Source organism: Schistocerca serialis, chromosome 3, assembly GCF_023864345.2.
Source record: "Schistocerca serialis cubense isolate TAMUIC-IGC-003099 chromosome 3, iqSchSeri2.2, whole genome shotgun sequence".
Taxonomy (NCBI): Eukaryota; Metazoa; Arthropoda; class Insecta; order Orthoptera; family Acrididae; genus Schistocerca; species Schistocerca serialis.
The window spans coordinates 336395852-336684209 of record NC_064640.1 but is presented as its reverse complement, the minus strand read 5'-3'; the positions used below and the strand labels follow the sequence as shown (position 1 = coordinate 336684209).

The 288358-nt window shown below is 43.0% G+C and overlaps 1 protein-coding gene across 1 annotated transcript; it reads left to right on the top strand.

Moving 5' to 3' along the window:
* Nucleotides 1-151488: 151488 nt before the first annotated feature.
* On the top strand, nucleotides 151489-151893 carry LOC126470815 (selenoprotein V-like). The gene has a single exon (XM_050098827.1). The coding sequence runs from the start codon at nucleotides 151489-151491 to the stop codon at nucleotides 151891-151893; it is 405 nt and encodes a 134-aa protein (XP_049954784.1).
* Nucleotides 151894-288358: the final 136465 nt, after the last annotated feature.

The window sequence follows — 288358 nt, the reverse complement described above, 5'->3', positions numbered from 1 at the left end:
TTTCTTCAGGAGAACGACATCGCTCGACTAGAGTGGCCAGCATATTCTGCAGACATGAACACTATCGAAGATGCCTGGGATAGATTGAAAAGGGCTGTGTACCGACGGCGTGGCCCACCAACCGCTCTGAGGAATCTACGCCGAATCGCCGTTGAGGGGTGGGAGAATCTGGACCAACAGTGCCTTGATGAACTTGTGGACAGTATGCCACGACGAACACAGGCATGCATCAATGCAAGAGGACGTGCTACTGGGTATTATTCGTACCGGTGTGTACAACAATCTGGACCACCACATCTGAAGGTCTCGCTGTATGGTGGTACAAGATGCAATGTGTGGTTTTTATGAGCAATAAAAGGGCGGAAATGAAGTTTATGTTCTTCTCTATTCAAATTTTTTGTACAGGTTGCGGAACTTTCGGAACCGAGGTAATACAAAACTTTTTTTGATGTCTGTATATTGCATCAGACGTAAAACAGCGAACGTCATAATACCACGCATTTTACATTATACCTAATTTTTTTCTTCTGGTAATGTACTTTTATCATCTCATCATTTAATGTAACATTACCACAGTTAAAAAAATTGCATCCTTTACTTGTATGTAATTATGAAAATGAAACTAAAAGCTTCGATTAAGTGCAAGATTACTGCAATAAGAAGCTGTGCTGTAAGCAAGAATTGATACCGAATATTCCGCGTTTAATTATAGTATACAGAATACTACCAATCATCTTTATACACTAAATTTTAGTGCAGTAGATTTCCCTGCATGATGAAATGAAACCATTTATCAATAAACCATATTCGTTGGACCGATGAACAGCCAAACGACCACTCTGTGAATTCCATGAACAATTGTTATCTGATAAGAAAAAAAGCTGTGTTATGTTTTAGGAGGCAATAATAAAAAACAAACTTCATAATATCTCCTCCCCCTCCCAACCCCACGGGCAACGCTTTCTATCCCAAATGCAGCTGCTTTATTTTCCTCAGACATACCGACCGTTGTAAAAGTCTCTTAATGTCATATGTACAAATAGAAAGAATAATTACCAGGACAGCTTCAGCCTTACAATTCTACATGGTTAGGTCCGTCGGAACAAAAGTTTTTAAACAAAAGGAGAGGTAGGTTCATTAATGTTGACTGTGAAAACTTTTTCGTAGAGGCTTCATAACGCAAGTTACGTATGTCGTCCCACAACAAGACTATTGCGCAACAACAGTCAAGAAGAAGTATATGTTCCGAGTTTTATCGATTAACGGTTCCTCTGCGGTACAAATAACAGATGCATCGCAGAGTGCGATAGAAACGACGCGGCAATTGGACACTTACTCCAAAGTTGACTTATGCGGGCCAGTACGATTCTTGTTGAGGAAATGTTTAAATTACATGAAATTCTGATGGTTTATGGAACAAACACAATTTTGCATCCATCCATAGTGAAATGGTGGCAGCAGTTTGTCCAAGGTCGCAGAGGCGAGGTGGATGATGATGATTGGTTTGTAGGGCCCTCAACTGCGCGGTCATCAGTGCCCATAGAAAGTTCCAGTGTTTACACAGTCCTATTTATTTCACAGTAAAATCTAGCCACTGTCACGAATAATGATGGTGGTCGGGAATCGAACCCGGGACCCCACGATCCAGAGAGAGCAACGCCAGCCACTAGACCACGAGCTGCGGCCGACGTGGATGATGCTGATCCTCCGTACAGTCCAGACCTAGCACTATGCGACTTACGTATTTTAGACAAGATGAAAGAAGATCTGAATAAAATAAGATTTTCCAACGACGAGGACGTTCACAAAGCGACTCTCGAATGGCTCCGTGACCAAGGGGTGGATTTTCGTCGTCGATGATCTGACAAATAAGAGAACGTTCCGGAAGATCATCGTTTACGGAGACTTGGTGAGTACATTGAAAAATAGTTTCATGTATCTCTGTCATTTTGAATTGTAGTGCGGCATTTAATAAAAGTTACTTGGCCATGTCAATGTCTAACTTACTTTTTGAAGTCTCCTCGTCAAGAGGGGAAACGCAGTTTTCATTGACAGAAACAATATTTAACTGATTCAGATACACTTAAAATCCAAATCATACAATCTAAATTCTAATATTCAAACACAAGATATAGTTGTGAGTAATCCTGAGGCTAACGATATCCATGAAAGTAGTAACATGGAAATGTATCTTGCGCTACAAAATAAGGCAGAGAATCAGGCAATTATCCCAGAACGTCAGGCAGTCAGGGTTGAAGATCAGGCCATGAGGACAGAAATACACTCCTGGAAATGGAAAAAAGAACACATTGACACCGGTGTGTCAGACCCACCATACTTGCTCCGGACACTGCGAGAGGGCTGTACGAGCAATGATCACACGCACGGCACAGCGGACACACCAGGAACCGCGGTGTTGGCCGTCGAATGGCGCTAGCTGCGCAGCATTTGTGCACCGCCGCCGTCAGTGTCAGCCAGTTTGCCGTGGCATACGGAGCTCCATCGCAGTCTTTAACACTGGTAGCATGCCGCGACAGCGTGGACGTGAACCGTATGTGCAGTTGACGGACTTTGAGCGAGGGCGTATAGTGGGCATTCGGGAGGCTGGGTGGACGTACCGCCGAATTGCTCAACACGTGGGGCGTGAGGTCTCCACAGTACATCGATGTTGTCGCCAGTGGTCGGCGGAAGGTGCACGTGCCCGTCGACCTGGGACTGGACCGCAGCGACGCACGGATGCACGCCAAGACCGTAGGATCCTACGCAGTGCCGTAGGGGACCGCACCGCCACTTCCCAGCAAATTAGGGACACTGTTGCTCCTGGGGTATCGGCGAGGACCATTCGCAACCATCTCCATGAAGCTAGGCTACGGTCCCGCACACCGTTAGGCCGTCTTCCGCTCACGCCCCAACATCGTGCAGCCCGCCTCCAGTGGTGTCGCGACAGGCGTGAATGGAGAGACGAATGGAGACGTGTCGTCCTCAGCGATGAGAGTCGCTTCTGCCTTGGTGCCAATGATGGTCGTATGCGTGTTTGGCGCCGTGCAGGTGAGCACCACAATCAGGACTGCATACGACCGAGGCACACAGGGCCGACACCCGGCATCATGGTGTGGGGAGCGATCTCCTACACTGGCCGTACACCACTGGTGATCGTCGAGGGGACACTGAATAGTGCACGGTACATCCAAACCGTCATCGAACCCATCGTTCTACCATTCCTAGACCGGCAAGGGAACTTGCTGTTCCAACAGGACAATGCACGTCCGCATGTATCCCGTGCCACCCAACGTGCTCTAGAAGGTGTAAGTCAACTACCCTGGCCAGCAAGATCTCCGGATCTGTCCCCCATTGAGCTTGTTTGGGACTGGATGAAGCGTCGTCTCACGCGGTCTGCACGTCCAGCACGAACGCTGGTCCAACTGAGGCGCCAGGTGGAAATGGCATGGCAAGCCGATCCACAGGACTACATCCAGCATCTCTACGATCGTCTCCATGGGAGAATAGCAGCCTGCATTGCTGCGAAAGGTGGATATACACTGTACTAGTGCCGACATTGTGCATGCTCTGTTGCCTGTGTCTATGTGCCTGTGGTTCTGTCAGTGTGATCATGTGATGTATCTGACCCCAGGAATGAGTCAATAAAGTTTCCCCTTCCTGGGACAATGAATTCACGGTGTTCTTATCTCAATTTCCAGGAGTGTAAGATGAGAATGCTAAGCAATAAGGCAAGGTAACTTGATTGTTCATAAAAAGATAGGACAAGTGCTAGTAAGACTCGTGTCCTGTGAGTTCCGTACAAACTAAATTAGCTCATCTATAGGTTTCGATGGTAAGTTTGCGAGTACCAAAGTATGTGACATAAATCGCCATATATTTAGATTGCATTGACTTAAAGGATTAACTTATTTACACCTCAGAAGGGGCCGTAGACATTAGTATTTAGCATAAACATCAACCTGACATCTCTTCTTTCTTATGAGAACAAGGGGTCATAACAGACAGACAGACAGACAGACAAACGGGCAACATAGTGGTCCTATAAGGGTTCTGTTTTCACCGACTTAGGTACAGAACCCTAAAAATTAATACTCATTTTCAAACATAAAAGGATTTAACTTGAAGACGTTTTCTGCAAGTCGAGAAGAATGTCACTGATGTACAGAAACAGCATTTTAGTTTATGGGCAAAGATCCAAAGATCAAAGACATAAGAATGTGCCGTTCACCTATATATGCGAACTGAATATGAAAGCAAACATCCGCAACGGTACAGGATAACCGCAGCGCGAATTCTAGTACAAACTCTGTTACTAAGATATTACACGTGGAGGTCAGTTTAAAAAAAAAGAAATTTGCCCACTTAAAGACTTTTACCCATGTAATTCCATGACGCTGTTCAGAGTTGCCTTTTCACTTATTCATAATAAAGCTGCAAAAATTGAACAGTCTGAACAATACATTGTAACTTATGACTTCTGTCGCATTTCGAGTGCTCATCTATTAGGTAGTTGTGGCATCGGAGCTGGCTTTCTGTGTCTCGGGGAGTCAGCTTTGTAAAGCCAGCAGACAATTGGTCTGTTTATTCGTAATCCATCTAAATGGGGCGTAGTTGGGGCGTGAAATGCGTGTCTATGGCCGAGTGATTTTCCTAGGGCTCTATTTGGTTTCCAGAACTTGTTGGAAATGAACACTCAAAAAGCCCAGAGGGAAAGCAGCAGTTTCCAGAGGCGGGTTATTTGCATGAAAGGGAAATGGATAATGAAAATGGCTGCATTCTGATCCTGATGTTTTTTGGCAGAATGCCTGAATGCAAAGCAACTGCGTGGTGCTGCTAGGAATTCGTGAAATCGACGAGCCGGCTGGTATCCCTCGGGGCTGTAGGTGCAAGTAGTCAGCCCTGTAGGGCGGGGACGTGATGTTTCAAGATCTGAGTGTTTAATGTCTGGACTCAGTGATGCTCAGTGATCAGTCAACTTACTCTGCCACTCATGAAAGCTTTGCAGGAGTTAGCGAGTGCTTTCCCATACGCGGACGTGGAATTCTGTTTAATCTACTAATTTTGTTGTGATATGAGTGAGCATGCTTGTTCGCGACAGGAGGAGGTCGCACAACAGCTCGTCGAGCCAGGTGATATTTCATGAATAAGGCGGACTTGGTGTGATATTACTAGAATGAAATTTTCAGTCTACAGCGGAGTGTGCGCTGATATGAAACTTCCTGGCAGATTAAATCTGTGTGCCGGACCGTGACTCGAACTCGGGACGAGGTACTGGCGGAATTAAAGCTGTGAGGACGGGGCGTGAGTCGTGCTTGGGTACCTCAGTTGGAAGAGCACTTTCCCACGAAAGGCAAAGGTCCCGAGTTTGAGTCTCGGTCCGGCACACAGTTTTAATCTGCCAGGAAGTTTCATACTGGCGAGATATATCTGAAGGTATCAAATTAAGTTTGTTCACTTGCAAACTGGGAAGTGCAATGTTCTATATATCTTCACCCTTTTTCCTATCAATGCTGCTGTCAACGAAACTGCTGCCAATCAGTCCTTAGATTGAGCAGTGATGGAAGAATTGGACTTAACCATTGCTGCACGTCGCACTGTGCCCGATGTCGAAGCACTTGTGAAAAAATAAAAAAAAAAACAGAGCTACTGTTACTGCTTTTATGACAATGATCGCTAAACTTTTTTCGAGGTGCAGCACGGAAGTGACTAAATGAGATGATATGCTGTTAGGAGTAGTAAGCGAGCTTCCTACAGTCTCTGTACTACAGAGCACGGAATGTGAGTCGCAGTAAGAACGAAACAAGTGGCGAGGAATCGCAACGCAGAACTCTGGAAGTCCCCGAAATCCATTAAAATTTTGCAAAGTATTATCGGGAGGCTCTAGATTTGGCGCCTGAGGCGGCGCCTAATGGGTAATGGGCCGCATTGTGCGCCGGCTACCAACTCATCAGGCCCGCCCACGCCATTCATCTGATACAACGGCGCCCAGCGTTGCCTGCGGCCACGCGCCGTCCAATCAAGAAAACTGCGTTTATAGCAGGCTCCGCCTCCGTCTTCTGCATCCAGAACCACTTGTACGGTTCCATCCGCTACTTCGTTTGCGCTGCGCAGCGTGTCGGCGCAGCCCTTAAATGCCGATGTTATACGGACGCACACACACAAGTTAAATTAAGTTCAATGCGCGTATACGGAGTGTGATTTTATTCGAATTTCTCTCTCTCTCTCTCTCGCTCTCTCCCTCGCTCTCTTTCATTTTTTTCTCTCTTCCTCTCCCTCACACTAATGTATATATGAGAAGAAATGTCTAGCAGTTCCTTCATCGATATGCTGCTTTAAATATCGACTATTTCTTCAAATGATCATCGAACTATTTATTGCTAAACCCTTGCACATGCAGTCCACTACTCCCGTAGAAGCAGCCATGTTTCCAGCAGCTAGAACAAAATTCACTGTAATAGTGTCGGTCGAGTTTTCCACACTGTTTGTGTTGATAACTGTGATATCTGGTTGCATCTCCATACTGATGTTGGTGATTTTTATAGGAAACAATTACTCTACAAAAGAGATTCTTCCAATGCGGTAGAAGCTAACCCTGCAACAGCTATATATGCCCACAGTTACATTGACGTCACAAGAGGGCGATGAAGTACAGTCCAACAACTAATAATTTGTTAAATTGCAGCAACACTGTCTTTCCTCGCACGTTGAAGCAGGATTGGTATTACTTTCATGTTTATCGACAAAAAGGTACAGTTTCATATAATGAAGTGCGACCTTGGAAAATTTGAAGTTTTTAGGCAATTTATGTAACTACGTTGAATTTTTTGTTAAAATCTAACTAAATTGACTAGTCCAATAATTACAAGCTATGCGACAATTTTCCACTAAGATTTCAAACTAGTGCATATTAAATTTACCTGCAGATATACATATAAACTGTAATTATGAAAATAATCGGATCGCATATTTTTCTGTTAATAAGACATTTGTGAAATTTTTATACTGATAAGTAGTGCGCTGAGTCTGGCCTTTATTACGGCAATAAAGGAGCTTAGTCAGCAGTAGGCAATATATCACAGTTCGCAGTACACCGAGGTGTAGCCTTAAGATAGACTATGAGGACTTTCAAAGACGACAATTTATTTCTAGAGAACGAAGGATGATTGAATTCTGATGTCCCCTACATAAATAGGCCATCAGAGACGCAGCGAAAAGCCAGACAGTTCAAAGACGACGAAAATGATCATTTCTTCGAAGGAACTATCTTGGATTAATTGTAACTGATTTCCAGAATCCGAAGCTACGGAACGGCAGTTAGAACTCGTCCCGAGAGCCACGCGAGTGGCTTAACCACTCTGTGGAAAATTATTAGAATGTGATCAGATGGAGCATGTGTTCGTAATCTGCCAGTGCATCAAGCATTGCTGTAGAGATAGTGTCCAGGATGATTAGGAAATAACGAAAGAGTTTTGCAGGTGGCTGACCACATTCCTACTAGTCGTTCCCGTCAGTAAATACGCTATATTCAGCAATGAGAACAGTTACTTGCAACAGTTATCAGTGAATTAAATAACCCAATTTTAGGTATTTTTTTGCCGGCCGGTGTGGCCGAGCGGTTCTAGGCTCTTCAGTCTGTAACCACGCTACCGCTACGGTCGCAGGTTTCAATCCTGCCTCGGGCATGGATGTGTGTGATGTCGTTAGGTTAGTTAGGTTTAATTAGTTCTAAGTTTTAGGGGACTGATGACCTCAGATGATAAGTCACATAGTGCTCACACCCATTTGAACCATTTAGGTATTTTTTTGTGCACATATTAAAGACATGCAAATAACGTAACTATAATTACTTATTTGTCTTTACTGTAGTTTTTATCATTGTAGCTAATGCAAGGCATGTTTGTTCACTAGCCATATTGTTTCTAATCAGTAGTGTGACATGTGCTGTAGGTATTCATAACCATGATAGTTACTAAAGTTAATAAATCCATCAAGAAAACTAAGAGCAGACAAGTAGTTGTTAGCATCCAACTTACGACCATGAATAAGCATTATTTATTTGAAATACCTTAAACGTAGATTAATTAAAAGGAAACTTTAAGCTGATTGTAAATCATATCTCTGAAAAAGTATGGGTCTAGTAAGTGGATTGAGTACGGAAGAGACCCAACATGATTTGACAACAAAATTCGGCAACGGAGAAGCCTGAAATAGTTATACTCTCGGTTCAAAAATGATCCCAAAAATGTTGAGAGGCACAAGTTCTTAGAAATTCGCGGGACTATGAAAATGTCGATACAATAAATGCCCGCATGTGGTTTGACAGTGATACAGAGCAAGCTATTAACGAAGGTACGACCATACGGAATAGAGTCTCATTTATGTGTGTGTGAATGCGTATGTGTGTGTGTGTGTGTGTGTGTGTGTGTGTGTGTGTGTGTGTGTGAGTGTGTGCGTTTTGAGCTTACGAGCTCTCCACACCGAGTTTATCAACACCTTTACACATATTAATTGTCAGCTATGTGAGCAGCTTGAAGATATTTCTTATCTTAGAACCCAGTACATTTTCCTAGCCGGTGACAGTTCAACAGAGACAGAATTACCATCAGGACCGCGCTTGTTCTTCTATAGGGGGACGTGCTTTAAACTAACATCTCCGATTTTGATGTGAAAACTCTTAAAGCTTTTTAAATAAAACTAACGTTATTAACATTCAATATCTTTATTCTTCATGTCTACATATTTGCAGCCCTCTACCGCTAGAGGGCTCCAAACTGTTGCATCTAACATGTATGTGTACAATTGAACTATGTAGACGTGTGAAAAACAGCGTGCTGTAATCGAGTTTCGAATTCTAAGAGTTCGTCCACACATGAAGCACCCTCTCCTTCAGCATGACAGTGCCGGATCACACACGAGCCCTGCGACACCTGCAATAATCCGACACCTTGGGTTAACTGTCTTCTATCATCCTCTATTACAATCTCGACTTGGCTCCATTCTATTTTCATCTGCATCCAAAACTTAAGGAACACGTTCCAGAACTTAACTCTGATAATGATGAAGCTGTGAAATCAGAGGTGAGGTTGTAGCTCCGTCAAAAGTGTCAGACATTCTTCAGTGGTGGTATCAACAAACTGATTTCTTATCTGGAGAAACGTGTTCATTGCTATGGAGACTATGTTAAAAAATAAATATTCCGAAATGATGAATAAAGAAGTAGAATGTTAATAAAGTTTGTTTTATTTAAAAAGTTTTAAGAATTTCCACAGAAGAAATTAGGAGGCACTACTTTTCAGCACGCCCTCGTACATGAACTATCTGTCGCACAGGGTAAGCAGCTATCTGCGTCTGTATTTTTATGTGCTGTAGTGTACTTGAAAATGTCATCTTCGAGTGACTGTCGTATGATGCAGGATGACTTTAACAGAAACTCTATAGGGTGTGATGAATGGAAGTTTGCTTTATGGAAGTTAAAGTAGGCAAGTAAGAAAAACACCCTTGTAACGTTCGAATACTGTATTAGTGAAGTGCTGCATGACATAGTTACATCGATTAAATATCTAAGCGTAACGTTGTAAAGTGATGTGAATTGGAATGACCTCGTAAGGTCGGTAGCAGGAAAGTGTAGCTCATCTATAAAGGACACCGCTATAAAACACTAGTGCGACCCATACTTGAGTACTGCTCGAGTGTTTCCGATCTCCATCAGGTCAGATTAAAGGAAGATATGGAAACATTTCAGAGGCGTGCAGCAGGAGTTGTTACCTTTAGGTTCAATCAACACGCGAGTAATAGAGATATGTTCCTTGAACTCGAATGGGAATCCGTGCAAGGGATTTTTCCACGAAACACTACGGAGAAAGCTTACGACAGACTGCACAACGATTCTGCGGCTGCGAACGTATATCTCACTTAAGTATCTCGAACAGAAGATAAGACTGATCAAGCCTCGTGCGAAAGCATACAGACAGTCGTTTCTCCCGCGCTTCATTTGCGAGTGGAACAGGAAAGGCCATGACTCGTGGTGGTACAAGCTACCCTCCGCCATCTGCCATATGATGGCTTGCGGAGTATATATATTGTTGTACACGTAGTGATCAGAATGTACCTGTTGTGAATTGTGTGTCGCGAAACTAAGTATATGTTTGAAATATATTTCATTTGTTGTTAGTTATTCATGTTATCCTGCTTAATGTTTATTTTTCTTCAGATTTATTTAAATCCTGTGATTTCAGTTACTTATAGAAACACAATAATTTACTTTCTATATGTATTGGTTTAGTTTTAAAATCCAGGCGATTCCTGTTACTGCGCTAATGCAACCACATATACACTCCTGGAAATTGAAATAAGAACACCGTGAATTCATTGTCCCAGGAAGGGGAAACTTTATTGACACATTCCTGGGGTCAGATACATCACATGATCACACTGACAGAACCACAGGCACATAGACACAGGCAACAGAGCATGCACAGTGTCGGCACTAGTACAGTGTATATCCACCTTTCGCAGCAATGCAGGCTGCTATTCTCCCATGGAGACGATCGTAGAGATGCTGGATGTAGTCCTGTGGATCGGCTTGCCATGCCATTTCCACCTGGCGCCTCAGTTGGACCAGCGTTCGTGCTGGACGTGCAGACCGCGTGAGACGACGCTTCATCCAGTCCCAAACATGCTCAATGGGGGACAGATCCGGAGATCTTGCTGGCCAGGGTAGTTGACTTACACCTTCTAGAGCACGTTGGGTGGCACGGGATACATGCGGACGTGCATTGTCGTGCTGGAACAGCAAGTTCCCTTGCCGGTCTAGGAATGGTAGAACGATGGGTTCGATGACGGTTTGGATGTACCGTGCACTATTCAATGTCCCCTCGACGATCACCAGTGGTGTACGGCCAGTGTAGGAGATCGCTCCCCACACCATGATGCCGGGTGTTGCCCTGTGTGCCTCGGTCGTATGCAGTCCTGATTGTGGCGCTCACCTGCACGGCGCCAAACATGCATACGACGATCATTGGCACCAAGGTAGAAGCGACTCTCATCGCTGAAGACGACACGTCTCCATTCGTCCCTCCATTCACGCCTGTCGCGACACCACTGGAGGCGGGCTGCACGATGTTGGGGCGTGAGCGGAAGACGGCCTAACGGTGTGCGGTACCGTAGCCCAGCTTCATGGAGACGGTTGCGAATGGTCCTCGCCGATACCCCAGGAGCAACAGTGTCCCTAATTTGCTGGGAAGTGGCGGTGCGGTCCCCTACGGCACTGCGTAGGATCCTACGGTCTTGGCGTGCATCCGTGCGTCGCTGCGGTCCGGTCCCAGGTCGACGGGCACGTGCACCTTCCGCCGACCACTGGCGACAACATCGATGTACTGTGGAGACCTCACGCCCCACGTGTTGAGCAATTCGGCGGTACGTCCACCCGGCCTCCCGCATGCCCACTATACGCCCTCGCTCAAAGTCCGTCAACTGCACATACGGTTCACGTCCACGCTGTCGCGGCATGCTACCAGTGTTAAAGACTGCGATGGAGCTCCGTATGCCACGGCAAACTGGCTGACACTGACGGCGGCGGTGCACAAATGCTGCGCAGATAGCGCCATTCGACGGCCAACACCGCGGTTCCTGGTGTGTCCGCTGTGCCGTGCGTGTGATCATTGCTTGTACAGCCCTCTCGCAGTGTCCGGAGCAAGTATGGTGGGTCTGACACACCGGTGTCAATGTGTTCTTTTTTCCATTTCCAGGAGTGTAGGTCATTAAGTTAAAAAGAGCACGATTCCACTAAACGGCGCTCATATGAGCTGTCTGCAGGTAGGCACAGCACAGGATTTGTTAACACATTTGTCTCCCTGGTTCTACCCATCAATGTGTTAAATTTCAGGGTTGAGCCAAGACGTCGTCCGGATGGAACAGAGGTCCTCAGTATTTAGTGCCTGCCAGCAGGACAGTGTAACTGCTCACAAGAAGGCGTCGGTGAGCAGTTAAAGAAATCAATCGGATTTACGTAATGGTGTCAAATGACCAGTCTTTGTCTTTATATAACGGGTCCGAAGGTGGCAGCGCTGCGATCAAAGCACTTGACTACACACAGCTACACAGATCTAACCGGGTACGTTTATTGGCGGACTCGGATTAATTCTCTAAACTACTACACATGTAAAATCTGTCAAAATAACGGTTATCAGCATCGCTCACACCTGCGAGACATTACTCCGACGTCAATAATTTAGAGCCTTACAGCTACTAACTAATATCAGCAAACACTTCAGGAAACAATTAGTGGAATGGAATACGTACACCGCTAAGAGTTCATAAACCACCTCCATCTCGCTCCTAGCAACTTTCACCGATAATCGATACAACAGCAAAACATAAATACAGTTAAAAGTCAAATACGGACTGAGTCGCGCATAAAAAAATACACATTGTCTCAAAGTTGGAGGGAAACGAAAATAATTTATTGGCTTAAATGAAAACCTCGCCAAGCCAGTATTAGTTTCCTCAACAACGCCAATCAGCTAGCTATTTGGCTCTATCACAAAATTTCAGGTCTCTGCCTACTGAGTGAATGCACAATCGATAAATAGCAACAGCCACCTAAAAGACCGGAGGGAATCAACCCGAAATCCACGACCGCGCACAACAACGCACTTTCTTATTCCTTCAGTTTTTCGGACCCCCAAAAATAACTCGAATTTTGGCGAGGGATCACTGCGAAAATGTGGCGAGAAGAAAAAGCGCACCTTGGCGAATGGTTAGTCCCAAACGAAGAACTCCCTCCCGGCCATATGGAAGGATGGACGACATGGAAATCTCTTAATAGGCTGCGCTCTGGTGTCACCCGATCCAAAGAGAATATGCACAAATGGGGCCTTTCAAATGAACCGGCGCTGTGTGACTGTGGACACACTCAAACCACCACCCACTTCACGCAGTGTGTGCTGTGCCCAAGCACCTGAACCATGAAGGATTTGATGAATGCCACCCCGGAAGCGCTGGATGCGGCCAGGTTCTGGCCCAAGACTTCGTAAAATAAAAAACTACTTGACTCTGCTTATATATCTGTATACTTTTATACTCTTTTTGTTATATACTTGCTATGTATGTGTTAATTATTCTGATTTTATGTACGATGCTTCTGACACGATTACATAAACTGCGGAAACACCACTTCCGTACTAGTAGGTGAAGGCATTTTGAATGTCCACTTCCCGCTCCAGCAACAGAGCTTCTGCCAGGTACTGCTTACTGCCAGGACTTCCAAAAGTTTCTCTGCAACGAGTACTCAAAAATTAGCCGCCACTGAAATAAATGAAGTCGGCTCCAACTACATCCAGTTCAGCGGATTAGGGAAAATCCGGTCGATGATACCCAAGCCGAAGAAAGAAACCCCTGGAAATCGCAACTGCGAACAGGTCTAGCATACAGGCGCGGCCAGGAAATGACATGTAAAAGTACCACTAAATCGATGGGGCAAAATCACCAGAGTCGCTACACGTGTTAATGAGACCGCTTCAGGAATGGTATGCCGGTCTCAGATCGAATCCGCCCGGAGGATTAACGACGAAGGGTCGATGTACTGACCAGCCTGGAAGTGGTTTGTCGGTGGTTTCTCACATCTCACTAGGTGTATACCGGGATCGTTGCCATTTTCCGCCTCAGGTACACGCTACGCAAAGATTTAGAACACTTTCTCACAGTTGCACACAGACTTCATTCTACACGCAATCAGACTGTGTACACTGATTCCACTCATGGAGGCTGAATAGGAGGCAGATGACCTTCGTTGTTTGGTTTACTTAAATAATTATTCAGCGGCAGTAGCCTAAGGCAAATGCCAGGAAGGTTTCTTTGAAAAGAAACCGAGCGATGTGGTGCATTTGCTAATACAATTGACTCGCATTTGGGAGGTTTGACAGCTCAAATACCGGTCCGGCCACATAGATTTAGATTTCCTGTGATTTCCCTAACAAAAAAAAAGATAATGTCATTTGATAAAGGGACGGCCGATTACCTGCCCCATCCTTTCTTAATCAGAGCTCGTGTTCTGCCTTTCTGCCTCTAATGATATTGTTGTCGATGGGATGCTGAACTTTAATTTCCCTTTCCTATTCTCGAAAGTACACTGCCAATATCCTGACCCATCCATTTAATCAGCATGAAGCTAGCTGTGGCCTTGTTCTTGAAACCTTATTTGGCTAGAGTACCGCACCAGTTGTAGATATTTATGATACTGTTTTCAGCCACTGAAACACTTTTCAATTTTAACCTTAGAACGTGGTTGATATAAATACAATCATAAAATATCTCTGTGCGTAAGTAAATATACTACTGGCCATTAAAATTGTTACACAACGAAGATGACGTGCTAGAGAAGCGAAATTTAGCCGACAGGAAGAAGATGCTGTGATTTGCAAATGATTAGCTTTCCAGAGCATTTACACAAGGTTGGCGCCGGTGGCGACACCTACAGCGGGCTGACAGGAGAAAGTTTCCAAACGATTTCTCATATATAAACAGCAGTTGACCGGCGTTGCCTGGTGAAACGTTGTTGTGATGCCTCGTGTAAGTAGGAGAAATGCGTACCATCACGTTTCCGCCTTTGATAAAGGTCGGATTGTAGCCTATCGCGATTGCGGTTTATCGTATTGCGACATTGCTGCTCGCGTTGGTCGAGATAGAATGACTGTCAGCAGAATATGGAATCGGTGGGCTCAGGATAGTAATACGGAACACCGTGCTGGATCCCAATGGCCTCGTATCACTAGCAGTCGAGATGACAGGCATCTTATCCACATGGCTGTAACCGATCGTGCAGCCACGCCTCGATCCCTGAATCAACAGATGGGGACGTTTGCAAAACAACAACCATCTGCACGAACAGTTCGACGACGTTTGCAGCAGCATGGAATATCAGCTCGGAGACCATGGCTGCGGTTACCCTTGACGCTGCATCACAGACAGGAGCGCCTGCGATGGTGTACTCAACGACGTACCTGGGTGCACGAATGGCAAAACGTCATTTCTTCGAATGAATCCAGGTTCTGTTTACAGCATAATGATGGTCGCATCCGTGTTTGGCGTCATCGCAGTGAACGCACATTGGTAGCGTGTATTCGTCATCGCCATACTGGCGTATCACTCGGCGTGATGGTATAGGGTGCCATTGGTTACACGTCTCGGTCAACTCTTGTTCGTATTGACGGCACTTTGAACAGTGGATGTTACATTTCAGATGTCTTACGACGCGTGGCTCTACCCTTCAATCAATCCTTGCGAAACCCTACATTTCAGCAGGATAACGCACGACGGCATGTTGCAGGTCCTGTACGGACCTTTCTGGATACAGAAAATGTTCGACTGCTGCCCTGGCCAGCACATATCTCTCCAATTGAAAACTTCTGTTCAATGGTGGCCGAGCAACTGGCTCCTCACAATACGCCAGTCACTACTCTTGATGAACTGTGGTATCGTGTTGAAGCTGCATGGGCAGCTGTACCTGTACACGCCATCCGAGCTCAGACTCAGTGCCCAGGCGTATCAAGGCCGTTATTACGGCCAGAGGTGGTTGTTCTGGGTACTGATTTCTCAGGATCTATGCATCCAAATTGCGTGGAAATGTAATCAAATGTCAGTTCTAGTATAATATATTTGTCCAATGAATACCCGTTTATCATCTGCATTTCTTCTTGGTGAAGCAATTGTAATGGCCGGTAGTGTATATATATCCCATTAAGTTCTACAGAGATCTGAATACCTTGTACAGCTGGGATAACAAACGTTCAGAAAAACTAGAGGAATAGGTTACAGGCCGTCCAACAACTGATTCATTTATCGTACCTAATTTAGGCAATTTACAGGTAAGTTGTCCGCTGATCAAGTTTAGAGCTTAAGAAGTGTTGCGTACTGGCTCTGAGCACTATGGCTCTGAGCACTATGCGACTTAATTTCTGAGGTCATCAGTCGCCTAGACCTTAGAACTAATTAAACCTAACCAACCTAAGGACATCACACACATCCATGCCCGAGGCAGGATTCGAACCCGCGACCATAGCTGTCGCTCGGCTCCAGACTGTAGCGCCTAGAACCGCACGGCCACTCCGGCCGGCCGTTGCGTACTCTACGCTGGTGTTCGTTATACAGGGTGTTACAAAAAGGTACGGCCAAACTTTCAGGAAACATTCCTCACACACGAAGAAAGAAAATATGTTATGTGGACATGTCTCCGGAAACGCTTACTTTCCATGTTAGAGCTCATTTTATTACTTCTCTTCAAATCACATTAATCATGGAATGGAAACACACAGCAACAGAACGTACCAGCGTGACTTCAAACACTTTGTTACAGGAAATGTTCAAAATGTCCTCCGTTTGCGAGGATACATGCATCCACCCTCCGTCGCATGGAATCCCTGATGCGCTGTTGTAACCCTGGAGAATGGCGTATTGTATCACAGCCGTCCACAATACGAGCACGAAGAGTCTCTACATTTAGTACCGGGATTGCGTAGACAAGAGCTTTCAAATGTCCCCATAAATGAAAGCCAAGAGGGTTGAGGACAGGAGAGCGTGCAGGCCATGGAATTGGTCCGCCTCTACCAATCTATCGGTCACCGAATCTGTTGTTGAGAAGCGTACGAACACTTCGAGTGAAATGTGCAGGAGCTCCATCGTGCATGAACCACATGCTGTGTCGTACTTGTAAAGGCACGTGTTCTAGCAGCACAGTTAGAGTATCCCGTATGAAATCATGATAACGTGCTCCATTGAGCGTAGGTGGAAGAACATGGGGCCCAATCAAGACATCACCAACAATGCCTGCCCAAACGTTCACAGAAAATCTGTGTTGATGACGTTATTGCATAGTTTCGTGCGGATTCTCGTCAGCCCACACATGTTGATTGTGAAAAATACAATTTGATCACGTTGGGATGAAGCCTCATCCGTAAAGAGAACATTTGCACTGAAATGAGGATTGACACATTGTTGGATGAACCATTCGTAGAAGTGTACCCGTGGAGGCCAATCAGCTGCTGATAGTGCCTGCACACACTGTACATAGTCCGGAAACAACTGGTTCTCCCGTAGCACTCTCCGTACAGTGACGTGGTCCACGTTACCTTGTACAGCAGCAACTTCTCTGACGCTGACATTAGGTTATCGTCAACTGCACGTAGAATTGCCTCGTTCATTACAGGTGTCCTCGTCTTTCTAGGTCATCCCCAGTCGCGAGTCATAGGCTGGAATGTTCCGTGCTCCCTAAGACGCCGATCAATTGCTTCGAACGTCTTCCTGTCGGGACACCTTCGTTCTGGAAATCTGTCTCGATACAAACGTACCGCGCCACGGCTATTGCCCCGTGCTAATCCATAAATCAAATGGGCATCTGCGAACTCCGCATTTGTAAATGGCTCTGAGCACTATGGGACTCAACTGCTGAGGTCATTAGTCCCCTAGAACTTAGAACTAGTTAAACCTAACTAACCTAAGGACATCACAAACATCCATGCCCGAGGCAGGATTCGAACCTGCGACCGTAGCGGTCTTGCGGTTCCAGACTGCAGCGCCTTTAACCGCACGGCCACTTCGGCCGGCGTCCGCATTTGTAAACATTGCACTGACTGCAAAACCACGTTCGTGATGAACACTAACCTGTTGATGCTACGTACTGATGGCTTGATGCTAGTACTGTAGAGCAATGAGTCGCATGTCAACACAAGCACCGAAGTCGACATTACCTTCCTTCAATTTGGTTTCCACATCAAAATCTCGGGGGCATTACCTTTCAGCCCACCCTCGTATACAGGGTGTTACAAAAAGGTACGGCCAAACTTTCAGGAAACATTCCTCACACACAAATAAAGCAAAGATGTTATGTGGACATGTGTCCGGAAACGCTTCATTTCCATGTTAGAGCTCATTTTAGTTTCGTCAGTATGTACTGTACTTCCTCGATTCACCGCCAGTTTCCCCAATTGAAGGAAGGTAATGTTGACTTCGGTGCTTGTGTTGACATGCGACTCATTGCTCTACAGTACTAGCATCAAGCACATCAGTACGTAGCATCAACAGGTTAGTGTTCATCACGAACGTGGTTTTGCAGTCAGTGCAATGTTTACAAATGCGGAGTTGGCAGATGCCCATTTGATTTATGGATTAGCACGGGGCAATAGCAGTGGCGCGGTACGTTTGTATCGAGACAGATTTCCAGAACGAAGGTGTCCCGACAGGAAGACGTTCGAAGCAATTGATCGGCGTCTTAGGGAGCACGGAACATTCCAGCCTATGACTCGCGACTGGGGATGACCTAGAAAGACGAGGACACCTGTAATGAACGAGGCAATTCTTCGTGCAGTTGACGATAACCCTAATGTCAGCGTCAGAGAAGTTGCTGCTGTACAAGGTAACGTGGACCACGTCACTGTATGGAGAGTGCTACGGGAGAACCAGTTGTTTCCGGACTATGTACAGTGTGTGCAGGCACTATCAGCAGCTGATTGGCCTCCACGGGTACACTTCTACGAATGGTTCATCCAACAATGTGTCAATCCTCATTTCAGTGCAAATGTTCTCTTTACGGATGAGGCTTCATCCCAACGTGATCAAATTGTAATTTTCACAATCAACATGTGTGGGCTGACGAGAATCCGCACGAAACTATGCAATAACGTCATCAACACAGATTTTCTGTGAACGTTTGGGCAGGCATTGTTGGTGATGTCTTGATTGGGCCCCATGTTCTTCCACCTACGCTCAATGGAGCACGTTATCATGATTTCATACGGGATACTCTAACTGTGCTGCTAGAACACGTGCCTTTACAAGTACGACACAGCATGTGGTTATGCACGATGGAGCTCCTGCACATTTCACTCGAAGTGTTCGTACGGACCAATTCCATGGCCTGCACGCTCTCCTGACCTCAACCCTCTTGGCTTTCATTTATGGGGACATTTGAAAGCTCTTGTCTACGCAATCCCGGTACTAAATGTAGAGACTCTTCGTGCTCGTATTGTGGACGGCTGTGATATAATAAGCCATTCTCCAGGGCTACACCAGCGCATCAGGGATTCCAGGCGACGGAGGGTGGATGCATGTATCCTCGCAAACACCTTCTCTGAAGAATTCTGCAGGAGATTTATCTAAATAAGCTGCTTTGTTGTTATATATTTTTCCATTCGTAGTTTGAAACTGTTTTTGGGCGGGTACGTGGTAAGATTTGGGGTTATTAGGTATATTTGTGAGTGAATGTTGATCTATATTTCTGTCTCTGTTTAAGAGATCACAGAAGATCCTCAAGTGCTGATGACAGAGAAGCTGTCGCTAAGAAGAAGACAGCCATTCTAAGATTTCGTCGAATTAGAGCCAATGGTTTACCAATCACACAAGGTTTTGCTTGCGCCGAAGGAGACTTCGGTATTTTTGAAATTTGATAATTAATAAGTCTTTTTCTATAATCACAACAGATGAATTTGCAACTGCGAATAATGACTACGAATAATGACTACCATCAGCTGTAGAATACAATGACGACAATGAAAATTTGTGCCGGACCGGGACTCGAACCCGGTTTTCCCGCTTATCGTGAGCCATCACCTTACGATTTTGCTATCCGCGCACGACTCACGGCCAGACCCTAATTTCCATATGTCGTGAACCAAACGTCTACGATCTGTACTGATACATCAAGTATGTATATTCCCTAACAGATCAGACGTGCTTGAGAGTCGCATGCCAGGTATCATGCCCGGGCATGCGACTTTCAAGATCAACGTCTTATCTGTACGGGAATCCACATAATGGATCTGTGAGTACAGATTGTAGACGTGTAGGTGACGACATATGGAAATTACGGTCTGCCCGTGAGTCGTGCATGGATAGCCAAACCGTAAGCTGACAGCTCGCGATAAGCGGGAAAACCGGGTTCGAGTTCCGGTCCGGCACAAATTTTCATTGTCGTCATTGTATTCTACAGCTGATAGTAGTCATTATTCGCAGTTGCGAATTCATCTGTTGTGATTATACACTCCTGGAAATGGAAAAAAGAACACATTGACACCGGTGTGTCAGACCCACCATACTTGCTCCGGACACTGCGAGAGGGCTGTACAAGCATTGATCACACGCACGGAACAGCGGACACACCAGGAACCGCGGTGTTGGCAGTCGAATGGCGCTAGCTGCGCAGCATTTGTGCGCCGCCGCCGTCAGTGTCAGCCAGTTTGCCGCGGCATACGGAGCTCCATCGCAGTCTTTAACACTGGTTGCATGCCGCGACAGCGTGGACGTGAACCGTATGTGCAGTTGACGGACTTTGAGCGAGGGCGTATAGTGGGCATGCGGGAGGCCGGGTGGACGTACCGCCGAATTGCTCAACACGTGGGGCGTGAGGTCTCCACAGTACATCGATGTTGTCGCCAGTGGTCGACGGAAGGTGCACGTGCCCGTCGAACTGGGACCGGACCGCAGCGACGCACGGATGCACGCCAAGACCGTAGGATCCTACGCAGTGCCGTAGGGGACCGCACCGCCACTTGCCAGCAAATTAGGGACACTGTTGCTCCTGGGGTATCGGCGAGGACCATTCGCAACCGTCTCCATGAAGCTGGGCTACGGTCCCGCACACCGTTAGGCCGTCTTCCGCTCACGCCCCAACATCGTGCAGCCCGCCTCCAGTGGTGTCGCGACAGGCGTGAATGGAGGGACGAATGGAGACGTGTCGTCTTCAGCGATGAGAGTCGCTTCTGCCTTGGTGCCAATGATCGTCGTATGCGTGTTTGGCGCCGTGCAGATGAGCGCCACAATCAGGACTGCATACGACCGAGGCACACAGGGCCAACACCCGGCATCATGGTGTGGGGAGCGATCTCCTACACTGGCCGTACACCACTGGTGATCGTCGAGGGGACACTGAATAGTGCACGGTACATCCAAACCGTTATCGAACCCATCGTTCTACCATTCCGAGACCGGCAAGGGAACTTGCTGTTCCAACAGGACAATGCACGTCCGCATGTATCCCGTGCCACCCAACGTGCTCTAGAAGGTGTAAGTCAACTACCCTGGCCAGCAAGATCTCCGGATCTGTCCCCCATTGAGCATGTTTGGGACTGGATGAAGCGTCGTCTCACGCGGTCTGCACGTCCAGCACGAACGCTGGTCCGACTGAGGCGCCAGGTGGAAATGGCATGGCAAGCCGTTCCACAGGACTACATCCAGCATCTCTACGATCGTCTCCATGGGAGAATAGCAGCCTGCATTGCTGCGAAAGGTGGATATACACTGTACTAGTGCCGACATTGTGCATGCTCTGTTGCCTGTGTCTATGTGCCTGTGGTTCTGTCAGTGTGATCATGTGATGTATCTGACCCCAGGAATGTGTCAATAAAGTTTCCCCTTCCTGGGACAATGAATTCACGGTGTTCTTATTTCAATTTCCAGGAGTGTAGAAAAAGACTTAATAATTATCAGATTTCAAAAATACCGAAGTCTCCTTCGGCGCAAGTAAAACCTTGTGTGATTGGTAAACCATTGGCTCTAATTCGACGAAATCTTAGAAGGGCTCTCTTCTTCTCAGCTGTGTAGTCAGCGTAAATGGCAGCTACGAGCAGGACCCGAGATCGATTCCCGGTACTGCTAAGGTCTTTTTCTTGATGGGAGGACTGGTACGGGGTGAAATCAGCCTCCTGAACCCAATTGTGGTGTTACATGACTGAGCACCAGCGGCCTCACGGTCTGTAAAGTCGGCAAAACGGCCGGAAGAGCGGTGTGCTAACGACTTGTCCGTCAATACCGCATCCGCACGACGCCGCAAGGCAGATGATGACGTGGAGGCCGTAGATATCCCTTGGGATAACTCAGCCTGGACGAAAAGCTCATTATTACATACAATAAATTTTTGTTTTATACATGGCAAAACAGTCCCCAAGAATAAAGGATTCTCGTATTGACTGCTCCGTTCCAAGTAACTCTAGCTTCTATTTCGCTCGCGAATTTCCAATCCTCCTTGTTCTCTCAGTGTAGCAGTATGAAAGCAAAGCGGAATCTTTGGAGTTTTAGTGACACAGTTGCAGGTCATCTCTCAGGTCGTTCACTCTCATCGTTGTCCGTTACGATTCGTATATGCCAGGTGGCACAGTTCTCTTACTTTTCATTTTTTATTTCTTCCGGTTACAAAATTGTGTAGTCTTTGAATTAGACTTTCCAGTCCGAATCAAAGTAAGCTGATCGTGTTTTAGGACACGTGATTTAACCCCTCCGCTTCCCATTCTGCGAAGTAGTAGTGTAATAGGCCTTTTGAATTAAGAATGTAGCACAGCAATTTATCTATTGCCGCATTTCTTCTTTCATACACCCGTCGCTCATGTGTCAGTCTGTCACCTAAGCTTCCATATTATTTAGCCATATTTCCACCAAAACACGCCGATCACGTAAGATCTCGTTTCTCTTTGTCTGTCTTCATTAGTCGCCAATATGAGAGATATATTTAGCGTGGAGACTTGTGCACACGATCAGTGACACAGACATTTTACTCGGTGGCACGAACGGTGACTACTAAAGATTCAATGTCTTCTGCCATTACACCTGTGTATGGACATTTATATCATTTGTCTCTTCAGGCTCATTTTCCTCCTTACGTAAACTTCCGAAGGAGATGGAATTGACGTCATCAACTGGAGCTCGAGCGGATATCCTTATGGAGTATTATACTCCGAGTACGTGTACTCTGAGTTTCACATAGACAAGAACATCTGATACCTGTGTAACGGAATAGATAACATTTGGCGTTGTAAATCTGTAGAAGACTACCTCGTAAAACATTTCTTATGTACTTGTATACACTCATCTAAAACGCAGTCTCTAAGAGTCATTTTAAAATATCATTCTAATTTCACAATTACCCTCCATGGCAAGGACCATATCAGTCTTCTCGAATACGATGGAGAACTGTTGTATCATTTGCATATTCTGTTGCATAGTTTGCGGAAATCACATGAAAAAAGAAATGTTCAGATATAAGTTTCAATAGCGAAAACGTTGGTTTTTAACCCTTCAAGGTAACTTGTATTCTGTGGGACAAACTGTGTGTCTTCATAAAATGTAGGTTTTATATAGTTAATAGGAACTTCGGTTATTGAATAGTGTTTGGGCTACCACACATTCTCGCGCTGCTCTTCCAGAGTACACAAATCGAAATAAAATGGAAATGGAAGATGACTGACGAAGGCAGCGGCCATCTTAAAGTACTCTAAGGAAATCGTTGTTTCCATGGCATTATCGATATGTGGCACTGGGCATAATGACATTAAAATGAAAATTTTATTAGATGATAGTTTAACGGAATTAATTAGCCTAAAAAGTGGGAATATATTTCAGTTTAGAACTGAATATTACCTCCAATACTGGCTCTAAGTATAGTACTTAATAGTGGGAATATATTTTAATTTAGGACTAAATGTTTATTCCAGTGCTGGCTCTAAGTATTGAAATTACTGATAAATGAATGGACTGCCACACCAAATATTTGCGAAAGTTTAAACTACATGTGTTAAGTATCGTTTATACTGACAGTGAAATTTATTGTCAGTGTACTAAATCTAATCACTCGCGAAAAGCCTTCACTATTATAACTGACACGTTGATCTTTCCTAAGTATCAGAAACTGGCAAGACTGAGTCATAGCTGCGGCCAACTTACCAAGTAAACGGATCAGACTCGGTGTCCACTAACTCACCTACACGAAATGCAAAGTTGGGCCCAATATGCCCTCTTCTATACTTGAGACAAGTGCTCATCTCAAACACTGATTACTAAAATTTTCATATGCAGATTCTTAACTGTTTACTTATATACTTAATACGTCATCTGTGACTCTATAGCACTATAGTTATTTTCTAAATAAGATCAAAACTAGGATATTATGATCACTCCTATGTCATTATGACATAATTGCAAACAGTAGAAAACTTGATACTCCACGAAGAACTTTTTATCGGCTACACTGATCTCTTCATATGGCGTGTTTTATTGCATCTAGGAAGATGGACTGTCGGCGATTTTTGTTTTGATGCCAAGTTCAACAGAGAACGATTCAGTATGAAAATGGAAACATCTGGGAGTTGTAAAATCTCAGTTACGGGCAGGTAAACTAAAAACGAGAGCAGAGACTGTCCATGTTGGAATGTGATGACATGCTATTGTCAGATTTCATAAGAAATTATTTTCACAGAGTCTATTCATATCTTACAGAGATGTTAACACACGCACCACTTTTAATCTTTGTTTATCTTTGGAGTCCAGAGATTGGTCATAGTACATGAGGAAGATAGAACAAAATTAAATACTTTGTGCAAATTGAAGTATTATTGGAGGCAGTAATGAATCGCTATATGTTGTGTAAGGCCGTAAAATGTGAATGTACCTAGAAAGCTGTAACCAAGACGTGCCTATGGAAGTGCGAGATAGAGCAGATGATACAAAATATAAAAGTTTCATTGAATTTTCCTAGGCTTGCTTGATTTACTTGCCCATATAAAAGTGTTGAATGCCTTTAATAACTATTGGACAAATATTCAGTAAAACATATCCAGGACCTTTGGATTAGCCCTTATACTTGAATTACAGTACTCTCATTTTTAGAGAGGAGAGCTTTTGAGGAATCTGTTGTAAGTGAAGTCGATGACCGCCCTGGACGAGCGATCACAAAACTGCTCAACTTCTCTACTTATTGTAAGTTACTTCACCTATTGTGAGGCATGCATCAGGGGAAATGAGGGATAAATTTCTCACAAATAGATCATACCATGGTGAAAAGTCTCCCTAGAACGGTGGAGCCCGTAACATTGAGTAGTTCATAAAGCATTCATTCTACTGTTACTTAATCCTTTTCAATAACGACTACTTAGCATCAAATATTTATTGTTTGGATAGTGCTGCAGCAATGTAGTGAATAACGTATATTCAGAAATGTGATATTACCTGGTTAGCAGTCGCCATGGAGAGTAGTGTCAAACGCAAATATTCAATAATCTCTCCACGTATGAGATCAAAGCTCGCTATAGTGTAGTACATAGACACAATATTAGCTTTACGTAAAAATACTTTTTCGGGTAACGAACTTGCTTTTTAAATTTGATTTTAAGTTCAGAAATCCATGTGTCGGTTTAGTGCTGGATAAAAAAATTTATGAATAGTAGAAACTTAAGAGTACCTAAGAATGTGTACTTTTAACAGTACGCTAGCCTAATATTGTCGTATCAAAACAATAGCTCATTTTCAATTGCTAGTGGCGCGGCTAGGCTCTGTGAAGGTCACAGCTTCCCAAAGAATTCCGTACTTGCACTACGAAATTCAAGTCGCAGATCCAACTGACTATTTAAAGAGGTGAACTGCTATTGACGTTAATCGATGCAAGAAGTGTGCCTTCAAAATCGATGATAGCAAATCATCTGACAGTGAAAATCTACAAGACTGTTATCTTCTTATAATAGCCAATTTTCATCTCTGGAACTGTTTAATGGCGTATGCAGATGCTGCCCGTATGCTTCATTGTTTAAGCAATACCCAACCTATACTTTCAGACACATTAGAGTGAAAGCAACGACATAATGAGAGCAGTATTGGCGATAGTGAGGGCTACGCAACCAATTAATTAATGAAACACTTACGCGCGTAAGTAATGTCTTCTATTCCAGCTGTCACTTCATAACTTATGTTCAAGTAGTTTCAACATATTCGCTGGTGATAGTAACAATGCGTATAATGGAATTGTAAAACCAAAATATATATCATTGTTAACGAACTCTGGAGAAGCCATCTGTGGTAATCAATGGTCAGATAGGAATTATTAGTTGCAATCAGATAACATTTTGCATCAAGTCAATACTCCGTATAATTCTCTGAGAACTTTCAAATTGCATGTTTAAATGTAACTGTGCGGGACGAGAAGCTGTTATAAGCCTAGTAATTACGCTCATTGGTCTACAATGACGTACACGCTGACACAACTACGCCTTTAGTTAATTGTGGAGCGTGGGCTTGATTAATTGTACAAGGACGGAGGGCCTGATTACATCATCTGAATCACATGCCCGCTGGTGTTACCTTAACATTCGCACTGATATAGATAGGATCACGATTGCATCTGTAAAACCTAAATAGTCACTTAAATTCAAAGTTAAAGTGAAGTAATTGTACGATTTGTATAAAATTATTGGAAAGAGCGTTTTGTTTACCAATAACAATAATTTCGTTGAGTTAGTAAGGAGTATCGGTTATCACATAAAGCTCATATAAAGTTTAAGCCTATTAATAAGGCTAGCACTGTCACCTATAACCAAATAACATATTATTTCTCTGTGGTATCGCAATGATACATCTTGCCATACCTGTTTTTCTGTAAGTAACTGATAAATCACATTGTACCACAGTGGATAAATCAAATTTACTGTCGTAATCATGAATTAGAGACACTAACCTTATAAATAATATCAAACTTTCCGTACTTGAGTGCGATTATGCCATCAGGGTTTTCGAATGGAGATATTCATAATGTAACATTTGCTTAGGTCAGTGTGAAAATCGCCTTGTAACCTTATTCAAGCTGGTTCGTTTACCATGTTTAATGTTAATCCAGCACGTTGATTCGATCCGAATCTGCTACATTTCAATAAATCTGACCGTACGCTTGACAATATAAAAAACTGACGTGGCTGAGATTTGAATTACCCTCCGTATTACGTAGGAGCCAATCACATTACGTGGTGTACAGATCTGTCTTTTAAAAGCAAAGAAAATTGTTAATATTTTCTGTGTGAGATAAGGTAGCAAACAATCTCAGTGTGCTTCCATAAGCCAATGGAGGGCTTCGCCGACAGCAAATTGGTGAACCAGAGTAATGTGTCTTGTATGGGGAAAAAATTCATATGGATCCGAACATGAGACACTATACATATGATGCTTGCGCATTGTTTATACAGCTACAGTGACCATATACGAACTTACATCAGTTCAGTTAACATACCCTACATCTATAGAATATACCAGCGTATCTTACTTCCGGAACAGATTTTATGTCTTCCTGGAACAGATCTGGAATGCTGACAAGAGCAGTCTCCTGTAATTTTTTGAATAATGTTTCATCGTCTGCATGTTCTCAAGGTAATTAGAAAAATTTAGCATGTTGCATTTCATTCACGTCAGTGCTGTACCGAACTTCAACTCTGGCTGTGATTTCCATCGACCAGTTTTCCTGCTGATAAGTTTACATCTGCACAGAATGTATAGAAAAGTTCGTTACAGGGTGTGGTTGCTGATATATTGGTACAATTTGAGCATATTGTGCTAGTATACTTCCGTCCGATAAAGCTTCGTTTGTGTGCTAGCGTCTCTGAAATGTCTTCCTGAACCGTTGAAAAGATACCCGTCATATTACGGATTACTCCAGTTGCTACTATTATTAGTGCTACAAGATCCTGTTGTAACTCCATGGGTGATCGTGCATCAGGTTTTTCGTGTACCTCCAGGAAATAAAATCCTACGGGGTTAGGTACAGTGAGCGAGGAAGGATAGATTTAGGCATCATGAGACGGTACACAAAATGTATCCAAGTTGTTAGCGGTCATGTTGAGCACCTTCTGTTAGTGAAATAAACTGGTGTTTATTGGCAGTAATGTGCATTGTCTCTTTTATTCCCTTCCTGGTTTGAGTGGTCCAAACAGAATACGTTCTTCTCCACATTTTAGAGAAGCTAGCAGGCAAACGAAGCGTTTTCGAACGCAAGTTTACAAGCGAAATATTCTCACATGGTACCCATCTACGAACCACCACGTCTTCTAACGTACATTTTGATACACCTTGTATTATAGCTGCTTGTCCAATATAGGTATGAAAAAGTATTTTTTCTGTTTGGTAGACGGTTTGCATAGCTAGTAAAGGATAGTGAGTGGTATGTATCTCGAAGTATTAATCGAAATGATTAAAACCAGTCCTATACAGAGAAAAAAAAGTTGTATTCTCGAGAAATGTCCGAATATATCTGAAGTGCAAAGCAATGGAAAGCTTACATCATCTGTAAACCAAGACAAGGTATATAACTTGTTGCAAGAGACAGAAGGAATCATCATGAATGAGAAATTACTCAAGCGTGAAATTTAGAAATTGAGACTTCACTGCAGGCTAGGTAATTTTCTAAGTAATGCTCACAGCACATAGTTGATAAACCGCATAGCTTAGGAGTATCAAAGAAAACAGAGGATCTATTAAGTACCTACCTAGTACGAAGAGGAAAATTACCCTTAAGGGGGGTAGGACGTCAAACGGGCCGACTTGGAGCAGGAGAGACATCACAGGACATTTTGATTTCCAGTGTCTATACTTTTACAAATAAATTCATAAAACTTTGTCAGCATCACCAGGAAAAGTTCAGGATTCACACTCATGGCAGAAGTTCGAAAACATAACAATTTTTTTTACGTGTGAAATTTCATCAATTTTTCACTTACTAATGGCTGCATTTGTTGCTATAGGTACACTTTTCTTCATAAGTTAGAGAGATTCTTCGACGAATTTTGCACATCATACATACCATACTCACGGGTGTATGAAACTCTAGAATTTATTTAATTTATGAGAAAACGAATGAACTGTTATATTTTAAACTTCATGTTTAAGAGAAACACAAGTTTTATAGTTAGTTACCTCAATTTGTACCACAGTTTTTAATAGATTTCGAAAATTCTAGAGTTTCATACACCTTTAAGTATGGTTTGTATGCTGTGCGCAATTCATCGAAGAATCTCTCTTGCTTATGAAGGAAAGTGTACCTATAGCAGCAAATACTGCCATTAGTGAGAGAAAAAAATGATGAAATTTCACGTGTAAAAGAAATTATTTCGTTATTTTCGAACTTCCACTGCCATGAGTGTGAATTCTGAATCCTTCCTGGTCATGCTGACAAAGTTTTATGAATTTTTTTGTAAAAGTATAGACAGTGGAAATTAAAATGTCCTGTGGTGCCTCTCCTGCTTCAAGTCGGTCCGTTTGACGTCCTACCCCCCCCCCCCCCCCACACCCCCCTTAAAACCGTCTCCACTTCCCATTAGATAAATATTTCGTATGATACTTATATTAGTTGCATGAAATAAAATAGAATATATTATTAAACATAGAATGATGGATAGTAATAAACATCGCTCAGAGATCTACAGAACAATTTTAAAAGAAGATGTCAACAAGAAAAATGTAATAGTACATCGCAAAATCTTTTCTCCGCTGTCGGAGGACCTCCTATACAGTGACAGATATTATCTAGCAAACAGCAAAGTTTAGCAACAGGAGACTACAGTTGCACAAAGAAGTAAACCAGTACAGCGGCGAAACGTTATTCCGGTACGCGTGGGTGAACTTGTGCTCGGTTGTAATGCGGCTTTAGTGGTGACTGCCTACGGGCGAGTGGTTGCAGTTCCGAAGTGTAGCACTGTCTAGTACCAGGAAATTCCTGAACCTTGCTACAATCATAAATCTCTGGAGTATTACGGCCCACGTTAATTTGAGTCTTCGAACTCTGTAACTCTCGCGCGGTCTTATCCTAGCAGAGTAACAGCCACGTACAGAACTTCTGGTCCAGTTTAATCGCGGAGTTTCTTCATGTCTGACTATCTTGCGGTGCGAGTCGCGGGCGAAAGGCGCAACAGATATGATATACGCAGTATTCTAAACGCTTACAGAAATTGTGCGCTATCTGGAGGGTTAGAACTGAAATTATGAATTACAGTAGGAATATTTCGATTGTCCAAAATTAAAGGAACAAACGGAAATTTTGCAGGTTGCTTCTATTTTGAAACAAAACAGTATAAACAGGTGATAGTAAAGTAGAAACAATGCAAAGAGTCCAGAACGTAAACAGGTGCAACATGCACAATGGTAGACAAAAAAAGTTATTCGTTTTTTTCCAACTTGACAGATTTCCACAGACACAGGTTAGTGTGCTCAGTATGGGGCGTGAACCCCTCAGACAGCAATACAGGCTTGACAACGATGGGGCATGCTGTGAATGCAGTCATCAGTCTCATGTTCAGGCAATAACGCCCATTCTTCCTGCAGAGCTTCTCGCAGTCTTAGAGAGTGGTTGGTGGATTCTGACGTGATGCAAGCAATCTCCCTAGTGCATCCCAGACATGTTCTATGGGATTCAAATCCGGAGAGCGAGCATCTTCCGTTTCCAAGAAAACATCAACCACCCGTGTTCTATTTGGTCGAGCATTATCGTCCATAAATGCGAATTTTGGACCCACAGCATCTCTCAACAACTGCAGATGAGGTCGCAACATCTCATCGTGATACCTGACAGCAGATACCTTGCCGATTCACCCGTAAAGTTTCACGAATAGCGGTTTGAGTGGAAACATTATCCCAGCCAACACCATTAGAGATTCCTCTCTTTCCACAATGTTTGGTTCCCGATATCGTGTTCCACGTTCCCTCCATATGCGAATTCATCGGAATCACTCCTCACATTGAATCGAGACTCATCTGTGATAACAACAATGGCCCACTGTTCGATCGCCAAGTGGCATGTTGATGACTTCACTGTAGACGTTCTCTTCCGTGAAGACTCGTTAGAGGTAGACATGCACAAGTTCTCCGGCAATAATGGCCACACTGCCGAAGCCTTCTCCACCCCGTTTGCCTCTATACAACACGTTCAGCGGATGCTGCGAGCTCACACGCCAGTTGCCGTGCACTACAAAGGCGGTACTGTAGTGCCCTTACAGCCAAATGACGATCCTCTCTTCTAAAGTCACACGTGTTCGGCCCGGCCCTTGTCGTTGGGATACAGGTTCGGTCTTTATAAAATGTCGCCACAATCGAGAAACGTCAGAACGATTCACACTAAGCCATCGGGCCACATCGGTTTGCGACTGTCCTGATTCCGTTCTTTCTATGGCCCTCCACAGCAGAGGGTCTGGTAGGCATCTTCTCTGCTCTGTACAGCACTATCTGTGACTGTGTACACAGCGATTGTGGTTGTGGGACTACCAGGCAAACGCTATACCTTTCGATAGGTGCCCTGACGTCATCGTTGGCGTGGTTGTCCTTTGACCAGAAAGCCACCCTCCTTTCAGGACACGATCGTACGGACATCTGGTATACAGTTAGTATGATTATATCGTGAATTAGACAAAGGATTGGGAAATAACGATTTGTTGCTTTAATTTTGGACACCAGTATATTTTACTCTATCATGCATGAACTGTAAAATATAGATATCTGGAACAACCTGTAAACGTGTTCGACAGGCACGAGATGTTCCAGCTACTCATCGCACAGTCTTGTAGAATAAAGTGATGGGACAAGTCAGAGATAATGTATGGGAGTGGTAGAGGGAGGGGGAGGGGGCCTGAGTTAACGTGGTGCGTAATGAACGAGATTTCTTGGTGCTTGATAAAGGAGGGATCATGAAATCCTGGAATACTGATGCACGAATTACCGAAATGTACTGTTAAAGACACGTAACGTGTATCCACAGGACATGTGGCTGTAATTGAAGAAGTGTCATGATGATCTCTCCATTGGCAAAAGATTCCGGAATAGTCCCCCATTCGGATCTCCGGGAGGGGATTGCCAAGGGGGAGGTTACCATGAGAAAAAGATTGAATAATCTACGAAAGGATAACGTTCTACGAGTCGGGGCGTGGAATGTCAGAAGCTTGAACGTGGTAGGGAAACTAGAAAATCTGAAAAGGGAAATGCAAAGGCTCAATCTAGATATAGTAGGCGTCAGTGAAGTGAAGTGGAAGGAAGACAAGGATTTCTGGTCAGATGAGTATCGGGTAATATCAACAGCACCAGAAAATGGTATAACAGGTGTAGGATTCGTTATGAATAGGAAGGTAGGGCAGATGGTGTGTTACTGTGAACAGTTCAGTGACCGGGTTGTTCTAATCAGAATCGGCAGCAGACCAACACCGACAACGATAGTTCAGGTATACATGCCGACGTCGCAAGCTGAAGATGAACAGATAGAGAAAGTGTATGAGGATATTGAAAGGGTAGTGCAGTATGTAAAGAGGGACGAAAAGCTAATAGTCATGGGCGACTGGAATGCAGTTGTAGGGGAAGGAGTAGAAGAAAAGGTTACAGGAGAATATGGGCTTGGGACAAGGAATGAAGGAGGAGAAAGACTAATTGAGTTCTGTAACAAGTTTCAGCTCGTAATAGCGAATACCCTGTTCAAGAATCACAAGAGGAGGAGGTATACTTGGAAAAGGCCGGGAGATACGGGAAGATTTCAATTAGATTACATCATGGTCAGACAGAGATTCCGAAATCAGATACTGGATTGTAAGGCGTACCCAGGAGCAGATATAGACTCAGATCACAATATAGTAGTGATGAAGAGTAGGCTGAAGTTCAAGACATTAGTCAGGAAGAATCAATACGGAAAGAAGTGGGATACGGAAGAACTAAGGAATGACGAGATACGTTTGAAGTTCTCTAACGCTACAGATACAGCAATAAGGAATAGCGCAGTAGGCAGTACAGTTGAAGAGGAATGGACATCTCTAAAAAGGGCCATCACAGAAGTTGGGAAGGAAAACGTAGGTACAAAGAAGGTAGCTGCGAAGAAACCATGGGTAACAGAAGAAATACTTCAGTTGATTGATGAAAGGAGGAAGTACAAACATGTTCCGGGAAAATCAGGAATGCAGAAATACAAGTCGCTGAGGAATGAAATAAATAGGAAGTGCAGGGAAGCTAAGACGAAATGGCTGCAGGAAAAATGTGAATCCATCGAAAAAGATATGATTGTCAGAAGGACAGACTCAGCATATAGGAAAGTCAAAACAACCTTTGGTGACATTAAAAGCAACGGTGGTAACATTAAGAGTGCAACTGGAATTCCACTGCTCAATGCAGAGGAGAGAGCAAATAGGTGGAATGAATACATTGAAAGCCTCTAGGAGGGTGAAGATTTGTCTGATGTGATAGAAGAAGAAACAGGAGTCGATTTAGAAGAGATAGGGGATCCAGTATTAGAATCGGAATTTAAAAGAGCTTTGGAGGGCTTAAGGTCAAATAACGCAGAAGGGATAGATAACATTCCATCAGAATTTCTAAAATCGTTGGGGGAAGTGGCAACAAAACGACTATTCACGTTGGTGTGTAGAATATATGAGTCTGGCGATATGCCATCTGACTTTCGGAAAAGCATCATCCACACAATTCCGAAGACGGCAAGAGCTGACAAGTGCAAGAATTATCGCACAAGTAGCTTAACAGCTCATGCATCGAAGCTGCTTACAAGAATAATATACAGAAGAATGGAAAAGAAAATTGAGAATGCACTAGGTGACGATCAGTTTGGCTTTAGGAAAAGTAAAGGGACGAAAGAGGCAATTCTGACGTTACGGCTAATAATGGAAGCAAGGCTAAAGAAAAATCAAGACACTTTCATAGGATTTGTCGACCTGGAAAAAGCGTTCGACGATATAAAATGGTGCAAGCTGTTCGAGATTCTGAAAAAAGTAGGGGTAAGCTATAGGGAGAGACAGGTCATATACAATATGTACAACAAGCAAGAGGGAATAATAAGAGTGGACGATCAAGAACGAAGTGCTCGTATTAAGAAGGGTGTAAGACAAGGCTGTAGCCTTTCGCCGCTACTCTTCAATCTGTACATCGAGGAAGCAATGATGGAAATAAGAGGAAGGTTTAGGAGTGAAATTAAAATACAAGGTGAAAGGGTATCAATGATACGATTCGCTGATGACATTGCTATCCTGAGTGAAAGTGAAGAAGAATTAAATGATCTGCTGAACGGAATGAACAGTCTAATGAATACACAGTATGGTTTGAGAGTAAATCGGAGAAAGACGAAGGTAATGAGAAGTAGTGGAAATGAGAACAGCGAGAAACTTAACATCAGGATTGATAGTCACGAAGTCAATGAAGTTAAGGAATTCTGCTACCTAGGCAGTAAACTAACCAATGACGGACGGAGCAAGGAGGACATCAAAAGCAGACTCGCTATGGCAAAAAAGGCATTTCTGGCCAAGAGAAGACTACTAATATCAAATACCGGCCTTAATTTGAGGAAGAAATTTCTGTGGATGTACGTCTGGAGTACAGCATTGTATGGTAGTGAAACATGAACTGTGGGAAAACCGGAACAGAAGAGAATCGAAGCATTTGAGATGTGGTGCTATAGACGCATGTTGAAAATTAGGTGGACTGATAAGGTAAGGAATGAGGAGGTTCTACGCAGAATCGGAGAGGAAAGGAATATGTGGAAAACACTGATAAGGAGAAGGGACAGGATGATAGGACATCTGCTAAGACATGAGGGAATGACTTCCATGGTACTAGAGGGAGCTGTAGAGAGCAAAAACTGTAGAGGAAGACAGAGATTGGAATACGTCAAGCAAATAATTGAGGACGTAGGTTGCAAGTGCTACTCTGAGATGAAGAGGTTCGCACAGGAAAGGAATTCGTGGCGGGTCGCATCAAACCAATCAGTAGACTGATGACAAAAAAAAACTGTTGATTGCTCTTGACAAGGGATCAAGTGACGCTGCAGTCAATAAATGTAGAACAGCACCAGCACCAGGAAATAACTACCTATGCACCCGTAGAAGACGGTGCAGACGGTAAAATTATTCTTTAAGCCTGTAAAACTGTCTTTTGGTGTTGGAGTCATGATAATTTCTCAGTCTGACAGATGAGCACGTACCTGCTTCGTACCAGAAGCATGCAAGTCTAGAAAAATAGCAACAATATTCAATTTGTTACTGATGAGGCAGGAATAAACACAAGAGGACAAAACAACGTGTGAGCCATGCAAAACAAATTGTGCAGGAAACATAGTGTTACGGACGCAAAATGTTTTTATAGTATGAATAAACAATTAGTTGAATAATTTACTTATTGTTCGCTATCGATAATGAACATCTCACTCTGCAGTGGATTATGTGCTGTTATGAAACTTCCTGGTAGATTAAAAGGGATGAGAGAGGTACTGGCAGAAAGTAAAACTGCGAGGCGTGGGGACGGCGTAGGTGGATGGAAGGAGGGGGGGGGGGATTGTGAGTCGTGGCTGGACGGCTCACTTGTAAGAACATCTGTTAACGGCAAGGTGTGGCTTGGAATCCCGTCCGGCACATAGCTTTATAAAGCGCTGTGTTTGCTTCAATCACATGGACGTAAATATCCTTGCTTAAAGCTGATGAATCAATTGTTTTGAAATGTTAGAAATCTGTAAGCTAGGTAGTGGAGTGTTAAAGCGTGCCTTGTTCTTTCAATCGAGGGAATGATAATGGACAACCAACAGTTCGATCAGGAGGATCTCAGAAATAGGTAACCAGAGACAGTGGTCTCCTTGTAACGTAACTACTCTGAGTGGAATATATATTTTGTTTTCGTTTTACATCCTCTACATGATGTTAGCACCTGTCACAGGTTGCAGACTAAGTCGTTTCCTTCATTATTTGCTGGTTGAGACCACATGTGATACTCCGGTAACGCATAATTCCTCGAAAACGTGTTGAAGCTGACACGTGATAAAATTTAAGCTTTACTTAGGCCAAAAACTAGCTGCAAAGATTTGCAGAAGCTAAATGCTACAATCTGATTGACTAAAAAGAGTACACGAAGTGTTTTCATGCATTTTTCGCGTCCATGAAGAAGAAATTGTGCACTTGCTGCATCTCTAACTGTATGGACTGTACGTATTCTGCAAGTACCGAATGCGCGTGCAACTCCATTAATTAAAGCATTCAAATAAAGAGAGTCAGTGCTCTAGTAAAAAGCTAATTTCGTCAAATGTAAGATTTGGATTCAAACTCTCTCTGCTACTCACCAATTAAGTTAGCTTAGTTTCCCTGAAGATACAGTACGTAAATACTAAGACAGTTCCTTCAACGTTATCTGTGTCCATTCTACCATCAGTCAGAGATCGAATGAGATATATAGTTCTTATTTTATTATGCTTGCTATAAATGTATTTGTTATTTTGAGGTGAAGGATAAGGAGCAACCTAGCAAGAACCGTTAGAAAGTCACACAAAAAATTACCACTTTCCCCAAAACCATTAGAGGAAAGCTACGCCTTGGGGTATGACCATTATTGATTCTCGCGTCTCCCACTATTTATCTCGGACATCTTCATCGGTAATCATCTCACTAGCTGAAACATTCAGTAAGACTGTGGCTCATACCCGTATTTGTGCATTACTCAGGAGATTTACTATCTTTAGAAAATCTCAGTGGTAGCACTGATTATACTACAGGGGTATGTACTGTTTTAGAAATTCTAAAGCACCGCGGCCTTCGTGGCGTCTCTGAAGCTCAGGCAATTTTGACGGTAATGTCACATAAAATTAGTGGGCCCAAGACGGATAGATGATGACCTCGAAATCATGTGGTACCAATATGTCAGGCGCCAATACTACTCCACATCAATATTTAAAATAGGAGCGAAGTGTATTCTATTTGCAACTCCTGTATGTTTCACATGAATACATATATTTGAAGTGTCCCGCGGTCGGCAGGAAAGAACTAATGATAAAGTTTTGAACACATTTTATTTAACTAAAACGCCTTCATGGCGTACTCAAATTTCCAAACGCAAGAACAACAAGAAGCACAACAATTCCTGTGGTGGCAAAAGCCAGATAAAAGTACAAGATAATGAAAAGAAATAACAACCAAAATACTACTCTACACATATACAAAGTGGCGCTATGACCAACGAAATACAGCTTTCTACTGAAGGCTATGCCAAGTGTCTACTAGGCTAGAGCCGGCGTAGGTACTGGCTGGAGTTGCCCTAGCTGTAGGTGCACACTGACGGTCTGACTCTACTGGTGTGCTTGTAACACCGATTTGGCGGAGGGCTACACGTAGTCACATTAGTTCCAATTGGTCGATCTCTGTCACATAACTTTTCACGAAGTAGTACCCTGTTTATGAGGAAAGTCTGTTGATGTTTACATCCACTGGCGATGTTTTGATCTGAGCACTTGAAGGAACGTCGGCAGCCCACCTTGCTTGTCTGTTGTGCAGGCCCTCTAACTTATAAGGGGCCGCTAAGACAATTTTAATTGTGTGTGATTGTATCGCAAGAACCATGCAACAACCGTTAGTTTGCAATCACTAAACAGAGTCTTTTCTCACAACATGTTGTCCATATAACCAACTAGGTTCTCTCTCTCTCTCTCTCTCTGTCTCTCTCTCTCTCTCTCTCTCTCTCTCTCTCTCTCTGTCTGTGTGTGTGTGTGTGTGTGTGTGTGTGTGTGTATTTATAATGTATTTTGAGCATTTTGACGCTGCAGGTACAATGGTCAAAACCTTAGAAGTTACCTAAAATAAATAAAGTAAATGTTCGATTTTGTGGTAGCATGAGAGCAGTAGAAGAACTACTTTTCTGAAAACCAGTACAATTTAAAGACACAACACTTGAACTATTTACTATCTTAAATGATTTTTTATAATAAATGGAAAAATTGCGTCGGGATTTGCACCAAAAGTGCTCGTTCAGTGCAATACGTAATATACGAGCACTTGCCAGAGCAAAATCTCCACAGCCTGTCTAGACACATTGCATGACCCGCAAAGGAGCTCAGACTTCCAAGGAAATGTGTCCTAGTCTGAATACAATCTTTACGACAGCTGTAACCATAATACATTATGTAAAAATAAGACCCTAAATTCAAGATTTTTTTTGTACTTCTCGAAGACATGCTTCAGCAGATTCAGTGTTGCTATTTTATTACGAGGCCATATTTTTATCACATTTTTGCAATGTTTCCTAATTACGAAATGAAATCACGATTTTTCTGTAGTATATGCAGAGCTAGGCCTGTGCATATTCTCCCACCACATTCGTAGATATGTTTCGCGGGCCAGCCACGGCCCCTGCATTACCTCAGGAAGCTGTTTATCTACAGATTGCTGCACTGTTTACCGCCAAACCTCCTGAGGCCACCACAACGTCCGGAGGCGCAGGCTGCGCCACTATGTGGCGTGTAGATCGCGGTAAACAGTGCTGCAGTCGCGGGGGACCTACTCACGTACGCGCGGACACACATCCACATAACACGTACGCCTGAGATCCTCTGTCCGAGTACTTACGTTTCCACCGAGACCCTCGACGACCATAGTTGCGCGACAAGAAGCTGACACCCCGGTCAAATCTAATTTCTGACAAAAAATGATTCAAATGGCTCTGAGCACTATGGGACTTAACATCTGAGAACATCAGTCCCCTAGAACTTAGAACTACTTAAACCTAACTAACCTAAGGACATCACACACATCCATGCCCGAAGCAGGATTCGAATCTGCGACCGTACCGGTCGCGCGGTTCCAGACTGAAGGCCCTAGAACCGCTCGGCCACAGTGGCCGACTCGAGCAATGTCTTTGAAAGAATCTTCCTGCTACAGATCTCACAGAAAATTACGCATGGAGGACTTATACCTCCAGAACAATTTCTGTTCAGAGAAGGACACTCAACCGCGCTCCAACTCCTTCGAGTCGTTGAAGAGGTCACGACTGCATTCAACTACAGAGAATATTACGGTGCCCTGTTTTTGGATCTGAAGCGAGCGTTTGACAGCGTTTGGCACATGGGCATACTGCAGAAACATTTCGCCTTTGGATTTAGTGCTCACTACGTTCGTCTGATGGAACATTATCTCCGACGGGGGATGTTCGTTGTTCAAATGGTTCAAATGGCTTTGAACACTACGGGACTTAGCTTCTGAGGTCATTAGTCCCCTAGGACTTAGAACTACTTAAACCTAACTAACCTAAGGACATTACATACATCCATGCCCGAGGCAGGATTCGAACCTGCGACCGTAGCGGTTACGCGGTTCCAGACTGTAGCGCCTAGAACCGCTCGGCCGCTCCGGCCGGCGATTTTCGTTGTCCAACCACATGAGGTTACCTCTACTGTCCGACGTGTCAAGGCTGGCATCCCGCAAAGATCTGTACTTGGGGCGGTCCTCTTAAAAATTGCACTTCAAGTTACTAGGGCGATTTACCCGGAAGACACTGTCCTCTTTACGAGAAGCTGATGGCCACTAATTCATACATCAACGATCGCAGGAGGCGTGTTGAGACCCAGAGTATTGGGTAGCTAGTGGAGCATAGGCTTCAATGCGACTAAGATCCAAGGTGTACTGTTCGCTAAGAAACATCGTCCAGTAATACCGCAACTGCGACACTTCGGCGAGCCTATACGATGGACTAATAACGCAAAATTTCTTGGAGTCACCCTTGACCCTACGCTTACCTAGCCAAAGCACTTGTGCGATCTTAAATGGAAGGTGCAGCAAAGATTTGGAGCAGTCTACCCACTCCTGCACGAAAGAACCCTTGCTGGTTGAGTGCCCCATACTGTTCCAGGCTTGTGTCCACCCCATCGCGGACTACGAGCACGGCATGTGGCAGAGCCGCTGAATACCACTGGTGCTCACCCTAGCAGACGCAAAACGTCGCTCAGTGGAGGAAATTTCATGTACCTCGCTGGTTTCCGGCTCAACCACCTGCCCGACGCAGCAAAAGAAATGGAGGTCCTTGCCTCTTTCAAGGATCATACACGCTGGATGTACGGGACGACAAGGGAGTCAACCACCTTGCTCATCCGCCAACTCGGCCAACGAACGGACAGAGATCTCTTTCGGTGGCCCGTGTCCCTATTTGGCAGATAATAAGGTCACCATACAACGACTCTACAGTCTTCATCAGTATCGCTCAAGAGACGACACACTAATACAATGAAGAAATAAATAAGCAGTAATACACATAGCTGTTGCAGAAAATGGCCAAGATAAACACTGACTTTATCCTTCACTCTAGAAAGAGAAGATAGCGAATCGCACGCAATTTCCACTCGGTAAACACCGCACCATCAGTACAGGGCAATTTTCCCTAGAGACGATGCTTGCTTGGCTTGCTCAACGGCCGGTTCACCGTCGACTCCAGACGGCTCGCCAGCCACGCCGTGAGACTACGCTATGGACCACGGCGCTTGCCAACATTGCAACTCAACCGAAAGTGCCGTTTGGTGCCTTCACCAGACTCTCAGTCGTTGCCATGCGATCACCGCTCCGAAAGGCCCCGTTCCCACAAAGCTCTTCTCCTCTAGAAACGATGGGATCTTCATTCTGGCGGGTACCGGCTACGTATTGCTCCAGAAGGTAATTAGATTCTATTCTCCTACCATCACAGAAGGACATGTTCGATTATTATCGTGTGTGGACTCCCGTTCTGGACCTGCACTGACTCAGTTTGTCTTCAATAAACCAACAGTGTTACTTTAAGCGTGCCAGTCACCTGTCCACCATTCTGCAGGACACTTTATTTTGTAGAAGAGGAAAACTGACCGTAAGGCGAGGAGAAGTTTCTAGTTGATTTATTTGTGATTACATTTAGCTACTTGGTCGACATATTCGAGAAATTAAATACCTCGAATCTTCAACTCCAAGGAACAAATACCGATATGTTAGAATGAGTGATAAATTTAATTCTTATTTTAAGAAATTAGAATTGCGGAACAGAAATTTAATGCAAAAGATGTAGAGATTTCAGCACATATGTATGAATCTACATCTACATCTACATCTACATGATTACTCTGCAATTCACATTTAAGTGCTTGGCAGAGGGTTCATCGAACCACAATCATACTATCTCTCTACCATCCACTCCCTAACAGCGCGCGGGAAAAACAAACTCCTAAACCTTTCTGTTCGAGCCCTGATTTCCCTTATTTTATTTTGATGTTCATTTCTACTTATGTAGGCTGGGCTCAACAAAATATTTTCGCATTCGGAAGAGAAAGTTGGTGACTGAAATTTCGTAAATAGATCTCGCCGCGACGAAAAACGTCTTTGCTTTAATGACTTCCATCCCAACTCGCGTATCATATCTGCCACACTCTCTCCCCTATTACGTGATAATACAAAACGAGCTGCCCTTTTTTGCACCCTTTCGATGTCCTCCGTCAATCCCACCTGGTAAGGATCCCACACCGCGTAGCAATATTCTAACAGAGGACGAACGAGTGTAGTTTAAGCTGTCTCTTTAGTGGACTCGTTGCATCTTCTAAGTGTCCTGCCAATGAAACGCAACCTTTGGCTCGCCTTCCCCACAATATTATCTATGTGGTCTTTACAACTGAAGTTGTTCGTAATTTTAACACCCAGGTACTTAGTTGAATTTGCAGACTTAAGAATTGTACTATTTATTGAGTAATCGAATTCCATCGGATTTGTTTTGAAACTCATGTGGATCACCGCACACTTTTCGTTATTTAGCGTCAACTGCCACCTGCCACATCATACAGCAATCTTCTCTAAATCGCTTTGCAACTGATACTGGTCTTCGGATGACCTTACTAGACGGTAAATTACAGCATCATATGCGAACAACCTAAGAGAACTGCTCAGATTGTCACTCAGGTCATTTATATAGATCAGGAACAGCAGAGGTCCCAGGACGCTTCCCTGGGGAACACCTGATATCACTTCAGTTTTACTCGATGATTTGCCGTCTATTACTACGAACTGCGACCTTCCTGACAGGAAATCACGAATCCAGTCGGACAACTGAGACGATACCCCATAGGCCCGCAGCTTGATTAGAAGTCGCTTGTGAGGAACGGTGTCAAAAGCTTTCCGGAAATCTAGAAATACGGAATCAACTTGAGATCCCCTGTCGATAGCGGCCATTACTTCGTGCGAATAAAGAGCTAGCTGCGTTGCACAAGAACGATGTTTTCTGAAACCATGCAGATTAAGCATCAATAGATCGTTCCCTTCGAGGTGATTCATAATGTTTGAATACAGTATATGCTCCAAAACCCTACTGCAAACCGACGTCAATGATATAGGTCTGTAGTTCGATGGATTACTCCTACCACCCTTCTTAAACACTGGTACGACCTGCGCAATTTTCCAATCTGTAGGTACAGATCTATCGGTGAGCGAGCGGTTGTATATGATTGCTAAGTAGGGAGCTATTGTATCAGCGTAATCTGAAAGGAACCTAATCGGTATACAATCTGGACCTGAAGACTTGCCCGTATCAAGCGATTTGAGTTGCTTCGCAACCCCTAAGGTATCTACTTCTAAGAAACTCATGCTAGCAGCTGTTCGTGTTTCAAATTCTGGAATATTCCATTCGTCTTCCCTGGTGAAGGAATTTCGGAAAACTGCGTTCAGTAACTCCGCTTTAGCGGCACAGTCGTCTTGTAAAAGTACCATCGGCACTGCGCAGCGAAGGTATTGACTGCGTCTTGCCGCTTGTGTACTTTATATACGACCAGAATTTCTTCGGATTTTCTACCAAATTTCGAGACAATGTTTCGTTGTGGAACCTATTAAAGGCATCTCGAATTGAAGTCCGTGCCAAATTTCGCGTGTCTGTAAATTTTAGCCAATCTTCGGGATTTCGCGTTCTTCTGAACTTCGCATGCTTTTTCCGTTGCCTCTGCAACAGCGTTCGGACCTGTTTTGTATACCATGGGGGATCAGTTCCATCTCTTACCAATTTATGAGGTATGAATCTCTAAATTGCTGTTGCTACTATATCTTTGAATTTGAGCCACATCTCGTCTACATTTGCATAGTCAGTTCGGAAGGAATGGAGATTGTCTCTTAGGAAGACTTCTAGTGACACTTTATCCGCTTTTTTAAATAAAATTATTTTGCGTTTGTTTCTGGTGGATTTCGAAGAAACGGTATTGAGCCTAGCTACAACGACCTTGTGATCACTAATCCCTGTATCAGTCATGATGCTCTCTATTAGCTCTGGATTGTTTGTGGCTAAGAGGTCAAGTGTGTTTTCGCAACCATTTACAATTCGCGTGGGTTCGTGGACTAACTGCTCGAAATAATTTTCAGAGAAAGCGTTTAGGACAATCTCGGAAGATGTTTTCTGCCTACCACCGGTTTTGAACAAGTATTTATGCCAACATAGCGAGGGAAGGTTGAAGTCCCCACCTACTATAACCGTATGAGTGGGGTATTTATTTGTTACGAGACTCAAATTTTCTCTGAACTGTTCAGCAACTATATCATCGGAGTCTGGGGATCGGTAGTAGGAGCCAATTATTAACTTAGTTCGGCTGTTAAGTATAACCTCCACCCATACCAATTCGCACGGAGTATCTACTTCGACTTCACTACAAGATAAACCACAGACACAAACAATCCACCACCAATTCTGCCTAATCTATCTTTCCTGAACACCGTCTGAGACTTCGTAAAAATTTCTGCAGAACTTATTTCAGGCTGTACCTATAACGATTTTAGCTTCTGTGCTTTTTATTAGCGCTTGAAGCTCAGGGACTTTCCCAGCACAACTACAACAATTTACAACTACAATTCCGACTGTTCCTTGATCCAAGCACGTCCTGTATTTGTCATGCACCCTTTGAGATTGCAGCCCACCCCGTACTTTCCCGAGGCCTTCTAACCTAAAAAACCGCCCAGTCCACGCCACACAGCCTCCGCTACCCGTGTAGCCGCCAGCTGAGCGTAGTGAACTCCTGACCTATTCAGCGGAACCCGAAACCCCACCACCCTATGGCGCAAGTCAAGGAATCTGCAGCCAACACGGTCGCAAAACCATCTGAGCCTCTGATTCAGACCCTCCACCCGGCTCGGCACCAAAGGTCCGCAGTCGGTTCTGTCAACGATGCTGCAGATGGTGAGCTCTGCCTTCATCTCGTAAGCAAGACCGGCAGCCTTCACCAAATCGGATAGCCGCTGGAATCCAGAGAGAATTTCCTCAGATCCAAAGCGACACACGTCATTAGTGCCGACATGTGCCACCACCTGCAGTTGGCTGCACCCTGTGCTCTTCATGGCATCCGGAGGGACCCCTTCCACATCAGGAATGACTCCACCCGGAATGCACACGGAGTGCACACTGGATTTCTTCCCCTCCTTAGCCGCCATATCCCTAAGGGGCCCCATTACGCGCCTAACATTGGAGCTCCCAACTACCAATAAGCCCACCCTCTGCGACTGCCCGGACCTTGAAGGCTGAGAACCATCCTCTGAAACAGGGCAGGCAGCTGTATCTGGCTCAGCCAGAGACAGTGCCTGAACCCTGTTTGTCAAACGCACCGGGGAGGCTTTCTGATCAGCCTCCGGGGACGTCTTTCGCTGCCTGCCACGCCTTGGAACGACCTCCCAATCAACCACAGGCGAGGGCTCAGCCCCACTGCGGGCAGCAACCGGGCCAACCACAGCGGCAGACCGATCTGGGGACAGACGGGACGAGGTTGACATCCCCGTGATACCCAAGTCCGGCTCCCCACAGTGGTGCCCATTTGCAACAGCCTCAAGCTGCGCGACCGAAGTCAGCACCGTTTGCAGCTGTGAGCGAAGGGATGCCAACTCAGCCCTCATCCGAACACAGCAATCACAGTCCCTGTCCATTCTAATCGATGTTGAACATCAGTTACTGAAACTCGAGTCCGTGCCTAGATAACGCAGGGGAAACACGCAAAGAATGTATGAACTAACCTGTACAAATGCCTAACGACTGCGCTACAACCTGCCTGAATTTACGATTACAGTAACTAAAACTCGAGATTACACCTCCTATACGAAACTCACACGCAATTTAAGTAAGAATCTGCGAAGCAAACATTAAAGCGCGATGCTACAAATCTCAAATACTATAATACGGCCGAAATTTATGAATTAAACAATGCAAGTACGCAAAAACACGCAAAGACATTAAGAATTAAACTATGTAACAAATAAGTAAGCTAGGGGTATACGAATTGCTGCTGGCAGTATTAAAGCGTACAAGCCTGAAGAAAAAAAATGAAAAACTGTTTTCTAAACCATTGAAAATCATTTAACTACTCTGGAAAATATTATTAAAAAGTGTTTTTTTGCTGACGAAAACTCGAGAGCATGTTACGGCTGGGTTAGGGATCAGTTTAAAAATACACCCGAGAGTCTCTCAGCTTCCGAAGAAGAAGTCTTTATAGACCTCAATGGCAAGTGCTGAAATCAAAAGACAATTTAGAAACAAATCGCTCTTTGAATTTTCGGAAGTATTGGATGATGAGATTTATACACTGCAGACAAGAGCAATTCGTATTCTACTACCATTTTCACCATCCTATCTTTGTGAAACCAGGATTTCTGCTTTGTCTGCATTGAAAACAAAATATAGATCTAAGCTACACTTGGAACAAAAGAACTCATAGTGTCTACTTCTGATGTTAAATCCTCCTTCGAGAAACTTTGTTCTGCAGTCCAAGGCCAAGGGAGTCAATAATAATTATTAAACTTTCTCCTAGTTTTAAACTGAAAAGTTAACTATTAAATCATGTGTGCATGACTGATACAATCATATCTGTAAGTCACATGAGTGTAGATGTGAATTTCAATCTTTTATTATGTCAGAATTTGTTTTGTTTTCCTTTCGTTGCAGTAAATCAGTTTTTGAATTCATGTTTATTTTCTCTTTTCGGTAAGCCCGCAACCCCCTCCCCCCTCCATCCATTAGTGTTATCATGCCTGTCTTCTCTAGGCTGAGAATCGCTGCTACAATCGAAACTGAAAAAAAAGACGAACGACTATAGTAAACAACCGTCAAGAGGTTTCCAGAAGCTGCAATTGCGAAAGTTCCAAGGAAAACTAGTGCCTCCTGTTTTGAATAAACGATTGATTCACTAGCAATTGAAAGCTGTACTTTATCAGCATAATGATATAACCGTCTTTGCAATTTCATTGTTAGCATAATGCAGTCTCTTTCTAATGATTACAACCTAATGCCATAAAGACATCGTAAGGATCCTGTTTCTTAAAGTAGTGTCCTTACACTCTTTCTAGCGAGATACACAGGGACCATAAATTCATCATTTATCAATGTGGTCGAAAATTTCTTTTGAAACTGACATTTCCGAGCCACCAAACATTGTCCTTTGCACTGGGGTGGAACCAGCACAAGTTAGAAGTAGCTATGGAAAGAATTCAAGAAAAATTTTGCAATATTTCGCAGTTCAGACATGAATGCATGACCGAAGGAACAAACACTGTGGCGACTACAGCCGTCATGCAATACATGTACTGTATTCGCAGTTGCGAATATGGGCTACCATCAGCTGTATAATGAAATGACGACAATGAAAATTTGAGCTGAACCAGAACTCAAACCCGTATTTCCTGCTTATCATGAGCGGTCATCTTATCATACGGATATCTAAGCACGACTGATGGTCAGACCCCAACTTCCGTATGTCATCAACCTTGTATCTACATCCTGTTGTCATACATCCATTACGCATATTCCCATTCAAGAGGACATTTCACTTTAAAGTCGCTTGCCTTGCGTCGGCGTATAAATACGATATTTCATTTCTTTGTTATTCTGAATTCTGATGTGATATTCATTCTTTCATGCATGCATGCATCATGTACCGCGGTCCACCTTGAACGTGCTCCGGCTGTGAACAAGAAGGCCGTATTAGGTCGGCATGCCTTCAGCGTAGTCCTACGAGATCTCCAACAGAGGATGTTGTCATACCCATGAAGACCACTATCGTCCCCTTCCATTATGTCAAGTCTCCTAGACCACCCTCCTTGGGCAGCGAAAGGAGCGATGTGCAAAAGTAAACAGTAGTCGCAGGACGGCAGGGCACCACCATGCCACAACTTTCGATGACGTCGACGATGTTTACGGCGACCGTAGACCACCACCCACTAGTGGTTGTATCTCAGGATAAAACGAACGTCGACGCTAGGGTCGTGTCAACATCAGCCTTTCTTATGGGTAACAAGGTACCAACAGAACATCCACTGCACACTAGTACGGCCGTCGATGTCCGTAAACAACGATAACCTTGGCACCACAGGAAATGGCAGCAGGCTCATTCTGAACAACCCTTCCCCTGCGTGTCTGGCCTGGAAGAGGAGGATAATGATGATGATAGCGGCTTGGAACATATGCCAAACGACGATACTAGAAGACTCAGCCATGATACTGGTATCACATCACTCCCCAGCCAGACATTGACGTCAGAGTTCGACAACCACTGTTCTACAGCCCCAGTCAATGACATTTGAGCCTGAGATGGTGGGAATGGTGAGTCACCCCTCAGACCAACACCATCTCTTTGCCTATGGGCTGCTGACATTGAGGTCAGCGATGATGTGGCTATGGGCCAGGCGGAGGGCTGTGACATTTCGCTTGCCCCTTCTAATCACCAACCCCAATAACTGAGGTTGCGGGCCATGAAGTTGAGAGATTTTCTGTCTCCTACTTGTCTGCTTCAGCTAGCGGAACTTGGAAACAGACCTTCCATCTAGCCACTATCAACATCAATAAAATCCGGACGTGACATAAACTGATCTTTGTCTGACTAATGCTCACTCCAGGAGATGTCGAGTTTGCCTTCTTATTAGAAGTGCCCGACTTCTTTTGACACACACTTTTGACACACACTTTTGACGCACACTCATCCCCCACAGACACCAGGATTGGCAACTTTTTCCGTTAAGGTTTGATATACACCAACGTGCGAAAGCTCCCGAATGTGAGGAGTATGGCCGTAACGGTCAATGCCGTGCATTTCCTTAACATCTATGATCCTAAGATCATACATCGCACGTCTGGAAGGTCGACTGGATGACATAGTGATATATGTATACTTCAACTGTACACAGGCGCCTACTAACCAGCTGCTGCACCATTCACCTTGCACAGAACTCGACACCGTATAAACGGGACCTTCATCTGGTTGACACACGGCGACACATACATGGTAACGCTCCATATTCATCAACCTTACAAGTGGCATGTCTAGCAGCATTGATAGGTTTTACATCACATGTATCGTCATAGCTGGAATAAGTGGTGTGGAAGCATGGCCAATGGCCTTCACTGACCACATGGCACATATATTTGCCGTTGCCCTCCATCCTCTCTGTATATGCAGGAGTCGACTGTCAACTCTACTGGAAGATGAACACTGAACATCTCGCCTCACAAGTATACAGGGATGCAGTGGAGAACACGTGGCACCGAGCCATCGCCAGTCGCACTCACTTCAGATCAGCATTAACTTGGTGAGTAAAATGTGCCAAACCTTCTGTCCGGTAGACACTGATGGCGTATGGCAGGGATGCAGCAGCATGGAGATGACACACAGTTGACTTTTATTACACTATTCTACGAAAATGTTCCCCTATGTCACCCCCTCTCCCCCCCAAACCCCACCCTCCACCGATCGTCAGATACTGATCAATCACAACAAAGCTAGGGTCGTCACCTTGGTGAACTTCCTGCTACACAGTTCCAACCTATGACAGGATACCTCAGAAATGACCTTCGATGTACTACGTTAACTTGATACTTAAAAAGCGCACGAGAGACTGGTGAATTAACTGGTTACTGACGATGGCCAACTTATAGGACAAGGAGACCTCCAGGAGCATTCCTCGCGCTTATGTGCGGCAGAGGGTGCTTATCCTGTGACAGTAGCCACAATTTACGCATTAGTCCATGGTACAGTTGTTTCAGACGGTGGCAACGGACTTATGGCAGGGCATGACGGAAGATGAAATTCACAACGCTACATGTAAAGGGCAGGTAACAAATAACCGGGACCCAACTGGCTCCCACTGGAGTTTTACAGGACTTTTCAATGGCTATTGATATCATGTTGGACTGAGATTTGTAAAGAAGTACTGTCACCCAACATGTGCCCGCTGAGACTTTCCACGAAGGTCAATTAGTGTCAATACACAAACCTAAATGTGGAAACCAAATAGGACACTACCGATCTTTGACGATGCTTAACAGTGACTTGAATATTTTCACACGGCTGCTGGCAAACCACATGTGACGTTCAATCCACCATGTCATCTCCATGGACCAAATTTCCCTAGGAGGTCCATACAGTATCAGGTGTGATCTGTGCCAATATAGGGACTTGATCTTCCTTGCACTGATGCAATGCCTCCTATGCACACTGGCCTCACTTGATTTTAGTCAGGCGTTCGATCATGTTGACAACGCATATCTCACTGCAGTGCAAACAGTATGCGACTTCCCGATATATTTATTGATACTATCATGTGCATCCTGCATGGAGCGATGCCACAGGTACCCATCAATTGCCGCCTGACGGGTACCCTCGACATCAACCGTTTGGTGCGCCAGGGCTGTTCTTTATTTGCGGTGCCTTATGCTTTGGCTTTGGAACCTTCGTTATGTGCCCTGCGTTAACGATTAACAGGACCCCAGTATGGTGGTAGAGCTTACCAATGCACAGCGTACGCCGATCGTGTGTTGCTCATCGTCCGTGGAGCTGATGACGTGACAGGAGCCATGTCCTGGATTGCAACATACGAAGCAGAATCGGGAAACAAATTCAACGTCGAAAAGTTGCTCGCGCTGTCTATAGGGTTAGGTTTGTCACGAGAGTGCGTTGCCACCTTTCAGCTTACCAAATCACTACATCGAGGTAGATACCAACAGACACTGTCTCAGCTAAGGGAATGTGAGGTAGGTTTGGTGGCTTGTGTACCAGATCTTAGCGTATAGCCTACGTGCAACGTCACACCACATCGGCGCACACATGATTCCATTACCGGATGAAACGTTCTACCTAAGGGCTCGAACGAAAGGAGTCTTGTGAATGCACGACCAGGCCGTGAAATATCTCTGCCGTGACCACCTAAAACACGTTCTTGATTCTGATGTTACAGCCATGAGCAGTAACACTCCATTGCTCGCCATTCACAAAAGGGTCCACTATTTTAAATTACCTATGGAGTGTTTTCCACCGAGTAGCTGGAACGCCCCCAGCGAGAGTAATTGATACGGCCGATGATATACTTTAAAGAACGAATATGGCACAACACGGACTGAAACGAGAAGACACACCAGGTGATACGGCATCACGTACGATGGTGTGCCACTTCCGCCGTGTCTGTTACTATTTTGTTTTTGTTTTTCGTTAGAAGAAATGTGAAAAAACTATTTTTGCTCTATGACGCTAAACTCTACTTCCCCTTCTCGCCTTTTTCCTCAAGGTGTGACGTGTACACCACAGCCAACCCTCGGGTTGTGACCTCTGCCCATTAGAAATGTAGTGTGAGGAGGGGTATGCGAGAGGCGTTCATTGAATTCGAAAGTAAAGTTCTGTGTACTGACTTGGCAGAAAATCCTAAGAAATTTTGGTCTTATATCAAAGTGGTAGGTGGATCAAAACAAAATGTCCAGACACTCTGTGACCAAAATGGTACTGAAACAGAGGATGACTGACTAAAGGCCGAAATACTAAATGTGCTTTTCCAAAGCTGTTTCACAGTGGAAGACTCCACTGTAGTTCCTTCTCTAGCCGGCCGCGATGGTCTCGCGGTTCTAGGCGCGCACTCCGTAACCGTGCGACTGCTACGGTCGCAGGTTTGAATCCTGCCTCGGGCATGGCTGTGTGTGATGTCCTTAGGTTAGTTAGGTTTAAGTAGTTCTTCGTTCTAGGGGACTGATGACCACAGCAGTTGAGTCCCATAGTGCTCAGAGCCATTTGAACCATTTTTTTCCTTCTCTTGATTGTCGCACAGATGACAAAATGATAGATATCGAAATAGACGACATATGGATAGAGAAACAATTAAAATCTCTCAAAAGAGGAAAGGCCGCTGGACCTGATGGAATACCAGTTCGATTTTACACAGAGTACGCGAAAGAACTTGTCCCCCTTCTTGCAGCGGTGTACCGTAGGTCTGTAGAAGAGCGTAGCGTTCCGAAGGATTAGAAAAGGGCACAGGTCATCACCGTTTTCAGGAAGGGACGTCGAACAGATGTGCAGAACTATAGACCTATATCTCTAACGTCTATCAGTTGTATAATTTCGGAACACGTATTATGTTCGAGTATAATGACTTTTCTGGAGACTAGAAATCTACTCTGTAGGAATCAGCATGGGTTTCGAAAAAGACGATCGTGTCAAACCCAGCTCGCGCTATTCGTCCACGAGACTCAGAGAGCCATAGACACGGGTTCCCAGGTAGATAACGTGTTTCCTGACTTCCGCAAGGCGTTCGATACAGTTCCCCACAGTCGTTTGATGAACAAAGTAAAAGCTTATGGACTATCAGACCAGATTGGATTGAAGAGTTCCTAGATAACAGAACGCAGCATGTCATTCTGAATGGAGAGAAGTCTTCCGAAGTAAGAGTGATTTCAGGTGTGCCGTAGGAGAGTGTCGTAGGACCGTTGCTATTCACAATATACGTAAATGACCTTGTGGATGACATCGGAAGTTCACTGCGGCTTTTTGCGGATGATGCTGTGGTATATCGACAGGTTGTAACAATGGAAAATTTTACTGAAATGCAGGAGGATCTGCAGCGAATTGACGCACGGTGCATTGAATCTCAATGTAATGTGCTGCGAATACAGAGAAAGAGAGACCCCTTATCATTTAGCTACAATATAGCAGGTCAGCAACTGGAAGCAGTTAATTCCATAAATTATCTGGGAGTACGCATTAGGAGTGATTTAAAATAGAATGATCATATAAAGTTGATCGTCGGTAAAGCAGATGCCAGATTGAGATTCATTGGAAGAATCCTAAGGAAATGCAATCCGAAAACAAAGGAAGTAGGTTACAGTACGCTTGTTCGCCCACTGCTTGAATACTGCTCAGCAGTGTGGGATCCGTACCAGATAGGGTTGATAGAAGAGATAGCGAAGATCCAACGGAGAGCAGCGCGCTTCGTTACAGGATCATTTAGTAATCGCGAAAGCGTTACGGAGATGATAGATAAACTCCAGTGGAAGACTCTGCAGGAGAGACGCTCAGTAGCTCGGTACGGGTTTTGTTGAAGTTTCGAGAACATACCTTCACCGAGGAGTCAAGCAGTATATTGCTCCCTCCTACGTATATCTCGCGAAGAGACCATGAGGATAAAATCAGAGAGATTAGAGCCCACACAGAGGCATACCGACAGTTCTTCTTTCCACGACAATACGAGACTGGAATAGAAGGGAGAACCGATAGAGGTACTCAAAGTACCCTCCGCCACACACCGTCATGTGGTTTGCAGAGTATGGATGTAGATGTAGATGTAGACAAGAAATTAGACTGACCGACACCGGCCGCAGGAGCTTCACGGAGGATGAGACTCATTTCCGAAGGCTGACCGTCTCAATGCATCGTTGAATGGGGTAGGTAATTGATGCCAGTGAGGCGTTGACCTCATTGTAGCCTTATCCCTGACGTGAAACTTTTCTCATCTCACATAACTCCATTTTATATTGCAGCATTAGATACAGATGCGTGTTTGCTACCTGAAAATATAAGTGTCATTACTGTACTTTAATTTTTATTTATTCAGTTCGTGCTTAATCTGAAGGAAGCCCAAGCAGATCAATTTTGATAGAAATAAAAATGGTACGTTAATATAATGCAGTGAGAGAAAACACGTAATGTCGAACAAACAAACAACATGTGAACACTAAATGAATAATAGTGTCTTCTTTGCTTCTTCCCCAACACTTTCGGCGCATATTGTGCAGAGAAGTGCAGTCAGCGCATAGAAGAGCTCTTCTTCAAGTGCATACCACGCACTGTGCCTGTTTCTCTACGTTACTCTTCAGAGAAACGAGCAGAATATTAATTCAGTGCCTTCCTCTTGAAGTGCCCATCGGAAAAATTGTTTTCAATTAAATTTTTATCAGACTACGAATGAGTAGTAGATTGTTTCCTGAGTCTTCCTTTTTTTCTTTTTCCAAGAACAAAACTTTCGCTTCCGAATCCCTTGATTCCACTACAGCTTTGATCCTTTGATCTCTTTCAACGGTTTCAAACATTCCCTGGATGGAACGATGTTAGCTGCTTAACAGATTAAGAATGTGCTGATGTTTCTAGAAGAGGAGGCTCTTGATGTATCTTCCTGATTTTGAGAGCTGACGGCATGCCAGTTCTACTCACATTTACTCCATCATCTTCTATGTCAAACCCCTGGTGTACTGCAGAGCCATCGTCTGTAAGAATACACTGATTAGCCAAAACATTATGACCACTGCCCACCGCGACAATGGATGCTGCTGGTGGTGTTATGGGCACGTGACGCGGTAAAAAAGTATTTAAGCGGAGGAGATAGGGACGGGATATCACCCTAACAAAGATATTAGCTGTAAATGGGGAAATCGATTGAGATAAGCGACATTGACAAAAAAAGGGGGGGTATTATGCACAGATTATGAACGAGTATCTCGAAAACGACGAAACTGGTAAAATGTTCACGTGGTACTGTCGTGAGCATCTACGGAAAGAGGTATTAGGACAGTGAAGCAACTATTAGGACGTCCACGACTCTTCACAGAACTTGGGGTTTAGAGGCTTGTTTGCTTTGTAAAAGAGGACAGATGGTGCTCTGTGGCATCTCTGACGAAAGAACGCAATGCAGGTGCGCGCAGAGGTGTTTCGGAACACACCGTTTATAGTAAATTGTTGAACATGGAGCTCCGCAGCAGACCACATCTACGTGTTCACATTTCAACACAACGATATCGTCAATAACGATTACAGTGGGCTCTGGACCATCGAGATTTAACCGCAGATAAATGGAAACCCGTCGGTTCTTCGGGTAAATCACGTTTTTGCTGCACTAGGTGGATGGTCGTCTCCAAAAATACCGTCATCGGGTTGAACGGCTGCTCTAGACGTGCAGGCTGATAGCAGCAGTATTATGCAGTGACATTCTCCTGCGCTTACATTAGACATGTGGTAGTAATAGAAGACACGCTACAACTGCGAAACCACTTGAATTCCTTCGTGCCAGATGTCTTCCCTGACGACGACGTCATCTTTCACCAGTATAATTGTCCGCGCCTCGGAGCCAGAACCGTGCTGCAGTGATTTGAGGAGCATTATAGTTAACTCACGTTGATGTCTCGGTGACAAAATTCGCATGATGCAAATCTAATGGAACTTATCTGGGTAGCTGTCCGGCACCACCACCATGTATGCAGATCAGCGGCCCGTTATTTAGGAACTACATGACCTGTGCGTAGACATCTAATGCCACATACCTTCACAAACCTGACAACAAACTGTCGGATCCCTGGGACACAAAATCAGTGATTTATTTCGTTCCAAAGACGGACAAACAAACTATTAAGCAGGTGGTCGTATACATGTTACATGGAATGATTTCCGTTTTCCGGATACTGTTCCTAGCTTTTTCCATTGTCACTCCTCTCAAATAAGCCGCTCCAAATAATCTCGAAATCAAAAACGAGGTTGCTACTTGATCTGGGTTATTGGCACACCTGGTTTCTGTTACTTGTGGATAAAGCGTTTTAAACTGTTCCAGAAAATCCACTGGCTGCATTTCATGCTTGGAATGGGCGATAAACAAGTGATTTTAACATGGTTTTCTCTTGCTTTATCTGTGACACAAATGTGATACGATGCCCATCAAGTATTAGCACAGCATGATTATCACCAGATGGCTTCACAAAGGTCACAAAGTTGTCAAACCACTTAGTAGAAATACGAATGTTGAAACGATCTACTAGGGAGACAAAATGAGAATACACTATTATGAAAAACAGTGTACTAATTTATGATAATGGATCGTATTATGGTATCCATGGTATCGGATATTAGGAATAAGCCATCCTACATTAGAAACCTAGCCTAGTCGTTATGCTTCTAGGATTGAAGGACATTTCATAATAGCGAATGAAAGGGCACATCATAAGAACATAATCATAGGACTGTTGCAACAGCTATTCAACTTCAGATATTACTGCACTACAAGCTCATGCACGCAAATACCTTGAAATTCAATACTTTTCAAATCAGGGATTCTCTACAATATCAGCTCCGTAATGGTCTTGTTGTCACTTCCGTTCTTCTTCAGCGCTGTGAGAACAATTTTCTGATACCTCCCAACAGAGTTCAACACTTAGTTGTCAGAAACAAGCTTCCTCACATTAGCAAACTCTTCCATAATAGACATCTCTTCTCTTCATTCAAAATTATTGCCAATAATGTGAGTATCTTTTGGGTAAATAGAAAACAATGCCAAATCATAAAACAGCAATTTTTCCAAATTAAATTCTAGTTGCAGTAAAGCAAAGAGTAATGCATTTTGTCATATGGCGACTGTAGTTTTAGTCACGCAGACCACTTATACTGTTGAGTTCTCTTTCCTCAAAAAGTACGGAGAAACGAACTATACTAATTCGCTGGAAAAGCATTATCTACGCTTTTCCTGTCAGTTGGGAGGTTGAAGGTTGTGCAGTTTCGTACCTGCTTATCTCCTTCGGATGTGTATATACGTCCAACCGTACTAAGACAGCCGGCCGCGGTGGTCTAGCGGTTCTAGGCGCGCAGTCCGGAACCGCACGACTGCTACGGTCGCAGGTTCGAATCCTGCCTCGGGCATGGATGTGTGTGATGTTCTTAGGTTAGTTAGGTTTAAGTAGTTCTAAGTTCTAGGGGACTGATGACCACAGACGTTAAGTCCCATAGTGCTCAGAGCCATTTGAACCATTTTTTCGTACTAAGATAAATATTCTCTGACAGAATTCGAATGTCTTTTTCAGGCCCATTATAACTAACTAGTTGAAGTGATTTTTCCCAATGTATTTGTAATTACTATTCGAAATCAAAATTTATTAATTCATGGTTAAATATTTATTCTCACTCAATTACATCTTAATTTTTTTCTGTTGCATCTGTTTTCATGTGTCTGCTATTTCTGTGAACAGTTTTACTCATACGGACAAAACTTTCTCTTTGGCAACTTAATTTGGACCTACCTGAGTGTGGTAGTGAATCCCAGATCAAAGGGCAGAACTTGACGCTTATATTTGAACGTCTCATTTGATAAGAAGTGTAGCTTTATTAGTTTTATTAATGCCAAAGAATAGAATAATTGTGCGTTTAATGGCTTGCTCTCCTACATTTGGAATACGAACTTCCTAAAATATATGATTTTGCTACAAGTGTGATTGATTTAAAATTACGTACACCTACTCCTCGACATAATAATATTCTCTCTCTCCACAATAAAACTAACGCCCTCAAAATAAGTTGGATGAATTTTGTTTCAAAGCCGACCTCGGTGGCCGAGCGGTTCTAGGCGCTTCAGTCTGGAACCGCGGGACTGCTACGGTCGCAGGTTCGAATCCTGCCTCGGGCATGAATGTGTGTGATGTCCTTAGGTTAGTTAGGTTTAAGTAGTTCTAGGTTCTAGGGGACTGATGACCTCAGATGTTAAGTCCCATAGTGCTCAGAGCCATTTGAACCATTTTTGTTTTGTTTCAAATTTTGTTACTTGTCTGATACAGGCTTCTTTTAGCTCGTACTACAGTAGTTCTTTTAAGGACCTCGAATAACATGCACCACTGTTACACTCATCAATACAAGAGAAGCTACCACAGAAAGGCTGTTGGTACCTACCACGACATGGACGTAGAAAAGTATTCGCCAAAGGCGAACCGAACTCTAGTTCAACAAGTGACGAAAAGGCTCTTTGACCCTGAGCTACTTGCACAGACCTTTGGACGGCATCTATAGCTGCCAGGCAAATCACTACATATTTCGCGATCGCTGTCTATATCCTGTATTTACGTGTATAGCGTCTATTTGGTATTAATTTCGAAAGCGGTGTATAGTGCGTCTCGCGTCCATGATAATACACTGAGGTGACAAAAATCGTGGGGTAGCGGTATGCACATTCATATATGTCAGTAGTATTCCGTACTCAAGGTGTTGGCGGAGTTGTCATTTGTACTTAGGTGAGTCATATGAAAAGGAGTCCGACGTGACCAAGGCCGCACAACTGGAATTCACTGATTTTGAAAGCGGAATTATAATTGGAGCCAGATGCATGGGATATTCCATTTCATAAATCATTAATGAATTTAATATTCCAAAATCAACAGTGTAAAGAGGGTGCCGAGAATATCAGATTTCAGGCATTACCTCTCACCATGCGCACCGCAGTGGCCCACGGCCTGCAGTTAACGACAGAGAGTAGTGGCATTTCCATAGAGTTGTCAGTGCTAACAGACAAGCAGCACTGCTTGAAATAACCGCAGAAATCAATGTGGGAGGCACGATGAACATAACCGTTAGGACAGTGAGGCGAAGTCTCGCGTCAATAGGCTGTGGCAGCAAACGACCGACGCGAGTGCTTTTGCTGACAGCACGACATAGCCTGCTGGGCCTCTCTTGTGCTCGTGACCATATCGAATGGATCTTACACGACTGGGAAACCTTACCTTGGTGAGATGAGTCCCAATTTTAGTTGGTAAGAGCTGATGGTATGGTTGGAGTGTGGCGCAGACTCCACTAAGCCATGGACCCAGGTTGTCAACGAGGCACTGTGCAAGCTGCTGGTTGCTCCATAATGGCATGGGCTTTGTTTACATGGAATGCACTGGATCCTCTGGCCAAACTGAACCAATCATTGACGGGAAATGGTACATATGACTACTTGGAAAGCATTTCCAGCTTTTCATGGATTTCATGTTCCAAAACAACTATGGAATATTTATGGATGACAATGCGCCTTGTCAACGGGCCACAATTTCTCGCGACGGGTTTGAAGAACATTCCTGACAGTTCGAGTGAAAGACTTGACCACTCAGATCGCTCTACATGTATTCCACCGAAAATTTACGGGACACAACCGAGAGATCAGTTCGCGTAGAATGTTATGAACCGCAACACTTTCGCAATTATGGACGGCGATGAAAGCAACATGGCTCAATATTTCTGCAAGGGACTTCCAGTGACTTGCCGCGTCGAGATGCTGCTCTATACCGTGCAAAAGTTGGTCCGCCACGATAATTGGAGGTGTACCATGACTTGTCACCTCAGCGTATGTTGCCGCTATAACGCAACGTGAGCATTAATGGGCGAAAGTGTTGTCACAATTGTGACGTGGCTTTACTCGCCGGGAATACCTGATGTGGGGTAGCCATCTTCGTGAGAACAGTTTTGAGTACAACGAAAAACCTGTCACAGTTGTAAATTCAGCTTTTTTAGTCACCCGATGACTAGCTTCGGGCCGGGCCCCATTTTCAAATCGTCTGTATGCGCTGTAACTCTTCGTTTGCACATTTTTATGCGGTTTTTGCATTTTCGGGAATACCATTTTTGACTATGTTACGAAGATTTGAAAATAGGTCCCGGCCAGAAACTAGTTCAAATGGCTCTGAGCACTATGGGACTTAACATCTGAGGTCATCAGTCCCCTAGAACGTAGAACTACATAAACCTAACTAACCTAAGGACATCACACACATCCATGCCCGAAGCAGGATTCGAACCTGCGGCCGTAGTGGCCGCGCGGTTCCAGACTGAAGCGTAGAGAACCGCTCGGCCACAACGGCCGGCCAGAAACTAGTCATCGAGTGAATAAGAGAGTGAATTGTACCCCTTTGGCTGGTGTTTCGCTACTGTGATTAACAACAGTTCGCTGACACACAGTATGCTGGAAGTTCGCAGAACAATTTCTCCATACCTCCTCCTGATGGATGACAATGCGCACCCAAATCGATATTCTCTGAAGAGACATTTCTCGTAGGAGCGCCCAGTGAAATTTAGGATATTATTCTTGTAAAGCATGTATAGGATACCCTAGGAGATGTAGTAAGTAAGTCGTCTCTTAACAGTTTTAGTAACACAGTATGTAATTTCCAGTTTTGATACCTTTTAAGTAACGTGTCTATCTACTGGTTTAGAATTTTACGAATTATATGCGTCAAATACTCTTGCGTATCGCATGTTTTTGATGAAATCTTAGTTACTTTAGAGCTGTTTCTACATTCGACTCAGGCAATTTGGTTATGCTGATCTTACAACTATAGCCAACAAACTGGTCCTACAAAACCTAGGTGACGCTAAGGACTACGTTTCATTTGTTCCATTAAAGTGCTGAGGAATGCTTCTGAGATTCACAAAACATAAACATACCATGGGCATTGTGTAAACAGGCACAGAAAAGTTTCTGGTAATCACAAAAAGAAAGACAAACATGTTTATTTGTTTTGAGATTACATAATTAATCAAGGGTAGCAATTCCTTTTATAAACTAATGAAATTTTCAAATAGAATATTATAGATAATCCTTTGGACAAAATCTTATGGCATAAATTTTAATCACATTGCGATATTACTTGATCATAGTAGAGAATTCTCGTCGTTCAGAATAAGAGGTTTTGAGAGAGTTTACATGTAGGCCTACTGTTACAACTACAGCGACATAATACTAAGTCACTAGACGACAGTACAAATAAACATAACATAACGCACATTACATACGTTTGAATTGATGCTTTCCGTATACGTATACATTTCAAAAAGGTAATTATCCGTTATCTGGTATCTGTAAAGTGATGAAGTGCTAATTTTCTAGATGACTGATCAAAATTAAGAATTAGTTAGACATGTTTGAAGTGAGACCTTTCATGTATGTACATATTTCTAAACGATATTTCTTAATCAGCGGTCCAGTACACAACTGTTTTTAAGCATCTTGTTTTTTCAGTCGTAGTTCATGTGGATTCCTACGACTTTCGACTGGGGTATTTTTTAGTTCTTCTATTTTTTTAACAGACGAGGAAGCACAGAAATAGAAAGGGGAATGGTTCAATACAGAGAAACATAAATCCTGATCGTATGGAAATTGAGTATTTGAAATGCATTACAAATCTTCTCAACTGCCATATGGTGATTTAAAAGTAGCAGATCGTCCCATCCACTTCCAAGAAAGTATGTTTCATGCGGAACTATTAACCGAACCGATGAATTGCTGAGCGATGACTGCCGGTGAAATAATGTGATTTTACCAGTGCATTTTAAAGCGCACGATTACTCATTAAGGACAATAAGATTACTTCTGTTGAAAACTACAATATCTAAGTACTTAATATATACTGGTTTTTCGGCAGATCAAATGTAAATCTTATGGCAAAAGGTTTAACTGCAGTGAGTGAGCGAATTTCGATCTAGATTTACACAAAAGAAGAAAAACATCAAAATAACAGTATATATGAGTGTTGCAGGATGTTTGATGCAATGTAAGAAGTACATCCGTTGGACAGAAACTGCACTTCCTCACGCTATACTTCCGGAAAATTTGACAGAAATTATTCAAAATCTGTTGTTGTTACCTGTGTATAAAATATATTTTATAACTATGCTATAAAGAAAAAAATTAAAAGTATATTGTCGCTGTCAAGCTAGGGCAATGATTCAGGGAGAAGTAATAACTCCATATTAAAAGATATTTAGGTCACAGCTATGCATTTGTTTAACATGGAATCTGATTACACCTGCCAAGTGTGAATGACAGCAGGAACGGTGCTACAGAGTTGGAGCATTTTGCATTCACTGGGGATCCTGAAACATTTATTGTAATTTACTTTCCCAACAGTTTACACTCCCATTTCTCTTCGTTGCTCTGGCTAGGCAGTTGTCCCATTCTTGATGGCTTTCTCCTGAACGGATTGAACGGATGCGACATCTTTGATAAAACTAAGTAGTGATCGGATCCACAGTGAAATCAGAAAGGAACAGTGTGTGGGAACAAAAACGCATTAATATTGAAAGTTTAAGCCGTGGATCACAAATTACGGAAGTGCAGAGGACAATTACAGGTATGCAGAAAACACCAGTAAACAAAGCAGTAGAGAATTAAATCTCTTGGGTGGAATGGAAAAAGCTTTATAGAGGTCTTATAATTAAATATAGACCCCAGAATAGAAAAGCAGGAGAAGGCAAGGCTGAAGAACCTGTTATACAGGGTGGCGCACGAAATGTGTTACCATTTTGTTTTTGAATATAAACTTTATTGTCAATACAATCTGAAAGGAACATATACTGCAGTGAAGAGCCGTCTATGGAGATTTGTTCTAACTCAGCACATGCTCAATATGTCCACCATTTCGTTTCCTAACTTCCTTCAAACGAACACTGAAGTTAGTGATTACCCTACGGCACATGTATTCCGTAATTTCACTGCAAGCTTGAAGAATAAGTCTTCTGAGCTCCATTAAATCACGTGGACATTTCGGGAAAATTTTTCCTTTAGGTACCCCCAAAGAAAAAAATCACATGGATTGAGGTATGGACTATTGGGAGGCCAATTTTGTCCGTCATTGAAGTGACCTGGAAAACTGACTGAAATGATCCGCATGTCGAAATGCTCGTGTAAAAACTCCAACACAGTGTTTGCAGTATGTGGCCTTGCTCCATCTTGCATGAACCACTGCGTGTTGAAGGGCAAGGCAGTAGCAAAAAGCTGTGGAATTTAATGGAGCTCAGTAGACTTATTCTTCAAACTTGCTGTGAAATTACGGAATACATGTGCCGTAGGGTAATCACTAACTTTAGTGTTCCTTTGATGGAAGTTAGGAAACAAAATGGTGGACACATTGAGCATGTGCTGAGTTAAAACAAATCTCCATGGACGGCTCTCATTGTAGTATATGTTCTTTTCAGATTGTATTGACAATAAAAATGGTTCAAATGGCTCTGAGCACTAGGGGACTTAACATCTTAGGTCATCAGTCCCCTAGAACTTAGAACTACTTAAACCTAACTAACCTAAGCACATCACACACATCCATGCCCGCGGCAGGATTCGAACCTGCGACCGTAGCAGTCACGCGGTTCCGGACTGAAGCGCCTAGAACCGCACGGCCACCGCTATTGACAATAAAGTTTATATTTAAAAAGAAAATGGTAACACATTTCTTGCGCCACCCTGTAAATATGACCACTTTCTTAGATGAAGAGAATAGCGCATTAGTTAAAATAAAGATTGGTCGATCGATTGGCTCTGGCTATATTCCTGTGGAACTTTTGAAAGCTGGTGTTCACCACGACAAAGAATGAATAGTGCACGTTATGAATTGCTGTTGCCAACCGATTGAAACTTCATCACAGTGGAAAAGATCGTACATGGCTTCTGTTTCCAGGAAGGGAAATAGAAGAAACATCAACTACTGCAGTGGCAGTAGTGTGAACTGCACGATGAGCCGCTTATTAGCCACGACTATTATGAGAAAATAAGGCAGAACTTTGCTATCATTTTCGGAAGACCAGAGTGGTTTTAGACAGAACATATCGTGTCCACATAATATTTTAATTTTATAACAGCTAATGAAGAAATTTATAGCAGTAGGGAAGGAGTTACATATTGCCGTTTCAGATGAAGCATTAGTCTACGCCACGGTTCCTAGAACAAACCGCGGGAAGCTATAAAAGATATAGATATGGATGGCAATATTTTACAGTTTGTTACTGAAATGTACAGAGATATTATTGTCTCACGTTCGTAGCCGAGTGGTAGTCTGCCCTCGGCAGTGCTAAGGGACAGGCACGCGCCATTGCTCCGCTACCAAGGCATGTGTCGCGTGTTGTGTTTACTTCGGTCGCTGCTAAGTTACTTCTTTCTTATAGGTCAACGTGACAACTGATGTTGCAAAACTCCTTTAAATTTCGCCTTTTGTTGCGACTTCGCCCGTCCCAATGCACTTGACACTGAACACTTTCTTCGTGACGACGTTAAAATACCATCACAGGATATCGTTGGAATCTACCTGTTCATAGTTAGTACCCATGCGTACGTCAAGATGACAGAAGACGCTGCGTGCGACAGGGTGCTACAGGAGGCCAAACGTGAATTACGTTTCTGCCACGCTGACGGCAACGTAGAGCCCATTGTCGTTTACCACGACCGTTTCGGCGTACGGCAGATAAAGACATTCGAGCTGCCATTCGAACTACCCGAGGAACTACTCGCCGTCATTGCGGCGCTCCTACCCTGCGGAAACGTCGTGGTACATGTGGCGAACGGTGTTGACTATTCCGAATATATCGAGTCTCAAATGGCGTCATACAGGTATGTATCGATCTGCAGAGCCACGTGCCCTCCTCCCTTGGTGTAGGAGGCTGTCGCGCCTTCCTGAGGTATGAAGGTCAGCCCGCATCTGCTCCGGTTGCGGGCAGGAGGGCCATTTGTGGTGTAACTGCATCCAATACCGTTTCGCGCAGCTTCCATTGTCAGAAACGTCCGTGCCACCCATGCTGACCGCTCTACCAGTATCTTATGCGGCGAACCTCACCATACCTATGGCTTTGCCCAGTCCGTCACATGGGCTTTCCGATCGACATGTCCCACCGTCCTACCACGCTTCGGACGGTGCAGCCGTCCCACCTAACGACGTGGTCGCCACCTGGGCTCCGGCGACAGACGCTAAAGAGACGGGTACCTCTCCACAATACCCGCTTAACTCTTTCATTACACCGACAGTGGCATGTGAAGAAGGTCGAAGTTACTCCTTGCCATAGTCCTATACTGAGGAACACATATACAAACAACGCTCGCCGTGTCAGCGCAAACGTCGTCGCAGCTCGCTTACAAGTCCTCATGACATTCCTACCCAAGACAATGGAGACGCCACCCAACCAGCCGACGGCCTCATGCGGATGATGGCAGGCGGCACTACCGATGACCAATACGTTTTGCCAGACGGGCAAGCGGCAGAGGCCGCCATGAACACAATACCGAACAGAGCGCAGGTTGGGACGCCTGTATTCCTGTCGACTCCCAATCAACCCTCTCAACAAGTCGACGTTCACATGGATACTGGACAGACGCTCGGCACGGGGCCGTGGGGTGACGACGTGGAGGATGGAATGTCTCCACCAGAGGACTGTCTGCAGTCAGTGAAGAAGTTGTGCGTTAATATCGGAATCGACGGATGGCAGCCAACGGAGTGGGCTCTCCTGGCGGTCCATTCCCCACACCACCCCAAGCGATGGTCTGCTACCACGGACGAACCGGCTCGTCACGCTGAACATCACTATGATCAGGAACACATCAAAGTTGCACCTCCTCCGCGATATGCTTCAGACCTATGCCTATGACGTCGACGACGCCCTTATCAGGAATTTCGGGTTGCCACGGTACCAACAGTTTACGACTATGACTCACACGCGTCCGTAGGAGATCACTCAGGGAGTGGTGTGGTCTTTTACACATGCGATGGGATCCTGGTCACAGGCATGACACTCCTAACGTCCAGCCAGTGCGTGGCTATAACCATCTTTGACATGTTCGTCATCAATATCTATATCCCGTCTGGCTTCACGAGTCGTCGGCAGTGGTCTACTTCCTTTGATGACGATGTAGCCTTCTATTTTCGAGATGCTACGATCGCTTCATTGTGGGCGGGCATTTCAACTACGACCTCCACCCGAAAGGTCAGAGACCTGGTTATTCTCTATGACCAGTGCTGCGTATCTTGACCGAAGACGTTCAACTCGTTGATGTTTGGGAAAAGACTTGTCTACGTCCACACTGGAAATGATGCCTCACAAGCATAAAAATGGCATCTTTGGTTTTGAGACCATTGCTCCATCATCTGCAGGATCACCCTACCGCATTGGTCGGTCTGGTGCAGTAAAGGGTTCTGGAAGCTTAACACTTGCCTACATGGAGACCCAGATGGTTGACAACATATTGCCTCTACACGCGCGTCCTGCAAAAAGGCGTCTCCCATGGTATGCGCCCATGTTGCCCTGGTGGCTCAAGTGTGCGAAACCCACCATCACAAACGTATTTATGCAATGCAATATGGCAAGGAAGCAGCGGCATGGCGTTGGGACCCCACCAACTTGCACTACTAACGTCCTTCGTGAGCTCGATGCACTTCTCCCATCACCTAATGTCTGTGGGGAATGTCAGCCTTCTAAATCCCATTTCCTCACCCTCCAACAAGATAATCTGTATGGCTCGTGGTGCGTACGCAACGACAGGACTTTCTACATGAAGAAGCACCATCCATAGTTCATGCTGCATTTAACAATCGTCATCGACGTCGTCTCTTCGTTTCTAACCTCATGATCTCCGATGGTAGTCGCCACACAACGCAGGCGGCAGTGGTGTCTGCCTTCACCGATCATTATTGCCACTTTTACGACGACAATCCTATTGTGGCACCAATTCCAGTCGACCTTCATCTTACTCCTGAGCAGACCCTCACCACTGCAGTGTCAACAACAATGATTTCTGCGATTGACTAGGAGGCGAAGAACCTGTCACTGGAAGCAAATGGTCTTCCGATGTAGTTCTACTGGACTTTAATCGAATTAATGTTACCTCTCTGGACGGAAATGCTTCAGGAACCCTTTATTCAGTCCTTCCAGATACCATCCGAATTTGTCACTGGCGTTCTTCTGCCAGTGCCTAAGTGATCAACAGGGACAAATGTTTCTTCATACCGCCCCCTTACATTAACGAGTGCAGATCATAAAATCTATTTTGCACCTCTAAGCAGCGTGCATACGCATGGTCTCACCTACAATCCTTTCTCCAGAACAGATTACACGTGGCTTTGTGTTTACCCTTCAAACGGCTTTGGGGGAACGCCATGACCTCCCCGCGATAGCCGCGGTCTGTCGGATCTGCGTGGCGCTGGTTGATTTTACGTGTAACTTTGACATCCGTTCCTCCTTACAGTCGCGACACGTATGGTGGATATCATTCGCCAGTTACTGCTTTCCACTGTCTCCATGGTCTAGATCAATGGGGGACTTGATGGACTGATTCCAATACACCGCTCTGTGCCTCAAGGATGCTAAATGTCCACGCTACTGTATGCGATTACGCTGGAGCTCCTCATTACCGGTCTTACAACTCGGCTACAGGGTCTCATCTTGCACGATCATACCTATCGCTGCAGTGCCTAGGCATAGATCTCCTACTTCTCACCTGCTCCACACCGTAGCTCAGTGAAACCATCCACTGAACCAGCAGTATGGGCATATTTTGAGTAGCATTCTTGACACCCACAAGTCGCTGATGATGTATATCAGAGGTGTACTCGAGATTGTGGCACTATACCCAAATCCCGTCAATACCACCCTTCGTTACTTGGGGATAAACTTTATTGGTTGCACACACCACACTGTGGAACTGGCTTATTGTCAGTTTTTACATTTCATGTTTGCCGCCATGACCCCTGTAGCTTCAACCAACTACAATGTATGTTCTATGTCAACACATACGAGGGTCCTCCCTGTCTTTAACACACAGTTTCTTGGATACCCTCCGACCAGCTTCTCACCAACCACTGATCGAAATAACACATATCTCTCCATTATTGTATCATATCATAGCTTATTTCGTCGAACTCAGCTATGTTCAGAGCAATCTTCTTGTCACCCGAATTTCCTGGGCAATCGACTTTGATCCTTCGTTTACATCGTCCACCCATCACAACCTCATGTAAATACAGCAAGCAAATGTTAACTGACGGACGGTTTGGGGGAATGTCCTCGCACCCGTTTTACCATCGAACATGTCTGGACTCTGGCATGTCGTTGTAACGGTAAATTTCCGACCAATCGTAGACTTTATCATATAGGACTGGTTACGTCTCCATGCTCTGACAGCCAACTTGACGCACTGACGAGCATCGTCTCATGTACCACCTGAAACGGGACGTTTGGCTCCTCATCCAACACATCATGGGATATTAACTCCGTGCCTCACCTACGACGGTTACAGCAGAGTTCCTGCTGTTCCCCCAGACTTCACGTTACCCTCTTGCAATCTACGACGCCCTCATATGGTCTCGAGGACAGGCTTTAGAATACCTCTGTCACGATGGTCCTTCTATAGTCCTCGACATCTGGAATCGGGTTACGATCGCGCACACTACAGTCACCCCGTTACCCCATTACTGACGAAATTTCGCAGGATAAATCCACAGTGTCTTTCTTGATTCCCTCCCCTACAGTTGCGATGTACTACATGGCACCGGAACGACTGCACTGTTTTAGTTATCTTACTTTCCGTAGTTGGTTGGCGGGGGAGGGAGAGAGGTTACCATGTGGGGAACCTGTATTCGATTCGCGGTACTGCCAGGGCTCATTACTAGGTAGGAGTTCTGGTAACAGTGTTCACACAGCCTCGTGAGGCCAACAGAGGAGTACTCGACCGGTTAGTAAAGGTTCTCAGGACACGAAACACGAAAATTACCGGGAGAGTGGTGTGCTGACCCCATGCCCCTCCATACCACATCCGACGACGCCATTGGCAGATGATGACACAGTGGTCGGTCGGGTCACATTTGTCCATGTACCGCCACAATGCGGAATTTTACCTTTTATTTACAGAAATAATATCGTGCTGTTCAAAAGAGAGTACTGCTTATCACAAAAGTGCTGAGACAAGTTTGCAGTACATCACACATTTTGTTCAATTTACACATAGATGTAGCTCCACGAAGATGGAAAAATAGCTGTGAAGAAATGGGAATAATTGTTGATGCTGTACAGATGCTTTCCTTAATTTTTGCTGATGATCTGCTAGCACAATACGATTACAAATTTGAGTTCATGATACGACGTCTATATAGGGAATGTGACAAATAGAGTCCACAAACGGGTGTAAAAAACACCGGTAGTCTGCTAATGAAAATTGACGCTATCTTTTAAAAACACATCAGAGACGAAGCTGTTGTAAGACACAGAAATTTAAATATTTAGGGGCTTATATTGACGAAAGTAGGTTTGGTAACACAGAAGTAAAATATAGAATACAAAAGCGCAGAAAAGTAATAATAACAATAGGTGGGACAGGAAGATTTCTAGCAACAAGATAAGAGGGAATGAGATAATGGCTGAATCAGTTCTGTCAGAGTTATGGATTGTAAATGATATCAACAGAACTCAAATAACTGCGGAAATTGATCACTTACGAATGGGCCCGAGAATTCCAAGAATCAAGAAAAAATTAATAATGATATAGGAGCTAGGATGAGGGGAAGCGAACTACGATAGATAGGATTGAAAGAAATTAATTGTGGACATGCTCGAACAGTCCACGGGTATACTGCCGGTTCATAGTGTCAAACGGGCACAATATTTCGGCGATCAGATATGTCGCCATCGTCAGGTGCGCTGACGAACTGAGCTCCTGAGGATGGGCGAGCGATATAAATCCCCTCCCCCCGCGGGCGGCTCTCTTCGCCGTCCGCGCCCGCGCGCCGGCGGTCGCGAAGACGTGGGCGTCGGAATCTGCCGTAGCGTCGATGTGCTTGTTACGTCCGCATTGGTCGCCAGTTCGTACTTCTTGCTGAGAGTCTTCTTAATTACATTCAATGCCGGGCCCCAAGCCTTGCTGAGATTGTAGCCGCAATCTCGGTTGATAAGATCTTCCCTGGTGCGAATTTCGATAGCCTCCATTATAACGCTGTCCCAATATTTAGAGCCGGCCGCGGTGGTCTCGCGGTTCTAGGCGCGCAGTCCGGAACCGTGCGACTGCTACGGTCGCAGGTTCGAATCCTGCCTCGGGCATGGATGTGTGTGATGTCCTTAGGTTAGTTAGGTGTAAGTAGTTCTAGGGGACTGATGACCACAGCTGTTAAGTCCCATAGTGCTCAGAGCCATTTGAACCATTTAAACCAATATTTAGAGGTCTGGACAAACAGTGCTCTGCTACCGCTGACTTATTTGGATATTTCAGTCGAGTGTGCCTTTGATGTTCTCGGCAACGATCTTCGATGGTGCGTACTGTTTGTCCGATATAAGTCTTCCCACACTCGCAGGGAATTTGGTATATGCCGGCCTTCCTCAAACCGAGATCATCTTTCACACTTCCCAGTAATGCCCGTGTTTTATTGGGAGGGCAAAAAACTGTTTTAACTCTGTGTTTTTTTTTATATACGGCCGATTTTCTCCGATAGTGCGCCAGTGTACGGAATAAAGGCAGTGGCTACTTCTTCTTCCGTGACTTCATCCGTCTCCACGGGTTGTGCTGTGGTGGTGGGACGGAGAGCACGTCTAAACTGCCATTTCGAGTACCCGTTTTTTCGGAACACGGTTTTGAGGTGTCCAATTCCTGGGGCAGATTCTCTGCGTCTGAGATGCTGCGCGCCCTATGTACTAGTGTTTTTAGTACTCCATTCCTCTCAGAAGGGTGGTGGCAGCTGTCTGCATGCAGGTACAGGTCAGTGTGCGTTTTCTTCCTGTACACACCGTGGCTCAGGGTACCACCAGCTCTTCTCTTGACCATGACGCCCAGGAAAGGTAATCTTCCTTCTGCTTCAGTCTCCGTAGTGAATTTGATGTTTGGATGTATGGAGTTTAGGTGTGTAAGGAAATCCAGGAGCTTATCCCTACTATGGGGCCAGATGACGAACGTGTCATCGACATAACGGAAGAAACAAGTAGGTTTGCAATTGGATGACGCCAAGGCTTCCTCCTCGAAGTACTCCATGTACAAATTCGCGACCACCGGCGAGAGTGGGCTGCCCATTGCATGTTTTCAAGTGTTTTGTTTCAGCTGCCTAATCACCAACTTGTACTTCTGCGTGTTAAAAATGTTTTTTCATCTCTGAATACCAGATTATTTGTGTGTCTTATATTACCCACACGATAGTAAAATTTTATCAATTTCATTACGTCATGGTAGTTAATAGACTTAAACTTGAGGTCATGTTGTTTGTTGTAGATGTAGAAATTCTTGCTTTTTTCTAATTTGATTACCATTTGGGTAAAGACATTTAATGTACAGCTGTAAGATGCTGTACTATGTTAGGTAATCAATTAAGGAAAGTTTGTTTTCTCCTGATTTCTTCTAAGTACTGAGCATCGCTTTTATGTATATTGATATTTCTTTAGCATTGGCTGACTGAGGATTGTGTACGAAGGACAGTTGGGGTATTATAATTATACGATCGTTCGAATTGTTTGAGATCTGATGATATCGTAATAGCACTATTTTTCACACAACCTGCGCACAGAACATCTACAGATCTTTTGGTCTAGCGGTTCTAGGCGCTCAGTCCGGAACCGCGCGACTCCTACGGTCGCAGGTTCGAATCCTTCCTCGGGCATGGATGTGTGTGATGTCCTTAGGTTAGTTAGGTTTAAGTAGTTCTAAGTTCTAGGGGACTGATGACCACAGATGTTAAGTCCCATAGTGCTCAGAGCCATTTGAACCATTTTTTTCTACAGGTATTTGTGAATATCCTTTTATCATAGCAATACATGTTCCTGTTATCCTGTTTAGTGAGAAAAATTATTATTACTCTGCGTTGTATGCAATAGAGAGTTAACTGCTCTACACAGGAATTGTGTTTCTCTTTTTTTCACATACGTTAACCAAAATGCCAAAATGTAAAAAAAAAAGCTGTAAATTTTCTGTACAGGAATGAGAGAGTATTATACCAGACGTGCAAGGTGTTCGAGCAACAAATACGCCGGGAGAAACTGAAGAATCACATCAATTGTGGACATGATCCGCAAGCAGAATGACGAGGTCGTCGGGTGAGTGCCGCGAAAACATTCCCCATGCAGTGACGCTTCCTCCCCCGGCCCTGATTCTTCCAAAGATTACTGCAAGGTGTTTTACTACGCCACCGTGAGCAATGCACACACTCACTAACGGGTGGACGTGGCAATTGATTTTGACGTTTCTGCTCCTGTTCAGGACTCCAGACGAGCACGGCTGTTGTGTAGTGGTCAGTACCATGGCTGAAGGAGGCAGGTCGGTGACCAGCGGGCTGCAAGGGCAGGAGATAGAAAGAGAATGGCACGAGTGCACGGCTCTCCCGCTCTGTAGAGGCACTCGATTGCGACTTCGGAAGCCGCACTCCGTGACATCAGACAGGAAATGAGCACCAAAATAAATAGTTTGGCTTAGCATCTACACTCACGACAAAGAATGAACGTATGTGTGGCACTTAATACTTCTACGTTTTTAAATGTTAAAATATGAAAAAATCAAAAGAAAATAAATTCCACTTTTCATTATAAAGACAGTCTACATTGCCGCTAGCGTAATACAAGTATATTAATGTAACCAACGTTAAATACTAAATAAATCACTGTTCATAAATATTTGACAGTTCTTTTACTTGTGCGTGCCACTGAGTCTTCTTGAGGCCGTCCACCGTTCACAATCGTATTATTGTCGATCTCCTCACCGTCTCCTTGTGTTTCCTCTTCCACTGTGGAATATTTACATCCCTGTAACCGTTCAAATGACGATACGTCTTTGCCTATTTCGCCTTATGCCAATCCGTGCACATATTGTTGATCACGACCCATCGCTCCTCTCTCATTCCAATTCCTTCTGAGTTTCTATCCTTAAGTCAGCGCCGGCCGGACTAGATGAGCGGTTCTAGGCGCTTCAGTCTGGAACCGTGCGACAGCTACGGTCGTAGGTTCGATTCCTGCTTCGGGCATGGATGTGTAAGATGTCCTTAGATTAGTTAGGTTTAAGTAGTTCGAAGTTCTAGGGGACTGATGACCTCAGATGTTAAGTCCCATAGTGCTCAGAGCCATTTTTGAACCTTAAGTCACCGAGCCGTAATCATCTCGCATGTACTAGTGGTGGTACTCGTTTCTTCTCTTCTTACCATCACTCACGTTTTCTATTGACTCCAGATGCTTCTTCTTTGTTACATTTTATGTGAATCTTCATCACGCCTGCTCCATAGTTCCAACTATCATGCCAGTTAGATGACTGATAACTTCGCATAGTAGATGTTGTGTCTTACAGCATATCACGCAGTTTTCATCGTAGTGTACTGTAAAATATTGATTTCTCTCTAATTACGTAACCAAATATTAGAAGTACGTTTCACCATATCTTTGGTAGTATGCACAATTGAAAATAAAATTTAAACTCTCATCTCTTATGTGCTTAGACCAGTGCTTTCCAAGAATATCGTCTCTACCTCGGCGTACGGTAACCTTTCTCTTGATCTAACGAATTCTGACGTTATACTGCTGAATCTTGTTTTTATTTTCTGAAAGGCTTCTTCCGCTGTTTTGCTTGAATATTCTGTCTCAAAGTACATTCTTCATTCTCTGACAATACATATGAATCCGTACCAAGAATGCTAGTGTCCAGTTCAGTGTTAGCACCATCTGTGCATGTATAAATGGCGATCAAAAAGGTTTCTTTCGGAGGCCGTACAGTTTTGAATCAGTATGCCAAACAGATAAAAGCGCTGTGAGCACTGAGGCAATCATCACACTGACGCACCAAATTGAAGATGCGCGATTGATGAAACAATCTGTCCTGCTCAGCATGTTATAGTCTTAGGTGGAGATTTCAATTTACCAGATATAGACTGGGACACTCAGATGTTTAGGACGAGTGGTAAGGACAGAGCATCGAGTAACATTATACTGAGTGCACTATCCGAAAATTACCTCGAGCAATTAAATAGAGAACCGACTCGTGGAGATAACATCTTGGACCTACTGATAACAAACAGACCCGAACTTTTCGACTCTGTATGTACAGAACAGGGAATCAGTGATCATAAGGCCGTTGCAGCATCCCTGAATATGGAAGTTAATATGAATATAAAAAAAGGGAGGAAGGTTTATCTGTTTAGCAAGAGTAATAGAAGGCAGATTTCAGACTACCTAACAGATCAAAACGAAAATTTCTGTTCCGACACTGACAATGTTGAGTGTTTATGGAAGAAGTTCAAGGCAATCGTAAAATGCGTTTTAGACAGGTTCGTGCCGAGTAAAACTGTGAGGGACGGGAAAAACCCACCGTGGTACAACAACAAAGTTAGGAAACTACTGCGAAAGCAAAGAGAGCTCCACTCCAAGTTTAAACGCAGCCAAAACCTCTCAGACAAACAGAAGCTAAACGATGTCAAAGTTAGCGTAAGTAGGGCTATGCGTGAAGCGTTCAGTGAATTCGAAAGTAAAATTCTATGTACCGATTTGACAGAAAATCCTAGGAAGTTCTGGTCTTACGTTAAATCAGTAAGTGGCTCGAAACAGCATATCCAGACACTCCGGGATGATGATGGCATTGAAACAGAGGATGACACGCGTAAAGCTGAAATACTAAACACCTTTTTCCAAAGCTGTTTCACAGAGGAAGACCGCACTGCAGTTCCTTCTCTAAATCCTCGCACAAACGAAAAAAATGGCTGACATCGAAATAAGTGTCCAAGGAATAGAAAAGCAACTGGAATCACTAAACAGAGGAAAGTCCACTGGAACTGACGGGATACCTATTCGATTCTACACAGAGTACGCGAAAGAACTTGCCCACCTTCTATCAGCCGTGTACCGCAAGTCTCTAGAGGAACGGAGGGTTCCAAATCAGTGGAAAAGAGCACAGATAGTCCCAGTCTTCAAGAAGGGTCGTCGAGCAGATGCGCAAAACTATAGACCTATATCTCTTACGTCGATCTGTTGTAGAATTTTAGAACATGTTTTTTGCTCGAGTATCATGTCGTTTTAGGAAACCCAGAATCTACTATGTAGGAATCAACATGGATTCCGGAAACAGTGATCGTGTGAGACCCAACTCGCTTTATTTGTTCATGAGACCCAGAAAATATTAGATACAGGCTCCCAGGTAGATGCTATTTTTCTTGACTTCCGGAAGGCGTTCGATACAGTTCCGCACTGTCGCCTGATAAACAAAGTAAGAGCCTACGGAATATCAGACCAGCAGTGTGGCTGGATTGAAGATTTTTTAGCAAACAGAACACAGCATGTTGTTATCAATGGAGAGACGTCTACAGACGTTAAAGTAACCTCTGGCGTGCCACAGGGGAGTGTTATGGGACCATTGCTTTTCACAATATATATAAATGACCTAGTAGATAGCGCAGGAAGTTCCATGCGGCTTTTCGCGGATGATGCTGTAGTATACAGAGAAGTTGCAGCATTAGAAAATTGTAGCGAAATGCAGGAAGATCTGCAGCGGATAGGCACTTGGTGCAGGGAGTGGCAACTGACCCTTAACATAGACAAATGTAATGTATTGCGAATACATAGAAAGAAGGATCCTTTATTGTATGATTATATGATAGCGGAACAAACACTGGTAGCAGTTACTTCTGTAAAATATCTGGGAGTATGCATGCGGAACGATTTGAAGTGGAATGATCATATAAAATTAATTGTTGGTAAGGCGGGTACCAGGTTGAGATTCATTGGGAGAGTGCTTAGAAAATGTAGTCCATCAACAAAGGAGGTGGCTTACAAAACACTCGTTCGACCTATACTTGAGTATTGCTCATCAGTGTGGGATCCGTACCAAATCGGTCTGACGGAGGAGATAGAGAAGATCCAAAGAAGAGCGGCGCGTTTCGTCACAGGGTTATTTGGTAACCGTGATAGCGTTACGGAGATGTTTAATAAACTCAAGTGGCAGACTCTGCAAGAGAGGCGCTCTGCATCGCGGTGTAGCTTGCTGTCCAGGTTTCGAGAGGGTGCGTTTCTGGATGAGGTATCGAATATATTGCTTCCCCCTACTTATACCTCCAGAGGAGATCACGAATGTAAAATTAGAGAGATTAGAGCGCGCACGGAGGCTTTCAGACAGTCGTTCTTCCCCCGAACCATACGCGACTGGAACAGGAAAGGGAGGTAATGACAGTGACACGTAAAGTGCCCTCTGCCACACACCGTTGGGTGGCTTGCGGAGTATAAATGTAGATGTAGATGTAGATAAAAACGGACCGCGGCCGATTTAGAGGCCACCACCTAGCAAGTGTGGTGTCTGGCGGTGACACCACAGTTTTCTCTTTTTCTCTCTCTACTGCTGTCTGTATCACACCGAGTAGTAACATTATATCCAATTGACTGCTACTTGGAAGTGACTGGTTTACAGTTTTACAGCGAAGTAGAGCCCTCTATCTCTTCACTTTTCTGTACCTGTGGCATTGGAGTTTTACTCATTCTCAATTCCGCCTTCAGTTCCACGTCTACGGATTCTCCCTTAGTCACATTGTCAAAACTGGAATATTTGAAACTTGCAATACTGTAGTCCCCCTCTTTATGAAGCTGAGCTCCCACAAAGCTATCGGCTGGTATTTGCTCTTTATGGACGCCTTTTTTTTACACTTGAAAGCGAAAAGTATAAGACACGAGACTAACTGACTTACTCCAGACATAATTCGTCACACGCCAAACGTTTCTCAAAGAGTAGTAGTTTGAAACTATGCACAATTTGAACTCTTGCGACACTAACCTTTATTACTGTGACTGTTGGTTGACGTGCCATGTTGCGATGTTATGAACTGCGCCGCTCCCTTATGTTATCGAGATAATCGTTTCGACCAACTGCAATCGTAGATGCTGTAGAATTCCTCTTCTCATCTCGAACCACTGCAATCCTATACGTTGTCGATTTACGATTTACGCGCGATTTTGTCGAAGGTGGAGCGTTCTTATTACTCTTTTTATGCGTGGAGTCGTCGCTCTATTGTTCACAGTTGTTTTTAATTATTACTTTTCGAATCGCTATTCTTCACCAAAAAAGCAATTATCTGCACACGTACTTCAGATCTGAAACTGCGGACCGAATCGAATGACTACTATTTACCAAAACGTAGCTGTCTTTTCACGTGTCGCCAGATGCGAAAATCGGTTTTCGGATACTTTAAACTCGACTACTGAACTCGAGTATGGGGCCTTTACACTGAGAACCCGCTTCGTTAGGAATTAAATCTGAGCATGTTCCTAATACGCACACGTTTCTTTTCAAATATTACAGTTATTCAGTCGAAAAGTGGAAAATGTCAATTTGAAATGATAGCAGTACTGGTCAAATTACTTTGTTTTATGGCCTCTTCAGCCAGCATGTAACACACTTCCCTAACAATGTCTAAATTTACTCAGTCTTCTGTTAACAGTTAAATTCATTTCACATTCATACTTAAGTAACTATTGCTATGTTGCGTTTCCACTTTAATTATGAAGGCAATCACTGACCATGGAAGCCGTTTCCTATACGGTCTAATATCAATATGTTCCTTCACAAAAGTTACTCGTTAACAAACAAATCTCTAAATTAATCCCGCCCTTTTTGTGAAATAACACATTTACTGAAACACTTTTTCCTTACCGACATAAGACTTGCAACTGTTAGTTATACTTTTGAGAATATTCTTCATACTATTTATCCGCAACGCGGCTCCACACGACCCCTTCGTATTTAGGCCCAGCGACTCAAATCCACACACAAAGACGGCGCGTGTCTACTAGGATTGGGGCATTGTTGACATTATACAGCAACACAGTGTTCCCTCCATGTGAAAAGTGCACTTAGCTTCGACGGTTCCAGAAGACAGCGATAAATAAGGAGTGCAATACTGATACGTTACAGCACCAAAGACAGCAGTACTTCTTACAAGTTACGTTTTTCAAAGGCAGAGAAGGGAAGACTTTTATGCCTTGTTTATAGTGTATCTAGGAACACGTGATGTTTTCTGGTCAATTATCGAATCACATGAAGCAGTACGCACTAGAGACCTCCATAAGCAGTTTCCGACGTTGTGTGTTAGGCAGTATTTGTTATTACTTTGAGTTCTACACATTTAGATGTTGTATGACATAGTAAAGCTATTTGTAAGACATTGTTAATTCTTCAGTTATAGCATTTTATGAGAAGAAAAATTCTGTATATGTGTAAAACTTGTTGAACAACGTGTGGATGGTTAAGCCATACTTTGACGGTCGAACACCACCTTGAAACTTGAAATGGAATACGATCTTCTATCATGGACCATGTGATGATTTTATTTAAACGCTTGATAATTTCCGTGTCTTAAAAACAAAAATTTGCATTAGCTTCCAATAGCTTCTATTTCGGAAAGTAATTAACTTCAGATCTTTGATAATACTTGTACTTCATTTGCTGTCTGTTATTGATTACTGGTGTGTAGTAAAGTAATTACATCTACATTTACATCCATACTCGGCAAGCCACCTGACGGTGTGTGGCGGAGGGTACCTTGAATACCTCTAACAGTTCTTCCTTCTATTCCAGTCTCGTATTGTTCGTGGAAGAAAAGATTGTCGGTATGCCTCTGTGTGAGCTCTAATCTCTCTGATTTTTATCCTCATTGTCTCTTTGCGAGTTATACGTAGGAGGGAGCAATATACTGCTTGACTCCTCGGTGAAGGTATGTTCTCGAAACTTCAACATAAGCCTGTACCGAGCTACTGAGCGTCTCTCCTGCAGAGTCTTCCACTGGAGTTTATCTATCATCTCCTGCAACGAAGCGCGCTGCTCTCCGTTGGATCTTCTTTATCTCTTCTATCAGCCCTATCTGGTACGGATCCCACACTGCTGAGCAGTATTCAAGCAGTGGGCGAATAAGCGTACTGTAACCTACTTCCTTTGTTTTCAGATTGCATTTCCTTAGGATTCTTCCAATGAATCTCAGTCTGGCATCTGCTTTACCGATGATCAACTTTATATGATCATTCCATGTTAAATCACTCCTAATACGTACTCCCAGATAATTTAGGAATTAACTGCTTCCAGTTGCTGACCTGCTATAATGTAGCTAAATGATAAGGGATCTTTCTTTTTATGTATTCGCAGCACATTACACTTGTCTACATTGAGATTCAATTGCCATTCCCTGCACCATGCGTCAATTCGCTGCAGATCCTCCTGCATTTCAGTAAAATTTTCCATTGTTACAACCTCTCGATATACCACAGCATCATCCGCAAAAAGCCTCAGTGAACTTCCGATGTCATCCACAAGGTCATTTATGTATATTGTGAATAGCAACGGTCCTACGATACTCCCCTGCGGCACACTTGAAATCACTCTTACTTCGGAAGACTTGAGAATGACATGCTGCGTTCTGTTATCTAGGAAATCTTCAATCCAATCACACAATTGGTCTGATAGTCCATAAGCTCTTACTTCATTCATTAAACGACTGTGGGGAACTGTATCGAGCGCCTTGCGGAAGTCAAGAAACACGGCATCTACCTGGGAACCCGTGTCTATGGCCCTCTGAGTCTCGTGGAGCCGGCCGCGGTGGTCTAGCGGTTCTACGCGCTGAGTCCGGAACCGCGCGACTGCTACGGTCGCAGGTTCGAATCCTGCCTCGGGCATGGATGTGTGTGATGTCCTTAGATTAGTTAGGTTTAAGTAGTTCTAAGTTCTAGGGGACTGATGACCACAGATGTTAAGTCCCATAGTGCTCAGAGCCATTTGAACCAGTCCCGTGGACGAATAGCGTGAGCTGGGTTTGACACGATCGGCTTTTTCGAAACCCATGCTGATTCCTACAGAGTAGATTTCTAGTCTCCAGAAAAGTCATTATACTCGAACATAATACGTGTTCCAAAATTCTACAACCGATAGACGTTAGAGATATACGTCTATAGTTCTGCACATCTGTTCGACGTCCCTTCTTGAAAACGGGGATGATCTGTGCCCTTTTCCAATCCTTTGGAACGCTACGCTCTTCTAGAGACCTACGGTGCACCGCTGCAAGAAGGGGGGCAAGCTCCTTCGCGTACTCAGTGTAAAATCGAACTGGTATCCCATCAAGTCCTGCGGCCTTTCCTCTTTTGAGCGATTTCAATTGTTTCCCTATCCCTCCGTCGTCTATTTCGATATCTACCATTTTGTCATCTGTGCGACAATCTAGAGAAGGAACTGCAGTGCAGTCTTCCTCTGTGAAACAGCTTTGGAAAAAGACATTTAGTATTTCGGCCTTTAGTCTGTCATCCTCTGTTTCAGTACCATTTTGGTCACAAAGTGTCTGGACATTTTATTTTGATCCACCTACCGCTTTGACATAAGACCAAAATTTCTTAGGGTTATCTGCCAAGTCAGTACATAGACATTACTTTCGAATTCATTGAACGCCTCTCGCATAGCCCTCTTCACATTACGTTTCGCTTCGCGTAATTTTTGTTTGTCTGCAAGGCTTTAGCTATGTTTATGTTTGCTGTGAAGTTCCCTTTGCTTCCGCAGCAGTTTTCTAACTCGGTTGTTGTACCACGGTGGCTCTTTTCCATCTCTTACGATCTTGCTTGGCACATACTCATCTAACACATCTTGTACGATGGTTTTGAACTTTGTCCACTGATCCTCAACACTATCTGTACTTGAGACGAAACTTTTGTGTTGAGCCATCAGGTACTCTGAAATCTTCTTTTTGTCACTTTTGCTAAACAGAAAAATCTTCCTACCTTTTTTAATATTTCTATTTACGGCTGAAATCATCGATGCAGTAACCGCTTTATGATTGCTGATTCCCTGTTCTGCGTTGACTGTTTCAAATAGTTCGGGTCTGTGTGTCACCAGAAGGTCTAATATGTCATCGCCACGAGTCGGCTCTCTGTTTAACTGCTCAAGGTAGTTTTCAGATAAAGCACTTAAAAAAATTTCACTGGAATCTTTGTCCCTGCTACCCGTTATGAACGTTTGAGTCTCCCCGTCTATATCCGGCAAATTAAAATCTCCACCCAGAACTATAACATGGTGAGAAAATCTACTCGAAATATTTTCCAAATTATACTTCAGGTGCTCAGCCACAACAGCTGCTGAGCCAGGGGGCCTATAGAGACATCCAATTACCATGTCTGAGCCTGCTTTAACCGTGACGTTCACCCAAATTATTTCACCTTTCGGATCTCCGTCAATTTCCTTTGATACTATTGCACTTCTTATCGCTATAAACACGCCTCCCCCTTCACTGTCCAGCCTGTCTCTGCGGTATACATTCCAATCTGACTTTAGAATTTTATTACTATTTACATCTGGTTTCAGCCAACTTTCTTTCCCTAGTACTATAAGGGCATTGCGACCGTTTATTAATGAGAGCAGTTCTGGGACCTTTCTATAGACGCTCCTGCAGTTTACTATTAGCAGATTAATATTGTTATTCCCTGTTGCATTTTGCCTACTCCTATCTTGCCGCATCTCAGGAGGCGTCTTGTTGGGCCTAGGGAGGGAATTCTCTAACCTAAAAAAAACCACATTTGCACTCCACACGTACTCCGCTACCCTTGTAGCCGCTTCCTGCGTGTAGTGCACGCCTGACCTACTCAGGGGGACCCTACATTTCTCCACCCGATAGCGGAGGTCGAGAAATTTGCACCCCAGATCACCGCAGAATCGTCTGAGCCTCTGGTTTAAGCCTTCCACTCGGCTCCAAACCAGAGGAACGCGATCGGTTCTGGGAACGATGCTACAAATAGTTAGCTCAGATTCCACCCCGCGAGCGAGGCTTTCCGCCTTCACCAACTCCGCCAGCCGCCTGTATGAACTGAGGATGACCTCTGAACCTTGCTGAAGGAGCGGCCACATGTCCACTCACAATCAGAGCGGGCGATGCCACACGGCCAGCCTCCACATTGACCCTCCGCCTCGTGCGCCGCGAACGCCGCTGAACCCGCCACTCCCCTTGGGGAGAGGGTGGCCCAACCGCGCCCGGTACCCGCGAAGATGTCTCGACAGCAGGGACAGTGGGTGAAGCATGTAACACCTGAGGTGTTCCATGCGACGCACCAGACTCCCCACTGCCGCTACACTCCGAGGCAGCAGCCTGAAGACTGCTGACCGCGGGCATCAACACGTTCAGCTGTAACAGATGGACTATTAAATACAGTACTGACAAGATTTTCTCTACTGTAACGCTTTTTAATTTCAAAAGAATATTTTTTCACAGGTTCAAGATCGTGTTGTACCTTGGTAAACATTTTCACTTTGGGGAGAACCTTAATTTTCGGGAGTAATTTATGTAACTTCAGAAGAGACTGTAGCACAGAAAAATGAGTGTTATCATTTAAAAATGGAATAAGAAAATATATTTAACTTTTATTACAGTGCTGGATAGAGGCGAAAGTCTTGAAAATGTGCGAAATACGACACTCTGTCCTATATTAGTCTGTGTTAAGACAAAACACGTGGATCATATGCAGTTCGTAGACGTATTTGGTCTATCAATAGAAATGCATTCGAGTTGATTTTAGCTTCCGAGTTGTACAAGAAGTCTTTCTTTCAGCGTTCCTTCTGAGAATAATTGATTTCTCGGAATGGCTATAAAACTGTAACAGACTTCGAGAGTTGTGGAATCAAAGTTTCGTCTGATCATCCAGTTTAAGGTTGTCTCCCCCATATAGGCTTAGGTGTATCCTGGGATGGTACAAATTATGAGCGCGTCATAGAAAGATTCCCAGATTATTCCATATAAACTTGTATATAGCCTCCAACTATCTAACTGTTAATGGGACAATCAACGGTGATCTCCCTTCCGTCCTAAAAATGTATTTCAGTATTTGACATTGACAAATGCGCCTTTGCTACACATACACCATGAGATGTAACAAAGAAACAAGTGCTCGAGAGAATAACAAGAGGTGCAGCTTCCTTTTCTGTAAGTGAAAATATAGCTATATAAACATTTCGTTCCGTAATATATTAAGAGTGAAAGACGTAGGTGGGGGTAATGTTCATTCGGTAACAGCGATTTCTGTGGAGGTGGAGACTTTCGGGCTTGTGTGGAATAAATTTCTTTAGTTGGCAATAGCTATTATGTCACACTAAGCATGAATTTTCCGGATAAACGTCACGCCAAAGTCGACCTGGAGTGGCACATAGTGGAATTCGATGGAACATTGTTCCATATAGATACTACTGTGAGGAATACAGAACTGCTACAAAATTCATCCCTGGCGCAAGGGAGACAACCTAAACTACACATATAGCCCCTTAGAATCTACTCCCATGATAAAATACCACAAGGTACAAGGAAACTAATCTGGGTAAATATAGGAGCAGATCTGCCAGCGAGTACCTTGTGTGCAGTGGAACCGTATGCAGAAGATGAGGAACTGGACGAAGCGCAGTTTTTTTGCGTACCATTGTGTGTCGTATGTGCAAGAGGTTTACGGAAGCCAGGTGGTGCCCTTCATCATGTTATAATTGTGGTTCATTGGAGGTACAAGTATCACGAGCTGCAGTAGGGTACTGTAGGGGAAGATTTCAATAGAGGGGCGAATATAGAGAATATTAAGCTGGGCCAGTTTCCAATTTAATTTCACTGCAGCAGAAAGGGTCACAGATTGAAATTTTCGCTCTGCAGCGGAATATACGCTCTTATGAAACTTCCTGGCATAGTAGAACTGTGTGTCAGACCGAGACTCGAACTCGGGACCTTTGCCTTTCGCGGAAAAATGCCCTAACACGGCTCACGAACCTTCCTCACTACTTTACTTCCGCCATTACCTCGTCTCCTATCTTCTAAACTTCTCAGAAGCTCTTTTGCTTGGAAGTTTGGAAGGAAGGAGACGAGGCACTGGTGGCAGTAAATCTGTGACGACGGATGGTGAATCTTGCTTGGATACCTCGGTCAGTAGAGAGCTTGCCCACGAAAGGCGAAGGTCCCGAGATAGAGTCTAGGTCCAGCACACAGTGTTAATCTTCCAGGAGGTATCAGAATGTGTCACAATTACAGGGAGGTGATAGGCAGGAAATTGAATAGCTGTTGAAAGATTATGCGGAGTTGTTTAACCATCCTGAACAGACGCTAGCAAGTCCAATAATGCAGGATAGCATTTTCACTGGGACTGATCTATGAATGTACATGAAACCATACTGAGTTTGTAAGATCCCTTAGTGGAACCAAATTTCCATAAGGTTTCTCAGTTTAGCCACGATTTTAAAGTAAGTGGGAATCTGAAAAGAGAAAAAAGAATCTGTTGTGTGACTGAAGGAATTTTTGACCCCTCACTAGTATCTGGATTATAAGAAACAGTTCATATTGTCAAGTGATACCTGCCTTAAAGTGCATTTTAAGCCATGAAGTAGATAGAGCAGAGGAGTTGATAGTTTACGTTTTGAGGCAACTCAATGTTGCAGCAGTGTAACTGGCATGGCTTCCCATCCGGGACTGCGCTAGTTAACTTAATCTTTTCTGGATCATTTGGTGAATGGCACGTAGGATCTCCTCCTGCCTGTCTTCTTTGAATCACTCACTGATGTTGTCCCTCAAAGCGGATCTTGTATTGCACTGGATATTTGGGAAGATGCAAGCAGCTGACCTTTGATTATAACTGCATGTGTGGGTAGTTCATTTACTTGAAACGTTGCATTTATTACTGAAGACTTTAAAACAGGTACAGTTAATTAGTCTGGTATGATTCACCTCCAAAGTTAATGAAATTCGAGACTATGGTAAGGCCGACTATCACAGAAGGACAAGCTCTGAGGATATCTTATCGCTGACTATCACAAAAGAACTGGCTCTGTGCACATCCTGTCGCTGACTCATGAGATTGGTGCATAGCAAAAATCACTTACACACTTCGTAAGACTTCGTAGCTATTTACACATTTGTCATAGTTCAACAAGATTCATTTGCCTATCGATTTAAATGATTTAGTGCAAAGTGGTATTCTCATATTGAATCTCTGATGACATTTAGACTCTTTCCAGTACTTGCTAAGCCAAAGTGGACTTCGATAACTAACATATAATAAAGAAAATTCGTAATTTTTCGCCGGAACGCCAGTGCTTCCCTTACATGTTCATCATCAAAGAAGATGTTTTCATGTGGCTCACGTACCTCTCCTCACTCCAATGACTCTCTACAGTGCCATATGGTCCATTTGTCACCAATGCCTAGACGAGAACGAGCTTGTAACTACGTGCTAGCAAACTCTGCAGCATTGCTTAAGGTAGCAAATCACTTCTGCTAGCTGCAGATACCCATTAAAATGTGAAATTTAGAAAATAACATGCTGTTCAAATCAAAAGGTCCCTCACAAGTTCTACATTATCTTCAGTTGGTGAAAGAATCATTTATAAACAAGCTGCTCCACGACAAGAATATAAAAGGAATTACCAGCGCTTGTGGGGTATCAGTGATTATTTTACACTAGGAAAAGATAAATGGCTGAACATTCGCAATTATATACTCAATGCAGAATATCAGAGAAACTTAAGATATCGTTTGACATTGCCTATATTTTGCAACTATGTATTTACAATGTGGGTACCATAAGTTTCATAAGGTGCTGCAAGGGCTGAAGCCAAAGCAGTGCATGATACATTTGAATGATATTACAGCGTTTTCTGAAGACATCCAAGTATCCGTACACCCCAAAAACATTCGTTTTTCATATTAGGTGCACTGTGCTGCCACCTACTGCCAGATACACCATATCAGTGACCTCAGTAGTCATTACACACCGTGAGAGAGCAGAATGGGCGCTCCACGGAACTCACGGACTTCGAACGTGGTCAGGTGATTGGGTGTCACTTGTGTCATACCTCTGTACGCCAGAATTCCACATTCCTAAACATTCCTAGGTCCAATGTTTCCGATATGATAGTGAAGTGGAAACGTGAAGGGACACTTACACCACATAAGCGTACAGGCCGACCTCGTCTGTTGACTGACAGAGACAGCCGACAGTTGAAGAGAGTCGTAATATGTAATAGGCAAACATCTATTTAGAACATTATACAGGAATTCCAAACTGCACCAGGATCCACTGCAAATACTATGGCAGTTAGGCGGGAGGTGAGACAACTTGGATTTCATAGTCGAGCGGCTGCTCATAAACTACACATCACGCCGGAAAATGCCAACCGACGCCTCGCTTGGTGTAAGGAGCGTAAACATTGGATGATTGAACAGTGAAAAAACGTTGTGTGGAGTGACGAATCACGGAACACAATGTGGCGATCCAATGGCTGGTGTGTGTTTACCGAATGCCCAGTGAACGTCATCTGCCAGCGTGTATAGTGCCAACAGTAAAATTCGGAGGCTGTGGTGTTACGGTGTGGTCGTGTTTTTCATGTAGGGGGCTTGCACCCCTTGTTGTTTTGCTTGGCACTATCACAGCACAGACCTACATTGATGTTTTAAGCATCTTTTCGCTTCCCACTGTTGATGAGTAATTCGGGTGGCGATTGCATCTTTCAACACTATCGAGCACCTCTTCGTAATGCACGAGCTGTGGCGGAGTGGTTACACGACAATAACCTCCTTGTAAGGGACTGGCCTGCACAGAGTCATGAGCTGAATCCTATAGAACAACTTTGGGATGTTTTGGAACGCTGACTTCGTGCCAGGCCTCACCGACCGACATTGATACCTCTCCTCGGTGCAGCACTCCGTGAAGAATGGGCTGCCATTCTTCAAGAAGCCTTCCAGCACCTGATTGAACGTATTCACGCTAGAGTGGAAACTGTCATCAAGGCTAAGGATGGGCCAACACCATATTGAATTCCAGCATTACCGATGGAGGGCGCCGTGAACTTGTAAGCCATTTTCAGGCAGGAGACAGGATACTTCTGATCACATAGTGTAGTATGGCTGTAGGACGTGTTTAGTCGATTACAAGCAGCAGGCTTAACACTTAGCTTAAAGAAGTGCCATTTCATCTTAAATGAAGTTCTTTACTTAGGTCATGTTGTTGGTCAGGATGGTGTGCAGGTAACCACCTAGCTCATACAAGTCACTTGCGCATTTTTATCCATAATTTGGAGAAGGAATATAGTTCCTTTAGATTCGGCTAATCATTACAAGAAATGTGTGTCGATATTTGCAATAAGAGTGAGACCCCTTATACATCTTCAGAATAGGGAGATAAAGTTTCTTTGAACACCAAATTGCAGAGAATCTGTTGTATGACTGAAGGAATTTTTGACCCATCACTTGTTTCTGGATTATAAGAAACAGTTCATATTGTCAACTGACACCCGCCTTAAAGTGCATTTTAAGTCAAGAAGTAGATAGAGCAGAGGAGTTGATAGTCTACATGTTGAGCCAACTAAATGTTGCAGCAGAGAATTATCCTACCATGGAGAAAGAGATGCTCTACCTGATTTATGATACTACGTATTCTCATTGTCGTTTGCATGGCAAACGCTTCAAAGCTCTAATGGATCACACAGCGTTAAAGTACCATATGGACTGTCTGACTGTCCATTTCAGCTAATTTGTGTTATGGCTTAGTAAATTTGACTTTCAACTGGTGCTCTGCCCTGAGAAATGTCACAGTAATGTAAAACACCCTAGTTGACAACTATGAGCAATAGAGTGTGTTGGCATTTCTCCAGAGAAGGTGCAGGGCATTAACACAGACTGTAAGCAGCTTATAGCACAAACACAGTTCTATGACGATGATGAGATATTGCATAAACTAACCAACTATAGCCGATGTATAATTGTGCCAGCAAGTTTATGTGATGAGATACTAAGGCGGCCCACAGTTCTGTCATGGCAGAGTATAGATGTTGGGAAACTATGGAACGACATGTCGCAAAAACTATTGGTGGCAATCACACAAGTGGGACATGGAGAAATATGTAAAGAACTTTGTATACTGTATGCTTAGTCATCAGTGACAACCATTCCAGAAGTTCCTCGGTACCAACCAACTACCTCAATAGCAGGTGATTAGTTTGGACATTCTTAGGCCTTTTGTGCAAACATTAGTGGAGAACTGGTAAGTTTTCACCATTATTGATCACTTCATAAGTTATGTATTTATGATTGTTGTAAAGCAATAGGCATAGACCATAGACAGACAGTGGTTAGCCACCGAATATTGAAGTCTGAGACGTTGGAAACCATGATAACTGATCAAGATACTTATTTTATGTCACACCTGATGAAGCAATTACATTTGACCTTATGAATTCGGAAGTTACGGACAAGTGCACTGCACCCATAAGCTAAGAAGAAAACAGAGAGTATCTACAAGGGTATAGGTAAGATGTTGAGAAATTATGTGAAAAATCACATGCCATGTACTGTCATGTGTAGTAGTGGGTATCAATTCAAAGGTGCATTGAAGTACAGGGCTGTCAGTCTATGGGGTGGTCTACAAACACAGTATTTTTTCCTCTTTTTAGTTGTGCAAATCACTTCCTGGGAAGGATGCGTCAGGTGCCCATAATTTTGCAAAAATGTTTAAGAGGTGTGTTGTGTAAGGCATGTAAGGCTCATAAAAAGCTGTATAGCAGTAAGAAGGTGTAGAAAAGAGAAAGCGGATGAGTCTATGTTCCACATCGAACAATGGATGCTTTTAACTAACGATTAAATTCTTAATGGTATAACGAAGGAATTCATTTAACAGTAATGGGGCCCCTATCAGGTGATTGATATGACAACCCTGGTCAATGCAAAATCGCAACTTCTGCCATGTACTACTGTAGTGCACAGGGAGTAAGTTCGTACAGTTAAGGGCTATCCTAAAAGCACTCTTACTCTCACCAACAGTTTCCAAGAAAGAGAGAACAGAAGTGGTAAAAGAGAGGGGAAACCCAGCAGAACGAACACATCTCCCCTGCAATTACACCTACCTACTCATATGCCCTAATGTCACCATGTGATCTATTATTATACTTAGTGCTGATTCCAGTACTGTGTAATAAACTCTTACCTGGTAGCATAGGGGACTCTAAATTAGTTCGTATATTTGAATGGCCAGGACATTGTATCAGTCACCCTATTCCCCACAAAACTTATCTATATGATTATAGAATCTTGGTAGCTTGCCCAGTTTCATGAACAGAAATCCGCATGTGACTGTCCTCGAGAAGTGTTTTCAAGACGAGTGGACTGTTTTCAAAGGGCGAAGTCACATTGGCTGTTTACAGTGACAGATCCGGTGACCAACATTTCCATGTGTTACGATCAGAGTCGCCTAAGAAACGCCCAACAAAAAAATGGTTCAAATAGCTCTGAGCACTATGGGACTTAACTTCTGAGGTCGTCAGTCCCCTAGAACTTAGAACTACTTAAACCTAACTAACCTAAGGACATCATACTCATCCACGCCCGAGGCAGGATTCGAACCTGCGACCGTAGCGGTCGCGCGGTTCCAGACTGTAGCGCCTAGAACCGCTCGGCCATTCCGTCCGGCAAACGCCCAACACCTAGAAGTACAGAGTCAAGAGATAACCATAGGTACCAATTGTGACATATCGAGTCTCCCTTTCCTTTTCGACTGCCTGTCTCCATCACAGCAACTACAATACTGAATGTCATCTGATCCCTAATCTACCTGTCCAACTTTTACTGTCGAGATACTGTTCAGTATAAATGTAGTCCACCTGAGTGCTTCCCTAGACGAAATGTTAGCTGCCCAGTATAATCGAATTTAGATAGAAAAATTATTGGGATATATAAAGCAAATAACGCAGAGAGCATTAACCTCGAACCATTACAACAGGAACCTCTACGTCAGCCACACTCCTTGTCCTGATCGTAATGGGCTCTGCCTATTACTACCACAAGTATCAGGTCATCCGAATTACGCTTCCACTGTCCTGACCTAAACTAAAAATTTCGGAAACCATGAAGAAACAGCATAAAAACTGGAAAATTCTAACTGTGTTACTGTAAATAGGGTAGTTTTTAGTGTCACCAGTGTAAACAGGGAGCTAACGACTCGATGAAAAGAGTGAGAAGTACAATAGTTTCTTGTTCAATTACAGAATGGAGTTCACAGGGCAGATTTCTTCAAAGAGAAAACAAACGTACTAGTATTGACTGGTGTAAGGACCCGTTGCTGTAATCTCATTGCTTGCAATAATCAAATAGCTCGAGTTTCCCCGCCGCACCTACCTCAGTACACTTGCACAGTCGCTAGTCAATAACCAACGGTACTACCGAAATGTGGGATGCTTCGGCAGCGTTGTGGCAAGAGACCAACATGACAACTGGGGTGTCTACTTGCCAACACGACTGACAATGGCGAGTATAAATACAGACATGTCAGCCAGCAGAAACACTGAGTTGGCGACCACTATGGAGCGAGCTAACACTAAGGTCCAGAAGACATCGTCGTTCATCAACCATCCGCTGGTGCAGCCGTCTCCGTTCCTTTTTCTCTGGAATCACCAGGCTTGGGAGTCCAGCCTCCCCACCCATGGGCGGAGGGTTAAACTGAGATCCACACAGCCGCCGATCCACTGTGCGTCTGCCAGCGTCAGCTTCCGCAGCCAGACATTCAAACTGGGGTTTGCAACCTCGATGTTTACGCTTTCGCCGGCCGTGGTCGCCGAGCGGTTCTAGGTGCTACAGTCTGGAACCGGGTGACCGCTACGGTCGCAGGTTCGAATCCTGCCTCGGGCATGGATGTGTGTGATGTCATTAGGTTGGTTAGGTTTAAGTAGTTCTAAGTTCTAGGGGAATTATGACCTCAGAAGTTAAGTCCCACAGTGCTCAGAGCCATTTGAGCCATTTACGCTTTCGTTACTTGTCACGGCTGCGGCAGGCTACCAGCCCGTCTTGCTGGCAGCATAGCAATATCTGATCGGGGCACCAACTCCAGATGCCATTCTGCTGCCGGTCTAGAATGTTCACTACGCAAGGTTACTCCACTGAGCGTGCTGGCCGCAAACGATTGCATGACAGCCCTTCGTCGCTGTGAACCATGTGTTCGTCGTCGCCCCCCTCTCCCCCCCTTCCCCCCTCCCACACACACTGCTCCACCGTCCCCGCATATTGACGTAGACCGAAGGCCACTGATGTAAGCTGGACTAAATAAATAAATAGACAAACTGACACGAAGCTGTACATGACTAGATTTTCCTCCTGCTCTCCACCATAGAATCCCGAGCCCCTAAGCTTGGTTTTAGTGAAAAAAAAAAAGGCATTGAGTACCTTGTGGCGATGGAGAGCTAAATGCGAGCGTAACGGTGGTCTGAAATTCCACTGAGTGTTGAAGAAAGCGATTCTTCATTTCGAAAGTAGTGAGTGCAGTCGTTGTGACTGCCACTGATACACTTAAATTTCTGTGGTAATGTCTTCATTTCTCTGCACTGTGTGTTAAAAAATTTGTAATAGACCTATTATTTAATGAGCACCATACAGAGCAGACGTAGCTAATGTGAGACTGATTAACATATGCAGTATCAGGCAGTGTTTGACGACACACAATCGACTACAAAAACTAAGTGAAATGGAGGAAGAAATGGAAATTACAAAAAATGGTTCAAACGGCTCTGAGCACTACGGGACTTAACTTCTGAGGTCATCAGTCCCCTAGAACTTAGAACCACTTAAACCTAAGTAACCTAAGGACATCACACACATCCATGCCCGAGGCAGGATTCGAACCTGCGACCGTAGCGGTCGCGCTGTTTCAGACTGTAGCGCCTAGAACCGCTCGGCCACTACGGCCGGCGTGGAAATTACAGTGCGGACTTTTTATGACAGCTCCTTTGGAGAACACTAAGGCACCTATGTGTTCATTGAAAGTAACGTAGTTAGTCACTGCGACGATGTAAATGTTGGACGGTGTGTATCACAACGAGCGCTATACTTTATAGAGGAGGTACTGTTTTCCTTAAATCGTATATTTAGTAGTCAATTTGTCGAAAGATTAAATTACGATACTTAAACGATGGAGTGGAAAGTTAGGTGTTAGTGCGTTGATCCTTTCGAGTATAGGCCTCTGTGGGCCTGCGCTAACCCCCTTTCCATTAACTTTATGGTAGCTGTGTCATTTCCGACGAAGATGAACACAAATGACAGTAGGGCAGATCGTATCTTACCAGTACAGCAAAGCCGGATGTAACAGTCGTGATTTAACTTTTCTTCACTGTGAAATATTTGTAAGAAAGACTCTTAAGTATGCCTATGTTCTTTTTTATCTCAGTAAATTCTTAGTAATTATCCATGAGAACTAAGTGTGTCATAACATGGTAGTCTGAAAAACCTTATTATGCATACGTCTTTGTTTTGTAGTGTTAGACCCTTAATTATCTTCCGACATGAGCCGCCTGTATTCCATAACGATGTGTCAGGCCGGATGAGATGAGAATTTATAGGCTATAAAAATGTCTCCTTCTTATAGCAGAGTTTGCATACAGCCCATTTCTGCCAGAAAGCACCATTACCGAGCGAGTTTATTGCGCTTCACAAGATGTAATTAGTAGCGACAAGTACAACGCTCTCTAACACTCGGCGCGCAAGAGAAACAGAATGTGATATCTATTCAGGGATCAATAAACAATTCTGCAGCTGTTTTCGCCTACATAGGCAGTCCATCCTAAGATTATTCTCGAACCAGAACTAGCAAAATATATTAAATCTCGTATGTTTCCAATGTCATTGGAAGGTAAATGTAGATGTCAAATAAAATACGAGTAAGAGCGATATTAAGCTGAAAAGCGTGTCATTTTGACACTTACGGTAAGCACAATTCCTAACTGCAAATGATGAATCTTATGATGTTATAGAAAGCCAGGAGAAAAGTGCTTACATAACATGCTTCATGTGTATCGTAGCAAAAGAAAATACAAGACAAGCATGTAGTTTCTATTTCCGACAATGAGATTGTTTCGGAAAAAATACATATAAAGGAAGAGGGCAAAATAGTTAATCAGAAATGTTTCACATTCTGGAAACAATCTTTAGTTGACATATACTCAGTTTGACTTTAAGCTAACAATTAATACAGAAATTATATCTCTCATTAGAGCTATTGCCAAGTATTTACAACTACATGTATATTGTGAAAGCTATATTACAGTCCGCTGCGATGGGTACGTTTTGTACCAGTTTCACTTTCCACCTTTTCCGTTGCAGTCGAGAATGGTGCATGGGAAGAACAGCTTTTAATAGTCCTCTGTACAAGCTTAGATGTTTCTAATTTTCCCTTTATGGTCATTTAGCGAGATATTCAGGACAGTGAAAATTTCGGACACACAGGCCTCGCAGGGTGATTCTTCACTTAGTAACAATATAAAAATGTCTTTAATAAAATTTCGTCTAGTGCACGTTTAAGGCAGAAATGGGTATTAAAGAACAGCACTTGAATAGTTCTCTCATAATATTTATGACAACTACCTTCATTCCATACAAACAGAGCTGTGCCAATATGCTTCCACCTATGGCCGTGTACTTTGGATAGGAATGACCGATGTTTTCACAGAACCATGCAGGTGGTCGGTGGTATTTGTGAGTACCGAGAAAACTGATAATGGCAGCCTCTGTCAGAAAGTGCACTTTGTATTTCAGCTTCCCTTTCGAGCAGGTGCAACCAAAGACTGAGGAGATAGATCACTGATGTTGCGTGTGTGTTACTTCCAGACTACCCTATAACTTATGTAAAACCCATAAGAATGAGTGAAATTTAATCGGAATGAATTAATCCTCAGAGGATAATGAAATGTGAATCTGTACCAGTGACTTCCAATACTTGAATACTTAGATTGCTGTTTCCCGTGTTGAACTGGCTGCAGAGATAATGAGAAGCCACTGAGAAGGCAGGTAACCATAAAATGGACAGAGTCAGTCTTCCACCCTCACTCACAGAACGGCTGCTCGCTCATGTGAGAAGAAAAAAGTCAGATACGTGCAGAGTTTGGTCGGGATGTGTTATGAAAGGAAGCTGCCCTGGCGACGACCGTCCAGTAAAACAACGTAGATTACATCTCCCGGATGTGTAGAGGAAACATAGACAGTTATTGGTGATCTGTGTGGCCCCAGAATGCATACAGCCGAACGACAGACTCCTGGAGTAGCTACCATTGTGGAGAGAATTTGTGAGCAGTCAAATTTCGCTGAAAAACTCAAGCTTCTAAACAATATCTTCGAAACTGGAGTGGAAAGAGGAACTTTAGAGATCCTTTGAAAATCGTGGGGTGCCGATACCCCGCCCAGGTGCTGCAAAAGTACGTAGTTAAAGGAAATATAAAAATGGTTACCAATGGTCCATGTACACAATTTAGAAGTGATAGTAACGAGTGCCACTGTGCTCACAGAGGTCCTTTCAGATGGATAGTGCACTAAAGTAGAAAGAGAGTGGGAGTAAGTGGGACATAGTTGGTAGTCCAAAGACTAACAAGTTGTTAACTGGTTAATATTGATGTACACATTCGGCTTATAACCAGCACACGTTTTCCCGTTACTCAGGCAGGCAAGCTGCCACAAGTTACCAGTCGAACTGCTTTACTCCTGTCTGAGCCAATATACGCCCAACAAAAAAGGGCTAAGGGAATCGATTCGATGCATGTAGGGTGATGTGGGTTGTCAAATCATTCCCTTGAATTGTCCAGAATGTTCTTCAAACTAGTCGCGAACAATTACGGCCCGATGGTAAGGAGCATTGTCATCCATAAACATTACGTCATTTTTGGGAACACACTCATGCCCGAGGGAGGACTCGGTCCCGGCGGAGGTTGGAGTCCTCCCTCGGGCATGGGTGTGTGTGTGTTTGTCCGTAGGATAATTTAGGTCAAGTAGTGTGTAAGCTTAGGGACTGATGACCTTAGCAGTTAAGTCCCATAAGATTTCACACACATTTGAACATTTCTTTTGGGAACTAGAAGTCCATGAATGGTTGCAAATGGTCTCCAGGTTCTCCAGCATAACTATTTACGGTTAAAGATATGTTCAGTTTGATCAGAGGATCCAATCCATGCCACATAAACACATCCCACATCATTATGGAGCCACCAAAAGCTTGCACAATGCCTTGTTGACAACATGGGTCCATAGCTTCGTGAAGTCTGCACCACACTCGAACCCTACCATCAGCTCTTACCTACTGAAATCGCAGCTCATCAGACCAGTCCACGGTTTCCCAGTTGTCTAGGACCAACCTATATCGTCACGAGCCCAGGAGAGGCGCTGCAGGCGATTTCGTGCTGTTAACAAATGCACTCGCGTCGGTCGTCTGCTGCCGTAGCCCATTAACGCCACATTTCACCTCACTGTCTTAACGGATACGTTCGTCGTACGTCCCACATTGATATCTGCGGTTATTTGGCTCAGTGTTGCTTGTCTGGTATCACTGACAGCTCTACTGAAACGCAGATGCTCTCGATCGTTAAGTGAAATTTGAAAATTTGTGGTAAGTTCCTACAGGACCAAACTGCTGAGGTCGTCGGTCCCTACACACTACTTAGTCTAACTAGCTGACGCTAAGGACAACACAGACACCCATGCCCGAGGGAGGGGGGGGGGGGTTAAGTGAACACTGTCGGCCACTTCGGGTAATGCCTGAAATTTGGTATTCTCGTCACACTATTGACACTGTGGATCTCGGAATATTGAATTCCCTAAGGATTTTCGAAATGTAATGTTCCATACGACTAGTTACGACTACCATTCCCCGTCCAAAGTCTTTTGGTTCCCAACGTGCAGCCATAATCTCGTTGGAAACGTTTTCACATGAATCACCTGAGTACAAATGATAGCTCCGTCAATGCACTGCTTTTTATATCTCTCCTATGCGATGCAACCTCCATCTGTATATGTGAGTATCGCTATCCCACAACATTGTCATCTCTAAGTATATATTCATTTTGGGTCGTTGTGGCTTAGAAAAGAATGCGTTTTATTTACCATTTTTTCCCTTTCCGGCTTATTTTACTCTTATTTATTTATTTCGATATGAACGGTTTTCTCTGTAACACCACTCTCTTTCGACTAGTACTGTGTATTCTCAATTCGAACGTCACCTCTAGTATATGATTCCTATGGTTAACATAACCATGTCTGAAAGTCGAAATCCTTTGCATTTAAGAACCTGAAGAAGTCTTCTCTACTTCAGCGCCGAGTAAATTAAGGTTTGGAAGCCTAATTTCGATACGTGTTTTTCAGCCAAATCTCAATCCAATTATAGAAATTTTAATTATTTTTTCCAGGATGTGTACTGAGGGTTCGTTGAATACATTATAAGTGAGCAAAACAGTTCATCATGAATTTCACAGATGCATTTTGGAAAACACGAAGTTCATTTCTCACACATTAATCTAAGAAGTACATATTTGAAAGAATAAACTTTTCTGTCATACCAAGCTTTCTTCGCACTATGCTGCATACCGCCAGAATGTAGCTTATAATATCCACTGAGCCACATATTTTTCCTGTTTCAATCAATGATTGCCCTAAATTTAGAAAACCTGTATACTGCCTAGAGGCCTCAAGTCCCTAGCACACATTTCCACACACTTGTCATTACGAGACACCAACCCTTTACTTGATGTTGTCTCATAAACAGACGAAAACTTTTCCTATGCTTGACTTGGGCTATTTCGTGAATGGCACATATTCCGGAACTGTTAATTTCTCCTAAATCTCCTTTCAGTTTGGTTTGTTAAATTTGCTGCTCCGCCTGTTAAGGTAGCTGAGTTGCAGTGAAACTACCTACACTGACATACCTGACTATTCTGTAGTCACGTTGGATTGAAAGCGCAAACTGTTGTCAGGTGCAGTAGGCTGCACCGGTCCTGTGAAGGTTGCCAGACTTGCGGAAACACAAGTTGGCCTACTTTAACCACTGTGTTTTAGTACACATGAACTCTTGTGTCTCCGTTGGGGCAGGTTCAGCTGCTTTAATGGTTGCGGCGAAGGTACAGGCAGGCAGGCTGGAAGGAGAATTTGTGCTCTTCTGCTGGTTGAGCACCTAAAATGCGGATAAGGGAAGAAGTCCAGCGTCTCGTAAGATATCATTTTACTGATCGTGACTCACCAGAATTGGTATTCAGCCAATTAAAAATTAAGCAACTTCGAGAAACACAGCTCACAAAGTTTTCCTGGTCAGAGTCCATCGCCAGATAGCCACTTCTCAGGCAGGTGTCTCGTTGGGTAGATTTCTTACTTCAGTACCTTGACGGGAGACTTGTTCTCGTCTAGTTTTCACTTCAAGATGACGTTTCCAGGCTTTCCGGGACGAGAGGCTGCCATCCAGCTGGGTTGAACATAAACACAGAAGCGTTGTCGGTGCTGCGTTAATGACTGATTTTGCAGCCACATCTGCCGCAGATTATGGGTATCGTGAGATCCAGCTGCAACAGCGAAGCGAACATTAGGTAACGGGAATAGTTGCCAACGCATATCCCTCAGTACCTTTTTCTATCTCTTGGCACTTTCTTCAGCAACCACTATACTATTTCCGTGAATGTAATTGTTTTGTCATGATTCGCTTCCAGGCCCTTGTCCAGGTTTTCCATTGCATTAGCTTGTAACTTTCAATGAATGTTAAACGACCTGTTTATTGCGAGTTTAGTTACATACACCAGTAATAAACAGGTTTCATTGAGATCTTTGTCTAGTTTCGTAGTCAGGCAAATTCATTTATCAGTATTGTGATGGGTGACGATAAATTTATGTCAGACATACTGGGCAATTTCAGATACTTAATTAAAGAATCAGAACAAAATATTTCACCCACAAGTCACTCGACAGAGTGTAAGCTTACACTGAAGGGCAGATAGGATGATTTCGGAGAAAACGAAATTCTTGGTACCTACTATGATATTACGTCAACGACCTTGCCGCAGTGGTAGCACCGGTTCTCGTCAGAGCACCGAAGTTAAGTGCTGTTTGGCTTGGCTAGCACTTGGACGGGTCACCGTCCGAGTCTGCCGAGTGCTGTTGGCCAGTAGGATGCACTCAGCCATTGTGAGGCCAGTTGAGAAGTTACTTGACTGAGTAGTAACGACACCGGTAACGAAAACTGCCAACGGCCAGGAGAGCGGTAGGCTGACCACGTGTCCCTCCATATCCGCATCCGGTGACGCCTCAGGCTGAAGATGACACGGTGGTCGGTCGGTACCTTTGGGCTTTTACGGGCTGTTGGGAAGGCGACTTTTAAAATTTTTTTGAAGTATGATGCTATAAGCTTTTCGGTGTTTATTATGTTAACGTACGACGAAAGCTCCGAGAGGCTGTTACAGAGTTCCATCACGTAAGCGTGACGGTGCCTAAGAACCATGATAGTACATAACTTGCTATTAGAAGTAATGTATCCCCTCTGGCACAATACAGAGAAGTCTGTTAGTTAACAATGTGGAAACAGAACGTAACAGATTTTTTAATGTCGGTGAGAGTCACGTGTACATATTGTAAGAAACAAAGCGTTGATATAATATGATGGGCAGCCTCGTGCATATGCATATGGAGCAATCGATCACCTACGTCAACAGTTCACGCAGCGTCTAGCTATATTGCGTGCAACCTCGAATCAAACGACTCATGCCGTGATTAGGAGAGACACCATATGAAAAAAAAATCTGTGGAGAATGTGTATCACACCTTCATAATAAGGAAATTCAAGTTTAACTGAAAAGGTAACTGGCGTGTGACAGCTACAATCGAACTTCAGTGAGGACGGTGGCACAAAAATTAAGCTCCTGTGCACGCAAGGAGTTGGAAGTGAAATAGAAAACAAGAAATTAAGATGAAGCTAGGTAACTTAGGACTATACTCCACAGGCCGCGTGATGATGGGCGCCGGAGGATACTTCCGGAACCACTAAGTGCTGCCCCCTTCTCTATTCTATTCGGGAATGGCGCATAGGAAGAACGATTATCTCTAAGCCTCTGTAATAGCTCTAATATAAGGAGTTTTCGCGTTGCGGTAATTTTTCGAGACGTACGTGGGAGGATATAATATGTTGTCCTACTCTTCTCGGCATATACACTCTCGGCATTTCAATGGTAAACGCTTCCCGCGCCCGGGTTCCCGGGTTCGATTCCCGGCGGGGTCAGGGATTTTCTCTGCCTCGTGATGACTGGGTGTTGCGTGATGTCCTTAGTTTAGTTAGGTTTACGTAGTTCTAAGTTCTAGGGGACTGATGACCATAGCTGTTAAGTCCCATAGTGCTCAGAGCCATTTTTTTTTCAGTGGTAAACTACTCTGTGATGCACAAAGTCTCTCTTGTAGTGCCCACCACTGGAGTTTGTTGATCACATCTGTAGCCCTCTCGTGCCGGCTAAACGTACTTGTGAGTGCTCTTCGTTCTTTTTCCTCTCTCTTATATTAGTCCTACGTGGTAAGGGTTCCAAAGTGATAAGCAATACTTAAGAATCAGTCGAGAAAGTGTTTCGTAAGTCATTTCTTTCGTGGATGAGTTACATTTCCTTAACATTCTTCCTTTGGACCTCAGCCTTGTATCTGCTTTTCCTTCTATTTGTTTTATGCGGTCATTCCACTTAAGGTCGCTCTGGATGATTACTCCTAGATGTTTTACGGCTGATACTGTTTCCAGAAATCTGTCACCAATGGTGTAGTTGTACAGCAGCGGGTTTCTTCTCCCATCTATGGGCGATATGTTACATTTATTTATGTGCAGTGTCAACTGCTAGTGCCTGCATCATTCATCAAACCTCTTCAGGTTCTTTTGGAAATCGTTGCAGCCTTAAGGCTCTGATACCTTCTCGTAGACAACCGCATCATCTGCAATTAGGCCTATGGAGCTTCAGACATTACCTACTACACCATTTATAAACACTGCAAACAGTAACACTCATATCTCACTTACTTGGGGTATTCCTGAAATTATCTCTTAATCTGTCAATTTTGTTACGTTAAGAGCGACGTGTTGAGCTCTCTCTCTACGAGGACGTCTTGAATCCAGTCGAAAATCTGATCTGATACTCGGTAATCTCATGGTTTTCTTTTTCACTACATGGCAACACGGGGCGATGTCAAATGGCTTCTTGAAGTCTAGGAACAGGGCATCAACTAGAGCGCTGATGCCTATAGCGTTGTGGTTATCATGGAGGAACAGAGCAAGATGAGTTCCCCACGATCTCTGTTTGTGGAAACCTTGTTGCTTTTTAGCGGAGATTTTCGTTCACCGAACACGTTATAATACTTGAGTATAAAACATATTGCATAATTCTACAACAGAATGACAGTATCGATATAGGCCTATATTTATGTTCTTCTGTCCAATGACGCTTCTTAGGAAATGGAATGATCTATTCAATCACTGGGTACCCTTAGTTGCTCCAGTGACCTACGATAAACTGCTGCTAATAGGGAAGCAAGTTCCTTCACATAATATGTGTAGAATCTTACTAGTATCTCCTCTGGTCCTGATACCTTTCACTACTAAGGTACTATAGTTGGTTTTCTATTCCGCTATAGTTTATCTCAATATGTGTCATTTTGACTTTCGTACGACGATTGAAAGTAGAGACTGTATTGTTATCTATCGCGGTGAAACAATTTCGGAAGATCCCAGTTTCTTAGCTGCATGAAGACAACTAGCACAGTTGCCTCAGGTGTCACATAGTATCAATTAACCTACCACTGGAAGTCCTTAACTTATCAGTGGAATTTGATGCACTGCTCGATGTGTATCGTGGCTAGAATTGGTACTCCCCTCCTTATAGCGGTATTCCTTTCCATGGATAATGATGTCTTAAATGTGATATTCCCACAATGCGCTTGATACCGTGGATCAATGACGCTCGATGTCAGAAAAACTGAGACTGCAGAATGTTCGATGTGTTCAGGATAAACATAACTCAAATCACATTAAAACTCTACTTTGTTCACCATATCGCGGTTTCTTCATCGACTGATATAAGCAAAGCAATAAGAAGATAATGAAAGAATTCTCAGCACTTTTCAAACATTTAACAGCGTACACTGGCTGGCCCCACATCATGATCTCTACTGCACGAATTTCCTGCTACCCGTGAATTCACACACAATTTTAGACGACCTATATGTGGTGTACAATCGTTTACTATTAGTTAAAATTTTAGTTACGACACCAAAAATACAAAATGTCACTTCTCCACGCTGAATTACAATAGAACATCAATTTGCAGCATATGACATAGAATGCGTGGAGGAACTCTTAGTTACACTGCCTGAGACAGTTTCTCTTAAATAGCCTCTGTCCTAAGAAATAATCACTTCCAAGCTTGCTCAGACCGTGTGGAGAATAAATTTTGAAAATGGAACACTTAAGGACCTACTCTTCTACATTGTTTAACTTGTCAGTAATTGTGTCCTGCTGAAATCCGTCTAATTTATCAACGGATCCATTTCTCAGAATCGAAAGTAATAACAACAGGGATCATGCGAATAATCAGTAATTATAGCATGAAATTGAAGCTAAAATGAAATCTGGGAACAAAAACTTTGTAATATCATATCAGCAAGATATATGTGAACTTCCATCGACTTAAAATACTGAAAGACCATATAATTTGATGTAACAATCATATCCCAAAGAACCTCACCAACACGTTTGATACGTCCCTTAACTACCAACAGCTCCATCTTCAGATAATAACCGTCGCATCTCCTACATCGTTTGCATGGAACGTTTTTGGGAACCACTGTAAACACTTCAAGAAGAACAGCATTGTCCTCGATTCATTTATTAGTTGAATGTAATTCACCCTTACAGCTTGACAGTTCGCACATCCTCCTATTGTAAACTTTGGCATAGACAAGAGGTATTAATTGCACTCGATTTTCTTCTGACTATCCTTTATCATTGTTTCTGATGTCTCGGTGTAAATGGATCATGCCATATAAGAAGACAATACTCGTCTCGAGATTGCTGACAAGAAAGCTGATTAATGAATCTTCCTCCATAATTGATCTCGTAGACTAGCCTACAGAATCAACATGAGCTTTCAGGTGGAGAATTCAACTACGTGTCAGCTTCTAAATCAGAGTTATCAAATTTATCACAGCAACATTTCGTAGAAGCCTATAACTCAGCTATTCAACTTGCGGTATCATCGAGGTCCAACCTAGCTGGAGTCTAATATGGAACAGGATGGTATGTCGCTGTCCTTCATAGTTGCGATTAAAAAGACTCTGCCGTCTGTGTTTGTAGTGAATTAGCACAAACAGTAAAATATATTATTCGTTCTCCCGATTCTTGGAAGACCATCAGGCAACTCGTGAAGCAGTTATGAGATTAGAAAATGTGAACACTGAATAAATGAGCTTTTACGTCACAATACGAGTTTAGTTTTACTGTGTGAACTCAACGTAACAGAGTCAGCACTAATGGCGTGTTAATAAAGCAGCTATGGACAGCGCGAAATCACAAATGCTAATCATCTAATAATGAATTTTCTCTTATTTATTTTACAAGACAGTATCGATCCCTTAAATTTATCCTTTATCATCTTGGAATTTTTCTTATTTGTGTTTCAGTTTTTATGGTTGTAGAAAAACCACTAAACGCTAAATAATCAAAGTTTGGAGTAAAACCGCTGTTTGAAGACACAGTGTTAATCTACACTATGGATATGGAAGGCCAAACATGGTTAACTTACTGATTACTAAATAACTTTTCCACAATGGTTATTCTGCATAATTTTGTCACAATCTGATCGAAAATAAAATATAAAAGCAAAAATGAAGCATGAGATACAAGTTAAAAAGATCTGTATTTTTGCAGTTCGCGGTGGTACAGCATATTATCAACGACGAACACACCTTCGATTTTGAACAAACGAAGAAGTTGTGCAGCGCCAACGGGTTCTGAGACTCAATCGTCAAAGAGGCTGTAGAAATACGTCTGCACAACAACCTAATAAACTTGGATACAGGATTTCAACTCATACCAACCTGGGATCCCATTGCGAAAATACGACAGGAATGCTCTGTTCTGAGGGCGGCGACGTCCACGGACAAAATACGCAAACACCAGGACTCGACGGCTGTACCAGGGCCACGCCGCTTTCCCCCACCAGCGGCCACTATCCCACACAGTCGGCGCAGCACCCTCTTCCGTATGCGCGTGATTAGTCCACACACAGAAGATGTCAGCAGTCCAACGGCTATATAGATATGCAGAACACAGCTTCACGACATTTCGCTTGAAGATGATGAAGATTATGGGAAAGAAACTCACTGAAACGTGCGACTAGACGACGCCACCACTCGTCTAGCCACCCGAAAAGATTTAATCATTTGAATAGCACAAGAGAGTCTGCAATGAATAATGATTGCAGTCATAGTATGCGAATCACGGGTTTCCCTAAACGTACTACTATTGTGTCTACATATTGTAGTTTGCGCCTGGACAGTAATACACCACGTTCATTTTGTCCTTTATTGGCGGGTCTGTAAGCAGTTCACAGCTAAATTCGTTAGCTGAGAAACAATATTATGCTTGTGAATACACTGAAAGGAGTGTGTAATTCAGATGGCGTTCTGGATAACTTCGTAACTAATCAAATATCTATCACTTTGTAGTAACGAACTGGAACTTAAATTATCTCTAAGAAAGACTCAAGCACCTAATCATAATATGACCACACGACCAAGAGAAAGCATTGCCAACAATGATGTGTCAGAATGGCAAGAATTAAGTACCCAGAACACACAAAATTTATAATATCAAGCCTAAAACACAAAAATACACCATCTCAGTATTACACATGATTATCTCACCTAGAAAACTGGTAATGCGGGGAATATTTTTATTTGCTCAACAGCCAAGAATCATTCATTGCGTGCAGCGGATCTTCGCCACCAGTTTCAGCATTCACTTCACGTTATCCGCAACATAAGTACGACTGTCGCATCAGTTACTTCACCGTACCTGCAAATAAAGAAATAACCAGTATTAATCAAAATTGTTACTAATAGTAAATAGTCAGTTGCCAATAAATACTTATTAAAACTAAGAGAAACTGTAAAACATCTCCATTTTGGAGGATTGAGGGAAAAAACTTTATATCGTTATTATGGAATGCTGATTACTTTATCTGTTCTCTTAAATCACACTGTGGGCTACAAAGCTGAACCTGAGGGAACTGGCTGTATCCACAAATAAGATGATGGTATATTGGTGAAACATTGTTCTCTTCTTAATAGCTAATATTATTAATCTTTCGTGTTTTTCCAAAGTGGAATCTACTAAACCAGATTTAATATTTATGGCATATTTCATTGGTTCCTAGAGGAATAAGGACATATTGATAACTTACATACACAGAATTGATTTTCCACAATAATATTTAATTAAAAGTTCGGTATGAACCGGCTTTCTGCTCCGTAACGAATTATTAAATAAATGCTATTATGGAATATTATTACTGTGTATTGAAGTTATCAAACCAAATTTAATTTGTAAATGCGAAAAACAACCGTAAATAGGATATTCAACAATTCCCAAGCTTCTCTGAATAGACACAAAAACATTCGCAGCGGCATCGTTTGTTTTATTGTTCAAGAATCGTATCATGTGAAATCTCGAAACTGAGCAACACATGAAATGACATGAATAATGTCATTGGTACTATTTCAGTATGTGAAGCAATGCCTACATTTGACGCATTTCGGTTTAATATGTCTTCGTATCGTTTAAAAGGCGCAAAGGAAAATTCTCAAATATATAGCGATAGTGTAAAGTACCTAAATGTAACAGAGCGGCAGCACCTATATAACGTGTGTGTGAATGGAGACAAGACAGCTGTCACATATGTAATAAGGAGGAAGCTGTAGTATTTGTTCAGCAGTGAAGTCACCCTTATTAGCTGTACTTAGTGGGCATTCTGTTTGTGGTTTGTGAGTATTTCAAACATTTTCTGTAAGTGTCAGTTCCATACTTGAAAAATTTTCGTACGAAAATAAAAAAAAAATAGTTCAAATGGCTCTGAGCACTATGAGACTTAACTTCTGAGGTCATCAGTCCCCTAGAACTTAGAACTACTTAAACCAAACTAACCTAAGGACATCACACACATCCATGCCCAAGGCAGGATTCGAACCTGCGACCGTAGCGGTCGCGCGGTTCGAGACTGTAGCGCCTCGGCCGGCTACGAACAGAAAGAACTAATAGAGTTTGGAGATACTTACGGTTCATGGATTTCAAATCTGTGTAAGCGAGAGGTAATGCACAAAGATTTTGAACACTTTTTTATTTATTCTATTATTGTTTTGCATGCTCCCTCCGAGAAACTTGTTCTAGAATTAGAGACTGGTTCGGATGCCGTTATTTATACTTTGAAATATTTCAGTCAATCAGTTGTTATACTACTACGGCCACTGGTATGCCATGTTCCCAGATTTTTTTAGTCAATAAGCACTTCCAATAATATATATTGTAAGTCGTGTCCATTGTGCAACAGTATGCAGCGTTTTCAACACTATGGCAGTGAACAACCACGTGTGCACACCACCGAGACAGGTATTACAATGAATGAGGGTCGTACTGTGCAGTCAGTGGTCCACATAGCCATAAGTCTGAAAATTCGTGGCCAGTGATAACGAGTTCTTCGAAAGCACTGAGACATGTAATTGAGGGAATAAAAGGGGAAAGTAAGTAATAAAAATGAGAAAGTAAAAGGTAACGTAAGGAGCGTATCTGGGAAACAAAAGCAAATTTGGGACATGAAAAACAAATTGGGTAGCCTGAACTATATACTGAATGCGTTGAGTACAAAATTTAGTAACATAAAAGAAATAATCAGAGAATTATACGAACAGTTTAAAGTACATGAAAGTTTTTCTGGGAATTAATATTAAAATTTCGGACGTATTAACGCGATTAAGAGAAGAGGTAGAATCCACATAAAAGAAACTTGGAAAGAGAAATTGAGACACATCAGAGAAAGACTTCAGAACCGGAGTGACAGAGAGAGAATTTCTGTGTCACGAAGCAGAAGGATAACGTTAGCACAGCTCTCGTAAATGTGAACGAAAACTAGTCATTTGTAGAAACAGATATGGAGACAGAGGGAGAGCAGAAGGAATTATAATACCAAACCACGGACTGTGTTAAATAACGTTACCATAGGTCAGGTAGTACTTGTTTCCATTTCTCTCATGGGCGAAGGCCACCTACAAGCCCAATTATAGTGAAAATATACATCATGTAATCGATTTTTTGGACGATTTTATTATAGTATTGAATGAGGCGGTAAAAATAAAATTCATCACGTGTATTACTGTATTACAGAGAGTCTGTCTTCCTACAAGAACAGATTTTTTTTTAATTTTAATTATAGGAAAAAACATGTTTTATCACCTTCAGTGGGTTTACTATTTCTGAAATCTATGTACACTTTCTATGCAGTTTGGGAATATGTCGACTTCAGATTTTCTGTTGTTTCGATTACGTAAGTAATTTACATATTTCGTTACGAGTGCCCTGTGACTGGCAACAGAAATCAGATACCTACCTATAACAACATAACATGTCATCAGCAACACAGTGATATTAGGGCAAAGTCTAAGTTGAATTTTTGTTTAAAATATAACCTAGAAGCTATGTAATCCGATAAAATAGTTGCATATGACCCTTTTTAATGCTTACAATTGCTGTAGCTGACCTGTTCTCAGTTATTCTTCGTTATTATCTGTCTGCTAAATGTGGTGGTGTTATTGCTTGGATGTTAAAAGTGACCTGTTGGAATCGGTAAAATTTCGTAAGGTTTTGGTTTGGAACACTGCTTGGTGTAGTTTCTATTTATAGACTTTGTTGCGAATCTGTAACAGTGTTTACTTACCTTTACCGGGCTCATTGGCGAATTGAGGTTGTTACTATGCTGCTGTGGCTTACACACGCTATTCACTGTGCGTTTACGTATCAGATATGCTGTTGACAGTCGTTTGTTTACTTTTTTGTTTCCGATTTTCGGTCACGAAGTTTCAATTTGTTCAGATTTCGTTTGTTTGTTCATGCACGCGCGCTTGTGTGCGTGTGCGTGCGTGCGTGTGTGTGTGTGTGTGTGTGTGTGTGTGTGTGTGTGTGTGTGTGTGTGTGTGTGCACGTGCGTTCGCTTGTACGTGTGCATGCGACTTTGATGTATGTTATGTGATTGTTCGCTTACAGCATTTAGCAATGTTCCGTTGTAGACTACTGTTTGATTTACTCTGTAAGATAGGTATTTAAATAAAGTAATCTTCTTCTATTCTTAATAACTGGTACAGATGACTACTGTGTTTTCCGATCTGGAGGTCTGTTTCTATGTCACTAGGGTGATGGTTGTTTCCAGGGAGGTGATCTATGAATGTGGAGTGTGAAATGTCTCTTTTCTACACTGCAAGAAGAAATTGATAAGGCACTGATAGACGAAAGTCGTAAAAAGGCCTCTTGAATTACTACTATTCGTGGGAGAGTGTGCCACAACAGAAATATTCCATCTGGTTTGCAGGACAGATGATACAGGTGAAATACATTCAGACTTAAAGAAGACTGTAACGGTTCCGATTCCAAAGAACGCAGGTGCTTACAGGTGTCAATATTTCCGAGTTATCATTTTGATATGTCATGATTCCAAAATACTGACGCGAATTATTTACAGAATAATGAAGAAGCGGATAAAATTTGAGCACAGGGAATAGAAACTTTGTGTTCTGGAGAAATGCTGAAAGGTGCGAGGCAGTACTAACCTTACGACCTATCTCGGAAGATAGGTTAAGGAAAAGCAAGCTTACATTCATAGCATTTGAATACTTTGAGATGCCTTTTGAAAATGTTGACTGGAATACGCTCTTTCAAATTCTGAAGGTAGGAGGGGTAAAATATAAGGTGCGAAATTCTATTTGCTACTCGTAGGAAAACCAGATGGCAGTTCTAACAGTCGAATACCATGAAACGGAAGAAGTTGTTGAGTAGAGAGCGGGACAGGGTTGTACCCTGTCACCGATGTTATTCAGTCTGTACACTGAGCAAGCAGTAATGGAAATCAGAGAAAAACTGGCGTAGGTGTTAAGGCGCAGAAAGGAGAAATAAAAACTTTAAGGTTTGCCGACGCAATTATAATTGTATCAGAGACTACAAAGGTCTTGGAGGATGAGTTGAATTGGAAAATAAACATCAACATAAGCGAAACGGGAGTAAGAGAATGCAGTCGAATTAAATCAGGCATCGCTGAGGAAATCAGATGATATACCGACACATTGAAAGTAGTAAATGAGTTTTGCCGTTTCGGCACTAAAATAACTCATTAGGGCCGAGGTAGAGGGTATATAAAATAAAGATTGGCAATGGCAAGAAAATCATTTCTGAATAAGAGAACTTTGTGAACATCGTATAGGGGTTTAGTTGATAGAATGTCTCTTCTGAAGGTGGTTTTCTGGGGCCTTGGGAAGTGAAATGTAGACGGCACATAGTTCAGCCAAAACAGAATAGAAGCTTTTGAAATTTGGTGCTACAGAAGAATGTTGAAGGTTAGATTGTGTAGATCATGTAATTATCGAGGAAGTACAGAACAGAACTGGGGACAAAAGAAATTTGTGGCACAACTTGACTAGGAGAAGGGAGCGGTGGATAGGAAGCATTTTGAGACATCAAGGGATCACTAATTTAGTACTGGAGGGAAGTGTGTGGGTTAAAAATTGTAGAGGGAGACCAAAAGATGAATACAGTAAGCAGGTTCAAAAATATGTAGAGTGCAGTACTTTTTCGGAGATGAAGAGGCTTATAAATAATAGAGTAATACGGAGAGCTGCATCAAACCGGTCTTTGGGCTGATGACAACAGCAACAACATCGTTTGTTCAGTATGCCGCATATATTCTTCGTTTTCTCATAATGTCTCTTACTATGTGCTTTATTTCGTTATCAAATGGCAGTGCATGTCACGTTTTACTGTTGTTTGTCTTTATTTAATCCTGTGTGCGTTGTGTTTTCACTGCTGTATGATCATTACTGGCGTGTTGTGCTGTAATACTGATTTCTTTGTTTTGTGTCTTTTGTGTTTTTTTTTGTGGTTCAATTTATCTATTGTGTTTTTAATCATTTTCTGTGGCGTTCTGTCTGATTATGTTTCTTCCTTGTGTGTAGCTATTTCCGTGCTGAACTCCTGTTGAATCTGTGTAGGAGAAATCTGAGGCTGGTTTGTTTGTTTGCTGTGGGAGGTTAGAGCTGTTGTGTATTGTTTTGTTGTATGTTGTGGGTTTTCTGTTTCTTGAGAGCTGGTGTCTGAGGTTTTCGTTTTCCGTTGTCATGTCTAGCAAGTGTATTTTCTTGGTTTTTGCGGTTTCAAGTGTGAAGGATATATTTTAGGTGGCAGTATTGATGTCTCTGGCTAAGTGTATTATCTGGTTATGATCAATACCACCTCTCAGTATAATGAAACAACATATGTGAAACATAACTGTGCAGTGAGCAGTGCGTGTAAGCTACAGAAACATACCAACATCCAGAATTCGCCAACGAGTACGAGAATTTGTGAGTAAGTGCTGTTGTAAATCCGCATCACACTCAAGAAATAGCAGACCACACCAAGAATTTTATCGCTCACGAAATTTACCGATTCACAAAGGTCACTTTAAACTTAAAAACACGTTTAGCAGACAAATAATAACAAAATGTAGCTCAGGACAGGCCAATTACAGCAGTGGTAAGTGTCAAAAAGTGACGTGTGAAACTATTTAAATAGAACTCATAATTTAGAGGTTCCAATCTAAGCAAGAAGTTAGGTCAGACACTGCCCAAACATTCCTGCGTTGCAGATGACATTCCCTGTTAATATACAAAAAAAAAAAAAAAATGGTTCATATGGCTCTGAGCACTATGGGACTTAACTTCTGAGGTCATCAGTAGCCTAGACCTTAGAACTACTTAAACCTAACTAACCAACGGACATCACACACATCCATGCCCGAGGCAGGATTCGAACATGCAACCGTTGCGGTCACGCGGTTCCAGACTGTAGCGCCTACAACCGCTCGGCCACTCCGGCCGGCGTTAATATACACTTGTGGCTGATTTCTGTTGGCAGGGCACACATAATGTAATATAGTTTAAGTAGATATATAATGTACCTAACGGAAAAAAATAGTGTCAACATATTCTTAACCTATTTAAAATTTCTACGTATACACTTCAGAAATTTAAGTCAGAAAAAACTCACTGACTATGCCAAAAGTTTGGTGAACGCCTTTTGTGATTACATGAACTGTTTTCATGTAAGATGGTGTTTTTCTACAGGTACGGAAACTGAGCTTAAAATTCCATTATGGTCGTTTCACCAAGTGTAGCTTACAAGGATCTCTTCAGGCCGGGCGAATCAGATTTAGATATCATTTAGAGACTTTTAAACCTTATGAATTATGATATTCTCAAAATATCACGAAAAAGCACAGAAAATTAAGAATTAATCCTTAAATGACGCTGAGCTGTCAGGTACAGCTGTCTTAGCAGAGATATCATTTAACAGCGTCTGCTGTTGGTCTTACGTAACATACATACATAACTCCGTCCACGTGCCCTAGTGGTCCAACGGTGCCGAGTGACCGCCGTGTCTTCTTCCAACAACAGCATCATAGGAAGAGCGTGGGGTCGGCACACTGCCCTCATTGGGCTTGCATTTGGAACTTATCAATAGCGGCATGAAATCGATGGAGAATTTCTTGGAATTTGCAGACAGATGAGTGAAGAGCAACGGTACAGACAGCAAGTAGCAGAACACAAAGATTGGGGTAACCGAAGGAAAATATAGAAGAAGCATGCAGTAACATTAATAACAATAATAATAATAAAATTGTGGATAATATAAAAATGGTGAAAACAACAGTGTTTAGGAAATTGAAATAAATGGGGTAACGTTATCAGAAAAACATTGTATTGAAAGCGGAAAGAAATTTGGCAGCGGCCGAAAATTGAAAGATGTCGAAGTTCCAGGGATAGTGAGTGCTACCCAGCGGCTAAGGTAAGTTATGGATTCACGAGGAGCCGCGGAGAAGCTGAAAAACAAGCACAGAAAAGGGCCACAACTTCAGAAGAACTTGTTGTGCAAGGGTAGCAAATGGTAATAGGAAGTTGAATACGATATGGAAGAGATACCGACAGGTGGGAGGAATAAAGTTACAAGTCAATGTGATTTATGGTAACTTTTCTATGAAAGGGTTGTTTGCAGTTGGTAATGTTTGTAATGAAGAATTATTTTCAAATATGGTGAGGATAGTTTCGATGTGTATCAGTGATGCGTCTGCGGCAGAGACTGTGATTCATTCTGAAGAGAAATATGGGAAGTATGTGACACAGGAATGTGATGCGATTGACAATGAATCTAACTTTAATGAAGAAAATAATTCAAGAAAGGTGTTTCAGCGGTAGTAAACGATTCGTCATTGCATAAGAATTCCCACCACATTCGATGAGAGATATGAAACATTGTGAAGTGGTGAACTGTTCATCTATTCACAGGGATGTAGATAATAATTCATTTCTGTCAGGTGTGGATACCAAAAAAGGTGAACTCCGCAGCACCGCTACTGGCAGTGGAAGAGGATTATCGTAACAGCTGGTGACGTTAGTCAGCTCATTAGCAAAGTACGGAATGACAATACAAACCACTACGGAACAGAGCTGAGGCAGTTCACTCCTGAGTGCCTTCTACAGCAGACCAGCTACCTGCTACCTGTTACCTTAACCTGCCGCCACCACTTCAGTGTCTTCTATCGGACTTCACGACTGCGCCTCAACCTATATGAACTCTTAACTCCGTCTGCAGTAGTCGCAAATAGGCTCTTAACTCAGAAATGTTATGTGCAAGCGTAGGAAGTAGCCTTCACTGGTAGACTCAACGTATCACCCGATATCGCTAACATCACCACAGTGCTCATTATTTTCTACAGGCACTGCAGTTGCTGAGACGCTCGCTTCATATTCGGGAGAATGGAGCTTTCTACATCCAGTTATCCTGATTTAGATTCTCCACAGTTTTCTTAATTTACTTCATACAAATTCCGGAGTGGTTTCTTCTTCAAGGTCATGGCCTGTCACCTGAACTATACTCTTAAAGTATATTCATATACTGAAGAACCAAAGAAACTGGTATAGGCATGCGTATTCAAATACAGAGATATGTAAACAGGCAGAATACAGCACTGCAGTCGGCAATGCCTATATAAGACAACAAGTGTCTGTCGCAAATGCTAGATCGGTTACTGCAGCCACAATGGCAGGTTATCAAGATTTAAGTGAGTTTGAACGTGGTGTTACTGTCAGCGGACGAGCGATGGGACACAGCATCTCCGAGTGCACCTCGGATATCAGCAATCCAGTCAAAGATCAAATCTCCGACAACGATTCTGCCGGAAAAAGATCCTGCAAGCACGGGACCAACGACGACTGAAGAGAATCGTTCAACGTGACAGAAATGCAATCCTTCCGTAAATTGCTGCAGATTTCAACGCTGGACCAGCATCAAGTATCAGCGTGCGAATAATTCGACGAAATATCATTGATATGGGCTTTCGGAGCCGAAGGCCCACTCGTGTACCCTTGATCACTGCACGACACAAAGCTTTACGCTTCGCTTGGGCCCGTCAAAACCGACATTGGACTGTTGGTGACTGGAAACATGTTGCCTGGTCGGACGAGTCGGGTATGGAGACAACCTGATGAATCCACGGACCCTACATGTCAGCAGGGAACTGTTCAAGCTGGTGGAGGCTTTGTAATGGTGTGGGGCGTGTGCAGTTGGAGTGATATTGGACCCGTGCTACGTCTAGATACGACTCTGACAGGTGACACGTACGTATGCATTCTGTCAGATCACCTGCATCCATTCACGTCCATTGTGCATTCCGACGAACTCGTGCAATTCCAGCAGGGCAATGCGACACCCCACACATCCAGAATTGCTACAGAGTGGCCCCAGGAACACTCTTCTGAGTTTAAACACTTCCGCTGGCCACCAAACTTCCTAGCCCTGAACACTACTGGGCAGAGAAGAGATCTCCACCCCTTCGTAGTCAAATGGCTCTGAGCACTATGGGACTTCCGTGGTCATCAGTCCCCTAGAACTTAGAACTACTTAAACCTTACTAACCTAAGGACATCACACACATCCATACACGAGGCAGGATTCGAACCTGCGACCTCAGCGGTCGCGCGGTTCCAGACTGTAGGCCTAGAACCGCTCGGCCACGTCGGCCGGCCCTTCGTAGTCGTACGGCTTTAGGGACAGTCCTGCAAGACTCATATTGTCAATTCCCTACAGTACTACCACATCGGACTCTAGTCGAGTCCATGACAAATAGTTCACATGGCTTTGAGCACTATGGGACTTAACATCTGAGGTCATCAGTCCACTAGGACTTAGAACTACTTAAACCTAACTAACCTAAGGATATCACACACATCAATACCCGAGGCAGGATTCGAACCTGCGACCGTAGCAGTCGCGCGGCCCGAGTCCATGACATGTCGTGTGTGGTGCTTCTGCGTGCTCGCAGGCCCCACACGTTATTACGCAGGTGTACTACTTTCTTTAGGTCTTCAGTATATATTCATTGTGTATTTATCTTTTTGAGCTATTTATTTTTATTGATGATGACAAATCCTGCATCATTGTAAGATGACCTTTGATGAATGAATCAATGAAAAAATTGATAAAAATTGATACAATTATGTGTAATGAAGTTTATAGTCTTATTGCTGATGACGACGAGGAGCAGTGTTGACTGAATGATGATATGAAAGCTTACGTAGGGACGAGATAGCGACATGGCTATAAATAAACATGTTAGTGGTAAGTGGATAGAAAAAGACTGTTTTATGATTACAATTACGATGACTGAGAGGCCTGTGCAAGAATAAATAAGATATTGGATCCACAGAAACAGGAACATTAAGTTTTTGGCTACAAAGAGAATGAGAGAATTAGAAAATAACATCTGAGTAAAAGCACCTTTTGGCGAAATTTTCAGGGGGATAGTGCAAAACAATCACTTATAGTTCCATCTTCACAAAGGAGAAAATTATGGGGATAGTGCAGAACGTCTTCCTGTTGCTCGCTGCACTGTAAACTGTCTATTTTGGTGCGAAGTGTTCGGGAACAGTTCCTCAAGGGAAGGAGTGGCATCACGACGCCCTATATGACACCCCCTGAGACATTTCCGTGTGTATTCTGAGTAGCGGTGTGTATAATATGTTCTCCTGGGGAACCTATTTAAATACTGCCTGGTTTCAACGCTGGCCGTAGCAGTTCTGATCTTCATCGTGTAAAGAAAAGGGGTGAAATGTCGGCAAGAGGGGGCGCGACGAACTTCTCATCATGTGACACGTCCTCGCGGATGTTGGGGAGAATCTTGGTTAAACTTAGTGCCAGTGAGACATCATTAACCTGCTTTACACTTCCCACGATCTTCTGAACTCTGTATCGACGTCTTGCTGTCTGAAGCGTCGCCGAGCCCGATGGTAACGTCTCAGGGTGCATCCTTAAAGAGAAAAGTTATAGGCACATTTGAGCCAAAGTTCAAGCTCCTGCGCTGGCATAAGAGATAATTACATGATTCCAAAAATGTGACTCCCTACGTGTGTTGCGTATTGAACGTAAAACATTGATCGAAAGAGAACAGTAGCACTGAAAATTTTTATAGAGAAAATATCAACGTTTGATCATCAAAGGGAAATGCAGAAAAACTTGAACTTAATCACTGCTTGGTGTAATGAGTTGTAACTATTTAAATGAATATAGATGTAAGATAACGCCTACAATGAACACAACGAACCCTTACGGTGTGAGGCCATGAGATTTTTTTTCTTTTTTATTTATTGAGTTTCGATTCCCCCCCGAAAGGGGTGGGCTGGCAGCAGCTTAGTACGCCACTCTACAGCCTACAGAATTTTTTTTAAAATGATGAATATAATAAATAATAAAAGCTGGCGATAAAATTGATGACTTAAATGGTAAAATGGCGGAAAATTGTGGAACTTAAGACATAAAACAAAGGGTTGATGATGCTAATAAAATACACAGGAAGCAGAAAAATAATAGACAGACAATTAAGAAAACACGGTGACAGTTTGGTTTCTGTTCGCAAGAGATATAAAATTCACACCCAGCGAAAGCATGATTTCTGTTCGCAATAGTTTGGAAAGACACACAACACGGAACACTCACTTGAACACTGCACTAAAACGTTGGCACAAATATGACATACCACAGCCGAGGGCAGATGGGGTGAACCTGGACAGATGATGGGAAAGAAAAGGGGGGAAAGAGAGGAAAAAAAGAAAGGGGGGAGGGGGGAAAGAGCCGACGAAGAACGAGGACCCATAAGGGGGGGGGAGGCTCGGCAGACGCGACAGGGAGTGTGTAAAGGCAGAGGAGTGCAAAAGGACTCGCAGGGGGGGGGGGTGGAAGGGTGGCAGAGAGAGGTTGGGAGGGGAGAAAAACAGGATGGAAGGAGGGGAACAGGGAGCCTGGGGAAAGGACCAAGGAAAGGAAGGAAGATGAGGATCAGAGTTGATAGGAGGGATAAATGGAGGGAGAGAGGGCGTCATCCGGGAGGGGGAGTTGATGGAAGCCACCTTGGGAAAGAAGATGAAGGGTGTAGAGATGGGGGGGTAGGGGGGACACAACAGCAAAGACGGGACAGAGGGTGGGGGTTGGAGAGGAGAGGAGTAAGCAGGGGCTAAGGGGGATCAAGGCCACAGGAAGTGTAGAGTATGCGGATATGTTTGAGGAATAGGAGCAGATGTGTGAAAGGAATCAGGTCGTAGAGGATCTGCGTGGGGGACGCTACTAGATTAGTCTTAGAAATCTTTCCTATGTCACAACGTGTAAATATTTAGCGGTCACACTAAGAAGCTATGTGAAGCGACCTGTTCGTATATCATAATGTGCTGCGCATAAGACGGCAAGACAAGGATATCAGCTACTTCAGAATCAAATCTACGAGCTCGTTTAGGCAAATACTGGACTGACCCCAAATTCCGCCACGAATGATACGATGGGCAATAGTACAAAATTCGATCACTTGCAGAACGAAATTTACGCAATTCGCAGGCAGATGGAGCACACAACTTTACTGTCTTAAGTTACTGTGTAGGCTCTGGCGCCAGGAACGGCATCCAACTAAAAATTTAAATAATAAAATAAAATTTGCCAAATCCTGAAGAAAGGGGACTCCGTACGAGACAGGATAAACGCTAAGAAAGAGAAAGATAGGTTAAGTCACCGAATGATATTGGACGATCACGTAAAACTAATGTTAGAGAAAGCAAAAGGAAGACTTTGATATGTTGGAATGAATGTGGGAAAATTGAAATAATTTACAAAATGCTACTGCGACGAATTCTTGAATATTGTTCTAGTATTTTGAATCACTATCAAACATCTATGACAATTGACATCGAAAGAGGGAAACGTACTGCTAGAATCTAACAGAGTGATGAAGCCGATAAGATAGCGTAGCTCTTGGAGCATAAGGAGTAATCCTTCGAAGAAAGATCACGAGGTTTCGCGAAACCATGTTGGGCAAATTGATGGAAATTATTTTAGAAAAGACTTTGAAACCATCATGTTATCGCCACCGTGTATCTCCCGTAGGTTCGGGAGAATGAAATAAGGTAAATTAGGATACGTACTGTGACGTATAGGTTGTCAACTTTTCCTCAGTGAACACGCGAATATAACAGGACAGAAAATGGACAATATTAGTAACATGTGCCCTCACCACGTACTGTACAATGGCATGAGCAATATATATGCAGATTCAGATTATCCTGCATGAAAAACCTGTAAGCCTTTAGTTAGCTAAAACCCAAATGCAGATTTCCGAGGAACAAACCGCAGCGCATGCAGCAATCGAAGATTACCTCCCCATTATTGGTTCCCACGAAACGCCAGACAATGCAGTTACGTCGTATGTGAAACCCCCTGTAGATGGGAACAAGCACGAATCCATAACTGCCCTTGCTAAAAGCCCATATATGTATCTTAGTTTTAAAAGCCTGAGTTAATCGCAAAACTGGATACGTTTAATATAAACCTTGCATCAACTAGCAAACTAAGTGTTCTTAACTTGTCTGGAAGTTTTACGTGCTTAACATGGAGACAATTAAAACATAAAGTCTCTCGACAATTGGGCGCATTTTGATCTGAAACTTGTTGTTGTTTTTCCGCATTACTTCCTTTGTATATATTTATTGTGTCTTCGAAATTCTCTGCAGCCTATCACCTCGAGTAAGCATTTATCTAAAGGCAAAAAAGTCAGATTAAAGAGCACCTACGATGAATATTAATAATATAATATTTTTCTTAATTTTTCACATGCTAAATATAACTTTTAATTTCCTTTGTAATAGCAGCTTAGTGTTTGGATGGGTGTCTGACTAAAAATGACACAAAGGTTCGGTATTTAACCACAGCCAACTTCTTCTGTGGCCTATCGCATATTTCATCTTTAGCTAATGTGAAAAATGCCAAGTTTTAATATGATTTTGAGTTCTTGTTAAACTAGCTTCGTTACCTCAGTTCAAAGGCTGGTGGAATGGAAATACATATCACTGCCAAGCCGCTATTCCAAGTTAAACACTGTTCTGTTGAAACCAACCTTTCGGCAGATGACAGCTTTCGAAATGTTCCTTTTTACCATCGTCGTGGCTTTGGCAGCATCAAGAAAAATCACGTTCGCGGTCACTACCATAGTCCACGCATTCTTCACAATGTGACAAACAATACACGACGTATTGTTCCACTAATTTATCAGGAACATTTATCAGCTGGTTCAACCCTCTTCCCGGAAATGGTATACCAGCTGCCACATTTATTCCATTGACATTCTCACTTGCTGGGACTCTATTAATCTGTCCGAGGTCTGCGAAAGCTCTGGATTGAGGGCGTCATTTAAATACGTTAAATTATGAACGGGTAATACCCTCAGAGATCCCTCTGGCCAATACAACGTATTCTGCGACAGTGTCATAACAGTTGAGCCTGTGAGCGAAGCCAGAAGGTGAAACTCCGTCCTTACTACCTCACGAGCCGTGCCTTTAATGATCATTATGCTTTTCCGAAGCTCGAATCTTTTCGACCTTTCCTGTCTGCCTCCCTCGTAGCAATTCATCTATACATTTTCCGGCGTGAATACGGAGTATAACCAATGTGTACCAGCCCTCTTGAAGTATGCTCGGGTTGCCAGAAGCTCCTTCCCACAACTCGTCCCAATTACTTTCCCAGACACAAACTCTCTTCACATGTCAGCCTATCAGTCCGTACTTGTCCACCCGGAATGATCACAGTCTACTTTATCACCCCTTCCCTCTTTCCTAGAACACATAATCCCCAAAAACAGCAATAGCAGCAATAACGATATAAAAAACTAAAACTCCGCCACCAAAGGAAAACAACCAATATCCCTACGACAAAAACTAGAAAAAATACATACTCCCTGATACACTAAACCAAATTAAAAAAACCAACATATTGCAATTATACAACTTACTTACGCGACCATGACCTATACGGAAAATCATGCACCCTACGTTGTTCACCAATTCCAGGTTCCTTCTTTTTACCCTTTGTAACTTTCACCTTCTGCTTGGCTGCCGATAACTGTGGTATCCCCTCAATTATTCCTTTAAAGGGTTTTATGCGATTGCCGTGTATAACAGACGTTTTTGTGGATAAATGTATGTCCACGTTGACCGGTGAGAGTTTTCACGATCTGGTATGGTCCCTGACGCTTTGCTAAAAATTTTTTCGTTTTCTCCTTCGTGTTTGCTTTTTGCACATTCGTCCAAAATTCCTTAATTCTTCTGGCAAACTCTCTCGTCGGCTCACCATCCGGTCCAAACTTAGGAATCAAAACATCAAAGGGAGATGGCACTCTCCTGCTTTACACCACCTCAAATGGTGATAAGCCCGTTGCAGAATGAACCTTCGAATTACATGCACACAGTACATATTGTAAACAGGTGTCCCAATCGTCGTGTCTGGGACTTAAGTAATAGCTCAACGTCGTTGCAACTGTCTTGCGGTCGCGTTCCTTTCTTTCATTAGTCTGCTGATGATTCGGACTCGTCCGTAACTTCCTTATACGCAACACGCGGCACAGGTGCTTCATTGAATGCGAGACAAAATTCGTACCCTGATCCGTAATTTTGATCTCAGGCACACCGAACTTTATTATCCAGCTGCATACTAACACCTGCGCTACAGTACTAGCCCGCTGGTCTGGCATCAGTCCATTGCCACAAATCGAGAAAAATGATCGATGGTCGTGAAATCGTACCTATTTTCTGCAGGTGTTTTATTAAATGGTCCGAGGACTTCCAACTCCAACTTAGAAAATGGAGTGGACGCCTCCGGTAACCCGTGCAACGTAATATCAGCCTTATGCGTGCATGGCACACAGTCCTTAACATACTGCTACACGTCACGCTTCCTGTTCCTGTATCCAAACTGCTCTGCTACACGTCTGTCCGTCGCACGTTGCCCACCATGACCTGACGGCATATGGTCGTGAACTTGCTGCAAAACGTCCTTCCGAAAATCCTCTGGAACCAACACGCGTGGTTCATATCTCGTCGTTCTACACAACAAACCCTCGTGCATAACAAACTGCGTCTGTGACTGAAATGCCTAGCACTCCTCATCCCTTGTCTGTGCCTGCTGCTACTCGTCAACGCCTTTCCCTAGCGTACTTAACATTGCTACCTCGCGGCCTTACGAGTCTGCATTTTAGTGTGATCTCCCTGGCATATGGATTACTTCGTACTGGAATTCACTAAGCTTAAGTGTCCACCGAGTTAATATGCTGGAGTGATCTTTCAAAGGAAGCAACCATTTCAATGTCACTACCTTAAACTTCCTACAACACAGATAACATCGAAAAAAAGTAATACCATATATTACCGTCAACATATGTATCTTAACTGCCGGCCGCGGTGGTCTAGCGGTTCTAGGCGCGCAGTCCGGAACCGTGTGACTGCTACGGTCGCAGGTTTGAACCCTGCCTCGGGCATGGATGTGTGTGATGTCCTTAGGTTAGTTAGGTTTAAGTAGTTCTAAGTTCTAGGAGACTGATGACCTCAGATGTTAAGTCCCATAGTGCTCAGAGCCATTTGAACTATTTGAACCATATCTTAACTGCCTTGAAGCGTAAGCTACCGTATGTTCCTGACCATCTACCAGCTTTCCCAAAACACAACCGACTGCCTCATTTGAAGGACCTCACGAAAGGATAAACTATTTCTCGAAATCCTGAAAAACCAATACTGGACCTGGAACTAATATTTCTTTCAATTTTTGAAATACTTCCTGACACTCCTGCGACCAATGGAATTTCGTCCCCTTCTACAGTAGCCTGTTCAAGGGTCCCGCTATTTTCGTCTATAATAATTACAGAGGACAATTAACGGCTGTACCTGCTTAGTTGTTTGTGGTATCGGATGATTATGAACTGTGTCTGTAAGACGAGGATCGGTATGTACGCCACGCTCACTTATCACGTGCCTCAGATAGTCTACTTGAATTTGCGCAAAATGGCACTTATCCACACTTAACGTTAAACCTGCCGATCGTAGTCTACTAAAGACTTCCTTCAAACGCCTCACAAGCTCCGGTAAATCCTATGAAAAGACGATTATGTCATAGAGATAGGCTACACAAGCTTTTGGCTTTAATCCTCTCGGTATCCCATCTAACATCCGCTGAAAAGTTGCCGGTGGGTTCTTTAGTCCAAATGGCATGCGTTTGCAAAGAAAATGTCCTACTGGGACGGTAAACGCTGTTTTCGGCCTACCTTCAGACGAAACCTCCAATTCTTGATATCCGCTCCTGAGGTCAGTAGTTCTAAAGAACAGACACTGATCAAGATTATCGAAATTTTCCGTGATGTTTGGAGTTAGGTAAGCATCCGAAATGGTTCGCTCGTTTAGATATCTGGAGTCAAAGCAAAATCTTTATTTTCGTGTCCCGTCCGCCGACTTTTTTGGCACAATGACACTATTGGTACTCCAGGGACTATCACTGGTTTGTATGATCCCGTTTCGTAGTTGTTGTTCAACAAATTCTACTGCCAGAGTTGGTACTCGGAATTGCTTCATATAAATTGGTGCACTATCCCCTGTCGGTATGTGATGTTGCATCAGTGGGGTTCCTGGTAACCTTCCGTTCGCACAAAGTAAATCACTAAAACTCAACAACAAGCTCTCCATAGCCATTCGACCACTGCCTTCAAATGATCTACTTTCTCTCATAACACTTCCTCATCGACGGTTTGCTTGTTTGGTTTTGTGAAGCGCTCAACTGCGCGGTTATCAGAGCCTGTACAAATTCCCAATCGTTACTCAATCCTATCTCGCCATATTCTCGAATGATGATGAAATGATAAGAACAACACAAACACCTAGTTCCCGGGCAGAGAAAATCCCCAACCCTGCCGGGAATCGAACCCGGGACCCCGGGACCCAGAGGCAGCAACGCTAGCCACTAGACCACGAGCAGCTGGCCTCTGTGGCCGAGTGGTTCTAGGCGCTTCAGTCCGGAACCGTGCTGCTGCTACGGTCGCAGGTTGGAATCCTGCCTCGGGCATGGATGTGTGTGTTGTCCTTAGGTTAGTTAGATTTAAGTAATTTCTGAGTCTAGTGGACTAATGACCTCAGATGTTAAGTCCCATAGTGCTTAGAGCCATTTGAACCATTTTTAGACCACGAGCTGCGGACCTGTTTGCTTGTGGCTTTCCACTAGGCTCTACCATCGAGGTCCTCATCTTCCAAGACTTATAAAGTGGCTATTATTGCACCCTTTGACAGAGTCACCTCCCCTCCGACATAGTTATTCACAATAATCGCAATCATTTCACCTCGTTGATGTCACTCACACGCACTAATCTTCTGCGCATAAGCCGATGCGAACTATCTTACTCTTCATTGCTTAAGAGCGGTTCAACCACATATGTTACCCTCGGAAAATCGGTATCCACTGAAACTCACTCTATCTTTCGCGTATCTGCAAGTGTTTTATCCTGCTGATCGATCTTTATTGAATACGTACGCAGTTTAGTTGGCCCCACCTAAATGATAGGAGAACCTTGTGCCACTGTCTCAGTTACAACGGTTTCCCCAACTGAAACGAAGTCCCACTGAGTTCCACTGTGCGTTGCAAAAGATAAATCTTAGCATGATGTTTGTCGAGAAAGTCTAGCCCGAGCATCACTGAATAAACTACGCCTACGCATGTGCAACACCTCCACGAGTTCGATGAACTTAGTTCTCCCGACTGAAAACTGCAGTACCCAATGGTTCTACCCTATTATCGCCAAACCCCAGTAACCTATGCCGTGGTATCCCCAGTCTCCTCTTTCCCACGAGGTACAGACTGATAACGGACACATTCGCACCCGTGTCAAACAAAACTCTCTGTTTCTTGCCACCCACGAAGCCCACTAAGCTACATTCCGTCTGTGCACTAACTTGTGCCTTGTTGCGGTCTATCGGGACTGCCTTCCGACGGTTGAAGCAATTCCGTTTGCGTTTAACGGCTGCATCCATTGACGGTGCTTTCTATCCTTCCTACATCTACACTCAAATGCCTGTTGGCCCACAATGCCACACGCATAGCGCTATGGTTGCATATAGGGCTTCCTTACATGCCCCTCCCGACCACATTTATAACACTTGACTTCAGAAGCTTACACGCGGTGGTCCACTCTCCGCTTCGTGGCCAAATCCACATCCTCTGTAAGTGTTGCGATCCTAAAAGCTGACTCGTAAGTCCTCCATCCCTACCCTCCGTGACATTTGAGCGGGTATACCACGCAGAAAAGAATCCACCGCTCTATCTTCTGCCTCTTGTAACTGTATCCCGTTAGCTTTTGTCTTCTGGATCGGTACATATGCCTTTGCGTTTAGCTTATGGATTCTACTCGAGAACTCTTCCACAGACTAGTTGCGCTGCATCTCCCGAATAAATCGCACACTGTTCTACGTTTGGTAACCCTGTAAGAAACCCACGGCCAACTACTGGAACGTGTATGCTTTACTCAATGTATCTTGGTTATCAGCACATGCTTTGGCGTCCCCCGCCAAACGCATATTAGCAACATACAGGGTTACTTCATCCGACCACCCATGGGCTTCGCAGCGTCCCTAGTATTCTTAACGAAACTTTTCACGTTCTCCGGCTCCTTGCCCGAGAAGTGCGACCACTGCCGGATCATATGAAACAGAAGGCACTCTCAGTCCAGACTCACTCTGCCGTGACTCTGATTGCGACTGATCATGGCTCTGTTTACGAGACTCTAACTTACGATTAATTTCGAAATTTCCCTCCTTCATGCTCTCACACTGCCTTGTGGAAGCTTGCACTTTCCAAGTTAAAGCAGCAACTGCGTGTGCGGTAGTAACAAGCGTTTCCACCATTTTGCGTACTCTACTTCCATCTTAATGCCTCCGATTTTTAGAAATCTGTACAAAACAAACTCTCATTCGACTCTACGCAAAAAATGTAAACACAAATTAATTCCTCTGGCAAATCATCGCCCGTCTACACTCAGTACAACTACTACACAGATGACCAGTACGCCTATAAACAGAACAAACAGCTGCTACAGCTGTGTTACACGTCAACACTTGGTAAGACAAATTGCAAAATGAAGGCCTCACTGGCACTAAATTATGCGTCCACCATTACCTCTAAACAGAGATAAGTCCAAGGGTTCCTGTGGCTTCACAAAAGTAGCCCTAAATATCTTGTACCCTAACTCACATAACTAACTCTGACAACGAGAGCAAACATGTAAATTAATGTAAATAAAACTTAGACTCGTCGCACCATATTGCGCTGGGCTGGGACCTCCTCAAGTGCCACTGCCAGTCTCACCACTCAACAAAACCATCTCTCTCACCAACACGTAGTGTTGAACGTGGACTGACACTTTTCGACACGACTTATTGTTTTGGTAAGCAAAACGACCACTTCCTGACACCAAATTTTTACAACCTGACCCCCCGCCCCCCTCCAGAGCTCAGGGATTGTAATATGTCGTTCGATCGAAAAGTATGGTTTGGGAGAGAGGGATGAGTGACGCCGAAACGTGCAGAGAAACACAGATATGTCTGTCATTGACTTTATAACGTCTAAGATACACAGTGGGCCTTCTGCTGAACTCGGGGATGGCGCAGCGCAGCGTGCGTGGGTCAGCGCCAGTAACGAATGCCGGCATCTCTAGCGTCGGCTCCCGGTCGCCCAGCCTTGCCGACGTAGCGCTTCTATTCACAATACGGCTAAGTGGCCGCCGCGTGCGTTAGCTGCGCCCGATAGCCCGGGACAGGGCTTAGTGCTCCCTCAAGGGCGACTCGTCGACTCCATGTTGAGCGCCGAAGGGAAGCAGCCGACCGCCGACGTTGTAGTGAGCCTTAACAGCTCCGGCCGTCAGCCCAGGGTAGCTCGTTCAGTGCTTGCAGAGAGCTCTGCACCCGCGAGACCGCAAGTTCGCGCCCCGGCCTCAGTCCTCCACACGGCAGCCTGCAGTCCGCCGCACGAAGTCAGCCAGAGAGCGGAGGCCAGCAGCCCTCTCGCTCTTGACGTCGGTGTAGCTCCAAGGTGCGACGCGCCCCACCACAGCAACGACGCGTGCGTACAGCAGAGGCTGGAGGTAGCTTCAACGGGCCGGTTGGATGCCGATATCCATCACCGAAAGGTTGTCGTGGTTGGCCTGCAACTTAAACAATCGTCATTCTCTCCGGTTTTAGATGCAGACAGAATGGCGACACGACTGCTTACTTTGAGTCTGCGGGCTCGCTTGTTTATACGTCTTTTCCCTACGCCTCTGACGTAGTTCCTCCGGAGGGGCCAAGTTAATAATTACAACGTCAGATTTCCTCAGACCACTTTGGCCCCGACGCACACGTCACTAGGAGCTGTTGCAACTGCAACGTATGGGTTCTTCACAACACGTCGGTGTCCTGTGCTGCCTGAATTACTTCACATTTGTATACAATGCTCGCCGGACTGTGCGTTCTAGCCTGCGAGCGGTGCCGCAAACCTGCCTCGCGGAATCGTTTGCAAAATATCAGCATAGCTCGCTCCTGCCATCCGATGCTCCAAATCTGTCCCTTAACTAATAAATGGCTTTGAGCACTATGGGTCTTAACTTCTGAGAACTTAGAACTACGTAAACCTAACTAACCTAAGGACATCACACACATCCATGCCCGAGGCAGGATTCGAACCTGCGACCGTAGCGGTCGCGAGGTTCCAGACTGTAGTGCCAAGAGCCGCTCAGCCACTCCTGCCGGCTCCCTTAACTAATACCCTCTGGCCATAGCTAGCGTGATTTACAAGAAATCACCAAATCCACGACTGTATTATTCGTGGCGCAGCAGAGCAGACCCGATTTAATTGTCTGCACTGTTACTTTACCAAAGCATTATAAATAAGAGTCTCCAACCTTGGCTTAATCCGCGAGGGATAATAAAGGTTCTCACTGTTCAAAAGTCAATAATTAAATGTAGTGTCGCTACGTAACTACTTTCAGAAGCGATTGAGAGATACGACCACTGTGCTGGAAAGGTTCCCCGCTAACACTTGAAGAGACCGCCTTCCATCGGCTGCTACTAGTTGCCATTGGTAGTCACCATAAAAACAGGTAGCAACGTTGTTCAGTGTCAAAAGAGGAAAATGCCACACAAATTTGCAAGGAAACAAATGAAATTTACATGTAGGAACCAGCCCTCTCTCTCCCTATCAAGCCGGCCGCTGTGGACGAGCGGTTACAGGCGCTTCAGTTCGGAATCGCGCTGCTGCTGCGGTCACAGATTCGAATCCTGCCTCGGGCATGGATGTGTGTGATGTCCTTAGGTTTAAGTAGTTCTAAGTCTAGGGGACTGATGACCTCATATGTTAAGTCCCATAGTGCTCAGAGCCATTTGAATCATTTTTTGAACCCCTGCTTTCTTGCATGTGTAGCCCTTGCAAAAGAGGTCACTATAGCACGCCAATATTACTCTCAAAACACACCTGTCTTGCTGGGCAATTATTAAGGCAGGAGCTAGAAATTTCACACTTTTCTCCATATCTCGCCTATATTGAAGGTGGAAGGTTACAAAGCCGACAGTACTAATGCTCGTGAGGCCTGCTGTTTCCTTACCAATTTTGATTGAAATCGATTCATGGATGTGTAATGAGATCCTGGACATACGCACAATCTGCTTTATACACGGTGATCCACGAAGATATGAAAATATTTTAATATGTTATTCTACAAGTAAAACTAAAGAGAATGTTCACGTAAACATAGGTCCGCAAATGTTTAGTTACGGAGATACGACTAGTAAAAGTTTTTACCTGAAATTTAGTAACTACGCTAATATGAAGCCTTCATAAAACAGTATGAGGTTAAAGTAAAGCGGCCACGGAGAGTGTCTTTCATTTTTGGAAAAAGCCAAAAGTCACTAGGAACCAGGTCAGGTGAGTAGGGAGTAGGGATCACTTTAAAGTTGTTATCACGAAGAAACTGTTGCGTAACGTGAAACAGCACATGCGCAGCCCTTCCCGGACGTTTTTGTTACAGTGCAGGAAGGAATTTGTTCTTCAAAACATTTTCGTAGGATGCACCTGTTACCGTAGTGCCCTTTGGAACGCAATGGGTAAGGATTACGCCCTCGCTGTCCCAGAACATGGACACCATCATTTTTTCAGCACTGGCGGTTACCCGAAATTTTTTTGGTGGCGGAGAATCTGTGTGCTTCCATTGAGCTGACTGGCGCTTTGTTTCTGGGTTGAAAAATGGCATCCACGTCTCATCCATTGTCACAATCGACGAAAAGAAAGTCCCATTCATGCTGTCGTTGCGCGTCAACATTGCTTGGCAACATGCCACACGGGCAACCATGTGGTCGTCCGTCAGCATTCGTGGCACCCACCTGGCTGACACTTTTCGCATTTTCAGGTCGTCATGCAGGATTGTGTGCACAGAACCCACAGAAATGCCTACTCTGGAGGCGATCTGTTCAACAGTCATTCGGCGATCCCCCAAAACAATTCTCTCCACTTTCTCGATCATGTCGTCAGACCGGCTTGTGCGAGCCCGAGGTTGTTTCGGTTTGTTGTCACACGATGTTCCGCCTTCATTAAACTGTCGCAGCCACGAATGCACTTTCGACACATCCATAACTCCATCACCACATGTCTCCTTCAACTGTCGATGAATTTCAATTGGTTTCACACCACGCAAATTCAGAAAACGAATGATTGCACGCTGTTCAAGTAAGGAAAACGTCGCCATTTTAAGTATTTAAAACAGTTGTCATTCTCGCCGCTGTCGGTAAAATTCCATCTGCCGTACGGTGCTGCCATCTCTGGGACGTATTGACAATGAACGCGGCCTCATTTTAAAACAATGCGCATGTTTCTATCTCTTTCCAGTCCGGAGAAAAAGATTCGGAGGCCTTAGAACTTGAATGCACCTCGTACAGAGTGCACTGTGTCAGTTTGTATCGTGTTTGCTATTTAAAGGGAAATCTCAGCTAAAGTAACTACAATAACCAATATTCAATTTTATCAAATACATATTTCCAAATTAATGTGCCTAATTGGGCTGGCGACCGTTCATTTTTCTCTTTCATTTATGATTTTACCACTTTCATTATCTCTCAAGATTAAAGCCCGTTTGGTTTTTCTCTTATTTTACCAAATTCAATATTATAGTCCGAAACCTTTGTCCGTTAGACACACGCGCGCTCGAATTCTCAGATGGTAACATTAGCGTGTTTGACGGCACGTTAGTTATATATGTGACTTTTCCCGTCACAGGACTACAGGTTCGGTTCTTAGAGAAAAGTGATGTACGTTAGTGTTATAAATGTAGAAACGTTTATGTCATTGTTGGCAACCGTTAGTGAGTTGTTTCAGCCGTTTCCTAACCTTCAAACGAGTTAGTTTTCTGTATTGTTCAGTGAAAGAACATAATAACAGTGTACTTAAGTGAAACCACACAGTAACTGTTGTAGTTTGTAGATTATTCATGAAAGAAGGATGTCTTTCAAATTGACGACAGAGCATATGCCGATATGGTGTTTATTTATGCAAATATGATGGTAATGCTCCGGCTGCAGTTAACGAATATCGCGCACGTTATCGAACTCGGAGGATTCCGAATGCACGAGCCATTAGCGGAGTATTTTGAATGTTGCGGGAGACAGGTTCTCCGCCTAGCGGTCAAATCTGTATGAGCGCTCCATACGTGAAGACGATGATAAAAATATTATGGATGTTGTTCAACGTAGCCCGGGTTCTCGTTTCAAGGTAAGGAAACGACGGAAACAACTCACTAACGGTTGTCAACAATGACATAAACGTTCCTACATTCTTAATGGAAAGTAAACAAATTTACTTGTGTAATAATCTTTGCTTCTCTGGATGTTCTGAAAAACTAGTACAGATAGACGTCTGGGATGTGTTTTATTAGATTCACCAGACCAATAACAACAAAACAAATGGAAATCGTGCATTTCTTTAACCTCATACAGTTTTGCGAAGGCTTCATATTAACGTAGTTACTAAATTTCAGGCAAAATCTTTTATTAGCCGTAATTCCGTAACTAAATGTTTGAGGATCTATGTTTATGTGAACTTTTTTCTTTAGTATTACTTGTAGAATAACATATTAAAATATTTGCATATCTTCTTGAACCAATCTGTATATATTGCAGATTAACCCTAGCAAAGTCCGTCACTTGTATCTGACTCCACTTACAGCTAGCTAATAACTCCAAGGTATGCCCTGACGCCTCTTTTTACAAAACAAGTCTACGCTCAACAATCCAAAGCACTCGCTAAAGTAAGGAGGAGAGTGTCAAAGCAGAATCAGACGCTCGCGCACGGGAACCTACTTTCGAATGCATTATAGGCTTTCTCAGCCGGAAAAGTAATCTCATTGATCACAGAGGATCCCTATTTCCATATCTCCGAAATGATAACCAATTTAAAATGCAAACACTGTCCCAGAGTTCCCACGAATTGCCGCTTCAACCCCACAAGAACTGCTGGCTGACTTTCCGCTTCCGCGAACTCACAAACCGCTCCTCAAAATCAGAATCAGGAGCAGAATGTAGGCATTCTCATTGGTCATCTCCTGCTCCTGTTTATAACGCTTTTGTAAGATGCTGCATTATGGTAGGACTTTAAAAACCTTTTATGCAGCGGATACTGGAAACTCCACCCGTCATATGAAACTTACTTGCCCTTAAAAACAGCCTAGTCGGCTCTGACTACCGCCATTTAGGGGGATTAGGAAGGTTCAGTCCAACATCTTCAGCCAAACAATGAACAACTCCCAGCTGCAAGCGGAGACTCGCAGAGGCGATTACAATGGCGAGACAGGATGGCAGGTAAATTATATGCTACACTTTATCTCACTGGAAACATCGTCATTTACTTTAGCGAAATTAACATATCGATGTTTGCACTCCTGAATTATAAATGTGAAGCTGTGATACATAACAGTTTACAAAGCGATACTGTTAAATAATTTCATCAGTGGCCACAGCTGCAACAATAATGATCTAAGTGAGAGGATATCATTTTTCTGGCTTGTGAGCACTCTCCTCCTGTTTCACTGCCACGAAGGCACACAGGAACAGGGGAAAAGGTCTACGAGCATCATGTCTCTTTGGCCACTTGCCACAAGTTTCAAAACTGAAAAAGTTTTCCTGATATTCCTCCTGCCCATAAAGCTGTCTGCATTACATCTACATCTACATTTATACTCCGCAAGCCACCCAACGGTGTGTGGCGGAGGGCACTTTACGTGCCACTGTGATTACCTCCCTTTCCTGTTCCAGTCGCGTATGGCTCGCGGGAAGAACGACTGTCTGAAAGCCTCCGTGCGCACTCTAATCTCTCTAACTTTACATTCGTGATCTCCTCGGGAGGTATAAGTAGGGGGAAGCAATATATTCGACACCTCATCCAGAAACGCACCCTCTCGAAACCTGGCGAGCAAGCTACACCGCGATGCAGAGCGCCTCTCTTGCAGAGTCTGTCACTTGAGTTTGTTAAACATCTCCGTAACGCTATCACGGTTACCAGATAACCCTGTGACGAATCGCGCCGCTCTTCTTTGGATCTTCTCTATCTCCTCCGTCAACCCGATCTGGTACGGATCCCACACTGATGAGCAATACTCAAGTATAGGTCAAACGAGTGTTTTGTAAGCCACCTCCTTTGTTGATGGACTGCATTTTCTAAGGACTCTCCCAATGAATCTCAACCTGGTACCCGCCTTACCAACAATTAATTTTATATGATCATTCCACTTCAAATCGTTCCGCACGCATACTCCCAGATATATTACAGAAGTAATTGCTACCAGTGTTTGTTCCGCTATCATATAATCATACAATAAAGGATCCTTCTTTCTATGTATTCGCAATACATTACATTTGTCTATGTTAAGGATCAGTTGCCACTCCCTGCACCAAGTGCCTATCCGCTGCAGATCTTCCTGCATTTCGCTACAATTTTCTAATGCTGCAACTTCTCTGTATACTACAGCATCATCCGCGAAAAGTCGCATGTGACTTCCGACACTATCTACTAGGTCATTTATATATATTGTGAAAAGCAATGGTCCCATAACACTCCCCTGTGGCACGCCAGAGGTTACTTTTACGTCTGTAGACGTCTCTCCATTGATAACAACATGCTGTGTTCTGTTTGCTAAAAACTCTTCAATCCAGCCACACAGCTGGTCTGATATTCCGTAGGCTCTTACTTTGTTTATCAGGCGACAGTGCGGAACTGTATCGAACGCCTTCCGGAAGTCAAGAAAAATAGCATCTACCTGGGAGCCTGTATCTAATATTTTCTGGGTCTCATGAATAAATAAAGCGAGTTGGGTCTCACACGATCGCTGTTTCCGGAATCCATGTTGATTCCTACATAGTAGATTCTGGGTTTCCAAAAACGACATGATACTCGAGCAAAAAACATGTTCTAAAATTCTACAACAGATCGACGTCAGAGATATAGGTCTATAGTTTTGCGCATCTACTCGACGACCCTTCTTGAAAACTGGGAATACCTGTGCTCTTTTCCAATTATTTGGAACCCTCCGTTCCTCTAGAGACTTGCGGTACAAGGGTGTTAGAAGGGGGGCAAGTTCTTTCGCGTACTCTGGTAGAATCGAATTGGTATCCCGTCAGGTCCAGTGGATTTTCCTCTATTGTGTGATTCCAGTTGCTTTTCTATTCCTTGGACACATATTTCGATGTCAGCCATTTTTTCGTTTGTGCGAGGATTTAGAGAAGGAACTGCAGTGCGGTCTTCCTCTGTGAAACAGCTTTGGAAAAAGGTGTTTAGTATTTCAGCTTTACGCGTGTCATCCTCTGTTTCAATGCCATCATCATCCCGGAGTGTCTGGATATGCTGTTTCGAGCCACTTACTGATTTAACGTAAGACCAGAACTTCCTAGGATTTTCTGTCAAGCCGGTACATAGAATTTTACTTTCGAATTCACTGAACGCTTCACGCATAGCCTTCCTTACGCTAACTTTGACATCGTTTAGCTTCTGTTTGTCTGAGAGGTTTTGGCTGCGTTTAAACTTGCAGTGAAGCTCTCTTTGCTTTCGCAGTAGTTTCCTAACTTTGTTGTTGAACCACGGTGGGTTTTTCCCGTCCTTCACAGTTTTACTCGGCACGTACCTTTCTAAAACGCATTTTACGGTTGTCTTGAACTTTTTCCATAAACACTCAACATTGTCAGTGTCGGAACAGAAATTTTCGTTTTTATCTGTTAGGTACTCTGAAATCTGCCTTCTATTACTCTTGCTAAACAGATAACCCTTCCTCCCTTTTTTTATATTCCTACTAACTTCCATATTCAGGGATGCTGCAACGGCCTTATGATCACTGATTCCCTGTTCTGTACATACAGAGTCGAAAAGTTCGGGTCTGTTTGTTATCAGTAGGTCCAAGATGTTATCTCCACGAGTCGGTTCTCTGTTTAATTGCTCGAGGTAATTTTCGGATAGTGCACTCAGTATAATGTTACTCGATGCTCTGTCCTTACCACTCGTCCTAAACATCTGAGTGTCCCAGTCTATATCTGGTAAATTGAAATCTCCACCTAAGACTATAACATGATGAGAAAATTTATGTGAAATGTATTCCAAATTTTCTCTCAGTTGTTCTGCAACTAATGCTGCTGAGTCGGGAGGTCGGTAAAATGAGCCAATTATTAACCTAGCTCGGTTTTTGAGTGTAACCTCCACCCATAATAATTCACAGGAACTATCCACTTCTATTTCACTACAGGATAAACTACTACTAACAGCGACGAACACTCCACCACCAGTTGCATGCAATCTATCCTTTCTAAACACCGTCTGTACCTTTGTAAAAATTTCGGTAGAATTTATCTCTGGCTTCAACCAGATTTCTGTACCTATAACGATTTCGGCTTCGGTGCTTTCTATCAGCGCTTGAAGTTCCGGTACTTTACCAACGCAGCTTCGACAGTTTACAATTACAATACCGATTGCTGCTTGGTCCCCGCATGTCCTGACTTTGCCCTGTACCCGTTGAGGCTGTTGCCCTTTCTGTACTTGCCCAAGGCCATCTAACCTAAAAAATCGCCCAGCCCACGCCACACAACCCCTGCTACCCGTGTAGCCGCTTGTTGCGTGTAGTGGACTCCTGACCTATCCAGCGGAACCCGAAACCCCACCACCCTATGGCGCAAGTCGAGGAATCTGCAGCCCACACGGTCGCAGAACCGTCTCAAGCCTCTGATTGAGACCCTCCACTCGGCTCTTTACCAAAGGCCCACAGTCAGTCCTGTCGACGATGCTGCAGATGGTATGGAAATGGAAATGAGCGTTTGGCGTCATTGGCCGGGAGGCCCCTCGCGGGGCAGGTCCGGCCGCCATATCGCAGGTCTTATTACAGTCGGCGCCACATTGGGCGACCTGCACGCCGGATGGGGATGAAATGATGATGATCACAACACAACACCCAGTCCCTGAGCGGAGAAAATCTCCGACCCAGCCGGGAATCGAACCCGGGCCCAGAGGACGGCAATCCGTCACGCTGACCACTCAGCTACTGGGGCGGACGCTGCAGATGGTGAGCTCTGCTTTCATCCCGCTATCGAGACTGGCAGTCTTCACTAAATCAGATAGCCGTTGGAAGCCAGAGAGGATTTCCTCGGATCCATAGCGACACACATCATTGGTGCCGACATGAGCGACCACCTGCAGATGGGTGCACCCTGTACCCTTCATGGCATCCGGAAGGACCCTTTCCACGTCTGGAATGACTCCCCCCGGTATGCACACGGAGTGCACATTGGTTTTCTTCCCCTCTCTTGCTGCCATATCCCTAAGGGGCCCCATTAGTAGCGAAGCTATGGCATTCTCTTGAAAATGAAAGGAAATCTGACAAATAGTTTGTGAAATACGGACTTCCTCAGCTCAACTCCCTGATAGGCGCACATGACTCCTATAGCTTTCACGACTGTGTAATTTATAACAAGTGGCAGACACAATCAATCTGTGGTACTGTAATAGATCTACAACAATTTTTTGGTAATATACTGTATCTAAACTGTCAATTATACTTTTCTTCGTCTATTCGTCTGTGATGTAGGACATACAGTGCGGGGGCATTCGGAAAGTAAGTTCCGATCGGCCGCGAAATGGAAGCCACTGTGAAAAGAAAAACATATATGAATGCGTTGTGCCCAGTCTATTAGTTTAATGGTGTAGCTAATACTGTGTTTGCTGAGCTTGTGAAGCTTAGCTGTGAGAGGTAGTCATAAGTCCCTAATTTGGCCCTGATAAATAAATGTAAGAGGGGCTTTCAATAAATAACGCAACAATTTTTTTTCTGGGCAAGTTTCTGTTGAAAAATTGGGAATCTGTTGAGGGACACTTCAGCCGTTATAATTTCATGAAGTTGCCACAGGTGGCGGTGCTATACGTAGCCTTCAAAATGGCGTCTGTAACGGAGTTGCGTTAAAAAGAAAGGGCTGTTATTGAGTTTCTTTTGGCGGAAAACCACGAGTATCGCATATATTCATAGGTGCCTGGTGGAGACCTGGTAGTGAACTAAAGCACTGAGTCGTTCCTGAATTGCCGGAAGGTGTAAACACTCTCTTTCGAGGTGGTTGACGAATCACAATCAAGCACCTCGCTTCTCTGCGGGAAGCAGTACGTGGTTGATGGGGATGCCACAAAACGTTGACTCTGGCGTCGCCCAGTAAAGTGGTACCACGAGGGCATACTGACCCTCGCAGTAGGGTGGCATAATTCCATCGCATTAATCGGTGATTATGTTGAAAAATAGGGTTTAGTAGCCAAAAGAGGGATAATGATACGGCGTACTGGAATCCTAAATAAAACCAACCTGCTTTAAGGAAAAGGAAAATGTGTTGCGTTACTTATTGAACGCCCCTCGTATCTATCCTACAGCTACAGACGCAAATAGAATTTCCATGTATATCATTTCCAGTAAGTTAGTGTGATAATGGCAAATATCTGAAGTGTTATTTGTTTTTCCATTGATGCAGGCTCTATCCAATTTACATGTTTAATTTAATTTAGTCAATTATTCTCTCCCATTTACAGAGTGTGTAACCTAATTTGCATCTAAATATCGAAGTACCAGAACAATTTACATACAAATTCAAATAAGGTAAAAATATTAGATTAATAACAAAAGCAAATGTTTCGAAATAAGCACTCTTCTGTGAAACATAAAGAGTTACCCAAAAGAAATTTTTTTTATCATGGCTATCTGTCAGTCAGTTTGTACTACTAGGTAACACGTGAGTTTCTTTTATCTTTGCATGACTATCCTGCAATTCACAATTGATGGCTTGGCAGAGGATCCATAGAAAGACATTCAGACTGCTTGTAGGATATCGCTTTCTCGAACAGCCCATGGTAAACATGAACACGTAAACCTTATCGTGTGAGTTCTGATTCCTCTTATTTCATGTCTATAATCGTTTCTTTCTATGTAGATGGAAGTCACAAAAATTGTGGTGTCACCGCCAGACACCACACTTGCTAGGTGGTAGCTTAAATCGGCCGCGGTCCATGTAGTACATGTCGGACCCGCGTGTCGCCACTGTGATCGCAGACCTAGCGCCACCACCAAGGCAGGTCTCGTGATACGAGAGTGGACTCGCCCCAGTTGTACGAGAACCTAGCTACCGCCCAGTTGTACGAGAACCTAGCTACCGACCAGATGTACGAAGCCTTTCTCTCTCATTAGCCGAGAGACAGAATAGCCTTCAGCTAAGTTAATAGCGACCACCTAGCAAGGCGCCAGTTGTATCAGTGCCTATAGCTTACGAGTATTCAAGAGAGATGTATTCCAAGGACTAATTAAAAGATAAGTAATAAGCATCTACATACTTTTCTTCTTATTCATTTATAAGTTCTCATGTTCCAGACTTCACGCCCGGCTGCTTTAGTCTTGAGTTCATTTTCAGCCATCTCTACTTCACGGTGTCGGCCCAGCTACCGACACAACATTTATTGGCGACGAGCGAAAGAGTTTGTATTAATTCGTTTGCAACATTGGCGACGATTTAAAGTGTTTTCTGATTGCTTACATTTAATTGTGTCATGGCTTCGCCACATTCTCCAGATGTACTGTCCGAATTTTATCGCTTGCAGAATCAGCAGACGCAGGCGTTACTGGATGCCCTTGGACAGCTCGTCCAGGGTCAACGTACCATTCAAACCGATGCGGCCGCCGCCGCTTCTTCGCTACCGCTGCCACTAAACGCTGTTGCACCTCCCTTTCGACCATACGTGGCAGCCGATGAGACCTGGCACGAGTGGTCTCGCCAGTTCAACTTTCACCTCGCTGCCTACAGAATTCAAGGTAATGAGCGGCAGCCGTTTTTGCTTTCTTGTGTCGGTGTGTCCACATACCGTGTGATAGTGAAATTGTTTCCCCGACGCGACGTAGCAACTTTGTCCTACGAGGAAATTTTGTCTGCATTAGATGCCTATTTCAAAGAAACAGTTAATGTGGTTGCAAAACGGTATACGTTCTTTCGTACAAAACGTACGGCCGGTCAAACTAATAGGGAGTGGGTAGCAACATTGCAAGGACTTACTAGGGACTGTGCCTTTGATTGTGACTGTGGTCTTTCTTATTCAGATACAATGGTGCGTGATGCAATTGCACAGAACGTTTCTGATGTTCGCATACGGGAGCAAATTTTGAAACTAGTTAATCCCTCCCTTCAACAAGTGATAGACATATTGGATAGACAGGACACACTTGACTGTGCTCAGGAATCTTTTGAAACTTCGCCAGCCGTGTGTAACATTAACCGGCCCGCTGGACGCGCTGCGCGGCCCGGTAACCGGGCCTTGCGCACGTCGACACAGCGACCGCCGCGTGCTAAGCCAGGTGTGCCGCGCCAGCCCACAAATGCAGTGAAATCATGCCCGCGGTGTGCTACTAGACATTCGCGTGAACATTGCCCGTCACGCCAAGCTATTTGCTTTTTCTGCAATAAGAAAGGACATGTTCAAAGTGTTTGCCAGAAAAAGCTCAGATCCGACAATCACAATCATTCCAGGCCCTTTGCTTCGCGCCGGAATCGAACCAAGGACACTCAGGCTCGTGGACCTTCGCCTATGGACATTCATGTCGTTAATTCCGCTTCGTCCAGTGACACTTTCTCTAACAGTAACTGTGATCGTCCCACAAAAACTGTGCGTCGACGTCGCCGGAAATCACGTCAATTAGCAAGTGATTCTGTACCAGTGTCTGTTCAAATTGCACAAAACAGTCGCTCTTGTCGTCAGCAGGACAATAAACTTTTTGTGGACTTAGACTTTGACGGCAAAGTGATACCATTCCAGCTCGATACCGGAGCTGCAGTTTCATTGCTCAATCACGACGTACAAACAACTGGGCAAACCTCCGTTGCGTTCCGCAAATGTTAGTCTAACTACATATTCCGGACAGAAAATTCCTGTGTTAGGACAGTGCAGCCTTTTTGCAACATACAAGGGACAAACAAAACTTGTGTCATTTTACGTTCTTCGTTCTTCTTCTGCAGTGAATTTGTTTGGTCTAGATTCATTTCAGTTGTTTAACATGTCTATTGTAAATCAGGTGCTATCAGTGAATCAAACTGTGCCTTCAGACAGTGTTTCTAGTGTATGTGAAGAATTTGCAGACATTTTTGCACCGGGCTTAGGTTGCGCTAAAAACTATGAAGCACATTTAGAACTGAAGGTAAACGCGCAACCGAAATTTTTCAGAGCGCGCAATGTTCCCCACGCATTGCGTCAGGAGGTCGCAAGAACATTGAACAATGTAGAATCACAAGGTGTGAGTGAATGTGCGCAATGCCTCTTCTCTTTCAGCTCCGCTTCATCGCGTACGCCGTACAGGTGTTCCGTTCGTCTGGACGACGGAATGTGAACGCGCCTTTCGCCAGTTGAAATCGGCGTTGCTTTCTAATACTTGCCTTACGCCATTCGATCCCCAGAAACCCCTTTTGTTGATGGTAGATGCATCGGATTTCGGGATCGGTGCTGTGCTTGCGCACAAAGTTGGCTCCCATGATCGCCCTATTGCCTTTGCGTCCAAATTGCTCTCGTCTGCGCAAAGAAATTATTCACAGCTAGAGAAAGAAGCTTTGGCTCTCGTGTTTGGTGTTACTAAGTTCCATGATTTCTTGTATGGTCGTCACTTTACCATCATCACAGACCACAAACCTTTGACATCGCTTTTTCATCCGACCAAGCCTGTACCTCCACGTACAGCGCAGAAATTCATTCGCTGGTCTATTTTCCTCTCGCAGTACCGCTACGATATCTTGTATCGGTCCACTGCTAAGCACGGAAACGCCGATGCGTTGTCCCGTTTGCCTGTTGCTGAGGATAAAGCATTCGATTCTTCCGAACTTGCTTGCATGTTCATTGATTCGGAAACCGATGAAGTGGTCGAATCGTTTCCGATTGATTTTCGTCGTGTCGCTACAGCCACAGCTGCTGACCCTGTCCTTGCTACTGTTTTACGTTTTGTTGCTACGAAATGGCCTTTGTCAAAGTCTCGGATCGAGGATCCGTTGGTTCGCCGATTTTTTGCTCACAAGGAGAGACTTTTTGTTCGACGTGGTGTTTTGTTGTTGCGTTCTGATAATGATCAGTCCAGAGTCGTGGTCCCACGTTCGTTACAGTCCTCTGTTTTACGGCTTCTTCACCAAGGACATTGGGGTATAGTGCGAACGAAACAACTTGCTCGTCAGCACTGTACTTGGTTCGGAATCGATGCTGCGATTACGAATATGTGTTCTTCGTGTCCGGCGTGTGCCGAACAACAGTCCGCACCGCCGCGGAAAGTCTTTGCATGGCCAAAAGCCACTTCCCCTTGGCAACGCTTGCACATTGATTTTGCTGGTCCATTCTGGAATGCTCGATGGTTGGTTCTGGTCGATGCCTTCAGTAATTTTCCTTTTGTTGTCCGGATGTCTTCCACGACGTCCTCCGCCACCATCCAAGCGTTGTCTGCTATCTTTTGCATTGAAGGTCTTCCGCAGACTGTTGTTTCCGACAATGGCCCACAATTCATGTCCGCAGAATTTCAGTCATTCTGCCAGGCCAATGGTATTCAACATCTGACATCCGCGCCGTTTTCGCCTCAGTCCAACGGTGCCGCTGAACGATTGGTCCGGACTTTCAAGTCACAGATGTTGAAATTGAAAGAGTCGCATTCTCGGGAGGACGCATTGTTGCTCTTTTTGTCTTCGTATCGCTCTCAGCCCCGCGATGGTCGCTCGCCGGCTGAGTTGCTCCACGGTCGTCCTCATCGCACCTTGATGTCTTTGCTGCATCCGCCGCATCAGGTTCCTGTGCAGCGGCAGACTCCTGCTTTTGCTCCAGGCGACGTTGTATTTTATCGCGCCTATCGAGGTTCACGGCGTTGGCTCGCGGGGCGCGTTCTTCGCTGCCTCGGCCGCGCGATGTATTTGGTTTTGGGGGCCTCTGGTGAGGTGCGTCGGCATCTCAATCAGCTGCGCCTCTGTCGTCGCTCGGGTTCTGCCGCTCCCCGTCTGCTTTCAGCGACGGTGCCGTCCGGTCAGCGCCCTGGGGACCCATCTACTGGCTCGCCTCATCCCCAGGTGTTACCGACGATGCCTTCCATTTTGCCCCATGGCGACGCGCCGCCGCCGACGCAGCAGCAGCAGCCGCCGCCGCCGCCGCTTGTTTTCCCGCCGGCGCCGCCCGCATTCGACGCTTCGTTGCAGCCGCCAAGCGCCTCCCAGGGTCCCGCGCCGCCGATCGCTTCCCGTGGCCAGCTGTCCTCCGCCATGGAACTCCCGCCCGCTCCGGACCACATGACGTCATCGCGCGTCGGGTACCCCGACGCAATGGAGATCGACCCTACGGCCCCTCCTGTCTCATTACGGGCGCATACACCGCATGTTGACGTGCACCCTGGACTAGTTTTGCAGGCGTTTCCTAGCTCCCCTCGGACCGAATGGCCGGGTGCGGGTGGCACAGCCTCGCCTGTTGTTAGGCTCCCCACCTCATCGCATACGTCAACATGTGGTCCTCCCCACGGCGGGCGGAAGCCTTATCACACAACCGTTCGCCGATTTGCGGGGGAGGAATGTGGTGTCACCGCCAGACACCACACTTGCTAGGTGGTAGCTTAAATCGGCCGCGGTCCATGTAGTACATGTCGGACCCGCGTGTCGCCACTGTGATCGCAGACCTAGCGCCACCACCAAGGCAGGTCTCGTGATACGAGAGTGGACTCGCCCCAGTTGTACGAGAACCTAGCTACCGCCCAGTTGTACGAGAACCTAGCTACCGCCCAGTTGTACGAGAACCTAGCTACCGACCAGATGTACGAAGCCTTTCTCTCTCATTAGCCGAGAGACAGAATAGCCTTCAGCTAAGTTAATAGCGACCACCTAGCAAGGCGCCAGTTGTATCAGTGCCTATAGCTTACGAGTATTCAAGAGAGATGTATTCCAAGGACTAATTAAAAGATAAGTAATAAGCATCTACATACTTTTCTTCTTATTCATTTATAAGTTCTCATGTTCCAGACTTCACGCCCGGCTGCTTTAGTCTTGAGTTCATTTTCAGCCATCTCTACTTCACGGTGTCGGCCCAGCTACCGACACAACAAAAATAATATGGCATTCGGAGGAGAAAGTTGTTTATTGAAATTTCGTGAAAAGATTTCGCCACAACGGAAACATCTTTGTTTTAATAATTGCCACCCCAAATCGCTTATCATTTCCGTGAGACTCTCCCCCCTACTTCGTGATTACACATAACGAGCTCCGCTTCTCTCCACCTTTTCAATATCGTTCATGTCTTATTTGGTAAGGATCCCATATCGTACAGACATACTCCAGCATCCAGCAGAGACAGACAAGCGCAGCGTAGGCCGTCTCTTTAGTAGAATAGTTTCATCTTCGAAATGTTATGCCACTAAAACGTAGTCTTTGCTTCACCTTTTCCGTAACATTTTCTGTATGATGGTTTCAATTAGTTTTCCGTAATTGTAATTTGTAGGTATTTTGTTAAATCGACAACCTTCAAATTTGTATAATATGTCGTGTGACCGAAAATTAACGGTTTTTGTCTAGTACTCATGTGCAGGACATCACACTTTTTATCGTTTTGGGTCAAAAGCCACTTGCCGCAACATACATTTCTTGTTTAAATCATTTTCCCTATCGTTTTAGCTTCTAATGACCCTACCAAACGTTAAACAACAACAACCTTTGCAAACAGTCTAAGAGGGCTGTTGAGACTATCTTCTAAATAGTTTATATAGCTTAGGAACAGCACATATTCTGTAACACTTCCTTAGGGAACGCCAAATATCACTTCTCTTTCACTCGATGATTTCTCGCCAGTTGCTACTAACTGTGACCTTTGTGACAGGAAATCACAAAATCAATCGCAGAGCCGAGCCATACTCCACAAGGACACAAACTGATTAGAAGCTGCTAGGGAAGAACAATGTCAGAAGCTTTCTGGAAAGCTAAATATTAGGAATCAACTACAATGAGAGCTCCGTCGATATTTTAGCTGTATAATGATTGTCTCCTCCCAAATATAATGAATTAATTACGATGGATCTTACAAGAGCGTTTAAGTAATGCAAAACTGACTTCAAGCTACCAAACTCGTTAAAAAGGTTGTGTAACAGTATATCGTAGACGGGCACGCTATATTTTTCTTGTAGATAATGGAAAATTCCGGTCCCAGGCGTAGTAGGCATTTTGCTTTGGAAAATACTAAATAATTCAATTTAGTTCTGTCTTGAATTTCCTTTAGCCCTTAGGGAGCAGGGCATTTGTTTATCCTGTCACTAATCACACGCCAATTTAACGTGTTATAGCACTTCCACCAACTATTTCAAATTTAACTTAAGCCTTTATCCCCATCCTAGGAGATAAATAAGGGGATTCAAATGTAACTTTATACTCGATATACTAAATCTGTTGTATAAAGTATGAAAAGTCCTTACTAGTCCAGCGTTTTAATCAAAATAGTGAAGTAAAATGAAAGTTTACAGCAGTTTAGTCGATAAATAGTATAGACAGTGCAGAAATTCTCTCCAGTCTATCGATTTAAGCCAGCGTTGGATGCATACGTAGATGTATATCTTCCGTAATTCAGTGATAAATTAAGCATTTGGTTTTAAAAGTACTAAGGTAAAGGTAGGAAATACCAGCCTAATTGCAAATTAGTGTTGAGGTATGTAGCACACATTTATATTACCTTAGGAGCTATGCACTGGGATCAACAGTTAAAGAGTGAGTGGAAACTTTACACACGCGGCCGATTCACATTAATGTGAGCACCGCCTATGTTCGACATTAATGTGCAATAACCACTGAGAGGACGCCAGGTGCTAGCACTTGCAGTGCTGGACATTCTCATTGGCTTTCGGGATAAGGGTGGAATCATTTCTGAAATGGCTAACTTTGCAAACTGTTCGCATACCCTGTGGTTAAAGTGCACCGCGCATGGCAAAATCGCGATATCCAAAATTGGTACCGAGGAAACAGTGACGCACCATGGGCCATATGCACCGAAGCGACAAAAAAAACTAGTATAGGCATGCGTAATCAAACACAGAGGTATGTAAACAGGTAGAATACGCCGTTGCGGTCGGTAACGCTTATATAAACTATAAGTGTCTGGCGTAGTTGTTAGATCCGTTACTGCTGCCACAACGGCAGTTTATGAAGATTTAAGTGAAATTTGAAATTTCCTGGCAGATTAAAACTGTGTGCCGGACCGAGACTCGAACTCGGGACCTTTGCCTTTCGCGGGCAAGTGCTCTACCAACTGAGCTACCCAAGCACGACTCACACCCCGTCCTCACAGCTTTACTTCTGCCAGTACCTCGTCTCCTACATTCCAAGCTTTACAGAAGCTCTCCTGCGAACCTTGCAGAACTAGCACTCCTGAAGGAAAGGATATTGGGGAGACATGGCTTAGCCAAAGATTCAAGATTTAAATGAGTTTGAACATGGTGTTATAGTCGTCGCACGTGTGATAGGGAATAACATCTCTCAGATAGCGATGAAGTGGGATTTTTCCCGTACGACCATCTCACGAGTGTACCGTGAATATCAAGAATCCGGAAAAACATCAAATCTCCGACATCGATGCGGCCGGAATAAAGATCCTGCAAGAACGGGACCAACGGCGACTGAAGAGAATCGTTCAACGTGACAGAAGTGCAACCCTTCCTCAAATTCCTGCATATTTCAATGCTGGGCCATCAACAAGTGTCAGCGTGCAAAGTATTCAACCAAACTTCATCGATATGGGCTTTCGGAGCCAAAGGCCCACTCGTGTACCCTTGGTGACTGCATGACACAAAGCTTTACGCCCCGCCTCGGCCTTCAATAGACACTGGACTGTTGATGACTGGAAACGTGTTGCCTGGTCGGACGAGTCTCGTTTCAAATTGTATTGAGTGGATGGACGTGTACGGGTATGGAGACAACCTGATGAATCCATGGACCCCGCATGTTAGCAGGCAACTGTTAAAGCTGGTGGAGGCTGTGTATGGTGTGGGACGAATGCAGTTGGAGTGATATGGGATCCCTGACACGTCTAGATACGTCTCTGACAGGTGACATGTGTGTAAGAATCCTACCTGATAACCTGCGTCCATTCATGTCCACTGTGCATTCCGACGGACGTGGACAATTCTAGCAGGACAATGTGACACCCACATGTCCAGAACTGCTACAGAGATGCTCCAGAAACACTCTTCTGAGTTTAAACAGTTCCGCTGGCCACCAAACCTCCCCCCCCCCCTGACATGAGCATTATTTTGCATACCTGGGTTGCCTTGCAACGTGCTGTTCAGAAGATATCTCCACCCCCTCGTATTGTTACGACTTTATGGACTGCCCTACGGTATTCGTGGTGTCAGTTCCCTCCAGCAGTACTTCGGACATTAGTCAAGTCGATGCCACGTCGTGTTGCGGCACTGCAGTGCGCTCGCGGGGGTCTTACACGATATAAGCAGGCCTACCAATTTCTTTGGCTCTTCAGTGTATGACAGGGGTGACTGACGGACGCGGAGATGTGTACGTGGGGAAAAGATATGCAAATAATGAGCAACTGAAATCCCAGGTGAAGATACGGGTATCAACAGTGACTCCTCAACGATTCTTCAGGGAAAGTTGTTGCGTATTTGCCTCCACAGCAGGCGCTTGGTTCATCCACCTAAATTGACTGCCGTTAATTGGCGACGAAGGCTGGAACATGCACTCCATCAAGACAACCGGACATCCAATGAGAGATAACAGGTGGTATTTTAAGATAAATCACGTTTTACGCTTTATAGACAGACGGAGATGGCGTGTAGGGAGTTAAACGTCTGAAAGCAAGGGAACTGCAAGGATCACTAGAAGGGCCCATACCAGAGGAGCACGTGTTAGTGGGTGGGGAAGGTTTCCGTGGGATTCCAAGAGTGATATCATCATCAATGGATAAGCGCAAGTATTAATCTGTTGTAGGACATCATTTTTAAACTTACATGCAGGTTATTTTTCCTCAACCCGATGTCATCTACCAGCAAGACAATGCTACACGCCACACAGTTGGCAATGTATTTGTGTGGTTGGAAGATAACCAAGATGAGTTTACCATGCTCCCCTGGCCACTAAACTCCTCAGATATACGCTCAATTGAGAATACGTGGGTCCACCTCAGTAACAAGGTAATTGGGGCATTGTGCAGAGTGGGGAGACGCTACAATTCCGTCTTTGATACACACATCAAAAAAATTCTTGTATCACCTCGGTGCCGAGAGTTGCGGAACCTGTACAGAAAACTGGAAAAGAGATCAACATAAACATCATTTCCGTCCTTTTTATTGCTCATGGAAACCGCACATTACACGTTGTACCACCATACAGCGAGACCTTCAGAGGTGGTGGTCTAGATTGCTGTACACACCGGAACCTCTAACACCCGGTAGCACGTCCTCGTGCACTGATGCATGCCTGTATTCGTCATGGCATACTATCCACAAGTTCATCAAGGCACTATTGGTCCAGATTGTCCCACTCCTCAACGGCGATTCGGCGCAGATCCCGCAGAGTGATTGGTGGGTCACGTCGTCCGTTTTCAATCTATCCCAGGCATGTCCGATAGGGTTCATGTCTGGAGAACATGCTCGCCACTCTAGTCGACCGATATCGTTATCCTGAAGGAAGTAATTCACAATATGAGCACGATGGAGGCGCGAATTGTCGTCAATGAAGACAAATGCCTCACCAATATGCTGCCGATATGGTTGCACTATCGGTCGGAGGATGGCATTCACTTATAGTACAGCCTTTACGGTGCCTTCCATGACCACCAGCGGCGTACGTCGGCCGCACATAATACCATCCCAAAACCGTAGGTAACCTCCACCTTGCTGCACTCGCTGGGCAGTGCGTCTAAGGGGTTTGGCTGGGTTGATATCGGGGGGAGAGCCCAAACAGCGAGATCATCTTTCTCTTCGGATTACGGAAGGATTGGAAAGGACGTCGGCCGTGCCCTTCCAAAGGAACCATCTCGACATTTGCCTCAAGCGATTAAGGGAATACACAGAAAACAGTGTGTCTAAGGCGTTCAGCCTGACCGGGTTACCTCCAAACACGTCTCCGACGATTGTCTGGTTAAAGGCATATGCGACACTCATCGGTGAACAGAAAGCGATGCCAATCCATAGCGGTCCATTCAGAAAGTTGTTGGGCCCATCTGTACCACGCTGCATGGTGTCGTGGTTGCAAAGATGAACCTCGCCATGGAAGTCGGCAGTGAAGTTGCGCATCATACAGCCTAATGCGCACAGTTTGAGTCGTAATACGACGTCCTGTAGCTGGACGAAAAGCGTTATTCAACTTGGTGGCGTTGCTGTCAAGGTTCCTCCGAGTCATTATCCGTAGGTAGCGGTCATTCACTGTAGTGGTATCCCTTGGGTGGCCTGAGCGAGGCAAGTCATCGACAGTTCCTGTCTCTCTCTATCTCCTCCGAACAACATTGCTTTGGTTCACTCCGAGACGCCTGGACACTTCCCTTGTTGAGAGCCTTCCTGGCACAAAGTAACAATGCGGACGCAATGAAACCGCGGTATTGACTGTCTAGCCATGGTTGAACTTCAAACAACACGAGCCGTATACCTCCTTCCTGGTGGAATGACTGGAACTGGTGGGCTGTCGGACCCTCTCCGTCTAATAGGCGCTGCTCATGCATAGTTGTTTACATCTTTGGGCGGGTTTAGTGACATCTCTGAACAGTCAAAGGGACTATGGCTATGATACGAAATCCACAGTCAACTTTTGTTTTCAGAGTTCTGGAAAACGGCGTGATGCAAAACTTGTTTTGATGTGTGTAAAAAGCGTTTTGTCTTTTGTCTGAAACGTGGATAGTAGTGTGTACTGCATTCTACATTCTGGCCCAAAATCCGTGAATATTGCACAAAATGAGTACCATTGGGCGGCGACAATTACAGACAACGACAGCTAGACTCTATAATGATACAGAACGACTTAGTCGGAATTTCTGTTTGATGTGATGGCTGCTTGCTCTAAATTTAGACAACTGTTAGTTAATGCAGATGAGTAGAAGAAACAATCCTGCGTTTTCCGACTACAGTATCAGTGATGCGGGCAGATTTATAGGAAATTTTAGCGCATCTATAAAGGAGATCGCGTATTGAACACTACATCAGCCGCGCGGTATTAGCCGAGCGGTTTAGGGCGCTGCAGTCTTGGACTGTGCGGCTGGTCCCGGCGGAGGTCCGAGTTCTCCCTCGGGCATGGGTGTGTGGGTTTGTCCTTAGGATAATTTAGGTTAAGTAGTGTGTAAGCATAGGAACTGATGACCTTAGCAGTTAAGTCCCATAAGATTTCACACACATTTGAACATTTTTTTGAACACTACATCGGCCCATTCTTGAGTATTGCTCGAGCGTTTGGAGTCACCATCAGGTCGGATTAATGGAAGATATTGGAGCAGTTCAGAGTCGTGCTGGTAGATTAGCCACCGGTGCGATCTGTCAATAGGTGAGTATTACGAAAATGCCTCATGAGCTGAAATGAGAATCTCTAGAGGTATGACGACATTCTCTTCACGAAACAGTGTTGTGGAAATTTAGTGAACCTGCATTTGCGGCTGATTATAGTACGATTCTGATGTGGCCAACGTACGTAAGGACTGTGTAGACAAGAGAAATTAAGGTTCGTACGGAGGCGTGTATATAGTTTTTATCCCCTCGTTCCATTTGCACGTGGGAAAGCAAGGGGAAGGAATAGTAGTGGCAGAAAGTAGATGTAGATGGTAGCAGAGTGTCCAGACTCGTCACTGCAGGAGGTAAACATGGGTGTGTGTCATTCACAAGTGGTGGCAGGTGGTGCATGACGGCTCCCATACAGTGTCACTTGCAGTCCTTCGACATAATCTCACCAATTCTCTGCCAAATAACAGAAAATAATGCAATGTACTGCGAGAAACTCGACGTCGGTGACAGATTGAAGAACCACTAGCAACTCGTTTGGCAGTTGGAAACATACCAGCACGGAGTTCCTTAAAAATGAAAAAATGCTCCTCTTCATAATATTTTCTTTCGTGTTTAGTAAACTGACTTCTCTTTTTATTGAAGGGAATAAACTTCATAAATACTGTAGGTCCTTCTCTAGTGCTGAGCTATATGCGAATGATAGTAATGTAGTGGACAGAAACAAATGGTCGTGAATGCTGACTTCAGTTATCTGAACTATTTCGCTTGGCGGCTCGCTGGCGGGAGGTATCTCGCGTAGCTGTGAGCGGTGCGTAGAGGCGCGGGTGCTCTCGACGTAGATTCCGTCGATACTGCACTGTCTTCGTGTGCCGTCTCCTTTAGCCATAGCTCCAGTTTCGTTCAGTAGCCCCACAGCGGAAAGTATTCTCATGAGCGATTTACAGTGAGCTGACTTCTGGGAATTCGCATTCCGGGGAGGGTACTCAGTCTTCACCGGCGCGCCTTCTCAAAAAGGCCCTTTTGTGAATCTGAAGGTATCCTCATGCTTTCGCTTCGTTGTACTGCGTGGAAAGTGACTCTCACAAATGCAGTGAAATGTTTGAGGATTGATTTGTTGCACTGATCTCTCATGAACCAAGAATTTTACAGGACCACAAAGGAAATTCAAATATTTTTAAATTTTATAAGAATTAATGCCGGCTCTCTACTTCGTGGAAGCAGTGTTGTACTGTCATGTGTGAATCGTAACTATAATAACTGTTACTCATTTCATGTTTACAGCTGAGAGAGTACGTCCTAGTATCTGTTACTCGAGACTTTAAAAACAGACGCACGCGCCTTCTATTTGTGGTAAGAGAAAGACATGGCTGAACCGTTGTGAGTGTTTTGACAGATGAGGAGGCGCGGGTTCCGCGCCAGGGAGATAGCAGCTGCACACCTCTCGTGGCGTCATCAATAGATGGCGGCGCTCTTTGAGTCTCACTGATTGGTGTTAACTATGAGTATGAGGATTACCAAGACCGCAGGTGAGGTAAATGCAGGTTCTGTCCTCGTGGTCGGTGGAACCTCGCCATTAGTGTGGAACAAGGAAAGGTAGACGACATGGCTGAATTAATTATCCAGAACGGATATTGAATCAGACTATATCTAATAAAAACTGACGCGATTTAGTTACAGAGAAACCAGTTACATGGGTAAAAAGAGTGGAACAAGGAAAGGTAGACGCCATGGCTGAATTATGTATCCAGAACGGATATTGAATCAGACTATATATAATAAAAACTGACCCGATTTAGTTACAGAGAGACCAGTTACATGGGTACAAAGAGAATATTAAGAGCAGTACGTGGTTGCAAATGTGCCTTCTATACGAAGTGAAGTTTTTAAGTTTTTTCATGTGAAACGTTTTACATATAAAATTAAATTTAAAAATTAGTATCTTGTCAACGCCTTAAGCGATATTTATAAACAGTGTCTACGGATAGGTCTCATTGAGCACTATCGCAGTGCTATAATAGATTTTCTATAAACGTTACCTATTTAGAAAACTGAAATGTGCATTTAGTGCATGGAAACCTGAAGTTTTACATGAATACGAAATGAAGCACGAAAAGTTGCTGCAGAATTACCAATTACACACAGGTAGGGAAGTATAAGTCTACTCGGTTTTAATTGTTTATATCTGTTAGTGACAGAACAACGAAAAGTAGTGTTGCTCTGAACAAAATGCTTGTTTATGAAAAAAAAACGTGTTGACAGCAATAGATAACTGAGGAAATTTACGTGGTAACTGATGTATAATACATGCATATAACGTAACGTTTATAGTTTTTAATTATGTTGCGGGAGTCAGAAGTGTGTGTGCTTGACTCACGTTCAGAGCGATGGCTTAAATAGACAGTAGCTATCTTGTGATGGGTATTCGTTTGGCAGTCGGGTTTGAGATCTCAAAAAGGGAATACTAATGGGCGCCAGTAGGTCACATCTTGGAGAGGAGGGGGAGGAGGAGGAGATTATAGAGTTAAACGTCCAATCGACAACAAGGTCATAGGAGATTGAGCACAAGCTCGGATTAGGGAAGCACCGAGAAGGCATGCAGCCGTGGCTTTTCGGAGGAAACATCCCAGCCTTCATGTTAAGCGTTTTTGGAAAATCATGGAAAACCTATATGAGGGTGGTTGGACACGGGTTTGAACCATCGTCTTCACAAATGCGAGTCCAGTGTACTAACTACTGCATCATGTCATGAGTGAGTAGAAATTGTTCTGAGGCCTGGACTTGTCACATTCATGTGTGTCGCTAACGAATACTCTGAAATATTTTCATCTTGCATACTTCGAATATTTCACGTAGGCGAATGCTTTCTGAAATCTAAAATCTTTATTTTTTCTAGTGAGCTGCACTCGGAAGGTAGTTAGTTCACAATTGTGGAACTTTAAGTTTGCGGTAAGGGAACTCTGATTATTTTCAGTAATATTCTGGAAGTTTATGTGAATGTGGGATACTGTTTCATTTCATTTATGCCATCTGTCAGATATTAATTAATTCAATGTTACACAATTATTAACTTGTGCTAAATGTTACAGTGATCGAATAAACTCAGTTTTGTTAAAATCTGAAACGCTGTGAGTTGTGGACATTACTTTTCGCCTCAAATTCCTGCCTGCATTTGTTTCACCGTTGTGACTGGATCTTTAAGCATAATGTAACCGATGCGTTGATTGGCACCTAGACTGTAGCATAGTTAACACTTAAAAACCCAACAACACAGCCGGTTTGGTGGCCGAGCGGTTCTAGGCGCAACAGTCTGGAACCACGTGACCGCTACGGTCGCAGGTTCGAATCTTGCCTCGGGCATGGATGTGTGTGATGTCCTTAGGTTAGTTAGGTTTAAGTAGTTCTAAGTTCTAGGGGACTGATGACCTCAGACGTTAAGTCCCATATTGCTCAGAGCCATTTTTTTGAACCAACAACGCATTCCGAAACCCTATAAACAACGACTTTCACATTTACAATTTATTATTCGTGCAAGATGCATGTGAGGGCTAATGAGCTAAACGTTTATTGAACAACGTTTTTTGGAGTCAGTAAGATTGCACAAGTCTTAGGTTTTTCATTTATTAGCCGTGTAGCTAGCTGCATATGCAGGTTCATTCGGGAGCAACAACCTAGCAAGAAAAGTATTATTCTGTTACGCTGCATATCTTGATCTCGCCATGCTCAGCAGCTGCAGCTCCGCATTAATCAACCATACAGTCGCACAATCAGTATGATCTTCATCCCCATAATCAAGTTCCGTAGACTCACAGACTAACTGGTAGACTATTACTTAGAAGCCATTTGACCCCAATATGCTGAGGTTATCTGTAGATTTCAACTCAAGACTTCTACCTCAAAAATTTTTCTTTCGTATGGCAATATCTCGTAATGTTGTTGAAGGTTTGAAGTGGAAACTATAAGAAACAAATGTGGAGATCTGAATCTCGAAGTCATATACAATGATGGATGGATCTGCACAAAGTAATTACTCAGCAGCTGAAGATAGATGCAAACACCTGACACAGACATGAAGAAATATCTTTTATGTTCAGTCAATTATTTACCCTTTCTTACAATATTATTTTGGCAATAATATAGTAAAATGATTAGCAGAAGAAGTGAATATTTTTAAAAAGAAGGTGTGCCGGCATGACTTGCTATGCATCGTTAACTTCGTATAAAAACAAGACACATCTACATGTATAAATCAATGGAAGACTGATTTATTGTGAATTAAATTATATATGAAAACGATTTTTCAAGTGTTTTGGGATATACAATATTTGTGATCTTTCCGTCTTCTGAAAAGCAAATAAATTTTCCGGCTGCAACACTCGTGAGCTATCAACACGCAGATGGCCATGTGAAAAGCATGGGTTTTCTAGATTTGTTATTTGCGCTACATATTCCTGGTGCTACAGTTGTTGAGATTTCGTGCACCTCAGTGCCCACGCACCTTTCCATTTTGCCAATGTCTACCCTTGGAAGCAGAATGTATTCGTAACTTATATTGTACTGGAATGCAACATGATTCCATTCAACATGCACGGTTCATCGAGATCTAACAGCTCGTAAACATTACTCTCCAACTCTCACCGCTCCTTTTCTTCTGATTCTAATGCATGTGAGAAATGGCTCGAAAAGTTTCTACTTCGACTCTTACTACTCGTTATACTTGTGATTTTGATGCGACTGAGCAACTCGTAAACGACATACTTCGTTGTCTGTTTGTTGTTTATAGTTTGTTTGAGAATCTCGTAATAGTTTTTTGTTTCGTGATCCACTGGTAGATTGGCAACTGATGGAGAAAGTAACACCAACTTCAAGAAATGTTACAGTTTTGTTAATTAACTTAGGATTTAAAAGTGTACATTTTAACAGTTTTCAAACAAACAGTGTCACTTAAGCACTTGATATTACCCTTTAAAATAATGGACGCCTGTCACTGGCGCGGGGCTCAGTTACAAGTGTAACAGTCTTTGGTATTTAGAATAAATTACGCCTCACTGGCGTTCTCGGTGTGATTTAAAATATTACCATGGGCCAAAGTAAAACTGAGTGTAAGAATAGCTTAACAGGCATGAAAGGTGAAAAAGGATACGAAGAAACAAATATTCTTCCTTGATGGAAATCTGTCATAGACTTGCAAACAATAATTCACCAAAGTTTCATTGTTATGGGTGAATGGTACAGGAACGCAACGAAAACAACGAGATAAACAAAGATACAAATATTAATTTCTATGTCTTAGGTAGGAAGTTGCAACTCCAGACTCTAACATAAGATAAGGAGTTGGTTCAAATGGCTCTGAGCACTATGGGACTTAACATCTATGGTCATCAGTCCCCTAGAACTTAGAACTACTTAAACCTAACTAACCTAAGGACAGCACGGAACACCCAGTCATCACGAGGCAGAGAAAATAAGATAAGGAGTGTTGAGTGCTGTCAGACTTAGTGATGCCTTGTCTCGGCTCCCCTCCGGACAGGATTTGGCATTCTATTCGTCGGACATCCTAAGTTTTCAGGACGATGAAGACGTACAGGCGGCATTGGCGGCATTCCCCGTCACAGCTGCGCGGGTGGCCGCCGGGACGGCCGCAGATCCGCTCCTGAAACTGGTGCACCGCTATGTTCTCCGCGGCTGGCCGGCGCTTCCTCCGCCTCGCGCCCAGGCTGACCTCCGATTCTTTTTCTCCATCCACCATCAAGTGGGTGCTCCTCCGTGCGGAATATGGCACCAATCCACGAGTCATAGCACCAACGTCCCCGCGGTCCCCGATTCTCAACGCCTTGCATCGTCACAGGGGTATTACCCGGACAAAAACCCTCGCACGTCGCCATATCTTCTGGGTCAGTACGATGGCGGACGTGGTAGTCAGCAGTGTACCCACGCCCTTCCCGCTCCGCGCTGGTCCTTCCAATCCTGGCCGGCCGCCTCCCTCCCATGAGAACGCATTCATGTGGATTTTGCGGGACCCTTCCTCGGCACTTACTGGCTGCTCGTCACGGATGCCTACTCCCACTTCCCTTTCATTGTCCGATGCTCTATCGACCCTGTCCAAAATATTTTCCATTGAAGGCCTTCCCGTCACCCTGGTCACTGATAACGGCCCGCAATTTCGCAGTCAAGAGTTGGCCAAATTCTGCCACGATAATGGTATCCACCATGTCTTTACCCCGCCTTTTCATCCACAATCCAATGGTGGATCGGAGCGCCTTGTTCGCACATTTAAAAAAAATGGCTCTGAGCACTATGGGACTCAACTGCTGAGGTCATTAGTCCCCTAGAACTTAGAACTAGTTAAACCTAACTAACCTAAGTACATCACACACATCCATGCCCGAGGCATGATTCGAACCTGCGACCGTAGCGGTCGTGCGTTTCAGACTGCAGCACCTTTAACCGCACGGTCACTTCGGCCGGTTTCACACATTTAAAACGCAGATGCAGAAGTACACGGAGATGCTCTTACGTTATTTCTCAGTTCTTACAGAACCACACCGGTGGGTGACAAGAGTCCAGCCGAACTGCTCCATAGTCGCCAGCCTCGGACCCTACTCAATCTCCTCCTGCCGCAGGTGGCACCTAGCACCCAGCCAGGCGCTTCCAGATATTCATCCAGCTCCATGGTGTGGGCGCGCGATTTCGGGTCACAGCCCCGATGGCTGCCGGGGGCGTTCTTTGGCCCCGGGGGTCGACAAATGTTCGACGTCCGCCTGGACGACAGGTTGGTTTCGCGTCACCGCAACCAACTCCGTCCTCGTTTCCTGGACCAGCCGCAGTCCCAAACCCCGGCTTCTCTCTCTCTTTCCCATTGCTGGTCCCTTCTGTGGGGCCTATGTTGCTGCCCTCTCCTCAGTTAGTGGGGGATCTTCCAGGAAATGACCAGCAGCTGCCGGCTGCTAGCCCCGCGCCGCCGCCGCCTCCTCCAGACCTGGGGCAACCCCAGGACCTTCCCCGGGATCCACTTCCCAGCCCCTCTTCGGTGCCGTCCCGGTTGGACGACGCGGACGTTCCCATGCCGCTTGCCCAGCCCATCATCGCCTCGCAACCGCCACCACTTTGACGTTCCCTCCGCATCGCGCGGAAAGCGGCGCCCTACTCACCGGTGGCCGTATTCCACCGCCTCTTTCAGGACGACTTAGCTGTCGAGCAGGCTGCGGCACCAGGCTGCATTGGTGCTCTCTCCCACGCAGTCACCCGCGCCGCTCCAGCTCTTCCAAGGGAGGAGGGGTGTTACGCCGTCGCCAAGGTAGCCCCTACAGGCCGGCAACACATCCAACACCACACAGAACGGAGGTTGTCTATGCACCAAGGCGTAAGCAATGGTAAACATCGGCTGTTTTGGTTCAAATGGTTCAAATGTCTCTGAGCACTATGGGACTCAACATCTTAGGTCATAAGTCCCCTAGAACTTAGAACTACTTAAACCTAACTAACCTAAGGACATCACACACACCCATGCCCGAGGGAGGATTCGAACCTGCGACCGTAGCAGTCCCGCGGTTCCGGACTGCAGCGCCAGAACCGTACGGCCACCGCGGCCGGCGGCTGTTTTGGAAACAGACATTCTGCGTACTACTTCCTGCAGAGGGAGTTAGAGATAGCATGCCGGAAATATTACTACACCAACACCTGACTGGCTGGCCAATACTATTTAAGGCTAGAACCAGCACCAGACGTCGGTTCACGCCGAATACCGACCTCATAGACGTCTCCACGGAAGACTGCATCTTCGGCATCGGAATAGGACGTGGAATTAAGTGTATGTGTGTTACCACGGACACTTGTGGCAAAACTTAGAGGTTATCTTTTGTTGCCTCGAGTAAGAAATTCTTACTGGCTTTGTGATTGTGACTTTTCGTTGTTATTCAGTCATTTCTATGTAGACTCACGTAAATAAAAGTTGTGTTGTAAAAACATTCAAATTGTCAGTTACAACACCCGACAATGACTCTTTCCAGGCAGAAAGTGATAGATGTACCAAGATTGATTGAAATCGGTGCAATGGTTTAGGAGAAGAAGTACATCCATCCAGACATACATATATTCCTACATACATATATATGTATATACATCCATTTTTATAAACTGCATGGGTATGGATATGGATGCATTTCCTTGATCTGCAACAGTGATGCTCTATGTGCACGTACCTGAAAACATACATGGAAATGTTACAATCCATTCAAGTTCCAGTGACAGGAGTACAGGAACAGTGAGTGGTATGTGGTGTAGTCTCTTCTTAGAAAATTCTCAGCACACGGCATTCCTCCCTGATCGTTTCAATGTTAAGTATTACAGCAACAGTTCTTGTCACCTTAAGCTAAATAACACACATCTGAGCTAGAAAAATCAATTATTTTCTGAGGCAGTTATGTATATCTACAAATAACACGTTAAAGCTTACCATCTTTGACGGAAAATAATATTAACCAAGCAGAATAACTAAAAATGTCAGTACAAATTGATTCTTCCATCCAGGATTTGTGGAGGACTTTGAATTTAAGTTCTGAGAGACGGTACTAATTTCTTCCTCGAGTGGGAGGTAAAGATACGAGGCTGGTGTTTTCATACAGAAACTGTTAAGTATGCTTCGTATTTTTCGCCAAATGCTTATCTGTTATATATAAATGAAGTGCACTGGCTCTGTTTATTTTATTGTTCTCTCAGAAATCTATTCAAGTAATAATTCATAACCTACAGCAAATGACGGCATCAGGCGAAGTATACGAGTCTTGAACTATCAACTTTTTACAGTGCTACAAAGCTTTCCAAAATGACACGTTTCTGTCTTAAATTAGATAAGCGCCGAAGTGTTAAGCATCGATGGTTGGAAGGAACATTTCGAAATTTGTTTCACTTTAACTTATTTCCGTTAACTCTATTGAATGCTAGCTATAATTAATATCTGACGCGACGTTGTAATGCTTCATTCTGATTTCGTGTTTCCCTCTGTTTACTCGACCATTATTGTTTTCCCATAATTTATCTCTCTCCACCAAAGTATCTAATGCACTTCTGTCTATCAATACAAACACGAAGTAATGTAATGGAGTGAGTGGGCTTTCTGTAGCATTATTCATGAAATCGATGAGGCGGGAATCCCAGAGAGTTATTAAGAGCAGTGGTTGACAGGTATGCTGCCTGACAGCTGCGTTCAGGCTTCCATGGACAGTGATTCGGCGCCTTTCATTAAATCTCGGTTCGCGACGATTTTCTTTTTTTAATTTAAAAAGGACGCGCAGCGCTCGCAGTGAAAAGTGACGCTCGCCATTATATCCGCGCCCACGCACTCCGCTAAAGGTGCGGGGCTGTGCACTACGGTTCGTGGCATGAGGATTTTTTGCTTCGCGTCGCGAAAATGACCAGCGCTGACAAAAGTAAAGCACACTGCTATTTTTAGTTTGACAAGCCGTTTGCTCGCACATTATTTTACGCTCTAGCTGTCAGCCATTCCATCGGTATCTGAAAACCTTTAATGGAGTTTACTCGCGGTTGGCTGAAGCGTTGTGGATTTTGTAATTATGCGTGGTGACTCACTCTCGTTCTTTCATTTCCTTGTTCTTAGGCGCTTACAGATTCATCAGATGTTCTGTACATGAAATACACAGCAAAAAGTGTTTATGTGTTTCACTCGACGCTGAAATCATTAACTACTTATGAAAGTGACTGCAGCAAACGGAGAAAAACAGTAGTTGCAGTTTTTCACATTGGAGCTTTTTACGAATATAATAACGTTTTCTGTGTAGCATGATTATTTATTTATGGATTTGGATGCTTTTTATAAATCTAGAAAAGGAGGACGCAGCTTTAGAATGTACTGTAGAATAGATTTCTTCAGGCTTTAGCAGACACGAAAGGGCGACGAAGAATATTAAGTAACCAACAATAACAATTACCATAGTTTCATGTTTCCATTCAATATTAATATGTATGAAGAGTTCGTAGATACCGTAATTTATTTGTGATGACGCAATGCTATTGGAGGAAACAATTAGCAAGGGATGATAACACTTTTCGTATTACTGTAATTATGTAGTGGTTTCGAAGTTGGACTCGTGAAATTTCTTGGTGGACTGAAATTCTTTTGCTGGAGTAGGACTCAAACCTGGAGTTTTTGCCTATCACGGGCAAGTGCTATACCGACTGGGCTACTCAAGCACGACTCACGAGCTGCCCTCACAAGTGTACCTCCATCCACCAGTACCTCTTCTGCCATCTTCCAGATGTCAGAGAAGTTCGAGTGCCGGCTCGGCAAATGATTTTAATGTACCAGGAAGTTTCAACCAGCGTATGGTCTGCTGCAGTGTGAGAACTCATTGTAAACTCATGTGGTTGAAGGGAAAGACTGAATTCACATCTCTTCGTTATTATCTTGATCCTTACTATTCATTTCTGAACCTAAAGGCAATTTCATAAATACACATAGGTTGTTGCAGTACTAATAAATACGCAAAAAATAACCTTATACCAATTTCAATTTACAAAGCGCAAATTTTTGATAGCGTATGCGTTCCATATAACAGTGGTTATTGTGATTGCAATTTATTCCAAGTTGACCTTTATTAAAACACTAGACTGACTTTTAAAAGGTTCTTGTAGGGTCCCTCTCTTTGGATAAATGGTTCATCGAACGTCATAGACAGCTACCCAGACAGTTGACTGTGTGGGGTTTACACAATGTTTGTTTTAGATTAGACAAATCTTCATCCAATCCAGATAATGATAGCCATAGGAGAGAAAGAATTAATAGTGTAAGAACCCAATAAATGTCCTCCACTGACTTGCGATTAAAATCCGTAGTCCATTGGTGTAGCATTCGCAAACTAGCAGTGGAGCTCATATGAAACTAGATATAGAGGGCTGAATAAAACCTAAAACCGACAGTGGTGAGATTTTTGGTGTGAATGTAGATGTTTATCGGAAGGATAGGCTAATGGTAAACGAAGATGTATTCGCTTCAGCAGATATGAATCTGAATTCCACTGAGTTAGGAGCTGAAGATGCAAGCGTAATTGTTCCAAACTCAGTATCAAGGATGAGCATATATTTATAGTTTGATACTTCTATTGCCCAACAGAATTACTGCCTGACGCCACAAAAAAACTTTCGAGGAAACCTCGTCTGCCTTGTACATAAGATTTCCACCCACACTGCCATCTTTGGACCTGACCTTAATCAGCCAATAACTGATTAGGGTAATTACAGTTTTGTCAGCGGTGCAGGTGGCTGGACAGTTTGCGAAACAATGCTAAATGCGTTCTCCGAAAACTATCTAAAACAGATAGTTCGAATTGGAAGACCGCTGTAAATATATTAGATAAAATGGTAACATGGCCGTGCGGTTAAAGGCGCTGCAGTCTGGAACCGCAAGACCGCTACGGTCGCAGGTTCGAATCCTGCCTCGGGCATGGATGTTTGTGATGTCTTTAGGTTAGTTAGGTTTAACTAGTTCTAAGTTCTAGGGGACTAATGACCTCAGCAGTTGAGTCCGATAGTGCTCAGAGCCATTTGAACCATTTTTTGAAATGGTAACAAATATTCCTCAAATATTCCTGCTGACCACTTTAGCCGCGCGGGGTCGCGGGGTGGCCCCCCGTCGGAGGTTCGAGCCCTCCCTCGGGCATGGATGTATGTGTTGTCGTTAGCGTAAGGTCGTTTAAGTTGGATTAAGTAGTGTGTAGGCCTAGGCACCGATAACCTCAGCAGTTTGGTCCCATAGGAACTTACCACCACCACCTGACCACATTGACGATTCCTGTATAGAAACTGATATCAGCCACCATCAGACGGTTGTACAAACAATGCCCACCACTGTACAAATGGCAGCTTAAACATACAGAATGGTTTACATGTTCAGTAAACTAGATAGAAAATTAGTAGTGTCATATCTCAAGCAGGAATTTGAAACATATAAACTGTGGCAGATCATGTAGAAGCCTGTGGCTCGAGTTTAGAATAATAGCTGGCCCAGCACTGGATTCATTTGAGCCTAGTAGAAGAGTTTGTGATCGGAGGGACCCTACATAGTACACAGTCTTAGTAAAGACACTTGTAAAGAAAACAGCGCTGTGTACAACAAACGATAAGATTATACATAGAGAAAAGCTAAATGAAAAGATTTCGGCAATCAAAACGGCAACGCATGAAGACTGCAACAAGTACCCTAACAGAGCTTATCCAAAAACACTTGGCAAAAGCTAAAGAAATTATGGTCATATGTAAAAGCTGTTAGTGGCACTTAAGTTAGTCACCAGATACCCTTAGCTGACACAGGAACTGACACCGGTGACAGCAAAGGAAGTGTGTGATTGCAGCACTTCGTTTTCCAATGTTCCTTCCACAAACGAAAATCCACGGGTTTGCCCCAGTTTAATTCTCTCACAACTGCAGAAGACAGTGAAGTAGACGTTAGTTTGAGGGACTTTAAGGAATATCTAAAGTCTCTACAAATGAGCAAAGTTCCAGGTAGATGCGATATTCCTCATCTTCCGAAAAGCTTTTGACTCAGAATGAAAATACGACGAAATATGATTTCAAACTAAATTTGTGAGTAAATTGAGGATAATTTGGTAGAGAGGAGGCATCATGTTGTTTAGGATGGAGAGTTAGTAACAGACGCAGACGTAGCTTCAGGTGTGCTCCGAGGAAGTGTGTTGCGACCCTTGCTGTCCATGATATAAATTAATCACCAGGCAGTGAGCATTCATAGTTACCTGAGAATTTTTGTAGATGAGGCACTTATCTAAGATGAAGCACCGTACTCTGTGAAAGAAACTGTACAAATATTCACTCATATCTTGGTAAGACTTCACAGTAGTGGCAAGATTGGCAACTTGCCTTAAATGTTCAGAAACGCATATTTCTGCAGTTCACAAAACGCAAAAAACGCGGAATCCTAAGATTACAGTGTGAATGACTCACAAGTAGAATCAGTCAACTAATAAAATCACATGGGTGAAACAGTCTGTAACGATACAGAAAGGATTAATGAAATTGGTTCAATCGTAGGTAAGGGAGGTGGTATACAACGATTCATTGGTACAGTGGGAAAGAGCAATGTGCCCACAAAAAGCATTGCTTACAAATCATTCGTGTGACTCGTCCTAGAAAACAGATCAAGTGCGTGGGTCCCATGGAATTATGATAGGACACTGCACTTACACAAACAATGACTGCATGAATTGTCACATGTTTGCAGGTTTGTCTGACCAACAGAAGAGCGTCACTGCTGAGAGACCCTAATGGCAGGTGCTTGGAGATAGAGTCCAATTATCTCGCTAAGCCTTTTTAAAAGATTCTAAGAAACCGTATTTAGTGAGGAATGTAGGAATATACTAAACTCCCTACATACGACTCCTGTGCGGAGAACGAAGAGAAGGTAATGTTAATTAGAGGGGCTCAGCCGGCCGGGGTGGCCGAGCGGTTCTAGGCGCTGCAGATTGGAACCGTGCGACCTCTACGGTCGCAGGTTCGAATCTGCTTCGGGCATTGATGTGTGTGATATCCTTAGGTTAGTTAGGTTTAAGTACTTCAAAGATCTAGGGGACTGATGACCACAGAAGTTAAGTCCTGGAGTGCTCAGAGCCATTTGAAACATTTAGAGGGGCTCAGGATCATTTAGGCAGTTATCCACAAGTGGAATCGGAACAAGCCATAATACGCAGTACAATGGAAAGTACTATCTGCCATTTATCTCATAGTTGTTTGCAGAGTATATATGTAGATCTGTATGGAGAATACTATTCACCTCAGACTAATGTCATTATATTATTTTAAGAAATATCGTAAGCAACCACTCTTTTATGTATTGTTATTTATGCTAATACGCACTCTTTAAGGTACCACCCACTTTGTGTTGGCGTAATATATATTTCAGTAAGTTACTGTTAGATTTAAAAAGTGGAACTGCTGATTATGAATGTAATGACTGCTATGTCTCGTTGTTTTAATAAGTGAAGTAGTGACGGATTAACGAAACTGTATTGGGTACCACCAAGATAATATAGTATATTTGATATAAATGACGTAACGTAACATATTTTTCTCACACTTTGAGTGACATTTACAGAAAATAAAGGCAGAGCAACAGACTAACATGATGTGTAAGTACTGTACGCATTGAATGGGCTCATACAGGATATGACCACAGAAATATGTCGTATTTTATTTATTATTACTGTTACGATTTTTCACAACACGTAATGTCTGTGAGAGACTGTTATCACACAGGCACACTGGCATCTCTCAATTATGTGCAGCAGACTCCAAATGGCGTTCAGAAACCTTGTCCAGTTCCTGCTTCTGCGCCTTTTACTCCAGCGCATTGTATATGTCCATCAATAGTGTGGACAGCTTCCAGAGGTAGCACTGTCACTGCAGACTATATCGCTTCTGATTTCTATGGTGGCCTTGGAAATCCTTCCTCTGAAATGGACCAGAACACACCACATCACAACGTTAGTTATGGACCAGCTGTTAGATAACGTAGTTCACCACCTGCAGCCCACTCAGTACATTAAACTGAAGACTGCCTTCCGACTCTGAAGGCTACTTTCCAACTTAGAAGTTACTACTGGTTGGAGAACTTTAATCATTAACAGAGTGTCTGCAATATTACCTAATGTTATAGTGCCAGTATATAGGATGGCAAGAGACAGCAGAGTTATTTAGATTTCTTGTATTACGTTTTGGACGTCAAGTGCAATGCAAGAAATGGCCCCAAACTTGTGTACCATTTTCTACATAATATTTAGAAACGTCATTTTTTGTATATTTTTGTTTGTAACTCAAAGGGTAGGTAGGGGCGCGATTCGGCAACCTAGAGTTGGTACTAGGTAAGCTAAATTTGCTTGTACGGCCCCAGGGTTGAGGGTGCGCTGAAGCCAGCCCAGCTAGGCGATCGGTCCAGGCCAGTCAGGTACGAAGACGAACAGCATAGCCGGAAATTCGGAGAATCCCAGAACAGGATAGCTGGACAGTGGTCGCTCTCTTAGTAGAATGCGGAATGTACCAGCAATGGCGGACTTCGAGACAATCTGAACGATCTCTAACTGACAACTCGTAGAAAATCTATAATAATTCATAGTCAAATATTAAAGCAAATCCGAATACACCTGCAAACTCATAAAAATAACGCGTATCCAATGACACTAACAGTATTTTCAATATGTTTAAAACTGTAAAAGTTATGTTTTACAGCATCTAAGTGTTTCACAATGAACCTCTGAATTAACGACTTTTAAACGCCTCATGCGACTTCACAAACGATATCTCAGATGACGAACTGCACTATGGCCATCATCTCTGAAATATATGTATCTGTATCCAATTTATGTCTTGATTTATTAAGTTCATTATACCTTTGTATTATGCAATTGTTTTTCAAAATATCGTATTCTCTAAAACAACACAGCAAATGAATATAGCACGAGTACTTCACAATTCGCCATGCTTCTGTATCACTTAATGAGTATGTTACTGTTTTCTTCAAGAAATTTATTTAACTATTGATTGCAATTGCTTATACAGTATCATAGCAATTTAAGAATTGGTCAATAGTATGTGTTCGCTGACACTACTGTAAAGAGTGCCAAGTAATGCTACTATCAAGGAGATGCAAATCATTGTTTAGACAATGTTTAACGACAGTCTGCTGTCAGTTAACATGGACGCTCTTGCACAAGAATACTAGCTCATTTATTTATAAACAAACTATTGGGGATGATGTGTGTGTGACTGAATGTTTATAGTATTTCTTTTGTTTACCTATTGTTGTTATATATTAATTTAATCCGGAACGTAGTCCAGTTGAGTCAAATGATGTCTGGAAAGCTTAATAACGACGTATTTGTGGTGGGGATGGCTTTCAGTCAATGGAAAGCAGGCAATGGCGGTACACCACAGGAGTCAAGTGAAGTGAGACTTTTGGAGTGGTGCGCTATAGGGAGCGATACTGGACACTTTTACGTTTGTGCTTGAAGAAGGAAGACCTGCCTGTGGTATCGCATGGTATTTGATCGTGTAGGTGATAGAATATGTGCAATGAACGACCGCTAAAAGACCTTAACTTTTGGAAACTTTTGTGCGAGAAGAAGGCAGACGTGCTTGTGAAACTGAGCGTTATTCGGTCTTGTGGATGATAGATTCTGGGTGGTAAACGGCCGCTACAACACTCTTTTCCTACTACATAACGGAGCTGAGAACAGACAGAGGATGAGTTTCTACTCGTTACCTCAAGTATGTTGATTTTTAAATCATCATGTTCAGATCTAAACCATTTTGAGCTGGTGAAAATTTCGTGTACTGTGATCACAAAATACACTCAGTTTAGCTTGGGAATTCTAATAGTTTTCTAGTAACGCTCTCAAAGGAACATTACTGCATTTAGTAACGTTATTTCTGTCTGTATTGTACTTAGTTATCGTAGGGTCACTTCCCATTTATTTGAGCTTTACTTTCACGAGTAAACGTTATTTAACACAGTTCTCTGGTATGATCATCATCGTTTACAGAAGTTAAAATATAACCAACATATTAATTACTCACTTATTTTTATTTAATATTTTAGTGTATTTTATTATTTCACAATTCTAGACGGTGCATAGATTATTTGACTGCGGGATCACAACTTCGGTTTACTATTTGCAGCGAATTAGCTGCTGGGAATGATAGCAGACGTGTGTGGCTCGACCCTACGACATTATCGACCCGTTATTTTTTAAACACAGCTGTGCATTGCCCAATTACTTAAAACATGAGCAACCTGAAGTAAATTCAGAACTGGTTTTCGGGTATTTACTCCTGGTTAGGAAGCAATTACTAAGTAGAGAACATCCATTAGGTAACGTCGCATGTTGCCATATATCTGTTTTAGTGCTGCTCTATCAGACAAGTGTTTGTTATCGTGGTGTGCCATAGCTACCTTAATGAACTACATCATTTTTCTGCTACAGTGAATGTATTGGCTGAATTAAAAGGAGCATTAAGTTACTACATTCAAAACACTTTTTAATACTATGGATAATTTTGTATGTAAAAGCTGATTCTAAAATTTGTTCCTCGGTAAAGATATACTTCTTTAGAAATAGTACTATCGGTATCTCTAAGCAAACTGTAACTTTGACACTAGACCCAGTTTTTATACGTAAATAAAGATGTCACTCGGCAACATGGTGGATTCTTCGTTGTTTTTGTGCAATGTACCAACAAAGAAGTGTTTGCACCACGACATAAGGGCGAAAATCAGAACAACAACAAGGACACAAGAAAGTAGAAACAGCTAACGAGTAGTATATCGTAAACATACAACTCGTGAAGTACAGTAGCTATCATTCAAATTGGAGTCGATATTTACAAGTATGTACTGATTGGAGATGTTCGCCGCCATATCTGACTGGTCAGCGCGGCTGACTGCTGGGTAGCCGTGTTTGATTCCCGGTACTGCTCTGTCTCTAATAATTTATCAGTTAAAACGACAGAAAAACTTAAAAATGCAGCAACGTAGTTACATCTGCTTGTCATAGATACCCGACAGACTCTTCATACTCTACTGATTATCAGGCAGTTGAAATTATCATTTAGACGGTCTTATCCGTTACTTGTTCTTCAGAGTTTCGAGTGAAGATAATCCCCGTAAAGGCAGTAGAGTTATGTTCTCCACACACGTGCATTATTTTCGGAAGAGTAGACACTGGATCATCAGAGCACTTTTTCCTTTGTCGAAGTTAATATTCTGCTCTCCACTGTAATGGATAATGCCCTGAAATGATACTTCTGAACACTTGAAAATACTTATCCTTCCTCAAGCAAGAGCTTTAATAGGTTTGCTTTCAGATGTTTCCTTACCATCCTGTCCTGCAACGAGCCTTGTATGGAAGCGTAACTGAATTTCTATCATTCTAATTCCTAATTATAGCCACAGTAGTCTAACTTCCGCAGACACCTCCATGCAAGCTCTCTGAATAAAGTTGAACTATGAATCAAAGTGATTATAAGATCATGAAAAATGCAGAAACAGTATACACATTTAAAATCCAAATACATCAACAAGGGCTACCGAGCTCCTACGAGACATGATATTCGGTGTTTACAAGTTTAACTATTCCATGATCGAGTTTTCTCAAGACTTACATGTGTTCATATCCACTGTTAGGCGTTATAATAATAAGTGCAAATATATATACATTCATATATAACTAAACGCAATCATCACTTGGATAGGCTTATAAATTTAACTGCGGAACCTCCTCAATTCCAAAGCGTGTGGTACAACAAATCGTCAGATCTGGTTGTCAGCCGTTCACGGGAACTCTGTTAAACCCTAAGTATGGAGGTCAGTAACTGAACAAGCTATCGTAAGTATTATCGTTTTCTCATAGAAAAGCTGCTATCCAGAAGCTACTAATCACAAGAACGAATGTTCCACGTCTCTCACAATAGCAGAAAGGAAATCCTTTGTTAAATTTTGGGGCAGTGGAAGAAGGCCTTACAGAGTGATGATCCAGAGCGCGAAGTGTGGATTCTTTTCATCCATAGTTCGACATAATCAAGAGCAAGTGTAAGGGGGTGTCTGATCTTTGGCCACCTTGGGTACTATTCTGAGTACGAGTGTAAATACAAAATCAGGAGGAATTAAAATAGAACCTTGACAGTATGAATGAATGAGAGCGTCAGAATGGGACCTCGCCCACAAATTAATTAATGAAATATGAAGTACTAAATACACTGAAGAGCCAAAGAAACAGGTACACCTCCCTAATATCATGTAGGGCCCCAGCGGGTAGGCAGAAGTGCCGCACCACGACGTGGTATCGACTCGACTAATGTATGAAGTAGTAGTGGAGGGAATTGAAACCATGAATCCTGCAGGGCTGCTCATAAATACGAGGGAGTGGAACAGCACGCTGCAGGGCATCCCAGATATGCTCAATAATGTTCATGTCTGGGGAGTCTGGTGGCCAGCGGAAGTGTTTAAAATCAGTAGAGTATCCCTGGGGCCACTCTGTAGCAATTCTGCACGTGTGGGGTGTCGCATTGTCCTGCTCAAATTGCCCGGAATGCATAATGGACATGAATGGATGCAGGTGATCAGACAGGATGCTTAAGTATGTGTCACCCGTCAGAGTCGTAGCTAGGCATGGCGTATCAGATGTCCCACATCACTCCAACTGCACATGCTCTGCTCCATTACAGAGCCTACACCAGCTTGAACAGTCCCCTGCTGACATGCAGGGTCCATGGATTCATCAGGTTGTCTCCATGCCCGTACACGTCCATCCACTCGATACAATTTGAAACGAGACTCGTCCGACCAGGCAACATGTCCAGTGTGAGTGTTGATGGCCCAGGCGGGGCGTAAAGCTTTGTGTTATGCAGTCATAAAGGGTACACGAGTGGGCCTTCGGCTGCGAAAGCCTATATCGATGATGTTTGGTTGAATGGTTCGCACGCTGACGCTGATGGCCCAGCATTCCAATCTGTAGCAATTTGCGGAAGGGTTGCACTTCTGTCACGCTGAATGATTCTCTTCAGTAGTCGTTGGTCCCGTTCTTGCAGGATTTGCCGGCCGGAGTGGCCGGGCGGTTCTAGGCGCTACAGTCTGGAACCGCGCTACCACTACGGTCGCAGGTTCGAATCCTGCATCGGGCATGGGTGTGTGCGATCTCCTTAGGTTAGTCAGGTTTAAGTAGTTCTAAGTTCTAGGGGACTGATGACCTCAGCAGTTAAGTCCCATAGCACTCAGACCCATTTGAACCATTTTTTCAGGATCTTTTTCCGGGCGCAGCTATGTCGGATATTTGAGGTTTTTCCGGATTCCTGAAATTCACGGTACACTGGTGAGATGGTTGTGCGGGAAAATCCCCACTTCATCGCTACCTGAGAGATGTTGCGTCCCATCGATCGTGCGTCGATTATAACACCATGCTCAGACTCACTTAAATCTTGATAACCTGCCATTGTAGGAGCAGTAACCGATGTAACAACTACGCCAAACACTTGTTGTCTTATATACTTGTTGCCGACCACAATGTAGTATTCTTTCTGTTTACATATCTCTGTGTTTGAATACGCATGCCTATACCAGTTTCTTTGGCGCTTCAGTGTATTATGTATCTGTAAAAGTGTAAACTATTTAAATGTGATTTGTAACTAATCTAATGTGAGAGAAAATCTGATAATACATCAAAAAATGGTTCAAATGGCTCTGAGCACTAGGTGACTTAACATATGAGGTCATCAGTCCCCTAAAACTTAGAACTGCTTAAACCAAACTAACCTAAGGACATCACACACATCCATGCCCGAGGCAGGATTCGAACCTGCGACCGTAGCAGTCGCGCGGTTCCGGACTGTAGCGTCTTGAACCGCTCGGCCATCGCGGCCGGCGATAATACATGAATTTTGTTTATTTAATTTGAAAGTTGCTTCAGTTTAGTAGCAAGTTGACCAATGATCTGACACATTATTATGTTGCTTCTTCTGAAATACTTGAGTTAACGTGTATGGAATGAAATTACACACACTTAAAGGTTCTCGCTGAAAGGGTAAAGCATAAAAGCAATGACATTTACTGATGAGGCTTCAGTATTTGGTTATCATACATTTTTTGGGTCCCACCCAAGGCCTATTACCGTATTTTATTGGGTCAAATCTAGGACGTATTATTAAAATTACTTAAAGGTCTTGAGAGTTTCTTAAGAGTTTACTGAAGTATTAACTTCATTTACTCAGTTGTATATTTCACTATACAAGACTTCTCCAAAAGTGGTTTCCTTGTTTTAAGTACATTATACGTAGGCATCAAGTATGTTTTCAATTAATTTTAACATTCAGCAGATGTTTGACAGAAGAAGTTTAAAGACTACAACTTTCAGCAGACCAAATATTCATCATAATTGAAATAACTTAACTGGACCAGATGTCCAAGGTAAATACATCGCAAATTCGACCATTTTGGTAATATTGCGTACGAAATACCAGTGTTTTTGAAGCACCTTAAAATTGTTTTCCACTTGTCTTTACCAGTATTTGCTATTTATTCATGCTTCAAATCAAAACCTATTCTTTGGTTTTGAATTACGTTGTTCGACAATGTACATTCATCAAATAGATTATCGATGTTAATTGAATCTTTCATAATTTCATCAACAACTTGTGCACATTCTTCTAATTCAGACTGTGCAATTTCAGTTCTTAAAATTTATCGAGTGCAATATCCTAACTTTCTCATAATTGGTTCTCCATATATACTACAATTGTATTCCATATACACTACAATTATAAAAATTGTCTATGCTTGAAAGATATGATTCTCCCGGAAATCATTCTGTTCTTTCAAGTTGCATGGCAGTTCTTTGCCGAAAGATGGTATGTATCGGTGGGTTTTTCTTTCCTGAAGTTGATAAATGCGTCTGAAATGCTACTGCTCCTGCGGTAGACTTAGCTTCCGGTTTCCGAACTTGATTATTAAATAACTGCAGAGTACCAGGTAAAAATTTCAAAAACAGTTCACTTTCCGATTTTCAAAAAATCAAATGAAAATTTTGGGCATTTGTCAGAACATAAGAGGTATGGTTTTATGCCATAGAAATGGGAAGAATTCTTTCTATTGCAGGTAACAAAGTAGGGGACTTTGTATTCACCGAATTCTTTTTAACTTTCACTACTCTTACTCTGTTTATGTGGAAATATCTATAAATTCTTGGAGTAATAATTTCTGTGTCGAGGGGTAGAAAACAACATGCTACTTACAGCGAACTGTGTACGATGTGGGCTGAATAACCAATTCCAAAAATACGACTTTCTATATAGTTTTGAATTTTTTTGAATACGTTTTCATTTCCCTTTCCCTTCACACCACCAAAATTACTGTTAGTGATAACAGTAATGTAACAAACCTACTTTTCTTCAAGTTCGTATTTCTTCACGCACTGCAAAAGACACTGAGCCAAATTCTGAGCACCTTCATTTTACGCTTAATCGAAATATAAAAGTTTAACTTGAGTTCTCTCCTCCAGACTCCCTCCTCTCTCACAAGAAAACCGCGTGGTATAAGCTCTCGTCATCGCGGATATTCTGACCTCCGTTTCAGAGACAGTGTGGCGCCGACCACCTCAAATGTCACATGAACCTATGAACCTTGGCCCTATTTTTTGTTTTCTTTTGCATGTATCTACACCTTGCTGTTTGAAACGTCACCGAGCCCCAGCGTGACGTCGCAGGTTGCAACGGTTCTGCACAATTATTGACAAAGGTTTTAGGCACCTTAGAGCATAACTTAGAATTATGCGTCACAATGAGAGAAAATAACCGAGTTTAAGAAAAGTAAGCCCTTAATTTTGTTGTGAACTGTAGATACAAGCAGAAAGGAAGATTTGAGTTTAAAGTACTGTCGACCTTCCGGTCGTTGGAGATTGAGGACAATCTCAGATTACGAAAAAATGAAGAAGGAAGCCAGTCGTGTTATTTTAAAATGAGGCATCTTGGCATTTACCTGCAACAATTTAAAGGAACCACTGAAGTCTCGACGGTCAGTCGGGGATTTGTACTTTCGTCCTCCCAAGTGCGAGTGCATGGTGATAATCAGTGCACAACCCCGCTTGGTACAAATTTAGAGAAGTAGGAAATCCATGGCATACGAAGACCCAGAGAACATGTCTCCAATTTCATGTATGCAGAAACTGAAACAAACAGCTACTGACACTTTCGGTGTGTAGAACAATTTAATACTGAATTGATTTTTATATAAACCCTGACATCTGGACCCACGTTGTTAGGCCTAGATTCCCGTTTCTTTTGGCACACCACGTCGTACCATCACTCCAAATGACGGTACCTGAAACATGTACATATGTTCTGGTGCCATTATTCGGCTCACTCGTTGTGAGTCGCCCGTTGTGCCGCTCTTCCAGTTTAAGGAGGCGTCTGGAAGGTAGGAAGAGGGCGCAGCCAGGTCCGTGAGGAGTATGCAGTGCTGGGCTGCCGACAAGGCGAGTTCTTTTGTGGACTGAGCTACAGGGTGGTTATAATAAAACTGACGGTATTCCGAGTGCTGCAGTGCGGGCTGTATAAATCGAAGGATTATGAAACGTCGTAGTTATGTTCATTAATCGATGTGCTCATGGACTTCCAACCACCAGGAGAAAATATGGCGCTGTAATCAGTCAGAATGTGGTGTTGGTGCAGAGAAAGGGAAGTAGCTCGCAGAATATGTAGTGTAATCACAGCAACATGTCATAGTATGCTGTCCTGCAGATCACGTAGATCCCTGATAGACACGGTCTTTCAGATATCCTCAAAACTTGAAGTCATATGGTACTAGGTCGCGGAATCGGGAAGGTCTAGAGATGAAGCCGTCGTTATCAAAGGTTTCTCAAAGTAAATCTTTCACCTGGAGAGCGACGTGTGGTATCACTGCATCATGCATAAAAATAGTAGTGTAGACACAGCTGCGTTCACGAAAAGATGAAATCACGTGTTGCACCAAGGTGCCCTTATAATGTGTCACTGTACACCTGACAGGACCATGGGCTGTCATTTCCTCGAATAAAAACGGATCGAGAATGAATGAGCTTGTGAAACCACACCACAAGCTGAGTGCAGTAGATGTCCCTGCAGAACATGGAGTAGAACCCCATTTGCGACAGTTCAGTGCACTCATGGTCCCGTGCGGAGTAAAATGCCCCCCGTCCATCTGAACAATATTCCCCAGTCACGTGCCGTCCTGCTCCATATGAGCCAAAAAACAAAGGGGTAAATCACGCTGCTGTAGACTATTTTGGGACTTCATTTGGTGCACTTTCTGAATCTTGCAGTGATACCAGTATAAAATGCACCCCAAAATCCTTTGAACTTTTGACCTGGGGACAGACTATTCTCGTAACAAATCTAGAGCACTGGCTGCAGAATACGAGGCATGTGCTTCACGGTCGGCTGTAGTTACACTAACTACATCAACTGCCGAGGGAGTGAGCTGCCTCCCTCTCACTGGAGCACACCAACTCACCTGTTTCTTCACATTTCTTGATTGTATTCTTTACCCTATTTATTGACATGAGCCCTCTTCACAGCTGTTTCTGTTGCCGATATTCGCGCAGTGCAGTGCTGCTATTGCTTCAGTTCTGGTAAAACAACTGTACCAGTAGTTCTCAGTCTTTCTACTCAATAGCCGTTGCGTTTTGTTCGGAAAACTTTAACATTCTTAACCCTTTACACCAAAAGTCATATCAAAAAGAAAATCAAGACGCGTCGGCAAGCGACAAACAGCAGACCGACGTCAAAAAGAAGCATTTCAAAGGCTGACTGCTTACTGCGCCATATTTTCATCTGCTGACAGAAAATGGAAATGTTATTGTTTTCAGCATAGTTTGCGAACGCACAGATTATTGAACATACCCACGATGTTTCAGCATTCTGCAATGTGTACAGCCCACACTGCAGCACGGGATCACCGTCAGGTTGATTATAGTCACCTGGTACAACAACTTGACGGGATACGACTCTCTTGGTCTGGGGCGGGAAAGTATCAACGACGTAACGGACAACTGGAGCATGCTGTGGGTCCGTGTGTGGGCGAGACAGTGTATCTGCCACAAAGTTTATGAATAACTACAGTTGTTCTGTGGAATAAATGATACTATCCAAAATTTGAGCAGTGCTGTTATAATTGATTCTGCCTTTTTCTACTGACTTGCTTTGTGATGTTCTTTTAAGATCGTTTCTGGCGTCAGTTAATTTTATCGCAATTCACTTCCGGTGCATGCCCGTCTATTGCTCTGCGCTCACAGATCCGTGCACTCGTAAACAGACTTGGTCGTGTGCAGAAAAAATTGTGTTTGCCTGTGTTAGTCGACCTTAGATCATGTATGGTGGCGACTGTGGGGAGGGTGGTGCCACTAATAGCTAACTGTTCTTGTTAATTCCGCCCACAACGTTATGTTACTACAGTCCAACAAGCGATACAGTGTCAGATAAGCAAGCAGTGGTATATCACGAACAAGATAACGTCGAAATCACAGAAGAAGATAAAATCCGAAATCAAAACAAGGATGTTAAGTCCCACAGTGCTTAGAGCCATTGTGAAAGTCAAGGAAAAGGGACAGATGGGGGAACGCCGTGGCCACTATGTCTTGCAACCTTTAAAGCGCAGAAACAGCCTGACATTGTATATAAACGTGCGCTGTTCTGTTGAATCGTACATAAGACCTGTCCTGTATTGCTTCAGTTGCCTACATTGTGATCACCCCAGCAAAAAGAATCGTAGTCTGAAACGCTGCGCATACTGCACTGCGGCACACGACATTAACGAGTGTGACAAATAAACATCTCGTTTTGGTGTCCGCTGCTCAGGAGGCCATCCATATAATTCTACAGAGCACCTGGAGTACATGCGACAAACGAAAATTAACCGCTGCATGCCATTAGAAGGCATGCAATACCGTCAAGCAGCGTCAACTGGTTCGTGTCCCTGTCACAGGAAGCTTGTTGCTTTCCTAGAGATTTGTAGAATCGAGCATAGTCCATGCAGTCATCTGATACCTCTAGAGAACAAGAAACAAATAAATGAACGGAACATTTCTTCCCAAGACAGCCGCTTCAACGGATCCATCTGCTACATATGTACCAGAGAACAGTATCAAATTTTTAGCATTTCAAGAGTCAATAATGAAGCAAATAGGGCTCAGGCAAAGACAGTTGTGACGCAACAGAGAATTGCACAGTAATGAGTACATTTCGTTCCAGATAATACGTACAAAAGCTTGTGGCTGGCAAATAAATTTCCCCCATAGGAAACAACCCCTTCGGCTTCCGGATGGACAAATATGGTTCCGAACTCCTTAATCTAAGTAATTTATAATATAGTAAAGTCTGAGTTTCAGTAATGGTGGAATATGTTAAGAATACAGCGCACTGGAACGCTCGTTCAATTAAATGTAATATATACAACATTTCACACTTTTTACGCTTCCTGCAGATTTCAGGTTGTGCGACATCTGAAACATTTGTGCCCCGAACGAACAATTTCTGTATTCTGGGTTTAATCTAAGTCGAGCCGACAGCTGCAGTGAGTAAGTGCAGAAGGAGTGCACTTCTCATCAGAAAATAAATCCCATATAAAATCAAACGAGGAGATAGACAAAAGATGCAACTACATTATATATGAAATGGAATGAAATAAACGTGATGTCCATTACCCTGCTTGGGACTCAGACCGGAAAAACAGCTTCTGCACGTTGACAGTAGAGATTGCCGAAGATGATAAGTTAAACGTTTAAATGACTGTTTCTCGACGACATAACTGCACCACACGAACAGCTGAATGTTGTTGATGTACCGGGTGGTGAAGAACAGTCTGAAAATCTTGTTAAGACATTGCAGGGTAGGTTGTTGTGAGACTTAATTGTTAAGGAAAAAATTACACACGTTGCACCGTTTCTGACTTAATTAGCATTTAAGTTATCCGATTAGGCCGTTACGCATGATAATTCAAGCGACCTTGCACATACAATTAGCGTCAGTGGTTCTCGTAGCGTAGATGATAGCCCAAAGACTGCTCAGTTTTTGGATCGGGTTCGATCCTCAGTACCGTCCCATGTCCCATTTTTGTATCGCTCTCGTCTTCGATTTAGGAAACCAATAAAAGAACACGTTTGGTGACACTATCTCTTGCGGGCCACTTGAATTTGCACGTGCAATGATCTTATTGGCTAACTTCAACGCTAATTAAGTCGGAAACTTTTTCCTTAACGATTATTTCTCAGCACAACCTACCCTACAAGACCATTCGAAGTTTGTCAGACTGTTGCTGACCACCCTTTATATTTGGTATCACTGAGTTTAACATCAGATTTCACATTCGAGGTAGTAGCAAAACCCATTGGATCTGATCATCTATCTACCGTTCTCAGATGTACCGCAGGAGTGATACCAGGTGCCATAAGGCCAACATACAAGTGAAACATTCGGAAAGCAGACTGATAACAAGTAAACAACTGTGCTTTCGGGAAAGATACAGTAGGTTTCAGAATGTGGAGGGACAAAAACAGGCTATGTGAATTTCATTGATTGTATTAAAAAAGTTACAACTTTATATTGCCCACAAAATCAATATTTTGTAACTAAAAAGAAAGCAATACCAGACTGCATTGCTGGACAGAAGAAATGCTCTAAAACGGTACAGAAGGCAAGCTTCGAAAGAAAATTGCATAGCCCTCAGTACACTGAAGGCGAAGTAAAGCGATTATTCAATAATAAATTGGCCAAGTACGACTAGGACACGCACGCTAAAGGCTCTGCACAAACTTTACGTAGATATATATATAGATTATATATATAGTGTGCCTACCCACCGAAAATAGAATCTCGACGATTTTTTCCCGTTTTCGCTATCGATATTGGCAAGATATGAGTCCCGAGAATTCCAAGATCATGTCAAAATCACTGCAGTAGTTCCTACGACTACAGAGTAGCGATCAGAGGACTTCAGTTAATGTATGTGGAGAGAGAGAGAATTTAATGAAATACTTTTATTTGCTTAATAAAACATGATTTTGGTGGATGATGTACCCAATGTAAGTTCTAATTTCAAAGAGATATTTTATATGTGATATAACTGCAATTTAACAATTTTCTAACTTTTTTCTTTACTTGTGCTCTGAAACCTTCCTTCTCGCCAAATTTCATGATTCTAGGTCAACGGAACGTATTCTGTACGTTTTGATGAATGAGTCTGGGAGTGTCAAGATATATGACATAACGACCGTATCTTTTTAATGCATTGACTCAGAAGCTCATATATTATACACCGCCAAGGAACCGTAGACCTTAGCATGTGACATAAATTTGAACTTGATAAATCTACCCGTTCCTGAGAAAAAGGGATCTTAGCAAACGGGCACAGCCAGATGGATAAAAAAAATGACAAAAAATATTTTTTTCACATGATACAACTAAAAAATCAGTTTTCCGACTTTTTCCCTTTATGTTTACTGTGAAACGTTGCTTCTTACTAAATTTCTAATGAGCGAGTTCTCGATTATCAAAATATGTGATGTAAAAGGCCGTATCTTCTGATTGCATTGACATAGGAACTTAAATTTTTTATGCCGCTAAGCGAGCTTAGACTTAAGAGTGTGACATAAATTTCAACTTAATACGTCCTACAATTCCTGAGAAAAAGAAGTTTGCGATTTTCAAAATATGTGATGTAAAAGGCCGTATCTTCAGATTGCATTGACATAGGAACTTAAATTTTTTATATCGGTAAGCGAGCTTAGACTTAAGAGTGTGACATAAATTTCAACTTAATACGTCCAACAATTCCTGAGAAAAAGGATTGTTAACAGTCGTGCAGGCATACAGACAAACAAGCAGAGAAACAACAAAGCAGTCCTGTAAGGATACCCTTTTTAACGACAGAGGTACGGAACCTTAAAAATAAGCAGAAATCTGCATTAATAAACATCTGTAACAACCTCCGGTAAGACGTAACCAACCCATCCATCTGGCAACAAATTAAACGTATACGTAGGGCCTGGAACTGCATTTCTACAATAGCGCTTCCGAACACAGTATTAGGTGACTTCCTGAAACGATCGGCGCCAGACTTAGTTCAGCAACTCACTATAGGGGAAGACATCGAAGAAGACCATTTCCTATAAGAATGCTTTATTGTTGCTGAACTCAAGAGAGTCCTTTTATTAGGGATAAGTAGTGTCCCTCGGACTGACAATATACGTTACCGTATGCTATCTTCATTATTGCAGAAAAGGAGAAGCCATCTTTGTAATATTTTTAATGTTATTTGGAACAAAAATCGGACATTTCCGAATGGATGTCGACACGAATACACCTGACAGTGAAGCACGGTAAATCGCCTTAGGAAGCAAGCTCCTATAGGCCAATAACGTTCATGAGCAGTGCAGGGAAAGTGTACGGAAGGATGTTGAAACGCGGATCAGAGTGGTGGTATGACCACCACAACCTGTTCCCAAAAAAACAACATTTGGTTTTTGGAGAGGACGTGGCACGATTGAAACACTGATAAAACTAGTAACTGTTATCCAGATAAGTCTCAGCTGCAACAGATATGTCAGTGCAGTTTTACTGACATAAACAATGCGTATGTTAACGTCAATTTGTAGATGCTGACTGCCAAAATTTCGAGGCGGAATATTTGCGGTATTTTCGGTAGCAAACTTACCCACTTACTTACGCATCGATCACTGGTGATAAGAAGTGGAAATGGCTTTCAGGGGGGTCGAGGATGACAAGTGTAGGGCTACCCTACGGAAAATTATGTCCTTATAGCCTGCAGACAATAGGTCAAGCGAAATCTAAATTACACACATATGTTGCGAAGAATGGTATGAATATCTCGCTTAGCAAGTCTTCTGTTATATTCTTCAGCCGGCACAAGTTTACTCCCAAGAAGACACGGAAACTTGACCCATGCGAGCTACCTGTCAATACAATAGTTAAATATATTGGATTTCATATGGACCACGAACTTCAGTGGAAGACGCACATTACAGAAGCTGTCATAAACTGCGCGAAGTCTAGTTCAAATGGTTTAAATGGCTCTGAGCACTATGGGACTTAACATCTGAGGTCATCAGTTCCTTAGAACTTACAACTACTTAAACCTAAGGACACCACACACATCCATGGCCGAGGCAGGATTCTAACCTGCGACCGTAGTGGTCGCGCGGTTCCAGACTGAAGCGCCTCGAACCTCTCGGCCACTGCGGCCGGCGCAAAGTCTAGTAATATATTGCGGTCTATCATGGCTGTGAGCTGGAGAGCGGATGCAGACATTGAACTAAGACTGTATCGTGCTTTGGTAAGTCAATACATGAACTATGCTTGTCTTTGTTTTCCGTCAGCCCCTGACACATGTATGAGATGAGTAGACTAATGTTAGTACAGAGCACTTAGAGTTTGCCTGGGAAAAATAGTCTACACTGTCTAAAGCTCTTTTAGTCGAAACAAATGAGCCTTCACTATATCTACATTGCGAGTACCTCAGTGATAAATTTTTACTCTAACGGTAGTAGTCCGCACAAGATCAGATATTAAAAGAGATTCATACCTTAACGGAGTTGTGCTGCACGTCCAGAAAGTAGGTCAATAAAAATCTTCGCCTTTTGTTGCAGCATACATGGATTACAATCCATTTCTCAAAAGAAGTATGTCTGCACAAAGAATATCTACTTTAAAGTGAATTACTTTAGAGTTTGTAGGAACCACATGATGCATTTGACATGGACTTTGGCTGTGGTTATTCAAATAATTGCGTTTTGGAGGAGTACCTCTCCAAGCATAACAACTTGAAACGGTACAGTAGTTTCCCCTCTAAAAGCAGCAGGTTGCGCTGTTCACTCGCACCGAGAAATACAAACAGAGGCGGCCCTGCCACCAATTTTATTGCACGACGCGGCCGGCCGCGGGTGCAACAGAACCCATGTGGACGGGTGGAAAGAAATATGTGAGGCTTCATAATACGTATTTATATGTGACGTGTATTATGCATTTCTTGTACGTGAATGTGAATCTGCACATGAACTTTCCTAATCTTCCTCACACCTTTCCGTAAAGCGTGGCCAAATCTTAGTTGGGAAGAAGTTCTGTAGTATAGTAGTGCCAACCTCACTCCTGGGTAGGGGATCAGAGAGACATCACAGGCAGGTAAAAGTCAAAGACGTTCCAGTGTCACAAGATCTTGGGTGGAGAGGTTGGTCACGGCAAAGTGGTTCGACCATCCCCTCTACCGGGGCCCAGGAAGACCTCTGGGTGCCCGCCATGTTCTTGGAGTGTTACAGCAGACGGGTAAGTGAGCAGACGTGCCCTCAGTGCGTCTGTCGCAATGTTCGCGCAAGGAAGAGAGGTATTTGAATATTTGTACTAATTCTTTTATTTCCAGCCTCAGACTGTGTAAGGAAATGAATGTTCTCGTTTAATTTCGGAACTTTGACCCGCTGCGTTAATGTATCTGGTCCCCAGTTTGCCCGTTATCCTCCTCACATACTGGATGTCCCATGTAAAATATTGGGAGACTTTGGTGGTATACATTTGGCCAACGCAATTCCGTCTTGCCCGTAGAAATGTGCGTGCAGATTAGTATATAATATACCCGAGCTATAAGTTGTAAAATTGTAATATCTGTAAACTGGAACGATTGCTGCAATCGCTGTAAAGTCGAGGGATAATGTTTAAAACAAATAGGTAACCAATTGTCATCAATCTTTAACATACCTTAAAAATCACAAAGAAGTCAAATTAAAGGAATTCATTTAAAATAAAATATACAGAATGCAGGGACCAACACATCAGCGTGTGAGCCCTCCAGTCCATTGGCTAGTATCGTACAGAAAGGGCACGCTCTATAGGTAGCGCTCTCAAGCTCCCCTCTCCAGTTATCCGTTGCGCAATTTTCATTCAGGGCTTGACGACATCAACTTTCATTTGGCGTCCCTAGGGAAAGAGGTTAGACGGGAATCTTTCAAACTCAGGGTTAATTTATACCGACACTTCGAAAAATGAAGGTAGATGTGGTTGTGTTTACTCTGATAGAAGCTGCCGTGCCATAATGAAATTCAAGCTAACTAAGGAACTAACGATTATGACAGCCGAACTTCTGGAAATACTACGAGCCCTTCAACACGCCGAGAAGCACTTGAGCTATGAATTTCTTATCCTTTCCTTTCAAATTCCAGATCAGGACTACAACTATTAAAACACCTGCACAACGGAGGATCTAACGCTCTAGTAGTGTATGTCGGCATAAATCTGGTCTTGCAGATCAGAATTAGGAGTCAGGAAGTTAATATATGCTGTGTTGAGGCACGCTATGACATCATGGCAATGAAGCAGTAGACTAGCTAGCCATCTATGACAGAGAGAGGGGACACATGGAATTACCAGCTTTAGATCATTTAAGCATTATTAAATCAGAAATGAGGGAGACTTGGAACACAGAATGGCAAAAGATCTCCAAATACAAAGGCTAAGATTACGCCCAATTGAACCTGGTACCGATTACTGACTTTTGACACGAGAAACATCGATGCTCCTTCGACTCACATTCAACTTCGCATTCAACTATGGTTGTTACAGGAAGCATCTATATGGTATTGGTCTGGTCGCATCCGATATCGTGCGATTGCGGTGAAGGAGAGGAAGTAAACATATAGTTTTGGGCCCAACAGATACTAAGCTACAGGACACCCACTACAATCTCTGGTCACCATCGTTTGGTGTTAAACGACATGCGTTACAGTAGGATCTTCTTGAAAGACTTTAGAGTATATCACCTTTTATAAGCGTTCTAGTTGCAAGAGGAGGTCAATTTTTAGTACGATTCTAGTGTAATTTTATGTTTATTATAGAAAACCAAATCAAATGTTGCTAATCGTAAAAATTGGCTGACATTATTGCATTATTCAGGCCCATATATTGTAGTGATGGTTGAAGTTTGATTTTTTTGTTTTGTTTATATGAGTAAGTTTTAAATTGTTTGAATTTATAAATTATGAACTTTCGGTTTGCGAAGTTTGTCTTCTAAATAAAGTGGTCTGATGGGTCACAGAATGTGCTTGTTCACAACAGAATTCAGCCTTCTACTCCCCATCCTAACCATTTCGCCTGTGAAATACCGGTAAATATCTTAAATAATCTTAGAGATCTATACAGTTACAGTAGAAGAGGACTTGTGGCATTGGTTATAACCCAATCTGTGACATGTACTACACCCAGTCTAGTTTATGACTATATTGGTCCTCCTTGGTGGTTAAATATTGAGTATAAAAGTTTTTCCACTATCGAAGAGCCTACATGCGAATCTAGCAAAATGCTGTATTGTGTAATGCATCTTTGAATGAAATGTTTTTTACAACAAGACACCAAACGATAGAAGTATTTCATAGATTTTATTCAGAATTATGTTCACATTTGAGTTTCAGATTATGGATAGAGACTTTTGAAGGACGTTGATGACTCATTGTCTAGTGACTTTACCTTCTACCGCTGACATCATGAACCTATCTGGCAAGTAGGCTGTCAGCGGAAGAAGGGAAGAAGACATTCACACTGGTCACAGGAGGGCCATGCAGGATCACAGATGCTCAATGCGACTAGTACCTGAGAAGACAGAAGTCTCGGTCAAGCAGAATCGTACACCAACTTCACGTCCTTTGAGTAAGGAAATGGGCTTGCTTGTAGGAAGACAATTATCCACCGCGACAGTGTAGTGACATCTGAATCGCACTAACTGTCAGACTAATGATGGCACTTCAGTGTCCAGTGTTATCGTTGGGCGCACCATTGTCGGCACACCTGTCTCTTCTCTCATGCATCTCTGCACTGTCGCGTTAAAGGAAGCGGCAGTAACAATCGCCGTGATGGTAGTCTATGTGGATGCTTGCTTTGTTGCAACGAAGCAGATTTCATGATAACAATATGTCTGCCATCTAGGGCGTTAGACGCGTGTGATCGTTTAGTCCAACATGGCGCTGAGTATGGCCCTCCTAAACCCATCGATTTTATATTCGCATGACAGTCATGGGATCCCCACGAACACTAGCAGTAATATCACGGAACAATAACTGAAGTCTCGATAGGTCACGATCCTGCCGCTGTTGGATTCCGACTTGTGCTGGTGGACGTCCCTCCTTCTCATACAGGGCATATCACTAATCTATCACAAACAATTCAAACCCGATTTCTGAATGAGAAACACACTGTGTAATCTTCTGTATATACTTTACGTAGATGACGTTACTCCCATCTAAATTTTTGTGCTTGCACTGAAATGCTAACATTTACTCGAAGTAAACTTCATACCAAGTTTACGTTTTTGTATGTGTCATTTATAGTGTTGCAGTTTTAATGGCGAGCAGTGTGCATTATATTATTTAAAAAATGAGAAAATAAATGTTAAATTTTCTTTATTCTGTTAATTCTAATTAGATATTTTTCTTCCGACTAATGAAACCAACGAAACAAAATTTAACGAAAAACGGAGAAACCGGATATACTCTTTTGAAACGGATATTAGTTATTTCACACCTATAGTGTACATGAAGTATATCCCTAGTAATTACGAAACGGTTATTGTTGTCAAAATAGAAAATAAAGGTAACATTTTAATAGATTAAAGTAGCAAGTACATTTTTAACCAAAACTGCTCATGATAGTCATTGCAGTTCACTCCTCTTAATTTCACTATTGCTAAAATACAACAATGTTAGTGTCATCCGCTTGGTGTTCGTCTTTTCTTTTATTGCAGCTCTTCATTCTACGAACCCTGTCTCCAGTGTTCCACAGAGTAATAAGCTTTATTACAGCATTCGCGATTCGTTCGAGTGGAAATCGCCTTCTGGGTTGTAGGCTGACCTTCAGAAATAATTCTGTTTTCCTGTAGATGGTTCAGTTTGTCATTCCAATGAAATATCTGCATAATTTAACTACGCAATGAAAATAGTTATATGCAAGATCTTTCGCTTTATCGGCCACTCAGAATGTAAATGTGGACCAAATTAAAATTCTTGAACAGCACTCTAAATACATACAACATTCCACAGTTGATCAATGTACATTAGAATGTTGCTTATATGCGTTTCGTGTGCTAGTGTTATTGTTTGCGCGTTCACTTCAATTCACCACATGAAGTTCACACAGTAACCAAATTAACAAAAAAATGGCTCTGAGCACTATGGGACTTAACTTCTGAGGTCATCAGTCCCCTAGAACCTAGAACTACTTAAACCTAACTAATCTAAGGACATCAGACACATCCATGCCCAAGGCAGGATTCGAACCTGCGACCGTTGCGGTCACGCGGTTCCAGAATGTAGCGCCTAGAACCGCTCGGCCCAAATTAACATATTCTAGCACTACTGAATATGCACAATAGTGGACTCAAGCGTAATTAGCACGTCCGTACAAACGGTTTAGTCTTACAGTTACGTCGATAGCACAATATGAAATAAACGGGGCTTAAACAGACCAACGCAAAGAATACTTTTCGAAGCACGACGGAGATACTCACCATCGTCTAAGGCTGGTATGCTTGTCAACAAAAGGAGCAGTGTAGGATAGACTATGCAATCTGTTACGAATATCTGTTCCAGCAAGTTTACACCACAGAAAACATCCGCATGGTGTGCCAAGAATCTGAAGAGAAACAGCTTCTTAAAGAAATAAACAAATTTGAATAATGTTTGAAACTATCAGATGACATGTGGGATCGTTAACCTATCTCTGCTACGACCATCAAGTCTCTAGTTTGTGGTGAAATCTCTGTAAACTGTTGAGGGCAATGAAATACAGGGTGTGGCACATAAAAGTGGCCCAGACGTGTAGCTATGATAGGACCTGAATGTACACTTATAACCGCAAGCCGTGGCGCGCACACAACGTAACGCCCACCACGTGATCCACACAGGTTCATAGCGTAGTGCGGGCTATATGAGTGTGAGTGAAGCTGTGGAAAGGTGGCGATGTACTCACAGTGGAACAGCGGGTGTTCGTTGTGGAAAGTTGCGTGACAACAAAGTCCTGGAAACGGTGTGGTCACTTGTTCACTGAGAAATTTCCATTCATCGCTTAGTCCGAAAACGGCATCAGATAGGATCTGTTTTGAACAACTCAAAAAACATTCCGAAACGTGCCCGCACACTAGAATATGTGGCTGCAGTTCACCAGAAAAGTCTTCAGAGTTGCAGTTACTCCTAGCAGGATGGAGCAACTGCCTATACAGCCGGCCAAAACTTGGAGCTCATCTACAAAATTTTCACGCCTGAAAGAGTTGTTAGCAAATGTGAGTCTGCTCACGGCCATGGCTGGCCACCCAGGTCACACGACCTGTCACTGTACGATTACTCTGTGTGACGAGCCCTCAAGTCTAATGTATATCGCAAAAACCCTCATAGTCTTCAAAAACTGGAGCAGAATATTTCGGTTAAGATTGAGACAATTCCAGCAGTGCAGCTTCGATCCACCTTCAACAACTTGGTCACCAGAGCCCATAAGTGCCTAGAGATGAATCGTGGTCACTTTCAACATCTGCTATAGTCAGGTTCGTACTGGTTTTTCTTTCGTCTGTTCTGTTCCTCTGTACCCTGGAACTCTGTTCTCCGGACCATTTTTGCTGGCCTTTGTGGCCGAGCGGTTCTAGGCGCTTCAGCCCGGAACCGCGCTGCTGCTTCGGTCGCAGGTTCAAATCCTGCCTCGGGCGTGGCTGTGTGTGATATCCTTAGGTTAGTTACGTTTAAGTAGTTCTAAGTCTCAGATGTTAAGTCCCATAGTGCTCAGAGCTATTTGAACCATTTGAACCAGCCCATTTTTATTTGCCTCACCCTGTAGAAACTGGGAATATGCTAAAGACTTCATTGAAAATTATTATCTGAATTGCAGTGGCAATGATTTCCAAAACACCTATCAAGTTAATACGTCTCACAACAAGCACCTTCCGGAAAGGCGACCTTTCGTTGTTGGCAGTCAACAGTTCTTCGTAGGAAAATCTTTTTTAGGATCTATTACGAGGTTGAAAGCTTGTTCTCCGACGAAACACAGAAATAACAACGCTCTAAACGATATTAATCATGCACACGACTGGTTATTTATGTTACGGCATCGAAATGGTATTGTACGACGTTATTACATTACAGAGTGACTGGTTACGGTGCAATATTTTTCACAAGAATTTTAGACCAATTAATTAGTATCACAAATATCCTCACCATTATTACCAAACACTCCAATAACGAAATAGGAGCCATGGACGTGAAAGGAAGTATTTGAAAGAGCAGGGGAGCAGCGCAGCTTTTGTGCCCTGCAGCCTCTTTGCTCCCCCAGTCGCGGCCTGGCCCAAACCCTTCCATTAACACTCCCGTTGCACGTAGCAACGATTTCACTTGTGCGCTTCGCTCGCTTTTCTGCCCTCTTGTTTCGATTCTTGTGACTCCACCCACTCCCGCTAGCCTTTTGACAATGCCTCACCGATTCCTGTCAGAGGTCTGAGACCGTGTCCTAATCGATTGAACGCCTGAAATTTGATGGCTTGTATCTCAACAACGGAGTAGCATTTCAGTGCAGCACGATGCTGTTTATTTCCTCGTGAGCGTATCAGATGGTCTTAATGAAAAACTGGGTTTATCATTTGTACACAACCCTCTTTCCGTGAAACAGTTCGTCGCAGACTCCTTGGTGGTATCACCAAGCAATCAAGAAGTAGTAAAATATCTCGCCATAATCTCCACTGGGTGTATACACTGGAAAGAACAAATTGTAACTAGAATCAGGAAATCACTCTCTTGCCTACATGCAACTCTAAAATTTGGGACAAGATTTTCATTTAAAATAAAATAAAAACATGTGCATTTTTATCCTTAATGAATACTTGAAACTGAGAGACAGTTAGACTTCCAAAAATAGTGAAATTTCCCAGCCATTTAAGCTAGTCATGGACGGTTCTGTAATATACGTGTGTAACATTCCGTAGTTCGACCACGTGTGTCTTCCGTATGCTCAGGTAGAGAGGATGTGAGCGAATAAGAGACGAGATATTTTCTTCAACGGTGTATTTGTCACTGACAATCTCAATACCTCTTGTCGTATATCCAGCACATTTCACCATTCCATAACTGCAATGGAATATCTCATCCTTACCGCACTTAAGATTGCATCTACGCGTAACACTAAATCTCTAGCATATGTTTTTCTTTTTCAGGCATGTGGCCCTAAAACGAACTACGCCGTAATTTGCGTCAAAACCACGTGGCAATTAAGGAGAGATTAACATTTTCCTGCCATCATAGGGATAGTTTCATTCTCGAAATGTACTACAGCGAACCCGTGCTTGTCATATTTAGAACGCTATCCATATTCCTTTTTCCCATTTTTTTCTGTTTTCTTTCTTCTATCATACAAACTAATTTTACTTTAATATAATTTTACTTTAATATATCCATTAACTCATTCTTCAGTTTGATTCTCCTACACTGTTGCCATGTGTTTTTCTGAATGTGTCATTATTCACAATCAGGAACCTAATAAAAAAATTATTCAAAGTTTACAAGATTAATATTTTTGAAGTAACAGATATAACAAATTGATTTTACTTTCCGTTGTGTCAGAAATCCATTACTAAGGGTATCATTTCAACAACTGAATGCAATATAATCAAGTTCAAAATAATATATGCATCTGATCTCATTACATGTTCTGACTTTTGTACAGCATAACTATAATTTTTAGAACAGTGTATGAAGTATTATCAATAGATAAGAGTACAATTGTTGGGCAGAATTTCAGAAGCCTTACAATAGAGTTGGTTAAGTAGGTAGTTCGTTACATGCTCCACAGATCATTTGCAAGATTTTTTATCGAAGTGATGTCGAAAGTGGCAGTTTACAGGTTATGTGTACGCGATATGTTGGTGAATATGTCTGTGTGCTGGTGATTTACAAAGTAGTTAACAGAATAGCTGAAGGACAAGATGTGAAATTGCTTTAAAATTATCATACAAGTTACGGTATATTGATAATTTTTACTTTTTAAACCGTCTGACTACAACCGAATGACACACAATTTTCGTACCATATCCGTTTCGCCTTTACTCTGTGCAAGGCATCTTCAGTGGCTTGGAACATGTACATATTTTTCCTATTCATTTTACATTTTGGGCAACGTACCTATAGGTTAGCGACCGCTACGGTCGCAGGTTCGAATCCTGCCTCGGGCATGGTTGTGTGTGATGTCCTTAGGTTAGTTGGGTTTAAATGGTTCTATGTTCTAGGGGACTGATGACCTCAGTAGTTAAGTCCCATAGTGCTCAGAGCCATTTGAACCTATAGGTTATAAACAGTTCTGGTGATTGATTTTTGCTGTTATGTAGTAATACTTTGAAATGTACTTACAGGTTGCGTGGACGATTTTCTACATGTTACGCTTCTGTTCCATTTTTGGTGCCGTTCCACTTCTTATAAATGCAACCTGCGGTTTTTTCCCACATTTCACAGCACTAGGAACTGAGCACTAGTTTTGACGCAATGTTTTGGTTGGTGTTTCCGACTGTCGGATGTTACTGCCAAACATCGAATATTATTGCCAACATTCGAGTGTAACATTTGAAGTATCTGTGATCTGTTTCTGTATGCATTTGTGTGTTTGTGTGTGAGTGTGTGTGTGTGTGTGTGTGTGTGTGTGTGTGTGTGTGTGTGTGTGTGAACGCCTTTTTGGTGTGATATAACTTTTTTGTGCGTGTGTATGTGTGTGTGTGTGTGTGTGTGTGTGTGTGTGTGTGTGTGTGTGTGTGTGGGAGGGGGGGGGTGTCCAGAAGGCGAAGGGGAACGATATTTCTTTGTTGACTTGTTGTGTGAGGTTTGTGCAAGTTTTTGTAACTATCCATGTTAAAAGTAAAAGGAGTACATTTTTTTTCTGCTATATGAAATATACTACCAGTGTTAAATACACCTTAATCTATAGTTTACAAGAATTTATCAAGAAGGAATGAATTACCTCCTCTTCCTACACAACGGTGAGCGTGTATGTTGTCCATTTGTTCACGGTTGGAAGGTGCACCATCGCCTTAATATCAAATTCTCTTGAGAACAATATGAGGTACAGTGGCCGACATCTGTGACGGCACGTCTCGAATGAATAGCATAAACCATTCAAGTGAAGAGGAAGCAAATAAGCCGAGTAAGTGGACGAATCCGCCCGGGACACTGGAGGAAGTAGCATCGAGCAAGCCTTAATACCAAATTTTCTCGTGAACAATGTCAGGTACAGTGTCCGACAGTTGCGACGGCACTTCTACATTGAACAGTGTTAACGAGCATCATTCGAGTGAGGCGGTAGTAAATAAGACGATCAAGTGGTCGAATCCGTGAGAGACACTGGAGAAGGTAGCCGCGAGCACACTGTGCAGCATTCGTCGCTGGAACATGGACGGATCAACACCTCCTCGCCGAGGAGCGATGATGATCGGAGGCGCGGTCGCGAGCTGCGAATTGAAGTTGCGACGGTGTTAGCTCCTACCATGCCGATGCTGATGCTGATGGAACAGTTTGCTGCCTCAGTGTGCGACGGTATGGTGACTGAACTTCGTACAGTCAAACATCAACCAACGGTGATGCTTAGAGGTTTCTCTTGGACATAAAGCGAATGTCGGAGCTGTCCTCTTTAATCACCTCCCAATAAATTCCTAATGAGGAGATATAACATAAAAGCCTTTCCTCAATTCCACAACAAGTAAAAGGTATCCAAACAGAATAAATTAGTAAGAGCCTTAGGCCCAATAGAACCGTTCGCTCAATGGCCCGACCGTCTCCCTCAAAGTTGGGAACAAAAAAAAAAGAAAAGTTCTGTTACCAGGTTTTGTCCAATTAGAGATGTATGTTGCTCTAGTAGAACACACCATTACGGCAAGAACCATACAAACTGCAGTAAATGCGCACTCCTGTACAACGTAAAATAAATCATTGGCGGAACTGAACTCTGTGTTGGAAACCATTATTCCCTATTTAAGTCCACATATTGTTTATGGTAGGGTGCAACCGCTCGAGCATTACTCCGTACGCTGTTTTCTTCAAAATATGAACTCAAATGCAATTGAAAAGGCTTATTAATGATATTTTCTCTCACACGATCTAACTCCACTCCTCTGCGCGAGCAGTTTTTTGTCGTGTATCTTGGCAAAATCTCTCTTCCTCACAAGTTACTTCAGCTCAGGATTACGCCAGAGGCGAAACTTATCTCTACATTCTTTTTACTTTTAGGCACTTCATCCTGTTGCACAGTTTCTTTAATTTACTCTGCCGGAAAAAAATAGTACATCTTTTTAGATAATTCCAATTCACTCCAGATTTCATGTTGAAAGAGAGCATATGAAGTACCTGAAATATTTTCCTTTACAGATCAAAAGACACATGGTTCTGACGTACCAAGTACCGACCCATGCTGCAACACCCATATTAATACGTGGTGTATCCTCCACGGCGGCAATGCAGGTGCTGACTCTGGCATCCAGTTGATCGTACGGATGACGAATGTTGTCCTGAGATACGTTATGCCACATCCACCCGACCTGTTCACGTGGTTCTGTATGAGTTGACTGTTAACGAGTCACCTCTCTTCCCATCATATCCTACACGCTCGAATGGAGACCAGTCCGGAGATCGTGTTGGCCAGGGAAGCTGCTGCACGTCTTGCAGAGCACATTGACTTCCAAGGGAAATGTGTGGTTGAGCATTATCCTGTTAAAATAACGCATCACCTTCCTCTTGCAAGAACGCCAAAGGAACGGGTCTAACAACATTCTGCACGTACCGAGCGCTGGTTAGTGTCCACTCCAGAAAAACCAAATGTAAGCCAGAGTTTTAGCTTATCGCGCCCCAGACCATAAAGCCTGGAGTTGGGTCTTGGACGAAAGCACTCTGAGAGACAGCACTCAACAAGTCTACGTCGTACGCGCAAACGACCATTGCTTGTGTGCAGTCAGAATCTACTTTCATCACTGAAGATCACGACGAGCCATACCATCTTCCAAGTGATCCTCTAACGGCACCAGCCGAGCTGTGTACGTCAATGCTGTGGCGTGGGTGGAAGACGGGCTATATGTGTATGTGCCCGTAGTCCCTCTGCTAATAACAGGTTACCAATAGTACGTGTTACCACGTTGGGCTCACAAGCCCTGTTATCTGTGCTGTGGTAACTATACGAAATGCCACTGCTGCTTTCACAATACAACGATCCCGGTTGGCGTCCGTGCTGCATGGACCTCCAGAACCTCGTCTACGTGCATGAGAATGTTCACGTGACCACTTATACAAGCATCGTTGCACAACTGACGCAACTTGTGTGGCAGTTCTCCGAAAACACCATCCAGCCACTCTCAAGGTCACAATTTGACCCCTTTCAAACTCGCTCAGTTATCTGTAGGAAGCAAGAGTGCAGCTCCGTGGTATGATTGCCTTCTTGCTTTACACGTTTCTACACACTGAACCTTCTGTCTGTGAGTATTCCCCATTAAAGGGTAGACAAAGATGGCACTCTATATGTTGGTGGTCGACATTGAAACCATTATCAGCACATCTACGAGTACTATCCCCAAAGTGACAAATGCCGTCATCGGATCAAAATCGATGTCGTCTTTCCAAGCGTACTAAGTTTTTTGTCTGTAATATATGTCTCCAGCTCTCTTTAACGCGTAATCCAGCATCGCCAACCAGTTATGAATTTCCAACGGTTGTGAACTCAATCGTGGACATGGCTTAGACCATAGTGTAGTGTTTTTTTAAGCTAATGCTCTTAACTTTTATGCGACAGGTACTAGATTGTTATGAAACATAAGCAGTTAGCCGGTCGCGGTGGCCGAGCGGTTCTAGGCGCTTCAGTCAGGAACCGCGCGACCGTTACGGTCGCAGGTTCGAATCCTGCTTCGGGCATGGATGTGTGTGATGTTCTTAGGTTAGTTAGGTTTAAGTAGTTCAAAGTTCTAGGGGACTTATGACCTCAGATGTTAAGTCCCATAGTGCTCAGAGCCATTTGAACCAATTTAAGCAGTTTACAAACATGTGCAACACACGCAATGCTCATTCGAGACGTAACATCGGCAAAAAAAGCCGTTTGTTGTCTCACGTTACTTAAGTTACGATCATCTACCACCAGTACCATTTTGACCATGAAATATTCGTATACCACGGACCGTATGATGTATTGCAGTGATATACCGGGAAGGGTTCTTTGAAAATGACATGCCGATCTCCTTCTCCCCCATGCCGAATACCATATTATACTTCGTCTCTACGATGGGGCGTAAAATCCAATCATCCATTCTCTCTTTACACTCTATCCAACGTATAGTTTTACAGCTAACAATTAGACTTAGTATTCTCAACTTTCACTCAGTTCTTGCACAACAAGCGCTACATTTGTTCTGAATACTTACTTAGTGTTGCCAGTTGGCAAGAAGGCCTAATGATACGATAAGTGGATAACAGATGCAGTTTATTGGATTTCCTCCGGTATGATCTTGACACTTCAGTCTTAGAAGATGACAACAGCATGTTCATAGCTTGTACGCACGCCTTCTAATTCTGACCAACATTCAGGCACCCTATTGCACCTCGTATGGCACTCTAAGTGACATGATTCTAATCCTGTATAAAATTTCGCGGCAAATTTGGAACACCCCCGCAGTTTGGTAGGTCTGCGAAACCGAAGCATTAATGATTGGCGTCAGTTGGATGTGGCGTTGCTAAAGAAACTTAAGGATTCTCTTCCTCGCCTACCTGGGGCCGTTATCAAGGCCAGACGAGGAGTGACACGATACTAGTGTCACATCTCTTGGGGTCAGTAACTTTTTCTCTGTAGTGCTTCCCGACCTCTTTCCGTAATCATATCTAGCATTAACTATTTATCAGTATTCCATGTGTAGTCGGATAACAAACAACAACTGTTCTTGCCGTTTTGCGAGGTCAGTGACCTGGAGCACATTCGTTAAATCACATCAGTGTTGGAATTGAGTCTCCAATATTTTTATTAGTGAAAGCAGTGGGTCAAGATTCTTATCCTTTATTCATTTTAATGACACACGCAAAAGGACTCAGGGGGTATCGCTAGCAATATTATTCCAGAGATCGAATTTTAAATTTCTCATTGTGCAATATGCACTGGTAAGCGAAAGCCCCTACTTAATAGAGTACATTATATGCATTAGCAGTTGCGAACATGAATAACCATTAACTGTAAAACAGAATAACGGCAGTGATAATCTGCGCCGGACCAGGACTCGTACCCGGGTTTCCCCTTATCGCTAGCGGTGGCCTTACCATTATTTTGGCTACACGAGCACGACTCAGAGCCACACCCAAACTTACACATGTCGTCTGTCATGTATCTACAACCTGTACTCGTACACCCATAGTGTATATTCCCACACAGGGGAGACACTTTACTTGAAAGCAGCTTGAAAGGTGCCGGTAGATAAATAAGTGCCTGTGTCATACCCAATTAATATGCAAGGTTTCTTCGGACATGCATGCACGTTATTGACACATGGTTGACGACATATGGAAGTTTGGGTGTGGCTCTGAGTCTTGGACGGATAGCCGTATGGTAAGACGACCGATCGGGATACACGATAAATCCGGGTTCGAGTCCCAGTCCGGCTCAAATTTTCACTATCGTCATTCCATTTTAGAGCTAACGGTTATCCATATTCGTAACTGCGAATACATTTAATGTATTTCATAACGGCTGTAGTCGACGCAGTGTCTGTTCCTTTGGACATGCATGCATGTCCGAAGGAACTTTGCATCATAATTCGGAATATCGTCATATCGTATGGTATCGTGCTTACTAACGTTTTGGTTCACGCTGTATAGAAGCGATTCTACGTGCCATGGTCTGATAAGTGGATTGGTAGGCTCACAGAGGTAGGCGGCACCAGGTGTCCACACTCATGTCACACAATTCCGGTAAATTACGGGCCTGTGATTTGGAGACGCGGAGCTGGTGCGGAATAGCGTCCCAGTTCTGTTACATCGTGTTAGTATGGGCGAATTTGGTGATCCATTTGTCAGCGTGATTGCACTATCATGCTCCTCATACCACTGTAGCAAGATTGTGACCTAATGACAAAGGGAGTTACCCTGCTCGAAGATTCCATCAGCATCGAGAAAGAAAAATGCATAAAGGAGTGCAGGTGGTCCATAACAGTGGGTTCTTAGTCTAAAGCTGTCATATTGGTACCTTCGATTATTACCACAGATACCATAGAAGTGAGTGTCCTCTATTGCATATACTGCCTCCACCAGCCCTCGTTCCTGACGCAGGTAAATGTTTCGATCAGCCCTTCTCTGGATGACGCCGTATCCGAACACGATCATCGATCTGGTTAACAAGAAACGTGATTCTTCCAACCAACAGGTATCGTCCAATCTCAACAATCTCGTGCCCAGTACAACCGCAACTGACGATATCTTTTGGTCTGCTTGGGAACAAGTAGGTTCGTCTGCTGCGAAGCCCCATGTTCAACCATGTGTGCTGAACAGTGTGCCCCAAAATACCTGTGACTGCACTGGCATTGAACTCTGCCGTCAGAACTGACGCAGTTCACCACCTATCCTGCGTTACAGAGAACGCAGGCCTCCATCGGCCACAATGTGATGAGCAGTGGACATCCAACGCTCTGAAACTTCCTGGCAGATTAAAACTATGTGCCGGACCGAGACTCGAACTCGGGACCTTTGCCTTTCGCGGGCAAGTGCTCTACCAACAGAGCTACCCAAGCATGACTGACGCCTCGTCCTCACAGCTTTACTTCTGCCAGTACCTCACCTCCTATCTCATTCTGGATGCAACGCCCTGTCGCGCACTCATGGAACGTCCTCAAGCCATTATCTGTAGATGCTCACGATAACGGCAATCGAACAATCAAACAATTCTCTCGTTCCGAAATACTCGTTCCCAGGTGTCGGTCTATAAGTATCTGCCCTTTGTCAAAGTGGCGTGCTTCAGCTGATCTCCCACTTGGAATCATATTGATAGCGGAATTACTCCCTGTTTGTCTCTGCTCCACTTACGTACTATACTCAAAGCATAACGTACCTGCGACAACACCAGGGGCCATTAAATCTCGAGGTGGGCAGAGATAATAATGTTTTGGATCATCAGTGTGTACCAACAAAAAATGAAATTTTCACTTCCAAGTGTGCTTCTTCTGTGCCTACCGAGCACATCCACCCTTACACGTGATCAATGATGGACCCTAAACGTTATACAGACTGCAACAAGAAGTTATGACGATTTAAGTTCGGTAAGTCGTGTGATTCTGTTTCTTCAATGAAATAATTGTCCACGGTGAGTTTAAATGCTTTATTGTTGGAACACCAAATGTGCCGCTTCACAGAATTCTGTACTACAGAAGAAACTTAAAGGGGAAACCCCCACGGTTTGCTTCGGATCACAGCGCTTGGTGGTATCGGGAAATATTCCAACGAAATATTAACATTGTCCGACTCTATCTGCAAATCATAATTATAAGCAAATAAAAATTGTTACAGAATCTATCCTATTAGTCAGTCTTTCGGTTGCTGTGGTTCCTACACGGACATAAATATATCACACGCGTGCGTGCCAGCACACACACACACACACACACACACACACACACACACACAGAGAGAGAGAGAGAGAGACAGAGAGAGAGGGAGAGGGAGAGGGAGAGGGGGAGGGAGAGGGGGAGAGACGGGGGGGAAGGATGGGGAATAGAGAGAGAGAGAGAGAGAGAGAGAGAGAGAGAGAGGGAGGGAGGGAGGGAGGGAGAGAGGGAAGGAGAGAGTCCAGTATTTCAGCACTATACCACCTCGCTTCCAAGGTTCCTTAGTCTGCTTTAACGTAGAGCGCTGAAGCCGGAAATCCATTAAGCTCCCCCACCTCCACTTTTGCCCTCTTTCTCTCTGTTTCTGTCGAACATCCTGTCGACAACGAGCCGCTCCGGTATCTCAGAGGTAGAAAACGTCGGTTCACTCACCTCACGTGATCGGAAGAAATCGCGAAAACCGTATTTAGGACCATATAAGGTATATGAAAATACTTCCATGGTTGGCAGCTACTTTCGATCTAAATAATTCGTTATCTCAATCGATACTCAATAAAATAATTTCGGGCGTCATGCTTAGCTACCTTTCATAGTACACATTAATATGGCTACAGAATATAATTTTGGTTTATTTACCTATACGGCTTGTTAATGCCGTTCCACGAAATTAACGGGTATAAACGGAGACACATGTCTTAAAAATTAGCAGTCAAGGTACGAAGGATACTTTTGTTTCTGGAGATATTTTGATGTAGGTGTTCAGGTCAGTCTGTCAAATCGAGCACCTTTATGACACATTTTCATGATGAATGATATTTAGTCGTCAGCTAGAATTACTAATCAAATCCTTCGAGTTGGTCACAGTATTATTGTTTAAAGAAAATAGGTCAAAACTAATGGAATTAAGAACTTTACTGGCTCTGTCACTAATCGTGATGATTCAAAGCCCATTTGAACACCACCGTGCCGTGTTGTTTGTAGCTTCTATTGTTGTTTGGGATCACACGTTCCCTTCCATAGATTCACTGCGAAGAGCTGTAAATTAAACACTTCATAGGCAAAGTTCGATAAACCTGATATTGTTTCATTTTTTGTTAAACACTTCCGCAATTTTAATTACGTAAAATAACTAACAAACATAGGCTTCCTTTACTTTGAATTTCAGTCTTCGATTACATATGTTCCTTAACTTATGAGGCACCATGTGTTTCGTTAAGTACCATTTCACGTTATTTCCCAGCCAGTTACAAACCAACTAGAAAAAGTATAATGCAATCCGGAGCACCACTGCATTGAAAAATCTAGCACTTCACATACTGAGAAGCAAACATTACATGTCAAAAACATATTGGTGGTGTGAAAGGATATAAAAGACAGTATCGTCCCTTTACATCGAATAGCAATCACAGACACTGCACACAGTTGTGTACGTGTGTTAATTATTTTATTGATACTATCACGTTTTGCCATTCTCAAAAGGTAATAGCAGTAAACGCAATATCTAAAAAGCTCTGATAATGCAGTTCCATATATGAGAGAGTTCTATGGACATAATTCAGAGACAACTACTGATTCAATACCTGGGATGATTTTTCTGTAGCATTTATAGATATATCTGCACTAGGGAGTGAAGGCTCGTGTATGATATTAGAGACATACGATACGCTGATCACATAACAATATGTGGAGCAACATAAGGAGAGAGAAAACTTCGTAAAGATGGTGAAGAGTGAAGGCAACAAACCAGTCCTTTGCTTGTGTACTGGGGAAACCACAGTGATTATTGATGAATGAGCATGTACCGTGGTTTGACAACATAATAGACTATCCAGTCACATTAATGTGACCACGTATCAGAAACCTGAATAAGCACACTGTACGGTACGCACCTCTGCGACACGTGCACGAAGAGAGTCGGTGATATTCTGGAAGGTACTGGCGACTCCGGAACCGTGCCTGTGTCTAGCTGCGCTAGGTTTATCCATTGAGGATCCATGGGGCGAACAGTCCGACTGAGATGACCCACAGATTTCTTGATTGGGTTTAGATCCGAAGTGTTTGCTGACTAGGGGAGCAAGGTAAACTCATCCCGGTGCTCTTCGAACCAGGCACGTAGGCTGCGAATTGTGTGACACGTTGCATTGCGCTGCTGATTGATGTGATAGTGCCGAGGAAAAAATAACAGCATGTAGGGTTGAACATGGTTACCATGGGCACCTGCTTACTTTTTTAAATCCGTTGTGCCTTCGTTGTCGATCAACAGCAGTGAGCATGAGTGCAAGGACCAGGCGTCTGCTGCAGAGGGCAACACGCAATGTAGCGGCAATCATTGTGCACAGTGCATCAACTAACCTGGCGCTGAATGTTGGCTCTACCTATGATTTTCTAAGATGTAACACGATAATACATCACCACAATAACTAAAGTGCAGCAGCTACTCAAAGCAAATTCAAACATGTTTTAATGTAAAGGGCATTGGCTAACCCAGAAGATGCAGAGCTAAGGTGTTTACATTCTGTGGTCAATGAAGTATTATAGAATACCATAGAAAAATAGTGCTTAGCGATACTGACTAGATGCAGATTAATTAAATCGTTTTTCCTATGATTGTTGCTTTTTGCTCTGAAAAGTGACTCCTGATGAAAACAACAATCAAAACATTCCGGAAGCCACCTTACAGCGTTTGGCAGAGGGTACTTTTTGTTGCACTATCCTTCCTCCCCTCCCATCCACTTTTCCTGTTCTAGTCGCGAAGTTCACAGGAAGAACGATTGCCGGCAGGCCTTCTTGTGGACTCGAATTCGTTTAGTTTTATCTCCATGTTCTTTCCGAGAAATGTACATACGAGGAACCGATATATTATTGACTCTTATAGGAAGGTAGGCTATCGGCACTTTAACAATAAACCAAACCGTGATGCAGAACGCTTCTCTTGCTGCGTCTGCCCCTGGAGTGGAAAATAATGTCAACCGTTAAGATCGGTTATCATGTATAAACTCGTCTTAAAGGGTAAAAACAAAGTCGAAAGATCTTAGATAGGATTAGATTGATATACGCAACAGAAATAGCAGTGTACACTTATGAAACAGCGCGGTGCATCCACTCAGCGCTAGACGCAATAAAAGTAAGCGAGAAATAAAAGGGGGCTTAAACTAGGACAATAGAAAACGGGTAAAGAAACTAATCCTACGTGTCGTGGATGAGAACACTATAATATGGGTACAGTAGGATTAATGCAACGACCTGGTAAACTATATTAAATACACTAAATATGCTAATACCTAAACATAATAATATATAAATATGAGTGTTTTGCAAAAATACCTAAAAGTCATTGAGACGAGCTAAAACACTAAAACACAACTTAAACGGGGGATACTGAGAGTAGAAAAAAATATGTCTAAAAAGGCATCCTTGTCACTCTTGAAGAAGCAGAAATTTTCCTCATCTGAACCAGGGACCTGGGTTTACGTTAAATTAACAAACTATGCTTAAATACAAGTTTATTCTAAATAAGTATGAATGTCTTAAGAACTAAATGGTGCACACTTGTCTAAGTCTTCCAAGCTTCCATTTTTTAGTAGCTAACTGATAAATTGTCTTAACGCTGATAGTTCCATGTATTTAGTATAGTTGACGTGGCTTCATTTTAAAGACTCAATCGTTGCTTTAATTCTACTGTACCCGAATTACAGTGTTCTCGTCCCCAATACATGGGCTTACTTTCTTTACTCGCTTTCTACAGTAATAGATCACAGCCCCCTCTCATTTATCGCTTATATTTATTACGTCTAATGGCGTGTGGATGCACCGTGGTGTTTTATATGTGTCCGTTGCTATTCCTTTTGCGTGTATCATTGTAATCAGGACTAAGTTTTTCTTTTTTTAATTTAGACCTTGTTTTGACCCTGTAGAACGAGTCTACACATTCTTACCGATCCTAACGGTGGACATCTTTCTCCTACCACACTTAACCTGTCGTTGTCTCATTCCTCAGGCTTCAGATATAATTCCGTATGTTATATGTGCCCGCTGTTTTAAATGTATTTTTACCGTTCAGCTTTTTATTCGGATACGCTCTGTCACGTTGACTTGTAGGTGTTTTACCAGACACTCACGTTTATATGTTATTATGTTTTTCTAGTGTTTGTAAGCTCTATTTCGCATTGATCTAGTTAACTATTGTTACGTAAGCCGACGGAAGAGTCAACTCCTATTTCTCGCACTATTTCGACTATGTATATCAGTTCTCCACCTCAATGTCACCCACATCAGTCGTTTCCGCCGCCGCGGTCGGCTGGCTTGGTGGCCGTCTGCACTGGGCACTCACGAGTTACGCTGCTGAGGAGGGCGTTTGTCCAGATTACTTGCGACCGCTGCACATTTATGTTACCATATTTCCGTGTACGTGAGTACAACACTTTCCGCGGCCTTGCCACTCATTTTGATACGTAAGCCCGATAGATCTTGTACTCTAGTTGCTTCTACTCTTGTTCATAGTTGGCAACACCAGAAGATAACGGTTTAGGCTTTGAAAGCGTTAGTACTATAATTAAGAAATTATAGGCCAGGGGAGTTGCGAGTTGCGTTGAGCCTGTGTAGCATGTATCTGAAACTCGAGAGATTGTGCGCCTGAGGGGTGATTCAAATGGTTGTGAATAGTTGTTCTTGTGGCTGTAGGTTTTCTGAACATTCCAGTATTATGTTGGTTGTTGATTCTGTGTATGGTGATATCCAAATCAAATGGTTCAAATGGCTCTGAGCACTATGGAACTAATCATCTGAGGTCATCAGTCCCCTAGACTTGGAACTACTTAAACCTTACTAACCTAAGGACATCAAATACATCCATGCCGGAGGCAGGATTTGAACCTGCGACCGTAGCAGCAGCGCGTTTCCGGACTGAAGCGCCGAGAACCGCTCGGCCACAAAGGCCGGCCGGCGATATCCAAGAGAATGAGTCTCATGTCTTTCTGTCAAACCGGTACACAGAATTTTTCTCCAAAATTCTTTGAAACCTCCATGCATTGCCCTCCTTACGTTAATCTTGGCTTATTCCCGTTTTTGTTTGTCTGTGAGGCTTTGACTGCGCTTAAATTTGCAATGAAACTGCTTTCGTAGAATTTACCTAACATGGCTGTCGAACCACCGTGGGACTTCTCCATCCCCCATAATTTCGCTCGACACGTAGAGTCTAAAGTGTATTGTAAAATGTTCTTGAACGTTATTTCTTGTTTCCCAACGTTGTTAGTACTGGGAACGAAATTTTCGTGCTCACCACTCAAGTACTCTGAGATTTGTATCTTGTCGCTCTTGCTAAGTGGAAGGATCTTCCTGATCTTGTGTTCCTATTCACAGCCGTATTCATTGTTGCTGTAGCGACATTATGATCACTGAAGCCGTGTTCTATGCAAAAGTAGTCGATATGTTCGCGTCTCTTCGTCACCAGCAGGTCTATTATGTTATCTTCACGACTTGGTTGTCTGATTAACTACTCACAGTAATTTTATCATAAACGCTCAGAACAATTACTCATGATTTTATGTCCCTACTACTCGTCACAATCACTTAAGTCTGCCGGTCTATAGCTAGTAAGTTAAAACCTTGACCAAAATTATAATGGTGAAATGGGCTAGAGAAATTGGCAGACCACGCTCGTATATGATATGCCATACTATACTGGCCTAACAATCACTAGAAATAAAGCAGCAGCGCTGATTGAAGGTAAAAATGCTAATGAAGATACAGAGATTGGCCAAGAGTGTGATAAGCTGAGCTGCTTGTTTTATGCTGTTTCTGGCACTCGACACGCGAAGCAGCAGAACACTTCATCGTTGAGCAGAGGCGCTCGCGTTGTTGCTCCGCCACAGCAAACTGCCCTGCTCCATCGCCATCTCAGGTTAAATGTCAAGCCGTTGCGCTGCATCTCACTACCCGTGGAAGTGTCTTGCAGTTCATGAGTGTTCACACTTCACCTGCTAACGTCCATCCAGATTACGTTTTAGGCTGACCTCACATACATTTCTATTCTCATCTACGTTACAAGTTAACTTGATACACCATATAGCAATGAACTGCACTCTTATTGAAACTAAATCCGTAGGCAAAGCCAGTCCAAAGAGTTTCGAGCATGGGTTGATAAAAAATGTAGAGACTTTAAGACGCTGATTTTAACGTTTCAGCTGTTCTACATAGTCCCCTCAACTTCAGTGCAACGCACAGAATGTTCGTACAGCCATGTGTAACTGTCAGAAATGTCCTTTGAGATACTGTTCAACTCGTAGTAGATTGCTATTGATAAGACGACGTTTTGGCACCCTCGATGATTTTTTCTGGAAAAGAATTGTCGGCGTTTTGCATTTCAGTCAATTCGCGGCAGCCGTCCACACGTGGTTGTTTCTGTTCGGGAGTTAATGCATGCTGGACAAACTTTACATACACTTTTCTCTTCTTCAGATCATTGAGGAGAATACCTTGATTTAGAAATGTTGCTCCATTCTGATTTGCGACACAACATTGACGCACTACTTTCGCACGTCCACTGCTTAACACTGTCTGCTGACAACTGACTGCACATCCTTAGTGTGCAGTTGTTAGTTCAAACTGCCACCGTAATTACTGCCCTGGCGTCGCTTATACGCCACGAATAAAATCAGTCTCCGATCCTTTTGAATGAAGTATTTATGTACGCTGACATGTGCAGCAGCAGCAGTACAACATTTTGTGATCGGAAACTCTCTTTGCATTTGGATAACGTTATGGTGCTAGGAAGACCGTTGCATCATAGAAATAAACATCCAACGTATTGGGTGCAAGCTCTGTTATTTGAGACCCAGTGGTTGGGTAACTCAAGGAAGGAAAAGGTTCTATAATACGCTTCTTATTTCTGTTGTGAACATGTTTCAACTGTCGGCTGAAATAACGAGTGCTATTAATCCCTGCGACGTGTTTTGGAATGTAGGTAATGAAGAAGGCTCGCATCCCTGTCTCCAAAGACAGCTCTCTATAGGTTTATCAATATGAGGCAGTTAAACGTACATTTAAGTCTATTTTTTAAACTCACACCATATCAAATAAGCCTGTGCAGTAGTGAGAATGCGGAACTGCATTAGAGCGGACCAGGGCTCAAATCGCCAGCTCGATTTAACTTTCCTGTTGTTTCTCTAAATCACTGTAGAAAAATGGACGATGCCCATATACTGCTCTATCCTCTTTCGTCGGACGATGTGCTAGTTTCTGCTGATCTTGTCAGCAACGGACATTAAATCGTCATCTGAATCCCATTAAATAGCATTATACCGATGTTGCTCCATTCTGACATTGTCTTACAAGTAGTCTTCGTCTGTACTCTAGCTTAATGAATTTCTGAGTTCACATAAAATAACTCTGGTACGCACACATTTATAATAAATATGCTGAACATTAAAAACTCTCCAATTCACACACCGATTTTAAAAAGGATGTGAAATAGTTTGAGAACAACAATAAATTACTTTAGAAATGAGAACAATTTCCTTCCGGTATGTTACCAAATTTCCAACTCACAATTACTTAGATACGGAATAAATACTGCAGCCCAGCTCTACTAAATGGTTCAAATGGCTCTGAGCACTATGGGACTCAACTTCTGAGGTCATTAGTCCCCTAGAACTTAGAACTAGTTAAATCTAACTAACCTAAGGACATCACACACGTCCATGTCCGAGGCAGGATTCGAACCTGCGACCGTAGCGGTCTCGCAGTTCCAAACTGCAGCGCGTAGAACCGCACGAGCTCTACTAAAGACCATTATCACTGGCAGTGCAAATTCCACAATGACACTAGAAAGCTATCTGTTACAAACGTCTTTCATGTTATGTATCAATGTGCGAAGTGTAAATCAGTCATATCACTCAAAGGCCTTATAGTCCATGCTTATTTCTGTTATAGAAGTCTTATGTTTGGTTGGGTAGTACTTAGAGGGTAGAGCCTTATCAGCCAGTGAGGATCTTCAAGGAGAGAACATAGTAAGTATCATAACTCGACTCTTCAGAAACTTCCCTCAGTGGAAGAAGAGTCTAAATAAGCGAACACGTGCCTCGGCTTATCCGTAGTATCTCGACCGTTTCTGAGCACACGATGGTCAAAATTTTCAACATAATTGAAATGGCTTTTAACGCGCGTGAGGTCAACCGATATGGTGGCCCAGTGGCTAGCGTTGCGGTCTCTCACTTTTGCGACCCGTGTTCGAAATCCGATTATTGATTTTATTTATTTTATTTTATTTTTTCATGTATTTATCTATGTCCGTAGAATGTTATTATAGAATGTTATCATCAATTTAGGGCATACAAAGGCGTTATAGTAATTGTAAAATCTTAACTTGGTTCCACAATAACTGTGATACGTTTATTATGTAATACATGTGTGCTACAATCTTTTTAAATTCTCATACTCTTGTACTTTATTCTTATATAAACTCTTACATTAATTCTTCTATTTTATCATGATGTTTATTCTTAAGGAAGGTTGGGTGCATTCCCTTGGATGATACACATTCGAAAGCCGGCCGGAGAGGCCGAGAGGTTCTAGGCGCTACAGTCTGGAACCGCGCGACCGCTACGGTCGCAGGTTCGAATCCTGCCTCGGGCATGGATGTGTGTGATGTCCTTAGGTTAGTTAGGTTTAAGTAGTTCTAAGTTCTAGGGGACTGATGACCTCAGAAGTTAAGTCCCGTAGTGCTCAGAGCCATTTGAAACATTTTTTGAACCACATTCGAAACACAGAAATTCCGAACACCACGAGCGTAGGCAGTTTTGCCACAGTGACGTTTCTTCGTATGAATCTCACTCGAGAAAGAAACGTCGTCAACACTGTTGAAGATTTCACGCGATGGCAATAATTCGCGTCAAACCACGTATAACGGACCACTTAGCGGAAAACTGGCGGCTGAAATTGATTATGAATCAAGTTACACTATATAAATTCCACCGAATACATTCTGAAATAATTGTCTCATTCATTTACTTTTTTTAATTCATTCACCAGACGCACAAATAGTGGACGAATAAGGACAACGTTAGTTCAATATACATAGGACCACGTTCACGAAGTTATCTTCTACAGACATGGGTAGATATACGAAAAACAATTATAAAAGTAATAATTGGCTTTCTAACGCAAAAGTGTGAAGCCGTGGCGCTACCGACTGTGTTGCAGCCCCGGATGAACTCTTTACTCAGTAAAAGGCGCAAAAGAGCCCTGAAAACTCTGCCCGTCGTTTCCTCAGACACGGTCGATTATCAACGGAAAATCCGAGAGACGTGTTCGCTTATTTTGATGCACCTACCACTGAGCCAAGGTTATGGGAAATCAGGTTACGACACTTTTCGTGTTCATCCCGTGAGTGTCGAGTTTCAAGTTAGGTTCAGCAGTGTGTTTCCTGACAAGACTTTTGTTCCTCTTCGCTTAGTCTACGCTGGTCACTGTTTACATCGGCCTGTCTTGAGAATGAAATGATATGGACAATACTAAGCTGCAGCATCTATGATTATTGGTGAAATCATTGATCTCTTGCATTGACTGACGTAATTCCGTTTTACATGATTTTACAAGTGCTGCTGCCGGAAATACTTTTGCAATTGTATATCCTGTAAGCGAGGATAGGCCTATGTTCAGACCAAGTCTTTCTTAGAACTCCGCGAGGATCAATATCTATTTCTCAGTGAGTCATACGAAAACATAGGTCACCTGTGTTGCTACAATCCCACACTCCAAATAGTACTATGGGAATTGGAAGGCATATGGGGTTAATTGTTTGCTTTTTGTGATTTGATGGTATGGTACAACCACATGGTCCATAACAGGATACCTTAATTATCTGCTGTTAATGGATTTACGTATGTGTTTTCTAAATAATAACTGAATTAATTTGAAATGTCCAGGAATTATTTTCTTTGTGGATTTATTTTTCTATCATACGAAATTTCATTCTCATCGGCACTTTGATCGCTTACACTTTGTTAATACTAGAGCAGACGCGGAAAAAGCGTACTTAAAATAAACTGCATTCAGCACGTATAGCATTTTCTTTTTTATACGCAGTTTTAGCCAGACATAGTAAATGCAAATAGCAGAAAACGTAGAAACACTTGCTGCAACAATGAAGACATAGATATTTTGCTTTTCAGTGAATTATTTTCTTATCGTTAGGCATTACGACATACACAGAGCAGTTACTTTTGGATGGCACCCGCCCTTCCTACAAGGAGAGACGCACTGACATTGATAGGTTGTATTAGGACGGTTGAAGCTGTTGGTTGCACTTTATCTTCCTTTAATTTGTGTTAAAGATACCTTTATATGTTTCGTTGCGCAGCTTAGTTTTCTTACTACGTAATAGTTCAGTAACTGTCGTCAGATCTCGTTGTTGTTCATTTGTGAACCAAATTTTGTACAAAGGAGAATAGTTTCAGGACATTGATACCACAGTCATAGCTTTCTGTGTACTCAGGTTAGATTATGGTAGGTTGTAGCAGCATTCATACCGCATACTGCTAACAAAGAGATTTACCGGATCGATTACTTCTATATCCATAGGCTTTGGACGTTTTGCAGTTAAAGCGCGGTTTGTGGAAGTAGTGGGAAGGGATATGTACAAACCTTAGCGAATAGTCGAGTAGGAGCCAATCTGTTTTTCGGATATTGTACTCGTTCAGCTAAATAAATCCTTTGTGTGTTTCTCATGGATGGGAGTTATCGTACTGACGAATGTGTTCATTACATCATTCGTGTACGAATATTCGATTTGACACACCCAGACGCTATTCACTGCCCTTTGAAAATGCCTCACAAGACATGTGAGGACATAGGGTTCACAGAATTCAACGCGTGCAGCAAGGAGATTGACCCCTAAACACATGCCACAACCTTTAAGTGATATTTCGTTGCTAATTGTTCTCGAAATAATATATTTATGGAAATAAAGTTCGCAGTGTTACTGTAGCAACAAAGATTAGGGTCAACGGATGCTGCAATTTAAAGATGTCCATTGCTAATTGTTCTCGAAATAAATTATTTATGGAAGTAACGTTCGAAATGTAACTGTAGCAATAAAGATTAGTGGCAACGGCTGCTGTAATTTAAAGATGTCCACTAAACTTAGTTCGGTACTCGGATACCACATACTCATGATGAGGAATTTTGAGAGAAAATTTTCATTTCACATTGCCAATTTACAGAAGTATTTCGATACATATCGACGCAGAACAGTAATCAAAGTATAGCTTGAAATAAGGTAATTTTAACTGTAAACATTTCTTTTGCATTTGCAGTACTCGTAGTGATACTGAACATCATAATTCAATTATATAATTACAATACACACGCCACCGTAACTGGGGCCATCCAGTTTCAGAAATGAGGGGTGGGAGGGTAACACCTCGTTAAAATCCTTGGCTCATCTGGCTCCGGGTGATAATACTTCGCAAGGACTCCTTGTCAGGATTATGACAAAGATCTCAGCGGCAGTATCGGCAGAAGAGGAGGGACTATGAAACAGCCCTACCTAGTCCAGGAAGAGGATTAAATCTAGGGCAGATGGCCCTGTAAAGCCTTGGAGAAAGCAATTCATGTAGAGGCAGGAAACCTTGAACAGAAACCAGCAGTTCATGAGGCCTCAAGCCCTATCACATGACTTACTCTGCCAAAGGGTGCTGACCTATTCAAAGGACAAACAAAGCTACTCGTAAGCTTCAGAAACAGAGAAATAAAACTTTATTTAAATGTTTCCGAGCACTATGGGACTTAACATCTGAGGTCATCAGCCCCTGTAACTTAGAACTACTTAAAGCTAACTAACGTAAGGACATCACACACACCCATTCCCGAGGCAGGATTCGAGTCTGCGACCGGAGCGGTCTCGTAAAACTGTATAAGCCACAAGGAAGAATATATCATGGAATACATCGGAAAAAATTAGAAGAACTCTGAATGTGAATTCGGAACAGGCATTTTGCCTAGACCATGAAGTGTAGAAGAAGAAGAAGAAGAAGAAGAAGAAGTACGTTACAGTAGCTTTGACCTGTTCGGTTTTTGAGGTCGTTGAAATACGACAGCTCAGTTCTGCAGCAGGTAGACGGTTCTAGTCCGGACAGTTAAAAGTATCATCGTGACCAGTCACTGGCCGGCAACAGGTGGACACTAGAGCAGCTTGTGATGACATAATCTTTTGTTAGTGCCTTTCACATTTGTTCCAAACCTTCCAGCACTGAGTTGTGTGAGAGCATACGACACCGATCCATTCATACTTTGAATAAGGACGTTAACGAAGCTTCTTTCTATTAAACAAATGTCGCTCATACTTCGCTCTAGTTGTCTAGATACCGCAAAAGACTGATTACCAACATCAGCCTCTCTTTGCCTCACTACCAGTCTCTTAACTCCTGGCGCTGGAGTTCATCTGACAAAAGTCGAGTAACCGAGCGTGGTGACGCAGTGGTCAGCACACTGAACTCGCATTTAGGAGGACAATGGTTCAAACCCGCGGCCGGCCATCCTGATTTAGGTTTTCCGTGATTTCCCTATTTCGCTTCAGACAAATTCCGGGCTAATTCCTTTGAAAGCGCACAGACGATTTCCTTCCTCATCCTATCCTAATCTGAGTTTGTGCTCCGTTTCAAATGACCTCGATGTCGACAGGACGTTACACACTAATCTCCTGCTCCTCCACAAAAGTCGGGTGCTAGTAATTCCAGTTGGCTGCACTGATCAGTGTACTACGAAAGCATTCTAATTTGGTAATCTGAAGAGTATGAAAGGTAGGACGTAGCCATCGAACCAGGATGTACCTATAATTGTCCTGTCGCACCAATAATCCTTAAGACCACCGGGAAACTTTGCGGGCTGAACTTTAGAATTTGCTCTGTAGTTATTAGGGATATGTGTAAGTACGTATTATGGTTACCTGTGTGTTTGTATTGTTTTTATGAGAACAGTTAGAGGAAACTTTCGTGTTTAGGTAAAATGTTAAATGACTTTACGGGTGAAATTTGTCTTCATAATATTGGTAGAATATTAGCTTCTCTAATTTAATTTTGATGGGAAATGTCAGTGCTACATGGTGCAATACGTGTTTTGCTGTAACATATGAAAACCTCGTATATCAGAAAATTGATGCGTTTTTCCCTCACTTGTTATGGTTACCTAGCAATATTTGTGTTTTCTCATTTTTCTCATTTGAGTGCAGCAAATAGGTCATTACCTCTCATTGGCCCACTAATAGTTGAGAAATGAACTTTTCTACCTAATAATGTAACGGAAATACTTTTTTATGTTTTTTTTATTTTTGTTTTGAGATACGAGGTTTTCATTCTAAGCCGATGATAATTTTTTCCGGTGACTATACAGTGTGTACCAGGAGGGGAAAATTATTTAAGCGGGAGATAAATGTAGAGCAAGTAATTCACCAAGCGCTTGCCTCACGCTGAGCCGAAATAATTACTCAAACAGATGCAGCCGCCTAGGATTACGAAATGCTTCGCCAAAGTGTTTAAGACGCCAGTCACGAAAGTGTTTAGGTAAAATGTTAAATGACTTTACGGGTGAAATTTGTCTTCATAATATTGGTAGAATATTAGCTTCTCTAATTTAATTTTGATGGGAAATGTCAGTGCTGCATGGTGCTATACGTGTTTTGCTGTAACATATGTTGTTTTTGGAGAAGTTGATAAGCGAAAAGTGTGTGTTTTGGTCGTAAACGAGAATGAGTGTTAGTATGTGTGAAACATTTTGGCGTTTCACTTGAGGGTCGTAGATCTTCTGTAACGGATGTTTTAGAAGTCACTTCAGTCCAAAAGAATGATGGGGAATGTGAGATCACTATTCGAGCATAGATGGGACAATTAGGTCACCGAAAAGAAAACTAATGGGAAACTAATACCAAAAGGCTTCCTGTTGATGGTGTTCCTGAGATTACGGGACAAATGCAAATACACAGAAGCAGTAAAGATGTGACCACTGGGTGGTAGAGTACTATTTATGCAGCAGCCAGACGTAGTTACGTTGGAACACCAGTGAACTTTAAGGAGGCCTTCACGTCATGGCCTGTAGTTTTGAAATTTAATCACTCGAAAACCTTAATAGATACTGGCATGAAACTTTCACCAAATAATTAATATGTTGTGACCTCTACATGAAGGAAATTTAAAAAACTGTGGAATATATAGTGGAGTGAGTATTGATTTTCATCTTACGTTCTGAATTAAATGTAGTTTTTATTTTGAGACATTGTACTTTCACACTTTTCACGATAAAAGTGAAAACTAATTTCATTCTTTGAATTATTAATTTGTCGGAACAGTAAACAAGTAATGTTTACCAATTTGCTGTTTGCGTGTGTGTTTTTTTTTAAATAATGTTTTTCAGAATTTAGTTTTTATCCTAATAATTTAGGAACATATTACGTGCTCCAGTTTAGAATATTTAATATCTTTCTGAATAATGTGGTTCACTTTAGTGGTGATGGGCATTTGACAAGCTCTTTGTTGCATTTTATGATAATTCTTTTGATGATATTGCTTGGCCTTTAGTACCCTCGGTATAAAACTGAGCTACTCGTTATCAGAATGGAACTCATGATTTACTTGCTGCTTTATTTATAGGAACCGCATCTGTCGTTATTCTGGTGGTCTGCGTTTGTAAGGACTTTCGTGACTGGCGTCTTAAACACTTTGGAGTAGCATGTCGTAATCCTAGGCGGCTTCATCTGTTTGAGTAATTATTTCGGCTCAGCTTGAGGCAAGCGCTTGGTGAATTACTTGCTCTACATTTATCTCCCGCTTAAATAATTTTCCGTTCCTGGTACGCACTGTATGGTCACCGGAAAAAAATTATCGTCGGTTTAGAATGAAAACCTCGTATCTCAAAGCAAAAATTAAAAAAAACATATAAAATATTTCTGATGCATTATTAGGTAGAAAAGTTCATGTCTCAACTATTAGTGGGCCAATGAGAGGTAATGATCTATTTGCTGCACTCAAATGAGGAAAATGAGAAAACAAAAATATTGCTAGGTAACCATATCAAGTGAGGGAAAAACGCATCAATTTGCTGATATACGAGGTTTTCATTATAAGCCGACCCTATGCAGAACTATGGATATGAGTACCTTAATCGTGCTTCGTGGACTGCCTTGCTGCATCTTCCATTCGCAGCTTGCCTATTACTTACCAACACTGTGTGCCCATATCTTTAGCACAAAAAACACTGAAGAGGATTTGGTATGTATGGTTGTATATTGGCTTGAAGGAAAGCTGTCTTAAAGCACTCCGGCAAGTTTGACGTGTGAGAACGTCGGAAGTCATAATAAAGTCGTCAGTCTTTTCAGGACTGTTATTCACTTTCTTTATAATATTACTGCCTTCTGTTACTGCTTCATTAGGTCATTCATTCAGCAGTTCATTGGGCACAGTAGTCGTAATGCCACGGTAGGAGAATACACTTTACTTCCTTAAGCGTAATTTCACTTTTCCATCGTAATAGAGAATTCCGTTAATTACATGTAGTTATCTGATCAACTTTTTTAGTATTTCTTATTTCGTTAAGCAGCACCCTATTTCGATACTGTGCCATGACTTTAGTGACGTAGTTACACTGTCTTGTAGTTTTTTGATATAGCCGGCCGCGGCGGCCTAGCAGTTCTAGGCACTTCAGTCCGGAACCGCGTGACTGCTACGGTCGCAGGTTAGAATCCTGCCTCGGGCATGGATGTGTGTGATGTCCTTAGGTTAGTTAGGTTACGTTCTAAATTCTAGGGGACTGATGACCTCAGATGTTAAGTCCCATAGTGCTCAGAACCATTTGAACCATTTTTTTGATATACCAATGGGTCACATTTCGGAAAGTTTTTCCTTCATATTAATCGTAATAAATACATTTCGAGGGAGGTGTATGCCTTAAGTATTCCTATTTTTAATGTTAGGTGTCAATTGCTTTCAAGTACTAATCTGAAGAACTCTCTTACTTGATTGGGTCGTAGTGTCACCCACTGGTCCACCGAACCCATTGTTGTTGGGAAACATTAGCCATTTCGATCCACCTAGACGTTAGGAAAACAAAATGCCTTCCACAGATTCCTCTACATGTCTGCACCGAACATTGCTCTTTGAAGCACGAATATAGCTTACAAGTCGTACTCTTTGGAACGCTGGGGTCACCATATCTGTACCCAACGAAGATCCGCGAAGCTACTGTGAACTACTCATGGGGAACATTTGGCAAATCGAGTGTCACACAAGAACTGAAAATTACCTCCGGCTTGAAGCCTAGCCGCGGTAGGTGATTTAATTGCTCAATCAGTATCCGTGTAATGGTCCTGATTCAAGTCTCAATTCGACACATAGCTGTTACCTGTTTGAATGTTTTGCAACAACAAATATTTAGCTATAGAGTGGATTATTTCACTCACGATAAATTTTTGGCCTGTTGTTCCGAATTTGAATCAGCAACTAAGTTAGCCGATGTTGCCTTTAAGGTTCTCGACGTCCTCTGAGGTCTGACAACCTCATCGACATCAGCCCTCGCGCCCCTTTTCTCTGGTCTTATTTCGCAGTAACAGAGCTGCTGCTGTCAATGTACTCTATGTTATTTGATTTATAACGCGGGCTGCAATTCATTTTCATGAGTTTCTGGTATTTTAAGATATCTTCAGTCACTGACTGATACCAGTATTATTTACCCAGCAGATAGAGCCTATTATCTTGGCATTCATTTGTATCTCATCCGGCACTCCCTTGAGGGACGCCAAGGAAGCACAAGGCCAAACCCATCATACTGAAGTTCACATATACTACGTCACATGGTAGTGAAAACAAGCCGGCTGCTGCTTTTCAACCTTAGTACTAAGCGAAGATAAGTGTCGCCGTATTTTTAGTTGGCGTTTAATGATCTAACGTTAGCTCAATTTTTATTCTGAAAGACAACAAAACTGGAAGATATACTACACCATAAGTAAGATTCCAACATTTTATTTGGACGTCAGCATTCAGGTGGAATACTGATAAGCCAACACGTTACGCCCACGGCCCACCGCGACGTTGGATGCCGCCTGGTGGCGTTGCGAACACGTGACGCGGTAACAAAAGTCTGTAAACAGGACAGACATGGACGGAGGATCGTCCTAACGAAGATGTGGGCCGAAAATGGAGAAATGTGTTGAGATAAACGACTTTGACAGATTATTATTACGCAGACCCTGTGAACGAGAATCTAGAAAACGGCGAAGCTGGTCAGATATACACGTGTTACTGTCGTGAGCATCTACGGAAAGGGGTAGGACAGTGCAACGACCTCTAGGTACTAAATGGGTGGACGGAAACGACTCTTCACAGAACGTGAGATTCGGAGGCTTGTCTGCACTGTAAAGTAGGACAGATGGTGATCTGTGGCATCTCTGCCGAAAGAGCACAAGACTGGTGCATGCACAAGTGCTTCGGAGCAAACCGTTCACCGTACATTGTTGAACATGGAGCTTCGAAGCAGACCACCCACTGCTCGTCTCAACAAACGCAGTCATCGAGGTGAACGACTGCTCGAAATGTGCAGCGCGACACGGACACATGCTGGTGGGATCAGTATTATATTGCGGGATACATTCCCCTCCACATGCATGGGGCCTGTGGTATTTTTTACACGACGCGTTGCGTGAAATGATTCTCAGTTTCAAGTGTGTATTTCTTTGTGCTATTTCATTTTTTTCGCAATATTTTCGATGTGTGATGTTCTGCTGTTTTTTGTTGACTTCAATGCAGTATATAAAAAAGGTGAAATTTTTAGTTAATTGTCGATTTTTATAAGTAGTGGTGAGATGTGGAGTAACTTGTACTTACAGTTTTCTTGTGGTCTATTTGTGCATAGTCTCACACACGTTAAACACCACACTACTTTCAGTGCATAGTACACATCGAGAATAACTTACACAAACAAACAGCTACAAAGCTGTTTTTAGGTATAGTTGACAGAGGCAATGTTACAGGTCCTTGACAGTTATGCTTTTATACAAAAGGTAAGCAATATTCTTGAGAAAGAGATAAAATATACAATAAATGATACAAAAACCCTAAAATCAATGTATAATAAACTGAAAAACAGTCAACCCATAGTCGTCCGTCCAGCTAACTGTGCGGTCTAATGCGCTGCTTCCGGAGCGGGAAGGCGTGCTGGTCCCCGGCACGAATCCGCCCGGCGGATTAGTGTCGAGGTCCGGTGTGCCGGACGGTCTGTGGATGGTTTTTCGGGCGGTTTTCCAACTACCTCGGCAAATGCGGGCTGGTTCCCTTTATTCCGCCTTAGTTACACTGTATCGGCGAATGCTGCGCAAATACCGTTTCCACGTACGTGTACACCATAATTATTCTACCACGTAAACATTGAGGTTACACTCGTCTGGACTGAGACGTTCCCGGCGGGTTCCACTGGAGGCCGAACTGCACAATAACACTGGGTTCGGTGTAGAGCGGCGGTGGGGTGGGTGGACTGCTGTGGCTTATTGTGCGGTTGTGAACCACTGAGGGCTACGGCAGGACAAAGCCTCTCCGTCTTTTGTAGGCCCCCAGTTAAATACATACATACATACAACCCATGATCATAAAATCAGAGACAAAAGCAGTTCATTAGTTGTGATGAAAGAAAAGGAGTACATAGTCGAATCACATACAATTAATGTGCTAATAACATTCACCACATTAAGAAAGACCCAACAAATCAATTCTGAAGTAAAATTTAGGAGCAACTGAAGAAGACACATTTTCTATCGACAGAAACAGAAAAGAAATATCTTACATGCATAAATTTAAAGACACCACGCCTAAGAGCACAGCCATAGGTACACAAAGTGGGTAAAATGATACGTCCCGTGATAAGCCCTATAAATAGTCCAGCATACAAACTGTCACAGAAACCGAATAACACACCGAGGAAAAATTATACATGTGAACCAACATATTCTATAAAAAATATCTTGATACTAACTCAAAAAATAAAGAGCAAAAACTCCTCCGAGAAACTCAGTTCTTATCACTTGATATTACCAATCTTTTTTCAAACATACGAGGAGCTGTAATAGCAATTCAGAAGAACATTATTGAACGTAAGAAACTTTCATACACCGAGATTATTGAATTTATGGAACTCCTCCAGCTAACTCTGAGTTACAACTTCCTTACCTTTAATGGCAACATTTAAAGGCATCCAGATGTCCTATCAACGGGATCACGTATATCTGGTACCATAGCGAACATACACATAAATCACTTGGGACAAAAGTTATTTGCAGCCAAGAGCCCTGTCGAAAGAAAATTGAATTTTACTGTAGATATATGGATGACACATTACTGTTGGTGAAACGGAATGCAACAAACATAACAGTCATTCTGAACTGCTTCAATAATCTACTTGAAGAAATTACATTTACAGTGTAAAATGGACAAAGCAAAAGCATCAGTTACCTGGATCTGGATATTAAATAACCTACAAGACATGCGCATCCAAAATTTACAGGAAAAATACAATGACCGACACCACAGTCCCTGCATCCTCATGTCACGCGGACATCCATAAACAAGCAGCAGACAGATCAGTGCCACACAGGAAAACTAAAATACCTATGAACCAAGAAAACATGCAACAAGAAATAAAGATAGTGAAACAGATTACAGTTGCTAATGGTTATACTGCTGCGATGGTTGACACAGTCCTAAACAAAGAGAAGAAAGACCCAAATACAAAGTACACCACAGAAGAAAGAGACAAAAACAAATGTATATCTAGAATCTCATACACTGGCAATACGCCGCAGAAGATCGTAAATATTATCAAAAATCACTATGTATAAGTTGGGTTTTCTTCAGCAAATAAGCTACAACCAAAAGTAATACATAATATAAAGTGTGATAACGAGTATACCCAGACTCTGGAATATACAAAGTAACATGCCAAGAATGCTCCATATTTTACCTACGGCAAACAGGCTGAAATTTCATCATCAGATACACAGAGCACCTTAAAGCCTACACACACACACACAACATACACACAATATCAGCTATAACTACGCACATACATAATACAGGACACTCATTTGGAAAAGTAGAGCAAATGTCAAAGTACTCCACTGTCTAAATAAATAGCATGAAATGGATTTATTAGAAGAACAGGAGATACATACACATTCAGAAAATACGAAGACAAAATTCTAAACGAAAAACTTGAAAGTCAATCGGTGAATTTCTGCAGATGCTTCGACAATAGACGTAAATAAAAGTAATGACACACACAAATAAACACCATTGTAAAATAGATGTAAGCAAATTCTAATCCATATTGTTAAGATAAATACCTTTTGTACAGAAGCATTACTGTCGAGGACCTGTTACATTATCTCTGTCAACTACATCTAAAACGTCTTTGTAGCTGTTTGTTTGTAAAGGTTATTCTCGATGTGTACTATGCACTGAAAGTGTGAGTGGCGTTTAATGTGTGTGAGACACCGCACAAATGGACCACAAGAAAACTGTAATACAAATACTTCCAAATCTCGGCACTAACTACATATAAGAATCTATAACTAACTAAAAATTTCTCCTTCTTTGAATATTGCAGTGAAGTCAACAACAAAAAGCAGAACCCCACGCCTCAAAACTATTACGAAAAACATGACATAGTACAAAGAAACGCGTCGTGTAAAACATAAATTAAATAAAATCGTGACTGGTTGCGGAAAGTTATAAACAAACCCATTGATTTCACAGCGGCAGGCTTTAAAAAAAATTTCTAATGGACAAAATCTGACGTGTGGTAGTAATCAAAGGTACGCTGACAGCTGCTGGCCATCTGCATCTTTTCATGCTTGATTTCTTCCCCGACGGCGATGTCATCTTCCAGCAGTATAATTGTCCTTGTATCGGAGCCGGAATCGTACTACATTCTTGCCTCGGCGATCAAATTCCCCCGATGTAAGTACTGTGGAATCCTTCTGGGTTCCTATCGGGAGCCATCACAACTAATCAGAGACACACCATTTACGCCAATTATGTGACCTGTGCGTAGACATACCTCCACAAATCTACCAACGAACTGTCGGATCTGTGATACGCAGAATCAGTGATGCATTTCGTTCCAAAGACAAACAAGCTATTAAGCTGGTGGTCATAATGTTTTGGCTCATTAGTGTACGCAGGAATAGTCCATTTAAAACGCTAATCCATACCGGAGTGGACATTCGGTAGTGTAACCTCTTCTTCAATAATCGAAAATACTACATCAAGAGGTCGAAGAAGTGAATGTATCGTTGAAGTAAAGTTTATGGCATGAACGGCTGCGAAACCCCGTCTTCGCGATGTATGAGAGCTGTGTACGTAAGTGTTTCTGTGAGACAAGGGGCAGGATGGAACCCGATGACGGAACGTAGCCTATTCCTCTCTAATAGCGCGAAGGGTGCCGCCGAGCTTAACGTCCTTCTCCGACATACGGATCACCATAAACAGTGTCGCCGGCCCTCACTTCATGAGACACTGCGGAGAGGTTTGGAATATAAGCCAGAACACTGGCGCAAAGAGTGATCATCAGGTACTTTATACCACCATCTCTTGGTTCAAATTGCTCGGAAAGCACTATGAGACTTAACATCTGAGGTCATCAGTCCCCTAGACTTAGAACTACTTAAATCTAACTAACCTAAGGACATCACACACATCCGTGCCCGAGGCAGGATTCGAACCTGGGACCGTAGCAGCAGCGCGGTTCCGGACCGAAGCGCCTAGAACCGCTCGTCCACAGCGGCCGGCCCACCATCTCTCCTGTGCCCTCAGCCGTATGGGCAAAGGGAAAATTGTGAGCACAGTGGGTACCCAGACGGTCACTCATCCAAGTGCTGCAATGCCCAACTGTTCTTAACTTCTGTTATCTGAGGGGAATTCATATATCCAACTCGGCATGGCTGTTGATAGTGTAAGTACTGTAGCCTACTTTGTCAGCGGTATTACTCGAGTGTGTAACGTGTGCACTTTTTGCATGTGTGACCGAACTCTTAAATGTCACCAGCTAGATAGTTCGCCTCACGTTATTTAAAGAATCTGTAATAAAAAGATAATTATCTGACGAAGGTTTATCTTGAGTGTAATGTGAATTAATAGCATAAACGTTCACTGCTATTCCAAAGAAGAGACTTAGGCTTAGCTGTTGGCACCAGTGCGAATAAGTGTTTTCTCTTTTGGCGATAGATATGCAGGATCTGAATTGAGTCGAGAAGAAAAGGTGTTAAATCATTCCGCGTTCTTGTACGGTGGCACCACAGCAGCCGTTTCCCCCGTCGAACTGTGGCAACCTAGACCCCTTTGGCACTGTGACTACCGAGCGAGGTGACGCAATGGCTAGCACACTGGACTCGTATTCGGAAGGACGACGGTTCAATCCCGCTTCGGGCCATCCTGATTTAGGTTTTCTGTGATTTCCCTAAATCGGCCCTCCGCGGTGGCCGTGCGGTTCTAGGCACTGCAGTCCGGAACCGCGGGACTGCTACAGTCGCAGGTTCGAATCCTGCTCGGGCATGGATGTGTGTGATGTCCTTAGGTTAGTTAGGTTTAAGTAGTTCTAAGTTCTAGGGGACTGATGACCTAAGATGTTAAGTCCCATAGTGCTCAGAGCCATTTGAACTATTTTGAACCCTAAATCGCTGCAGGCAAATGCCGGGATGGTCCTTTTGAAAGAGCACGACCGACTTCCTTCCCCGTCCTTCCCTAAACCCATGAGACAGATCACCTCGATGTCTGGTCTCCTCCTCCAAACAACGCAACGCAACGCACTGTAACTGCTAGTCCGCTCGCTCACAGTAAAAATGCGTTGCTAGCTTTGTAGTCTTGTTAGAAAACCGATAAACAGGGTAGTTTCATGAAGTCCACCTCACAGGCGATGTCATCTTTTTTTCCACTTCACCCCACGAACAAGGAAGCGTAGAAGATTATAATTGAATTTGCTGCGGAATGGACAACCGTAAAGTCCGTCGAGAGAGCAACGTACTTGTGAACAAAGCTGCCAATTTGACACGGCTGTCGGTTATTGGATTTTGCGGTCGGGTGATTGTGTGGCAACCGCGGCTGTGGCCACTGCTGCACCAACTTTTAACGACGGCGCTGTGAACGCGGCTCCAAAGAAACCGCTGGGCTCTGCCCGGGGACGCGGAAATAATTAATTGCGTTCTCCACTCAAATGTCGGCTTCACTACTGGCTTTCTGGATTCTCGGGATCTTAAATGTGCAGTTCCCTACTAAGGAGATAACTCTGCAGTTTAATGTGTAACATGCAAGAAGGACAATTCGGTGTCTTTCATTACTAGGGAATTACTTAAACAGAATTGAAAATGTTCAAAGAGAGGTACGGTAATACGAAGCGGAAGGATGTAGTCCTCATTATACCTGAGTTTTTCTGAAACTCTGCAATGTAGGAAGGATGATTAGGTGTAAGGTTCGGCACTAACTGAGTCCCCTGGGAATGTATAAATGCGTGGGTGGAAGGAAGTATTGCTGCATAAGCCTCAAGTGGTTAAGGAAGAACCTAATTCGCAGTAATAAGATGCTGGACTCACATTCTCGACTACAGGGTTCAGATCTCTACCTATCTATCCATATTTACAGTCTGAGTGATTTCCCTATATCTCTTAAGGGAAGTGCTGGGATTTTCATCCCTACGCTTCCTCAGTCCGAGTTCGTATTTTCTCTGTAATGATTTCGTTTCCAACGGTATGTTAACCCCAGATTTTCCTTAATTCATTACCAAATAAGATAAAAAGAGAAAATACGAACAGAGAAAATGTGTCATTATAGAAAGGATAGAAATTGAAAAGATGAAGGTAGACAAATAGTCATGGACCTAACATCTTCTGAATACTACTATTTTATATTGCACTTTCCATCTTCTTCAGAAGGGAAGTAAGCACACGGAACTAACAGGGTAACCACATTGAACGTAGTGAGGCTCTGATGAAGTAACTACAAATCCAATTCCTTCTAGAATTACCTATGATTTGTGGATGAAAAAGCATCTCCGTTAAAACTGTACTTTGATAGACGTTAGTGTGACCCATCTCGACGTCCGATAGATTAGTAGAAACAAAATAGAACAAAAATATGGAATTGAGTATAACCACTAGCACGAGATAGACAATACACTACAACGACCTGAATATTGCCGATGAATGACAATTAGAGAGGAAGGTCCTCTTGCCTTCACTTAACACTCGTGTACTGGACTACTAATTGGCACTTACACGGACTTTATTCCTGGAAAATCATTCCCCTCATTGTCCACGTACAAATCGCGGACATTTAATGCAAATGTCATTCTCATATTTTTTGAATGGTTATTATTCAACGAATCACTTAAACAAAGACAACTGTCATCACCAACAAGCCGTTTTCTTCACTTTACTGTGACTTTGTATGGATGACACATATTCTCGTTCACTTACAAGTAGCTACCAACGAGAAAGATGTGCAAGAAGTGTAATTACTCTAGTCTGTCTGTTACTGTTCGTAGGTTTGTTTCGAATACACTCCTGACGACTACACATACCGAGATAGCACAAGCTCCACACATATTATTCCACACAGAAAACCTTATTCAAGGCGTATTATAATTGTTCATGAGAATGCAAGTTAATTGTACGACAAGAGTTCGTAGAATTTTAGGGAAATATTATTTAGTTACCATACTATGTCTTAACAGTTTAATCATTCGTAAGTATGAACTACTAACAAACATAAGAGTTACTACGATGTTCTATGTTTACTTTGAACCCATGTTTTGAGCCCATGCTGGTGATTTTTATTTGAAAACGGAATCAGTTTCCTAATCATATAGTGAAGTTCAGTATTATTTCACAAATGTGAGGTAATTTCTCGAGTATCTCTCTCTACACGCAGTGAGCAACTTATCGTTGTTGACTTCAGATATTTAAATACATTACATACCTTACACGGTGTTGGCTTTAATGGCCGGCGTTTATTTCAGTTAAAACTTAATGGCTGATAGGCAAGAGTCGACATACAACGCTATTTTGTGACGTTTCGTCTCCGATTTCGAGAGACATCTTTGAAGGTGTAGCAACAATCGCATCTAGTACTCTAAGGGCCCTCGAATTAATAGATCTGCAGAGAAGGCACCATCATTCGTCACGTGATGCAGAGTGCCTTATTATCTCCAGCTGGCGTTGACGTCCTTGACTGAAAGTAATCGATCGTCATTCTGTTGCCAATGATTTTTCATTCCTGAAATTATTTCTTTCTTTTTTTAAACAGTAGATATAGCTGCTACAATATCAGATATTTCCCTCACAGTGCAACGTCCATTGTTGCACTTTTTACATCTGCACACCAAATTATTTAGAATGAGATGGATAACTAATTTTAAAACTAGAACTAAATGCGAAAACTCATTTTGTGATAATTCCCTTTTTCTCGTTCTAATAGAACGTCTTTGCTGCAAATCACGCACACCAGACACTTCTGAACTACGCGACTTATACGAATATCAGCGAAGAAACTGTTAATCAGTTGATCAGTTCCTGCTCTGTGCACTGTTATATTTAATAAATAAATCTTGCACTCTTTTATCTAAAAGTAAGGCAAAGAGACAGAATTTATCTAATAATTATACTTCTTTAGCAATGCGACTGAACGGAGAGCAAGTTGCAATCAGTGGACTGGAATCATACAATGTTAACATTTTGTATTTATCGTTCAATTGGCTTCTTGTAATGTCCTCGGTAAACTCAGGTAGGGAACCGTGTCGAGATTACATTTGACAGACATAAACGACAAAAACTTACAAAAAGATCAAACACTTCTGTTTGCAGGAACACATCACGGATTATTAACGATTTTAATGAATTTCACGTTGTCCATTTTTCAGGTGAACATATAATTCAACATAATATTAGCACCCAGATCTAATACGTGGTTTCCACCAAATAAGAAAGATTTCTTCAGCTAAATCACTATAAGTTAGACGTTGGACGTCATAACTGTCGATCAATTATGACACGTAACCGTCGTAAAACCACGATCACTTGCGCTTAATGGTAACGCTTATCTGAAAAACTTTAATAGTTTGATAATACGCTACGCTCTGGTATCACCGGACCAGTATATTTCTCACAGCCTCGGTCCGCGACCAACAACTTTTTTTTTTTTTTTTTTTTTTAAGTTCAATCTGCTCTGAAAATTTGTTGAAGTACAGAATATTGACAAACTGCCTATTGGCTTCTGTCTCGGGTTCTTCGGCCGACGTTCATATAATGATTTTTCTGACGTTTCGCCAGCACGAGTGGCTGGCATTGTCAAAGCTTCACCCTCAATTGCCGGTGGTGAACTGGAGGCGAGCTCGCGGCTGCAGACTATATGTACCTGGGCTTCTCCGCGGTCATTTCCGGTGCGGTTCTCCTCTTGCTACCTGCGATGGTCGTTCGCTGCAGTACGGGAAGCCAGGATCCGTTTACCTTAAGGCTTTCCTCTTTCTTGTTGAAACTGTTCGCGTGTTTTTTGATTTCTACAGCTTCTCTGAACGTCAGAAAAATCATTAGATGAACGTCGGCCGAAGAACCCGAGACAGAAGCCAATAGGCAGTTTGTCAACAAGTGGTCACGAAAGCCTTAACAATTTTGTACAGAATATTGACTTGTTTCTCATATATGGGCACTTCATTGGTTCAAACCACTCTGCACCTGAAATAAAATGCCCATTTAATTCTGCCAGCTGGCACTGGTTAGACCAAAGTCTAGTTCTGAAACATCAACAAAGTATTGAATGGTTCAAATGGCTCTGAGCACTACGGGACTTAACTGCTGAGGTCATCAGTCCCCTAGAACTTAGAACTACTGAAACCTAACCAACCTAAGGACATCACACAAATCCATGCCCGAGGCAGGATTCGAATCTGCGACCGTAGCGGTCGCGCGGTTCACGGCTGTAGCGCCTGGAACCACTCGGCCACTCCGGCCGGCACAAAGTATTGACTGTGCATTGAAAGCCACTACGAGATTCACACAGTTCTCGTATTTGGGAAAATCCACTTCATCTGTCTTAAGCTACTGACATTATGTTAATCACATCATCCACGACATTCTGAACTCCTTTTGAAATCCCATTGCACCCTTATGTCGGTTTCCGTGACCACAACTGTCACCGGTACAACATGTAATTCCCGTAAAATCTGTTTCTGGATAGTGGAATTGAAGGTGTGAGAGTAGGAAAGAGTGCTGCAAGCGTGATTTCATGCAGTGTTGGTCTCAGTTTGTAAGAAACTGACTCACACACTGTGGCCTCTGAACTATACTCCGCGGCTCAAATGAAAGGAGACTTGCCGGTACTAGTACAGTGGCTGTAATGGACTGCCGTTGACACCAAACGCCATGCATGACCTCATCCGACCACTGAGAACCACAAAAAGGAGGACCACCTTCGCCAGTTTTGCCGTTGGGCAGAAGCACACGGTTTCCTCATCCGCCATCTCTCTGGATAGATATCTGATAATAATACGTGCTTCTACAACGTCCGTTTCCAACAAATTTGGAAAATATAGTTACGACGAAAATTGCAGGCTTATAAAAGGTTAGATATCTCATTCGATCAAAGGTTATAATATTAGTCCCAACAGTAAGGTGTTGAGATAAACAGTAGGTAAATTTCTGTAATCGTATGTGGAACCTGTCAGGCACCATCCTAGTTGGTTTAGTGTCGCAAGAAATAAGAGGCCATTATATGCTGAACGGTCGGAGCGTAGTTCACTGGTTTAGTGTCCAGACAACATACACTACCTGATGAAAAGTATCCTGACACCTATTAGTGGACATTAACATTGGCTGTGTCTACCCGTTGCCTTTATGACGGCTTAATCCCTACCGGGAGCACTTTCAATGATATGTCTTGAATGTCTGTTTATGTATGGCAGCCCATACTTTCTCAAAAGCCGAAACCAGAGAGAGTTGTGACGTTGACGCAGTGGTGTAGAGCGAAATGGACGTTCAGTCTCACCCAATAGAAGTTCCATTGGAGTCAGTTCGGAAGTCTGTTTAGACGAGTTCATTTCAGGAATGTTACTGTCCATAAAGGATTGAATATATCTGACATTGTCATGTAAAATTACAACCATTTTAAAAAATTTACGTAAAAACTATTTAAGAGTTTCAAATTTTTCAATACTTAGCTCATTCGCTTTTAACATTTTTTTTCTTTTTTTTTTTGCAAAACAGGCTTTTTACTCAGAGATTAATCAGATATTTCGTTTGCCTTTACACCAAAACGAAATTAATGATAAAATTAGTATTTTGAAAGCGAAAGCATATGCCAACGGACATCAGACCACTGAGGCAACAAAATTATACAATAAATTAAGGAATAAGACATTAGTTTCTGATACCAACGACAGCATAGCAAGCAAGAATAAGAGTCATAAAGCTAAAACTAGGTATACAACCATGATCTATAATGGCCTAGTTTCTAATAAGATTGAGCAATGCTTCCGGAAACCTATAGTTAAGATTAGGTTTCAGACAACTAATACTTTGAAACCACGCTTACGCCACAGAATAAGTCCGAAATTTAGTAATTCGTAACTTATTCGTAAACCCCGGAATCACCAAATTCAACCCGTTTTGGACTTATTCTGTGACCGCTGTTATAACGGTCAACTGATCGTTTATTTAACATCCGGTTTAGAGAGCACTTGTACGATCAAAATAAAACAGTCTTCGGTATACACATGAACACTGTGAATCATATAATACGAGATATAACACGTGGAATGAAAGTACCACACGGTGAGCCCAAGTGGAGAACGTTAGAGTTGCTGAAGTAACTGGAAATTTGTAGCAGTAGGAAGCGAATTCAGTCACACCAATTATTGTAGTATTTATGACGAGGTACTCTAACTCTCGGCAATCACTGCAAGAGATGCAATGCGATAGCGACAGCCCGAAAGCCGTGTGCTTCAATGACATCAATCTCCATGTAGCGGCGCCTGCAAACTCAACAACGGCTTCCCGCCGTCACGGCCCACAAGATGGAGCGTCGTTCTCGTTAGTTGCATTTAATTTTAAATATACTTTATTAAGTGTTACATGATATGCACTGCGAAATAAATTTATTAATTTATATGGTTTTGCTAATGAATCATGACGAATAGTAGATTAGTGGTAAGTTCCTACAGGACCAAACTGCTGAGGTCATCGGTCCCTAGGGTTACGCACTACTTAATCTTATGCTAAGGACAACACACACACCCATGCCCAAGGGAGGAATCGAACCTCCGACAGGAGAAGCTGCGCGAACCGTGGCAAGGCGCCCTTAGACAAGGCGGCTAACCCGTTTGATACGTCCATTTTAGTGGGTTGGATTGGGTACCTTGGGGAAGGAGAGCAGACAGCGAGGTCATCGGTCTCATCGGATTAGGGAAGGATGGGGAAGGAAGTTGGCCGTGCCCTTTCAAAGGAACCATCCCAGCATTTGTCTGGAGCGATTTAGGGAAATCACGGAAAACCTAAATCAGGATGGCCGGACGCGGGATTGAACCGTCGTCCTCCCGAATGCGAGTCCAGTGTCTAACCACTGCGCCACCTCGCTCGGTCCCATTTTAGCCACACGACATTTATGATGTTTTTAAATCGCAAGCTTTGTAACGCAGTTTCATATACATTATCCTTTGCAATATGCTTAACATAATTTTAATTTAATTACTTCCTGTTAAATAAAAAAAACAGAAATAGAAGGAAACGAAAAGTTCCTTAGGACTAAATCTAGGACCAAATTTCCAAGTTCATGGAACTTGTCAGTACACAAAATTAAAACATAAAAGTAATAACAGTGAAAGGATCCTGTAGCCACCTTTCATTAGTCCGGTAGCCCATTTTCATTACCATTTCTCTTTCTTTTCCTTGTTTCTCTATTGTCTTTACTCTCATAGTAGTGTGATTGAATGAATGTGGTTGTGTGTCACGTTGCTAGACGGTGGCGTAGTCTGCTGCAGAAAGTCTGCGATAGTCGTACAGATTCAGCAGCAGTTTCACAGAATAGCCAACTCTCGTAGTCGGCAAAGAGGTTTCCGCTACTTGTGAGAAATCCACCTGCGTTAGGTTGGTGGCGGAAATTGCATCTTGGGGTTTTCCGGTCCACGCGGAGCGTGGAAGAGGCTGGTCTTTCGTCCGTGGGGAGCCAACCACGTGGTAGAACATTATAGTTGTTGGGCTACCGGCATCACTAACTGTCCGATCGCATGTTTGTTTTAGAAAATGTTAACATGATTGTATGATGTGATATTGTTGGAATTTGGCACTATACCTAGAAATTGTGCCTCCACAAACCACGTGTTATCAGGAATCGTGTACATGCCTCACATCCTTAGTTTAGGAATAAATGATTTTATCTACAATTTTCTCTTGTGTTCCGAGATTACGTTTTTGCGCCTAAGCCACTCACCTCGTAGCTTTCCCCTTAGCACATCCAATGCGTTTCCTTATGCACAAGTCCAGTGATTAGTCTCCTCTTGTATTTTATAACAAATGCTTTAGATTAAGTCATATTTTCAGGTGTGTTGCTGGGAGCTGATCTTATGCAGTGTTCATGCATTTTCTATTTTATTTTAAATGTTTGATTGTCGTGAACAGCGCACGGGCAATACTATTAATTACATCGTATCCGCTGTGAGCGACCTCACAACGCATGCATTTTTGTGAGTTTTTGGTTTGTGATCAAATTAATTTATTTTCCGACTCGACCAAATCTTTGATTAGTTGTATGGTTTGAGTCGGTGGCGACCCTATTCTTCTCACGTTGATTTCATAAGCAATAAGTATTTCCATTCCCAATAATAAGGAATAACCCGTAGTAACGTGGTTAGTTACAACAGATAAAAATAAAATGTTTAGAAACCCGAAAGAAGTCAAGCCATAAGTTTAAGTAAACTCAATTAACAATACAACAAGAATCAGCTTAATTTTTCAAGGAACTCCTCTAAAGAATAGAAGGAGTGATCCATGACGAAACTCTTCAATTTAGATTGGAAAGCGCGTGGATTACTGCAAAATTTTTGAATTCTTGTGGTAGGTTATTGAAAATGGATGCATTAGTATACTGCACACCTTTGTGGACAAGATTTAAGGACGTCGAATCCAAATGCAGGTTTCGTTTCAGCCGATTATTAACTGAGTGAAAGCTGCTTATTGTTGGGAATATTGCAGCCGATGTGACCGAGCGGTACTAGGCGCTTCAGTCCGGAACCACGCCGTTGCTATGATCGCAGGTTCGAATCCTGCCTCGGGCATGGATGTGTGTGATGTCCTCAGGTTACTTAGGTTTAAGTAGTTCTAAGTCTAGGGGACTGATGACCTCAGATGTTAAGTCCCATGGTGCTTAGAGCCATTTGAACCATTTCTGTTGGGAATAAGCCAATATTGTTAACAAGAAATGACAGTGAGGAATATATATAATGAGAGGAACATTTCAAAATATCCAGACTCGGTAATAGGGGTCGACAGGAGGTTCTGGAACTTATTGCCCGAACCGCCTTTTTATGAGCCAAAATATCCTTTAGAGTGGGAAGGGTTATCCCAAAATATAATACTATACGACATAGGCGAATGAAAATAAGCAAAGTAGAGTAATTTTCGTGCCGAACGACCACTTACTTCAGATAACGCTCGAATAGTAATAATTGCAGCATTAAGTCTTTGAACAGGACCCTGAACGTGGGATTTCCACGACAGTTTACTATCTATCTGAACACGTAGAAATTTGAAATGTTAACTTTCATTAATCATATGCCCATTCTGCCAAATTGAAACGTCAGGTTTTGTTGAACTATGTGTTAGAAACTATAAAAGTTGAGTCTTGCAGAGATTTAGCATTAGTGTATTTTCTACAAGTCATGAATTCATGTCATGAACTGCACTGTTTGAAACCGATCCAATGTTTCATACAACATCCTTTACTACGAAGCTAGTGTCATCAGCAAACAGAAATATTTTAGAGTTACCCATAACACTACAGGACATATCATTTGTATAAATAAGGAACAGGAGTGACCCTAACATGATCCCTGGAGCACCCCCAACTTGAACGTACCCCAGTCAGACGCCACATCACAGCCATTCTCAATTCTGTGGGTAATGAGATTTTACTGTCTGTTGCTAAAGTAAGAGATGAACCAATTGTGAGCTACTCCCCGTATTCCGTAATGGTCCAACTTCTGGAGCAATATTTTGTAATCAACACAATCAAACGCCTTAGTTAAATCAAAAAATACGCCTAGCGTGCGATACCTTCTCTTTAACCCATCCAGTACCTCACAGAGAAAAGAAAATGTAGTATTTTCAGTTGTTAGATGACTCCTAAAACCGAACTATACTTTTGATCGCAAATCGTGTGATATAAAATGATCAATTTTCCTTACATACACAGCCTTTTCAATAACTTTAGCAAACACTGGTGGCATAGAAATAGGTCTAAAATTGTCTACAGTATCCCTTTCTTCCTTTTTATAAAGCGGCTTTACTAATGAGTACTTTAATGGTTCAGGAAACTGACCATTCCTAAATGAAAGATTACAAATATGGCTAAATACAGGCCTAACATGTGCAGCACAGTACTTTAATATTCTGCTAGACACTCCATCACATCCATGGGAGTCCTTAGTCTTTAGTGATTTAATCATTGATTCAATCTCCCCATGTCTCTACCACAGAGAAAAGGAATTTGCCAAGAGAGTTAAATGATTCCCTGTAGAAACTAAATTTTTATTTAATTCACCAGCAATGCTCAGAAAATGGTTGTTCAATGCTGCACATATGTCTGATTTATCAGTAAATGAAATATTTTTTTCGACCTTGTGCTGCTGACCAGACACTTCCTTCAAAACTGACGATATGGTTTTCATTTTATCCTGTGAATTAGCTATTCTATTTGCGTACCACATACTCTTTGCCTTCCTTATAAAATTTTTAAGCACCTTACAATGCTGTTTGTAATGGGCTTCTATTGCTTTTCTCTCACTTATCACTTATGTACCAAAACGCAAACTACCGGTGCTTTCTGTAACTTAACTTGCCGTTCGCCCGAAAATACAACGGACAGTATTTCTGTAAGTATGAGTACGTGGTGTTCATGGGTTATCCAGTGTACGTATGTTTTACTGTTTAGACAAGTTACCTAGTGTGACGTTGTCGTGAATATACTGGGTGATCAAAATGTCAGTATAAATTTGAAAACTGAATAAATCACGGAATAATTTAGATAGAGAGGTACAAATTGACTCACATGCTCGGAATGACATGGGGTTTTATTAGAACCTAAAAAATACATAAGTTCAAAAACTGTCCGACAGATGGCGCTTCATCTGATCAGAATAGCAATAATTAGCATAACAAAGTAAGACAAAGCAAAGATGATGCTATTTACAGGAAAAGCTCAATATGTCCACCTTCATTCCTCAACAATAGCTGTAGTCGAGGAATAATGTTGTGAACATCAGTGTACAGCATGTCCGGAGTTATGGTGAGGCATTGGCGTCGGATGTTGTCTTTCAGCATCCCTAGAGATGTCGGTCGATCACGATACACTTGCGACTTCATGTTGAATAACGCTTTTCGTGCAGCTACAGGACCTCGTGTTACGACTCAAACTGTGCGCAAAATGCTGCATGGTGTGCAGCTTCACTCCCGACGTCCATGGCGAGGTCCATCTTTGCAACCACGCCACAGATGGGCTCAACAACATGCCGAATTGACTGCTCAGGATTGGCATCACTTTCTTTCACCAACGAGTGTCGCATATGCCTTCAACCAGACAATCGTCGGAGACGTGTTTGGAGGCAACCTGGTCAGGCTGAACGCCTTGGACACAATGTTCAGCAAGTGCAACAAGGTGGAGGTTTCCTGCTGTTTTGAGGTGGCATTATGTGGGACTGACGCTGGTGGTCATGGAAGGCGCCGTAACGGCTGTACGATACGTGAATGCTATCCTACGACCGATAGTGCAACCATATCAGCATCATATTGGTGAGGCATTTGTCTTCATGGACGACAATTCGCGCCCCCTTCGTGCTCGTATTGTAAATGACTTCCTCCAGGATAACGATATCGGTCGACTAGAGTAGCCAAAATGTTCTGCAGACATGAACCCTATGGAACATGCCTGAGATGGATTGAAAAGGGCTGTTATGGCCGACGTGACCCACCAACCACTCGTAGGGATCTGTGCCGAATCGCCGTTGAGGAGTGAGACATTCTGGACCAACAGTGCCTTGATGAACTTGTGGATAGTATGCCACGACGAATACAGCTATACAACAATGCAAGGGGACATGCTAGTGGGTATTAGAGGTAGCGGTGTGTACAACAATCTGGACCATCACCTTTGAAGGTCTCTCTGTACGGTGGTACAACATGTAATGTGTGGTTTTAATGAGCAATAAAAAGGGCGGAAATGATGTTTATGTTGATCTCTATTCTAATTTTCAGCACAGGTTCCGGAACTCTCGGAACCGACGTGATGCAAAACTTTTTTATGTGTGAATAATACTACATATTCCCTGTAAATTTTTAAAAGTAAACTAAGTTTTACATTACTTTGTTACTTAAGGCAATATTTCTTTTGGTTTGTCTGTTATTAGATCTGAAGATACTAGTTAAGCTACAGAAAGTTGTCATCACTTTTTAAAAATTTTTAAAAAAAAAAAAAAAGAGAAAAAGAAAATCCGCCATAAACTATTGCTTCACAGATGCTGCTTCATGGCATGGTGCACTGTCACGCTGTTACAATCATTGTCTCAGAACCGTTCCTCTTCAATACGCAGTACACAATGCTGCAACACGTATTCATCTCCCTCTCCGTTTAGCGTTTTCTTAAGCGCAATAATGGGACCACATCCTAACTACCAAAAGCACCGCCATGCCTTAACACCTACGCATTAAGGTAGCTAACGTTCTCTAGGCATTCCCCAAATCCAGAACCCACCCAAAGGATTTTGAAAGGTAATGGAATGAGTCACCAATCCAAATCTCTCATTTCCAATCAGCCCGTCTCCAGTGGTGCCGCTTTTTACTCTACGTCAAGTCTCGCTTAGCATTGAAAACAGAAATGTGTGGCTTACGAGGAGCTGCTAGACCACTGTATCCCTTTGCTTGTAACTCGAGACGCAGAGTAATTGTTTTAGTTGGCCTGCTAGTAGCACTTTGGATCAAGCAAGTGATTTATTCTGCTGACTCCATGCGACATTTTACAACCATCTTCCGCAATGCTCGACGATTTATGTCCCTCAGTTCGTGAGGTCTGACTGGTCTTGTCTTAGCTGTAACGGTTCCTTCGCATTTCCACATCATTAGTAGATCACCAACAGTCGGCTTGGCCGTCTTGAAAAAGGACTGAAATATTTCCGACAGATTGGCTAGGCATGTGAAATCATTTTTCTAGCGCACGTTCGAGGTCGCTGAGCTCTCCTGATCGATCCATTTTCCTATTATAGCTTCTCTCCTGACAACATGGTATTCCTCGCCTCCTTTTATACTGGCTGGACCGCTCCTCGTGACATCTATTGATGAAGTCTGCGTAACATAGGAGTGTCTGCATACTCACGTTCAGATAGTGTACATAAATAGGCAGGGTACGTTCAACACTATTTACGCTGCATCATGTTGTTTCTTGGACGTCAATGTGTTGTAGACCTGGATCACCGTGTTGTAACCAGATGCATACGTCAACACAATGGAAGAAACCGGCTGCCCCAGAAGGAGATGAGAGCTGTAGCACTGAGCACGCTAGAACAAATGGCCCTCTAGGCTGATAAGGCTCAGGGACTGGTGGGACTGTTGTGAGGGTTCCCGCCTATCGCTCCTACTTGCACGCTTCCTCGCCTGCTACGACCCAGCAAATACACTACTCCATTTATAAATATACCATTCTCAATCCTTGTGGATCGAACGCTTTCTGGAGAATAAGTCGTGGGTTATTTAATTTCGTCTGTCGATCTTGAGACCTCCAGGACTACTGGCATTGGATTCGCTAACTCGACGACGTCGCAGTCAAGCCGTCTTATGAGGCCGCCGGTCCTTAAAATCAGTGCAGCTCACAGAAGCTAAGCTAGACAGGTCGTTATTGCCATACAGGCCACGTCGCTGTCTGCTTCATTTCTACTAATAAGATCTGTTTCAGACACAAATGTAACCTGTGGATTCAGTTCTTAACAAAATACATGGAAGAAACAGAAAATAACGACACAACGTACGATTTAAATTCAGAAGTTAAAAAGTAAATTGTGAGAGAACAACAAACGAGACGAGAACTCAACCAAATCAAAACAGCGAAACATTATAGGAAAACCATAACAAAGGGATTTAGATGTAAAATTTTACGCAATGGATTATTTTACGTGGTCGTATGATGGACAAAATCAGCAGGCTTATTTGTTGGTTCAAAAAATGGTTCAAATGGCTCGGAGCACTATGGGACTCAACTGCTGAGGTCATTAGTCCCCTAGAACTTAGAACTAGTTAAACCTAACTAACCTAAGGACATCACACACATCCATGCCCGAGGCAGGATTCGAACCTGCGACCGTAGCGGTCTCGCGGTTCCAGACTGCAGCGCCAGAACCGCGCGGCCACTTCGGCCGGCGCTTATTTGTTGTTCGGTCATAAAGCTTTCTGCGTACGCTGCAGGAGACTGTACTCTGTGTTTATAAGCAAGCGAATCAGACTGTCTGCAAAACGGGATAATAGAAGTAAGTCACGTAAAGGCCAGGCTAATGTAAAATTTGATTAACATAACATCAGTTGTTTAAAATGTACTCGGTTAATTCTTAAGTATAATGAAGTACGGCAATTAAACCATGCAGGGCATATCTTCTGTCTTTTAACAGGACATCGTGAGCCGGGAAGGCATACATAACTAATATATTTTACTCTATAACGGTCATGGTGATACCCTTTGTGAGATGAGGGACTCTTGGATATTTTCAGGATGCACTCTGAAAAGAAGTAGCGATGTGATTTATAATGCGAAAGTAGGTTCAGTAGTACTAAAGAAGATATTTGCTACCGAACAATTTTGATTCTAAATACGATATCTGCAAAGTTTTTTCATACACTGAAGAGGATTACGATAGATCAGGAGCAGATGAGATACACAGAGACATACAGAATACCTTAGTGGAAGAAATTACATTGTTGTCCGGTATGCTAAGGGCCGGGACTCATTTTATTCCTGGCGTGCAAGCGACATCAGCCCAGTAAATACGGTGCCAACATGCAACTAATAACTGTAAACCACAGATATGCATTCGAACAGTCAATTGTTAGCCGGCATTTTTAAATAGTAGACTTGCGACCGTAGTGTATCAACGCTTTTGTGTCCTAAATCGCGATGTGGCAAAATTTCTAAGTAAAGACATTATCCACAACGTTTTAAAGAAGAGAAAAATATATGCAAAGCTTGTGTCACACGTTTTGACTCCCGAACAAAACCCATCACGTATGGACGGCTACCGCGGCTTTTATCGAAATGCAAAACGCAAACTATTCATTTCTGGGAAAAATCATCAAGGGTTTTCAATACTAAACTACAACAAAACGACGAAGTGCAGAAATTTATATGAAGTGTCAACGCTTTGACGACATAGCCGACATTTAAGTAAATGTGAAGCGGATTTTCTCAACTTCCCAAAGAAGAATTTTTCTGACAGTTTCACATAGTTGTATGAGCGTTCCGTTCGTTGTACTCATGTGGGCACAGACTATATATAGCACCTAAGGCGCTGATGCCACTATCATGAAATTTCTCTATCTTTTTAATGATGTATTCTAGGATATATCAGTATGAAAGAATTTTCACGTGTTAATATCTCTCTATGCATATTTCATACCATGAGGAGGTATTAATAAAGACGAGAAGCTAATATGTAAGTGAAACATAGAATTATGATTAGAAAGTCAGTATTATTATTTCCGCTAGATTTTGCTAAAGATAAAAGATTTTTTTTCAATTAGAAAAAAGACCAAATGCTCGAACTGTTTATACACACCGCTAGTTTGCAGATACACTCCTGGAAATGGAAAAAAGAACACATTGACACCGGTGTGTCAGACCCACCATACTTGCTCCGGACACTGCGAGAGGGCTGTGCAAGCAATGATCACACGCACGGCGCAGCGGACACACCAGGAACCGCGGTGTTGGCCGTCGAATGGCGCTAGCTGCGCAGCATTTGTGCACCGCCGCCGTCAGTGTCAGCCAATTTGCCGTGGCATACGGAGCTCCATCGCAGTCTTTAACACTGGTAGCATGCCGCGACAGCGTGGACGTGAACCGTATGTGCAGTTGACGGACTTTGAGCGAGGGCGTATAGTGGGCATGCGGGAGGCCGGCTGGACGTACCGCCGAATTGCTCAAAACGTGGGGCGTGAGGTCTCCACAGTACATCGATGTTGTCGCCAGTGGTCGGCGGAAGGTGCACGTGCCCGTCGACCTGGGACCGGACCGCAGCGACGCACGGATGCACGCCAAGACCGTAGGATCCTACGCAGTGCCGTAGGGGACCGCACCGCCACTTCCCAGCAAACTAGGGACACTGTTGCTCCTGGGGTATCGGCGAGGACCATTCGCAACCGTCTCCATGAAGCTGGGCTACGGTCCCGCACACCGTTAGGCCGTCTTCCGCTCACGCCCCAACATCGTGCAGCCCGCCTCCAGTGGTGTCGCGACAGGCGTGAATGGAGGGACGAATGGAGACGTGTCGTCTTCAGCGATGAGAGTCGCTTCTGCCTTGGTGCCAATCATGGTCGTATGCGTGTTTGGCGCCGTGCAGGTGAGCGCCACAATCAGGACTGCATACGACCGAGGCACACAGGGCCAACACCCGGCATCATGGTGTGGGGAGCGATCTCCTACACTGGCCGTACACCACTGGTGATCGTCGAGGGGACACTGAATAGTGCACGGTACATCCAAACCGTCATCGAACCCATCGTTCTACCATTCCTAGACCGGCAAGGGAACTTGCTGTTCCAACAGGACAATGCACGTTCGCATGTATCCTGTGCCACCCAACGTGCTCTAGAAGGTGTAAGTCAACTACCCTGGCCAGCAAGATCTCCGGATCTGTCCCCCATTGAGCATGTTTGGGACTGGATGAAGCGTCGTCTCACGCGGTCTGCACGTCCAGCACGAACGCTGGTCCAACTGAGGCGCCAGGTGGAAATGGCATGGCAAGCCGTTCCACAGGACTATATCCAGCGTCTCTACGATCGTCTCCATGGGAGAATAGCAGCCTGCATTGCTGCGAAAGGTGGATATACACTGTACTAGTGCCGACATTGTGCATGCTCTGTTGCCTGTGTCTATGTGCCTGTGGTTCTGTCAGTGTGATCATGTGATGTATCTGACCCCAGGAATGTGTCAATAAAGTTTCCCCTTCCTGGGACAATGAATTCACGGTGTTCTTATTTCAATTTCCAGGAGTGTAGTATGAAACGCGTGATGTCGTTTAGGTTTTTAGTCTCTAACAGTGCATTTCATTCTTGGATGTAACGGTCTGCTAGAGTTTCGAAACGATTTCTGGGACGTGTATGTTTAGTCCACTGTTTGATATTGTACTTCATTCCTCGAGTGTTCTGTCTCACTTTTTATGTAACTGATAAAGTTTCTCTTTATGGTGTAACATTAAAGGAATGCATTCTGTGCCAGTACCACACATGTTCTACTTCGCACTTACTTTTGTAACTTCTCTGCTAACCTTGGCGGCGATAGGACGTGAAAGCCAAACTCTCTTTTCATTCATTTCTACTTGCTGAAAGTGAATTCTCAATACGTAATTATGCATACCGGGTGGAGTGATCTCAGACATGGAACGGGTGCTTCTGGATGCCGTGAAAATCACAGGATGCAGTTAACTGCAGATGGTGTCTCACGTCGGTACCAATACCAATGATGTGTGTCACTTTGGATCAGAATGGATTCTCTCTGGTTCAGATGACTCTAAGCACTATGGGACTTAACATCTGAGGTCATCTGTCCCCTAGACTTAGAACTACTAACGTAACCTACGGACATCACACACATCCACGCCCGAGGCAGGATTCGAACCTGCGACCGTAGCAGCATCGCGGTTCCGGACTGAAGCACCTAGGTCCGCTCGGCCACAGCGGCCGGCAGATTCTATCTGTTTTGGAGAGTGAAAGGCTGCTAGTCTAGCTTGCGAGATGAAAGTTGAGCTCACCATTTGCAGAATAGTCGACAGCACCGATTGCGTACCTCTGGTCTAGAGCCGACTGGAGGGTCCGAATCAGAGGCTCAGTCGGCTTTGCGACCGTGTAGGCTGCAGATTCCTCGACTTGCGCCACAGAGTAGTGCGGTTTCTTAATTCGCTAAATGGGTCAGGAATTCACTACGCGCAGGAGGCTGCTACGCCGGTAGCTTGGACTCTGTGGCGTGGACTAGGCGGTTTTTTTAGGACATAGGATCTCGGGAAATTACAAAAAGGGCTTCAGTCTCAAAGGGGGCAGTTCGAACACAGAGATGTATATCTACATCATTGGTATAAAAGTTGTAAATTGTCGTAATTGTGTTGGGAAAGTACCAGAGCTCATAGAGCTAATAGAAAGCAGTGATGCTCAAAGCTGGCTAAGGCTGGAGATAAGTTCAGCCGAAATTTTTGCGAAGGACCTAACGGTGTTTAGAAAGGATAGGCTAAACACAGCTGGCTGTGGCACGTTTGGAGCTGTTAGAAGTAGTTTGTCTTCTAGCGAAACTGAAGTAGATAGTTCCTGTGAGTTAGTACGGGTACAGGTCATTCTTGACAACCAGAATGAAATAATATTGGATCCATTTACCGGCCTCCCAACTCAGATGACACAAAGTAAACTTGAGTTTAATTTCAAACTCATACAAGACACATACAATTATAATTGGTGGTAACTTCAATTTACCCTCGATACGTTCGCAGAAATACATGTTTAAATCCGGAGGTACGCAGAAAACATCATCCGAAACTGTGCTAAATGTTTTCCCTGAATATTAGCCCACTCGAATAGTAAACGTGTTTGAAAACACACTTGACCTCGTAGCAACAAATAATCCTGAGCTAATAACGAACATCAAAATGGATGCAGGAATGAGTGGACACAGGGTTGTCGTAGTGAATATTGATACTTCCAAATCCTCAAAAAATAAACGAAAAGTATACCTATTCACAAAAAACTGATAAAAACTCTCTTATCGCCTTCCTGAGAACCAATCTCCACTACTTCAAAATTAACGATGTTAGTGTAGATCACATGTCGCTTGAATTCAAAGAAATAGTATCGACAGCAATTGAAAGATTTCTACCAAATAAATTAACGAACGGCGTAGTTGACCCTCCTTGGTACACAATTAAAGTCAGAACAGTACTGCAAAAACAACGGAAAAAGTTTGACAAATTTAAACGAACACAAAACCACCCAGATTGAAAATCTTTTGCAGAAACTCGAAATTTAGTGCGGAATTCAATGCGAGATGCTTATAATAGTTTCTACAACGAAATTTTGCCTCGAAATCTGGCAGAAAATCCAAAGAGGATCTTGGCGAATGTGAAGTACGCTAGCGTGAATTCACAATCGATGCCTTCTCTACGCGCTACCAGTAGAAATACAGTCAATGACAGGGCTGCTAAAGCAGAGTTACTAAACACAGCCTTCCGAAATTCCTTCATCAAAGAAGACGATGCAAATATTCCAGAATTCGAATAAAGAACAGCTGCCACTATAAGTAACTTAGAAGCAGATATCCTCAGAATAGTGAAACAACTTAAATCAATAAAAGCAGGTCTTCCGGTCCAGACTGTATACCAATTAGGTTCCTTGCAGCGTATGCCGTTGCAACAGCTCCACACTTAACAATGATATACAAATACTCGCTCGACGATCCGTGCCCGAAGACTGGAAAGCTGCACAGGGCACACCAATATTTCAGAAAGGCAATAGGAATAATCCACTAATGAACAGGCCCATATCATTAACGTTGACATGCAGCTGGATTTTGAACATATTTTGAATTCGGACATTAAGAACTACCTCCTCTCTTTCGGGAGTGCTAGTCCTGCATGGTTCGCAGGAGAGCTTCTGTAAAGTTTCGAAGGTAGAAGACGAGGTACTAGCGGAAGTACAGCTGTGAGGACGGGGCGTGAGTCGTGCTTGGGTAGCTCAGTTGGTAGAGCACTTGCCCGCGAAAGGCAAAGGTCTCGAGTTCGAGTCTCGGTCCGGCACACAGTTTTAATCTGCCAGGAAGTTTCATATCAGCGCACACCCCGCTTCAGAGTGAAAATCTCATTCTGAGAACGGCCTATTGACACAAAGTCAACACGGATTTAGAAAACATCGTTCTTGCGAAACACAACTAGCTTTTTACTCACATGAAGTGATGAGTGCTACTGACAGGGGATTTCAAAATCATTCCGTATTTCTAGCTTCCGGAAGGCTTTTGACCCTGCACCTTGTATGCGGCTTGTGATCAAACTGCGTGCTTATGGAACACTGTCATTGTTATGCGACTGTATTTGTGATTTTCCTGTCAGACAGGTCGCAGTTCGTAGCAATTGACGGAAAGTCGTCGAGCAAAACAGAAGTGATTTCTTCCGTTGTCCAAGATAGTGCTACAGGCCCCCTGCTGTTTCTTTTATATAAACCATTTAGGAGACAATCTTAGGTTTTTTGCAGATGATGCTGTTGTTTATCGTCTATTAAAGTCACCAGAAGGTCAAGGCAAATTGCAAAACGAGTTTGAAAAGATATCTGTATGATGCAAAAATTGTAAACTGACCTTATATAATGAAAAGTGTGAGGTTATCCACATGAGTGCTAAGAGGAATCTGTTAAACTTCGGTTACACGACAAATCAATCAAATGTAAAGGCCGTAAATTCGACTAAATATCTATGATTTACAATGACGAACAACTTAAATTGGAAGGAACACCTAGAAAACGTTGTGAGGAAGGCTAACCAGAGACTGCGATTTATTGGCAAAACACTTAGGAGATACAACACATCTATTAAAGAGTCTGCCTTCACTACGCGTATCCGTCTTCTTTTGGACTACTGCTGTGCGGTCTGTGATCCTTACCAGGTTTGATTAATGGAGTACATCGGGAAATTTCAAAGAAGAGCAGCAAATTTTGTATTATCTAGAAATAGAGGACAGCGTGTCACGGACCTGATACAGGATGTGTGGTGGACATCATTAAATCAAAGGCGTTTCTCGTTGCGACGGGATCTTCTCACGAAACTTCATGCACCAGCTTCCTCCTTCGATTGCGAAAATACTTTGTTGACGTCGACCTACATAGGGAGAAACGATCATCATAATAAAATAAGGCAAATCAGAGCTCACACGGAAAGATATAGGTGTTCGTTCTTTCCGCGCGCTGTTCGAGAATAGAATAATAGAGAAATTATTGTGAAGGTGGTTCGATGAACCTCTGATTATCACTTAAGTGTGGTTTGCTGGGTACCCATATAGATGGAGATGCAGATATCATTTTCGTGTGGTTAAACCCTTCGAAGCTTCTCAGCTTCTACTCCTTTGAAAGCAACACTTACGGTGCACCCTACTGCGACGTAAGCGGTTTCCATGTCGTGGAGCACTCAGTTGCCCTCATAAATTATTGCGTAGTGCCTCCGGAGCTCATGTTACAGGCCATATTCATATCGACTGTTTGTAAATGCTCTAGCTGAACTTAGTTTTTACTGAAACGAACTTAAAGACCTGTGAGGAATCAGCGCACCCCATGCTTCAGTTGATGCGAATAAAGTGAAGAGTGGAAATGTCAAACGTTCTATGCGCTATTTTTTTTTTCGCAGAACGTGGTTTCTGTATTATTGTCTTCTAGGGATCCGTCGCCTATACCTAGGCTTGGCACGAAAGTGCGTTATAATAATAAAGGAAATGCATCAAAAATTCATAACTAGATGGTTCATGGTGTTAGTGTCACCCAGTGCATCCCTATGGAGTTACTAGTGTTATGCGACAAAGTCCCCATTTAGCATAGGATGGTTTGAAGAGGTAGCACACACATGTTTCTGGTGAACTGATATAGCGTTTTGAGCTGTAATAGAGGTTTTTTCAAGTAAAAAAACGAATAAGGAAACAAACATTTACACAAGTTGTTGAGTCGGCTAATGCCATGAACTCAATCCGTGTAATTCCTATGGTTATAACTGATTTTTTCAGTTTTAAAGATGCTGCTGAAACGTTATTGTCAATGTAGGTTTTTTCTTAATATCTCCAAATGTAGTGTAGTGAAAGTGTTTCATAACCATCAATATGAAATATCCATTAAAAATTCTTCTTCTGTAACAGAAGAATAGAGAAACGGAAATGTATTAAAAAGGGGGAAAGACCATGGCCGGTGTATGCCATGCTGTACTTAATGTGAACGACCAACTATGTTTATTAGTTACAAAACAGAGAAACCTGTTAACGATGTTGCCATTCCTTCTTGAATAGCACGGGGAGTACAGTCAACTTTCCGACAGTTGGCTCCCAAAATGGAATTGTATAAGAAACGGAAGGCAATAGTGAAAACTTTCTTCATGTTAGTTTTGTTATTTCATTGTAAGTAATTTAAAAGAAATGAAAAATGATTCTATTTATCTATATTTCTACAACTAAAAAGTACTTCAGTACTTTTTGTTCTTGTATCATCACAGATAAAACGTAGTGTTTCAGTATTAATGGCACTTGAAACCAAAACTTTCTTATCGGCGATTTCATCCTGTCGGTTTCCCACAACGTTGTTAATAAATTCATTGTTTTCTAATTTGTCTCATTGCTTTTGCAGTAAAGGGGTGAAGAGTACAGTTCTGTGGTATCAGAATACCACACATTTTTTTAGCTAAAAATAAGTTAATATAAAAAGAATTATATTGCTTTTTTGTTCCACCCAACAAATGTGAGATCTGGCACTTTTAACGTTTGACATTTCCAATTTTTATTTCGCCCTTCTAATTGCAAGTGTTGTCAAGCATGTTATGTGTTATATAAAACAACTGAGGTTCATTATTAGCGTTCAAAAATCTCCTGTGTTACTGAAGTCAAGAATTACACTAATATGATTTAAGCAAGGGCGTTTCCGCTAAATTTATCAGCAAGGGAGGAAATGTAATGAACAGTCCAAAAAATTATGTTATGTAATAAGGTAATATGAAAAGATTATTTGACCTAAATAAAGGAAAACAGTGGTGACTTTATCTTGATTTTACTTATAATGCATACTTTACGTCTTTAGTAGAGTTATTTGTGAACTTCCAAGTGGTCCATGGAAATTTACTAACTGTATAATCAATTATTATTACCATCCATAAAACAGATTAGTATTATTGTTACTAATCTTTCGTTTGAAGCTGAGTAACATCAAAAACACTACCTGGTCTTTACATTAACTCAATACAAGTTTCAAAAACGTTATAACGGGACAATATAAATCTAATTCAAGGAATATGAAATGTAAATGACGTGTTGCGAGTTAGAATGTAGTCTAACTGGAAGGAAGACAGCAATCAGTCGCGATTCCATCTGTATTTTACTGCAGATCTAGATTTCAGTTACGTTATATCTATCATCAGTGCTGGAAAAGGGAAGAAATACAAAGAAGAGAGACAGAGGAGGACATAACCAGAACTGGAGACTGCATAGTAACACGTTCCATATTAATGTGAAAGTAGACAAATGAAAACTGTAGTAAAATAACAGTTTTGCGTAAAACATATGACAAGGTAAAGTAAGACAGATAAAATGACTTGGTCGAACAACCCTCTGATCCTGATGTGAGTCATGTGACTTAAAGCCAATGTCAGAGCTTTTTTAAAAAAAAAATTAACTATGAGTAAAAGCTTAGATAAGGAAATCGCAATTATAATTTTTACTTTATTATACAGTCTTGTGTAACACACAAAAAGTTACACGTTACCACTTTACGTAAGACAGTCATATAAACAAAAGTGTAATGGCTGTTGATGGAAAGTAACATACAACAAAGTTTCCGATAAAAGATTGTTGAAAGTCGATATATATATATATATATATATATATATATATATATATATATATATAATGACCTGAATTGACGTTAGTAATATTAGTATTATTTTCATTGAAGGTATTGCCAATAGTAACAGGAAAAACAACACAATTTATAACCACAAATCATCTGATAAGTTAGCAAGAGTTACTTCATGGAGAACAACCTGCTATGCTGGGTATTATCACTCGTTCTAACGGTCTCGTGACCTGGATACACTCACACGCCGCCGGAAAATACAGAAACACATCAGGAATAAATAAATGCAAAAAATGGCAAGACTGACGCCAGTCATGTACCAGACTGAGCACTGCTCTCCCCGTTAACACTTTCGAATATTAGGAAGCACTCTAACCACTCAGTGGCAATAACAAGTGACAAAAGGCATCGGATGACGAAAAATTTCGATATCCTCCAGGAAGTCCATGAATCTACCCGTCTTTTCTATGTAGCAAACTAAGTTGCGAAGACAAAGACGGAACGCTATGTCCGTTTTCAATAAGGTGGGCAGAGTATTTTGATTTTCCCTTTCTGTTTTTTCTTTCAAATTCTACGTGTTCATTGACCCCAACTTTTAGTCGTGTTCCGTCTCCCCGATCACAATATGGACATTCTAATTTATAAACACCCGATTCATGATCAAAAAATGGTTCAAATGGCTCTGAGCACTATGGGACTTAATATCTATGGTCATCAGTCCCCTAGAACTTAGAACTACTTAAACCTAACTAACCTAAGGACATCACACAACACCCAGTCATCACGAGGCAGAGAAAATCCCTGACCCCGCCGGGAATCGAACCCGGGAACCTGGGCGTGGGAAGCGAGAACGCTACCGCGATTCATGTTAAATGTTTTTTTTTTTTTTTAATGTCAGGTATTTATAAATTAGAATGTCCAGACTGTGGTAACTACCACGTGAAGCTACAGGAAGGCGACTCGAAGTCAGATTCAGTGAACATGTAGCCTTATTTATTTATTAGATTTTGGTGTCATGACCAGGTAACCAACCACAGTTTATACGTATCAGTGACGACTGTTAGTTTGAGTTATTATCTATGTACAAATTCAAATGCATTTATACAAGTAGAGGTATAATTATTGTACAATTGATGTGTTTGCACTACGCTTATCTATGCACAAAATTAAATTAGTCAGTTACAACTAAGGGTGTATTATTTTTAACTCTATAAATGTCTACAAAAACGTTTCACCTTATGTGACCGATCTGTCTTCTGAAGTGGGTAACTTTGATCAGTCCTACACGCAATCTAATTCTTCGTTTCTCTTCTGCCCCCTCGGAGTGGCCTGTCTCACATACGGTCGCGAGGTGCTTGTTTCCTCCTCCACCTCCTACCCGTACTCCTCCACCCTGCCATATCCGCAGGCTCTAGATTTTGACGTGGCTGGCTGTTGGACATTCATAAATCCTTGAGAGCTGTGTACATGAATTTATAGAGCCTAACAATGTTGTTCCCGAGAGAGTGGTGTTACACAGGAGAATTGATTCATTGTATCTGCCTAAATTTTTTAAAGTTCTGCCTAGGAGGCCACCTCGAGGCCTTTGTACTAACCGCAATGTCAACAAGACATACTTGGGGATGTAGCAGAAGGCAGGACACCTGCAGTGCCTTTCAACACAACCTCCCAACGACGAAGTAGATGTCCAAACGCCGCGGTACAATATAACAGGTTAGTATAAAGTGACGCTCCATAGCTTCAGCGCCAGGGCGCCACTGCAGTAGTCAAACTTTTCAGGGAGACACGAGTTCGGAGACGCAGAATAATTATTGAATTACCACAATGAGGCAAGGAGATCTAGCATGATCAATGGTGTAACGGCGACCGGAACGGTCGCGGGATAGAAGTGACGGAAATGCGGCTGGACCCGCGGAGCGGCCCGCGAACACCAACACAATGGGAGAGGACGGACACGACCAACGGAGGACCTTACGACAGAACAAGAACAGACAACAGAGTAACGAACCAAACAAGACAACCACATCCACTGGAATAGAAACAAGAAAGTCTATACACTGACTGAGACGATACGTCCGGAGACGCACGCGATGTTAGCCTGCTCGCTGAGCTTTTTTTTTTCCTTTATTGAATTTCAATTCCCCCCGAAGGGGGCGGGCTGGCAGCAGCTCAGTACGCTGCTCTACAGCCTACAGACTTTTTTAAAAATGGAAGGAGAAAAAAAACAAGAAATGTAAAATGGCGGAAAATTGTGGAAAGTTAAAACAGTAAACAGATGCGAGAGGGAATGGGAAAAGGCAGAGGAGGGAAATCCAAAAGGATTCGGGGGAGAGAAGGGGGCAGAGAGAGGGGAGGTGGGAAAAAAAGAGGATGGAATGGTGGGAGAGGGAGCCCGGGAAAAGGACAGAGGAAAGGAGGGGGAGTGAGGATCAGAGTTGATAGGAGGGATAAATGGAGGGAGAGAGGGCATCATTTGGGAGGGGGAGTTGATGGAAGCCACCTTGGTAAAGGAGATGAAGGGTGTAGAGATGGGGGGTAGGGGGGACACAACAGTGAAGACGTGGCAGGGGGTAGGGATGGGAGAGGAGAGGGGGTGAGGGGGATCAAGGCAGCGGGAGGTGTAGAGTATGCAGATATGTTCGAAGAATAGGAGGAGACGGGAGAAAGGAATGAGGTCATAGAGGATTCGCGTGAGGGATGGGAGGCGTATATGGAAGGAGAGGCGGAGTGCATGACGCTGAAGGATCTGGAGGGACTTATAGAATTTGGGGGGGGGGGGGCAGATATCCAGGCAGGACTGGCATAACAGAGGATGGGACGGATTAAGGATTTGCAGGTGTGGAGGATGGTAGAGGGATGGAACCCCCCATGTCCAGCCAGAGAGGAGTTTGAGGAGTTGGAGGTGGTTATGGGCTTTGGATTGGATGGAGCGGAGATGAGGGATCCAGGTGAGATGACGGTCAATGGTGAGGCCAAGGTAGGTGACGGTGGGGGTGAGGTGGACAGGATGGGTGCAGACAGTAAGGGAGAAATCCAGGAACTGGAAGGAGCGAGTGGTACGACTTACGGTGATATTCTGGATCTTGGAAGGATTGATTTTCGGTAGCCACTGGTTACACCAAGCGGCAAAAAGGTCAAGGTGAATCTGGAGAAAGCGTTGGGACTGTTGGAGGGTGGTAGCGAGGGCGAGGAATGCGGTGTCATCGGCATATTGCAAGAGGTGTATTGGTGGGGGGGGGGGCATATCGGCCGTGTACAGGAGGTAGAGGAGAGGGGAGAGGACACAGCTCTGATGCACACCTGCAGAGGGGTAGAAGGTGTGGGAATTAGCATTATGAATGGTAGCATAGGAGGGGCGGTGGGAGAGGAAGGAGACCATCAGACGGATGTAGTTGACAGGAAGCATGTGGGTTTGGCGTTTAAACAGGAGACTGGGATGCCAGACACAGTCGTAGGCCTTTTCGAGGTCGAGGGATACAAAAATGGTGGAGCGATGGGAGTTAAGCTGGAGGGAGAGGAGATAGTGAGGAGAAGGAGTTGGTCATCGGCAGAGAAGGAAGGTCGAAAGCCACATTGGGTGTCGGGGAGGAGGTGGTTTTGGCGGAGGTGGTGATGGATGCGCCGGGAAAGGATGGATTCCAAGAGCTTGCCGAACACCGATGTGAGACAGATAGGACGATAGGAGGAGGTATCAGATGGAGGCTTGTTGGGTTTGGAGAACATCGGGATACGGGAGGTTTTCCACAGGTCGGGATAGAAGCCAGTGGAAAGGATGGCATTGTAGAGGGTGGCAAGGACCGAAAGGAAGGAGGGAGAGCAGTGTTTGAGGTGGCGGTAGGTAATGCAGTCGTGGCCGGGAGCAGTGTTGCGTTTAGTGTGGTGTGTGAGGCTGATGTCCTGTGTAGTGATGGGAGTGTTAGGTTCAGATGATGGTGTGTGGCCGAAGTACTGGAAGCTAGGAGCAAGGGGAGGAACAGAGACATTCGTACAGTCCATGACGTCAGGGAAGAGGGAATAATCAAAGTGGGTATCATGTCGGATGGAAAAAACATCTGAGAGGTGAGAGGCAAAGTGGTTGGCCTTACTGAGGTTGTCAGGAAAGGGACAGTCATGAAGGAGGAGAGGGTACTGGGGGATGGGGCGGTTCCCAGTAAGGCGGTGGAAAGCAGACCAATACTTGGAAGAGTTTATGGGCAGCGTGGTGTTGAGTTGTGTACAGGTGTGGCGCCAGGCACGGTGTTTCTTCGCAGTAAGCAGGTTGCAGATGAGTCGTTATAATTGCCGGTTGCGGGTAAGTGTATCCCGGTCACGAGTGCAGAGAAAAGAGTGGTAGAGGCGGCGGGACTCTCGAAGGAGGACAGCTTGTGAAGGCAGGGCAGGACGGTGAGGGTGGATGGCTTTGGTGGGGATATGGGTGGCGACGGCGTCAGACAAGGTCTGGTGCAGGAAGGCAGCAGTGCGAGAGATGTCATCAGGAGATTGAAGGGTAAGGTCGTGGTCGTCAACCTGGGTGTGAATGGAGTCCCGGTAGGCATCCCAGTCGGCACGGGAGTAATCATGGATAAGTTTAGGAGGGATGTCGGGGCGAGGTGCGTTGCGGGGAGGGCGACCATCAGAGATGGTGAGGAGAAAACGAGCATGGTCACTGCCAATGAGGTCAAGGACATCTGCGGTGATGCGCCCAAGGAGGTTGGGAGAGGCAAGGACCACATCGGGAGTGGTGTTGGATTCGGCTGCTGAGCGCGAGGCAGGCGCTTAAGTATGCTATCGGGAGCGCCGCTATTTGCCGCTGGGACCACGTGTTCCACTGTGGCGCCCTCACACTAAAAGCGGGCCAGGAGGGGCGCGCCGCCACAGCTTACGGCGCGATGGTGCAGAGGCCTCTATGGGTCTTCGACGTCCATGACGTCTGGCGCGGATTCAAATTCCGAGGCGCGCGGTACCAGAACCAATAAACCAGTGCATATTCGATCACGCAACCAGAGGAGCTGCGTCATAGACGCAGGCTCATCTCTTTACATAATAAGATTTTTAGAGCTCAAAGGCATATCTAGTCACGCTGTCATTCTGCCGTGCCGCTAGAACCAGAGAGATTGATTGTCTATTGAGTTTCATTGAAATCATGCCTAGCTGATTGGTAATGGTCTGCCCAGTACATGCTTGCTGACTGCAACACTGAGATGTAGCCAACCGGAAGCAAACCACAGCATGTTCGTAACGGTAGCTGGCAAACTCGTGAATATCTGCTGCACCATTTGTGATTCTGTGGTGGATTACCTGGGCCTAGTCTTCACAATAATAGACATCCTGGACCACACAGCCGGCCGTTGTGGCCGAGCGGTTCTAGGCGCTTCAGTCTGGAACCGCGCAACCGCTACGGTCGCAGGTTCGAATCCTGCCTCGGGCATGGATGTATGTGATGTCCTTAGGTTAGTTAGGCTTAAGTATTTCTAAATTCTAGGGGACTGATGAGTTCAGATGTTAAGTCCCATAGTGCTCAGACCCATTTGAACCATTTTTTTGGACCACACAGTCGTCTGTCCTCGCTTGAGTCCACAATGGGCCGTCTATGAGAGCACTGTCGTGTGAGTACCGCAGGACGTCCGGCCGGATGACTCTTACTGATCTGCACGCTGCCACCGACACAACATATGGCCGCAGCTTACGGACTTGTGGCTCCGACGTCACGACTCACTGAGAGGGTGGGTCGGCACTTCTTCCTGGCACGCACAAATGGCCATCAGCCGTCCAATAAAGTGAGACACTTCATAACTTTGTAAATTCAACCAGGGAAATAAATATTATTGTATCGCTAACACCTCCAGGCGTAAACAGAACCACTCTCCCACACACCGTGCTTGGCACCTGCACACAATGTGATCGCAGCTTCCTGAGTCACAACAGTGATAGTGATAACACAGTGGGGGCCTTGGTGCCCCATAACACTCAGTTGAGTTATTGTCCTGTCTGTCCTGTGTATGTAGAATGTAGGGTTAGAAAGGAAAGATACAGCGGAAAAATCTAACATCGCTCTCCACCTAACTGAAAGCAAGCACGGATTTCTGTCTTTTTCTTATCATTTGAGCTTGCCACACAGCGGTGAGAAGACCAGATTTATGGACGTTCTGGGGGTGACTGAAAATTTTTTGTCATATAAGGTGTTCTGTCAATGCTTTGCTCTATTGGCAGGAAACAGTGAGAAGCATCCATGTTTGAAAGCGTTTATGAAGTTTCCTTCTTGGCGGCAGAGGTTACTAAAACCCATGAGGGGCATATTACACATTTTTCTCCTTTTATTATTTAATTTCCCCACAAAGTTGGTCGGCTGGCAGCGAATAGGAACCACTCTTCCTCCATAGGTTACATATAATTAAAACATGATTAAAATATATAAAAAGGGCGACAAAACAGAATATTCTTGTAGAAAACACATTGGTGGTCGATATTTACGATTTTTACATAACAACAGATGACAATAACTGGAAGTTTTATTTATTTATTTATTTATTGTTTGGCTGAAGATTTTCAAGATTTTATGTTACAGTTAAACATAGTTACCACTGAATGTGAATGATGCCATGGTGTAATGATGATGCTGGTTACACATGAATATAATAATCATGTTGAGGATGTAATTGTGAGTATGACTTTGGGACTCAATAGAACGTCAGGTAGCGAATAAGAGTCACGAAGGTGGAGCAAGGTGAAAGGAGAATAGGAAACGATGATGAGACGTGGAGCGTTGTGATTAGGGGTGGAAAAATAGGTATATCTGCGATGAATTTCAGGTTTCTAGAGTGTTAGTTGATATAATTTCCATTGTAAGAGGATGGAGTAGGCATGAAGTTCCATGGAAGGTAGAATATGAATGTAGTGGTGCAGTTGCTACATGAATTGGTGATTAGTGTGTGGGAAATTGGATGATGCGACTGGGTTTTGCGGTTAATACATCGGATCGTAAGGTACTCTAAGAAGAAAAGAAGTGTTGGGAAGTGGATGAGTTGGTACAGGATGCAAGCCGGAAAGGGTAGGCGGATATGGAAGGCGATGTGGGGTGCATGATTTCCTGGGCTTCAAGGGATTTTTAGAACTTAGAGGAAGCAGAGATCTATGCAACGTTGGCGTAGGTCACGATAGGGCAGATCAGGGATTTATAGGTGAGGACAATGGTTCAAAAAACAATGGCTCTGAGCACTATGGGACTTAACATCTGTGGTCATCAGTCCCCTAGAACTTAGAACTACTTAGACCTAACTAACCTAAGGACATCACACACATCCATGCCCGAGGCAGGATTCGAACCTGCGACCGTAGTAGTCGCGCGGTTCCGGACTGAGCGCCTGAACCGCTAGGAGGACAATGGTAGAAGCATGTAGACCCCAGGTGCAACCCGTTAATAGTTGTAGTCGATTTTGCACCCTATGTTGGATGGTAAGGAGATGTGTATCCTACTTTAATTTTCTCTCGAGGGTTAATCCTAAATACCCTACTGCCTTGACCAGAAGGTTAGGTTGGTTTTATTTGGAGAGATAGAAATCTGGACGACGGTTTCCACTTATTACACCAATCAAGCACGAGATTCAGGTTGCGCTGGAGGCAGGCATGGGAGAGTTGAAGAGTATAGTGTGTGGCTAGGTAATCGGTGTCATCAGCATATTGCAAGAGGTGGATTGGGGGAGGGGGGGCAGGGGTGGTTTGAGAATGTCTGGACAGTACAGGATTTGAAGAGGGGAAAAAGGGCAGGGCGTTGAGGCACACCTGCAGTGGGGCAAAATGTGTGGGAGCAGATGTGGTTGACTGTGACATATAAAGGACGGTGGTAAATGAAGGATGCTATAAGGTGGACATAATTACCTTGGAGTGCATAGTTTTGTAGCCTGAAGAGCAGTCAAGAATATCGTGCTTAGTCAGAGACTTTTTGGATACCAAGGCAGATAAAGGTCGCTGACTTCCGTCTGTTTAGTTGCTGGGAGATTAGGTGTGAAAGGTAAAGAAGTTGGTCTTCGGTGGAATAGTTGGGACGAAAACCACAAACAGTGTTGGGAATGCACAGGTTGGTTGCGTGGTGTTGCTGGATTCATTAGATAAGAATGATTTAAAGGAATTTGCTGAAAACTGACGTGTGACTTATAGGCCGATAGAGTGAGGACTTTGAGGGTGGTTTATCAGGTTTCAGGAAAAGGAGGACTTCGAACATTTTGGATTGCTCTGAATATTAACCTGTGTAGAGATGGTATGGTAAAGGATGACAAGGGTTTCGTGATAGGCTCCGGGACGTTCCTGGAGGTGTCGATAGCAAGTGTATCGTGAAAGGCGTAGTGTTCTACTTTATAGCAATTGTTTCCGTAAAATCTTCAGCGAAATAGCAGAGAGAGTACTGCGGATATGATAAGCGAATTAGGGTTTCAATGTTTAAAACAAAGGTGTTCTCACGAAGTTTCGATTACCTACTTACTCCTTAGAGTGTGAGCATATTTTCCTGGCGCCCACCTACATAGAGATAAAGAAGAGGGCTTCCTCAGTAAGACTTAAGTGTTCGTTTTTCCCGCAAGCTGTTCGAGAGTGGATCTGTAACGAAATAGCTAGAAGGTGGTTCGATGAGTCCTCTGCAGGCATTTAACTATGAATTGCGGAGTAATCATGTAGATGTAGATGTTGACGTCATTGGCGTGTTCAGTCCTGTTCGTGGAGTGCTTTGTAAATACTGGAAGTTCGGTGCAAGAGGTGGGATGGAATGAGATTTTCACTCTGCAGCGGAGTGTGCGCTGATATGAAACTTCCTGGCAGATTAAAACTGTGTGCCGGACCGAGACTCGAACTCGGGACCTTTGCCTTTCGCGGGCAAGTGCTCTACCGTCTGAGCTAACCAAGCACGACTCACGCCCCGTCCTCACAGCTTTACTTCTGCCAGTATCTCGTCTCCTACTTTCCAAACTTCACAGAAGCTCTTCTGCGAACCTTTCAGAACTAGTACTCATGGAAGAAAGGACATTGCGGAGACATGGCTTAGCCACAGCCTGGGGGTGTTTCCAGAATGAGATTTTCACTAAGCAGCGGAGTGTGCGCTGATATGAAACTTTCTGGCTCTACCATAGTGCACTTGCCCGTGAAAGGCAAAGGTCCCGAGTTCGAGTCTCGGTCCGGCACACAGTTTTAATCAGCCAGGAAGTTTCAAGAGGTGGGAGAGTTGTGTTGGTACGTTCGTATACACATAGGTATATAAATTAATCGTAATTGGGATAATGTGGGACGGTGAATGTGCCTTCCAGTACGATGTGAATCAGTTGTTTTCGGTGAGAATGTGTGGAAGTTGTCTGGTGTCATGCGGGATGGGCTAGGTGGGAGTGGGGTTGTTAGCGGAGAGTCTGTGGAATGCTTTTCACTGCCTTCTAGAGATTATAGGTGTTTCGTTTGATCCTTTCCTGTCGTGTGAGCCTATCCCAGGTAACAGAAGGCAATAAATTCTCTGTGGTCACGATGGGATTTTTGTAGCAAAGCAAGAGGACGAGAAGAGAGAGTAGGGCGGTCATAGTAGAAATTTAGGAGACGGAAATGATTGGAAATTGCGTCTGAGAGGGCCTGTTGAAGAAAGTCAGCCTAACTACGAATGTCGTCAAGATTTCAAATGTTGGAATCGAGTCTTTCGATTAGGGTAAGGATTTGGGCATGGTACGCTTTCCAGTTTGCACAGGAATAATCCTGTGTTGGTCGGAGTACACGATTAGGAATCTGGTGGGCTAGGCTTGGTACACCTTAAGAGATATGGAGAACGACAGGTAGGTAATCATTCCCATTTAGGTCTAGAACATCATTTGTGGTGCCTCTCAAGAGTTAAGGGAAGACACTAATGGTTCAATTATTTACATTGACCAGCCAGAACATTATGGCCACCTACCTAATAGCCGGTACATCCACTTTTGGCACGGATAACAGCGGCATGCATGATGGTATGGAAGCAATGAGGCCTCGGTAGGTCGCTACAGGGAGTTGGCACCACATCTACACACAAAAGTCACCTAATTCCCATAAATTCCAGGCAGGGGGTCGACAAGCTCTGACGCCACGTTCAATCACATCCCAGATGTTTATCATCGGGTTGAGACATGGTGAGTTGGGGGGGGGGGCGGTGGCAGCCCATACATTGGATCTGTGTTCCTCGAACCACTCCAACGCACTCTTAGCCTTGTGACACGGTGCATTATCTTGTTGAAAAATCCCACTTCCGTCGGGAAACATGATCGTCATGAAGTGGTGTACGTGGTGAACAACTAGTGTAGGATATTCCTTGACCACGTAATGGCGAATTGCACGAGCTTTAACTGGATCCTTGGCTGCGCACATGAATGTTCCCCAGTGAATAATGGTGCCGCCGTCAGCTTGTCTCCATGCCACAGAACTGGTGTCAAGGAGCTGGAAGACGACAGAATCGCGCGCTCTTATCGGCATAATGAAGAGGATACCGGGATTCATCAAACCATACAGCTCTCTGCCACTGCGCCAACGTCCATTACCGACTGTCACGTGCGCATTTCAGTCGTAGTTACCGACGTCGGAGTGTCAACACTGGCACATGCAACAGTCGTCGGCTATGGAGGCCCACCGCCAAACCCCATTACTTCTGAACGTATTTCACCTAGGTTTTGTCACGTGTTGAAGGCCCTCACTACAGCACTCCTCGAACACCCGACAAGCAGTGTAGTTTCCGAAATGCTCGTGCCGAGCCTCCGGGTCATTACAATCTGCCCTCGGTCAAACTCAAATAGATCGGTCTCCTTCCCCATTCTACACACGCACCGCATACTTAGTGATGCTACATGCACCTTGCGTGTGTCTGACTAGCAGTCATTCCTCGCCAGGTGACACTGTGAACGCCTGGACGAGCTCATATCAATAGTAGGTCGGTGGTCATAGTGTTCAGGGTGATCAGTGTATGTGGTATAGGTTCGGTCTACATGCGTTAGGAAATCCTAAGGAATGGGATGGAGGTATGGCGGATATAGATAATGGCAGAGGTTGATGTGAGTCTTGCGAGAAAGATGGTTCAAATGGCTCTGAGCGCTATGGGACTTAACATCTGTGGTCATCAGTCCCCTATAACTTAGAACTACTTAAACCTAACTAACCTAAGGACATCACACACAGCCATGCCCGAGGCAGGATTCGAACCTGCGACCGAAGCAGCCGCGCGGTTCCGGACTGAGCGCGTAGAACCGCTAGACCACCGCGGCCGGCCGAGAAAGATGGTGTGGATAAGACGCTTAGTTGGATCATTAAGTAGCGGCTCGGGAGTAGCAGGAATATCTTGGAGATGGACGATGACTGCTGCGACTCGGGCAAAATAAAGCGATTATCAGTTGAATGTAACACGGAAGAAGACATGTATATGGACTGGTAGTGTTAGAGAAAGGCTTCGTTGAGGAGGAGGGCATGGAATTCGTGTGGTGAGAGGGTACGGATGAGAATATGTTTATTAGAGTGGAGAGAATCGACACTGCAAGGGTGAATCATGAAAGGTTGCCAAAAATAAAAAAAGGAAAGTAAAAATCATCCAAATATGAATATCATCTGTAAATTTTGCAACTTTGGTAGAGTCGTACACTGCAAGCCGCTTTCGTCTATAAGAGTTCATGAACACTGAAAAGCCGTTGATTTGAAGTGTGCCGATTGCGAATTAAAGGTAAGAGGCGACGCTGTTTCGTGTCATCTACAAACAAACAGCCTCAAACACCGTGTATAGAGGCCCTCAAAGGTCAAGCAAGACATAGTTCCAGCGAGCTACGGTTGCCTCAGGCGGACGAGCCTACAGCCAACGCATGTGAGCAGTCAGACTCAATTAACTTTGTGCGCTAAGGAGGACTTGCAATACTTGCCTGCACCTAACTCTAGGCTAGATTTATTGGTTTCCACCGCTCATTTGTCCACATGTACCTTTGTCTGTATACGAATTAAACTGTGACGAGTAGTTGACCGTAGGGCTTTAGTTACAAGAATAGAACGTTGCATCTCCATGGTTCGTGATCTGTAGTACCATGTATGTGCATACCTGATTCTTGACTAAGATATAGTCCAGGATGGTCATTTATTCTGGTAATTGGTTGTAAGTCTCTTCTATGTTTTACGCTTACTGAAGTTATAAACAAGTGCCTGTGCTCTTCTGCATGTTCGTTGCTGACATTTGAAGTAGCAAGAAAAGGCAGACTAGTAAGCCAACCCACAGTCTCATTTCTCCTGTTATCTCCATGTATATCTCCGTAGCCTAACATATGAGTCAGTCTGTACTGTCTCCAACCACACAGACGAAAAATGTCAGCTTGGCCATATTGATGTCTTACTCCAGTACGCAGTCGCTCGCATACCAAAAAAAGGATAACCAAATACCCCGCATCACCTCTTACCTGAGAGTGAGCTTCTAAAGGAAGTACATCGTGACCCATGTCGGGTTACAAAAATTTGAGAGGTAGGTTTAGACTAGTGTTTCGAGACGATAAAAAAAGAAATGAGCTTGATTTACTGACTAAGGGAAATACACTATATGATCAAAAGTACCCGGACACCTGGCTGAAAATGACTTACAATTTCGTGGTGCTCTACATCGATAATGCTGGAATTCAATATGGTGTTGACCCATCCTTAGCCGTGATGCCAGCTTCCACTCTCGTAGGCGTACGTTCAACCAGGTGCTGGAACGTTTCTTGGGGAATGGTAGCCCTTTCTTCACGGAGTGCTGCACGGAGGAGAGGTATCGATATCGGTCGGTGAGGCCTGGCACGAAGTGGATGTCCAAAACATCCGGAAGGTGGTCTATAGGATTCAGGTCAGGATTCTGTGCAGGCCAGTCCAATACACGGATGTAATTGTCGTGTAACCACTCCGCTACAGGCCGTGCATTATGAACGGGTGCTTGATCGTGTTGAAATATGTAATCACCACCTCCGAATTACTCTTCAACAGTGGGAAGCAAGAATGTGCTTAAAACGTCAATGTAGGCCTGTGCTGTGGTAGTGTCATGAAAAACAACAAGGGTGTAAGCCCCCTCCATGAAAACATGACCACCGGCTCCGAATTTTACTGTTGGCACTACACTCGCTTGCAGATGACGTTCACCGAGCTTTCGCCTTAACCACACCCTGCCATCTGATCACCACATTGTGTACCGTGATTCGTCACTCCACACAACGTTTTTCCACTGTTCAGTAGTCCAATGTTTACGCTCCTTACACCAAGCGAGGCGTCGTTTTGCATTTACCACCGTGCTGTGTTGCTTATGAGCAGCCGCTCGACCATGAAACCCAAATTTTCTCACCTTCCGCCTAACTGTCACAGCACTTGCAGTGGATCCTGATGCAGTTTGGAATTCCTGTGAGATGGTATGGGTAGATGTCTGCCTATTACACATTACGACCCTCTCCAACTGTCGGCGGTCTGTGTCAGTCAAGAGACGAGGTCGGTCTGTACGCTTTTGTGCTGTACGTGTCCCTTCACGTTTCCACTTCCCTATCACATCGGAAACAGTGGACCTAGGGATGTTTAGGAGTGTGAAAATCTCACGTACAGACGTATGCCACAAGCGACACCCAATCACCTGACCACGTTGGAAGTCCGTGAGTTCCCAAGAGCACCCCATTCTGCTGTCTCACCTTTCAAAAACGTGTATGTTTTTCAGCATTAGTAATACGAAACGGATTACATCTTCAATCGTGGGGGCAGGACGGAGGTAGTTATTTGTGTGAAGTGGAATGTAAATTGTGCGTATGACAGTTTTCGAGGAGGGTGTTTGGATTTGCGCTTTGTATGTGTGGTGAGACTGGTCTCAGGTGTGTAATATAGATAGTGATTTTTGGTATGGGAATTGTTTGGAAAGGTGGTTTTCCTTTCACCGAGGACTCATGGTAGGTTCTTGCAAGTTTCCATAATTTGGTCACTCCGTAGGATGCTTCGTGGGGTAAATCAAGGCCTCATGATTTACAAGTTGGTCTATGGTGTCGGTAATTCTAAGAATACTCGTACTAAGAAGCGAGGTCCATTATCACATTGAATGCGTAATGTCTTGCCCACACTGAGTTCAGTTCACTTTGCGAGTTCAGTTTACTTTCGATTTCTTGTTCCGTGTACTCTAACGCAACGTATCTGACCACTGCTGTGAGCGTTAGAGGTCGGTGCGCAGGCTGTGGTTGCTCTGGCGTAGGGTTTGTGGCGGTTGTTATTGTGTAATTACCTCCAAAAGAGGAGATAGTTCGGAATATGTTGACCGTTGGTTTTGATTCTGGTCGAGTGCTTGATGCGGATGAGTTGCTAGATTTTTAACGTTGGTAAATATCGTTGAATGTGACTCAGGAGTGTTTTGGGTGTAAGGAACTTGGCCACATATTTGCATAGTAAAAAGAAGAAGGTACTGGGTTTTGTTGTTGTGGACGATTTCGACCTGAGGTTGTCAGTGCAAGAGATAGCTGAGTCCTTTTGGTTTCACCATGACGTTCACTTGTACCTGGCCTTTGCTTAGTATTTTTTATGGCTTCTGGATGGGAGTGGATGGGTGGTTGTGGGATGTAACGGGTAGGAAATATTTTCTTGTAGTTCTCATGGTAGCTGACGTTGTTGCTGCCTGCGTTGCGGATTCTTTCAGTAATGGTCTGGCTGCTGCTGTTGCTGGCGATGCTGCAGGCGATGGTGCTACCACGGCTGGTGCTGCGTTTTCAGACAGTGGTGGTGCTATTGACTAGGTTGTTGGTGGCGCCGTTCATGGTGCTGGAATATTGTGAACAGGTCATACGGAGGTCTGACACGTATTCGTTCCCCATGTTGTTGTCCAGATATCAGGCTATGTCCTGCAGACGACGGTGGTTGTTGTTATGGTAGCAGCGGTTGCGGGTCAGGTCCTTATTCTGATGCCATGGACTTTGTGCAGTGGTGTGTGATGGAGGTGACATTCGGACCCGACAAGAGAGGCCTACCTCTCTGCGCAGGTAAAGTGAAGACAGCTAGCTACTGATCAGACAGATCTATCGATATAAGCCCTTCCAGGCGTTAACAGCGTCACCTGGCGACGAGTGACTGTTCGTCAGACGCACGCACGGTGCATGTAGTATCAGTGAGCGTGCTGTTCGCATATAGAATGGGAAAGGCACGCTACCTATCTGACCTAGACCGAGGGCGGATTGTGATGCCTTGGAGGCTCGTCACAAGCATTTCACAAACTTCACGAGTTATCGGGTCTCCGAGTATTGCTATTGTGAATTTGTTCAACACGTGGCAAAACCAAGGTGAAACCATGTCCAAACATCATGGGATTGGGCGGCCACCCCTCATTACAGCTGTCCGACGTCGTAGAATGGGCAGAGCGGCAAAACAGGACAGTTGGCGACCTGTGGTGTAACTAACGTCATACTTTAATTCTGGGCAGAGTGCAAGTGTATCTGAACACACAGTGCTCCTAAAGAAGGGCCTCCACAGCCGACGACCCTTGCGTGGGCCAATGTTAATACTACGATATCGGCAACTGCGACTGAAATTGGCACGTGACAGTCGGCACTGAACGTTGGCGCAGTGCAGAGAATTGCAAGGTCTAATGAATCCCAATACCTTCGTCGTCATGCCGATGGGAGGGCGCAAACCCATCGTCTTTTACGGGCACATTCCCTTGACACCTGTACTGCGGGACGCACACAATCTTGCAGTGGCTTCATTATGTACTGGGAAGCATTCACATGGGCATTTGAGGGTTCTGTGGAGCTAGTGCAAAGCACCATGACTGCCAAGGAGTATCCTACACTGATTGCAGACCGTGTACATCTTTTCATGACGATCATATTTCCCGACGGCAACAGTATTTTTCAACAAGGTAATGCTCTATGTCACAAGGCCAGTATTGTGATGGAGTGGTTCGAGGAACACAATGGCGAGTTCCAATTGATGTTCTGGTCCAAAATTGTAATGTCTGAACCGGATCGAACAAACCTGGGTTATGATTGAACTTGGCGTCATAGCTCGTCACACCCCTCTCCGGAATTTATGGGAATTAGGTGACTTCTATCAGCAGCTTTTGTGCCAACTCTCTCCTACGACCTACCAAGGCCTTATTGGGTCCATGCGACGCGTCGCCGTTGTTTTCCGTTTTCTGGCTGATCAGTTTAGTTGGGGCGAAAATAATCTAATGAGACGAGAGACCGGTTTATAACTGTCACATTTGAATCTATAAGAGTATCTTCTAGCACTTTTGCCACTGAAGGTAAAGGAAACGAACCCTTATTGGGGTATTCCTCCTATGAATTAACGCTTGCTAGCTTATTAAATGTGAACAAAGTTTGTGATTGCCAAATTATGTTGTTTTTCACTTTGAATATTGGCATTATCTTCGATAACAGTGTTAGTAGCATCAGTTCAAGCCATTATACATTGAACTGAACTATCATTATCTTTTAATAGGAAGCAGTATTGTATCTCACTTTCCATCAACACCCATGACACTGAAGTTCATATGTTTGTGTTACGAAGGATGTTATACCGGTAATTCTTTATCTTGTCATCTGTTTTACGCAAAATTATAATAATAATTGTTATTTGTCTGTTTATATTTTAAATCAAAATTTATTTGAACTCTTAGTCATATACAGAAGTAGTTGGTGTAGAGGGCGTTGTCCATCGTGTATGACGTATACTGAGGATGGCTGCGTAGGTCTGTAAACAGCAGCCTTAGTTTGAATGAAGTAATGTACAAGCAAAGCTCGTGTAATACGTGGGCTGTTCGAAAAGTAAGGTCCGATCGATCGCGAAATGTAAATCACAGTGAAAATTAAAAATATCTTATTCGCAACAATTAGCTACACCTTCCAGCTACCTCCCTAAATGGTCACAGCTCCGACTTAGACATTTGTCGTTGGCGATGTACAAACATTCCAGTATCCTCGTCACAGACAGCAGCCGCCTGTGCTTTCTGCAAATTCTCTAAGCTGGTCCACCTTTCGTTGTTTGTGCCAAAATGTTGTCTTCATAGCCAGCGGTTCATGTGAGCAGAGATGAACATGGGAGCGAGGCTATTAGGGGTTGTATTGTGGGCGATCAAACACTTCCCATCGAAAACGCTGCAGGAACGTCTTCGTGGCCCCTGCAGAATGCGGCTGAGAATTGTCTTGAAGAAAGTAACGAATCACATATATGTTATGTGCGAAATATCTCACCAGATCCACATTCTTGGATGGAGACACTGTTGTTTTAGGAATTTCTATGTTGATCACTTCGCGATCTGAAGTGAATACAGCGACGTGAAGCGATTGATAGGCACACTAAAGACACTGGCCACACTTCTAGTTTTTGGAACAGTGTTTATAAAGAAGCAATTGAAATTAGGTTGGCAGATAATTTTATTGATAGAGACAATGGATTTCCTCTTAGCAAGAAGTGAACCTCTGTGCTATTCCGCGTCAAAACAAGACGTTCTTCTGTGTGGCGAGTCTGAGTGTTCGAAAACAGTCTCTGAGTGCGATATATCGTTGTCGGCGGCGCTCTACTAAGGGTGGCGCCACCTGAATAGTCTTGGGGAGCAGCAAATGTGGTGGGCGGCACATGCATCGTGTTCGCTACGGAGACCTGGCATCAGTTCTCAGCGGGACTCAGCAGTATCAGCAGCATTTCCCTTAAGATGGCGAACAGGATAGCCGAAATACTGAACCGAGTTGATTTCAGGATCATGCAGCAAACTGAAAGAGACTTTCAAGACTTATTACGCTGGGAAAGCCTACGAAGTCACGGTCGGAAGCGTTATCAGTTCAATGTGCCTCGTAATTACGTCAACAGAAATTAAATTATGTCACTGGTGGAGTTTATAACTAAAATTTGTACATTTTTTCACGTCCCATGAGGCGAGAGGAGTGTGCGGTTCCAGACCTGTAGCAACCAGCTCAGCAAAGTGTTCCATTGTCGGCATTATCGTCGTCGCTTCTGCTGTACGAAGCAGAAATGCATAATACAGCGAATGACTTGCAGATAAACTTTTTATTTGTTGAAAAAAACCTATAAATCGCCAGTGGCTATTTAGTATGTGCTTAGTACATAAAGGGAAAACGTCTCTGGTCGGATATCGAGAACGTGCGCTTTCCGACATGGCACGACCACGATTTATCGCCCAAAACAAGCAGTTATGAAATCACTTTCATTAATTACTGTAGTGAGAACTAACACTTAAATCCTAAATAAAAGTGCTGGAACGCAAAAAGTGTGAAATGCGACGAAACTGGATAAACAGTATGTGCAATGCAGTTTAGTTGTTTCAGTTCCAAAAGAAGGTTTTTTCTATGATATTAATATTAATATCTAATGATTACCGCTTCAGCACCGAGGAAAAATGTGAATGAGACGAAACTTGAAAGAAGAGCAATGCAATTGGTATTAATGGCAAATCCCAAGCAGAGAGAGTGGTAGGGGATGGCGGATATCCACCTTACACGTGCAAACGCCATTTAATTAAAATGTCTGGGTTCAAAAGACTATGGTAAATGACGGGCAGTGAACCGCCGAGGAACGGGGACTCTGTACTGATTTCTCGAAGTCAAGTTTAAAGCCAGCGCTCCTTCATAAAGCTAATAAATGTCTCTCAGTTCCAGCTTGATATTGGGTTAATAAAAAATGTACGTACGTATCTATGCCAGATTTGCGCAGTTAATTACACTGTGATTTGCATAACTGGAAATTTTGTGCAGATCTTAAAGTAACAGGGCTATTGACTGGTATACAACCAAGTTACACTACTTCCTGTGCGAGTAGGACAATCACAACAAAAAAGAACATTACATACGTAAAGAGTGGCGTAAGTGAAAATCCTACATTCCAGGTAAAATGAGTTTCTTGGGTTCCTACCAAAATGGAATTTTATGCAAGCACTTATAGAAAACAATTAGTAAACCTTGAGGATGTATGTCTCCCATCCACCCATCCATACCATATTAAAATGTGGTTACTGAAGATATTTGTAAAATCGCTGGACAGATAAATGGAAGCTTTTCCACATCTGAAGGCAATGTTTCCGCAGTACCATCGGTGCGAAGATTAAAGAGGGTGTGTTTATTGGACCGCAGATACGACAGCCAATGGAAGATACAGATTTCAACAACTCGTTAGTGGAGAAGATGGTGCATGGAATACCTTCAAGTGCGCGTGTACCCATTTACGGAAATCACAAAACTAATGACTATAAAGAGATTGTGAATAGCATAAGATATTTCCAACGTATGAAGTGTCTGAAGTCACCAAAGTTACAGTTTCTTGATTGCCATCATGAGATTCTCCGTCAGTACTTGGGGGATACAAGTGGTGAACACAGGGAACGTTTTCATGAGGACACTATAGCAATGGAAGAGCAGTTTGTGGGGCTGTGAAAGTGCAGCACGCCGGCAGAAAACTGTTCGCCCTTAGTCGCACGCAGAGCACGGATAAGAAAGGAAACGACTAACAGATTTCCTTTTAAACTTATCCTTGGATGAAACATTTGTCCCTCCGATGTTTCAAAATTATGTATATTCCAAAATAATAGAGACTCAGCTGTGAAAAGCGGTGTATGATAGGAAATTTTTATTTTCAAATCACTCAAAATGGCTCTGAGCACTATGGGACTTAACATCCGAGGTCATCAGTCCCTAGAACTTAGAACTACTTAAACCTAACTAACCTAAAGACATCACACACACCCATGCCCGAGGCAGGATTCGAACCTGCGACCATAGCGGTCGCGCGGTGCAAGACTGAAGTACCTAGAACAGCTCGGCCACACCGGCAGGCTTCAAATCATTATTACCCATAACCACGCCAAGTGAAAAACCATAATTTTATCCAGAGGGCAAACAGTTAAAATGTATTGTTTATGTCATTAATTAGCAATGTTTCATTCTGGATAAGAATCCGTCCCTGAGATTCCTATAAAATGATAAAAATGTATCTAAAAGAAATGTTACCCGACAATGGTACAACTATAACACTTTAATCTACCTTAAATTAATTCACAAGTGCCCTACCTACATCAAATTGCTGCTGATTTGTTGTGAGCATCATCCACAACATGACATCCACAAATCACTAAAGGTGATTAAATTTATAAATAGGCCGACATTTTCTTGCCCCAAGTAAGAGAATTTGAAACTTTCAATAGAAAAAACGTTTTTGGACAAGTTACCGTGGAGTACAAGAAGTGTCAAAGAGTTTCAGACAATGTGCCAGTGGAATAATAATTTACCAGACTGGGCCAAGCTCCCATAAATAATGGATCAGGTAACATGTACAGCTGTCACCAATACCACACACAAATATTATGTAAGTAGCTGAAAATATCATAATTTTATTCTCTTTGGGGCACAAGGAAAAAACTGTAAGAATTCACAAAACAGACGCACACACACACACACACACACACACACACACACGCACACACACACGCACACACACACACACAGATTAGAGGCATTTAAATCGATTTATAGAGATATCCACAGATAATCAGTAGCAGCAGTTGGTGGAAAAATACTTATATAAGAAGAGGAACTATCAGGGTAAGGAAAGGATAATTCGTTAACACCAAACCCCTGATGTCTTCAAATAAAGGTTTCAAACAAGTGGTCATGTTCCTTCGTGTCTCATTTATTCGACTTTTATGTAAAGGATAAGACGGTACATTATTGAGGAGGCTTGGCATTTCAGTGTTCCTGATTCATTGATTAATGCTGCACGCTCACCGACTCATAACTTTGGGAAATGAGTCACATTGCATATTTTCTTAGATATGAACTTTACTAATTGAATATTTTCTCTAATTGTAATCATTCGGAGATTTTCTAAATTTACTCAACATTCCTCGAATTCATAACGTATGATATTATCGCAGATCATATTTGTACTATAATCGTTGAATTCCTTGTACTTACCAAACAGACTTTTACGATTCCATATTTTTCTGTGTTTTTTGCAGTTATCTGTGAAATTTCTTCAAACATTATATTACTGCAGAGCATACAGTTCCGCTATTCGACTGTCTGGCAAGAAACGTTTCAAAGTATCATCTATCCAGATATTGAACAGAGGCGATCTTACTGAGCTGCCACGTTAGCGCTCCATAATGTATGCTCAACTGGAATAAATATTGGCCGCTCGCTACGCCGCATCGGCTCTTTCCCGCCACAGCTCACGTCCACTTAACTGCCCTGACGGTCGCAGATTCCTTCGATAGCAGAAGGGTCATTTTTTTCTAAATTGCAGAAATTAATCAAAACTTACATGAATTCCTTTAGCTTCTCTAAATACTGAATCTGGCTTTAACTTAATATCCTGGACTTACTGTATTACTCGCAAATGCGCGTTTAAAAGTGTGAATTTTGTTGAATATTTGTGCGCTGTAGGTACAAAGTAAATACACAGATTTGAATGGAATGGGAGCGTTAGTCACGAGGAAGTTTTTGATATGTGGTCACGCATAGAAAGGACAGGTTCAAATGGCTCTGAGCACTGTGGGACTCAACTGCTGAGGTCATTAGTCTCCTAGAACTTAGAACTAGTTAAACCTAACTAACCTAAGGACATCACAGACATCCATCTCCGAGGCAGGATTCGAACCTGCGACTATAGCGGTCTTGCGGTTCCAGACTGCAGCGCCTTTAACCGCACGGCCACTTCGGCCGGCTACAAAGGACAGGTGAAACCATCCATACACAAAGCAGGACGACCGGAGCGGGCTGTTGTCCTCGCAAAAGGGAGTTCAGCTGTTTACGCTGTGTCGCTCTGTTTTCTATCATAGATGCGAAAGTCAAATCAGTGTGTCATTAAATGGCATCTGGATGGAATCCATTGTGGCGAAATACTTGTTTCTTTTTATTGTGGACAATTACATTATACTGGACAAATTGAAAAACCGCAGGAACGGATTACTGACTGAAAATGGAGGAAAAAACGGTCCTAGTAACATGTGTCCGCAAATGCATCGTTGACACGGCAGATGGCGCTGACGAATGAAAGACCCTCTGACTACGTCCCGTATGTTCCTTGTGTGCTGCATGCTGTGTGACTTACGCAACGTATTGTAAGCTGCAGAACGGTCCGGTATATATGTCGGGAAGAAGCCGAGATGGTGTTTGTGTACGGCTAAGCGGATGGAAACGGACGAGAGGTACACGGCTATACCAATACAAGTACCCTCACAGACATCAGTCACATCATACATCATTTCAAGCCCTTTTTGGGCGTCTGTCTGAAGGGATCCATGATCACGCAAACGCCCAAAAATGGCATGAAACGTTGTGTGACGGGCTGGTGTCTGTGAGGGTACTCAATTGGTATATCCGTGTGCCTCTCGACCGTTTCCATCTGCTCGGTCGTACTTACACACGATCTCGACATGTTCCCGACACGAATAGTGAACTATTCTGCTGTTTACACTACGTTGGGTCAATCACACAGCCTGAAATACACAAGGTACGTAGCCAGAGCATCTTTCATTCGTCAGCGCCATCTACCGTGTCAACGATACATTTCCGGTTACATGTTCGTCGGACCTTTCTTCCACCATTTCCAGCTAGGCATTCGTTCTTGTAGATTGTCGGTTTGTCCTGTATAATATAACTGTCCACACTAAAACTAATTTTATTAATATTCACCCTGTATTACGAAATTACATGTTATCAAATTATTACTATTATTATTAACAATATACAAATTACTACCTTTAGATTTCTTGTATCTGAAATAGCTACTGCAGTTACTGTTCGCACTCTACAAACACCCTCCACCCCCTCCCCACACACGCACAAACAAACAGAACTCAACGATATATCGAAGTACATACGGCCTTCCCCTCGGGCAAATTCTGTTTGTATTCTGACCCCCTACAACACGCGGTTAACAGTTTAATTCTGTTGAGATGACAATAATTGTAAGTATGCATCAGTGTACGATCAACAAGTCTCATAACGAACTGCAAATCAAGGCGAAACCGTTAACATGGCAGCTTCTTCTTCTCTTTATGCTTACAGGGAATAAATAACCTTCTCAGAAAAATGAAGGTGCACCTTGAAGTGCCCAAGCTTGAAGTTTGACCTTTATAATACTGTTCAAAACAGCTGTAAGCTGTCGCAGCATCACCTTTCGACGGACTTTGCAAGCAATTAAGCGGTATGTGCACCAGTCACCGATGTAATTCAGGAGCTCGGCGCTGCAATGGTGCTGTCTCAACACCCTGCAATCCAGCGAGCTTCCGTCAGAGGTGGCCTAATTGCTATGTGATACTGCACAACGCGGCGTTTCCACAACCAGCTACGTAACGGCAGCCTAGTATTTGTCATAACACACACTCCGAAGAGGGTATAAATGTTACCAGCTCAGCTGGTACAGTATTTCTTTGACGCTGCGCATTCGACCGCCACAGTCATCACGCTAGTTGTCAGTCAAATGAGCAGATAAGCTCAAAAATGGTTCAAATGGCTCTCAGCACTATGAGACTTAACATCTAAGGTCATCAGTCCCCTAGAACTTAGAACTAATTAAACCTAACTAACCTAAGGACATCACACACATCCATGCCCGAGGCAGGATTCGAACCTACGACCGTATCGGTCGCGAGGTTCCAGACTGAAGCGCCTAGAACCGCTCGGCCACACAGGCTGGTGCAGCTAAGCTACTTCAGCCTCGTAATAAGCTTTACTGATCTACTAGCCGTCATTTAGCCCCGGTTGTTGAAGGTTTCAAATTGACCCACCAAGCTGAAGACGCCTTGTGGGTGCCATCACCTGAAACAGCAGCTAGTCTCCGAGGAAACAGGGTTCAACTCGGTACGCCTGCACTTCGCTGCCTGTCACTGTGGGCAGCGGGCTGTGTACAAACCTAACTGAAAGTTCGAATACCAGATAGAGGAATGGGACACCAAAAAATACGAGGTACAGAAGCTATAAAACTTTTGAGAATCTTCCTGTAATGGTTTTTTTTAAATACTCTTATCTTCATCTTTTACAAACTGGAATGATAACTTAACATGTTTTGGAATGAATATTAAAGGCACATCTTCACCTTTAACGGGGTATGGACTCACGTGTTCAAGGGGTCTACTGTTATGACTGTTTCTCATGGCCTAATGGTGCGAAGAGTGGAGTGGTAATTTAAGGACGCAGAGTTCAAAGGTAGGTCTTTCCGGTTTTTTATCGTTTGTACAAATTTATTAGAAAGAAAAAGATGTCGTATTTCGGACAGTGTTTACCCAAATTATGAAACTGAGTCTGAGGGTAGCGACATAGGTGGCTTTACTGCGTATCGGCTTCACTGTAATTCAAATATCTTCTTTTTCAAATATTTAATAGCGGGATGGGTATGGTATCTTATAACAGAAAAAATATCCCATAAAAAGAAGAATTTTTGAGAGCTATTATTAAAAGGTAGAACCTAGGATGAACTCACTACCAGTTCATCGTAAGACACGTTACACATTGGTACAGGTACACCAACTAGTTTTTACTCTGAAATGTTTAGAAGCAGTGATTGTATTTTCTCAGTAAGTAACTAAAGACAAAATACTTCAACCAACAACTAACGAGTAAGGCTGTAACGAGTACTTCTGTACCTACAAGTAGCCATTAAAGCTCTCCTGAATAGGTATTACTATCAGATTAGCAACTCAACGTTACTGGATCACCTACATGTCAGAAAACATTAACTTTAATATAATAAGTGTGTTGTGAGTTCTAGAAATAATTTAGGTCCCCAGTTCAAAGCTTTACAGAAGAGTCTGAACACAGACAATGGCATTTCTAGTAACAACGTAAGAGCAATTATAGGCTTTAGCTTGGTATAATTCGTTAAATACAAACCTAAAATCACGATAAAAGGATGAAAACAGCAAAACTCGTGATTCTCTGTATCTTCTTGTCAGTGATCTAGTTATACTAAATGTTGGAACACATTGCACTCTTAAATACCTACAAATCATGTCGATCGCATGTGTCAAACTGTTATTTCGCTTTCCAGTTGTAGGGAAGCAGCATACTCACGCCTTATAAAATTCACATCAGTCTTTCCATTGTGTGCCAGCCTAGTCCGCTGTAACTAGCTCTGACGTCATAAATATTGCGCAATACTTTAAAATGAAGTAAATAACCTGAAACGTTTCCAGCATGTCAGGAGTAATACAAAATCAATATGTGTTGGAGATCAGTTCAATAACTTTAACCATTTTCGAAATTTGGATACTTTTCTGTAAAATTCATTGGCGCAACAGAAAAGCGCTAGAAACTTAAAAATTTATATTTAGATTCCTTTTGCATCATAATTTAGTAGAAACAGTATTCTGGATCTCACAAATTAAAAATTTTAGTTGAAATTCATGATCTTCTGGTTTTTGTCTTAGAAATTAAGGAAGCAAGATAGATTAAGTAGGCGAATAAATAAAGCTAGGATGTTTAAATTTAAGTAGAAGGGAGATCCGCTATAATCATAAAAATGTGAGAAGTTTCAACAGAATAACTATAAAACTATAGCTACAGCGTATCTCCAAAGAGCAAGTTCAGAGCTCGTCTACTGCGTGTAGTGTAATTAAATTAATTCTCTCGCCCAAAATATTTGACTTAGCCACGTCAGACTTTTATTATGATTAATTACTTGTGTGCTGATTGCACAATTAAATTGAAAGCTTCATCGGCCATCAGAAAAGGAAGCAATGATTTATTCGATAACTTCAGGTGATGCATTACTAGCCCAGCGGCTAGTCGGGAGAGCTGATTTGATCAGGCGTTCCCTTAGCCGTCCGTACCGCGGTTTTATATGTAAGAACGCTGAGCGAGAAAGAGAAGGCCCCAGTTCTCTCCAGACGCTGATTAGCGCACCACCTGTGCCGGCAGTCGCGTCGCGTCGGTATTGTTGATATAAACAGCTTCGGATGCAGTAATAAGTTACTCGGGATACGCGTAACCATGAAATCGTTTTCGAGTGAAGTGTTAATTTCGGGATGACGTTAATGATCTATCTTTAGTTTGCGTATGTCGTATTTTCACGTGCCGCCGCAGGACAGACATTCTACCATTATTAGCGTGGCGTTTGATGAACATTATCATCAAATTATGGCGACCATTCACTTCATTTAATTTGAACAGTTATAGTTGCATCAGCACATTAGACTATGAACTGCTCTGGTAGTTGGATTGTGTGGATTCTTTTTGGTCTGTGACTTTCAGAATATAGTGAACATTTTAGAGAGAATGGTTTTTGATTATGAATCCCAGACAATCTCCTAATTCCTCAGAGCTATAAGCTGTAGCTATAAATGTATTTCTCAGATGAAATGGGCACTAGGATTTCTAATTACAGGCTTCACGTTTTGCTAATCACTTTCTGGTTGCCAATATTGTAGTTAGAGAGCCAGTGTTGAGAACGGCAAACAACAGCATTAAATAAATAATAGGAACATTAACAATCATTCCACCCGCCGCCCCACACAGTCTCATAACGAAAATGCTTGCGTAGCATCCAATGCAATGTCGACACTGTGAAGTGCAGATCCACACACCCGACTGTGGAATAAAGTTCCTAATTTTTTCACGGGGTTTATAATATTACTCAGATTATAATCATTTATGGTTTATGTCCTGGATGCAAATCCTAGGAAACAGAAAATATCCTGTGCATACACCTACGTTTATTGACAAACAAATTGACAACAGAAACCGTCCCTGAAATGAAAAGCGACGAGGGGAAAACGAGGGAAAATATGGTCAGACGATCTGCAGATATGAGGTGAACCTTTATGGCAACAACAGTATGATACACAGAGCAGTGGAAGATACCGACTCAGAATGGCGTCAAACCTGAATTGCATATTACTGCCGCAGGGGGAAACGTCATGGAACAGAAATAATTTTAGCGCCAGTGCCCTGCAGAAGTTCCGGACACACAAGAGTATGATAAAGGATTTTGGTACGATGTCTGCTAAGGCTCTGGAGAAAATTACAAAATTCTAAAAGACACGTATTTTGAATTACAATGTGGCAGAGGAAAGAAAGTAGTTGATCTGATGTTTGTCGGTGGTGTGCAAATACGCAGCACGTTGCGCAGCCAGTGAAGCCGCTGCTGCAGATGCACATTAGAAATACTCGAACTATCAGACGTCAGTTCCCTAGAGCCTGACCGTTCAGATCACCTGATCTTAATGCGTCTGCATTCTGGCTGTGGGTTTATCTGAAAGACAATGTGTTCAGTGCTCCAATTACGAACATAGCTGACCTGAAGGCACGTATTGCGCAACGCATTCTGAACGTGACCCCCGTGACACTATGATGTGTTGTAAAACATACTGTTTCTCGATTTCAGCTTGTGGCTGAAAATAGTGGGTAACATATTGAACACGCCTTGCGCCAGGCTCATTACAGTTAGAAACGTGTCATTTTGCTTCTGATTCATGTTTTGACCCAAGGGCAACTAAGAGCCGATGAAATTTGCTTTTCATGCGCTTTTTGGCTCCAAGACAATTAAAAACGGATATCGTTTTGCTTTTATACGGTTTTTGGCCTCAATACGATTAAATATCGATTTTTGCATCCCATGTGGTACGACCTTGTCGTGGTGGATGGAACAAAAAAGTATGTGGATGAACTACCTCAGAGGCGATTGAATTCTTTGCATCGCCAGGAAATTTACGATTGCCATGTGCCCGAGTTAAGTGAGGGCATTACTTTATTTTTCTTTCATGCTGTTCCATCTTTCACTTCGATCATCCTAAACTTTCTTCGCTATCAAAAGAGCTAAAATCTAGGACAAGGACACAGTATACTAAATGTGACAATAAACATATAAGTAACAATGAAATGATCACAATTAGCCCACCAGAACAAACATCTGCAAAGCCCTGGGTGAAAATGAATAAATAAATAATTAACGGATTTTGACATTACATGGACAGAAAAGAAATTGTAAATACGAAGACAAGAGAACACAAAATACCGTTGCATTAAGAAATACTCATACTGTATTTAAGTCAAATAGCAACCATCAATAACAAATGCTACAGTTAAAAATACTAGGCCTGTTACAATGGAATAGGTGAATAATAAAATTAAAATGCTTAATAATATAAATTAGCAGCAGAAGAGGACTGCACTAATCCAGGTAAGTGCTTATGGCTAATTAAGAGAGAAGGGAGGATTAGGTGACGAAACATAGCAACAGCTTATGCGTCGTCTCAAGATAAGAAATAAATAAAGGTTGTCTAATAGTAAATAGATTTTATGCTTTATCATAGGAATTAATAATGTGAAGTGGTTTCCGCTGAAATAAATGATTAGACGATGATAGGCAAGGGATGATAGTACCAATTAGGTTTATTGTGAAGTGAGGATAATCAGAAGTCAACAGCTAAGTCGTCGAATGGATTATGTTGTTTTAGATGAATAAGACGAGGTATGAGTCGACCATTGGTTTATGGTGCTGAAGTGTATAAGGCTGCAGCTAAGTCCGCCAGTTAGCAACTAAGTACTGGTTTGTATTTAACGAAAGCAATAGCAGTATTCTCTCAATGTACATTTGAATCGCAATTGTAGATCGAAGCAGAAAACGAAGTAATGCTGTGGTCAATACTAAACGGTAAATAATTGATATTTGAAAAATATGTAAAAAATGTGATCCCAAATATGACGTAATTATGAAATAAGACTTATTATGGGACATAAGTACTTAAAGATGCTTTTGAAATAACGAGCAAAGCGTACAAGTATGCTGCCGCCTGTCAAAGTTAGATGAGGAAAATACGCTGGGTAGAAGTTGGGGTCATTATCGCCAGATTGTTGCTAGCCGACAAAGATGTTCAGCGTGTTACGAGCAGCGCCCTTGTAGCAAACAAACAGCGGTGCTGTTTGAATGTCACACAACCATGCTTAAAGAAAAAATAATAATAATGTTTACTTATTTATGTTCGTGTGTAATGATTGTGTGTGTGTTTCAAGTTTTTGTTTAGAATTATTAAGAAGCTAATTTAAAATACTCTGTTTTTTCCCATGAAATGGCATGATCCGCGGAAGCAGACAAAAATAGTTCAAATGGCTTTGAGCACTATTGGACTTAACTGCTGAGGTCATCAGTCCCCTAGACTACTTAAACCTAACTAACCTAAGGACATCACACACATCCACGCCCGAGGCAGGATTCGAATCTGCGACCGTGGCGGTCGCGCGTTTCCAAGCTGTAACGCCTAGAACCGCACGGCCACTCCGGCCGGCCGTAAGCTGACGTTGGAGACTGGGGTATGGACTGATAGTTATTGACCTAGAGACAAGGTGGGCAAATCTGATGTCATGCACTGTGAAATCACACCTCAGGCAACGAAATTATGCCTATGTGTTGCTGGGGTGCGTTGTCTGCACCTGATTATCGAAGCTGTGTGAGTGCAAGTTTTAATCTTCGTCTCCACGTCTGTATCAAATGGGCGTCAAGGGTTTTGTTTTTACTTTGTCAGGTGAAACGTCTGCTTAAGATAAGCAAGTGTTGATCTATGAAACGGGTGGCAATGCTCCGATATGTATGTTATCATACGTGTGCAAAGACATCAAATGATACAAATGTTTCCTTTATATAAATTTGAATCACGGCAATTCGCCGATAGTAGACCGGTTGTTGTAAAAATATCTTTCATGACTATATATATATATATATATATATATATATATATATATATATATATATATATATATATATGCAGCGTGTTACAAAAAGGTAAGGCCAAACTTTCAGGAAACATTCCTCACACACAAAGAAAGAAAATATGTTATGTGGACATGTGTCCGGAAACGCTTACTTTCCATGTTAGAGCTCATTTTATTACTTCTCTTCAAATCACATTCATCATGGCATGGAAACACACAGCAACAGAACGCACCAGCGTGACTTCAAACACTTTGTTACAGGAAATGCTCTAAATGTCCTCCGTTAGCGCGGATACATGCCTCCCCCCTCCGTCCCATGAAATCCCTGATGCGCTAATGCAGCCCTGGAGAATGGCGTATTGTATCACAGCCGTCCACAATACGAGCACGAAGAGTCTCTACATTTGGTACCGGGGTTGCGTAGACAAGAGCTTTCAAATGCCCCCATAAACGAAAATCAAGAGGGTTGAGGTCAGGAGAGCGTGGAGGCCATGGAACTGGTCCGCCTCTACCAATCCACCGGTCACCGAATCTATTGTTGAGAAGCGTACGAACACTTCGAGTGAAATGTGCAGGAGCTCCGTCGTGCATGAACCAAATGTTGTGTCGTACTTGTAAAGGCACATGTTCTAGCAGCACATATAGAGTATCCCGTATGAAATCATAATAACGTGCTCCATTGAGCGTAGGTGGAAGAACATGGGGCCCAATCAAGACATCACCAACAAAGCCTGCCCAAACGTTCAGAGAAAATCTGTGTTGATGACGTGATTGCACAATTGCGTGTGAATTCACGTCAGCCCACACATGTTGATTGTGAAAATTTACAGTTTGATCACGTTGGGATGATGCGTCATCCGTAAAGAGAACATTTGCACTGAAATGAAGATTGACACATTGTTGGATGAACCATTCGCAGAAATGTACCCGTGGAGGCCAATCAGCTGCTGATAGTGCCTGCACAAGCTGTACATGGTACGAAAACAACTGGTTTTCCCGTAGCACTCTCCATACAGTGACGTGGTCAACGTTACCTTGTACAGCAGCAACTTCTCTGACGCTGACATTAGGGTTATCGTCAACTGCACAAAGAATTGCCTCGTCCATTGCAGGTGTCCTCGTCGTTCTAGGTCTTCCCCAGTTGCGAGTCATAGGCTGGAATGTTCCGTGCTCCCTAAGACGCCGATCAATGGCTTCGAACGTCTTCCTGTCGGGACACCTTCATTCTGGAAATCCGCCTCGATACAAACGTACCGCGCCACGGCTATTGCCCCGTGCTAATCCATAAATCAAATGGGCATCTGCCAACTCCGCATTTGTAAACATTGCACTGACTGCAAAACCACGTTCGTGATGAACACTAACCTGCTGATGCTACGTACTGATGTGCTTGATGCTAGTTCTGTAGAGCAATGAGTCGCATGTCAACACAAGCACCGAAGTCAACATTACCTTACTTCAATTGGGCCATCTTTTCTTTATTTGTGTGTGAGGAATGTTTCCTGAATATATATATATATATATATATATATATATATATATATATATATATATATATATATATATAAAACATTCAATTATTAGAGTATGAGGTTGTATACAAATATTGAGAAGAACTTTTTATTATTACAAGCTTATTAATGATCACTACCAAATCATAATAAACAACTTTATTTAAAAAATGCTAGGGTCTTTCACTAGGTAATGCTTCACATTTGTTGAAAAGCCATTAATATAGCTAGACAAACGTCTTGGTTGGTGCTTCACATTTGATGTTAGTTCCGTGGGTCGCTGAAATTTCGAACCGTTTCCGCAGATGGCAGAGCCGTAGTATATCTTCAAAATGGCGTTGACATACGATTCACGTTACAAGGAGCGTGCTGTTATTAAATTCTTCTGTGCAGAAAGATGAAATGTGATGAACATCCATAAACGTTTGTATGCAGTGTATGGTGATGCTGCAGTTGATATGAGTACAGTTGGGCGATGGGTAAAGAATGTTACCGCCTCAGGAAATGCAGAAAAATGCTCCATAATCAGCCACGTTCCGACTTCCTGTCCCAGCCACTGCTCCTGACATGCTGAATCGTGTGGGTGCCATTATTCGTGCCGACCGGCTCATTACAACTCTAGATTTGTCTCTACAGTTGTCGGTCAGCACTGGAAGTGCGTCTGCAATAATGGAGACTCACGGATATTCAAAGAGGTGCTCACGATGGGTTTCACGAATGCTCTCAGCGGACCACAAGATTTAAAGAAAGGCCATGTCACATAAATTGTTGAAGCGTTTTGAGACCGACGAAGAAGTCTTTCTGTCACGGATCGTTACGGGGGACGAAAGCTGGGTGCACCACTTTGCGCCGGAAACAAAAAGGCAGTCCATGGAGTGGCATCGTTCTCATTCACCAAAAAAGAAGAAATTCAAGACAATCCCCTCTGCAGGAAAAGTCGTGGTGACAGTCTTCTGGGATTGTGATGGCATCATTCTCGTAGATGTGATGCCAAGAGGGTCAACCATCAATTCAGAGGCATACGTCAAGAGATAAAGTGACGTGGTATGCACGCACGTCACATATCTAGCACTTTTTCGAGGTGTTAGGTATCCTGCATCCATAAAACAGTGATTAAGTGGGTGTAACGTTTATTCTCAAAGGCTATATACAAGTTCACCTCAAGGATGACTCCAGGAATGGAAGTTACCTGAATATGGGGAACAGTTGATCAGTCTCGGCGGAGCTTCGAGTCCTCCCTCGGGCATGGGTGTGTGTGTTTGTCCTTAGGATAATTTAGGTTATGTAGTGTGTAAGTTTAGGGACTGATGACCTTAGCAGTTAAGTTCCATAAGATTTCACTCAAATTTTTTGAATAGTTGATCAAATATCATCTCGTGTGATGCTTGGAACCTCGCAATATCAGGAGTCCACTCCTAGACACGAGATCTGGACCCAATAGATGCTTGGTATAAAGGATACATCATCAACAGCCTGCCAACGATTACACATATGTCAGACATAGCTATTTCCAGTACACATGATTCATTTTCCATCTATTTAAGAATTCTCTGTTAGAAATATATGTTTTGCAGTGTTTCATATTCTCCAAATTGAAATTCAGCACTTGGGACAAACAACCATTTACTGAGTTTTATCGTCATTATATCTCACTAAGGCTACAAAAAGACAACACCAACATCTTGCGTCAAACCGTACTTTACACAAAAGTCGACGCTTCTACCTCTGTCTTATCGCTTGAGTTCCATCTGCAACTGGAGGTCTTGGAATTGGAAATTTGTGGTAAGGCGTTATGTTACCAAACTGCTGAGATCATCGGTCCCGAAGCTTACACACTACTTAATCTAACTTAAACTAACGTACCTTAAGGACGACACACACACACACACACCCATGCCCGAGGGAGGACTCGAACCACCGACGGGGGCAACCGCGTGGATCGTGACAAGACGCCCTAGACCTTGCGGCAACCCGCGCGGCTAACTGGAGGTCTGACAAACCAGTTTTGTTAGTTTAATTGGATATATATGTTTCAAAGAAACGGGCCTGTTATAGACGCAAATCATTGACATTTAGGAACTTTACAGTACAGCTGTGAATAGTGTTTTCAAATTCAAAAAGTTTCTATTGAGGGACACGCATAGGGGCGCATATACGAATACAGACTCATGAGAAAATCTTCCATATCATGGGCAGAATTCGAACTCATGACTTTCAGAAAAGCTTCTTAGTGTCTTGACCCACTCATCCACCTCAGGCCGGAGTGATGTAGGCTCACGGACTGAATTAAAGTGGTAATTAGTTATGAATAAGGTGCGTGCACTTGTTCCGTCCATTTTTCTGATATGACCGTCCTCTAATTGTGAGTTATTTGACCAGAAAATCCCATAGATGGCATCAGTGTTCAGTGAGAGGGACACCTAGGGCGTCAGTATTTCGGTTCCTGCGCATCCAGTTTGAGCAACATGGCGTCAGTCGCCTGTTTTGTGTTTTTCAAGTAACGTCTTCTTGCTTTTCTGCATCCAGTTTTCTTTGGTATAAGCACGTTTCTGAAATACTTTTTTGTGAAAACAATCATTCTCTATTAAGTTTTTAATGCTCATTCGATTGATGTGCTTGATGGTGTATCTTTTGCCAGTTTTTCATAATCAATATTTGCAAAAGCTTGTCTGATGCTGATATGGCCACCAGGTGGCCATATCCAGTGAACCAGCAATTTAAACCTTACAGCACTTTATTTTTTTCTCCTGTCAAAATTACTAACCAAAAATCTTTTTTTTCAGACATAAAATTTGTCACAATGTAAAGAAGAGTGGATTATGGATTGATGATGCATGTCCAAGGCAGTGAGCGGTGTGGAGAGTGGAAATTTCTTAGTTCAAGGGCAAGCAAGAAATTCTGCGCATCTAGACGTACTCTATGCCGTTATCTGGAGAAAGATGTCCCGTTAAAGAAGTCAAATCAGGGTGGAAAACTCACATTAACAACTGAGAAATGAAAAAGGCTATGCCAGAGAATTTTCCGCATGTCTTCTGTATTTCTTCGAGGCTGTGCTAGAGTTATGCTGTATTTTGCTTGTGGTGTTTCACAATGCGCAATAAGAAGTGTCTGCATTTAAGAACACTAGGAAGGGGAGATAGAGAGAGAGAGAGAGAGAGAGAGAGAGAGAGAGAGAGAGAAACAGCAACTTGTAAAAATAAGCAGTGGATTTCTATTAGTCAGGTGCCACATAAAATATATTTCTCCTCTCATGGAACTATTCTGGACCAAATGGTAACATTTTTCTAAAACTATGTGCTTGCCGAGTCGTATTGGATTGGTGAGATTTCTTAGGCCCTGGTACTGAAATGCGTAGCAGAGTGGCACTCGCAGTTAGGATGATGTGGGTCAGATTACATACTTTTAATGGACTGTAATCGATTCATGACCAGATTTAGAGGGACTGTATATGTTCACCAAACAGACTTTTCATTTTATACGCTTTTCAAACTGAACGTTATGGAGCGGGTCTTTATGAGACTGTGCTGACCGCCTCATGCATCTCATGTAACCTTAATCAGTTTTTCCTGAATAATATCTTCGTAGTCTTCAGATAAAATAATAACTATAAAGCTAAATGAAACCTCATTTATTTATTTCATATTCATTCCTTTCATCAATTTAATTGCAATAAACACAGTTCATTCGAAGATGGTGGTAGTGAACAGCAACGAAGCCTTCTATCCACGCTTTATGTAGAAGTAATTAAATAAATATTGTTGTACTTTTGATTCAATTCTAGGTTCAGTCAGAAACGTCTCTGATTAAAGCAGTAATTCAGATGGCAAGAATTCCTTGAATTAGTAGCTGATTTTCAGATCACAGTAGGTATGTTTGCCTCAAGATCTTCAGGAAAGCAAATACTTCGCCACCTGACACTATGTTTTGTCTAGAGCAGGCTGGTTTTTGTGATAATGTTACATTAACAGGCCACTACAAAGGTGTTTGGTAAATCTGTGAATGAAGGAATGCAAGATATTATATACATATCTTGTGATCAGGTGAAAACTAGATGTTATTTGTGGGTTACGGACTAGGGTTCCGTACAAAGAAAGCTAGTCAATGACCAATATTAAAACGTGTCAGATGTAAAAATATTCCGCAGCGTTTAAGTATATGTGTCTGTACCAAGCCATGCCTGGGTATAGTCAGACTGCGTAATATTGTTTAAGGGCTTATTCATTTTGGTAAAGAGATAAGCCTTATGCGCAATTTAGTGACCACTGAAAGTGGCAGCATAAATCACTTAAAACAGGTTACAGACACCGTACAACGCAGCGACTGAGAAGTGTTTATCGCGTTTATCGTTGCCCCTCCATATACTTCATGTGTCCGCGTGTGTGGTAGGAGGCCGATTTTGTTCCCCTTTTACACTATTCATTTAAGGATTTTCATTACTGTGTAAAATATTTTATTTATTGGTATTAGTACTTGCTGTTTATATTATAGGTATCGGTTAAGATGACAAGTTGAGAGCTCCTAGCAGTACACACAACGTATCCATATTTATCACTAGTATTTCACTAAGGTAACACACACTGAGTTTTTTCACAGACCTTGTTTTGGAAAGATTGCCATGTACATGTTCACATTTGTAGGTACGATACTGGACTCTTAAGTCCGTTTTGAAGTACAAACGTAGTTTGTTATTACAAACTAGTTGCTTCATAATCTGGCGGGAATCAATGAATTTTTATCCAGAAACCCGTTATATGTAGACGGTTATACCATGAAATTGTGTTAATTTTAAATGAGGTATTTGTGAGTTGGAAGACCGTAGTAATCATTTACCAGTTTGTATTTCTTATATGCAGCTAGTTTGTTAGTATGTTGTTTCTTCATGCATCATTTCTGTAGTATCAGCGCCTTTTGTTGTTGACATATATTTACCATTGAAGATAATTTTGAAGACGTTTCCGCTACGGTCGCAGGTTCGAATCCTGCCTGGGGCATGGATGTGTGTGATGTCTTTAGGTTAGTTAGGTTTAAGTAGTTCAAAGTTCTATGGGACTGATGACCTTAGAAGTTAAATCCCATAGTGCTCAGAGCCATTTGAACCATTTGAAGAGGTTTCGATATTTATAAAAATATCCTCTTCAGAACGAGTGGGCCTAAAAATGTATATAAATAAGTACAAACTATTTTTACATATATAAAAAATTAATGATAGAGAAATATTTGTCAGTTAGGTGCACTCACTTGTTATAATTATATGGTGGTAAATTACACTTGCTGGAGCCGAGCGGTTCTTATCACATATAAAATTTATGTAAAAACCAGAAGCATCACATGCCATAGCATAAGACAGCGGTCAGATTACATTCATCGTACGTCGGAATAAATGCACAAATGTATTCGCCCACTCGTAAAGTATCTCGTCTACATAAAATTATAACAGTATTCCAAAGAATAAAATTTTTGTATGACGTAAGTATGCACCATGTCAGAGACAAACGCCAGCTGTTCAAAGGTACAGGCTCAAATGATAAGGAAAATTCAGGACGCAAAGGACACTAAATATACGCGAGGAAGAACCAATCCATGCCTGTGTTAAATAACAGCACTTTACATTAAAGTGTAATGGAAATTTCTTCAACAAGGTTATTAATATGCAATAATTTTACAGTTATATATTACGTGTAAAGTCTCTAATATATTTGCTAGCAGAGTAAGACTGTACGTAAACCCAGCGTGCACAAGCTTGAGTTCTGTTTACAAAGGACCAGTGTTACAAATGCATGGGAGCTAAAACAACATCACTAAAAAGAGAAACTTCCGCTTAATACTGCGGAAGCTTAAGCGATAAGGAAAAACTGGAATGCAGCGGGTGCTACATAGATGCGCGTATGTGCTGTGTACTGGCGTTAAATAACGTAATTTTACATTATACGAAAATTACAATCTCTTATAGAAGGCCAGTAATAAATGCATTAATTTTAGAGTTATACATTAAGTATAAAATTATCTGTAAAACATTTATGTAGCAGAGTGATACTGTATGTAAGTGTAGTGTGCAAAAAGATAACAATAGTATTACAAAAAAATTACTTCTGTTGCAAAAGGGTGGAGGAAAGAGTAAAATGGCCGGCCGAAGTGGCCGTGCGGTTAAAGGCGCTGCAGTCTGGAACCGCAAGACCGCTACGGTCGCAGGTTCGAATCCTGCCTCGGGCATGGATGTTTGTGATGTCCTTAGGTTAGTTAGGTTTAACTAGTTCTAAGTTCTAGGGGACTAATGACCTCAGCGGTTGAGTCCCATAGGACTCAGAGCCATTTTTGAAAGAGTAAAATGGATGCTGTTACATCACATCATGTCAAATGAGGACCTTTTGATCGACTGTACGGAGGCTACCGCAGAAAAAATGTAAAGTGTCTTGCAGCAGAAAAAATATAAACTATATTACAAAATACAATTTTGTAAAATACCAACTGTAAGAACATGTGCTGAAATGCCACGAAAAATAAAACCCAGTTACATGAAGATTAAGTAGCTCAACAGTAGGGAGGCTATATTTTGAGGAAGAAGGCACATTCACCGATGTTCGCGGCGATCAATAAACACATATTATGTGGTAGTCAGCAGCGGTTTAAAGCCATTAAGAAAGTGCTTACTTGCGAGTTGCGACCGATCGTTCAAAATGTTACCGTCTCTCTTAGCAAGATGTTCATAAATTTTAGGTTTTTCTAATAAATCTAATTTTCAGTCTTTATTTTCTTATGTAAAGTTATAGTTTCTTCTAATTTCCTCAGCGAATGGCAGGAAATAAATAAATGTTCAGCAAAAGAAGAAATAAGAACATTTCCCCCTTTCTTGCCCAATAAGTGCTCCTTATATCTGGCTTTGACTCTACCAGTCTGCCCTAAATAATAGCTAAAGCAATCTCTACAGACGATTTTGTAGAAGCCTAAATTTATGAAAGGATCTTGTTCTGGTTTCAAAATACGTACTAAATTTTTCTTCTGACTATTGTTAGTAGAGAAGGTAACTTTACAACTGTATTTTCTAGTCAGAAAGAGGCCAATCCTGTATGACATTTTATCTAAAAATAGTATTGAAATGAACTTGCCATTTTCCTCTTGATGACTCTTCGTTTGTTGTCACCTGGTGTTGAAAACGTTTTTGTCATTTTGTTACTAAGTATCTGGTCGATTACGTCTTGTTTATAACTATTATTGCTAGCAATAATCTTCATGAATTGATTCCTTTCTGAAAATCATATGAGGAAAGTAGTGCTGTTAAAGTATGATTTATTGCTGAATGAAGAAAACAACTTTATGATCCTGTAGTTCGGGAGAATGTGCTGGAATAATATTGTCAGAGTAGTTTGTTTTACGATGAAAATCGTAAGTGACGCCACCACGCTGTGTGCGAAATTTCAGTTCAAGGAAATTTGTCACCGTCCTCATTTTGAATTTCTTTTGTAGAAATCTAATGGAAGCCGTTAAATGTAATAAATAGTAAATGTAATTCTTGGTCAAAGGTCAAAGCATTGTACATACGTATCACCGTTGAAAGTAAAATACTTGTATTTGGGCACTACCTTTAAGAACCCCATCATTTCTATAATTTGCATCTCAGTTGACGTTTTATGCGGTAATAGGTTCTTTTCAATGATTTTAAGTGTCACGTCAATAGCAACGTTAGTGTGCTGGCTTGTAATTTCAGAGGACAACAACCTAGCATGTGGAGTGCACTTGAGTTTTCATTTTACTAATCGGATCTTGCCTATTTTTAACGGAAAAATTACTCTCAGAAGTAAAAATATTCTTGAGTTTACCTTTTAAATGCCTAGCTAGATTGTGGTGAGCACTCCATATATCATTTACGACCGAGCGGATCCAATGCTAGTTCTTGTGAAGCTTAAACTGGCATCTTAGAACTGGAGGCTTTGAATTCTTATTAAGTCACCATTTATTCTGAAATTTCCTGAAAGAGTTTTCAGTATTATTTAAACAGTTTAGAATTCCTTTTTGCAGGTTAGTGGTGCGATATGTGCTGATTTCGGTGATGCCATTTTCCTCAAAAAATTTTAACGTTTTATCTACATACGAATTTTCATAGGCTTCAGTTATTATTTTACAATTTAAGATTAATATTATTAATCACTATGTTTTCTTTAGTGCAAATGGTACTCACAACCGCCATTCCTTTCTCTTAGATTTTGTTACATTCATGAGCTATTCTAACTTGTTAGGCCTTATCTACTTTAGCACTGTCGAGACCAATTTTAAGGTCAAACAGAAATTCGACTACTGTTGTAGAGTCACTAGATCTAGGGGTTACATTGTACTTTAAACAGTGCCAAATTCCAACAATATCACATCATACAATCATGTTAACATTTTCTAAAACAAACATGCCATCGGACAGTTAGTGATGCCGGTAGCCTAACAACTATAATGTTCTACCACGTGGTTGGCTCCCCACGGACGAAAGACACGGAAAGTAAGGAAAATTTACGAGAAGGCAAGGCTCTAAATATTTAGAAAGGTGAAAGCTTATACAGGCACAGCTGAAGGCAAATAGACATTCATACAGAAGCGAGTGCTCACTTCTTATCGACACCTTTGTGTGGCGCTCTTCCGGCGGATCCAAGTCTGCTATAGAAATTTACTAAGTGAAACATCTGCCAAAGCTTTGCATTCCTTGCTGTGACAAGGCAAAGCAATCTTTCAGATTTGAAAAGCGAGACCAAAAGCTAACAGCTCTCCCCTCGCCAAGTAACAACGCGCCACGCGGTCCGTCTAACTCACCCTTCTTCGACTGAAGCACAGCAGTGGACGCATCCCGTACCGGCGGCAGACTGCCTCCCGCTTCTCCAGCCTCTTCCACGCTCCGCGTGGACCGGAAAACCTCAAGATGCCATTTCCGCCACCAACCTAACGCAGGTGGATTTCTCACAAGTAGCGGAAACCTCTTTGCCGACTTGACCACTACGAGAGTTGGCTATTCTGTGCAACTGCTGCTGAATCTGTACGACTATCGCAGACTTTCTGCAGCAGACTACGCCATCGTCTAGCAACGTGACACACAACCACATTCATTCAATCACACTACTATGAGGGTAAAGAGAATAGAGGAACAAGGAAAAGAAAGAGAAATGGTAATGAAAATGGGCTACCGGACTAATGAAAGGTGGCTACAGGACCCTTTCAAGGTATAGATAGGACTTTTTGGAAATAATGAAGAACGAAGGGAGATCTCCGAGAAGTAAAGAAAGTTTTGTTTGCAACATACTGCAGTAAAACAAACCCAGTCCTTTCCTTGTGTTATCCCACTATGTGTTTGTGTACCCTTGTGTATTTATGTTCTTCCTGTCTTTATACGTTTATCTGATAAGACTTATGTTGTAGAATTTTTCTAATACTCAGCTACATGAACTATGATGAGGAATACTGTTATACTCAAATATAATTTGCATTAATAATATGTTATTTACTTTGTAAAGATATTAGACATTATTAATTCTGTTCTGTTTTAATGCTCATGTGTGAAGTTGATGTTTCAATAAGTATTCTGATCTTTGATGCATTTACTTATGTCATAATTCCTGTAACACTGATGTATATGTTTATTTCTATTCTTTTGTAAAGCCCCTATTACTACAAATGTTATCTGTATTATTATGTTTTTAATGATGTATTTTGTACTGTTGTTATTGTATTCTTATGTTATAAAATTGTAATTGATATCAGTTCATCGTATTATTAACTTGTAAGTTACATTTCACTGCAAGCGTTTCTGTTGGTCATCGTATATGGACAATATGTGAGAAGTAGGGACTGTTAGTGTTTGCACGTGTGTTAATAATTCAGCAAGGGACTGGATAACAGCATTGCTGGTTCTAAGGACAATTCCAAAAACTCTGTGAGTTCACGAGTGGTGGTTATGGACTTGCTATATTATCCACAAGACTCTTCAATGGTGATTGTGCACCTGCACAGTCACAACAGATGGCTGCTGGCCATCTCTACAAGGACTACAGTGGGTCTGCATCTTTGATGACCCACCAATACGATTATTTCTACAAGGACTACAGTGGGTCTACACCTTTGCTGACTCACCAGTACCATTATTTCTACAAGGACTGCAGTGGGTCTGCACCTCTGGTGGCCCACCAATACCGTAATCTCTACCAGGACTACAGTGTGTCTGCTCTGTAATGACCTACCTACCAATACTCTTCAAAATTTCGACTGATTCTGCTGTGGGTTTGCTCTGTTGTGGACCAATACCTGTCTACATGTCAAGAGTCAGCACTGTCTTTCCGTTGGAAGGACAACACTACTTCTTCAAGATTGCATGGAAATCCACTACTTCCGTGTGCATTTTCTTTTACTGCTCAGACTTTGAGAAAAAAAAACACTGCAATTTTACTGTGATGGATGATCGGGACTGTCTTTATGGAGTGTGAGAAAATTTTATCTTTTGACCAACATTGTATCAATAAGTGTGTGCATTTGAGATCTTTGTTATTGTAATTATGAAAAATTTTATCAAATCATTATTGGCCACTGCTCAAAACCATTTGTAAAATTTATTGTGGGTAGCATGGGGGCTATGTAAGTAGGCTGCTTAGGTTTTCTTATTGGTAACGCCACGTAGCGCTCTGTATGAAAATCACTGGCTGTGCTGTGTGCAGTCTGTGGCTAGTTTGCATTGTTGTCTGCCATTGTAGTGTTGGGTAGCTGGATGTGAACAGCGCGTAGCGTTGCGCAGTTGGAGGTGAGCCGCCAGCAGTGGTGGATGTGGGGAGAGAGATGGTGGAGTTTTGAAATTTGTAAGACTGGATGTCATGAACTGCTATATACAGGGTGTTACAAAAAGGTACGGCCAAACTTTCAGGAAATATTCCTCACACACAAAGAAAGAAAATATGTTATGTGGACATGTGTCCGGAAACGCTTACTTTCCACGTTAGAGCTCATTTTATTACTTCTCTTCAAATCACATTCATCATGGAATGGAAACACACAGCAACAGAACGTACCAGCGTGACTTCAAACACTTTATTACAGTAAATGTTCAAAATGTCCTCCGTTAGCGAGGATACATGCATCCACCCTCCGTCGCATGGAATCCCTGATGCGCTGATGCAGCCCTGGAGAATGGCGTATTGTATCACAGCCGTCCACAATACGAGCACGAAGAGTCTCTAAAGTTGGTACCGGGGTTGCGTAGACAGGTGTTTTCAAATGCCCCCATAAATGAAAGTCAAGAGGGTTGAGGTTAGCAGAGCGTGGAGGCCATAAAATTGGTCCGCCTCTACCAATCCATCGGTCACCGAAGCTGTTGTTGAGAAGCGTACAAACACTTCGACTGAAATGTGCAGGAGCTCCATCGTGCATGAACCACATGTTGTGTCATACTTGTAAAGACACGTTCTAGGAGCACAGGTAGAGTATCCCATATGAAATAATGATAACGTGCTCTATTGAGCGTATGTGGAAGAACATACTGACGAAACTAAAATGAGCTCTAACATGGAAATTAAGTGTTTCCGGACACATGTCCACAAAACATCTTTTCTTTATTTGTGTGTAAGGAATGTTTCCTGAAAGTTTGGCCGTACCTTTTTGTAACACCCTGTAAATTATGACTATTAAGGTAAATACATTGTTTGTTCTCTATTAAAATCTTTCATTTGCTAATTATGCCTATCAGTAGTTAGTGCCATCAGTAGTTAGAATCTTTTATTTAGCTAGCAGTAGTGGCGCTCGCTATATTGCAGTAGTTCGAGTAACGAAGATTTTTGTGAGGTAAGTGATTTGGGAAAGGTATAGGTTAATGTTAGTCAGGGTCATTCTTTTGTAGGGATTATTGAAAGTCAGATTGCGTTGCGCTAAAAATATTGTGTGTCAGTTTAAGCACAGTCGTGTATAATTCTTCTAAGGGGACGTTTCAACTAAATCCAAATAGATCGATGTGCTGATCATTTAAACAAAATAAGTGCGAGGTGGTCTTGTTACACAATTGGAACGAAATCGACCCACAATTCTGGACTGCTTAGCACGCAGCCGGCTTGCTGTAGAACAAGAAAAATACGTAGAAAAACTATAGCTCAGCCAGTCTCCAGAAAGAGGTATTTGGAGAATTTAGATGACCTTCCAGAGGTGAGTAGCACGAAAATAAATAGCTGGCCTCGAGGAGTCACGGATACGATTGTAGAGACTGGGGCAGTGCGTTGCCAGTTGACAGTGATGCATGCAGCGTAATCTGAACTACAATATGTGGTGTAACGAGGGTGTGAATATGCAAATATTTTTATATGTGGTAGACGCATCAGTGTGCTGGTTGTTTGTCCTCTACGTCGGACAGTCTTCCCACAAACTCCGCCCGAATAGGCCTCGTAAGGCCAACGGTACCGACCGCCCGCCGTGTCATCCACTGCTGATAGGTGTCACTGGATGCGGATATGGAGAGGCATATGGTCAACACATCGCTCTATTGGCCGTTGTTAGTTGTCGTGACCGCAGCCGCAACTTCTCAATCAAGTATCTTCTCAATTGGCCTCACGAGGTATGTGTGCTCCCCTCCAGAGAACAGGGCTCGGCAGATTGGGGCGGTGACCCATCCAACTGCTAGCCAAGCGCAACACCACTTAACCTCGGTGGTCTGACGGTAGCCGTGTTACCACTAGTGCAAGGACGTTGGCCTTGCCACAGGGACCACACATAATTTACTACCTGATGTTTTGTGCACCGTCGTAACTGCACTACTAAGTGGGCCACGTCTGTCAGTATAGACTGAACATTTTGCTTCCAGGTTTCCATACTTCAGCATCTGACCTACTGCCCAGTGGAACGTAAATGTGCGATTTAGTTCTCTTTCTCGCATCAGTTTTAACTACTATAGCAGGCCATTTAAACTACTAGAAAATAGTTTTTTCATAGGTATTATTTCTCCTTTTACAACTATATAATTTCAAACAAAAATTGTATACAGAATACTGTCCCGCTTTGTTCTCTTCTTGCAGTCGGTTATGACAGAAAATAGGGAAGTTCTAATTATGGTTCATCATCTTATTTTCGGTACTAATACAGAATCTGAATCGTTTGAAACTTTGTGATACTACCCGTTCACAGGTTAAAACTGGGCGAAATACTGTCATTGAAGCAACAGATGCAGCAGTTGGAGAGGTCTCTCTCATATCCCGTATACCAATGATCCGAACAGGTTAACCCACTTATTTTAAGTGACTTCAGTTCCCAATCAGTGTTTTGTTTGCAATAACAATACACAAAACTCAAGGTCAGAGAGATGGGGGATGATGAAATGAGCAGAGAGGGGGCTTAGAAAATGGACATAGTGAGGGGGAGGATCAGATGGACAGAGAGAGAGGGGTCAGCCGGATATGGAAAAAGAGAGGGAGGAGGAGGAGGAAGTGTACAGAGAGAGGGGGTGGAGATGATTGAGAGAGAGGGTGGAGGAGGAGACGGCGGGGAGAGAGAGGGGGAGGAAGAGATGTTCAGAGAGATGGGGAGGAGAAGCAGCTTAGTTCAAATATCCAATTACAACATATATTTTGCCAATGTGAAGCACTGCTGTGTACGCTAGTCACGTAATAAAAACTACCGAAGTAGCCACGAGCATTCTGTCACGAAGCATACTTACTACAACTGGCTGACTCCACACAAGGCTGCTTCCAAGGTGATGGAAGCGAGCACATGTACAATAAGATAGCAGCAACTCCTGCGCTACTACCAGTAACGATGTAATACCGACTAAGAACTGTAAAAGGATGGGGGACTGATTCTGTTGAACAACAGAATGGACTAACGGAGTGGCTTCGCGTGGCTTTGTAAACTAGGACGCAGCAACATGTTATGCTCCCTCCGACTGGAAAACGTTCGTATAGTCAACTGTACAGATTAGATTAGATTAGATTAGTACTTGTTCCATAGATCATGAATACGACACTTCGTAATGATGTGGAACGTGTCAGGTTAATAAAAGGTGTGTATACAAGATATTACATTAGACAAAATATTACATGCACTCAATATTTTAAAAAAATTATTTATTTAATTATTTTTAATTTTTGTTTATTTTTTAAATTTTTTTATTTTTTTGTGGGATTGGGAAATTACGCACTTACTATATCCAAAAATTCATCTAATGAGTAGAATGAGTTGCCATTAGGAAATTCTTTTAATTTCCTTTTAAATGCCATATGGCTATCTGTCAGACTTTTGATGCTATTAGGTAAGTGACCAAAGACTTTTGTGGCAGCATAATTTACCCCCTTCTGAGCGAAAGTTAGATTTAGCCTTGAGTAGTGAAGATCATCCTTTCTCCTAGTGTTGTAGCCATGTACACTGCTATTACTTTTGAATTCGTTCGGATTGTTAATAACAAATTTCATAAGTGAATATATATATTGTGAGGCTACAGTGAAGATTTCTAGTTCATTAAATAAGTGTCTGCAGGATGATCTTGGATGAGCTCCAGCAATTATTCTGATTACACGCTTTTGTGCAATGAACACTCTTTTACTCAATGATGAGTTACCCCAGAATATGATGCATACAAAAGCAGAGAATGAAAATAGGCGTGGTAAGTTAATTTACTCAGATGCATATCGCCAAAATTTGGAATGATCTTAACAGCATAAGTAGCTGAACTCAAACGTTTCAGCAGATCCTCAGTGTGTTTTTTCCAGTTCAACCCCTCATCAGTGCATACACCTAGAAATTTTGAAAATTCTACCTTAGCTACCGATTTCTGATCGAAGTCTATATTTATTAACGGGGTCATTCGATTTACTGTGTGGAACTGTTTATACTATGTTTTGTCAAAGTTTAATGAGAGCCCATTTGCAGAGAACCATTTAATGATTTTCTGAAAAACATCGTTTACAATTTCACCAGTTAATTCTCGTCTGTCGGGTGTGATAGCTATACTTGTATCATCGGCAAAAAGTACCAGCTTTGCATCTTCGTGAATATAGAATGGCAAATCATTAATATATATTAAGAACAGCAGAGGACCCGAGACCGAACCTTGCGGCACCCCATTCTTGATTGTTCCCCAGTTTGAGAAATCACCAGTTTCTTACACACGGGACGTCAGAGGAAACAGGTCCCACTGACTCTGGCTCGCCTTCCAGGACGCTGGAGAAGCTAGGGCTTTGACACACCTCTATGTCTCCAGCCAAGGTTTGAAGATCACTGCCTTGAAATTCTACAGATTTATTCCATCTCGTAGCTATTCTACATTACATGCTCACTGAACATGAAAATCAATTCCCCCGACCCCTACTCCAGCATTCGATTTTCCTCTAATGAGGCAAGCATTCGGTGGTTTCATATCTCCGACGAATCTCCCCAATATGCGTACAGTGTTCGCTAGACTTCTTCTGCTCCTTGGCATCTGTCTACGTTACTAAGAAATTTTCATGTAGTTAATTTCCCAAAAAATATGAAGATGGCAAGAGACTCGTTGGAAGATGAGGTTTATAATAGGCAACACTAAAAGGACAAATAAAGGTAAGATATGTGGCAGCAACAATAATAAGTTTTGAGAACAGGGACAAGGAGGTTGTCATGGCGGCAGTTGTAATGATTGAAACCTTAGGGAGTTACACAGCAGACCCAAATAGCTTAAATAAGTACTAAATAGCTGTCTGTTTTTTTAATGAACTGCGCAGCATTTTACTGACAGAATATCCTTTAATAAACACACATCAAAAAAATGATTCTGCATCACCTCGGTTCCGATAGTTCCGGAACCTGTACAGAAAACTGGAATAGAGATCAACATAAACATCATTTCCACCCTTCTTATAGCTAATGAAAACCACACATTGCACGTTGTACTACCATACAGCGACACCTTCAGAGGTGGTGGTCTAGACTGCTGAACACACCGGTATCTCTAATACCCAGCAGCACGTCCTCTTTCATTGATGTATGCCTGTACTAGTCGTGGCATACTATTCACAAGTTCATCAAGGCACTGTTGGTACAGATTGTCCCACTCCACAACAGCGATTTGGCGTAGACTCCTCAGAGTGGTTGGTGGGTCACGTCGTCCATAAACAGCCCTTTTGAATCTAACCCAGGCATTTTCGATTGGGTTAATGTCTGGAGAACATGTTTGCCACTCTAGTCGACCGATATCGTCATCCTGAAGGAAGTCATTCACTAGATGAGCACGTTGGGGGCGCGAATTGTTGTCCATGAAGCAAATGCCTCGCCAATATGCAGCCGATATCGTTGCACTATCGGTCGGAGGATGGCATTCACGTATCGTACAGCCGTTACGGCGCCTTTCATGACCAACGGCGTACGTCGGCCTCACATAATGCCACCCCAAAACAGCAGGGAATCTCTACCTTGCTGCACTCTCCGGACAGTGTGTGTAAGGCGTCCATCCTAACCGGGTTGCCCCAAACACGTCTCCAACGATTGCCTGGTTGATGGCATATGATACACTCATCGGTGAAGAGAACGTGATGCCAATCCTGAGCAGTCTATTCGGCATGTTGTTAAGCCCATCTGTACCGCGCTGCATCGTGTCGTGGTTGCAAAGATGGACCTCGCCAAGGACGTCGGGAGTGAAGTTGCGCATCATGCAGCCTATTGTGCACAGTTTGAGCAGTAACACGACGTCTTGTGGCTGCACGAAAAGTATTATTCAACATTGTGGCGTTGCTGTCAGGGTTCCTCCAAGCTATAATCCGTAGGTAGCTGTCATCCACTGCAGTAATAGCCCTTGGGCGGCCTGAGCGAAGCATGTCATCGACAGTTTCTGTCTCTCTGTATCTCCTCCATGTCCGAACAACATCGCCTTGGTTCACTCCGAGACGCCTGGAGACTTCCCTTGTTGAGAGCCGTTCCTGACACAAAGTAACAACGCGGACGCGATCGAACCGCGGTACTGACCGTGTAGGCATGGTTGAACCACAGACAACACGAGCCGTGTACCTCCTTCCTGGTGAAATGACTGGAACTGATCTGCTGGCGGACCCCCTTCGTCTAATAGGCTCTGATCATGCATGGTTGTTTACATATTTGGGCGGGTTTAGTGACATCTCAGAACAGTCAAAGGGACTGTGTCTATGGTATAATGTCCACAGTCAACGTCTATCTTCAGGAGTTCTGGGAACCTGGGTAATGCAAAACTTTTTTTGATATGTGTGTTTAACAATCAGCATCAAAATGCAGCATCAGCCTTTGACACAGAATTCTTACTAACCTTTATAGTTCAGAACACAGACTATTGGCATGACTTGCAGTCATTTTTATACAGCCATTTAAACGGATCTTTGTACACTTATCTTTACGTGGAAGTAACAGTCATGCGGAAACGGGTCAGATGGGAAAAAATACGTATACGGTCATTATTTCAGAAGTGATCGGCCAAAGCAGTTAATACAGTTATCCTACAGCAAGAATAGATGGTTAATGCCTTTATGAAAAAAATGTTCGCGTTTTCTCACGGAACCATGCCGCGGCGTGCGCCTGTTCGTCCGGAGAAAGTCGACGGCTGCGAATGTTTTCCTCAGGGCTCCAAATTTACGAAAATCATACGAAAAATGTATGGAGTACGTGTATATGCTTTCCAGAGAAACTTTTGCAGCATGCAAGAAATGGCATCACTCTGTTGCAAGTTACTGCACACCTCATATTGTTAAGGGTGTTTCGACTACTCTGCAGAAGTGTTGCTGGGATACTCTTCACATCCTCCATACAGTCCTGATACCTCCTCACGCGATTTACGTATTTTTGGAGCCCTGATGAAAGACATTTGTGGCCGTTGATTTGCTAAGAACGAAGGGGTGCACGGCTGTGTTCAGTCATGGTTCCTCAGGTAACCGCAAATATTTTTCCATGAAGGCGTTGACAGTCTCGTCTCACAGTGGGATAAATGCATTCACAGATATAGCGACTACTTTAGAAATAATAAACAGCTTACTTATTTTATTTTACTGCCCTTATAAAATACAAAACACATACACAAAAGTACGATAACACGTGACACCAATTTTGCCCTACTTGCAGGCAGATTTAGTTCACGAATTTCCTTACTGCCTATCAGAATGGTGTGGCTGCACAATAAAACCCGTCCACAAAAGCAAGATGGATGAACGTTCGTAATATGAGAACTCTACAACAGCCCGCATCTCGTGGTCGTGCGGTAGCGTTCTCGCTTCCCACGCCCGGGTTCCCGGGTTCGATTCCCGGCGGGGTCAGGGATTTTCTCTGCCTCGTGATGGCTGGGTGTTGTGTGATGTCCTTAGGTTAGTTAGGTTTAAGTAGTTCTAAGTTCTAGGGGACTGATGACCATAGCTGTTAAGTCCCATAGTGCTCAGAGCCATTTGAACCAACTCTACAACAAATGTGAGCTAACACCTGCAGCAATGACGTCAGTTCATATGTCGCTCAGCTGACGCGATTCACTGCACTTACTGAAACTGACAAAAGTCTGTGACAAACGTGTGACGCTTCAACCTATTCACGCGTCGCTGTGTCAGCACGGTCTAGGCAGGTGTCCTCTGTCGACGCCGGGCCTGCTACTCCTAATCCACCACCCTTATTCGCAGACGCAATCGGAGACGGTGCGTGCCGTAAAAGTCGGAGTAATGAGGTGCGGGAGATGGAGGCCGGCTCGTAAATAAGTCAGTAAAGACGTGACCGCGGGCTCAGCTTCTTTGAGAGCGGTTCGCTCGCGGCGGTCTGTGGTCTTCCGCTCGCTCGTGCGCCGGCTCTGCTGCCCTCACCGGTTGTCACTCTTCTGGCTTGCCTCCGTGGACTGATATTATCGCAACATCCACTTCATCTAGAGGTTACTTTGCGCTTCTTTCTGTCATTTGCAGTCTCACCAGTAAAGAGTATGATTTTTTTGTGTGTTACATTTTAGTTGCCTCATTTACACACATGATCATGCAAACCATTAAAAATACATTTTGTTTTGCACTGCTCAACGTAATGCAACAGATATGTTAATAACTAAACATTTCAATTCTGTCCACTAATAATGTTGAAAGAAACTGTTGTTTTTGCGAATGAAATCGATGACGAACACAGCGAATTGTGTTGCGGTGTATCTCGGTTATTGGTTTCCTAAATTAATTCAGCAGCCATGTGTGGCAGAAGCGTTGCTTGTTTTCAAAAATACAGTCCTTAAATTGTATTTTCGTCTTCGCAATGCTTCCACTTCTCGCCATCTCAAGCTGCCATTCTTTATGGGGGTCATTATATAAATTTTTTCTCATCCTGTCATTTTATTCTTATTCTGATCCTTTTATATTTAGAGATATCCAGTTTAACGTTTGTTCGTGCCTTCTATGTTTATGAAACGTGCTCTTTTCGTTGCAATTTCAGTGATTCCCTGAATTCTTTCACCTTAATTTGCAGTAGACCCGCAATATCTGAAATTTATCTTATCGCTTCCGTTGACACCAAGCCACAACTTACACTGAAAATCGCATGAGGCCATGCCAACGTGATGCAACGGGTACATTACAACAGACGGGATTAACTTTGAACACACTACACGAAACAAGATGTGCGATATGTTTTTGTGATTGTAAATGACCAGAACGTTTGTTAATAACATATCTTTATGAAAATAACAAGTATATTAGTGAAGAAATACCTTCTTTTTTCACCATATTTTTCAAACAGGTGGAAAGTTAGTTACCAATATGTTTTATGGTACATGACGGATTTTTTCGCGTTTTGCAATTTCGAACTTTATTTACAGTTTCTTTTGACGCTCTACGGTATCAGTGACAAACAAAGGGAGACTGTAAAATGAAAACGACTACAGTATTCTCTAATGATTCAGCGTTTCAAGCGACATCTGACCATAGAAACTCGCTCCAGCCGAATCACTGAAATCGAATCCTTTTACTGACTCTACTGTGACGGGGAGCGAGACATTTTTTTGCCGTACACAATATTCTGATATCTGCTGAGCAGATCAATGGAAAATGTTCTCAACAAAATTCTAGCCGCTGAATTCTGGGTACTGAGTTATTTACAGGTAAACAGGCGTCATTTTCACGCTGTAGTTATATTACAATATTACAATGAGGACTCACATTATACGTCTGGATTCGTAAGATTCGGAACTTCTTTGTTGTTGTTTATAGTTCTCTGAATTACACACTAGAATGGAAACGTTA

Coding starts and splice junctions, on each gene's coding strand:
- LOC126470815 (XM_050098827.1), top strand. CDS start 151,489: ATGGCTGCCGGGGGCGTTCTTTGGCCCCGGGGGTCGACAAATGTTCGA.